At 39.9% G+C, this 288,358-nt stretch overlaps 3 protein-coding genes, 1 long non-coding RNA gene and 1 pseudogene across 12 annotated transcripts; 1 reads left to right on the top strand and 4 right to left on the bottom strand.

Annotated features, from left to right (window-relative positions):
* Positions 1–51,725: 51,725 nt before the first annotated feature.
* LOC138223913 (synaptonemal complex protein 1-like) lies at positions 51,726–57,704 on the bottom strand (annotated as a pseudogene).
* Positions 57,705–72,351: 14,647 nt separating this feature from the next.
* LOC138223917 (interferon-induced protein 44-like) lies at positions 72,352–186,342 on the bottom strand. Of its 6 annotated transcripts, XM_069180110.1 has the most exons (16): positions 186,265–186,342; positions 185,697–186,101; positions 185,026–185,192; positions 184,540–184,730; positions 162,079–162,125; positions 159,170–159,233; positions 120,206–120,225; positions 119,456–119,478; positions 118,150–118,176; positions 111,114–111,152; positions 106,675–106,714; positions 105,184–105,379; positions 102,600–102,752; positions 87,625–87,796; positions 73,351–73,451; positions 72,352–72,730 (listed from the first exon to the last, which is right to left on the bottom strand). In XM_069180110.1, the coding sequence occupies exons 9-16, from the start codon at positions 118,172–118,174 to the stop codon at positions 72,548–72,550; spliced, it is 909 nt and encodes a 302-aa protein (XP_069036211.1). In that variant the 5' UTR covers positions 118,175–118,176; positions 119,456–119,478; positions 120,206–120,225; positions 159,170–159,233; positions 162,079–162,125; positions 184,540–184,730; positions 185,026–185,192; positions 185,697–186,101; positions 186,265–186,342; the 3' UTR covers positions 72,352–72,547. The 6 variants fall into 6 exon arrangements, with proteins under 6 accessions (XP_069036211.1, XP_069036213.1, XP_069036214.1 ...); XM_069180112.1 differs by lacking the exon at positions 185,026–185,192; XM_069180116.1 differs by lacking the exons at positions 72,352–72,730; positions 73,351–73,451 and adding an exon at positions 86,244–87,082.
* Positions 186,343–194,678: 8,336 nt separating this feature from the next.
* On the bottom strand, positions 194,679–213,400 carry LOC138223910 (synaptonemal complex protein 1-like). 4 transcript variants are annotated; one of them, XM_069180093.1, is made up of 4 exons: positions 213,310–213,400; positions 204,309–204,436; positions 202,950–203,051; positions 194,679–200,681 (listed from the first exon to the last, which is right to left on the bottom strand). In XM_069180093.1, exon 4 carries the CDS (start codon positions 200,668–200,670, stop codon positions 198,631–198,633), a length of 2,040 nt encoding a protein of 679 aa, XP_069036194.1. In that variant the 5' UTR covers positions 200,671–200,681; positions 202,950–203,051; positions 204,309–204,436; positions 213,310–213,400; the 3' UTR covers positions 194,679–198,630. The 4 variants fall into 4 exon arrangements, with proteins under 4 accessions (XP_069036194.1, XP_069036197.1, XP_069036196.1 ...); XM_069180096.1 differs by having other exon boundaries at positions 202,950–203,048; XM_069180095.1 differs by having other exon boundaries at positions 204,309–204,439; positions 213,310–213,394.
* A 13,883-nt stretch (positions 213,401–227,283) lies between these two features.
* On the bottom strand, positions 227,284–239,814 carry LOC138223912 (synaptonemal complex protein 1-like). Its single transcript, XM_069180100.1, has 2 exons — positions 239,672–239,814; positions 227,284–231,304 (listed from the first exon to the last, which is right to left on the bottom strand). Exon 2 carries the CDS (start codon positions 231,291–231,293, stop codon positions 229,254–229,256), a length of 2,040 nt encoding a protein of 679 aa, XP_069036201.1. The 5' UTR covers positions 231,294–231,304; positions 239,672–239,814; the 3' UTR covers positions 227,284–229,253.
* Positions 239,815–240,211: 397 nt separating this feature from the next.
* LOC138223929 (uncharacterized) lies at positions 240,212–249,640 on the top strand. Its single transcript, XR_011182348.1, has 3 exons — positions 240,212–240,302; positions 247,972–248,495; positions 249,145–249,640. It is a non-coding gene; the product is annotated as an uncharacterized lncRNA (long non-coding RNA).
* The last annotated feature ends 38,718 nt before the right edge of the window (positions 249,641–288,358 follow it).

Below are 288,358 nucleotides of genomic sequence, written 5' to 3'. Positions count from 1 at the left end.
AAGTTTGTACCGGCACAGGGAACAATACTTCGGTTTTGTTGTTTCTTGCGGGAAACAAGACTTCGGCTTTATTGTTCCTTGCATGCAATAAACTCATCTGTTTTACTTAATCTCGGGATCCAGAACCTTATTCTTTCTGTTACAACAGCACCTATATGTCTAGGGAGTGCCAGATGGACATCTGGACTGCATTCCTAAGTGTCAGTAGGAAGTTACTAATATCTCACCTTGATCAACCAATCAGGGACTGGTAGGGCCGAGTAACCCACGTGGGACTCTGATGCCCAGGAAACTTTCAGCCAATGAACGAGCTGAAGTTCCTCCAGGTAAAAACAGGCAACACAGAGTCCCAGAACTATTCCAAGGAGAAATGAGTAGGAGAATGTCTAAGGAGAATTCCAGGGGTGTGAGACAATTCCAGGGCAGGACAGCCCAGGAGCAGAAAGGCTCCCAAGAGCAGGACATTCTCGCAGCGTGCCTCCTGACCATCCTGAGACTCAGCCCGGACAACCACGGAACGGCCAGTGTGTCCAAGTGCCAGAACTTTCCTCTGTTCTAAGAGTCGAGAGCGGAGGTTGCCACGAGTAACCAAAGGATCCACCCGAGGTTAGCACCAGCTGCAAGCCTTGTGAACAGGTCAGAACTGTGAACAGCTGAATCACTATTCAGAACTAACGCTTCATCAGGAACGAACCGGTCCTCTTCCTGACCTGCTTGGACCCACAGTCATCTTTTCTCCTGTGCACAACTTTGCTAGTTAAAGCCAACACTAACTAGCCGGTCTTCAGAGAGCATCAGCAGCGCGCCGTCGCAAGCCGCAAAGCACAGCCTGGCACCGAGCCAGAGAGCGCGGATTGGACAGCAACAGCCTGCAACTGTTTCTTTGTGCCCGCAGGAGATCTGAGTCCCCAGAGATTGGATGAGTATTCAACTTCAATGCATTACAGCTCGAGAATTCAATTGTTGTCCCAACCAGTTGATATCAATTTAATTCCTAAGAGTTATGTACTTGTTTTGAATATCTAATGTAGAAGTTGTAACCAAGTTCAATTACGAAACGGTCTAAATGAATGATATACTGAATGTATATCCTCTTGATATGTGTAACTCTTCGTAACTGAATGAATATATATCTTTTGTATTCTGATAACCCTCACGATAAGATCTGTTAGGTTTACATGCATATTCTATGTATTAATAAATGTATCCTCGTGTATTAGTACCTGTGTGTGTGCGTTGTTTGAGTTATACCGCAAGGTTGGATTCTAAAGCCATTAAAAGAATCATTTTGTGATTTACGGCTACAATTAATAATTGTCCCCGTAAATGCCCAAACCCCTACAGAGCTGGTGCCTCGTGAGAGCACACTACACACTGTCTCAGACTGTACTGTACATGGACAACAGTGATACATTCTCTCAGGCTGTAAAGTCCTGTACACGAGCAACAGCCATGCACTCTGTACTGCACATTAACAAGACTGACACACCCTGACACTTTTTACTGCAGAATAACCACATTGACACACTCTTACATACTTCACTGCACAATAACCACACTGACACACTTTCACACAGACTGAACTGCACATTCACAACATTTGTAACATTTTCAGTTTAGTGTTACAAACTCAGCCTTGTCTTTTCTAATTGAATAGTATTAACTGAAAAAAAACCTGACAGTCTTTTAAACTAAATTAATTTCAATGTTACCCATGAGAAAAATACCTATTACCAGACTGATGTATTTGCTGACATGAATCAAATAACATACTGTATGACATCTTCACATTCATATGAACAACTGTGATGCCACTATGTGGACAGAAAACTGTCTTACAATGTTGCATTATTGCTACTATTCTGTTAATGGTTTAAAAATAAACACTTGAAATTTCAACACAGTTCCTAAGTGTATGAAAAGGAAAGCAAGGTGATATCTGCACATGGACTGAGAACAGGAAACAGCCTGTGACTGGGTGGATGCAGGCAGTGCTGTTCCACAGAGACCCGTGTACAGCCTGTCTGTGTCTTTCTACACCTGTATCCCTGAACTGTTCTGAAAGCACCTTAGTCTCCAGGATTGACTTTTTTCTTAATATTCACTGCCTGACTGAGAGGCCTCACAGCTGACATACATTATATTCTGTGAGAGCACTTCAATGTTGCCAATATGCAGTACAGGGGTTCATAATAAAAAAATACTTTTGTCTCTGTAAGGTAGTTGTAAAAAGGAACAAACAGCACACACATCGGTCCCTGCGGAACAGCACTACCTGCATCCACCCAGTCACAGGCTGTTTCCTGTTCTCAGTCCATGTGCAGACATCACCTTGCATTCCTCCTCATAGTTAGGACCTGTGTTAATGATTTCAAGTGTTAATAATATAATTAGAATAGCAATAAATCAGAATAGAAATAAGGTGGACAAATAAAGTAAGTGCCTTTTATTATAATAGTTAAGGCATTTATAAATGCATTATATTAAGAATACTATAATAGTATCAGAATAGCAATAGAAACATACATCTATACGACATTCCATGTCCACCTAGTGAAGTCACTCTTTATTTCCTAGAAATATCTCAGTCAGTTGCTTTTTAACTTTTTAATAGGTAACACTGAAATTGATTAATTTTGACACTATCAGGTTTTCAGTGAGTTTATGAAATATATGGTTAATTAAACAACCAATGACAAGACAGTTTACAGATCACTATACCACAGAGTTTGTTACCCTGTACGGAAAATGTTACAGATGTTCTATAAGTACCATACAGTACACTCTGCAAGAGTGTGTCAGTGTGGTTAATGTGCAATACAGTATGTAATAGTATGTTTGTGTTGCTAATGTGCAGTCTGTTTGTATGGCTTTTGGTATTGTACAGGAGTGTACAACCTATGAGGGTGCACTACCGTCTGTGAGAGTTTTTCAGTGTTGTTAATGTGTTGTTAATGTACAGTACAGGCTGTGAGGATGTGTCAGTGTTGCTAATGTGTGGTATATTCTATGAGAGTGTGTCAGCATTGATAATGTGCAGTACAAACAAAGAGCGTGTCAGAATTAATGTGCTGATAGACCCTGATAGTGTGCCAATGTTGTTAATGTGCAGTACAGTCTGACAGAGTGTGCCCGTGTTGTTAATGTGTAGAACAGCCTGTGAGTGTTTTTCTGTGTTGTTAATCTGTTGTGTAGTCTGTGAGAGTGTTCAGTGTTGTTATGGGCAGTACAGTGTGTGAGAGTGTGTCAGTGTTGTTAATGTGCTGTACAGTGTGTGAGAATGTGTCAGTGTTGTTAATGTGCAGAACAGTGCAGCTGTTAATAAGAATAAAAGACGATTTATCAGACCATATTATTTCTTCCACTGTTATGTTTGGTGCATATTGGCCTTGATTACATGTGGTTTCTGAGTGCTAGCCCAATAAGTATCAGCTTTGTGAGGCCCATGATGTGCAGTATCTGTTCAGACTGGGTCATGGGGGTGTGGATTTGATTCTGTGGTCATTTTGAAGGCCGTTGATTTGTTGTTTTAGTAGTTATCTTCTTAGGTGTCTGTTTAGCCCTGATGATGAGCTTTAACCACTTTCCTCCTTCCTGATGCTGTTTTCCCGTGTTTGGTATGCTGTTATGATCTTCATCACTGTTTTCTTTCACACATTAAATCATTTTGTCTTTTCAGTGACTAACGCACCTGCAATTCAAACCTCTTTCAAAATTGACCTCCACCTAACTCCACCAGCAGATAGACCCTCAGAGTGTAGTCGATTTCATAACTACCTTGCAAATACATTTTTCCGCAGCCACAATCACCAGAGAAGATGGGGGAGTAGTGAAAAGAGGACGAGGAATGACCGAGACACCTAGGCCCAAGAAGGCAACCCAATCCAGACCGGTCCTAGGAATCGCTATCTTGTTCTCTGTGTGAACCAGAGCAGAGTGCAGAGACCCGACTACCCCCATAGGAAAGGACCTTAGCGCTGTCGAGGGGAACAAGGAGATGGATTGCAACATGTTCCCCCCCACGGTCCAACTATCCACAAGGGGAGCCCGAAAAATTTAATTCCACAATCTATCTGTTAACTGATTCGGTCCTCCTCCACCATAAACTGCAGGTGCTGCATGCCAAAATTAATTGAGAACTTCTAAAGTTTACTGTGGTTTTGAGTGTCACCAGGGTGCTCATCAGTGCCCCCTTAATGTGCTTTGAGATCTGCATCGGAGCAGACTGTGCTGAAGGGAATCACCCCAGAATCCTCGCTTAATTAATTAATTGCTTACACTTATATCAGGGCTTAGGGCTCAGTGTGAGAACTGGGACACGACCAAACTGTTGTCTCCTGTCAGTTGCGCCTGCAGGAGCCTCTCTCTGTGTCCTGGATAGGGCACTCACAGACAGAGACGGGGTAACATATAGACCTACTGTAAGTACCCTCATTAACCCCGTCAGCGTGCCTATAGACAGAGGGAAAAACACGGAGCCCCAGTGTCAAGGAGAGTTCTTTCCGGATCCTATGCAGATGACACAATCCGGGGTAAAGTGAGAAAACACGGGGAAAAAAGCATGCAGGACATGGGGGGATGTGTCCATGGAGTGCTGTAGTCGGGGGAGGTGTGGCCAAGGCAAACGATCCAGGGATGAGTCAAACAGGAAATCCAAAACGGCGCAAAAAGTCCAAGGCCAGGCGATCCATCCAAGATAGATGATTAAAATCCAGAACCGGGTCGGGGCCGGCAGGGGAAATGGGAACGGGAACAGGAACAGAAACTAAAACCATAACGGAGCCAGGCGCATCCTGGTCCCGGGCTCGCATGATGCGGGAACCAATGCAGAGCCCGGATTAGTGTCAGTGTCTGGCTTTTAAGGGGGAACTGAAAAGGGGCTGGAACAGGGAACTGGTGCAGGAGATGAAACTAACAAGGAAGCGCTGGAGCGCCCTTAAGAGGAGGGAGAATCGTGACACCCAGTGTTCCCACCCACGTCACTCAGATCAGCTAAACTGACTGTTGCTTTCGGAATGTACCTGTATTTTCAACAGTAAAGTTTTATTTTGTTTACTTTGACTGCTTGGTATTTTTTCATTTTCTTTTCTGTGTGAAATATTATCTCATTATAGTTGAAAACAATATCCAATAATTAATTTTTTTTACAATTGCTAACAAGTGTTTTTTAATACCGAGCTCACTTTTTCAAAACTCTTCACACAGTTAACACAACAGCCCTCTATGTGGACCAAACCATGAATGATTTCTTCATTGCTTAGAGACAAAATGCATTCGGTGAACATAGTTTTAAAAATTATTCAATTCTCACTCAAGAGAGAAACAAAATTATTTAATTATAATAATTAAATTCCAAATACAACAAACATTTAAAAATGCACACTACTTTAAATAGGAACAATAAGTTAATTCCATGCTGAAAAGAGAAGAAAGAAAACACAATGTTTCAGCTGCAAAGCCTTCTTCGGGTGTAAGAAAGACAGGACAGTCAGCAAAGATAATATAGCATGGGAAAACAAAAGCCAGGAGAGAGTAGGGGGCAGGAGCAGGGGAGAGGCAGAGTGGCCAATCAAGTGGTGTGAGGTTGAGAGAGGTGAGGAGAGGTGTAAAACGAAACCTACAAATGAATGGAGAGAATTAGAAGAAAACAAGTTTGTCATTGAGAGAAGGTGGGAGATGTGAACCAAGTTTCAGGATAATTTTAGTTTCTGACGTCTTTCTGTTATAGGAGTTAAGAAACCCTACTTTGAGAATGGAGACAGAGAGATCAGTGTGATCATGGCCATCAAAGGTGAAATGAGAAACTATGGGCTTGGAGAAATCTTCACAACCCTAAGATGTTCTCTGAAGCGGTCTCCAAGTCTCCTTCCTGTTTCATGTGGCTGGGCATTTACTGCAAGAGATACAGTAAATAAGGTTGCTGGAGGTACAAGATGTCATCTAAGTGATCCAGAATTGTCCTGAGGGGCCTTGAATGAGTGTGGTGATAGATATGCACTTGCAGGTGATACAGCGAGTTCTGTAGCAAGGGAAAGTGCCTGGTGCGGATGATTGCTGAGGGAGGTCAAGGGAGCTGTGAACAAGAAGGTTACGCAGATTAAGTGGTCTGCGATATGAGATGATAGGGCGGTCAGAAAAGAGAACCTAATGGAGGGATTATCCTGTAGGATAGGAAAATGGTAGTTCATGGTCCTACTCTTTACTGACTCACTTTCTCTGCCTGGCTTCTTGGAGAAAAGTTGAAGTCATGACATGGTCTGCTTGGAGTCATATGATTCGTAAAGTCAGAGGTAAAGTCAGAGGGCTTCTATTTGAAGATAAAAGAGAAACCAACAAAAATAAGTTGGGTTCTAGCATTTAGGATGTGGCATAAAAGTTGCTGATAGGAAGTTATCAGGTATAGTCCTGGTGTCCCCCCTGGGGTGATGGACAGTGGACTCTGATCCATTTTCCTGGCTTGACCCAGTGGAGCCCATCTGTGTTGTACAGTATATCACTAGATGGTTCTGCCTGAGTTGGGCCTCTTTAGCATTCCTCTGCTTTTACACAGATGTGAAAACTGCTAGGCCAAGGCAAACAAAGATTATTATAAACATTTAATAACCCTTAATTCTAAGTGTAATAATAATACTTCATTGTCCCTAACCAGAGCCCAAAATTAGCAAAGCTCACTATTACTGCACCATGCCACCCTCATGCTTCTTCTTTTAAATTATATACAGTGGTATGAAAAAGTGTTTGCCCCCTTCCTGATTTCACACAGGGCCATGTAGGTTTGGATTTTCTTTTTCCCTTAATAATAAAAACCTTCATTTAAAAACTGCAAAAAAATAAGAAATCAGGAAGGGGGCAAATACTTTTTTACATCACTGTAGATGCATATTAATCACATGAATTTTTCCAGCGCATTGATTCATTTATGACCTCCTACATGTTATTAGAAAAACAAAAACTGTAGTCTCTCAAAAATGAAGGACCTATAGCCAGCAGCCTAGCAGTTCAAAGGTGCTAGGAATTGTATCCCTGCTGATCTCCCAGTGTCTACAGTGTTCCCACAGACAGCAAAGATTACATAATGGAAATTAATTTTTCAATAGGGTAAGCACAACTTACTTAACAGAAATTCAGCAACTGACCTTTTCTATACAGATGGTTCAGCTAAAGCAGACAAAGAATACTGAGTCAAAAAATGAAAATAAAGACAAATTTATCGACACCCAAAAGAAGCAGTGAAATGATTTGCTCACAATGGTTCCTGTTAGGAAGAAGAAGTAAGAACAAAAAAAAAATCCACACAGTCATATCTGTCATATCCAGGCTAGACTTAAATCCTCCAGAGAGGCCCACTGGTTTCACTCTATCCATTGCGACAATCCCTACTTTCTAGACCCACTATTCTCTGCCCCAGGTAAGCAAACTCCGAGTACAGTTAACTCAAGTCAGTTTCTAGTGTCTCCTTTGGAATGCTAGTCCTGGACCAAATGTGCCTTTCTGCTGTGATCTCACTGAATGGGGCTTCCCCTGCTCTGGCTGTTTTGCATAGAGAGACTGGTGGGAGGAAGAAAGTCCCTCTAAGTTCTCAAATCAGTTTTTTGATATCCTTGTTGGCCAGCCAGTCCCACTCTGTGGAATCCTGCTGTTCTTTCAGTCAGGGTCAGGAATGTCCAGGTGATTAGAGGAGGAAGCTCAATATAAACAGAAAACAGATCAGGTTTGTCTGTGGACTGTCTGTGTGTCGTGGAGCTCTGTCCCTTCTTTCTTTCCTTTCTGCCACCTCTCCCCATGTCCGGTCCACACTGCGTCACCCAATTAACATGCCAGTAGTTACTTTGTAGTGATGGAATGGCAAGGGCAAACTGTGTTGTTCAATCTTTTTAGATAGAGAGGTTTGAAGACATTTATTGAGGGAGGAGACAAATACACCACCATGACAAAAACAGTGGCCAGTATATACACTGGCCAAGAAAACCAGGAATCTCTTTCATACTGCACTGAGGAGGAGGGCCATTAGGAGAGGAGGACACAGAGAACAGACACCAGGAACACACACAGCTCCTTCATGCTGCACTGAGGAGGGTCAGGAGGAGAAACAAATGGAAGAGAGAAACCTTGCGTTAACAATGGGATGACCAGACTACATGAAGACAGGACTTGTGGTAACGTTTCAGGACTAAAGGCTGTAGAGAAAGATTCAGTTTGTCCCCTGCATTTTGTTGTTTTTATATTTATTTCCTAAAACTAAATTGCTGTGTAATTTAAAGAAAATCCTTATTTTTTTAAAGAATGTACCATATTCTTAAGAAGTAAATGTCTGAGTGAAAGGTAACTGTATCCACACAGTTCACAGACACCTTGTTCCCAGTCTGAGTCAATCTTCCTCCCTCTCCTATCCATCACCTCCTGTCTCATCCCTCCTGTTTCAGGGGTTTGGTCTGGCGAAGAGCACCAGGGCCCCAAAGAGCGCCAGCAGTAGAATCAGTGGCATCATTGTCCTCTGGGTTTCAGTGACTCTGAAAGGGCTGAACAGTGACTGATTCCCACTGTGTGCTTTAATGAGCACAACAGTGTGTAAAATATGTCAATGACTGTCATATGCTGTTAGAAGAGAACAAGATCCCAAACTGAATTCCATCAGAATGGACTACACCTTCTGGAAAACACGGGGTATACATGGGCTCAATGTTTGCTCCCTGAAGTGAATCTTGGAATATTTCTGTGATGAAGATGCATGACTTATTATCTAGAATGTTGTAGGCCCAGAATCCAGCAGACATTTCTTCACAAACCTCAGTGCACAAATTCTGTTTACAGCTTATCTTGGCTAAAAGTCATGCTCAATCAAAGAAGTCAATTTGCATAGAACAGACACTTTGCATTGGCAGCACATGCTTCAGTGCTCTGGGAGTGCTTATAGCCCTGTGAGGTTAACACTTCATGACTTAGAGCTGCCCTTCATGACAACAGAACCCACAGCAACAATGACTTTCATCACCATCTTCATCTGTACACTTGTCTCATTTCATGGTGAGTAGAAATGAAATGATTGCAATGAAACATTAACACAGGGAGATTTGCAATGTAAAAGTATTTTATATAATGTTTTAAATCCTGAAACTATTTGCAGGGTGATCTTTTCCAAGTATTACAGATATTTTGACATTCTAAAATAATAATCATTCAGTGGTAATACATGTATTTATTTATTTTGTTCCAGGTTCAAGTGGCCAGATTATTGTGACCCAGACTCCAGCAGTGACATCTGTTCTCCCAGCACAGACAGTCACTGTGAGCTGTAAGACCAGCAGTTCAGTGGACAGCAGCAGTTGTTATTATAGTGGCTCATATTATCCCTGTCTTGCTTGGTACCATCAGAAAACTGGAGAAGCTCCTAAACTCCTGATGTATGGGGCTACAATCCGTCAGTCTTGGATCCCAGAGCGTTTCAGTGGCAGTGGATCTGGAACTGACTTGACTCTGACCATCACAGGAGTCCAGGCTGAAGATGCAGGAGATTATTTATGTCAGAGTGGTCACTACATCAATAGCAAGGATGTGCTCACATAATGATACATGTCTGTACAAAAACCCTCTCAGTTCTACAGGAGCTGCTCTGGATCATCAACAGGAACCACTGAGGCTGAGAACAGCTGCAGAGCAGCTTCAACATTTAACAGAGCTCGGGTTAAACAACATTTATACATATTGTGTAGTAACACATAAACAATTTGTCGACATATTTTTCAGTTAAATTAAAAAAGCTATGAAACTTAAAAATACAAATTTAAAATAATTAGTATTTACATTATAGCTAATAAAAACCATCAGAGAAAATATTCCAATATATTTTTAGCATCTGCAGATGTCTGATAATTATTATCTATGATATTTATTGTTAGTCAATCCAATCAACTACATTTTTTAAATCAGATCTCAGAATCTACTGTTAAAACATAAAGTTTAGTTTCTAAGTGACATGTGAGACTAGGCTAGATCTGTTTGCATGACAAATCACAAATAGAAGAAAGAGCAGCTTGGAAATACAGAAACTATGGATGTTGTTACTTCAGACACATTCTTGTTCTGCTTGATTTTCAGCAGCCTTTGACACTGTAGACTGTAGCACTCTTCTGCAGAATTTGAAAGACTGTGTTGGACTGTAAGGCACAGCTCTGAAACTGTTTTTCTCCTATCTTTCCAATAGGCAGCAGTTTATCTCTATTAAAGAAACAAGATCAGAGTTGTTGCCAGTGACCTAACTTGTTCCCCAGGGGTCAACATTGAGGCCCATCTTGTTTTTCATTTACATGTGTCCTCTGGGTCAGATCATGCAGAACTGGGGCACTAACTTTCACAGCTGTGCAAATGACATACAGCTGTATATCAAAACCAAACCTGATGTGGTAACAAGCTTGGAAAATATAAACAGCTGTCTGGAGGAGGTCAGGATAAGGATGAGCCAACATTTTGTCATATTCTGTGGAACTCCTAATAATATCTCCAACACCAGTATCTGCAGTCCCATCATTGATAGAAGTATTATCTTCCTCCTGTCCTCAATGGTCAGCAATTTGGGTGTAAATGTCTCTCAATTTCTCAGATCATATAAAAACATTAGTATATCTTCATATTTCCATTTGAAAAATATCTCCTGACTCCTGAGGTCATCTCTCAATTTTCCAGATGCTGAAAATGTATTTTAATGTCATCATATAATTGTCTGTGAGAATAGAAGTTAATAGAAGTTCATTAAGACAGTCTAAAATAAATTATGAAGTTAAAATTAAAAAGTGTTACAGTCAAAGTATTTTGACCCTAATATTTGTAGCATCAAAGCCTATACTACTACTACTACTACTACTACTACTAATAATAATAATAATAAACTTTATTTTATATAGCGTCTTTAAATGTGGCTTCTCAAAGTTTTTTACAGAATGACAACAACAATAAAAAACAAGATAAGCATGATGAGAATACACAGTTAGAGACACAGTAGATGGTGGTACTAAGTACAGTAGGAGCAGAGAGGTAAAGACCAGTTAAGTAAAGGCTCTTCTAAAGAAGAAGGTTTTGAGTCTGGATTTGAAGGTGTTTAGAGAAGGTGACTCTCTGATATCCTTGGGGAGAGAGTTCCAGAGCTTGGGGACATAACAGGAAAAGGCCCTGTCACCCATAGAGTGTAAACTGGCTTGGGGGACAGTAAGGAGTCTAGAATTAGAAGAGCGAAGGTTTCAAGGTGGGGAGTAGGGCGATAATAGCTCAGACAAGTATGGAGGTCCCAAGCAATGCAGAGCCTTATAGGTGAGCAGGAGATTTTTGAAGTTGACACGAAACTTGACAGGAAGCCAGTGCAAAGACTCCAGGAGTAATGTGATCACCTGTACTTGACCTGGTCAGGATTCTGGCTGCTGAATTTTGGACATACTGCTGTTTGTTCAGTGTGGATTTAGAAACCCCAGTGAGTAGAGCGTAACAGTAGTTGATTCGGGAGAAGAAGATCATACTTATAAGAGATTTCTAATAATCGTTGTGTTGCCTTGACACAGACAACTTGGTCCTCTGTGCACATGCATACATCTCTCTGATAAAAGACATTGTAAAGCTGTATCCAATGCTGTACATCTAAAGATATACAGTGCATATGGATTCAATCAAGTCAAGACCACTGGTCCAAGGTCACTGTTCATCACCTAACGGAAGATACATCAATGAGGAACCTGCAGGATGATGTGTACTGTACCTTAAAATCAAGAACCCAACTCTTTTTTGTTCATTAACTAACTGGCTCCTCATCTCTTTCCAAGTAAATTGGCTCTGACGTTACCAACCATGTGTCTGCAAGCAGTCTGAGTCAGGATCCAGAGTAAATGCAGAATTTTGCCCAAGATATTCTTTCTGAAACAGAAATTTTTTTTAATAAGTTTGTGTGTTCATGAGCCCACTGTTATTTTTGTGTGATCAATTAAATAAGACATTTTTCTGTTGGCATCCTGAATATGTGAGCATATTCAGAAACACACAATGCATAGACTGCTTTTTAAGACCAAGGTTTAGCCACACTAACTTTTGACAGAGTTGCCTGAAACCCAGAGGGTACAGGGGAGCCAGGCAAGCTACAGGCACAAGTTGGAATTCACTCTGTAAGGTCCCTGGCAAGGTGCTATATCTATATTTATACATATTCCTCATATTCTGGGCACATCTATCACTTTTTGTAATTTACTCTCTGTTAATGTGTTTTTTTTTCTTGAAGTTAGTTAATGATAACTATGATCCAAAATGTTCTAGCATACAGTATGTTTCATGTGAAAATCTACTGTATATCTAGAATATTATAGTAAGTAAATTATATAGTATTTAACAATCAAAATATCAGAAAATTACATTGTCTCAAGCCTTTTCTACATATACATTATGTAAATAAACACTAAGGTGTCATTTTGGATTATATCAAATTTGAGTTAAACATCAAATGTTCAGAACTCAATATTTCCTTTTTGGTCAGTATTTTGGCTGTGGTTCTGTCCAGGACACGATGATGCCTACGAAATATACCAACTGACACCTTTCACAGTCAAGATGGCTTCATCTGTATGGTAGAAATAACATTCTGTCTCTTTCTTGAGGTCAGTTTTAATAACTGTAGCCTGTATTTCTTATTGTAGTTGTACTGTATTTGATGATACGTGAAGGAAAAATATTCAGCATTTCATGTGTCTTCAAGCTCCTGCTTCATCTGATTGTCATTCTGATAGATTGAGTCTTGTTTATCATGTCATTTAGAAACAAATTTCTTCTGCTTTAACAGTAGCTTCTGTGTTCTGTCTTCACAAATGAGTTGAATGGGTTGTAATTGGACATTAAACAATACGTTTCACAAGATAAAATAGACATTAAGAGATGCTTAAAATCTATTGAAGAATTATGTTTGATGGCAATTGTAGTATTGGGTTCAGTGTTACAAGCCCAGCTCTTTTCAATGCAATTGTAGCAGCTCTGTGTTACGCCCAGGCTGAGGGCAGCCTGCGTACAGGTGTTGCTCCAAGCAACCTGTGCATTCTCAACCCTCTCCAACCACATGAAAACCTTCATCAGTCTTTCAATCATGTGCATCCTTATCATATAATTAAATAACATGATTTAAGGATAATTCCCTGTAATAATGCTGCATACTTTTGCACAGTACTTAAGAGCTCTTTTGTTTGTCCGCTGACTTCAAAGGGCACTGAATATACAAGGAAGGTTTTCTCTTGTTGCCTCTTTTCAGTTGTCTTCTTCACAATATGGCCCGTTCCGCCCTCTGCTGTACAGCCCTACGGGCTTTCACTGCAGGAGCCTTCCTCATCAGACAGCTTTATAACCAAAGCCTGCAAACCTTCCTCCCCCAAAACCCTCTGAAGTCCGTTGAGTGCCTGTTCTTGGAGTTTGGCTTGTCATTCCCCATGGTTCCTCACATTCAGGGATTGGACATTAACATTGGACATTAACATCAGGGATTGGTTCCTGTGGATGAGACAGGAGAGCAGCTCCTGTAGAGTTGTAAACCTGTACATCTGGAATGTTTTCATATAGAAGTATGCCACTGTGTGAAAGAAAAGCTCCAGCCCTGTCCACAGTAGTTATCTTCTGTGTCTTGAGTCTGGATCTTAGTTGTTTTCAGTGTAAAGGCTGTTCCAGACCCACTGCCACTGAATCGATCAGGAACCCCAGACTGACTGGTTGTTTCATTTTAAACCAGGAGCTGTGGAGTCTGGCCTGGTTTCTGCAGGTACCAGTGGATCATTGTTGATAAACTGACTGGCTGTTTAGCTGATTGAGACTGAGCTGGAGAGAACAATCTACCCACACGACTCTGGAGTTGAATTGGTAAGAACAAACTTTTAATGCTTGTGTTTGTAATAAATATTTGTGTTTTCATTTGCATGTGAAACACATTTACTTGCACATTTCCATTAAACAACTTAAAATTTAACATTGGTGATTAAAATTAAATTGTAACTAAAGTTAACTTTGAGTACTACAAAATTATTAATGTAATAAATCTTCATGTGAGCAAAAAGCTCCAATGTCTCTAGCATAAAAAATTGAATTTTCTATTAAGATAAATAACAATATATTACACATCTGTATACTATGTATAAGGTCACTTATGTTCAGTACTACTGTATGTGCTCTGCAGCTGTTCTGAGTCTCCACTCTGGTTCCTATTGATGAGTCAGAGCAGTTCCTATAGAGTTGAAGGAGGTTTTTGTACAGACGTGAATCACTGTGTGAGAGGGAAGCTGTTACTCTGCTGACAGTAATCATCTCCTGCATCTTCAGTCTTGGTTGGGTTGGGAGCTGCTCACGTTCTGGTGTTGCTCCTGGCAACTAGTGCATTCACACAGGGTCTCAGTCTGAATCCAACTCTGTGCAAACGCACTATGGACACATCTCTCAGCCTCCAGAAACTTATCAATCAGGTGCACTGCAATCATCCAGTTAGGCTCACTATTTCTGGGTAATTCCCTGCCTGTTTGGTGCTCAGACTTTAAGCTCATGTTCAGTGCCAGTGAGTAGTAATGAAGCTGTCTTTTACTTTCTCTCAGCCGACAAACTTTTCCTGACTTTTTTCCAGCCTTGACCTTGTTGACCTCTGCCCCTGCTGTGCATCCAGAGCTCTGCCTGTTTTAACTGCTGCCTGCCCTGCCTGCTTCATCTTCCACTTGTTCCTCAGTTGAGCCTCATTCTTCCTGCTCTGGTACTGATTCCTCATTCTGATTATCGATGAGAGTCACACAAAGTAAGCAGCTGCATCACTACAAAATTAGACACCAGGCTGAGAGTGTGTCCATATACAAGTAGAATTCTCCCCAAGTCTTTTCAGCACAAGAGAAGTCTTGCTACTCTCTTCCCACCTGCAATTTCTTGTGATCAATCAAACAAATACAGTTGGGACTATCGGTGTATATTCAGTGTTAGCAGTCATACCGAAGGAGTGAACTGAGTTTCTTCCTCCTTGTCTGACTTGCAGTCTGTTCCTGAGACACACCATGTGCACAAACAGGTGTACTTAAGAGTCACTTAAGAGCAGAGTCCTTTTCTCTTTTGTCCCCCAAAAATCTGAGTTATCTGGTAATTACGAGATAGCAAATTATAGCAAATTATCTAATAATTACCAGACAGTAATGATCATTTCACTGTATGAACAACCTGTTACAGTTTGCAATGAAACTACCACCAAGTTACCGATAGCTTTGCTGGAACTGCAGGTTTAGTGTTCCTTATGTTCAGTGCTGCAAAATGTGCATGGACTTGCTTCTCCCTCTGGTTTATTTGCAATGAAATGTTGCAGTAGTAATCTCCTGCATCTTCAGCCTGGACTCCAGTGATGGTCAGAGTCAAGTCAGTTCCAGATCCACTGCCACTGAAAAGCTCTGGGATCCCTGACTGACGGATTGTAGCCCCATAGATCAGGAGTTTGGGAGCTTCTCAAGGTTTTCCGATGGTACCAAGCAAGACAGGGCTTTCATGAGCTACCATAATAACGCTCACCCACAGAACTGCTGGTCTTACAGCTCATTCTTCACTATCTGATCAGGGAGAAGAGATGTCACTGAAGGAGTCTGAGTCACAGTAATGTTTTCACTGGAACATGGAACAAAATAAACCAGGAGCTGTGGAGGCTGACCAGGTTTCTGCAAGTACTAGTGCAGGAAGTTGATAATGCCACTGGTAACAGAGCTGCTGGATATACAGTACCTCTGATAGAATCAGCTTCTCCTGGGAGAACAAGCTGAGCTGGTGACTGAGTCAGAACAATCTGCCAACAGGACACTGGAAATTAAATAGCGACAATAGTAAATAGTAACAGATAACGAATTGTTAAAGCTTTCTAGCTGTAAATATTTGAGTGTTTTCTATTGCCTAAGAAAACATATTTTTACATCTCAATTAGTTTTTTTTTAATTTACTGTTTGTGATTATGTTGGCAGGGCTAAGGTTAACTTTATTAAAAAATAATAGGTTGAGTCAATGATGTCCTGTGTGTCAATGACTTTGAAAGGGCTGAAGAGTGAATAATTAACACTGTGTTTCTTACTTCTACATGAGGTAAAATTGGGCACAAAGTTAGTTGTCTATCGGAACTCCTGGAATTATCCTGTAATGAATATGTTTTATTTATCATTGAGAATGATGCAGGACCAGATTCAAACATGTCCTCACAGACACTGTCCTCACAGTGCACAAACTGTGTTTATACCTCCTCTTGGCTGAAATGACTGATCTATAAAGGCAAAATTGCATAGAAGAGACACTTTGCATTGGCAGGACATGCTTCGATGCTCTGGGAGTGTATATAGCCCAGTGAGTTTAACACTTCATGACTGAGAGCTGCCCTTCATGGCAACAGAACCCACAACAACAATGACTTTCATCACCATCTTCATCTGGGCACTTTCATGGTGAGTAGAAATTAAATTAATGCAAAGAAATGAAGTAAGGAAATTTGCAATGCAGAGACATTTTCTGTTATTTTTCAACACTAAAACTAATTGCAAGATGATGAAATAATTAAATTCTGGGCATTTCAGGCATATCATTAAGAAATTATATTACCAGTAATACATTTATTTCATTCCAGGTTCCAGTGGACAGATTACTGTGACTCAGACTCCATCAGTGACATCTGTTCTCCCAGCACAGACAGTCACTGTGAGCTGTAGGACCAGCAGTTCTCTGGGTACCGCAATATACCTTATGCAAATTAGATTATGTTAATAGTATCCGGAATAACCTTGTAAAACCGGCAGGTGGAGGTAATAAAGCTTAAGCTCTCCTATACAGCATTTGAGCTGTCACCAGAAAACATTTGGTTTTCTGTGAATCCCGATCACTGCTAAGGGACAATCTTTATTCAATTAAGAATTTAAGTTGTATACTGTTTAGACTTTTAAATTTAAACTGTGTATAACAGCATGTTAATCATTATACATCAAAAAGTTGGTATACTTTATGAAAGCAAGATTGCTCAGTTGGACAAAAGTACACATCCTACCCCCTTTATCATAAATATTTTAATTATGCAGAAATATTTTATGCATCAAAGTCTTTACCGAAGACATTACTAATAGTATTAATAATGAATGACTTTGGACAACCTGAAAACTCAAAGTATTACCCTGGTCCACTTTCATTGTAACCGTCTTTGGAAACTAAAATACTTTATTTTTTCATTGACAAAAAGCAACACCACAGCATTTCGTTGATCCGATTATGTATTTGTTTCCAAACGTACAAAGTAAGTTTTGAGAGTCTCCGATTCCCCATGTTTAACATGCTTATAATCGATATTAATTTAGGAACATAAACATATTATGTAAACTGTATATGGCTGGTATTGGTATTTTAAAGAAAAAATACACACCAGTATTCCATTTCTCCCTAAACTTTTTAAGCATCAAAATCTTACATGTGGTTATTTCGGAAACATTTTTATGTGGTTCTTCTGACCATATTAAGTTTATATACTTTGTAAAAAGTGATAATGTTTTAACCTTTTCTGTGAATTCGCTCATTATTGGTGTAAACAGCATACTTTTCGAATTTTATTAACAGGGAACATAATATGGAATCGCATATCTAAACAAATTAATAATGATATAATGATATAGAATTAATACCTCTTTTTACACTTGAGAACAAATGAGAACTGTCATGTACTGTAGCAGTTCTTTCCGGACCCTATGCAGACGACACGATCCGGTTGGTGAAGACACAGTAGGAATAAAGTCATGCAGGAGAAGGGATGGAGACAGGAGGCGTGTCCAAGAAGTGCAGGTGTCCAAGGGAAGCGAGTCTGGGGCGAACAATCCAAACAGACAGACACAGACAGGGAGAGAGCCTGAGGTCAGAGTGCAGGGTCTGCCATTGTACAGCGCCCCTGGAGCAGCTGGGGTTAAGGGCCTTGCTCAGGGGCTCCAATGGAGTAGGATTCCCCTGTCTATGTGGGATTTGAACAGGTAACTTTCCAGCCACAGAGCCACCGCTCTGCCCCAGTATATTACTAATAGTATTTATAATGAATGACCTTGGACAAGCTGTAAACTCAAAGTATTACCCTGGTTCACATTCTTTGTAACTGTCCTTGTAAACAAAAAGACTTTATTTTTTCATTGACAAGAAGATTTAGAACTTTTTAAAATTAAATCTATTAAATCTATTTAGGTGTTTTATTGTTTAATAACCTAATCACACAATAGAATGCAATAAAGAGCATGTAATCCTAAGACTGCAAGTAAAAAACCTCTTTGATTTCCACATTTATATGTTCCATCCATAAAGGAAAGGCCCTCTTGATGGCAGGGAAGAGTTCCAGAGTTGTCATCTTCTTCTTGCTGTAGTACTTGAAAGTTCGGTTTTTCATTTTGAAATAGTTTCCTTGAGGAAACTTTGTTTAGATACAGATTAATATGCACAACACCTCTATGTAAACATGTTCAACTCTCAAGAATTATAATGAAAATAAAAACATTTTATACTCAAGGACCCGTTGGCCAAACGTCTTGAGTTCCGAAACACCTGCTAGAAAGATGAAGCTGGGCTAAGTTAATTTGTGGTCTGACTGAGTAGCAGCTTGCACTGTGCTGAGAATGTCCTTGCGTTAAGATAGGGGGAGAAAAAGCTTTGCCTAGCATTTGCTGAGGGCAGCTCTGCCAGAAGTCTGTGCACAGTTGTTTTCTTGGGACTAGCCACACATTAGACAGATGAGAGGAAACTGGTTTATTTCAGTTATAGCTTGGTACTGAATATTCTAATATTCAGAACGTCAAAAAAAAGTATCCAACTGTCTTATTTCATTGATAAGGTGAAAATGAACAGTGGGTTTGCAAACCTTAAGATTTCTTTTGTTCCAGAAAGAATATCTGGGCAGACTTCTACTCTTTGAAAATAGAAGAGAAACCAACAAAAATAAGTTGGGTTCTAGCATTTAGGATGTGACATAAAAGTTGCTGATAGGAAGTTATCAGGTATAGTCCTGGTGTCCGCCTTGGACCTTGGGGTGATGGACAGTGGACTCTGATCCATTTTCCTGGCTTGACTCAATGGAGCCCATTGGTATTATACAGTATATCACTAGATGGTTCAGCCTGAGTTGGGCTTCTTTAACATTCCTCTGCTTTTACACAGAACTGAAAACTTCTAGGCCAAGACAAACAAAGATTATTATAAACATTTAATAGCCCTTAATTCTAAGTGTAATAATAATAATTAATTGTCCCTAAACCAGAGCCCAAAATTAGCAAAGCTCACCATTACCGCACCATGGAACAAGTAATAGGTTTATTCCATGCTGAAAAAGAGAAGAGAGAAAAAACACAACGTTTCGGCCATGGAGCCTTCTTTAGGTGTGAGAGAGACAATGTAGTAGGCAAAGGTAATGTAGTGGGAGAACAAAGGCTGGGAGGGAGGAGGGGTATGCGGTATGCTGACAAATTTATCGACACCCAAAAGAGGCAGTGAAATTATTTGCTTACAATGGTTCCTGTTGGGAAGAAGAAAAAAAAATCCACACAGTCATATCTGTCATATTCAGGGTTAATAGCATCCTGCCACATTGTTACTGATGACACGTGTCTTTCGGGAACATTTCTGCAATATATTTCATAATTAAAATGAAATTGTTCAGGCTTATGTTGCAGTTGTACTATAGTATGTATTACTGATATGACTAATCAACCCAACAGTTTTCAGTTCATCTGTTGCAGTTACTGGTTGAACAGTGACTGATCCACACTGTGAGTCTTAAAGTGTTTAGAGCAGTTAGGCAGCACAGATATGCAAAGCTCCTTCCTGTCACAGACAGTTAGAAAAAGATCTTGGAATCAGGTGCAATTCCACGGTTTGGCTACTTTTTGCTATTTGCTTTAATTTGTGTTGCTTTGAAGGAAGTGTCATTCACAAAGAATTAAACGTTGTACTGTATACATTGTACACAACAGTTTGCCAATATTGATTTTATATTGTCCAGTATCACTAGTAGCCATAAAATCACTCTTACCATTTGGTATTTCAGTTTCTAGTTTTTCCTGTAATTTCAAATCACCAAATCATTACAATGAACAGACAAAGAAGCACTGAACAAAGAAAAATGATGCAGAGTGGGTAAACATTTTAATTTAGATGTTAAAACGATCACACTGTTTTAGTAATATGTGATATGTCAAGGAAATATGATGTTTCATTTGGAAGTGAGTATGTGACAGTCTGATGTGATGGTGTTGTGTGTGTAGAGACACAGATAACTGAAGGAATGGCATCTTCAATAGGTCATCACCATGACCCTAAGAATGTGTTGCATAAGTCCAGAAGATATAGATGAAGTGTCAACATAGTCATTTTTTCATGAATGGGTACCTCTCGCTCAGTGTTTCCCATTTTTATTGTAAAAGTTTATGAAACCAGTTCATCCAACATAGAAGGACAATATCTATCCACGGCACCTTATGATTATACCCCCAGTACACAGCAGATCAGATGAGGAAATTAAGAATGAATCAAGCTCACCGGAGTTCACATCCCTACTCTCTTCAACAGTGTCATGGGGTCTTTAATAACCCCACTCAAATCATGATCTCAGGTTAAAATTTAGAATTAGGTTTAATGTGTCATCTGAAGGATATCAGCTCCTACAGCACTACATCCCTGTGTGTTTGCTTGTTCAGATGCAGCCATTCAAAACAAGCGGGCGATACTGCATTATTTTGTGATGCGCTTTACGCAGTTTACCGCGAGTTACCGTAGATTCTCCTATAATACCGCAAGTAAAATAATAGTATCCAGAATTTCCGCAAGGTGGAGCTAATAAAGCTCAACCTCTCATGTTTGAGCTGTAGCCATCAAAGTCTTTAACGAAGATATTACTAATAGTATTAATAATGAATGACCTTGGACAAGCTGTAAACTCAAAGTATTGCCCTGGTCCACATTTCTATTTTTCATTGACCGTCTTTGTAAAAGTAACACCACAGCATTTCGCAATCACGCATTTGTTTCCAATCATGCAAAGTACAGTAATTTTTGAGAATCGATTCACCATGCCTTTCACATGCTCATAAAAGAGATTGATTTAGGAACATAAACATATTACTGTATGCAAACTGTACTGTATATATTTAATGTCTTTACTGTGCCCGTTTAAGTATTGAATATTTATATGGAATTTTACCACTGAAGGGAAATCTTAGTAGCTGAGCATAAAAAGAACAGGAGCATACTATAGGCCATAAACGATATTAATTTTGGAACTTAAACATAAAGTATATGCTTTTTCAGCACTCTCCATGTGACCTTGCTGGTGGCGCTGTGGGTTAAGTTCCTGATTCCCATATCACATGGTCTGTGATTGAATCCCACTGTGAAACCATGACTTTTTTTTTTAACAAACATTTCCTTGAAAAATGAAACGTTTCCCTTGGTCAGAGATTAAATAAAACCTCACTCGCACCAAACAAATTTATATTTCTAAATATCACAACATGATCGTATTTAAGTCATTTTAATAACAATGAATAGTCACCTAGGCGTTACAATATAAACATTTATATTGATTTAAATCGCGTTTAAATCACCTTTATTTAAAACCCATAAATAAAGCTGATACTGTTTAGACTTTAAATTATTTAAAACTGTATTACAGCAGCACAATGCACAATGCAACGTAAATCACTATCTTTGTCTTCTGCGTAATAATGTTCACCTCTCTGTCCAGCAAATTAACAATAGTAATGATAATGAACTTTATTGTATATGGCGCCTTTAAAGCTGGCTCCTCAAAGCACTTTACAGGATAAAAACAATAACAACTATACTGTTAGGCTGGGCAAATGATTTTTTTTAAAGAAATACAAAATGAGATATAATGATGTGTTCCGGCTTAGACATTAACGAAGAGCATAACACGTGGGCGGCCAGTGGGAGAGTTGGCTGTGACGAATTAAACCGGTTTCACAGGTATTTTCAAAGTAGAAGGGGGCGAGATTTCCAGCGAAAGACACCTCCCCCCTCCAAAGCCAAGGAAGTACAGTACTTACTAGTTAAGAAAGCTAGGCTCCTCAATGAAATCGCTTTAACATGCTAATGCGTTGGTGTAACAATCCGGGCGTGGCAAGCTTCTAATGTCAACTCGAATACGGCGAAAGGAACCCTTCTTACATTGGAAGACAATGAACATATTCTAGCCCTAAATGAATTAATAGCAAACATGGTTTACATAAAAGACATTTTTCCAAGAAAGTTTAGCCTTTGTCACTAATGAAACCACTAAATAAAGACATACATAAAGAAATCTTAAGATTTTTAAAATACATGACTTTGCTTTAAAAAATGATTTAAAAATAAAAATGATTACAAACGCCAGCGGAGAGAGAGAACAGGGGAGGGGTGTTGGTTTTGCATAAGGGCTATGGAAATGAGGTCTATTTGGGAATGTGGAGTTATATGTTCTGGCTGTTTGTGAATTATCGTTGTTGAGTATGGAGTGTTGAGGCAAAATGCAATTTGGCGCTTTCTGACAAGAGGAGACCCCCAAATTAATAACTTAACATGCTATTGTTTGTGCTTGAACATAGTTACTGTATACTGTTATTTCTTTAGATACGCAAATCCACGTTATTTTTTAATCACTGACGGGACTGGGAGTCCATAAAAATCGAGTAATAGGTTTCATTGAGCTTTGACAGATCGTCTTTAAATCAATTGTTGATTTAAAGGTTGACAGTAAATGTTTATATTTTAACGCATACTGTACAGCCTCTTTTTCTCTATAAAAATCTAAAAGATATTAGATATTAAGAGAGAGCGTCTGCATTTATAACTTAGTTCTTAAAATTAGTCAAGCAATATGAAGCATCTCCTTTTACTTTTAAGTCCCTTAATTATCATTGAGCACAGCTTTCTCACCACTTAGATTAGAGAGAGAGAGCATAGAGAGAGCGTAAAACCTGGGCGTAACAGCTGTTCCTTTTTCTGATCACTCGCTCTCTGGATACACGTCTCACCTGTCCTGTTCTTTGTTTTCCTAATTTGCTGATTATGCCTGCTGCGATCCACTCCTGCCCTCACACCTAAAGAAGACTATTTTAAATTTCTTTGCGCGGTCCATTGTGCAATTAACCCTTGTATGTGCTGTCTTTAAGGTGATATCACATAAAGGTGATATGTAAAATAATGTTTTTTATTATTGTTATAGAGAAACATGATCAGATTTTCCCCGGTTCAGAAAAAAGATCTAAAGTATGTCACTAATATACTTTTAATACAGTCTTTGCTGTGCTCTTGAGGATCCTTGTGATATTTCGAGCTCTGGTTAAATGATAAGTGTCGCAGTTTAAAAAATTTTCGTAGTTAGAAATTATGAAACGCTCTGTTAAAAGCAAGGGAGTTTTTATGTCCATTACAGTAAAAGAAAATGCCTGACAAAGTAGGGCTTGGACAGATTCCAGGTGCATTTTTGCAATTTACGTTTGCATTGTGCATTGTGCTGCTGTAATACAGTTTAAAGTAATTAGAAGTCTAAACAGTATCAGCTTTATTTATGGGTTGCAATTTAAAAAAAGTCAAAAACCGCACTCAAAATGCAATTTAGAGCTTTCTGGCAGGAGGAGACACCCAAATTAATGCCACTGTTTGTGCATGAACAAGGTTATACTGCTATTTCCTTAGATACGCGATGCCTGTCTCTCCTGGCTGTGCTCTCTCTCTCTTTATAGCTGGTGGTGTACAGCTTTTTAGTATAGATTACACTTTTCTAAAATGTATTTTAAAAATAATAACGATTAAAATTAATCTTTCCACGATTGATCCCAAGATCCCAAGAAAAATAAATCTAAACGGGGAGAAAGCTATGCTGAAAGTTTATTAAGATGCTTAGAAGACAAAGATATCAATTTATGTTGCATTTGTCTGATTGTGAATAAAAAAGCACATATATTTAAACCCGTGTTTGCGATTTAAATCAAAACACGATTTAAATCAATATAAATGTTTATATTGTAACGCCTAGGTGACTATTCATTGTTATTAAAATGACTTAAATTCGATCATGTTGTGATATTTAGAAATATAAAAGTCAATTAATTGTCCATAATATTGCGAGTGAGGTTTTATTTAATCTCTGAGCCAGGGAAACGTTTTATTTTTTCAAGGAAATGTTTGTTAAAAAAAAAAGTCATGGCTCCAGCAGGATTCAAACACAGAGCATGTGATGTGGGAGTTAGGAACCAAACCCACAGCGTCACCGGCAAGGTCACATGCAGAGTGCTGAAAAAGCACTACAGACACATTATCAACAGACAATGTACAGCGTGTACTATTCTTGTGTTGCGGTACATGAATATAATTAAATCATTATTAATTTCTTTAGATACGTGATTCCATATTATATTCCCTTTTAATCAAATTCTAAAAGTATGCTTGTTGACTCCTGTATCATGTTAGTTAAAGACTTCGATGCTTAAAATGTTTAGGGAGAAATGGAATACTGGTGTGTATGTTTTCTTTAAAGTACCGAGACCAGCCATTTACTGTATGTTTAAGTTCCAAAATTAATATCGTTTATGGCCTTCACACGCGTTACAGTATGCTCCTATTCTTTTTATGCTCAGCTACTAAGATTTCCCTTCAGTGGTAAAATTCCATATAAATATTCAATGCTAAAACGGGCACAGTAAAGACATTTACTGTAAATCTTTCTGCGACCGACCAACGGACCACGAGTGCCCCTGTCAGTCAACCAATAACGTACCGCGGTATTTTGCGTCATCGCGCGTCACGATGCTTGTCTGTACGTGTCTGTACCGCGCACTTTGAATGGCTGCATCTGTATGTTTTAAACTTTCCAAATATGACTTTTTTGCATGCAACCACATCGCAGGGAATTACAAATGCCTAAAATAAAATATATTTTAAATTAAGATTAATACTGTAACGCAACGGGGGCTCAGGCGGGCGCCCTTGCCGCATCTGGTCGGCCCCTGCACCGTCCGGGGCTCGAACCCGGGACTTCCGCGTCTCTCTGCAGCGACCTAGCCCCGTGAGCTAAAGAGAGATCTCTCTACAGCCCAGTAGCTGTGGTCCTGCTATCACAGGGAAGGGCGGTGACGTCACCCGCTCTGGTACGCCGGCTCTTACACAGTGCTTGTCGGCCGTAAGCGTTACACTCTCCCCCGCTTAAATCGCCGTCCCCGGTGAAGGGCTGTCCCGCCACGCTTCTGACACCAATGTAACGCAACGGGGGCTCAGGCGGGCGCCCTTGCTGCATCTGGTCGGCCCAAAGTATAGGTGGCTCGAACCCGGGACTTCCGCGTCTCTCTGCAGAGACCTAGCCCCGTGAGCTAAAGAGAGATCTCCCCACAGCCCAGTAGCTGTGGTCCTGCTATCACAGGGAAGGGCGGTGACGTCACCCGCTCTGGTACGCCGGCTCTTACACAGTGCCTGTCGGCCGTAAGCGTTACAATACATTTAAATGTACTGACCCCACCCAACTATAGCAGCTCTACAGCAGTTCTCAGCCTCACTCCACTGTGGTGCCTCCAGTAAACAACAGATCAGCTTAGAAAATTCAGAATGTATCCAGGACATTAAAACACAACCCCACTCTCTGGGACAGAGTCATGAGTTCTTAACCTCAGTCATTTCAAGAACTCAGGTGAGTATTTAGAGTTTATTTTAATGATATGGTTGTGATCTGGCCCAGCTGTGCTCAGCTTTTGATATCTGACGAGACCAGGCTACAGGTGGGTTGTCATTTGAAAAAAATATGACCAATCAGTTCTTATTAATTTAGTGATGATGGTTGTGTAAATGTGAACTCCCTGCCAGTTTTTAAACTTTCTATCACAGAGTAGATGTAAAATACTTATCAATTACTTTCAAATTATCAGAACTGTCTTAGGTCTGGAACACTTTACAGAATTGACAATGAGAAAAAACAAATTAATATATTGAAAAGGAAATATAGTTTTTTACATATACAGTAATAGGACTAAAAATAATAGGACTAAAGTTAACTTAGTCAAACAACATTAGATTGATTTTGTTTGAACCTTAACCTTGAGTATTGTGTGTCAATGACTTAACACAACAATGTGCAAAATATCTCAGTAACTGTCATGTGCTGTTAAAATACAACAATATTTGAATTCTGAAATTAATTTAATCAAAAACAATGGACAAAATCTTCAGGAAAACATGAAGTAAACTTGGGCACAAGGTTCGCTCCATGGTGTGAATCTTGGAATATCCCTGTGATAAAGATGCAAAAACACTGTGTTATTTATCATTCAGAATGATGCAGCAGCAGATTCCAGCAGACCTGTCTTCACAGACCTCAGTGCATAAATTGTGCTTACAGCTTTAAGCAGGGGAATGTTATACTGTCTGGGGCTCTACAGGATGATGCCACCTTCAGTAACAGCACACTGGACCCTGTAATATAACTTTTGCATGTAACTGCATCTCAGGGATGTACAAAAATGTTTTTTACAAAGATGAATGAATGTATACTGTATGAGTGAATGATGTAATGGCCCTGCTCAACTATAGCAGCTCTACAGCTGTTCTCAGCCTCAGTCCACTGTGGTACCTTCAGTACACAACAGACCAGGTAATGAAATCAATGACTCTGAAACTCCCACTCCCACACTCTTGAACAGACTCACGAGTTTGTTATTCACCTCAATCATGTCAAAATCTCAGGTTAGTGTTTAGAGTTTGATTTAAATGTCTCATCTGAAGGACAGCAGCTCCTACAGCACTGCATCCTTGTGCTCCAGCATCATTCTAGGATTGTTTGTAAATCCTGGTTCAGCAGCTCCACTGACAGCAGGAACCTGGTCTTCCTTGGAAGCCTCCCATTATGGTTCTGATCTGGCCAAGCTGTGCTTGGCTTCTGAGATCTGATGAGACCAGGCTACAAGGGGGTAATGCTGTCCTTTCTGAACAATATGATTAAATAGCATGTGTAGATTGTACTGTCTTCATTTAGTGTTGATTGTTAATGACATGTGAACTAACTGCCAGGTTTTTAAATTTCTGTCACATTGAAGATGTCAAAATACTTACCAATTACTTTCAAATTATCAGAACTGTTTTGTAAGAGTTTGTCTGAAATACTTTACAGAATTCACAAAGAGAAAAACAAATCAATATACTGAAAAGGAAATGCATATTATTTTGCACAAAATAATTTGGACTTAACTGTTCTCCCAGCAAATCTGTGGGTTTTGTCTGGATGATCCACAGTCCAAAGACAAGCTGGTGGATTAATCATGAGCTTCTGGGAAAATTGCCTGTGGTATTTTGAGTGTCTGTTTGCCATGTGTCCTGTCCAGGGTGTATCCCACCTTGTGCCCTCTGCTTTTCAGGATGGGCTCTTGTTCTCCTGTGGCCCTGTATTGCATAGAGTTTAGAAGATGGATGGATGAATTTTAAAATGATTAAAACATCTCTTGTTCATGATTTTTCTAACACAAATACTTTAGTTGCTCAGAAATAACACTAAAGCACTGTGCAGGTTTTATTGATCTGCCTAAGAAAACACATTTATTTCTTTTTTAAAATCTACCTATTGTGAGAGAGAATTATGCTAGTACTAAAATAGTGCTAAAATAATAAGATTAAATAGGATAGGATTAAATTTATTTTAGTCAAACAATTTTAGATTAATTTCTGTTTCAATGATCACCTTGAACAAAGAGCCCCAGTGTCCTCAGCAGTAATTCTTTTATAGCACGTTCTGTCTGGACTTAAAATATCTCCCACTGTCTGACAAGTCAGGGCTGGAAAAACATTCATGGCCTCCTCTTGTTTCCTAAATATACTGTACTGTAGGTACAATAACAAAAAGACAAGCTGCAGGAGAAGCACAAAACAGATTTAGTGAATTTCACCAAAATCCTTTTCATCAAAGTCCTTGATTTCCAGGAAAATAAATTCCAGCTCTTTGACACTGATCTCAAAATTCGACAGCCAAGTAAGAAGCTGGTGATTGTAAGATTATTAGAGCAAAGAGCAAAGGGCACATAGTGAAAGTCAAAGTCAACTTCACAGCCAAAACAACCGTCTTGGGTGTTAGTAATTTTTTGTGATGCATATCGGAATAACAGAGATACAATAAAAATACATGAAAAGAAAGACAAAGAATAAATAACATACTGTACATGTATCAAAAACAAAATAAAATACAATGCTACAGTACATTCCAGTGAAAATAGAGATCCAACAATTAAACAATTCATACTCTTATAACAATCTTGAGTTAATAGCATCCTGCCATATTGTTATTTAAGAAAAAAACATCTTTAGGAAATATACTTAAAATCTTTTAATAATTTAAATTTAAAAAATCAGTTCAGGTCACCTGTATCAGCAGCTGTTCTCAGTCTCAGTCCTCTGTGGTTCCTTTCGATGAGCCCGAGAACCTTCTGTAGAGCTGAGGGAGATTTTTGTACAGACATGTATCACTATGTGAGAGGGTAGTTATAGTCCTGCTGACAGTAATAATCTCCTGCATCTTCAGCCTGGACTCCAGTGAGTTTCAGTGTGAAGACTGTCCCAGAGTAACTGCCAGTGAATTGATCAGGAATCCCAGTATAATGGTTAGTTGCATCATGTACCAGGAGCTGTGGAACCTGGCCAGGTTTCTGCAGGTACCAGTGTACATCATCACTAATAGTTTGAGCTGGAGACTGAGTCAGAACAATTTGACCATGGCAACCTGAAATAAAATAAGGACATTTTCTAAAATGAAAATCTTAAACATGTATGACATTATTTAATGTGTGTACAATATATATATATAATTGAATACATTATAAATGTCTTAAGAAAATTGAGCATTAAGCTAGTACAAACTTTTAAACGTATTTTCTTTTATCCTCACCTTGAACAAAGAGCTCCAGTGTCCACAGCAGTAGAATCAGTGACATCATTGTCCTGTGTGTGTTAGTGACTCTGAAAGAGCTGAACAGTGATTGATCCACACTGTGAGTCTTAAAGTGTTTGGAGCAGTGAGGCGGCACAGGTATGCAAAGCATCTTCCTGTATACAAAACCTGTCACAGACAGTTAGAAAAGGCCTGAGCTAGGAGAACAGGTGCAATCTGCAAGTGTTTGGTTACTTTCTACTATTTTATTTTATTTCTGTTGCATTACTAGTAGTGCACTGCAGTGCTGTTAACAATTTGTCCCTAAATAATTTAAAAGCTTGCACATTCCTTAAACTTTATTACGTTTTCTGTTTTAGGGCAGTAATACTGTAGCTTTAAAACTAATACTGTAGTTACTTACTGTAGTAAGCTTTTATTTACTTAGTTTAAGCAAGTATTTGATTTGGAATCCTTTAAAAAAACACAAATTTTACTCATTTTAAAACAGTTATGAAGCACAAAGTTGAGATGAGCATCACCTTGTGGCCACTGTTGTGTCCTGCAAGCAAGCAGGGTCTCTGGGCTCTCAGGGTTCTGTGAGATCTGGAGGCTCTTTTTTTCTCTGGATTTATTTGGAACAAATTTCACCTGTGTTAATGACACACCTGTTTAAATATCATATGAGTTATTTTACAAAGGAATGTGTTTTTAACCTCTATCTCTTACAGATCACACACTGAAGCAGCTCTCTACTAGAACTTCTGTTATACCTGCCACAGATACTGAACCCACAATGTACTAACTGTAGCCAACTGTGCCACCTAACAATTCAAGGTGCCTCACCTTCACACTTTAACCCCTCACAGGCTGTCAGATCTCCCAGAGCCACCAGTTTACCACAGACAGAACAGGATTTAATATAGGACATTTATTCTTCAATCACCCTTTCGATTACTAGAGAGTGAGTACAGCTCATAGTGTCCTCATTACTCTGTACAGTAACTTGCCTTTGTTATAAGGGTAGGTAAACTAAATAGAAGATGATCAATATATTCTTAACTAGAGGACATTGCAATGAAAAGTTCCAGATATGAAGATCTGGTACAAGACAGCAAAGGGAAAGGGGGGCAGGAGTGGTTGTTCCAACTGCAGGCTGGGTACAGAGGATTCCCTGCACAGTCAGTTTGGAGAGAGATGACAGCTGTGGGGCTGACTGGAAGGGTCAGACAGACAGCAGTCTGAAGGCTGGAAGAGACAGTGGAGAGAGAGCCTCAAGCTAGATCTGGAACAGGAGAGAGGAGCCTGGTATTCATATTGTAATGTGAACTCTGAACGCTGCAATATAAAGGGCTAAACCAACCAGTAAAGTGTAATAAGATTCCATCTCACCCACAGAATCTTTAAGTGAGTATTCCTCCAAGAAACCTTCAAACCTGACACACATGACCATTTCCACATGGATGGGGCTGCTTCATTCAGATTCCCATGGAGAGACCAGAGACAAAAGCAGATACTGTAAGCTCTACAGCCCTCGGCAAAGTGTCAGGTAACAGGTGGACAGTAGGGTACCCCTGATGTGATGTCCCTCCTCCACTTCTGTCAGCTTGCAGACACATTGTCCATCATCGGTGTGGAGAGACTGGACTCCTTGTACTGTACAGCTAAAGAGCCCAAGACAATGGGGTGTCCAGGTTATGACATAGACTGGAATCTGAGAGTTTGAGGTTCGGTTGGCCGGAGGTTTCATAATGGCTATCAGACCAGTACACCTATTCTCTACGTAAACCTGAATGTGTCAATTTTCTGTGAAAACCCATAGAGATGTGAAACGAGCTGGCAGTGGCAGGCCAACCTTGTCAACGTAAGTCAACACGCAGTTTCACAAGGGGTTTAAATACTTGCTTACATGTACAGAGGTGTTGTCCAAGTATGCCTGGGGCTTGCCTTTATGAGACAAGTTGGGCAAAGAGATGGTGAAAAAGTTTTATATTGACTCATGCTTACTTTCCCCAGAAACATTAGACTAAAATGGGTGTGGAATTTCTCCCACTTTTGATACATTCAACAACTATACTGAATTTGATCTGCTCTCAGAAAATGGCTGTAAGAACTGGAACTCTTCTACACCTGCAGGGAGGTACAAATTACAGATGCAGCCATTCAAAGTGCGCGGTACAGACACCGCAGTACAGATACCGCAGGTATGATGACACGCGATACCGCGGTACGTGATTGGTTGACCGACAGGGGCACTCGTGGTCCGTTGGTCTGTCGTAGAAAGACTTACTGTAAACGTCTTTACTGTGCCCGTTGTAGATATTGAATTTTACCACTGAAGGGAAATCTTAGTAGCTGAGCATAAAAAGAATAGGAGCATACTGTAACGCGTGTGAAGGCCATAAACGATATTAATTTTGGAACGTAAACATACAGTATATGGCTGGTCTTGGTACTTTAAAGAAAAAAATACACACCAGTATTCCATTTCTCCCTAAACATTGTAAGCTTCGAAGTCTTTAACTAACGTGATACCGGAGTCAACAAGCATACTTTTAGAATTTGATTAAAAGGGAATATAATATGGAATCGCGTATCTAAAGAATTTAATAACGGTATGATTATATCCGTGTACTGCGGCAGGACTGTGTAGGGCTGTTTCGCCTACCTGAGCATGCGAGCTGTCTTGTAGCCTACTGGTCTAATGCATGACTACCAGCTGGCAGGTTGTGTGTTCGAATCCAGCTGGTGCTGGACTTTTCATTTTTATTTATTTATTTTTTAATCGCGTAACATAAACATATTACCGTATTGAAACCTGTAAAACCGGTTTAATTCATCACAGCCAGCACTCTTCAGGTGTGAGGGTCTTCTGCTCAGAATGAAACGCTAAAATGTTTGTGTATATTCTAATGGTAGTGGGGGCGGGGTGTGTGGGAACAGGTTTGGTTGAAACATTTTCTCTGAAAGCATTTTCTTCGCAGTTTAACCGATCTTGTTACAGCATGTTACAGTTTACTATTATTAACCATATTAATTTTAAGTGCTTAATGTAAAATCTTGTATAAATATATTTTCATTGTTCAAATATACATTAAGTCTGACTATCATATAATAAGTTAAATACAAAACTAAAGAAAAAATAGGGTTAAATATAATTCAAAATATTTTGCTAACAATGTTAACTGTTTATGAATAATAAAATGTATTAACTAAGGAGTAGGATGGCACAGTTGTTAGTATGTTTTTTGTTTTTTTTTAACCCAATCTCCGGGAAACCATTAGTACGATGGTGAATCGGAGATTCTCAACCCTTGCTGCGTACGACTGGAAAAGAATTCGTGATCGGATCAACGAAATGCTTCGTAGGAGGAGGCGGTCTTTTCCTCTTGTCTAACAGTCTGTCCACAAACAATACATTCCTGTTAGACAAGAGGAATTGAAAAAAAAACAATGTTGTCAATGAAAACCGGTGTGTGTGTCTCTCCCTGCTGGATGTCCCTCTCACAAACTGCTGAATGAATAAAATAATTTTATTGAAAACGAGTTTGCGATTGTCTGGTCTTTAAATTCTGGAGATACGCGATTCCATATTATATTCCCTTTTAATCAAATTCTAAAAGTATGCTTGTTGACTCCGGTATCGCGTTAGTTAAAGACTTCGATGCTTAAAATGTTTAGGGAGAAATGGAATACTGGTGTGTATGTTTTCTTTAAAGTACCGAGACCAGCCATATACTGTATGTTTAAGTTCCAAAATTAATATCGTTTATGGGCTTCACACGCGTTGCAGTATGCTCAGGCACTAAGTAAAAGGAGATGCTTCGTATTGCTTGACTAATTTTAAAAACTAAGTTACAGTATAAATATAAAAATTGCAGGCGCTGCTCTGGTGCGTCGGCTCCTACACAGTGCCTGTCTGCCGTAAGCGTTACAATATACATACAGTACCCAACACTGCTTGTACCCATCTGTCATGCAAATAAAACACCTTGAATTGAATTGAATTGAGGGGAGAAGGGGGGGATACTAAAGCCAATACTGGCTCAATGGGCTTTGACGTGCTAATGTGTTGGTTTAACAGTCCGGGTGTGGCAGGCTTCCAATGTCAACTCGACTCGATTAGAAGACAATGAACGTATTTTAGCCCTAAATGAATTAATAGCAAACATGGTTTACATAAAATACATTTTTCCAAGAAAGTTTATAATAATACGATCTATAGTTGAAATCTGAGCCTACTTTAAAATAAAGGAAAAGCATTTTCAGAGAGCAATCACGCTGTGTTTATGTAGAAAAAGTGATTAGGTTTATGAGCAATCTAATTACCTATTCGCTTAAAACGCTATATAAAATAAAGTTTATTTAGAGATGAATGATCAGTGTCGCAGTTTAAATAATGTGAGTCAGGAAACTAACACAGCGCCACCGGATTTAATAACGCAATAAAAACGCTATAAAATAATGTGACACAGTACAGCACAGTACAACAATACTGACCATGACTTTAGAAGCATAAATTACCTTACACTCAATTTAAACACAAGCTGTCTTTCTGTATGAACCTCTAAGCTGGTTCATACAGAAAATGTAGAAATGCATTAGCCTGATCATGATTAAAAAACACATAATTAAACACGCGTTTGCGATTTAAATCAGAACACGATTTAAATCAATATAAATGTTTATATTGTAACGCATACTGTCCAGCCTCCATTTCTCTATAAAAATTTACTGTTGCACACACACACACAATAGAAGCAGGAACCGCTGTCAGAAGGGAAGATATGTTCAAAATATCGCAAATATCGATCATGTTGCGATATTTTGAAATATAAAAGTCAATTGATTGTCCATAATATCGCTTACCTATTTTTTCGAAGAAATGTTTGTTAAAATAAAAGTCCAGCACCAGCTGGATTCGAACACACAACCTGCCAGTTGGTAGTCAGACCAGTAGGCTGCAAGACAGCTCGCATGATCAGGTAGGCGAAACAGCCCTACACAGTCCTGCCAGTACACGGATATAATCATACCGTTATTAAATTCTTTAGATACGCGATTCCATATTATATTCCCTTTTAATCAAATTCTAAAAGTATGCTTGTTGACTCCGGTATCACGTTAGTTAAAGACTTCGAAGCTTACAATGTTTAGGGAGAAATGGAATACTGGTGTGTATTTTTCCTTGTGATATTTTAAGCTCTAGTTGAATGATAGGTGTCGCATTTTAAATCATTTTCGTAGCTAGAAATTATGAAACGCCCTGTTAAAAGCAAGGAAGTTTTTATGCCCCGTTGAAGTAAAACAAAATGCCTGACAAAGTATGGCTTGGACAGATTCCAAGTGCTTGTACAAATGTGCTAAAGAAATTATACTTTGAGTATACAGCTTGTCCAAAGTCATCCATTATTAATACTATTAGTAATATCTTCAGTAAAGGCTTTGATGTATAAATATTTCTGATAAAGGTAGGTTGTGTACTTTTGTCCAACTGAGCAATCTTGCTTTCATAAAATATACCAACATTTTAATGACTGATGATTAACATGCTGTAATACACAGTTCAAAATTAAAGGCTCAAATGCTGTACATGAGAGGTTAAGCTCCCCCTGGCGGTTTTACAAGGCGACGCCGGATAGTTAGTCACGTGACACACGTGAAACCGCGTGATACCGCGTGATACTGTGACACGCCCACCGGGGTATGCCGCGAAATACCTCACCCATTTTGAATGGCTGCATCTGTATGAACAGATAAATGTGATGAACATGTTCTACGACAAAACTTTGAATATCCAAAAGTTTACTTGAAGTGTAACCCCATCAGCAGAAATGTTAAAGAGGCTCGTGATAAAAATATCACTTTGCTCAGAGGAGAATGGGCACGTGTTACAAGGTTTGAGGCAGCTTGAGAGGGAAGAAGTCACCCCATCCTGCTGATCACCTGAATTTAATACCCTATCCTGCTACACAGACAACATCACCAGCTACTTGGCGACACTTACACACCTATCCTGCACTGTTTACTTATCCAAGGATCAGAAGGATTGCTCATCATGCCCTCCTTCAATAAGTCACATTATGTTCCTGTAAATGTTGAGCCTTTCAACACAATAACAACTGAAATAAGAAGTGATTAGAACAAACCCAGCAACTTCACGTATGGAAAGTGATATTCAAGTTACAGCTCAGGCCTATGAAGAATAACCAATTAGACCCTATGGAGACTCTGCCATGTATTGGGACTATCACCAGTATCAAGCCAGTTACAGATTGCCTGGTTTCGAAGGCTTGCCAGTCCAGTACTGGAGGGGATCAGTGATATATTCAGGGCCCTATTTAGGAAAGCAGTACTTTTTTGAGACATTGTTGTGAAATTGCAAAACCGCACATAAAAAGGCAACAGCATATATTGCTAAAGACATGTGCAGACATGTTGATAATGCTGTGATAAATAGTGAACCCTCAGCAGCAACAGGGTTCAGGACTAATGTTTATCAAACATGGAGTCAAATCAAACTCAGTCACAAGAAATGGGCTGTGAGAAAGAAGAAAGGTCTATGTCTGACGCAATAAGACGGTGAGATATTTTAACCATGGAGTCTGTGCACTGCAGCTCACAAGAATGCACAAAATCTGACTTTGTAAAAGTATTACCAACACAGTCAAGCACTGAGAAATCTTTAAATGGAGTCTCACTGCTAACAGGTCTTTCAAGAATTTTTCGTAACGGGAAACGGCAATGATTACATGAACTTGAACAACACCATGATCTATCAAACAATATTACCAATATTATCAAAGGAAATGGTGACAAGATTGCAGATACCACCAGGGTAGTCGTTTTGAATTACCCTGTGGCACTGCTTTTTAGACAGATAGGCATCACTGTTGGTGACTGTGAGATCAGTCAGAGCAACAGCCTTTAATCTCACAGGGTTCTGATAGAAACCATCCTTAACTACAATATATACACCCTGAGAACACAGCTCTCTACAGCACTGTTTTACAGAGATACTAAGGGAAAGGATGAAGTCACTACATTGGATGGCGCAGACCAAGGTTTCAGCAAAAGGAACCAAATTCACAACTGGCAATAATAAAGAAGACCTGTTGTGACACATCCAGGTGGACCTTTTTATCCAGGACAAGATAATGCTGAGCTGGGTGCAGAAATGAAACTCATGAGCAACAAAGAGTCCTTCTGCCTTGTGGCCAATGAGCTGACTTTAAAATTAATGTTCTCTCAGCATCGCTGTTTGTTAAAAGGGTGAAAGTGGCACCATGGGTATGTCATTCCTAGGCCTGCTTAGGCCCAACAAAAATGAACCCCTTTGACAATGTCCATTTGAAAATCTAAAGCCCTGGTGTGAGAAGCAGAATCTAAAACCAAGAAAACAACTTGGGCAGCAGTCAAAGATGCTTGTGCTGGGGTTGTAGACAATGAATCCTTCAGAGGAAGCTACACGGGAAACTACAACTTTCAACATTACAGCATTAATGTCTTGGCTTTGTACTAGGACGGCGAACACATACTGTACCTGCAAAGCCACTACAACCTGTTTTTTTTTTTTCGGGGAGATCTGTGTTTGTGAATATTTTAATCTAGTTCAAACAGCAGATAAACATCTGTTTATGTACTGACCAGAAGTCAGTTCTGGTCGACTGTAATGATTTTGCAAAAGGTTACACCTTGTTTGTATTCAATCTAACCAAGAGTGCAAGGGTCATTATCCTTCAATAAAAACAGGAAACCTGAAAGGTGAAGTGCACTTCACACAACCCCAATCAAGCCCTACCAGCCTTGCTTTCTAGAGTGTGTAGACATCGTTGTTTCTTTTTCTGCTCCAGAGATGCAAAAGCTTGTCTTTTAACCAAGCTGGGGAATTCCACCCCAGAAACAGTTGTGGCATTACATGGGGGTGTGTTCAGTGTGGAGGCAGAGCCCTGGATTAAGGCCGATGGATTGCTGCAGCAACCACTGCTGTGGGGGCACTTAAAGATACGCTGAGCACCTCCCTGGAGGGATGCGCAGACCCCCTCAAGGGGAGGACCTTCCACCGACAGTCCTGGAGGGGATTGTGACTGAGTGTAAGGCCCTCGTTTTTCCTTTTTGTTTTCTTTTTGCCGGTCCCACCGTGTATCTATATTGGGCAGACTGACCCTTTTCCCCCCCTCTCCTGCCATGCATCTTTCACCGAGACAGGTTGAGGTTTTATTTTTATTTAGGCCTTACACTCCCTGCTCTCCCAGACAAGACCCTGTTAAATAGGGTATGTCCAGCCTGGCCACTGCTGTGCTAAGCGGTGTATTTTTTCTTTAGCGTTTTTTTAAATCTTTTTCCAGCCCTATTTGTGTTTTTTGTGGGTTTTTTTTTCGCTAACCTCACACCAGTGTCTCTATCCCCTCAGATGGGGCGTTGACTTTTACCAGTACTCACTGTGGCTCCTCCCACTCCTGCGCTGTTAAATAAACAAAAAAACAAGTAAAACAAGACAAAAGTATCAGAGTTTGATTCAAATGTATTCAAGTAACTGCACTCAAATTTATTTTGGCTCTAGAAAATTTAAAATGTACAATGACTGGAGATATAAAACTGTTGATGAAGAATAATGTGTTGGTGTGCAATTCTAATAAAACAGGCAAAGAAATTATATGTGCAATTCTTTAATTTTAATAATAATCATAATTATAATTACTTGCACATACATAGGGCTTTTCTGGACACTTCACCAGAAGTTCTTTGCAGGTAACAGGGGCTCCACCTGAATGATACAATTTCTTGCATTAGGAATTTGTTTTCTCACATAATCCATCTTGCTCTCCACAAGACACACAAGAAGCTGGGGGTCAGCAATTTATACAGCACCCCTGGAGCCTTGCTCAGGGGCCCAACAGAATAGAATTTCTCTGCCAGCCATGGCATTATAACCGGCAACCTTCTACCCTCAAGTGCAGAGCCTTAACCACAGTGCCACCACTCCACTCCATTATAAGCTTCCCAGTAGTAGTAATGATCATTTTGTGGGGGAGAGATCTCATACTTCACTATGAATAATCAAGAGGCATCACATGTATAATGTTCTTTCGTTTACTGTGGAATGTTGTTCAAGGCATGTGAACTGACACCACATTTTTGAACTTTCATTTTTTTCACAGAGTGGGGGTAAAATTACTTACAAATTATTTAAAAGAAGTGCCTTGTGTAAGAAGTTCACCAAATTTATAAAGAGAAACAGATCTCCTTCAAGGAGATTTTGTTTCCTTCCGGTTTTTATTATATACACACCATTTAAATTATTAAAATATCAGAATGTTTCAGACTAAAATCCTTCAAGTGCTGAATAAGAAATCTAAACACGGTGCAGTTTTTACATAGCTAGGAGGAGACAAATGTCAGCAATGGGAGAACTGAGTTGACGATTGTTGGAAATTAAGCCTGTTTCACTGATGAAATCATGGTGCTGTTACAGGGGAGACAGCACTGATGTGCCCTGCATCCCTCTTGAGGTCAATACTAATAATGGTAGTCAGTGTTTTTGTGGTTCTGTTTGATTAACACATCTAAATGAAAAACATCCAGATCCCCAGTGTCTCACAATAGTGTCTGTGATCTGTCTTTAGAAATGGAGTTGATTGGATTGCATTTTATATAATAAATATTACAAGATAAAAATAGTTATCTGGTTATGCTTAAAATATTAAATATTAAAAAGCTATACTATTAATTAACATAATTTTTTTTATTTCCAATTTTCAGTTTCATAGCCTGTTAAGCTTAGTACTTAAATACATCTACACACACAAAATGATTATCAGTGTAGAGGCTGTTCCAGACCCACTGCCAGTGAATCAATCAGGAACTCCTGACTGATGGTTTGTTGCATCATAAACCAGGAGCTGTGGAGCCTGGCCAGTTTTCAGCCAGTGCATAGCTGTAACAAATCTACTGGGTGAAGAGACTCAGAGCACTCTGACAACAGCACTTTGGAAATGAAATAGTAACAAAAAATGAATCCATGTTTTCTTACTGTAAACATTTGTGTATTGATTTGCCTATAAAAACAAATTTGCTACATTTTCATTCATTTTATTTTTTAAATTTACCTATTGTGATTGAGATTTATGTAAGTATTGTTACTGCTATAGGTGACTAGGAAGTGTCTCTAAGAGTTTAGATAAAGTGTGCAACACCTGACATTGTAAACATTTCCATCTTTAAAACAGAAGGGGATGTTTGCTGAGATGTAGGGGGGTTACCATTGTTGTAACAAACAAATAAGTTCTGGACCCCAAGATGAAGTTGAAACAAGTGAGTTTAATTGCATGCTAGGTACAGTATATTCAAAGAGTTGTTCAAAATTATAGGTACAAAGCTCCAGTTTATATAGCAAACTTCATCCATTTCTGACGCAAATTGTTACAGTGGTAATGGGGGAAGGTCACCTGTGTTTGGACATTCTCTAGATCTTGAACACTTTGAATGGCCAGTCTTATCTTCCCATAGTTAGGGAGTCTCTATCTTATACTTGGAATCTCTTATCAGTTAACTCCCATTCCTGCCATAACTCAAAAGAGCTTAAGCATGGAATGTTTTGTACCAAAAGAAGTCTTTGTGCATAAAGAAACAAGTAAACCATTTTTTCACATTTCCTATCTTTCTTCATTCCCCCCCTTCAGTACTACACAAACAACATGAGGCAGACTTCGCCTTTTTAGGAGTACAGGCATGCATTACCATGACTTTGTGAGTTACACAATTACAGCAAGACGTGATTAAAGTCTTACCGCAAGTGACGATTACAATTGCACATACTGTATAAGCAATACTAACCCTACAAATAGATACTGTAACAAAGTTCCACCCCAGAACCCAAACACAGACCTCAGCCATGTTGAGATCAATCGTCAGGATCTCGGTATAGCAATACAGACCCAACATTAACTTTGATTATAATTTGTGGCTGATAGATATGACAATGCCAAGAATGTGTTGATACCATATTCCCCAATATCAGAGTGATGTTCCTCAGGCCTAACAAGCACACTGTTGGCCGCTCTTAAGAAGCCCGTAAGACACAGAAAGAATAGCAACAGCATTATTTCTGTTCACTCAGTCTCTGGTGCAGTGGCTCGGTGACAGTGCAATGCATGGATCCAGCGATCTCGCCCAGTCATTCGGATGGCAGAGTTGGTAGACTGTAGCACTTGGTATGGTCCCTCTCAGCTGGGTTGCAATGTCTCTCAGGGCATCTTTTTCACTCACACCCACTCGTCAGGTATCAGGTCATGTCTTCCCTCTACTGTGTAGCGGCAATGCTTGTTAATAAGACTGAATTAAGCGTTGGTATGCTGTCCTAAAGGAGGCCCCATCTCACCCTCCATCTCTGTGGTGCAGCCACAGAGAAAGTATTCAAGCAGGCTGATTTAAGATGTTTTCTTTTGATAAGGAACAAGCTCCCAGACGGGGATGCACTTAGCTAAGCCCGGCTATCATGATCAATGGTCATCCATTGGCGCCTATCAGTCTAGGGAGTGCTGAATGGACATCTGGACTGCATTCCTAAGTGTCAAGAGTAAGTGACTTATATCTCATCTTGACCAACCAATCAGGGACTGGCAGGGCGTGGTAATACCACGTGGGTCTCCAATGCCCGCCAAACTCTCAACCAATCAGCACACATCTGTGTCTTGGTCAAAAAGGGAGCGCAAGCTCAGATCGGGGCTCTCCTTGGCCATTTTCGTGCATCCTCAGAGACAATCACGTGACAACTGCTGTTGTCTGCAAAAGGACTTGGACTTTGTTCTAAGCGCGAGGCCGAGGATCCCGTACGTACTCAGAATTCTACCAACGTGAATGCTCCGCTTGATCAACGGCAGCCTACAGTTGGACCCTCGTCGACAACCTGAATAGCTTATTCAGAAGCAGCGCTGGACCGGGAACGAACCAGCTTCTTCCCAAGCAAAAGAGTGACTTGTGAGGACTCGCGGTCACACTCTGTGCATAGAGACTTTCTACTAGCCAGCCGGACTGCTGGTAGATCCCCTCGGAGCAACGACTGCCCTGCGCGCCGCAGTCAGATTCCTCCTCCCGTCCTACTCCGAGCTGCACCTCGACTGGTTGGCCGGTAGCCAGAGGACGCCGACACAACGCCCATCGGACAACCGCTGGAACAGAGGCTGCAACAGAGCCTGTCAGCTGGTTTGATGTTCATGCTGGGAAATTCCAAATCCATACACAGTGGATAAGTAAACCCCATGTTCTACATTGCGTCTCGAGAATTCAATTGTACCTCAACACAAGTTGTTATCAATTTAATTCATGAGTAATGTATTTACTTCCAAGTTTAGAGTAACAGTGGGAAATAACACTGATTAGCGATTTGGTAACCGAACGATATATATTGACATATATTCTCTGTTGTGTATCTCTTTGTGTTTGCATCTCTTCGAGATTATATACCTTGTATATTGATAACCCTCACAGTAAGGTCTGCCGCTCGTATCCAGGCAGACTAGTATATGTTTGGTGCACAATTTATATTAATAAATGTATCTCGTGTATTGAACCCGTGTGTGTACGTTGTTAGTTGTTCTGACGATTGATTTTCTAAATGCCCCAACGAACAATCTCGTGATTACTGCTACAATTAATAATTGTCACGACCACCAGGCAGTCAAGATCAAATCGTAAGCGAGCTAATCAGCCCCAGCAGCGGGTGATTATTAACAAACGCCGCCGCACGAGTTAAACCACCTGCGCACACTCACGGTGCGGTGCGCACTGCTATTTATACCCTCTTCACCTGTTTCCCACTTCTCGGTATTGAGTCCACTCCTTGAGAGCTCTACCTGGCGTTTTTCCCCGTACCATGTTTATTCTGGATTTTGGATTCCCCTTCTGCCTTTTCGACTTTGCACCTCACCTCTCGCCTCGGACTGTCTGCTACCGGAGAACTTCCTGGATTACGACTTGCCTTTCGCCTTTTGACTCCGACCTTGCCTCTCGTTTTGGTTTGTTCGCCTGCCTCATCTATCACCCGTGCCTGCGTCTGCACAGGATCCGTGTATCTTCCCATCAGGGATTCCTAACAGAATACCGAGCCTAAAGATGGATCCCGCGGACGCACAAGCTTTTTGCTCACTTTTCAATCGCCATTCCCAAGCTCTCACCCAGCTTCAATCTTCGCTTCACATTCTCTCCAATCACGTCGCTAACCTTCCGCCTTCACCTGTCCCTTCGCCTCCAGCACAGACCACTGCTCCAATCCCTGTAACCCCGCCCACCTCTCCCGTAGCCTCACCGTTTGTTCTCCCGGAAAGATATGACGGCAACACCGCGGGCTGTAGGGGTTTTATTGCGCAATGCTCCTTGACTTTATGGTTGCATCCTGAGCATTTTTTTTCTCCCCGGGAGCAGATCAGTTTCGCCCTTTCCTTGCTCACTGGCAAGGCTCTGGACTGGGCAGCTGTGTTGCTTGCTAGGGGAGACTTTCAGTTTGCTGATTTCAAGCTTTTTGCTGACCAGCTCCAGGCACGTTTTTCTCCAGTCAACCCGGACCTGACTCATCTCCGGCTCGCCTCGCTTCGTCAGGGTGATGGATCTTTGAATGATTATGTGGCTGACTTCCAAGCCCTCGCCACGGAGTCTGACTGGAACCCTGAAACCCTGATTTGCCTTTTTTATAAGGGTCTCTCTGAAGATCTAAAGGACCACCTGGTGCTCTCGCCAATTCACAACCGCTCTCTCGAATCAGCAATCGCTCAGGTGGTTGAACTGGACACCCGCATTCAGCTGCGGAGAGCAGAGAGTCATGATGGAAGCAGTCCTGGCCGTCCTGAAGGTACTACCCCCACGGTGCCCACTCGGCATCATGCACCCCTTTCCTCGGAGGAAAAGGAAAGGCGCCGTCGGGAGGGACTGTGTCTCTATTGCTCTGCACCTGATCACCTTCTCTCTGCTTGTCCCTTGCTTGTCCCTTGCTCGAACCCTTCCGCAGCCTACTTTTAGAGTCAGAAGTGCTGTTTTTTCTCAAAACTCGTCAGGCCCTTTATTCCCAGCTGAAATTTCTTGGGCTGACGCACAACTTCCCCTTCTGGTTTTTGTTGACTCAGGGGCAGCGGGGAACTTTATAGATGTCACTTTTGCTAAGAAGTGGGATATTCCCCTGGCTCCGGTCTCACCCCCGATCTGTATTCAAGCTCTGGATGGATCCCCGATTGCACCTGGACGGATTACATGGCAGACCGTCCCTCTCTCTCTAACAGTTGGTGCTACTCATGTTGAGGAAATTTCACTCCTTCTCCTGGACTCGCCTGCCTACCCGGTAATCCTAGGTCTTCCCTGGCTCAAGAAGCACGATCCCCACATCTCCTGGGACAAGAACGAGCTCATTGCCTGGAGCCACTCCTGTCATGTCAACTGTTGTCGTCAGCCGGTTAAGGTTGCTGCTGCAGTAACCTCTATGGAGGAGCACTCTACCATCCCACCCCAATACAGGCATCTGAAACAAGCCTTTGATAAGCGGAAGGCTCTTTCGCTTCCACCTCACCGTACCTGTGACTGTGCTATAGAGTTGCTCCCGGGAACCCTTCCACCTAAAGGACGGATCTACCCTCTCACTCAGGCAGAGAATCAGGCTTTGCAAGACCATATTAAGGAAGTTCTGGAGTCAGGATTCATTCGTCCCTCCTCTTCTCCAGCCTGTGCGGGTTTTTTCTTTATTGGGAAGAAGGACGGCTCCTTGCGGCCGTGTATTGATTACAGAGGACTGAACTCCATTACGGTTAAACATCGTTACCCCCTGCCGTTAATTCCAGCCGCTTTGGAGTCCATACGGGGAGCCTCCATCTTCTCGAAGTTAGATCTACGGGGGGCTTACAATCAAATCAGGATACGTGAAGGGGATGAGTGGAAGACGGCCTTTATGACCACCCATGGACATTATGAATATCAGGTGATGCCTTTTGGTCTTGTTAATGCCCCGGCTGTCTTCCAGTCATTCATGAATGACATCTTTAGGGACATTATTGGGAATTTTGTTTTGGTTTACCTGGATGATATCCTCATCTTTTTTGCCAACCCTAGGGATCATGTCCACCACGTCCAGGAGGTCCTGACTAGACTCATTAATAACAAACTCTACGCCAAGCTTGAGAAGTGCGTTTTCCACGCCTCTAAAATTCACTTTCTGGGTTACATCATTTCCTCATTTGGTGTAGAGATGGACTCTGCTAAGGTGGCGGCCATCAATGACTGGCCAGCCCCTCGTAACTTAAAGCAAATTCAACGTTTTCTAGGTTTTGCCAACTTTTATAGACGTTTCATCCGGAACTTTAGCTCCGTCGTGGCGCCAGTCATCGCACTAACCCGCAATCGACCAGGCTTGGGTAAATGGAACCCGGAGGCTAACCAGGCGTTTTTACGCTTAAAACAACTCTTCAGTTCGGCACCACTTCTACGACACCCGGATCCCTCTCAGCCATTCATTGTGGAGGTGGACGCCTCAGCCTATGGGGTTGGGGCAGTCCTCTCTCAGCGCCACGGGGATAAGCACATTCCACATCCCTGTGCCTTCTTTTCAAGGAAACTCTTCCCGGCCGAGGTTAATTATGATGTCGGTAATCGTGAACTCTTGGCTATCAAGCTGGCCCTGGAGGAATGGAGACACTGGTTGGAGGGGGCTCATCACCCCTTTGTCATTATCACGGACCATAAGAACCTGGCCTACATTCAGTCGGCCAAACGCCTCAATTCCCGTCAGGCCCGTTGGTCTCTTTTCTTTTCTCGATTTAATTTTGTGATCACCTATACGCCGGGCTCGAAGAATGGGAGGGCTGATGCTCTCTCTCGGCTCCATGATCCCCCTGATCTGGATTACACACTGGAACCAATCATTTCATCTAACAGAATCCTCGGGGCGATCCACTGCTCTATTGAAGATCAGATCAGATGTGCCCTCAAAGGAGCTATAGTTCCCTTGTGCTGCCCCCCGGATAAGCTTTTTGAACTTGCGTTCTGCTGTCCTGCAATGGGGGCATGACTCTCGGTTTGCAGGCCATCCCGGGTGCAGACGCACTCTGGACTTACTCACCAGAGATTTCTGGTGGCCTTCCATGCGATCAGATGCTGCAGAGTACGTCCGAGCTTGCCCGGTCTGTGCCAGGATCAAGACTCCGCGTGCCAAGAAGACCGGTCTCCTTCACCCTCTTCCGATCCCACACCGCCCTTGGTCCCACATAGCCGTGGACTTCATTACGGACCTTCCTAGCAGTCAAGGTCATACGGTAATCTTGGTGATATCTGATCGTTTTTCTAAGGCAGCCCATTTCGTCCCCCTCCCAGCATTGCCCACAGCCCAGGAAATGGCATCACTGTTTGTGCAACAGGTCGTTCGGATACATGGGTTGCCCAACGATGTGGTCTCAGACAGGGGACCTCAATTTGTCTCGGCCTTTTGGAAAGCGTTCTGCCAAGCTTTAGGGACCCATGTATCTCTGACTTCGGGTTATCATCCTGAGGCCAACGGTCAGGTGGAACGGACCAACCAAAGTCTCCTTACCTTTTTGAGAGCCTTCACCTCCAACTCGCAGGATGACTGGTCATCGCTACTTCCCTGGGCAGAATATGCCCATAATTCTCTTACCTCCTAATCCACAGGTCTCTCTCCCTTCCTCTGTTCACTAGGTAATCAACCCACTCTCATTCCTGCCACCCCTCCGGACACGGCTGTGCCGTCGGTATGTCAATATATTTCCAAGCTGCGCAGGACCTGGAGAATGGCGAGGACGGCTCTCACCAAGTCAACCCAGCGCCAGGCCAAATTCGCAAACCGACACCGCAGACCAGCCCCATGTTTTCGCAGAGGACAGTTTGTTTGGCTTTCAACAAGGAACCTACCTCTACACCTGCCTTCCAAGAAGCTCGGGTCTAGGTAAATCGGCCCCTTCAGGATACTCTCCCGGATCACCCCAGTTACCTTCCGTCTTGCACTTCCCTCCACCCTTAAAATCCACCCGTCTTTCCACGTCTCCCTCCTGAAACCCTTCTACTGCTCACCTCTTGCGGCTCCCCAACGTCGCCCGCCACCCCCGCGTCGCATTCGGGGGCACCAGGCATATACAGTCCACAAGATCCTCGACTCTAGATGGAACCGTGGCACCCTTCAGTATCTGGTTGACTGGGAGGGTTATGGCCCTGAAGAAAGAGCGTGGGTTCCGGAGAGGGATATTTTGGACCCTACGCTAATCGGAGACTTCCACAGGGACTATCCCGATCGGCCGTCTCGGGCGTCGGGAGCCGCCCGTGAAGGGGGGGTACTGTCACGACCACCAGGCAGTCAAGATCAAATTGTAAGCGAGCTAATCAGCCCCAGCAGCGGGTGATTATTAACAAACGCCGCCACACGAGTTAAACCACCTGCGCACACTCACGGTGCGGTGCGCACTGCTATTTATACCCTCTTCACCTGTTTCCCACTGCTCGGTATTGAGTCCACTCCTTGAGAGCTCTACCTGGCGTTTTTCCCCGTACCACGTTTATTCTGGATTTTGGATTCCCCTTCTGCCTTTTCGACTTTGCACCTCGCCTCTCGCCTCGGACTGTCTGCTACCGGAGAACTTCCTGGATTACGACTTGCCTTTCGCCTTTTGACTCCGACCTTGCCTCTCGTTTTGGTTTGTTCGCCTGCCTCATCTATCACCCGTGCCTGCATCTGCACAGGATCCGTGTATCTTCCCATCAGGGATTCCTAACAATAATTGTCTCAGTAAACCCATCAAACCACTACAACTGGAAGTCCCCAAGCATCCAGCACCTGTTCACCAGCCCCGTGCACCACTTTAGTTAAGAACCTACAATACTGCAATAGAGAATTAGATAGCAAACTCACCAATCTATTAGCCAAATTTGGCCCTCCAGGGAGTTTCATTGGTTAGCCCATGATGATCTCAAATGGGCTCAGTCCCACAGTTCTGTTTGATTCAGCCAGCAGGCTACACAGGACCATAGGCAGAGCATCTACCCACAGTGTTCCTTCAGTCATTAGATAACATCTTGTCAGTCTTTCAGAGTTCTGTTCATTCGTTTCACCGTTCCTGCAGACTGAGGGTGATGGGGGCAATGAAGGTCCCATCTCACCCCTAACAACGCAGCCACAGCCTGACACACCTTCCCTGTTAAGTATGTCCCTTGATCAGAATCCAAGCGGCTGGGCAGTTAAAGAGGCAGTGGCCTCAACCCACCGGGAAAACAGATCCACAATCTTTAAGAGTCCAGTTTTCCCTTTACATACTGGCAAGCTACAATTGTCAATTTGCCAGTGCATGAAAGGTCCCTCAGGAGCAGGAAGTTTGAGCTGTAGCACCCGCACCTGAGCTGTAGTTGACATAATTATCATGCAGCCCCACATTCTTTTCTAACCATTTGCATTTCTCTGTTCTGGAGGCCTCAGCCTGAATGTCCTGTAACTGTCCCTTTTCTACCAACAGAGGTCTCAAGAGACTCCTGCACTCCCAGGGCTGCCCGCCTCCCTCATGCACCAGAAAGGACCCATCGGTAAACAGTATTAAATCTTCATTAAATCTTCAAGGCCACCCCACCCTTTGGCAACAGCATCTAATGGTCCTGAATAGTATCCCACCGGGAGGTGCCTACCTCCATGCTCCTGCGTTAGCACAGCTGCCCAGAACCCATTTTCCACACTTACATACAAAGGAATGGTTGATCCATCTGAGGAAACTCCAGTCCTAGCACCTGTAAAAGAGCTTGTTTCAAATTATTACGGGCAGCTTTTGCTGCTGTATCCAAGGCAATCTTGTTCTTGGACTGCACTCCCCCCTTAAGCAGATCTGTTATGAGGTGTGCTCACTCTGTAAAAAGAGTCCATCCAGGCCTTGTTAAAATTACACAATCCTAAACACAGTTGGACCTTATCGTAACTAACTTTATGTCCCTTTTTAGCTAGAATCTCCAAAACCTGATGTAGCTCAGACTTGTGGGTTTCCTCATCAGGGGAAGCAATCAGAATATCATCGACATACTGAATGATCACAGAGGTCAGTTGCGGTAGGTCATGTAAGTGCTGTCTCAAAGCCACGTGATACACTGTTCTGTATAAAGTAAATCCCTGTAAATGCTGCAGGGCATCCCAGTGGAACCCACCCACATTTGAGTGATAAAGTGGACGTCTACTCCTAAATCAATGTAACAACCTTGTATTTAGAGAGCACAGCTCGCTGCCCCCCTACTCCTGTGGCCTCCTGCTGTCTCCCCATATACTCTACACCACACCTTTGAGCAGTGAAATGAGAGAAGCATGACAATTGTGCTATAGTATCCCATAACAGAGAAACAGACACCCCATTAATAGTACATTTTAGCTTGAACTCATTTTGCCCAACTGACTGGGATAGACTAAGGGTGGCTACAAGGGAGCTCTCTCAAAAGACCGTTTATCCTCATCAGACAAATCTCTTAGCTGGGAGATTATTTTTTTCCTGTTCTTCCCTGTCAAATGAACCACAGGGCAAATCCCTGCTTTCTTCATCCTGCATGCACTGTCTACAGATTCTCTTAAAATGACCTGTATTTTTTTACAATAATTGCAAATCAGAGATCTCCCCTGGTCACCCTGTTTATTTCCGTACCTTAGCCACCTTATTTATCTCAATCTGTCGGCAGAGTTTAGCCAGTTCTGCAAATTTCACAGTGGTGTTATTCACCAGTCATGATTCTGAATTTACAGCATTTTAGCGATATCTGGTTTCAAGCCACTCAAATAATTCTGCTTAATTACCAATGAGGAATCACCCCTTTAATTGAACCTAAGCCTAAGTAGTACAAAGCACAAATGCTAACCACTGCGGGACTGTACTGTCTTAATATATTTCAACTTTTGTTTAAATTAATTTAATACAAATACTATGTTTAGATAACTTATTTAGGTCCACCTGTACTGTGCTGGTATTTGTACTTATACGTTTTAGACGCTCTTATGTTTTCTAGTCACTTAAGTTGATTTTGATTTGCTTTAGTCAAGTTTCTTTAGTTAAGTCTCTAGCCAGTCCGGCTGGCTAAACACACTCGCAGCGTCATTTACTGTACCAAAACTCACAGTTACGCACTGAGGTCTTTTACACACACACACGTCGGCACACAAATTCATAAAACACACATACAACTCTTGAATATTTTTTGTACTACACCCTTAAATTATTAGATTATGTGTTACACCTCATGAACATTATAGTTTTGGTTTTAGCGTAAATGCACTGTATTTTGTTTCACCTCTACATGTATCTCCTTCAACAGTGTAACTTTTTATAAACACAATATCACTTATTCCAATATCTGTCCGTTTATCCTTACACCACTGTTCAGCCCAAACACCATCTGAGAGTCTGTGCTTTTTTTCAGCTTTTCCTCACATTCTTTAACTTGCATTTGTCTGATACATAATCAGACACCTCCACTGCTTCATCAGACAGCCAGTTAGCACACATGTACAGTTTCTTACTGTGTCATGTGAGGTAACAGCTCATAGACAATTGCTTTACACTTGGAAAAAAACTGTGCATTGCTGCAGTCATGCAACTAGGGGCGTCTGTTACCTCCAGATCTAAATGCCTCTCAGAGTCTTTAGAGAAGACTTACTGTACCTTGCACTGTTCACAAGTAAGGAACGAGAACACGTGCAACTCTCCTCCCAGATAAGTAACTTACCATCCCCAGAACGCCAGCATTGATGCTTTTGCCCCAGGGTGGACTTACGCACTAGGCTCCAGTCAGAGCTATTCTCGGCTCCCAATGTCCTTTAAATCCTCCTACTAAGTGATTTGCTCTTTTATTATGAGGTGCGTTTATGTTTGAGTGTTGTGTGTGTATGTTCACAAACAATAAAAACATCAAAAGCGTACACATTATCTACTTCCCACTTTCACTCACATCGGGCATCCCCTTTTACCTTCTGTAGGGGTTTTGTGAATTTATTTGGGCAATTTATTAATTGTAGCAGCAATCACCAGGTGGTTCGTTATGGCTTTTAGATAATCAATCAATCAGCGACGCACGCACATAGATTCAATAAACGAGATACATTTATTAATACATAAATTGTGCATAAAACATATAACAGTCTGCCTGGATACAGGTGGCAGATCTTACTGTGAGGGTTATCAAAATGCAAGGTATATAATCTCGAAGAGATGCAAAACACAAAGAGATACAAACAAAGAATATGCTTCAGTATACCATTCGGCTATACTACCGTTAATCAGTCTACATTAGCTACTCAAAAGTAAATACATTACTCATATAAATTGGATTGATATCAACTTGTGTTGAGGTAACAGTTGAATTCTAGAGATGCAATGTAGAACATTGGGTTTACTTTTCCAGATGTAGATTCGTATTTCCTGGTACAGATACCAAGACCAGCTAGCGGCTGCGTCCAATAGCCAATAGGCATCGTCCTCTGGCTTTTTGCCAACCAGTCTTGGTGCAGCTCGGAGATGGACGAATTAGGAGGAGAGATTTCTGCTGTGGCGACATGCCGACAGTGTCTCTCTCAGGAACCTACTAGTAGTCTGGCTGATTAGTAGAAAGTCTCTATGCACAGAGCGTGACCACGGGTCCGAGCAAGTCACTTTTTAGAGGGAAGAAACTCGGTTTGCTTCTGATGTAGCGCTGTTGCTGAATAAAAACGTATTCAAGTTGTCGACAAGAGTCCAAACTGCACTCTGGTGATCAAGCGAAGCGTCCACATTGGTGTCGGCTAGCAATTTATGTACGGGCATTACTTGGGCCGACACTTTGCTGAAACAAGGTTCCAGTCCCAGACAACACTCACTGTCACGTGATTGTCTCTGAGGGTGTGAAAAGTGGCCGGAGAAGCAAAGTTTCTGAGCTGTGCAGTGTCTTTTAAACCAGGACCAAGACAGGTGGTGATTGGTCGAAAGTTACCACGCCCTGCAGGTTCCTGATTGGTTGGTCAAAGTGAGAGATGAGTCACAATGACCTCTGACATCTAGGACCGCAATCCAGATGTTCCCAAAAATCTTAAAGACAGGTAAGCGCCAGGAATGGCCATTGATCGTGATAGCCAAGCATGGCTGGGCACATCCCCATTTGGAAGCTGCTTCTTATCTCAAAGATAAATCTAAATCAGAACTGCATGAATGAGAAAGAGAGATGGGGCCTCATTTAGGAAGCACAGCAACACTTAATTCTGTCTTATTAATAAGCATTGCCGCTACAAATGTATATAAAAAGAACAGGTTAATTCTCAAATTAATTCTCAAATCTGGTAGGGATTCAGGGAAACAAGTGAGAATTAATTATTAAACAGAAAACAGATGATACAGATAAGGATGTGTTAGTTTGACGTGATGTAATCAAGTACCACAGGGATCTCTACTAGGACCACTGCTCTTTATTAATTTTATATCTGTGACCTAGATTCCTGTTTAAATATTGAAATGGTCATATTTTCAAATATGGAGGAAGCAAACCGTAGAAGCAGCAAATGAAATTTCAAAGATTTAGAAACAAATCACGACTAAGCAAACACATTTATCATATTGTTGTAGAACAATTCTGTTATAGACAAGATCTACTCTGAGGCTGTCCATTATAAAAGTATCATCACAATACCTGCAGGAAACACATATGTACCTAAAGCAATAAGCAATAAAAATAGAAAAATATATTCCACTCCAATTAATTCGTAATACTATAATCAAACTAATAATATTACTACAGAAATGTGTATACTGTATTATTGCAGAAAAAAATATATTAGTTAATATATTACTACCCCGAGCCCGTTTATTCCCATTGAACAAATCCTGCAGTTTTCTATTAAGCAATGTTTTCCAGTATCACGTCTATCATGTTATAGTATAAGCCTGTATGACAAAGAAGCATATTTTGTAGGACTCGTACATTTATTTCTTTGCATTTTCAGCAGAAAAATGTAAGAGCTAACAATACTGCCCCTCATCTTCTTCTTCTTGAGTTGACATCTTCATTCCCACTTCAACACATTGTCTAACTTCTTTTATCTCTTCCTCAGAGGCTGGGGGCAATGCTCCATTGAGTGCTTTTTCAATCTTCTCTGTTCTTGATTTTGTATTCCTTTCAAATTCTATTTTATTTTTCAGTACAATTGTTTTTATTCCTGCTTCTGCTTCTTCACAGCCAATCTGTAATTTTTTCCGTTCTGTATCAAAGTCAGATTTGCTGGGGTCTAAGGCCATGAGTTTCCCCAAGCTGCTGATTCTATCCATGAGGTACAAGTTGGAGATCTCTGTGTAGGTCCCAGAGATCATGTTCACCAAACTGGCAATATTAGATGCTTGGAAAGCTTGGTTATACAGCAGATCTCTCAGGAATGATTTTGCTGAATAGCCAAGCTTGGAAGAACCTGCTTTTTCTGCAGTTTGGACAACATCCTTTAAATGTTTGTTTAGGTTGGTTTTGATTATGTTGGAGAGCATGTGGAAAAAGAATACCATCTTCTCCCATTGTTCCTTTACTTTTCCCATCGCATCCAGTCCCTTCGTCAGCATTTTAATAGTGGTCTTGAAGTCGATTTCTTTCACCTCACAGCTCCTCATTGTGACTAGGATTTCAGTCAGGTCACTGTGGTATTTGTCCAGATTTTCCAAGCTTTTCTGGAACATCTCTTGTGCTTGATTCATCTGAGCTCGACTCTGCTCTATGCGAAAACGGGCGTTGTCAGCTGCGACGTCACCTGCAAGTCTCTGTGTACTTTGCTCCTCTTGCTGTTTGGCCAGTTGTGGGGGGGTTACAGGAAAGGCAGAGGCACCTGTGAAGCCTTTACTCTCAGTATCAAACTTCATAGCCTGTGTTTTCAACTTTTTTAGTTTTGTTATTAACTCTTTTTGTTTGCTTTCTTCACAGACATTGTCTGGAGCAATATCTGTTAGACAAGAGCAGATTGTAAGAATGTCTTCGCACATTTGCATTGCTGTTATTTTTGGCTTGCAGTCTTCTTCTTTTTCCAAAGATTCCTTAACTCTTTTCACTTGATCTGCCACCCACTCAGACTTTGCACATTCCTTCTTTTGATCATAAAGTACGCCCCAATGTATTTTGTCTTCATGAAAAAAAGACTTATCAGTTCTAGGAGACTCAAGAGAACCTGTGATTTGGCATAAACATTGCCTAACGCAATGGGATTTTGCTTCTTACTTGTTTTTCTTCCAAGCTTAGTTACACTTGCAGTACAAGCACTATAACAGATATTAACTAAATTAGTGAGGCCCTCCACAAAGTTCATGCCAACAATATCCCAACCACTGGGCAGAGAATCCATGGCTTTTTTATATTCTTGTTGAGCTTCATCCAACTGCTTTTGCATGTTTTCAAATGTCTTATTTGCTCTACGTTTTCCTTCTTCTGCTGTTTGTTTCCTCAACTTGGATTCCTCTATTTTCTGCTTCAGTTCTTCTAATTCTTCACTATAGGCTGCCTTAGCATTCAAACAGGCCTCCATCAGCTCTTGAATCAGATCAATGACAAAGGTGAATTTTTTCTCTGTGAGCTCTGACAGGATTTTACACTCCTCTGCTATGGAGCTGATGTTTTCTAGCTGGTCAGGGAGCATGAGCTTGATGAGCTTGTCGTCATCTCGGACAATCAACTTGACTGCTAATTTTACATACTCTGGCACATTGGCAGAGTGGAGACGAATCTGGTCCATGTTCTTATGGGCCTCGTTGAACGCACCCCATCCAGCATTGCACACTTGCATGAGACAGGCGCGGAAGGACTCTGGGTAACGGATGAATTTAAAGCCATCTTTTGGGGGATTTTTATTGATAGAAAAGTCTGTATTAGAAGAGATAAAGACTAATTCTCCTAAAATGGCTATGGAAATTGGAGCTGGCATCAAAAACTCTTCCCAATTAGCATAAGATTTCATTAGCATTTTGTTGTCATTTCGTACATCTTCAGCCTTGGTGATTTTTTTGGTACCTTGTATTATTTCCATGATTCTTCTTCCTAAGAGTAAAGGATAGAAAATCAATTTGTGATCTGCAATTATGTGTTCATGTGCACTTGTACACATGGAAACCTTTCCTAAATATTCTGGATATAACATTGTTAGGAGGTGATCCTGTTAACATTTTGTGTGACAAATGGGGGCTTATAAAATTTTACAATTTTAGCATTATATTATTGTATCAACATCAGTTCAGAAAATATTTGGATACTTTTATTTCAAGCAGCAGAAACAGTATTTATTTTTATCCAGAGCTGTAATGATCAGATTTATCATTATTAAATGTGAAGGATGCTGAATGTCAGCAAAAACTGTAAGAAGATATACAAATTGAAGTTAAGTGATAAGCAAAAGGTTTCAGACCCATAATTCAGTACAATAGAGTCGCGTTTATCTGACTTTCATTTATCTGACATTCCGTTTTATCCGACATAGCCAATTACCATAGTGTACAGTATATACTGTACGCTATGCATGTGCATGAAAGATCCCCCTTAGAATTTCTGATCTTGCTATTCACTGCTTCTATAATAACATCTTTAGCAGTGCACTGAGATTTGTGGTTGGGTTTTGATCAATCATCATGCTGCAGTACAGCTTACCAGCAACTACAGCAAACTGATGTGAGTTAATTTGATCCTTTTCTCCTGGCAAAAGTTCTACAGTTTTCTGGGCATAGCTGATGGAATTGCCAAGTCTTACCATGAATTTCTATAGAATTTTCCTTTTGCTAGTTAACTTCAATGTGGCCGTGCTCTAGTAGAGGTCATTGTCTTGCTGAAGAGTACATTTTTCTACCTAATATAAAATTCTTAGATGACAACAAAACCAAATAAGTCATTTGAATGTCAGGTGTATGTCTCCTTAAACAACTCCTATAGGTAATAACTTGTAGAGTAGGGATTTTAGAATGGATGTACCAAAAGTTAACTCATGCAAATTATTGTATGTATGGATCTGCATATCTCTGACACAATAAAAGCCCTTTTTATTTTAATTTATAAAAGGTACCTCAAATTAAAATATAATATTTAAACTTAGTAACATCCATATCAGGCAACCCAGTTATCAGTATTGCTGCCTTGAAGCACTGGGGCCCTGAGTTTAATTCTAGACCTTGCTCTGTGTTTGCATAGGTTTCCTTTCACAAAGCAAAAACTTACTGTTAGATTAAGTGACTTCTGAGAAAACTGGCCTTGGTACTGTATAAGTTTGTTTTTGTGTTTGTGTGTGCCCTGTGTAATGCACTGGTGTACCATCTAGGGTGTATTCTGCCTTGTGCCCATTGCATGCTGGGATAGGCTCTTGCTCTGCAACATCACTGTATTGGATAAAATGGAAGGAAATGGGCCAGCAGCTATATCACCCTGCAGCTCTCAACTGGCTACCCACTGAAGCTAAGCAGGGTTGACCCTGGCCAACCTGGATGGGAAACCTCCTCGGAAACTACGTTTGCTGCTGGACAAGGTGTTAGTGGGACCAGTGGGGGGCACCCACCCTGCAGTCTGTGTGGGTCCTAATGCCCCAGTATAGTCTTTCTGATGAGACCTTCAACCATGGTCCTGACTCTCAGTGGTCATTAAAGATCCCTTGGCAATTCTCGAGAAGAGTAGGGGGTCATTCCAGTGTCCAGGCCAAATTTCCCCTCTTGGCCCTTACCGTGGCCTCCAAATTGTCCCCATGTATGATTGGCTTGCACTTGCCTCACCACAATCCTCACCAGGAAAAGCACAGGTGGAAATGGATAGAAACCCTATAGTCTCTCTTGGTAGCCTAAATATTGTGTCTGAGATGATAAAGTTCATAAGATTTTAAATTACACAGTGAATAGTGCTGTGAAACAGATTGTTAATCTATACTCTGTATGTCTCCTGATGCAGACTTTATGTGTACATATACTTGCATATATGTGTGAGTGCCTTAAGGCAGATCAAGTAACAACAAATTTCATTATCTACACCACTGCTGTCATAGTGTTATAAACATCACAAATAGAACTCCTATCACAAGATTTTCTTTTTATAATTTGTAAAGTGCAAAAGACCAATTTTCGTATTAGCTTATTGTATTTATATACTTTGTACAAAATACCTTTGATGGTTTGGGATTATTTTGGTCTGTTAATCTCAAATACAGAGACTTAAATGTTATAAATTGTTGTGAAAGGTATCACTACAGTGAAAGATTAAATTTTGGAGTACAGACATTAAACACACAGAAAAGCAGAAATAGCATAGTTTTGCAATGCTTAAAAGAACTGCTCTTACCAGCCAGCAGCAAGAAAAACTCTCACAATAATGAGTGAAGGTGGAGTCCTGACTGATAGAGGCCAGGAAGATCAGGGTGGGCACCTGAAGTCACAGACTCTGCTGAGGAAACATGAGACAGCCAAACACTTACACTCACATACCATTGTATTCTAAACCATTCATTTCTATTCACTTTTTATCCAATACAGTAACTACCTAGTGGATACCTAAACAAACGTGCAGAGGATGTACAAATTCCATGTAGACATCACCCAAGGAAGTAAATCCAGGGCCCCAGCTCTATGAGCAGCAATGTTAACTACTGTGCAGCAAAAAAAAAAAAAATCATTTATTTTTTATTAATGTTTTACTAGGATTACTTGAAGTAAGAAGTAGTTCAAGTACGTAGCTGCATCAGCATCTGTAGGCTGCAAAGGAACAAGTAAAGGTTTATTCTCTGTTGAAAAGAGAAGAAAGGAAACACAATGTGGAGCCTTCTTTGGGTTCCTCACATGGTGCAGCGAATTCCTTGATTTTCCTGTGAGAATCCAACGAATGTGTCTCTCCTGATAAAAATAACTCCGCCCTTTGATGACTTACCTGTGCTTACAATCTCAGCTTTGCTACAGTTATTAATATTTGGAAATAGTTATGGCAATGGTATTAACTTCTATCCTGACTATAGAAAATATAGAATCAATAAAATGAGTATACTAATATACTCATTTTATTTCCCACTCCAAACTCTTTTGTAACATATATACATCTGTATTGAATGCAGAATTTATGTATCAAGCAAATACTGTATTTATGTAAAATAACATTGAAATTAGGCAGTGTTTAAAAGAAGAAAAAAAGTACCAAAAGTACTGTTACTGTATATGTTGGACTTGAACATAGTGCACTGCAATCATCTAAGAGGAATAATGATAATTTTGTATATATTTGCTTTGTCTCTATTTGGTTGATTTCAGACAATTAAAACTGCAAAGCATAATGCCGTCATTGCTTCACAGAGGAGGTAATGTTCTTTGGAGGTTCTGCATATCCTTGTTAACATTTTACCTTTCCATTACTTTGGGAAAGGTTCATCTTAGTCTCATCTGTACATAAAATTGCAGATGCTCTAAATGTCTTTTGACTAATCTTCAAAGCTGGTAAAGGAGAAGCATGATTAAGGTAAGGACATCTTCAGCCACCTCCAAATCTGGGAACAATGACAATAATAAATCTTCAATGACTTAATTAAATCACCACCTACTGTATAGTCAGTTAAGTAAAATATTTTAAGCACATTCTTAACTCAATTTAAAATAAGATGTTAGGTATTTCTTCCTTGTTTACAATGTGTACATGTATCAAAACTGTTTTGTTTACCTTTGTTTATGGTGTTAATATTTGCAAGCAACGTAATCTGTAGTTTCTTCTTGTGCGTCTGTGGACTCTGGCTGACAGATTCAGTTCCCAGTGCTGCACACCGTGCTCGTGTTGGATTCACTGCTAAACTGCTAGGAGAGGATACAAAACTGCAGAGTGTGATGTTTTGCACAAGGCTATACCTTTCATTGTATCTCAGGTTGTCTAAAATCATAAAGTAAGGTATGTAATACAGGTAAATTGATCAATGTTCCAGTAATCTTAACAAATGTCTATTACCCTAATAGGGATGACAGGAGCCTAATTAACTTTTTTCTTGGATTCTCATCACTTGATGCTTAGGGGAGACTCTAACTTTGTTCTAAACTCTACATTAAACTGTTGCTCCTCTAGGTGTATTCCTGTCAATAAGACTGCATTAAACTTTACATCATTTCTTTATTTTTACACTATCTCTGATGCCTGGAGTTTTCTTACACTCTTTCATGGCAGTTTTCAAATGTCCTCCTTTCTCTCTTTCAACAATGTCTATCTCACACAATAATTTAATGCTCAAACAGTAATTTCATTTTCAGTAAAACTCCCCTATTACAGAACTAAATCTATCAGTCGAAGATCCTACATGTCCACCTTTGGAGAATCAACCTGTTGTTGCTCTCTGACCTGGATTTTATCTAATTTATTATTTCCCAGATAGAAATACTTTTAGACACAAACACCACCCCAGACATTTCTTATGGAACTTTATGGGAAACTCTTAAGGCTTCTCTTTGGGAGCAAATATGTCCTTCTCCTTCTTCTTAATACCAATCATTTGTGTTCCCCCTTCTCTCCAAGAATGATGGGGGAAAGATCTTCAATGGAATAGAAACTAGGTTGTGACAGTTCAGCATTCACTTTAAAACAACATTTTAATGTAATTTGAAGAACTGAAAGAGTAGAGTGATACAGTGGTGGTTAGTATTGCTGCCTCTTACAGCTGACGTCCTGGGCTCCATTACAGACCTTATCATGTTATCTACATGGACTTCAAATGTTTCCTCCAGGTGCTCCAGTTTCCTCACATAGTACAAAGACATACTCATAGGTTTATTAGCATCTGGATACATAGACCTTGGTCTGAGTGTTGATAGGCTCTGGCTATTTTACAGATGCAGTCATTCAAAACGAGCTGGGAATTCTGGGGTAAAACGCGGTTGGCTTGTCACCTCACAATGCATCATAATGGGTCATATCGCGTCATATGGTATAATACTGCAGTTATGATAATAGTATCAGGAATCACCGCCAGGTGGAGCTAACGAAGCTAAACCTCTCATGTACAGCATTTGAGCTGTTGACAGAAAATGCATGCTTTGAAATTCCGGTCACTCTCTTTTTCCAATTAAGAATTTAAGATGTATACTCTTCAGACTTTTAATAATTGTCAACTGTGTATTACAGCAAGTTAATCATTAAACATTAAAAAGTCAGTATTTTTTATAAAAGCAAGATAGCTAAGTTGGACAAAAGTACACAACCTACAACCTTTGTCATAAATATTTAAAAATATGCAGAAATATTTTATGCATCAAAGTCTTTAGGGAAGATATAACTAATAGTATTAATAATGAATGAACTTGGACAGGCTGTAAGCTCAAAGTACTACCATGGTCTACTCTCTTTGTAACTGTTTGTAAACTAAAAGACATTATTTTTTCATTGACAAAAAATAACAGCACAGCATTTCGTTAATCTGATCCTGTATTCATTTCCAATCATACAAAGTAAGTCTTGAGAATCTTCGATTCACCATGCCTTTCACATGCTCATAAACGATATTAATTTAGGAACATAAACTTATTATGTAAACTGTATATGGCTGGTATTGGTAGTTTAAAGAAAAAATGCACACCAGTATCCCACTTTCTCCCTTAACATTTTAAGCATCAAAGTCTTACATGTGGTTATTTCAGAAACGTTTTTCCTTCTGACCATATTACGTTTATATTGTAACGCATACGGCCATCAGGGTGTGTAAGAGCCGGCTTACCAGAACGGTGACGTCGCCGCCCTTCCCTGTGATAGCAGGACTACAGCTACTAGGCTGTAGAGAGATCTCTTTTTGGCTCACCAGACTGGGTCGCTGTTGAGTGACACGGGAGTCCTGGGTTCGAGCCCCCGACCGTGGAGGGCCGACCTAATGCGGCAAGGGCGCCCGCCTGAACCCCCGTTGCGTTACAATATACTTTGTGAGAAAAGTGACAGTTTAAGCTTTTCTGCGAATACGCTCATTATCAGAGTAAACAAAAGCATACTTTTAGAATTTGATTAATAGGGAATATAATCGCATATCTAAAGAAATTAACGATATAATTATATTAATCTAATGCAGCACAAACTGTTTGTGGTGTGATGGCTTAAGTGACTGAAGCTCTGGCTTAAGTGATAGCCTGAGGTTGGGTGTTTAAATCTAGCTATTGTCATGAGTTTTCATTTAACAAATAAACATTTCTTTGAAAAACTAAAAGAGCAAATATTATGGACACTATATTGAAATTTTTTATATTTCAAAATATCACAACATGTTCGTACTGTATGTACACAGCGGTACCGCAGGGTGTAGACCCCACATGACCCCATAAGCGCTACATTATTAATTATATCTTCTGTGTAACATTAATATAGGAATGTTCTTTTTCACAAATGTAAAACGAGGCGATATACTTTTGTAATGTAGTGTGCTCTCTGAAGGCACCAGTTCTGTAGGGTTTGGGCATTTACTGGGACAATTATTAATTGTAGCAGTAAATCACAAAATTGATTCTTTTGATGGCTTTAGAATCCAACCATGCGATATAACTCAAACAACGCACACACACAGGTACTAATACACGAGGATACATTTATTAATACATAGAATATGCATATAAACCTAACAGATCTTATCGAGAGGGTTATCAGAAAACAAAAGATATATATTCAGTCAGTTACGAAGTGTTACACATATCAAGAGGACATACGTTCAGTATATCATTCATTTAGACCATTTCGTAAATGAACTTGGTTATAACTTCTACATTAGATACTCAAAACAAGTACATAACTCTTAGGAATTAAATTTATATCAACTGGTTGAGATAACAATTGAATTCTCGAGCAGTAATGCATTGAAGTTGAATACTCATCCAATCTCTGGGGATTCAGATCTCCTGCGGGCACAAAGAAACAGTTGCAGGCTTGTTGCTTTCCAATCCGCGCTCTCTGGCTCGGTGCCAGGCTGTGCTGTGCGGCTTGCGACGGTGCGCTGCTGATGCTCACTGACCGGCTAGTTAGTGTTGGCTTTAACTAGCAAAGTTTGCGCACAGGAGAAAAGATGACTGTGGGTCCCAGCAAGTCAGGAAGAGGACCGGTTCGTTCCTGATGAAGAGCTAGTTCTGAATAGTGATTCAGCTGTCCACAGTTCTGACCTGTTCACGAGGCTTGCTGCTAGTGCTAACCTCGGGTGGATCCTCTGGTTACTCTCTGGCAACCTCCGCTCTCGACTCTTAGAACAAAGGAAAGTTCTGGCACTCAGACACACTGGCCGTTCCATGGTTGTCCGGGCTGAGTCTCAGGGTGGTCAGGAGGCGCGCTGCGAGAATGTCCTGCCCTTGGGAGCCTTCTGCTCCTGGGCCGTCCTGCCCTGGAATTCTCCTTTGAATTCCCTTTAGAATAGTCTCAGAAGTCCACTGAATCTCTCAGGCCCTCTGTGTTGCCTGTTTTTACCTGGATGAACTTCAGTTCGTTCATTGGCTGAACGTTCCATGGGCATCAGAGTCCCACGTGGGTTACTCGGCCCTACCAGTCCCTGATTGGTTGATCAAGGTGAGATAGAGTCACTTACTCCTGACACTTAGGAATGCAGTCCAGATGTCCATCTGGCACTCCCTAGGCAGATAGGCGCCAATGGATGACCATTGATCATGATAGCCAGGCTTAGCTAAGTGCATCCCCATTTGGGAGCTGTCCCTTATCAAAGGAACCTTAAATCAGCCTGCATGAATAGTTTCTCTGTGGCTGCACCACAGAGATGAACAGAGATGGGACCTCATTTGGGAAAGCAGAGAAACACTTAATTCTGTCTTATTAACAAGCATTGCCGCTACACTTTAACTGTTCTTCAACTGTTTAACTCTTCTACAGTTTAAAGAGAAATTCCAAACAGAGCCTCACTACATTGTCCAATAATACTCTTCTTGTGTCTAATTTCTAGTTTAACAGGATTTGAGCTACAGTATATGAATATAATTATATTGTTATTAATTTCTTTAGATACACGATTCCATATTATTTTCCAATTTAATCAAATTCTAAAAATGTCAATATAGTGTCCATAATATTTGCTCTTTTAGTTTTTCAAAGAAGACTTTCAAAGGCTTGAGGCGTCTGTTAAATTGCCCCACTGAATAAAGTGTTTTGAATTAAACCGGTTTAACAGCTCTTAAGCATACTGTAGTTTTTGTTCACACAACTTTGTCAGTGAAAAAAATGACTGCTGGCACTTTTCCTCCCTCTCTAATTCTCAGAGTAGAATAGGCGAACAGTCCCCCTTCCCCCCACGGACAGACTGACAAATGTTTTCACTGCCTATTCACTGCCTATTATTTGAGCTACAGAACATGAATATAATTATATCGTTATTCATTTCTTTAGATACACTATTTCATATTATACTCACTATTAATCAAATTCTAAAAGTATGCTTTGGTTTACTCCGATAACGGGCGTATTCGCAGAAAAAGTTAAAACTTTTTACTATTATTATAAAAAAAATGTGGGTTATTTTGGAAACATTTTGATGTGTTCCTTGTAACTGCTGTAACTGCTGCACTGCTGTCGATATTTTAACAGTAGACAAAATGATGCACTTGGAGTTTGCAATGTAAGGATTTCTATATTTATGTCTTTATTTAGTGGTTTCATTAGTGACAAAGGCTAAACTTTCAGCTTCAGTAACGCGTACACCGTATGGCCAACATTACAGTTATTAGGGATTAATAATACTGGCTGGTTCCCTGGGATGACGGGTGGGTTCGATGTCCCTGGTAGTGGGAGCACAGCCTGTCCTACAGACCATAAAAAAAGAGGCTTCCCTTTTTTTCTCTTTTCTCACCCACTGCGATTCAGGCACAGAAGGGTTAAAAAGAGCTCAGATAGGCAGAGGGAAGGGGGAGGGGTGACACTGTTACCTGCCCTGGATAAAGCTGTTAGAAAATAGGTGGATTTACACCTCTGAAAAGCATTCCAATGTTAATGCAATACAGAAGACATTATTCATAATAAATGATCTTGGACTGTCTGTAAACTGAAAATTTATAGAGGAGACTCATTGTGTATCACCTCTTTTTACACTTGGAAGAACATTCCAATGTTAATGCAACACTGAAGATATTATTAATAACCTTTTAAATCTGAAGCTGTTAACTTTACTTCAGACCTACATACCTCCACACCTGCATATCAAGATCATGGTTCATCATGCGTGAATGAGTCAAATTAAAAATATAACATGTTTACAAAGAAAGTAGAATACAGTAATGAGCCGGGGACTCAAACCCGGGCCTCTAACATCACTACCAGCTGTATCAGCCAGCTGAGCTAAAGGACGATCTCTACTTACCCTGGCGGATGAGGTCCCTGCTAGCTATTCAGAGAGAAAGTCGGTGACGTCACCACGTTGACAAGCTCATTTATAATAAATGAGATAAAATGATGGTCCACATTCCTGCAAGCTGGCTGAGAGCCCAGACCCCCAGCAGCTCCTGGGGCTGTGGGAAAGGTATGCTCTACGCTGGAGTGTCCGCAGAGAGGGCAGGGAGTCTTTGTAGGCACATTGTCCCCACCATGGACGGGAGCTGTCAAAACCAGCCAAACATAGCTCATTCCTTGGTTTTCCCAGACATTGAAAGATGTAAAGGATTAATATTATTAACTAGCATAGCATTAACATTACCAGCCCAAACATCATTTGTATATCATTAGACATCAAGTATCAAGTATATAATTAGACAGCCCAAGCCTTAGCTGTTAACTAATACACATGAGTGGAACTGTGTATCCAAAATCCATTGCGAGTTTTAATGCTTTGACTAAAGTTCTGTTGAGAAATAAAAAAAAAACATTTAACAGCTTGTGAGATATCAAATCCTTTTTTATCTAAAAGTCCAGTTACATCTATGAGCCAAAGGCTCAACCAAAGCACAGGCAATCTGGTGGGACGAGAAGAAATGTCAATAGCAGTAAGCAGCACTCCCCGAATCAGTTTCAGCTGTGACTCTTGGGCTACTCATCAAGGATTTGCTTTTTGCTTTGAAAATTTCACAGCCTCTCACTTCTTTGTGAAAAAAAATAATTTCAAGATTTAATAACCGGCCTGAGAAATCGGGACTGCAGATCCCCTTTCAGGCCTGACCCTCCTCTGTGAGCACACCTCTCTCTGTCGGAAGGGTTGGTGGGGCTCAGGAACTGCATGTCCAAGTCCTCTCCACCACTGTTCTGTGACATCCTCAGGAGCCCTTTCTTTCCTGAAACCTGGGTTTGGTAAGGCTCTGGGATAACTGGGTGGGGAAGAGAGTTGCTGGGGTTAACAAAAAACTAAAACCACCTGTATTCTGGCCAGAATCTACTGCAAATGAGTTTGCTTACTCTGAAGGAGCTCCTTGGGGTTTTCTCTGTGAATCTGGAGATATCATCACCTTGTGAGCATTTATCACCTGATGATCTACTGCCTCACAGAACCAAAACTTCACACCCAATACTCTAAAACTCTGGCACGCTATCTGTTGGTGTGTTGCCAAAGCTGGAGCTGTAATGTGTACAGGAATGTGTACTGGCATATCCACTCCTAACAGTTCAATAAATCCTGGGTTGTGTTGCTATCTCTAGCGTGGCTTGATTTATGCCCATTGTCTACAGATCAGTTCACATGTCAGTAAGAGTTCACGATACAGTTCTGAAGGTCTTTGAAACTGATTTGTTGCAACCCCCTCTGATAGGGCAGTTATCTTAAGGGAATTTTCTTTTTCAAGAACCAATTTTGATCAATTCTCAATTCATTCATCCATCCATCCACTTTCTAAACACTTTATCCAATACAAGGTCATGAGGGAGGGAGCCGGAGTCACAGGGCACACAGACATGCTCATATACTCACATCAAAGCCACTTGTTCCAGAAGCCAATTAACCTACCACCATGTCTTTGGACTGTGGGAGGAAACTGGAATACCTGGAGGAAACCCATAAAAACTAGTGCTGCGAGGCAGCAATGCTAACCACTGAGCCAACATGCCGCCCATTAATAACTCACTAAAATCAAAACGATCCTCAAAATCAATTAAACAATACAATGATCCCCAAGGCCAGTCTTACTATCCTCTAAACTTTTACCAAAGGACTCCTAAAAACATTCAAGAAAACTAATGTTAGAAATGTAATGTTTTTACCAAATCAGCAGCAGCAGAAAAGCCTTTTCTTGATGCAAGGCAGTTTAAAAAGACAGAGCAGAACCAAGTATACAGTAGTAAAAAAAAATGTCCCTGATGCTGGAGAATCCTGGATCATGGATAAAATGGTACGTTTATTTTCATTTTGTACAGTTAAGAAGGTGGGATGTTAGAAAGGAATAGTGTCAAGTCTGTAATAAATCCCTCTTCACAGGCCATTAGAGAGTTTTTGTTACCAGTGAGGTTTTGCATGTAACTCTGGTACCAGTCCCTATTATCATTAGTGACATCTTAACCAATGGTGCAGCCGACTCACATGTGGGGATTCTGGAAACTCTGCGGGGCACACAGCCCGGGGGTTTTGCAGCAGGTGGGGACACCACTATCAGCCTGTCCTCCTCAGGCTCAGCAGGCCTGTTACAATTGGTCAGTTGTTGTCCCACTACACTCACATCTGAGGTCACCCCTACAAAACAAGGTCAAAATTTCTCAACACCCTTCAGAACTGTCACCCTTTTCACAAATCTCACAACACCACAGCCCACAGTAGCAGACGCACTGACACACACACCAAGCTCAACACAAGGAGGGCAAATGCAAGAACTGACTGAGAAGCATAATCGGCAAGGTCTTTATCTTCTTTATCTCTTTAACTCTAAATGAGTCCCAGCAGACAGGAAGTTTCAATCTCTACTGTGCTATACTGTTCAAACCTAGAGCTACTAGGTTACTTTCAGTTTTGCCCAGTCTCACGGCTGGTTTCTCAGCACACACTCATACACACAGGCAAACTCATTCAAACAAATGACAGGCCAGCAGCTGCAGCTGTCCGCACCTTGGTTGGGGCTGTCCTCCACTCTGGAAGCAGCCATCAGCTTTCTAGAGGGGACTCCAGCCAAGCGAGGTCTTGCTACTAAAGGAGGGGAGTTATCGGACCTGCAGACAAGACACAAATGGAGACACAGTGGAGAAAAGTGAAAAATGATTAACACTGCTCTGTCATCTTTACAGAGTTCGAGCAGTGTTGTCAACTCTGTTCACTCCCTTGCCAAGTTCACAATCCTGCTTTGAAGCACATAAAACCACAAAAGATGCCAGCTTGAACAACAACCTAACTTTATCAACACTCTTCACTCCAGCCCCCACAAAAAAACAGAAAAGATGTTCATAAAAGTAGGAGGCTACCTGTGTGGCAGTAAGCAAAAACAAAGTTACAAGTTTGGAAAACAAGCTTCAGTGCACTGTTTATGAAAGCCACAGCCGTCTTGAGCTGTAAGGGCAGCATTTTAATTGCTCTGAATGTGTCTGCAATGTGTACATTTCTGAGGGCCGTGTGTCATGGACAGACCTGGGTTGGGCGTTTGGTGGCACAGGCTTGATTCCATTGGAGAAACAGCGAGAACGCACAAGCGTGGCTTTAGTTAGCACAGGGCAATTCTCACGGGCTTCACCTGAAGGACAAAGTAGGAAAGGCATTCCTAAAAAATTATAAAAGCAACTGGATCACATTTATCACAAGTTTGTCACTCTTCTCATCCCCTCTTTGCTAAATGGCTTTTGAATAGAGTCACATGAAGAGAGAGGTGAAACAGCCCTACACAGCCCTGTCGCAGTACACGAATATAATTATATCTTATTAATTTCTTTAGATACGCGATTCTTTTAATACAGTCTTTGCTGTGCTCTAGAGGATCCTTGTGATATTTCAAGCTCTGGTTGAATGATAAGTGTCGCAGTTTAAATAATTTTCGTAGTTAGAAATTATGGAACGCTCTGTTAAAAGCAAGGGAGTTTTTATGTCCGTTGCAGTTTTTTTGCAACATGAATATAATGATATCGTTATTAATTTCTTTAGATACGCGATTCCATATTATATTCCCTTTTAATCAAATTCTAAAAGTATGCTTGTTGACTCCGGTATCACGTTAGTTAAAGACTTCGATGCTTAAAATGTTTAGGGAGAAATGGAATACTGGTGTGTATGTTTTCTTTAAAGTATCGAGACCAGCCATATACTGTATGTTTAAGTTCCAAAATTAATATCGTTTATGGCCTTCACACGCGTTGCAGTATGCTCCTATTCTTTTTATGCTCAGGTACTAAGATTTCCCTTCAGTGGTAAAATTCCATATAAATATTCAGTACTACAACGGGCACAGTAAAGACGTTTACTGTAAATCTTTCTACGACAGACCAACGGACCACGAGTGCCCCTGTCGGTCAACCAATCACATACCGTGGTACCACGATTAATTGTGCGTCACAGTGCACGATGCCGTAGCCAATTACCTCCGGTACGTGTGTGTACCGCGCATTTTGAATGGCTGCACATGTAGATAGCTGGGCCTTTGCAGTAAGACTACTGTAGCAGTCCCTGTGTCCCCAGAAAGGAGTGATTCCATGAGGAAGCCATGAGGATAGTGAAGATTAGAAATGTGAAGATTAGAAGAGGTTTTGTGGGGAACAGACCTCACACTTCAATGTGAATAACACAGACATCATGTGCATAATGTCACGAACAGTTCTTTCCGGGCCCTATGCGGACGACACGATCCAGAATAGTGAAGACACAAGGGGAAAAACGGTCATGCAGGAAAAGGGTCTGGAGACGGGGGGCGTGTCCATGCAGTGCAGATGTACAGGGGAAGTGAATCCAGGCGAACAATCCAAAAAGGGCTGAAGTCCATAACCAGGCGATCCATCCGTTGGGGGGGGGGGACAGGAACCGGGTCGGAACCGGCGAGGGAAACTAGGAACTAGGAACTTGGAAGATAAAAGCATAACAGAGCCAGATGCAGCAAGACCCTGGGCTCTCACGATGTGGAAATCAATGAGTAACCAGGAGTAAGGTCCGCGTCTGGCTTTTAAGGGGGAGCGGGATTAGGGACCAGGTGCAGACAATGGGGCATAACAAGGAAGGGCTGGAGCGCCCTTAAGAGGAGGGGTTAGCGATCGTGACACATAATGTCCTTTCATTTAGTGTGGACTGGTAGTCAAGACGTGAACTGACAACAAATTTTCTAGCTTTCTTTTTTTAAAGAGTAATTCTCTTTTATTACCATGTCTAAAACACTTCTCCAAATGTATAAAGAGAAAAACATGCTTTATTATAATGATTCATTCAGTAGATCACTGATGAAATCATAGTATTGTTGAGTGCTGTCTTTTTTCCTTTAGTTCCTTCTCTTTAGTATTCTGTCTCTTCCTCTATTCCAGGTGTGGGCCAGACTGCACACATCCATTCTGACTGTGTGGTAATTGATGAGCATCCAGGCATCTAGACACACTGTATGATTCTATATGTGAAGAAACTTCTGCTGTGCTTATTGCACTAATAGAGATAGTTTTTAAAATAATTTTGCTATAGTTGCGTATGCGCGCGTAAGTTTGACTCTACTTACACCCTATAGATGCGAATGATGGGACGTGGCATGCGCTAAATACCTTCAATACATCAACATGTAACATGTACAGTATAAAATAAAAACAGTTTACAAAGACATGTATACATGGACACACATAAAATATATAAAATATTAGTAACCATCAGTTATGTTTACTGTAAAGGGAATAAGGGAATTCGAGAGAAAATGTAAGAGAGAGAAAAATTCTCAACAATAGCATCACTGTGTACCAGCATTCCCAATGCACCAATGAGACACTCATTGGGCGGCCAACGGAGTAACTATGCGGCGCTCGTTATTTTGGCTCACACTACATAATTCAAACAAAAATATACTTAAGGGTATATGGTGTAAAAACACATATTTCAAACTCTCATAAGACGTGAACCCACTGTACTGTATATTGTATTTTTTATGTATGCACATTTTGCCTACAATTCCTCTTCACAGGCAGCTGATAACAACCCGGTTATTGATGTCATTAACAACATTAATCCCAAACAGAGCTGTTGGACTCCCCCCTCTGGCTGTTTTCCACCAGTTGATTATTTCATCAACCAATGCACTAATCAAGCTCCCAAGGCACTCTCTATACCCAGTAAACATAGGTCTAACCTCACCCAAGGAGAAAATCAGGCGCTCCAGTCTCTCCGCAACAGGGATGATATCGTCATCAAACCAGCGGACAAAGGAGGTGCTGTTGTGGTGTGGCGTAAGGATCTATATATCTTTGAAGCCTCTAGACAACTAACTGACACTTCTGCCTACCTCCCTCTCCAACAGGACCCTACCACTGACTACCAAAAGGAAGTGGTATCCACAATTTCTCTTCTTATCAGCAGTAATGAGCTCCCCCAGGAGGCAAACCGGCTCATCATGGAACATCCACAGGTATCTCAATTTTACCTCCTCCCCAAAACCCACAAACCGGACACCCTGGATGCCCCATCATTTCAGCATGTAACTGTCCAACTACTTACATCTCAGCCTTTCTCGACAGCCTCATGAGACCGCTGGTTGAAGATCTTCCCTCATACATCAAAGACACCAACCACGCGCTTCAACTTTTTAATGATTTCCAATTTCAGGGTACCGAATGCTACATTTTTACCATGGACATCACATCTCTGTACACCGTCATTCCCCATAATGACGGCCTTACAGCCCTCAAGCACACGCTGGACAAATGCACAGTGCTTGATCCACCCACCCACACCCTGGTACGCCTTGCAGAATTGGTCCTCACACTGAACACATTCTCTTTCAATAATCTTTTTTACCAACAGGTCAGTGGAGTTGCCATGGGCACCGGAATGGGACCCAGCTATGCCAATATTTTTGTCGGCTGGGTAGAAGAATGCTTCTTCGCTTCCTACACTGGCTATGTCCCTGACCTCCACAAACGATATATTGATGACTGCGTCGGTGCTGCCACATGCTCCAACGATCAGCTTGAGTTCTTCCTGCACCATTTCACCAACTTCCACCTGTCCCTCAAATATACGGTTAACATATCTTCCACTACTCTTCCGTTTCTAGAGATCAACTTCTCCATCAACTACCCCCGACTGTCCACTTCAGTTTATTATAAATCCACGGATTCACACAGCTACCTCCTGTACAGCTCATTTCACCCCAACCACACTAAAAACTCTCTTCCTTTTTTACAGTTCCTTAGGCTACGACGATTATGCAGCGACGACATCGACTTCGAGAACCTAGCCCTCGAAATGTACTGCTTTTTCATCAACAGAGGATACCCCAGCAGTGTGATTGACAGGGCCCTTGCCCGAGCCAAACCCCCCCCCCCGGACCATCAACCCGATCAGGAACTCCTGCCGTAACAACCGCATTCCTTTGGTGCTTCCTTACCACCCTAACACACTTCCTATCCCCAGGACCATTAACCAGAACTTTGCCATCCTACAGGATGATCCCTCCATTGGGGCCCTCTTTTCTGATCGCCCTATCATCTCATATCGTCGACCACCTAATCTGCGTAACCTCTTTGTTCACAGCTCCCTTGACCACCCTCAACAACCATCCACACCAGGCACTTTCCCTTGCAACAGAGCTCGCTGTATCACCTGCAAGTACACATCCACCACCACACTCATTCAAGGCCCCTCAGGACAATTCCGGATCACCCAGACACCATCTTGTACCTCCAGCAACCTTATTTACTGTATCTCTTGCAGTAAATGCCCAGCCATCTACATTGGAGAAACAGGAAGGAGATTCGGAGACCGCTTCAGAGAACACGTCAGGGCTGTGAAGATTAAAGATCTCTCCAAGCCCATTGTTTCTCATTTCACCTCTGACGGCCACGACCACTCTAATCTCTCCGTCTGTGTTCTCAAAGACGGTTTTCCGAACTCATGCATCAGGAAGACCACCGAAACCAAAATTATTCTGCAGCTAGGATCACACATTCTCCCTTCTCTTAACAACAGAATACTGTTCTTTTAAATTTTCTCCATTCATTGGAAGTTTCATTTCAAACCTCTCTGCACCCATTCTGACTTCACACCTCTTGATTGGCCTCTCTTTCTGTCCCCTGCTCCCGCCTCTCACTCCTCCTCCCCCCCAACCTTTGTTCTCCCGCTACTTTACCTTTGCCTACTACCCCGTCTCTCTCACACCTGAAGAAGGCTCCACGGACGAAACGTTGTGTTCCCTTTCTTCTTTTTTTCAGCATGAAATAAACCTATTACTTGTTCCTTTGCAGCCTACGCATGCTGACACAGCTACCCACCTGAATCAATAGACATTGTACAGCGTATACTATTGTGTTGCAGTACATGAATATAATTATACCGTTATTAATTTCTTTAGATACGCGACTCCATATTATATTCCCTATTAATCAAATTCAAGAAGTATTCTTATTTACTCCGGTATTGAACGTATTTGCAGAAAAGCTTAAAACTACCACTTTTTATACACGTTATTTCACATGTTAAAGACTTCGATGCTTAAAATGTTTAGGGAGAAATTGAATACTTGTGTGTGTTTTTTCTTTAAAGTACCGAGACCAGCCATATACAGTTTACATACTGTAATACTGTATGTTTATGTTCTAAAATTAATATCGTTTATGGCCTTCACACACGTTATGCTCCTATTCTTTTAATGCTCAGCTACTAACATTTCCCTTCAGTGGTGAAATTCCATATAAATATTCAATACTAAAATGGGCACAGTAAAGACATTTTAATCTTGATGACGCACGATGATGTAGCCGAATGCCTGCGGTACGTGTTTGTGCTGCGCACTTTGAATGGCTGCATCTGTTGTATTGTGCATTTAAAATATAATATTGGTTACACCAACTTGTTAGACTGTCTCACTAACAAGCTCAAATTCAGATACGCCTAAGTAACTGATACTTTAATTAAATTGATATCAGCATGTATCAGGATAGCAACTGAATTCTCCAGGCATTGAATATCTAACTGTATGACAGTGGAATCATAACTCCCACATAGAAAGACAAAGGAACAGCTGATGATCCCATCCATGCTCTGCAGGCTTGATGCCACTGGGGCTGTACTTTAAGTTTTGAAATAGCCTCAGGAGACAAGTTACACTGGAATTAAAAAGTAATTGTAAGGACCTGAGCACCATTGATGTAAGTATTATAAGAGTAATGTTATAAAAAGATCTTGAAGGTGGAGAAATGGGTACTTTCTTTTTCGAATTGCATGGGATCCTAATTCATGTTTTCAAGGGGTACATGGTTTCAAGGGCTCGAGGAGTGCTCTCTCCTGGTCCCATTAACACCTCTTTCAGCAGCAACCTAGCTTTCTGAGGTCCAGGTACTGGCCAGGCCAGCTTCAGTGGGCTGCTTGATAAAATGATATACAGTATCGGCTACTTTATATCTTGGAGTAAAGCAGAACCTCATGAATGATTTAATTCATATTAGCATTAGGTGGTTTTTATTATTTTTTCTGTTCATATTCTTATACAGAGGCATTTTTCCCTTGTCAAATTTCTAATAAATATATGAGAATATCAGAAAAACAAGAAACAAAATTGAGTTAATTTAGCTGTTAATTTAGATATGCATCAGCGAAATTTCTAAAATATAGTGCATAGTTATTAATACTTTACAACTTTATTTCTTATATTCCATTTGCTTCAAGTTTAGTAAGTGTCCATTTGCAAATCTGAGTATCTGCAGCAGTGCTGTCAGGGCCAGGACATCAATGTCATCATTCAGGCTGATTTCCTCACTGTAGTTCTTCACGGGAAGAATGCAGTTTACAGGAATGCCCGATATCTGATGAAACCTCTCTATCTGAAATATAAAGAAAGACAGATGATTGATTAAATATAACATACAAGTCCAAGGAATTTAATTGTACTTTAAACATTGCAGACATACTGTAAACATCAAAGAATCTAATGTCTATTAATGTCAAATGTCCCAGTGAATGCCTGTGTGTCTGCAGATCTTGGTATGCAGGGAGACTAGTGACACAGCCTGTGCTCTCCAGACTCTGTTCTCCTTTCTTTTGTGAGAAGATGCTTCAGTTTCTCAACAACACATTTCTAAATTACTGGGCCAAGCAAAGAGGCTGGAACCTGCTTGTCTCAGACCCAAGACCCACCTCAGTAATGCATCTCCTGCATAATCTTCAAGCCTACTATACCTCACTGAGAGTCTCAGAGGCCGTTAGACTCTAACAAGATCCCTTAACTTCAGAGCTCTTACTGTCTCCTTCCAGCCGGAGCCTAGATGGTGACTGATTATGAAGCAAATCAGCAAAAGTAATTTAAGCTGATTACAATATTTTAATAAGGTACAAACCTTGAAGGAGTATTTCTTGAATATTAAGGTCAGATTTGCATTCTCTTTATTAAAGTGTAACTTGAGACAGTAATACATTAATATTAAATAGCAAAGTTTAAACTCACCTGTGATTTGATGTATTTACTCCTGTACACCTTCCTGACATCTTTTCCTACCAATGGACAGGCTTTATCCACCTTAGTTAACAGCACAGCCTGGGGAATATCTGCAGAAACAAAACAAAATAAATTTGTTTTTTTATCAAACCTTCGTTATCCAGAAGTTAAGATTTCAGAGGCAGGGAAATGGCAAAGGTGGAGCTATTATTGACTATTATTTCTGAGCTTCTTCCAGGCAATTTGATTTTATGCACTGTATTTTTGTACTTCACTAATTCAGCTTTAGAATATTCCTCGGATCAGTCTATCAGGTGTAGTGGATCATATTCTTGGGGTAATGTAAGGCTATACTTGTCATGAAATACTATTCATTCAGAATTATTGGAACAAACCTCTCTTTTATTTGGGATCTTTAAAACTTTTATATGTTTTAATTTTGTTTTTCAGATGTAGTGAAAGTTTTGTCTGTACCATTTAGATTGCGTTGTGTTGTGTTTTACTTTCATCATTTCACACTGATGGAGAAAATAATCCGTCATTGATATTATTATATATTTTAGAGTTTTTCTCATTTGACAATGTTTTAGATGTTGTTGTGAATCTGTATTTTACCAAGCAGTTTAATAGTGCTGAATGGAAGTTCCCAATTTATTACAGCATTGATCAGGTGTAGAATTATTTGGTGCATATGTGTAAATGGTAGGTGCTATTTTTTATATTGTAAGACCTAATATCCTGTAGCGGCAATGCTTGTTAATAAGACAGAATTAAGTGTTGCTGTGCTTTCCCAAATGAGGCCCCATCTCTCTGTTCATCTCTGTGGTGCAGCCACAGAGAAGCTATTCATGCAGGCTGATTTAAAGATGTTTTCTTTTGATAAGGGACAGCTCCCAAATGGGGATGCACTTAGCTAAGCCTGGCTATCATGATCAATGGTCACCCATTGGCGCCTATCTGTCTAGGGAGTGCCAGATGGACATCTGGACTGCATTCCTAGGTGTCAGGAGTAACTGACTCATATCTCACCTTGATCAACCAATCAGGGACTGGTAGGGCCGAGTAACCCACGTGGGACTCTGATGCCCATGGAACTTTCAGCCAATGAATGAGCTGAAGTTCCTCCAGGTAAAAAGAGGCAACACAGAGAGCCTGTAGGAGACTATTCTAGGGACTATTCCAGTAGGAGAATTCTAAATGAGTATTCCAGGGCAGGACGGCCCAGGGGCAGAAGGCTCCCAAGGGCAGGACATTCTCGCAGCGCACCTCCTGACCATCCTGAGACTCAGCCCGGACAACCACGGAACGGCCAGTGTGTCCGAGTGCCAGAACTTTCCTTTGTTCTAAGAGTCGAGAGCGGAGGTGGCCAGCGCGTAACCAAAGGATCCACCCAAGGTTAGCATCAGCAGCAAGCCTTCTGAACAGGTCGGAACTGTGGACAGCTGAATCACTATCCAGAACTAGCGCTTCATCAGGAACGAACCGGTCTTCTTCCTGACTTGCTGACCCATAGTATCTTTTCTCCTGTGCACAAACTTTGCTAGTTAAAACCAACACTAACTAGCCGGTCAGTGAGCATCAGCAGCACACCGTCGCAAGCCGCACAATACAGCCTGGCACGGAGCCAGAGAGCCCGCAGGAGATCTGAATCCCCAGAGATTGGATGAGTATTCAACTTCAATGCATTACAGCTCGAGAATTCAATTGTTATCCCAACCAGTTGATATCAATTTAATTCCTAAGAGTTATGTACTTGTTTTGAGTATCTAATGTAGAAGTTGTAACCAAGTTCAATTACGAAACAGTCTAAATGAATGATATACTGAACGTATGTCCTCTTTATATATGTAACTCTTCGTAACTGATTGAATATATACCTTTTGTATTCTGATAACCCTCTCGATAAGATCTGTTGGGTTTACATGCATATTCTATGTATTAAGAAATGTATCCTCGTGTATTAGTACCTGTGTGTGTGCGTTGTTTGAGTTATATCGCATGGTTGGATTCTAAAGCCATTAAAAGAATCATTTTGTGATTTACTGCTACAATTCATAATTGTCCCAGTAAATGCCCAAACCCTACAGAACTGGTGCCTCGTGAGAGCACACTACAATCCTCATCTCTGTTTTATTTCTTCTCTTGGCCACAAAACTGTCCATGTGTCATTACAACTCTCCAGGGTTTAAATTCAGTTTAGGTTGATGACCACAGCAAAGTAATTTTAAAACTATCGTTTTAGACAGGACCCTTTAGCTTTAACAGCTGTGATGGCTATGAGCAAGATACCTACCTCCAGGAGTGAGTGAGCACTGAGGGCTCCTGTAGTGGTGAATTCTGAATTATTGCTGTGCAGTGATTGCAGTCAGTGTGACCCAAAACTTTATTAATGTCTTTCGTAATTACTATACAGCCAAAGAGCAGTCGTCTTTTGCTAATTTGTGCAGATTGCATATATGAGCCTGATTTAATAATATTTAAAAATGCTCTCAAATTCTTTGTTTATATTGTATCTTCTATGATACTAGAGGCTTTCATTAAATCCACTGTTGTTTCTGCAAATGAATGTCTTGAACAACATTTATTATTATTCAAGCTCTAAAAAGGTACTTGTACTTGTACTTTGGCATAAATCTTTTAAAGAATCTTAATTTATTTTTTAAATTGAATAGCTAGTTGCTGTTTTATGCCCAGTCAGATTAAATTGAATTGTCTGTTGTTACTCATTTCAGTTTGCATTTACTCTCTAACTCTGACACCTGCCTGTCAGATCTATACATTGTGTGTCCTATAATGAGCTCTACAAGAGAATCTATACCAATCTGAGGGTGATCTTATCCCTCCTTAAAGTCACTATTGAGCAATAAAACAAGGCATTCCTGTAAGCGGTTCCATGGGAGAGATAACTGTTTGACAAATTGTAACAAAAAGTATATTAATCACAGGCAGCCAAATACAAGTTTTTTTTTACTTGTAAATGTTAACTATCTGAGAGATAAAATCATGTTAGCTTAAGTCTCATCAATTAGAAATACGTAGAATGCATTTTCAGCATTTGAATGTTACACATAATTGTGTAGAAAGCTGTGTGTTCATTGAGTCCTTGAGTGTTTTTACAATGAGCTCTAGGCTGTCAGCCAGTTTGGGAAAACATAGGTGTAGTAAATTGAGGGTTTGATGAGCTACAGCTGTGATGGTCTCTATATCGAGTATACAGATGCAGCCATTCAAAACTAGTGCGGTATGCTGCGGTATAACACAGTGGGCGTGTCACAGTATACCGCATCCTACCATATGCAAATTAGATTATGTTAATAGTATCCGGAATCACCTTGTAAAACTGGCAGGTGGAGGTAATAAAGCTTAACCTCTCCTGTACAGCATTAGAGCTGTCACCAGAAAACATTAGGTTTTGAATCCTGATCACTGCTGAGGGACTATCTTTATTCAATTAAGAATTTAAGTTGTATACTCTTCAGACTTTTAAATTTAAACTGTATTACAGTATGTTAATCGTCATATATTAAAAAAATTGGTATATTTTATGAAAGCAAGATTGCTTAGTTGGACAAAAGTACACAACTTACCACCTTTATCATAAATATTTTAATGATGCAGAAATATTTTATGCATCAAAGTCTTTACCGAAGATATTACTAATAATGTTAATAATGAATGACCTTGGACAAGCTATAAACTCAAAGTATTACCCTGGTCCACATTCTTTGTAACTGTCTTTGTAAACAAAAAGACTTTATTTTATTCATTGACAAAAAGTAACACCACAGCTTTTCATTGATCCGATCACGCACTCGTTTCCAATCATACAAAGTAAGTCTTGAGAATCTCCTATTCACCATGTCCTTCACATGCTCATAAAAGATATTAATTTAGGAACATAAACATATTGCTGTATGTAAACTGTACTGTATATGGCTGGTCTTGGTAATTTAAAGAAAAAATACAGACCAGTATTCCATTTCTCCCTAAACATTTTAAGCATAAAAGTTTTATAAAACGGTCCCCAAATATGCGATTTCTATATAGAATGAATTTTAATTTTTTAAATTTATTTAACATTATAATTAAGCTGTTTACATTCCTCCACCTGAGAATATGGCCCCTCGTTGCTACGTAACGCAGAAACACAGCCACAAGTAATTAGCAAAGAGAGGACATTAGCTAGCCAATATGATAAAGGAATAAATGATTTATTTTTTGTTTATTTCTTTAGCACATTTATTTGAACATTTCCATCGATTGTACAAGCACTGAAAAAGTGTCCAATCCCTAGTTCGTCAGGAATTTTCTTTTACTATAACAGACATAAAAACTCCCTTGCTTTAAACTGGGTGTTTCATAATTTCTAAGAATGAAAATGACTTAAACTATGCGACACTTATCATTCAACGAGAGCTCAAAATATCACAAGGATCCTCAAGAGCGCAACAAAGACAGCTGAAAAAGATATCAGATACATGAGAATCCAAGCTTTTTTATTTACGCTAAGAAGTAGTCTTTAAAATTTCTTTATCACTCAGTGAAGTCAAAATTCCGGGGTGTGCGTATATTAGAGAATATAGCACGGCTTCGAATGTGTATCAGCCAATCAGATTTCAGGACCAGAATTATTCGTTTTATAATAGGGAATATAGTATGGAATCATGTATCAAAAGAAATAAATAATTATATTAATTTAAGGATCTAAATAGCTAGAAAATATGTATCTATATAGCACGTAGTATTACTGTATTCCACTTTCTTTGTAAACATGGAAAAACAGATTCACAAGGCGAAGCTGTGTCACTCTTCTGTGTAAAAAAAAACGTGGCTGCTGTTTTTAATAAGTTGCTGAGTAAAGAATAGGAATGTTCCTGCTCTCAGTCTTTACCGAAGATATCACTTATTGTATTAATAATGAATGACGTTGGACAAGCTGTAAACTCAAAGTATTACCCTGGTCCACATTCTTTGTAATCGTCTTTGCAAATGAAAAAACTTTATTTTTTCATTGACAAAAAGTAACTAGTATTTAGTTGATCCGATCACGTATTCATTTCCAATCACACAAAGTAAGACTTGAGAATCTCCAATTCACCATGCCTTTCGCATGCTCATAAAATATATTAATTTAGGAACATGAAAATATTATGTAAACTGTACTGTATATTGCTGGTCTTGGTAGTTTAAAGAAAAAATACACATCCGTATTCCATTTCTCCCTAAACATTTTAAGGATCAAAGTCTTACATGTGGTTATTTCGGAAACGTTTTTACGTGCTCCTTCTGACCATAATAAGATTATATACTTTGTGAACCTTTTCTGTGAATTTGCTCGTTATTGGATTAAACAAACGCATACCTTTAGAATTTGATTAACAGGGAATATAATATGGAATCGCGTATCTAAACAAATTAATAACGATATAATTATATTCATGTACTGTCTGGCAGAATAAACTGAAGAGTTAGTTAATGCGACACGGAATTATTAAGAATTATCACCTCTTTTTATATCTGAGAACAAATGAGAACATTCCACTCAATGGGCGATGCATTTTTATCTCAATCACCTGCTAATTCGTTTTACACCATGGAAAGACAGGAGAATGTGGTTGTACTGTATCTGTACGGAATGTGTGTTGCATTTACAAAATTCAAGTGTTTCAAGTGTATAATTAAAAAGTAAAAAAAAAACTTAAAGCTTACACAAAGATTCTAAGATGATCACGAGGAAGTGTATTGCATGTCTAATGGTCTAACCCCATTTTGATTAAAATCACAAATGCGTGTTTATTAAATGCCTTTTTTGATTCACAATCTGAAAATGAAAACCGGGGTCGGTCAAGTCAGCTAGAAGTTCAAAAACGATTTTGGCACGCCTGTAGCATTTTCACGAAACCTCCTAGAGTTGTGAGAATACTTGCTTTGTGTATAAAGTACATTGTGAATGTTTTCACAGCCTTCACTTTGTCATTTTTATGCCATTTTTTTTACCACGCATGTCTATATCTTAGCAAGGGAAACAGAAAGCCTTCAAACCAAATGCATTTTAAAGACCACGACTTGTCGTGGGCACTTTCCACCCCCTCTACTCTTCTCGGAGCAGAATAGGCTATACTTCGGTGGATATTTTGGGTTTTGCTTGTTCACATATCTCCCCTTTTTATAAAACGACATGGTTGAAAACTGTTCCAGAGCCACTGTTGTTTCATCAGTGAAAAATACATAATGAAATGCCTCTCCCTGTTCAATCCATTGGAAAAAAGAAAAGGAGCATAAAGCGTCTGATGGTCATAAATGATATTAATTTAGGAACAGCATCAGAGATATTTTTTTTAACTGCACTGCATCGGAGAGAATACCATAGCTTTTTTTTTCACTCCCTAACATGTTTTTCTTTACTCCCTGGTGGAAACGGGCTTCCATAAGAATCAGTATTTTTCCTGCATTGAAGTTTAACTCGTTCACAGCGCCCTTACATTACAAACTCCAAGCGTTTCAATTTGGCTGTGTTTATTTAACAGGCTGTGAAAACAGTAACAATGTACTTTGTACACACAGCAAGCGTTTTCGTAACTCTAGGAGGTTTTGTGAAAAAGCTACACACATGCCAAAATCATTCTTGAACTTCAAGCTAACTTTACTCCAGTTAACACCTGATCATCTACTTTAAAGATTTCAGTGCTTTGTGTATATTCTAATTGCATTGGGGGCAGGGTGTGTGGGGACAGGTTACTGTTTTCACAGCCTTCACTGCTGTTCACAAGCCAATAGCATTTAAACCACAGCACCCACAATGCTGCAAGTGTTTTACACACTAAGCAGAGTAAGCACTAAGCACTAAGCACAGAAGAGTGATACAGCTTCATTTTGAAGCCATTTTTTTACCACGCTCGAATATTCTTTTGTTCATATCTTCGCAAGGGAAACAGAAAGCCTTCAAACCAAATGCATTTTAAAGACCACGACTTGTGAAAATGTTCACAGCCTCCACGTAAAACTCAAAAAATCAGTGAGCTAATTCTCTTTTCATTGATGTGTAATTACACACTAACTGGAACTCGGGGGGACCACTGTGTACACACGTTCACAACACGAGAAATACTGTTCAATACGGCTTTGTGCGAAAAACCCATATATCAGCATAGGAAGCATAACAGCATAACCCAGACTGTAAGCACAGGAATAAAGCTTTGTTTGATTTCTGAAACCCTTTCTTTATGTCCTGTTTTCATTCAGGTAAGGGTCAACTATATACACAATACTGCTGACAGCAGGAATATTCCTATTCTTTACTCAGCAGCTTATTAAAAACAGCTCCCATGGTGTTCAAACCAATGTTTTTATACAGAAGACTGATGCACGCTTCGTGTTGTGTATCTGTTTTTCTAAGAAAACGTGTCCGTGGGGGAAGGTGGAGTGTCTTTCATGGAAAGCTCGCCCCATTCTAAGTTGAAAATACCTGTAAAACCGGTTTTACAAACAATGTAGACACAGACTCAGAGAGTGGAGTGAAATTCAGCACAGAGAGGCAAATACAGGCAAATACACAATATTAATGTAGGGCTTTCGATTTGCACCCTACACCCTGCGGTACCGCTGTGTACATACAGAACATGTTGTGATATTTAGAAATATAAAAATGTCAATATAATGCCAATAATATTTGCTATTTTAGTTTTTCAAAGAAATGTTTATTTGTTAAAAGAAAACTCATGGTGACAGCTGGGTGGAACACCCAACCTCAGGGTTATAAATCAGTCACTTGAGCTGTCACACCACCAAGGCCAGTCAAGTGACAGCTACACACATAGCAATGGAAAGTCTAATACTTCTGTTTGTGCTACAGTACATGGATATAGTTATACCGTTATTAATTTATTTAGATACACGAATCCATATTATATTTCCTAAATCAAATTCTAAAAGTATGCTTTTGTTTACTCTGATAACGAGCATATTTGCAGAAAAGGTTAAAACGATCACTTTTCACAAAGTACATAAACGTACAATAATATAGTCAGAAGGAGCATGTAAAAACGTTTCTGAAATAATAACATGTAAGACTTTAATGCTTAAAATGTTTAGGGAGAAATGGAATACTGGTGTGTATTTTTTCTTTAAACTACCAAGACCAGCCATATACAGTACAGTTTACGTACAGTAATATGTTTATGTTCCTAAATTAATTTCTTTTATGAGAATGTGAAAGGCATGGTGAATCGGAGATTCTCAAGACTTACTTTGTATCTTTGGAAACGAATGCATGATCAGACCAACGAAATGCTGTGGTGTTACTTTTTGTCAATGAAAAAAGAAAGTATTTTCGTTTTCAAAGACGGTTACAAAGAATGTGGACCAGGGAAATACTTTGAGTTTACAGCTTTTCCAAGGTCATTCATTATTAATACTATTAGTAATATCTTCGGTAAAGACTGTGATGCATAAGATATTTCTGCATAATTAAAATATTTATGATAAAGGTGGTAGGCTATGTACTTTTGTCCAACTGAGCAATCTTGCTTTCATAAAATATGCCAACTTTTTAATGTTTAATTTTTAATTAAATTAAATTCTTAATTGAATAAAGATTCTCCCTCAGCAGTGATTGGGATTTGAAACCTGGTGTTTTCTGGCGACAGCTCAAATGCTGTACATGAGAGTTAAGCTTTATTAGCTCCACCAGGTGATGATTCCAGACGCTATTATTTTACTGCGGTATTATGTGGTATGACGCGATATGATGGGCTATGACGCATTGTGATGCGACACGCTCACCGCGTTTTACCATGGCGTACCCCGCTCATTTTAAATGGCTGCATCTGTATCAAGACCAGCCATATAAAGTAGAGTTTACGTACAGTAATATGTTTATGTTCATAAATTAATATCGTTTATGACCTTCAGATGCATAATGCTCCTCTTCTTTTTATGCTACTAAAATTTCCCTTTAGTTGTAAAATTCAATATACAGATGCAGCCATGCAAAATGTGCGGTACAAACCCCCGGTAAGGTAATGTACCCACAAGCTACCCTACGGTGCCCCGCGGTAAGTGATTGGCTGGCCAAAATGACCGACAGGGGCACTCGTGGTGCATTGGTTGGTAGTGAAAAGATTTAATCATTTAATGTCTTTACTGTGCACATTTTAATCCGCTTAGTTTTCAATATTTATATGGAATTTTACCACTAAAGGGAAATTTTAGTAGCTGAGCATAAAAAGAAGAGGAGCATAACGCATCTGAAGGTCATAAACGATATTAATTTAGGAACATAAACATTACTGTATGTACGTAAACTGTACTGTGTATGGCTGGTCTTGGTAGTTTAAAGAAAAAATACACACCAGTCTTCTAATTCTCCCTAAACATTTTAAGCATGAAAGTTTTATAAAACGGTACCCAGATATGCGATTGCTGTATAGAATGAATTTTAATTAAAAAAAAATTATTTAACACGAAAATTAAGCTGTTTACATCTTCCGCCTGTGAACAGTCACCTGTTGCTACCCAACGCAGAAACACGGCCACTAACTAGCAAAGAGAGGACATTAGCTAGCCAATATGATAAAGAAATAAATGATTATTTTGTTTTTTCTTTTGCACATTTATTTGAACATTTCCATCGATTGTACAAGCACTTGGAAACTGTCCAATCCCTAGTTCATCAGGCATTTTCTTTTACGCTGCGGGCATTCTCCCGGTCTGGCACCGGTCTGTGTCTTCTAGGATATAATGCCAGTGAACTCTTGTTTTTATGTCCATTATAACAGACATTCTCCTTTGCTTTTAACCGAGCGTCTAACCCCTCTGATTGGAGAAAAAAGACGTGCTGGTTTGCTATACATACTTTACCAGGAAGATGATTTCTTCCTATTCGAAATGTGTATTTTAAAAGTTTAAGAAGTAAAAACCTTACAGCGTACACAGATTTCTAAACTGAACAGGATCGTTATCTTTGTCTTATCCATAATAATGTTCATCGCTCTGTCCAGCAAATTAATAATAAACTTTATTGTATATAGTGTTTTAAACGAATAAGTAATTAGATTGCTCATAAACCTAATCACTTTTTCTACATAAACACAGCGTAATTGCTCTCTGAAAATGCTTTTTCTTTTTATTAAGGCTCAGATTTCAACTATAGATCGTATTATAAACTTTCTTGGAAAAATGTCTTTTATGTAAACCATGTTTGCTATTAATTCATTTAGGGCTAGAATATGTTCATTGTCTTCCAATCGAGTCGAGTTGACATTAGAAGCTTGCCACGCCCGGACTGTTACACTAACGCATTAGCATGTTAAAGCGATTTCATTGAGGAGCCTAGCTTTCTTAACTAGTAAGTACTGTACTTCCTTGGTTTTGGAGGGGGGAGGTGTCTTTCGCTGGAAATCTCGCCCCCTTCTACTTTGAAAATACCTGCGAAACCGGTTTAATTCGTCACAGCCAGCACTCCCGCAGAGAGGGGGGTTTTACTTGTTAATGTCTTAGCCGGAACACATCATTATATCTCATTTTGTATTTCTATGAAAAAATTGTTTGCCCAGCCTAACACTATTGTTGTTATTGTTTTTATCCTGTAAAGCGCTTTGAGGAGCACAGCTTTCTCACCACTTAGATTATTTTTTGATACCATCCTTACACAAAGCAGAAACTTCTTGTATTTTCCGATGACATACAAGTGGAAAGATTACAGATTTTAATCGTCTTTTTTCTGAACCAGGGAAAATCTGATCATGTTTCTCTATAACAATAATAAAAAACTTTATTTTTCATATCACCTTTAAAAGTGGCATCTCAAAGCAATACAGTAGATGTAAACCACAGATTACAAAGTAAATACCCAGACAAACACAAACGTGTTTTTAATAAAATGCTTTTATTCATCTAGCAGAGAGAAAGCGTAAAACCTGGGCGTAACAGCTGTTCCTTTTTCTGATCACTCGCTCTCTGGATAAACGTCTCACCTGTCCTGTTCTTTGTTTTCCTAATTTGCTGATTATGCCTTCTGCGATCCACTCCTGCCCTCACACCTAAAGAAGACTATTTTAAATTTCTTTGCGTGGTTCATTGTGCAATTAACCCTTGTATGTGCTGTCCTTAAGGTGATAGAGAAAAAGAGCTGACTGACAAGATTTAAGATGTGGCTGGCAATGTTGGATTAAAAAAAAAAACATTGCCCGACGTTTGTTGCATTGCTTGAAAAATAACTTTATTTCGAGAGACTGGATAAGTAATTCAAGTGTTTTTTTTAGCTTCCTGAAAAACAACTAATAATTTAACTATAAGTGCAAACGTTTTATGATATGTCGCTGTTGTGAATGTCTGTGGAGTGTATCTTATTTGCCTGTCTGTCCTGGCTCTCTCGCTTGCCCTCCCCCCTCTCTCCCTCAATTCAATTCAAGGTACTTTATTAGCATGACAGATGGGTGCAATCAGTGTTGGGTACTTACTTTGCTTTGAGATGCCACTTTTAAAGGTGATATATAAAATCAAGGCTTTAACTTGCTTTAACTCCGCAAGTCTGAGTTCTCGTGTCTGTCCTATCCGAACCCGAAAGTATTACAATATGTATCTTTATAGCAGGTGGTGTACAGCTTTTTAGTATAGATTACACTTTTCTAAAATGTATTTAAAAAATAAAAACGATTACAATCTAATCTTTCCACGTTTGATCCCAAGATCCCAAGAAAAATAAATCTAAACGGGGAGAAAGCTATGCTTATTAAAAGCTATTGTTTATTAAGATACTTAGAAGACAAAGATATCAATTTATGTTGCATTTGTCTGATTGTGAATCAAAAAACACATATATTTAAACCCGTGTTTGCGATTTAAATCAAAATGCGATTCAAATCAATATAAATGTTTATATTGTAATGCCTAGGTGACTATTCATTGTTGTTATTAAAATGACTTTAATTCGATCATGTTGTGATATTTAGAAATATAAATTTGTTTGGTGCGAGTGAGGTTTTATTTAATCTCTGACTCAGGGAAACGTTTCATTTTTTCAAAGAAATGTTTGTTAAAAACAATTCATGGCTCCAGCAGGATTTGATCACAGACCATGTGACATGGGAGTCAGGAACCTAACCCACTGTGCCACCAGCAAGGTCACATGCAGAGTGCTGAAAAAGCACTACAGAAACATTATCAACAGACAATGTACAGCGTGTACTATTCTTGTGTTGCGGTACATGAATATAATTATATTGTTATTAATTTCTTTAGATACGCGATTCCATATAATATTCCCTTTTAATCAAATTCTAAAAGTATGCTTGTTGACTCCGGTATCACGTTACTTAAAGGCTTCGATGCTTAAAATGTTTAGGGAGAAATGGAATACTGGTGTGTATGTTTTCTTTAAAGTACCTAGACCAGCCATATACTGTATGTTTAAGTTCCAAAATTAATATTGTTTATGGCCTTCACACGCGTTACAGTATGCTCCTATTCTTTTTATGCTCAGGTACTAAGATTTCCCTTCAGTGGTAAAATTCCATATAAATATTCAATACTTAAACGGGCACAGTTAAGACATTAAATATACATACAGTATACATACTGTATACAGTACAGTTTGCATACAGTAATATGTTTATGTTCCTAAATCAATCTCTTTTATGAGCATGTGAAAGGCATGGTGAATTGATTCTCAAAAATTAATGTACTTTGCATTATTGGAAACAAATGCGTGATTGCGAAATGCTGTGGTGTTACTTTTACAAAGATGGTCAATGAAAAAAAGAATGTGGACCAGGACAATACTTTGAGTTTACAGCTCGTCCAAGGTCATTCATTATTAATACTATTAGTAATATCTTCGTTAAAGACTTTGATGGCGACATCTCCAACATGAGAGGTTGAGCTTTATTAGCTCCACCTTGCGGAAATTCCGGATACTATTATTTTGCTTGCGGTATTATAGGAGAATTTACGGTAACTCGCGGTAGACTGCATAAAGCGCACCACAAAATAATGCGGTATCGCCCGTGCATTTTGAATGGCTGCATCTGTAAATATTCAATACTAAGCTGATTAAAATGTGCACAGTAAAGACATTAAATGATTAAATCTTTCCACAACTGACCAACGCACCATGAGTGCCCCTGTCGTTCATTTTGGCCAGCCAATCACGTACCGCGTTATGACGCGTTATGACGTAGTGAGTTGCCTGCGGTACGGGTTTGTACCACGCAATTTGAATGGCTGCATCTGTATGGCCTGTCTGACTTCACTGGAGAGACTTATGTTCTGTCTCTCAGAACAAGGAGAATATAAAGGAATACCACTTCTCCCTAAGTGCGTTTATGTTGGTGGAAAAGTCTGCCAAATGTGTTTTCTGTGTGTTCTCATCAATTAGAAATATAAAGAATATACTAGCATATACAATACTAACATAATGCAGGCTGGCGGAGCGGCTGGTAACTGCGAAGAAAGTGTGTGTATGTTTGTGAGGCAGCTGGTATTGTTGATTTTGATGCTACTGAGAAGCAGAGCAGAGAGGTGGTTTTGTTTGCAGGTTCTGCACCCAGTATGCTATGAGCATTATTGTGTCTCTGAAGAGATACAGCTGAAAGTCAACACTGTCCACTGGGGCTCTGAGGGAGTGCCTGGTGATAGAAGACCCATAGGCAGCAGAGACTGCTGGCTGTACGTGCCATCAATGATTCCAATCTGAACAGCAGAGCAGCTATAGGCTGCAGAAACCTTATAGTGGGTTTGTGTGCTGAGGAGAAAACAGAGGGTGGATTAATGGCTGAGGGATACTGGTCAGACATTCAGATGATCAGGAGGTGTGGTGAGCAGGCTGTGTTTTTAAATGGCGCACAGAAGACACAGAAGACAGTAAGGCACTGGCGGGGTTCAGCTTCAGCTTCAGCTTCAGTCACCACCGATATGTGGGTACAGTAAGTTAGTCCCACTGCCTGGAGTGAAGACAGGGGAGGTGTGAATGCTGCACATGAACCAGAGTGAAATCCAGAGAGCAAGGAGTGTGGCCTGAAGATCCCTGGCTGTGTTTCAGAAGAATGATGTTAGGTGTGTCTGCACTGCAGGGAGAGAGAAGTACCCCAGCAAGGGGGAGTACACTGAGAGGACTGTTAGGGTGCAGAGTCAATGAAAGAAAAAAGAAACAGGGAATAGTAGTGAGTAGAGAAAACATATACAGATGCGTCCACAAAGAGCTCAACCAGTGGTATCATTTTAAACATGATACATATTATTTTTAAATATTACATTTCATAGCATCTTACATGATAATTTTCTTACCAATGTTAGAGACCACTGATCTGATTTCTGTAATGAGCCGCAGAACATGATCATCCATAATGCTCAGCTGATCTGCTGCCACAAAGTAGACAAGACAGTGGGCCACATCATTCACAGTGGGATTCTTGTTGACATATGAAGAGTCATCACTGCTAGATTTGAATGGATTGAACTGGTAGAGAGAAAGAGAATGGAAATGCAGTGAGTAATGTTCAAGTGTTTAATAGCACTCTTTTAATTACTCTTAATACCTTATTTTTCTTTTAATTCTCTTGAGACCTGAGCTCCACTTTCTTCATAAACATTTTAAGCATCAAAGTCGTTCACCCAGTCACTTACTGTGGTTATTTGGGAAAACTTTTGATGTGCTCATTCTGACTATATAAAGTTTAAATGGTACATGTATGTTTTAAAATGTTTTAACCTTTTCTATGAATATTTGCTTTCGTTATCGCAGTGAAAACCATATACTTTTTAGAATCTGCTCAATAGGGAATATAATATGGAATCAAGTATCTAAAGAAATTAATAACAATATCCAAGTATCTAAATGGAGTTTATAATATAGGGATGGATGACAACAACCACGCTCAATTGTACCCAGCTGTCAGTAATTAGCAATCACTCCCATCATCCTTCCTCCACCAAATGCTATAAATACCAACGCAACCACAGGTTACACTGTGTGGGGGTCCTGGCCTCCTTGTCCTATGGCCAGGAGGCCGGCCCTCAGCCATGCAGGTTAAGCCAAATATCCGCTCATCACGCTTTGATCATGGGGTGTCATGATCGCAACCCCTCCTCTTAAGGGGGCTCCAGCCCTTCCTTGTTAGTTTCATCTCCCGCACCTGTTCCCTGTTCCAGCCCCTTTCTAGTTCCCCCTTAAGAGCCAGATGCTGATGCTAATCCAGGCTCTGCATTGGTTCGCACATCATGCGAGCTCAGGACCTGGATGCGCTTGGCTCCTTTATGGTTTTAGTCTCTGTTCCTGTTCCCGTTCCCCTGTCGGTCCAGAATTGGTTCTGGTTTTAATCATCTGCCTCTGATAGATCGCCTGGCCTTGGACTTTTGAGCCGTTTTGGATTTCCCGTTTGACTCATCCCTGGATCGTTTGCCTCGGCCACACCTCCCCCGACCACCAGCACTCCATGGACACGCCCCCCCTGTTTTTATCCCTGTATCCTGCATGCCTTTTTTCCTCATGTATTCTCACTCTACTCTGGATCGTGTCGTCTGCATAGGGTCTGGAAAGAACTATTCCTGACACGTTGTCATTCCTAGTGAAATATATTTCAATAGCTCAAAGTATTATCGTATTCCACTTTCTTTGTAAACATCTCCATCAAATTTATTTGACTAATTTGCTCGTGATTATGTTGGAAACATTTTAACCTGTCTGTTTCAGCTTTGCCTATAACTGACAGTTTGATATAGTAGATTTGGCACTTGCCTATCATCTGGGTGGTCAGTGTTTGAATCCCAGTCAAAGCATGTCTTTTTGTTACAACAAAAAAGACTAAAAAAATAAAGTAGCGAATATTATGTACATTATATTGACATTATATATGTATAACAACATGTTCAATAAATAAATTGAAATATGAATGACCAAATGTGAATTTCAACCAGTTTAATTCAATTCAAGACAAGCCTTTACAACAAGTCTTAAAACAAAGGAGAATATATTACAATTATAATTGAGAATAATAAAGCGATATTAAAATACCACTGAAACTGAACTATAATATATTTGATCACTATTAACAATATTAAATGATTAATAACAATTTTGTGTTTGTATTTTGTTCAGGGTCATTTGTCGCTGTTTTCACAACCTTTGCTTTCTTATTAAATCTCGTATTTTTGAGACAGGATGGTTCAGATGTCAATAACTCCGCCAACAAATGACACAGAGCCTTCAAACCATAGGCATTTTAAAGATCATGATTTGTGAAAATGTTCAAAGCTTTTCTTGAAACGATATCTAGTATCTGATTGCATTTTTAGAAAATTTAATTTGAGTAAAGTGAATCCCAGGTGTAAATTATTTAGTATTATGCTATATTTTTTATACATCAGTCAAAGCGTTCTGAAGTCTCTCAAAAACATAAAAATGCAACATAAAATACAGTGTTCATATCTAAGTTAGACATTGCATGACTTTAAAATCCATGAAAAAAAACGTGTTTAGTTATTTATGGGTTTAGATATTAACACTACTTATGCACAAAAAAGGGTGATTTTTCATTCTCCTGGTCATCTTAGAATCTTTGTGTAAGCTGTAAGTTTTTTTTTTTACTTTTTAATTAATTTTAAGCACTTTGATTTTGTAAACAAAACACGTATATAGTACAGATAAAATCGCAATCAATTCCTTCTTGTGGTGTGAAGCAATCAGCAGGTTGCTGAAGAAACAGCACACCACCCGCTGAGCTCAGCAATACATAAAGACTGTTCTGCAGCTTTGTACTGAGCGTGTCTGTCTTTAAAATGTAATAATGGAATGAAAGTCATTTCTTTTAACATGAAGTCTTTTAATTATACTTAACATACCTTTCTCACCAGTTAGCTTTATATTTGAAATCAAAGCTTATTGTACTTCCTAATGACATTACACATGGAAAGACTATACATTTTAATTGTTTTTAATTTTTTTACAAATAAGGTAAGGATAAGGTCAGGTAAGGTAGGCTTAGTAGTGATTAATATAGGCGGCCTCTGAGACTTGCTTTTAGGCATGGTTGTGGCCCAGTTGATAAAAAAGTTGAGAACCACTGCTTTAGATCCACGGATATACTAAAACAGTAGCTCACACGGCAGTGTAATCTGTAATGTATAAATTTACTTGTATGTACAGTATGATTCCATATGGTTTCAAAGCTGTATGGGTTCCAAGTATATGTGAACTATTTTTTTTATTCCATTTATTAATCCAATCTCTTGATACACATCCGGCTATGTAAAAATATAGCCAAAAGGATTGCTCTAAAGGTTAAATTCCAAGCTAAAAAGACAAGACTCACCATGTCTTCTCTGTAACTTTTCAGTTAACAGCTCATCCATGGTCATTCATAATTAACATTATTAATAATCCATTCCGTATTGGACTTAAATTGGAACATTTTATAAAACAAATATAAAAAGAGGCGATACAAGATGTTCTCCTCTATATCTCTTTAGTTTACATAATAATTCCCACAGAGCACATAGTAAACAACAATGAATTAAATGTAACACATCTGTCTTCACTGTTGTGGTGTGGTTTCAACATATTGATAAGCTGCTCTCCAGTTACTGGCAATTGTAATAATAACACTTTGTATAACTTAAAGAATTCAGTGAAGAAATCTTTAATCATGAAACAAGCTATAATAGTGGACAATTTTAATGTATTTAGAAAGTAATACTCTAATCGGACTTTGAACCTCCTGGGTACAGCGCACTACATGCCAGTCCATTGCCTATTACCATAAGGACAATAAAAGTAAAAAAAAATGTCAAAATGTTTCCAAAACATCCACTTCTGATATTTTAGCTGCTTAGTTACACAATTCCATATTAATATTACTATCAAATGGTATTTGAAGCAGGACATTTTTTTATTTTTTTACAATAACAGCAAGTGGTGTTCTAACTAAATATACTTAGAGATGGAGAAAACATTATAATGTTTTATGAAGTACAGTATATAAACTTTATAATGTTAGAACAAGCACGTTAAAACTACAATCCACTGTAAGGTTGTGTACTTTTGTGTGCACTCAATTCCCCTTCGGGATCAGTAAAGTCTTACCTATCTTTTGTCCAACTGAGCAATCTTGCTCGTATAAAGTATACCTACTTTTTAACCAGTTTAATGTTTAACATGCTGTAATACACGATTTAAAATTAAATTATTTAATTGGAAAACGATTGTCCCTCAGTATTAGCCTGGATTCGAAACCAGGCATTTTCTGGCAACAGCCCAAATGCTGTACCTGAGACATTCAGCTTTCCTAGCGCCACAAGGCATTTCCAGTTACCATTGTTGTGTCTAACAAAGGAGATACGATCCGGGTGTGTATGAAGCAGGAATGATCTTTATTACGTGTGCACACGGGAGCCAAAGCTGATGAAGCACTGACTCAACTTATTGATACAAAAGGACCCTTTTTATACAAAATCACAAACAGAAAACCCACCCAGAACAGTTTCAGTACAATTCCATGCCATATATGGTGTAAAGCCAGGGCTGCTAGTCTTGGTACATGATAAACTGTAAAAACTGTAAGGATCCTTTTAATTATTGTTTAAGCAGACATTATGTACTTATAGATTTTGTTAATCATGGCTTAAGCAGATATCAGGCACTCTCAGTTCTGGTCAGGCTGCCCTTCACGTTCCAGGTGCGCAGCCATCTCGAACTAATTTTTCATTTTTGTAGCAGGATAGTGAAATGATGTAAGTAAATTATTTACACAGTAAAAGCAAACTAGTGAAATAAGAGAAATAAATGTTTGATCCTTCACTATTAACCTAATTAAAAAAAAACATCCGGTACCTTGCAGTATGTTGCGGAACGGGCACTGCATTTTGAATGGCTGAATCTGTACATCTTCAGTCTTGGAAGAAGCACCTAATTAAATCACAAGGTTGTAATGGAGTCTGCTGTGTAGCGGCGAGGCTTTTAATAAGAAAGAATTAAGTGTTGCGGTGCTTTCCCAAATGAGGCCCCATCTCTCTGTTCATCTCTGTGGTGCAGCCACAGAGAAACTATTCATGCAGGCTGATTTAAAGATGTTTTCTTTTGATAAGGGACAGCTCCCAAATGAAGATGCACTTAGCTAAGCCTGGATATCATGATCAATGGTCATCCATTGGCGCCTATCTGTCTAGGGAGTGCCAGATGGACATCTGGACTGCATTCCTAAGTGTCAGGAGTAAGTGATTCATATCTCACCTTGATCAACCAATCAGGGACTGGTAGGGCCGAGTAACCCACGTGGGGCTCTGATGCCCAGGAAACTTTCAGCCAATGAACGAGCTGAAGTTCCACCAGGTAAAAACAGGCAACACAGGGAGCCTGTAGTGGACTTTTCTGAAAGGGAGAATCTCAAAGGAGAATTCCAGGGCAGGACGGCCCAGGAGCAGAAGGCTCCTAAGGGCAGGACATTCTCGCAGAGCGCCTCCTGACCATCCTGAGACTCAGCCCGGACAACCACGGAACGGCCAGTGTGTCCGTGTGCCAGAACTTTCCTTTGTTCTAAGAGTCAAGAGCAGAGGTTGCCAGAGAGTAACCAGAGGATCCACCCGAGGTTAGCACTAGCAGCAAGCCTCATGAACAGGTCGGAACTGTGGACAGCTGAATAAGTATTCAGAACTAGCGCTTCATCAGGAACAAACCGGTCCTCTTCCTGACCTGCTGGGACCCACAATCATCTTTTCTCCTGTGCACAAACTTTGCTAGTTAAAGCCAACACTAACTAGCCGGTCAGTGAGCATCAGCAGCGCACCGTCGCAAGCCGCACAGCACAGCCTGGCACGGAGCCAGAGAGCCCGCAGGAGATCTGAATCCCCAGAGGTTGGATGAGTATTCAACTTCAATGCATTACAGCTCGAGAATTCAATTGTTATCCCAACCAGTTGATATCAATTTAATTCCTAAGAGTTATGTACTTGTTTTGAGTATCCAATGTAGAAGTTGTAACCAAGTTCATTTACGAAACGGTCTAAATGAATGATATACTGAACGTATGTCCTCTTGATATGTGTAACACTTTGTAACTGATTGAATATATATCTTTTGTATTCTGATAACCCTCTCGATAAGATCTGTTAGGTTTACATGCATATTCTATGTATTAATAAATGTATCCTCGTGTATTAGTACCTGTGTGTGTGCGTTGTTTGAGTTATATCGCATGGTTGGATTCTAAAGCCATCCAAAGAATCAATTTTGTGATTTACTGCTACAATTAATAATTGTCCCAGTAAATGCCCAAACCCTACAGAACTGGTGCCTTCAGAGAGCACACTACATTTTATTGGCGTCCCTGCGTGGGCTATGGTAAGACTGAAATGAATCAACCAAGCGGAATAATTCATATAAAACGCCGTGGGTTTCATACACGACAATACAGTGTGCTGAAAAAAGTTCCCCTTGCTCTTTAAGCAATGCTTGATTGTTTTGTGATCTTTTGTGATCTACCGGGTTTGCATACTTGATCTTGTGGTTTTCTGAGGTAAAACTGTGATTTCGTACTTAAAAGTAATACTCTTTAAGTTTAACAATGGTTGCTAAAAGGTCTGAATTCGAGTCGCTATTAAGCACTCTCTCTAGCAGCGACAAGTCTGACTACGATCTCCGTCATATTTCCGTCAGCGGAGAAGCGAGAATAAATCTCCATTCTCTGAGAGAGCTAGCGAAGGACATAGAGAGATTTGACCTTGCAGTGTCAGAGAATCATATCGAGAGTTATATACAGGACCTCAGGTATACCCTGCAGTACCTGCCAAATGCCACAGAACAGGAGAAAGTGTTTCTGGTCAGGAAAACTACCAGCAGACAAGTACATGAGTGGATGGCTAGACAGATGAAGAAAGTCTGTAATGATTTTGAGCAGCTTTGTCAAGCACTTATCCAAGAATACAGTGCGTTTATTGACCCGACTGCCGCGATAGCCGCCACCCTTAACATTAAGCACGAGAGAGCCGAGTCCCCTCGTAAATATTACGAGAGACTTAGACAAACTTATTTTGCAGGGCGAAATGATGAGGGTTGCGAAGAGAACACACATTTCAAGGGTTTATTCATTGTGAATCTTCACCCATCAGTCAGAAAGATGATCTTAATGCATACAGATGCACAGACCATGAAAATGACTGATATTAAGAGATTCGTGCAGAAAGCCTGGGAGTATGATGTCCAAAGTCGTCTGAGCAAAAAGCTGTTAAAGCGACTGTGTTCGCCGTCAGAGCCAGCAGGGTTAATTCCCCTCTGCTCGAAGGAGCACAGGCTCCTGAGCTGGCTAAGCCCCGTTCCAAAGCACTCACACAGGACCGCACCCAGCGTCCTAAGTGCCATGAGAACACCAGGGGAGGGAAAGAGCTAGAAAAGGCTGAACAAAAGGATTCAGTAGCCGCCCACCTGGCCAGGCTTGAACAAGTTTTATTAGGACAGAGACGACCACTCCCCAAGGCTGCCGGAAGCGTGAATGAGCTGATACTCTCCACTGGAGGAGGCGGAGACCCGTCCCCTCTTCCTCCCTCAGTCTATCTGATTGAGCGGAAGGGTTCCTGCCTGGATGAGGTCAGCCACTCCCAAGCGAGTGCTGACTCCACCCCTGAAGTCACAGAGCAGGCAGTAAAACACAGAGGAAAAGCAAGAAGCTTTTACCTCAAGGCTGCCATGGGAGATGTCTTACCCAGTGAGACACTGATTGACACTGAGGTTGAAAGGTGTTTGATGTCACACGGCAAGCTCAAACAGGTAGAAAAAGAAAAGGGCATGCGACTCAGAGTGGAACCTTTGGTGGATCACCAGAAAGGCAAAGTGTGGAAACAGGTCAAGGCTCCTAAGCCTTCTGTACAGAAGGAAAGGGGGGCCAAGAGGCAGACTGTGCTCACACAGTGCCCACCGAACACAGAAGCCTATGTGAAGATTCCTTCTGTTCCCTCTGGACAAGAAATAAAAATATTTTCTTGTTCCCCGGATATACAGGGAAGTTGTGTCCCGGCTGAGGTCCCAACAGCCTCCCTGCCACAGGAGCGGTGCTCCGAGCAGCCGCCTGATCCACCAGCTAAAGCACACCCCTTTTACATCCCTAAAGAGGAGCAGATCTCCCCACCTGGCGATGAAAAGGAGCTTTCCCTGTGCACCCTGGCACCCAAGAGGGGTCAGGACCACCACCCTGCAGTGGTGGAAGGGATCCAGATGCAGGAGAGCAGGTTGGTGATGTAGCCCTCACCCTTAGCCCTGAGAGGTCCTCTATTAGTGAGGATCTGCTTGAGCAGCTGTCACAGGGCCACCACCAGGTGCCCCTGGTGCAACATTCACAGGTTAAACAGGAGGTCCAGCTGGACGCTGAGACTACTGCGCTATGGACACACCTGATCCCAGATGCCGACTCCCTCTGCTGTGACCCAGGGAACCTGCAGTCAGGTAACATTATTTCTCACAACTACCAGGTAGTGAGTGAGACTGACCTGATTGTTCCTGCCTCAATGGCAGGGTTGCCAACACACCCAGTCCCCCAGAAGGGACAGGGAATGAAAGCCGAGCCGGTTTTCTTACAGCCACCAGCTCAGTTTGTCAGTCTGAGTCTGACCAACAGTGGTTCACCCAGACTGGAACTGAATGGTCAAGCCACCCGCCTGCCAGTGCAGGACATCGCAAAACGGGGTGTCAGAATCCCTGCCTGCACTGACATTAGCCTGGTGGGTGATAGTGAGTTCAAAGACCGTGAACTAGCTATCCCAGTGCTGGGGCAGCTCCCTGAACCCCTAGAGAGGGAAGGGGGGAGAGAGCAGGTGTCCTACACCCATGCCCAGCAAACGATTGTAAACATGCCAATAGAGGGATTCCTCAATCAGGAAGTGTGCAGGGTGGACCTGAACAGTGAGAATGGGGTAACAATCCTAGATCACTCAGGTGCTCCAGATGACCACTCAGCCGAGGGTCAGGCATGCTCCACCGCTGCACCGCCCCCTGCAGGGTTCCTAGAGCACAGGCATGAACAAATCGAAAAAGCAGATGCCCTGGAAATGGCGGAGCAGCATCAGCAGCTGCTTCAGATCTCCCCAGATTTCCAGGATGTTGGTGCCCAAGATGCCACATGGCATACTGAGAAAGACACCATGTACACGCTGCGCCAGCTTAGAAAGGCGACAGTCACTCAGAAGGAGATGACTGGGATCAGCCACCTGAAAAAACTTTTGGGAGGACTGATTGCTGCCACCACTGTTGTGCATTTGCTTTTTCTGGTAGGTTTGTGTGCTACTGGCACTCTCACCCTGACTGCCCCAAGAAGGCAGGTGTCAGAGATGCCAGGGGGTAGTGACAGACTGTATCAACAGCAGCAAAGGCTGGAAAGCTTAGGGAAAACCCTACAGGCAACTTTCTATGCAACAGGGTTAAACCTTATCCCCCAACCAGTGGACATGATTGCCAGTGTTATACAGTGGGTTTATGCTTGTGTGCAACAGGTCAGAATGTTGACACAAGACCTGTTAAGGGAGCTTAGTGCCACTGTAGCCAGTCTAACCACGGCAAAATTCCCAACCCACTTGATTCCACTCTTCTCAGTAGAGGAGTATGTGACATTAACCCCATCGCTCATAGCTCACCCAGAAGGCAATCCAAGATTGAATTTGGTTCCAAATCTTGAGATGGGTATGGCTACCAAAGCTATCCATTGGCTGTGTCTAAACGATTCACCAATGAAGGGTGTAAAGCTACTAACGAGCAGAGGGAGGTTAATGAACCCCATGAAAAGCAGGTGGGATGTAAATAGCTGGTCAACACACCATTTAACTGTCACCATGACTTGTGACAGGCATGATACAGCTACCTAATAAAACAGTTCCTGTAAGTTCCCAAGGAGGCCATAGTACAGCTTGGTGACTTACTGTACGGTCTGGAACCAGACAATATAAGACCAAACTTGAGGTCGTGGATGCCTTCAGGTGCCACACTATTGAACTGGATAGAAATCCAAGAAACAGTAAGCCCTGAAGAGGTACAGGTAGTTGAGTTTGCTTTAATGGAACAAACCTCCAAACCACCCTAGCAGATACCCCAACAGGTGTTGTGGTTTAACGGGGGGCTGGTAACAGGAACTGTTGTTATTGTAACACTACTGCCGGGTAGCTGGATCATGACAATGTACTCTGAATGCTGTACACTCACATCAAGATGTACTCTGGGTAGCATGAATGAGTCAAAGGTAGCAAGTCAAAAGAAAGGAAGTTTCTTCTTCCCAAATATCTGCCTACAGAGGTATCAGATATTGACAGTGAACTTCCTGATGTGTAATTCCTAGACAGAGATGATGTCTCCTACCTTGTTTATACATACAGTACTCCAGATGTTGTTTATAATGTTTGTATCCAATGCTGGTTCCGGTATGAATTCTCGAGGAGTAATGTGGACATTTAAGGTTAATGTTCTAATGACAAGGGACATCACTTAACTCTGTTTTGTTTTGAAGGCCACAACGCCTTAGGACCTCGTGACCTTCAAAAAGGGGGGATATGTAGCGGTGAGGCTTATTCCTAAGAAAGAATTAAGTGTTGCGGTGCTTTCCCAAATGAGGCCCCATCTCTCTGTTCATCTCTGTGGTGCAGCCACAGAGAAACTATTCATACAGGCTGATTTAAAGATGTTTTCTTTTGATAAGGGACAGCTCCCAAATGGGGATTCACTTAGCTAAGCCTGGCTATCATGATCAATGGTCATCCATTGGCGCCTATCTGTCTAGGGAGTGCCAGATGGACATCTGGACTGCATTCCTAAGTGTCAGGAGTAAGTGACTCATATCTCACCTTGATCAACCAATCAGGGACTGGTAGGGCCAAGTAACCCATGTGGGCTCTGATGCCCAAGAAACTTTCAGCCAATGAACGAGCTGAAGTTCCTCCAGGTAAAAACAGGCAACACAGAGAGCCTGTAGTGGACTTTTCTGAAAGGGAGAATCTCAAAGGAGAATTCCAGAGCAGGACGGCCCAGGAGCAGAAGGCTCCTAAGGGCAGGACATTCTCGCAGAGCGCCTCCTGACCATCCTGAGACTCAGCCCGGACAACTACGGAACGGCCAGTGTGTCTGAGTGCCAGAACTTTCCTTTGTTCTAAGAGTCGAGAGCGGAGGTTGCCAGAGAGTAACCAGAGGATCCACCCGAGGTTAACACCAGCAGCAAGCCTCATGAACAGGTCGGAACTGTAGACAGCTGAATCAGTATTCAGAACTAGCGCTTCATCAGGAACGAACCGGTCCTCTTCCTGACCTGCTGGGACCCACAGTCATCTTTTCTCCTGTGCACAAACTTTGCTAGTTAAAGCCAACACTAACTAGCCGGTCAGTGAGCATCAGCAGCGCACCGTCGCAAGCCGCACAGCACAGCCTGGCACGGAGCCAGAGAGCCCGCAGGAGATCTGAATCCCCAGAGATTGGATGGGTATTCAACTTCAATGCATTACAGCTCGAGAATTCAATTGTTATCCCAACCAGTTGATATCAATTTAATTCCTAAGAGTTATGTACTTGTTTTGAGTATCCAATGTAGAAGTTGTAACCAAGTTCATTTACGAAACGGTCTAAATGAATGATATACTGAACGTATGTCCTCTTGATATGTGTAACACTTTGTAACTGATTGAATATATATCTTTTGTATTCTGATAACCCTCTCGATAAGATCTGTTAGGTTTACATGCATATTCTATATATTAATAAATGTATCCTCGTGTATTAGTACCTGTGTGTGTGCGTTGTTTGAGATATATCGCATGGTTGGATTCTAAAGCCATCAAAAGAATCAATTTTGTGATTTACTGCTACAATTAATAATTGTCCCAGTAAATGCCCAAACCCTACAGAACTGGTGCCTTCAGAGAGCACACTACAGCTGCATTGGATTGCATCTGGATCCAGCTACTTCTCCTATATCATTGAGAGCAACCTAACAGTCCTAGACACCTGTTCACCACCCTCACCAGACTGTTCAAGCCAAACCTACCTACTACATTACCTGCTTCATCCCAGCTTTGTAACACTGTCTTAGAGGTTTTTGGTTGTCCACCAGAGTTATACTGTTCCACCTCATTCCTGGATGATTGTTGTTGCTGTTCTCCCCTTTCTAGTTTTCACCCTATATCTAAATTCTTTTTCTGGCTAAAACTTTAGAATGTGCTGTTAGAATTTAGTTATGCAACTATCTCATTGCAAATAAGCTTTTCAAAACCTTCCAGTTTGGTTTCAGACAATAACAGCACAGGAACTACCCCTGTAAATCCTTGTTCCTGATTGGCTCTGTACTGCTCCCCCTACGATTCTGCATTTTCCCAATTGTTCAGTTATTAACATCACAGGATTGGAATTATCATTTCTATGATAATTTCCTATCATTACTAAAGTCTATTGGCAATGGGGGTCCTGGTTACAGGGGCAGGGCTGGATGACCTGGAAGCCCCTAGTCTGGGCCCTGCATGGTAGTGTCACAGGGCTATTTGTCATCCGTAGCTGGGATCTCAATGCAGAGAACCAGGTGTTTCTGAACACCCCTTTTTTAGGGACCACACCACCCTAGAAAAGGTGGCCCACACATTGTCCACTCACACTTTCTAAGGTAGGCTGCTTCACCTATTGGGGCATTGAGCCTGGTGATTGAAAATGTCACAGCAGTAATGTGTTACTATGACTAGCAATATGGAATAGTCATAAGGACTAGCAATAGTCATAAGGACTCTTCTGGATAGCAACTATGGTATGGATAGACCCATACACAGGACTGCACTCATTGCAGCAGAGTTGAAACATTGTAATAATGATATTACTGGTCAAAGTGAGACCAGACTTCTGGGTCTATAAGGTAGAATGGAGAAGGCTATGTATGGTGTTGACCGCAATTAAAAAAATGCTTCTCCCCACGGAAACACCTACTGGCTTAAGCAAAAGGCTTACTGTATGTCACTTTGCATCCCTGTCATTTGTAAGTAGCATGCCACTTGTAACGGAAGCGTTTTTCCGGACCCTATGCAGATAACACGACCCAGGGAAAAGTGAAGAAAACACGGGGAAAAGGTCATACAGGATACGGGGATGAAAACAGGGAATGTCCATGGAGTGCTGGTGATCGGGGGAGGTGAGACCGAGGCAAACAATCCGGGGATGAGTCAAAAGAGGAATCCAAAGACAGGGCAAAAGTCTAAAGCCAGGCGATCCATCCGGGACTGACAATTAAAAAACTAGAGCCAGATTGGGACTGGCAGGGGAAACGGGAATGGGAACAGGAACAGAAACTAAAAGCATAACGGAGCCAGGCGCATCCAGGTCCTGGGCCTCGCATGATACGGAAAGCAATACAGAGCCCAGATTAACGTCAGCGTCTGGCTTTTAAGGTGGGCTGGAAGGAGGCTGGAACAGGGGGCAGGTGCACAAAATCAAGTCCGAAGTGAAAGAGCTGGAGCGCCCTTAAGGGGGAGGGACTACAATCGTGACACCACTCTCCTTAGTGCTTATGCACAAACTCTGAAAACAAATAATGAAGAATGTTGGATGAAGCTCCAAGTCCCCAGAACAACAAAATCCTTCTACTTCAATGCAAGAGTAGAGAACAATAGTGACAATTGGAATGGGTTGCTTTGGAAACCCAGCATTGGATATGGAAGAGAAAAATGGATTGAAGTCTCTGTGCTGAGCATAGTCTCACTATCACAAACACCATCTTTCAAATGAAATATAAATACAAATGGAGGCACCCAACGTCAAAGCACTTGTATTTTATAGATTACATCATTGTTAAGCGCTCCGATATTAAATATGATATTGTCACATGAGTCATGAGAGAAGCAGAGTGCTGGATGGACCATAGGATGATCATAGTTAACGAATGAAGGATGGGTCAAATAAAGAGCTCTTCCAAGAAAAAAAAAACAACTGCAGTGATTGTGTTTTTGTGGCACACAAGAAGTGGAGGTACTGTATGAACCAACATGCAGCATTCTAGAAAACCTTGAGGCTTAACAGAAGAAGGTGCAATTGAGGAATGGACTTCTTTATATCGCTCCATGAGAAAGCACCCTAATCCATCAGCTATAGTTGAAAGAAACATCAAAACTTGTTTGATGATAACTCAAAAGACATCTCAAATCAGCTAGGTGCCATGCACAAGAACTACAACCCCACTTCTAAGGTTTTTAGAAAACAGTAAGAAGAATGGAGAAAAAAAATATTTACAGAATGTTCTGCAACAGTTTTGAAATGAGTATTGGATATCCAAGGCACATGAAATACAGAACCACAAGGACAAATATGGCATGCTAACGTCTATGACACATTGAAGACCATCCAATGCCATCAGTACATCAGTAGAGCAAACATTTCCAAGCACTCTTAAACAATCCAAACCTTGTTAAGTTCTCAGTTTTGGGAAATCTTCCAGTCCTGCCCACAATCAAAGGTCTTGACCTCCCACCCACCTTCTCTGAGGTCTACTCTGCTATCATGTCTCACAGAAATTACAAAACTCCTGGGCCTGACTTCATCTCAGCTGAAATTTTGAAACAGGGAGGTTACATTTGCATGTGAACCATTCATCGCTTCATTGTGGAGATAAGGACGCATTCCACATCAATGGAGAGATGAAAACATTATCATCATTTATAAGATGACAGATCCACCTGTGACAAGAGCAGGACAATATCTCTCCTCTCAGCTGCTGGCAAAGGTCTTGCGATGGTCATGCTTCACAGACGTATTGCCACAATCACTGAAGAGCTTCCTGAAGACAGTGTGCTTGTACCAGTCCTATTTAACATCTTCCACCTGTGAGTTACACACTCCTGCGCACGCATATTTTTGTAGAAAGTGAGGTATTTTTTTAACTTTTGGTTGGACCGGAACCTCTTTAATATGAGGAGATTCCAAAATGCCACTAAGCTAAAATCAGAATATTTACTTGAGCTCCAGTATGTTAATGATTGTGCTGTCGTAGCACACACCCCAAAAGCACTGCAAGCTACACTTACAGCAGTTGTACAAGCATACAGTAGAATCACACTGTTCATCAATATTACAGAGACAGAGGTTGTGTGTCAGTGGTCATTCAGAACTCCACCTGAATTACCTGTTTCTTACCATTCTTGACTCAATACTTGCTGATGTGCCTCACCTCAGATTCCTCTCCAAGCCCTCTCTCTAAAGAGGCTAGTGTTTAAACAGTTGTTTTTCCTAAAGCAGTTATGTGTTGGTGGAATTGTGATGCATTGTGAGTACAACTTACCGTGTATCCATCTTTTATATGGCCTTTCACCAAACTGACGAAGACATCAGGACTTTTCACAATATTATCTATTCCCATGACATCATAGAGAACAAAAGGGAGAACTCCATCTCCTTCTCCATTTGCACAGTCCTCTACTCTGTATGGTTTAAACTAAACAGAAAAGTCAGAAAAGCAAAATTATAAATTCTGAGAGAATTATCCCCATTGTGCAGATGAAATTTAATTACCACTTTTAGGCATCAGTGTGTTGCACTTTAAAGGTCCGTATAGATATTTTAATACAATTGTACTAAAAGACTAGATCATCTCACTTCAGGTCTTCATGGATAGTTGCCTTTGTTTTGGCACAAATTTAGTCATTATGGAGACTTATTGGAAACATTAAACAGATTTCTACATTTGCTCTTTTCATATTCTCTCTTCAGGAACTGATTAAAAAAATGACTTATCATAAACAGGTAAGCTTTGACTACTGCACAAATTAGCACCTGCACTTTAAGGTACTGGACTGTCTGCACTACTGTATGTCCTGTCTTGGCTGTATTAAAACATCTAATGTCTAAATTTATTGTAATGTCCATTGTCTGTTTGTCATTTGTGCATATTTTTACTTTTTTTTCACTGTTACTGGCTACAGCTGAATGAGTAAGCATTTCAATACACTTACTGTATATGGCAAATAAAAAATCTTGAAATCTTGAAAGTCTATTTAGTTGTGGTGTTGTCAAAATGCATAATGCTTCAAAGAGGTTTGCATCCTACTACTGATCAAGTCCAACAATGTTTCACTTTGGAAATCTGATGATCAGGATAAAAGGTGGTAAAATTTCTGCTTATCACAAGTTGGGAGATGTATGGACCAGATGTCTGGGACTGTATTGACTTTAAGTTGCGTTGAATGCACACTGTCAGCCTAAGTATTGATGCATTTCATTCCTTGTTCTCTGAGCTTCCTCATTAATTATTATCCTTCATTAATGGTGTGGCTGCAAGACAGGTTTGATTGTGCCTGTGAATGGGAGGGGGGCTCAAGAACAGGGCATGAATACACACTGCACCTGTATACAGCTGGTTCCTCAATGAGCCCTGAGCAGTGAGTTGTGAGCTCTGCCCACACCCAGAACATCAAAGGAAGACTTCCACATCCCCTGAGAATAAAACTTGAGCCCTTGTTAAGGGGGCACTAAAAACCCAAAGTCAAGAGAACAGGGTAGAATTTTGAAAAGTCAGACAGAAGTTAGAAAACACAGAGATTGAAGCTATTGGACCCAAGAGAGGACTTGGATATCAGGTACTGAAAGCAGCGGAGAAAAGCTTCTCCATCTTACTGTAAAACATGTTTGGAGTTGGAAACAAACTGGGAAGTGAAAGGAGCATAGATACATGTTGTTTAGGATGCCTGGGACAGAGGAGGGTGCCTGAAACTACACCTTTTCTTTGCTGTGGTGTAAGGAGGCACACCACGCCACCAGCCAGAGCTGGTTATGGAAAATAAAAATACTGGACTGTTCTTTTGGAACATTTGGTTCTGGTAACTGGGGTCAATGGGGTTCTTGTACTTAATATTAGTTGTATCATCTGTTCTGTGTGTTGAGTGGGCAATCACAGAATTTTTTTTAGCTTTAGCAAGCAGCCATATCACCCTGCAACTCACAACTGGCAACCCACTGAAGCTCAGCAGGTGTGAGCCTGGTCAGTACCTGGAGGGGAGATCTCCTGGGAAAAACTAAGGTTACTGCTGGAAGAGGTGTTAGTGGGGCCAGCAGGGAGTGCTCACCCTGTGGTCCATGTGGGTCCTAATGCCCTAGTATAGTGATGGGGACACTATACTGTAAACAGGTGCCATCCTTCGGATGAGACGTAAAACCGAGGTCCTGACTCTCTGTGGTCATTAAAAATCCCAGGGCGTTTCTCGAAAAAGAGTAGGGGTGTAACCCCGGTGTCCTGGCCAAATTTCCCATTGGCCCTTACTGATCATGGCCTCCTAATAATCCCCATCTATGAATTGGCTTCATCACTTTGCTCTCCTCCCCACTGATAGCTGATGTGTGGTGAGCATTCTGGCGCACTATGGCTGCTGTCGCATCATCCAGGTGGATTCTGCACATTGGTGGTGGTGGAGGGGAGTCCCCATTACCTGTAAAGCGCTTTGAGTGGAGTGTCCAGAAAAGCGCTATATAAGTGTAAGCAATAATTTATTATTATTATATAAATACTTTTATGTGAAGGGAAGACTGAAATACTGTAAATAACTGGGATATTCTGCACATTAGGATAACTGTGAGTTAACTGTGAGTGCACTGAAAAAAAGAAAAAAAAGATCCTGTTGCAAGAAAAAAAGGGTCCTAGCATCCTCATAATTGCTATATCGACACAACAAAAGCAGTTCCTGCATTTAGGCGTCACAATCCATGACATTAACAGTCAGGAATAATCCATACATTAATAGTGCCAAGTCACTGTAGAGTTTGCTATATACTATCATAACTAAATTACCCGTATGTTTATCAGCATTGCAAATAATTTATAAAGAATTTGAATATATTATTCCATTCAACAGACCCTCTAGATGGCTACTAACCTTCGTGGTAAAACTGTATTTATCTTCACCAACCAAAGCTCGGCTTGTCAAATGACCTTGAAACACAGAATCAATTGTATTGATGTAACTGGACTTTCCAGCCTTGATCTGTCCAGCCATCATGATTCTTAATTCTTTTGCTTCTTTGTATTTTGGTGTTAAAGTCCTTATTTCTTTCATCAGTCTTGCTTTCTCCCTGCAAATAAGAAAGAAGAGATCCCACAATAAAGAAAAAATAATACATCCTAGAAGGGTGTATAACTGGGCTTCTACACTGTTCTGTGGGTAGATACTTATTGTCAAAAACAGCTTGACGAAGTGGCTAACAAAATAATAGTAAATATTGAAATTTTGTATTTACAATTTCCTGTGATATTACGATTGTAAGTAGAGGTCACTCTACTTAAACAATCATTTTCAGACCAAGAATTATATTTTTTCTACCACTCTTCCTGTTCACATTTTTTTTTCCTTTTGCTACTCAACTAAGAACATCTCTGTTAATATATACAGATCCAGCCATTCAGAATGCACGCAGGATAATGCAGTAATTTGCAGTGAACACACCTCAGTGCAACATAGCACACCACACTTTTTAATATTGTGTTGAAGGATAGCACTGTTTTGTAAAACTGCCAGGTGGTGCAGTGAATGCTTAACATGGTGTCTGGAAGCCTGGTTTTGAATTCCACTCAATACTGAGCCCCTTGAGACAAACATTTCCAATGACAGAATTTAAGTTGTATAGAGTTTAGACTTTTATTAATTTTCTATTGTATATTACAGAATGTTAAACATTAAATTAATTTTTAAAAAAGAAACAAGTTCTATTTTACAAAACAAAATTACCATGTTGGGTACAGTAAAGAAATAGTTTATTTTTATATCTTGTTGTGAGTGCAACATGCTTTTTTTATGTTTAGATCCAAATGTTTTACATTACTTTTATATTATTTTTACATTTTTATTGTTTTACATCCACATAGATTTGGAGAGCTACATTACTCTGCCAGATATATATAAGGAACAATTTAATATTATAGCATAATATAAACACATTGAACCTTTTTTAATACACATTGAAATTATGTATATTTCTTTATAATGCTTAATTCAGGAACAAATAATTAGGAAGCAATTTTATTTGAGATTTTTATTATGAAAAATATATTTATATGCGTGGCTTCTTACTCCAATTACTGACAACCATGACTAATTACCAGGCATTATGGATTCTGGGTTTTACACTATGGGTGTCAGGAGGTATGAGACGGGTTAAGGAATAATGTAGTTTTTCTTTCCAATTTCTTCCTCTTAACAATTTTATACTCATTATTGTTCTTAACTGAACACCTTCTATCAGTTCTTCAGGGACATACAAACACAGCAGCTCTCCAGGACTGTATTGAACAGCTTTCATCTCATTCTTACAGCTCCACATTGGGAGGTACAGTGTGATGTGGGTTTCATACTGTGTTTTTAAATACTTACTCTTTGCCCCAGACTATTTCCCTCCATGGGTTAACAAGTTCTAAAAAACAGAAATGACATCATGACAACCTTTATGTAACTTAAAATCATCAAAGTTTCTTCAATCCTTTTTCCTTACCTGGTTCTGGTTAACTACAAATTGACAGTAAAGTATCAGATTGTCTGAGACTGTTGCAATAACATGAATTTAGAGTTTGCACTGTATATTTTGACACCATAATAGAGTGATATGAAGAGGCTTGTAAATGCTTCTGTACATCTATCAGTCTGTATTTATGTGCTATATAAATGCAGTTGAACATGAACCCCTTAAGCACTGGTCCCACTGCAGTTCCTCTCCCCACTTTAATCTCCATGTCTTTTAGCAGTCCAGATTATTGAAAGTCAGGTTTATCTTGTAGCCTTTGACAACACCATATACAATCTCAGATAAATGTAACAATTATTTAGCTACATATGATAATGATATAAATGAAAACATTCAGATGTATAATTCTTCCTCTACTCTTTTATATGGAGTGTGAGACAGAAGGAATCTTCTCCTGTTCACCACTAGAGGGCCATTAACACTACCAAAGCAGCCCTCTAAATTGTTTTTTCCTCCAAGATTGTCACCTGAGAATGTGTCTCTTTAGCACCTGGGCTTCTGATCAAGAGCTCTATATTAAATTCTCACGCATCTCCCCTTCATTCATCCCAGGACCATGCTGTCAGCTACACAGCTGAGGTGACCTTTTTTCTTCTCTAAAAACCTCAGAGAATGATTCTATTTTTTTTTCCTCAAGGCTAAACGCGGACCAGTTCAAAGCTTTATCCCTCTCCGAATGTCCCCACAAAGAAGACTTATTTGATGGACTACACCATGACAGAATACTCTCAGATGCTTCATTTGTCATGATTTAGAACATCTGGCCTTTGACTGTCTGAATCAGCCAGATCCCAGGCAGGTAGATTTAGAAGACGGAAGAAAATCCAACTGCCCTGTAGCCTCTACTCACAAAAATTAAAGTAAAAGGGAAAACCATTGATGCCCTACTGGACTCCGGTAACCTGGGTACCCAGAGGGACAGTTCTTAAAAAAGAAATTGGAATTCATCCATATCCATGTAGATACCAAAATATATTCCACCACTGGTATTAACTTGAACACCTCTCAAGGTAAATATCGTGCTACCGTGGGTGTGGCCAAACAACTTCTCTATCCCATATTATTAGGAAGAGAGTCCAGAATTCCATCATCCAGACACCAATAAGAACACCCATTGATTAAGATAAGATCTTTATTGGCCATATACAATTTCTTGTATTAGAAATGTGTCTTTATGCATATCCTAGCTTGCTCTACATGAGACACACAGACGGGGAGAGAGAAGCTTGAGGACAGAGCGCAGGGTCGGCTATTTATATGGCACCCCTGGAGCAGCTGGGGTTAAGGGCTTTGCTCAGGAGCCATACAGAGTAGGATTAATCTGCCGGCCGCGGGATTCAAACTGGCAACCTTCCAGCCACAGGTGTAGATCCTTAGCCACAGAGTCACTGCTCTGCCCCAGATTGATTTGCTTCGAGGATATGGTGAATGACACCACGAAATGCCATAGGGATAAGAAGAAGCCATGGAGACCCAGAGGGAACCAAGAGAAAAAGAAGCAACAGAATCTAAAATAGATGTAGATTTATTGAATATAGAATTAACAGATCTAAAAGTGAGTGATCGCTGAGGTCAGTTTAAAACAGGGCAACTGGAAGAAGGTCATCTGAAACATGCATGTGTCACGTGAAAAAGATTGAGGGATTTCTGTGTGATCCTAACCAAACCCTTTCCTCTTCTTATTTTGTGGTGAGAGATTATCTGCTTTATTAGGTCCAAAAGGGAGAATGCAAAGAGATAGAACAGCTGCTTGTGCCACAGCCTTATCAAAGAACACTCCTCAATCTTGCACGCAGCCATCTCCTGGGAGGTCTTCTTGAGGTGAAGAAAACAGCTGAAAGTCTCCTCAAAGGTTTCTTTTGGCCCAGAATAAGTAAGGCGATAAAACAGTACTTCCAGTAGTGTCCTGAGTGCCAAAGGACAGCACCTCAGCCTTATTATAAAAGCCCCCTTGGTCCCATGCAATAATAGAAACATCTTTTGAGCGTATAGAGATGGATCTCTTATAAAATCTGCTAAGGGATACCAATATATATTAGTGACAGTGGATAATGCTACACTATATCCTGAGGGAATTCCTTTAAGGGTAGCCAGTGCAGAGAACATTGCTAGAGAACTCATTCAGTTCTCCTCTAAAGTAGGAATACCCCCAGGAAATCCTAACAGACCAGGGTACTCCCTGTATGTCCAACATTATGAGAGAGTTAAGTAAACTATTTGGTATTCATCAAATTGGAAACTCAGTTTATCATCCACAAACAGATGGCTTGGAAGAGCGATTTAATAAGACACTAAGAAGCATGTTAAGGAAGACTATGCACAGGGATGGATAAAATTGGGATCAGCTTTTACCCTATTTAATGTTTGCGATATGGGAAGCTCCCTAAGCTTCTATGGGATTTTCCCCTTTTGAATTATTATATTCTGGAAGACCCGGAGAATAATTGGATCTAGTGAAAGAAACATGGGAACAACAATCTTGTACATGTGGAACAAATGAGGGAGAGGATGAAGGCAGATTTAGAGAAAGCACAGGCATAACAAACCCAAATTTATAACCAAGGGGTCACACTAAGGGAATTTCATCCAGGGGAAAACTTTCTTGTGGCTTTGTGGTGGGAATCTGACAGTAAAAGTTGGGTCCTGTTAATTATAAAATTAAAATTAAAAAAGAAGCCAATTTCAAATCTATTACATTAATTTGTTGAAGGAATGGCATGGGACAGAATCCTCACCAGTCCAGTTTGTCCTTGATCCTCTAGAAGAAGGCACTGATCCAGTAGCCAAGGGAGACTAACAGTAGCTCAAAACCAGAGACAAGACTTGCAGGAGTTCCTGTCCCAGAATAAAGATGTATTTTCCAGAATACCAGGAAGAAACCACTTTATTCAACATCACATTGTTAAAGTAGCCAGGTAGATCGTGAAGAATCCTGCGCGGAGTAGTGTAACCGCGTTCTAATGCCGTAAGCCTGAAACCAGTCCAAAAGTTCAAAACCGAAGGGAAACACAAAACAAAGTCATAAACCAGGGAGCCAGAAAAATGAAGAGTACCAATACCAATAAAGCAAAACCAAAACAGCAAGCCGACAAGCGTAATCCAAGAATCAAGGCCTGAGGAGAAAAGCAATCCGTAAGACAGGGGAAACGAGACCAAACGAGACGAAGAGAAGTGTTGAGTACTAGGAGAGAACTTCCAAAAATACTGAGCAAAGGGTGAATGACTAAGGTTTCCTAAAATAGAGAAATGCAGAGAATGTGAGGATCGAACGAAACAGGTGAGTGGTCAGGTACTTTGAAAAAGTCTGCGCCTTCTTAAAGCGGCAGTATGAGAAGCTGGAAACATAACACACATCATCACGGAACCAGGGAAAAATGTATAGTCTCCCCTTACCGCATTCCCAAAGCAATAAGAAAGATTATTAAGAGAAGGTGGAGCAAATGTTAGCAATGGTAGTTTCATAGTGAGTGGGCCTAACCAATTGTATTTGGTTCCAAAGCCAGACAGAACAATTAGGTTTTACTATAACTTTCAAAAATGAAATGAAATCTCAGTGTTCGATGCTTATCCCATGCCGCGAATAGATGAGCTTATTTAACGGGTGGGCAATGTGCAGTATAGCACATTATTACAGTATATAGACTATAGATAAAAATGTACTGATGAACATGGCAGCAGGAGGTTGACTCTGGGCTTTGGGATTGGTTCCATTGGAGTAACTGTTTAAGCAGTATGGGTGGAGGTTTTATAGGTAGGGAGGGTAGCTGGAGGGTGTAGAAACAAGGTGTACTATTCCACTGAGAATGAAGTGTTATTAAGGATTTCTAATAATCTGTGTGCCTTGACCAAGCAGTCTGGTGCCTCTCTCTTAGGTTTTCAGAACACCATGAAACCCAATGCTATTTCCTTTTCCTCACTTTAGTTATATGGGCTGTGTAAGGGGGTGGGTATGATGTGCACACAATTGTTTGATCAAACTCATTCCGAGACAATCCCACTCACGGAAACAATCCAAGCAACCTTTTATATGATCTCTGATAAAAGAGCAACATATCACAGGGATAGTATAAACTGTTTTTTGTTTTTTTTTTAAATAAATTTCCACTTAAGTGACAAGCCTGTCTTTCACTTCATACTGTAGGATAAGTGCATTACTTTTTAAAGTAATGGTTAACTCCATGGTGAAACAAGTAATTGTTAAAAGTAGACAAAAAGAAATACAATTTTGGCCTGCTGAGCCACCTTTTGTCTCATATTTGTTTGTAGATTATGTATGAAATACGAACCTTACCTGGATTTGGCGGTGGTGTTGGGGGGGAATGATGCTTTTCTGTATTAAAAAACAATTATGTGTGTTAAATTCAGTTAGGATTGGTTTCATGAAACAATACTACTTTTAAAATTAACTGGGTCTGAATGCTTCCAGGTACAGTAACTCCCCAGACTCTTGTTTTACTGCCAAACAGTTTCTGAAGAGCAGTGGTATGAAACATTTTGTACCAAACAGGTTGATGTTCATGTAAAAAGCACAGAGGTTTTATGATCAGCAGCACAAGGCCAGACAAACAGAATTACCCACATGTTCCAGGTTGAGAGCCATAGCATCTGTCAAGGAATTGTCTACAGTGTGTATTGCAGTTAACATCCTGGTGATATTGTAAAACGCCTTCCATGGAGCAATGGTTAAAAGTCCAGAACTATACCTGATTGCATCTCAGCCAGTCAACAACTTGTGATGTGGTATCTTAAAAGATGGAACCTATCCAATGACAGGGTTCTCTAAAGCTCCCTCCATCTCACCTGGCAAATTGACAGTCGTGTATTCTGTTTTTCTTACAGAAGATTCCAAAACTGTTCTTGGCAAAATACGAAGGACATCTCAACCTAAAACTATTCAAGCTGCTATTGTGTAAAATGACGAGTGCATAAATGTGTTGTAAAAGGTTGTGGTTTCTGGTTTCTAAATTGAGCATAGGATTTTATGCTACAAGACCTCTGTTCCTTTCTTTTATATTATATTATGTTCGATTGCTTCCTAAAAAGTACTCTCACAATTTACCATCAGAATTTTTATTACAGTAAATTAAAACCCCTGTTCACTACAATGGTGTAAAGAGGTTAGTTTCACAGAGGGCTCAGAGAAACTGGCCCGTTCAATCTAGCTTATCCTCCTGGAAAAGCCTGTTGAGAGTTGGGCTGCAAGGCACAGGGGTTAAGAAGATGAAAATGGCACTTTTGTTCCTCCTTTTTTGCAAACAAACTGACCTTTCTGTGCCCTACATGCATTAATGCCCAAATCCAAGCTATGGTCCAGGACCTTTGTTTCAATATATTAGAGAAATTGGTCCAGCACTGTTATCCTTGTGTCCCAGAGAAATGGAAAATATTACAGCTCTGAATGGTAGGCCAAGGAATGCAATGTAGCTGTGGGATATATTTCAATTAAGTCAGTTCAGTTTGGAAATCAACCTAAGAAACACAGCTAGTTTTACACAAGGTCAGCTTGAATTTCAGAGAGGAAAAAGATCAACTTTTAACCTCCTTAGGTCCTACAGCCTCAGGGCAAATGCCATTGCTAATTGCAGGCCAAAGAGAATAAAAGCCTCTTTCATGTCCTTGAAATATTCCTAAATTCCTGAAGTCCAGGAACTCTGCTTGTGTTTCAGGGAATCTGAAGTTTCTTAGGGCACTGTGAAGTCCATGGTACAGATGCAGCCATTCAAAATGCGCGGGCGATACCGCATTATTTTCCGGTACGCTGTACGCAGTCTACCGCGAGTTACCGGTAAATACCGCAAGTTACCGGTAAATACCGCTAGCAAAATAATAGTATCCGGAATTTCCGCAAGGTGGAGCTAATAAAGCTCAATCTCTCATGTTTGAGCTGTAGCCATCAAAGTCTTTAACGAAGATATTACTAATAGTATTAATAATAAATGACCTTGGATCAAGCTGTAAACTCAAAGTATTGCCCTGGTCCACATTATTTTTTTCATTGACCGTCTTTGTAAAAGTAACACCACAGCATTTTGCAATCACGCATTTTTTTCCAATCATGCAAAGTACAGTATTTTTTGAGACTCGATTCACCATGCCTTTCACATGCTCATAAAAGAGATTGATTTAGGAACATAAACATATTTCCGTATGCAAACTGTACTGTATACAGTATGTATATGTATATTTAATGTCTTAACTGTGCCCGTTTAAGTATTGAATATTTATATGGAATTTTACCACTGAAGGGAAATCTTAGTGCCTGAGCATAAAAAGAATAGGAGCATACTGCAACGCGTGTGAAGGCCATAAACGATATTAATTTTGGAACATAAACATACAGTATATGGCTGGTCTCGGTACTTTAAAGAAAACATACACGGAACATGGTTTCATTATGACCAGAATTGGTCTTGAGATATTTTTAACTTGATTTACAGTATTTTAGAGGTATGTCTTGACACCGATACTACGTAAATACTGCTCACGTACTGTATATGTTTCTAGGTTTATATTATGCATTTCATACAGTCAAATTAATTTTGAGCAACTGATAAGAAGCGCGAAACGGTATGCCCAGGGTGTTTTAGTTTCGTTTTGTGCGGGGACTGCTTTAACTATATCGCCGTGGATTGATTAGAGATATCAAGTACATACAAGTCATTTTTTAAATGTTGTAGTTCGTCTTGTAAAAATGTTACGAGAACATCATCTGTCAACAATTACACAGGTTCTGTTTCCATATTGCCGATTTTGGTTACGTAATATTATTTTCTAATTTCACATTGTGAATATATGATTTGGGCAAACAGAGCCGCAAAGAAGTACATTATGGGTTGTTGTTTTTTTTTTTTGCAGTTTTATCTAGAACAAGCGATGCTTAAACCTTTGTCTGGTTCTTGTGAAACTATCCAAACGACAGTTAACTACAGTAGGAGTTGACTTCAGTGATGTCACTGATGGGATGTTTCTAAAAATCCATCCTCTGTAAAACGTCTTCTCTAGTTGTCCTGCATATGTATTCGCTAATGAAGCTGTGTGTTCTGAGCCTGGTTCTCTACATTTCTGTATGAACCAGCTTAGAGGGCTAAAGACAGCTAAATGACTATTTTTTAACAAACATTTCTTTGAAAAAATGAAACGTTTCCCTTGGTCAGAGATTAAATAAAACCTCACTCGCACCAAACAAATTTATATTTCTAAATATCACAACATGATCGAATTTAAGTCTTTTTAATAACAATGAATAGTCACCTATGCGTTACAAAATAAACATTTATATTGATTTGAATCGCGTTTTGATTTAAATCGTAAACGCGTGTTTAAATATATGTGTTTAAAGCCGATATACTGTATAAAAGCGCTGAATCTTATGGAATGTGTTCCGCCGGGGATTCAAAAAATTTATTTTTTTTAATCGCGTATCTAAGGAAAATTGCAGTATAACTTTGTTCATGCACAAACAGTGGCATGTTACATTATAATTTAGGTGTCTCCTCTTGCCAGAAAGCTCTAAATTGCATTTTGAGTGCGGTTTTTGACTTTTTCTAAATTGCAACCCATAAATAAAGCTGATACAGTTTAGACTTACTGTATTCTAAACTGTATTACAACAGCACATTGGACAGTGCAACGTAAATTGCAAAAATGCACTTGGAATCTGTCCAAGCCCTACTACGAAAATTATTTAAACTGCGACACTTATCATTCATCTTTAAATAAACTTTATTTTATATAGCATTTTAAGCAAATAGGTAATTAGATTGCTCATAAACCTAATCGCTTTTTCTACATAAACACAGCGTGATTGCTCTCTGAAAATGCTTTTCCTTTATATTTAGGCTCAGATTTCAACTATAGATCGTATTATTATAAACTTTCTTGGAAAAATGTCTTTTATGTAAACCATGTTTGCTATTAATTCATTTAGGGCTAAAATACGTTCATTGTCTTCCAATCGAGTCGAGTTGACATTGGAAGCTTGCCACGCCCGGACTGTTACACCAACGCATTAGCATGTTAAAGCGATTTCATTGAAGAGCCTAGCTACTAGTTAACACTGTACTTCCTACTTTGAAAATACCTGTGAAACCGGTTTAATTCGTCACAGCCAGCACTCCGGCAGAGAGGGGGTTGTACTCGTTAATGTCCGATGACATACAAGTGGAAAGATTACAGATTTTAATCGTCTTTTTTCTGAACCAGGGAAAATCTAATCATGTTTCTCTATAACAATAATAAAAAAAAACTTTATTTTACATATCACCTTTAAAAGTGGCATCTCAAAACAATACAGTAGATGTAAACCACAGATTACAAGGTAAATACCCAGACAAACGCAAACGCGTTTTTAATAAAATGCTTTCATTCATTCAACAGAGAGAGGGAGCGTAAAACCTGGGTGTAACAGCTGTTCCTTTTTCTGATCACTCGCTCTCTGAGATACATGGGAATCCAGGCTTTTTTTATCAACGCTTTCTTTTCCCTATACCAGATCTTATGGAACCACTTCAGAAGGGTGTCAGCCAGTCAGATTCCAGGAATCGGTACTTTAAAGGAAAAATACACACCGGTATTCCATTTCTCCCTAAACATTTTAAGCATCGAAGTATTTAACTAACATGTGAAATAGCGTGTGAAAAAGTGGTAGTTTTAAGCTTTTCTGCTAATATAATATGGAATCGCGTATCTAAAGAATTTAATAACGATATGATTATATTCGTGTACTGCGACAGGGCTGTGTAGGGCTGTTTCGCCTCTCTCTTCATGCGACTGTACCAGGAAGAGGATTTCTTTCTATTTGAAACGTGTATTTTAAAAGTTTAAGAAGTAAAAACCTTACAGCGTACACAGATTTCTAAACTGATCAGGATCGTTATCTTTGTCTTATGCATAATAATGTTCACCGCTCTGTCCAGCAAATTAATAATAAACTTTATTTTATATAGCGTTTTAAACGAATAAGTAATTAGATTGCTCATAAACCTAATCACTTGCTTTTTCTTTTTATTTAGGCTCAGATTTCAACTATAGATCGTATTATTAATAACCATAATAACAACCAACCAACAAAAACAACCATATAAACATAATACCAACCAAAAACATAGATAACGACCACAATACAAAATCAAATATATCAAACCATTATACTCTCGCAAATTCCTTCAATTATCATAATCCCGCCCCTTATGCAAAACCAAACCCTCCTCCCATCCCAGTTTATCCTCTTTATCATAAACAAAATCCACCTCAATTTTCAACATAAAGCATTACACAAAATCAATACCTCAACACTCCATACTCAACAACGATAATTCACAAACAGCCAGAACATGTAACTCCACATTCCCAAACAGACCTTATTTCCATAGCCCCGCCCCTTATGCAAAACCAACATCCCTCCCCTGTTCTCTCTCTCCCCTGGCGTTTGTAATCGTTTTTATTTTCAAATAAATTTTAGCAAAGTCATGTATTTTAAAAATCTTAAGATTTTTATATTTATGTCTTTATTTAGTGGTTTCATTAGTGACAAAGGCTAAACTTTCTTGGAAAAATGTCTTTTATGTAAACCATGTTTGCTATTAATTCATTCAGGGCTAAAATATGTTCATTGTCTTCAAATGAAAGAAGGGTTCCTTTCACCGTGAACGGGTTGAAATTAGAATCTTGCCACGCCCGGACTGTTACACCAACGTATTAGCATGTTAAAGCGATTTCATTGAGGAGCCTAGCCTTTCTTAACTAGCACTGTACTTACTGGGTTTTTGAGGGGGGAGGTGTCTTTCACTGTGAAACCAGTTCAGAAAAAAGACGATTAAATTTAATAAACGATTAAGGGTATTTACCTTGTAATCTGTGGTTTACATCTACTGTATTGTTTTGAGATGCCACTTTTAAAGGTGATATGTAAAATAAAGTTTTTTATTATTGTTATAGAGAAAAATGATCAGATTTTCCCTGGTTCAGAAAAAAGACGATTAAAATCTGTAATCTTTGCACTTGTACAGTATGTCATTGGAAAATACAATCAGTTTCTGCTTTGTGTAAGGATGGTTTCAAAAAGTAATCTAAGTGGTGAGAAAGCTGTGCTCCTCAAAGCGCTTTACAGGATAAAAACAATAACAACAATAGTGGCTGGGCAAACAATTTTTTTATAGAAATACAAAATGAGATACTGTATAATGATGTGCATGAACAAAGTTATACTGCTATTTTCCTTAGATACGCGATTAAAAAAAATAAATTTTTTGAATCCCCAGCGGAACACATTCCATAAGAATCAGCGCTTTTATATATCGCCTTTAAACACATATATTTAAACACGCGTTTACGATTTAAATCAAAACGCGATTCAAAACAATATAATTGTTTATTTTGTAACGCATAGGTGACTATTCATTGTTATTAAAAAGACTTCAATTTGATCATGTTGTGATATTTAGAAATATAAATTTGTTTGGTGCGAGTGAGGTTTTATTTAATCTCTGACCAAGGGAAACGTTTCATTTTTTCAAAGAAATGTTTGTTAAAAAATAAAGTCATAGTTCCATGGGATTCGATCACAGACCGTGTGACATGGGAGTCAGGAACCTAACCCAGTCACATGCAGAGTGCTGAAAAAGCACTACAGAAACATTATCGACAGACAATGTACAGCGTGTACTATTCTTGTGTTGCGGTACATGAATATAATTATATCGTTATTAATTTCGTTAGATACACGATTCCATATTATATTCCCTTTTAATCAAATTCTAAAAGTATGCTTGTTGACTCCGGTATCTCTTTAGTTAAAGACTTCGATGCTTAAAATGTTTAGGGAGAAATGGAATACTGGTGTGTATTTTTTCTTTAAAGTACCAAGACCAGCCATATACTGTATGTTTATGTTCCAAAATTAATATCGTTTATGGCCTTCACACGCGTTACAGTATGCTCCTATTCTTTTTATGCTCAGCTACTAAGATTTCCCTTCAGTGGTAAAATTCAATATATACAACGGGCACAGCAAAGACGTTTACTGTAAGTCTTTCTACGACAGACCAACGGACCACGAGTGCCCCTGTCGGTCAACCAATCACTTACCGCGGAACCGAGCGTCATCTTGCGTCACAATGCGCGACGCCACCTGCGGTACGTGTCTGTAACGCGCACTTTGAATGGCTGCATCTGTAGTAGTTAATGCCATTCCCTTTTCCTCATTTTAGTCACACTGTCTAAACTCAGGGAACAAGTAATGGTTAACTCAACAATGAAAAATATAATGTAGAAACAATATTTTTCAGCTACCTTTTGTTTGTAGATTATGTATGAAAGATTAATCTTACCTCGTTTTGATTCAGAACTGCCCATTTCTGTATGGAAATAGAATTATGCATGTTACATTCAATCAGCATCAATTTTGTGACATTTATTATAATCCATGTGTCCAAGTGTGTTAAGATTTCACATCACTGTAACTTGAGTGTTGTCTGGTTGTTTTGAGGGAGTTAGAAGAGCATAAGTTGGAATAACATATTAGGAAATTTGGATAAACACTGGTGTCTAATTAAATAAAGCTATAATACTCAAAGAATATCCTCATATTTCTACAGTATATTCATCAAAAACTTATATTTTCTAACATACTAATATATACAAGAACTTAAATGTTTTATTATATATGTAGATAATAAGGGAGAGTAACATAAGTTTACTGTTTACTGCATACATGTCAATACTTATACTGTACCATTTAATCATTGTAATAATGTAATTCAGTAATTTCATGACATGTACCTCAGGAATTGATTTGGGACCCCCTGCTATTCCTCATTTACCTGTTCCCACTTGGCTAACTATTAAGATTACATAAAAAGGTCTAAATTATCATTTCTATGCTGATGATGCTCAAATCTGCGTTATACTAATGGTTATACTGGTGTTGATGAGTGGCAAAAGTTTATTGTCATTATACTCATATACATATACAGGTATATGGTATAACGAAATGCTATATAGCTAGCTCTCAGATGATAAGTAGTACAAAATAACAACAATACATTTGTATAATAAAAGAAAGACCGAGACAACAGGCAGTGTGCAAAACAACACCAGGCAATGTGCAAAACAACAAAAGGTAACAGGTAATGTGCAAAACAACATCAGATGTGCAAAAATATACACCAACAGAATAATTAAAGGATAGAACAATGATGGGGAGTGTTTTGACATGGAGGTAGAGGTAGATTTCAATATGTGTTTGAGTTTTTGGTAAGAAAGAAGGCACTGTGAGGTTCAGACCGTAGGTGAGAGAGGCTGATATATGAGAGTCAGATATACAGTACAGTGCCTAAAATGTATTCACTCCCATGGAACTTTTCACACATTATTGTGTTACAGCATGGAACCATGATGTATTTAACTAAGAAAAGTAATTAAAAATAAAAAAGTAAAGAATTTAATGCATCTAATATTAAATTATTATCTAGTAATCTAGACCTGCTTTAAAAAGGTATATCTGTTATTCTGTTGTTACAATGCAAAACAGTTTAAGTACAGCATTGATGCAGATGTTTACATAAAATACATTCATGTATATGTTAATGTTTACATTTGTTTATAAATTTATGGATAAAAAAATATTTTTCTTACCAGTTTCAAAGAAAGGCTCTGGTCTGGTCAGCCAAAAAAAAAGATAGTGATTTAAACCTTGGCTTCAAGTCACATATATTTATAGAAAACACAGAGAACCAATCAGGAGATGACTGATAAACATGAAACTTTTATTTTCACTTTCAGTATTGATTATCATTTCAAGATGTTTAATCATTAATCATTAAGGGCACTGTTCCTCGTGTCACACTTTCATCACAATCACTGGCTTTGGAGAAGCTTTCATCACTTGGATATGTTCGGGATTAAAGTTGTGCTTAATGACATATTTCATACAGCTTACAGTATGTGAAACAACAATAACAGCAATTTTCACTTTCTTAAACTCTTTCAATGTTCCTAACATTTCTACACGTTGGTGTCTATATAATTACTTGACAGGACAGGGCTCACCCACAAATGGTTTCATGCACATATTGTTATATGCTAGTTATACCAATGTGGATTAAGACCTAACTATTTAACATTCTCTAATGCATATGTGATATCAGTAAACAATGAGGGCACACACTTAATTGAGACTACCTAGTAAGTGTCTTCACAGCCTGTAGATCACGAACGACTGGAGTGCTTGGCGGTTGATCTCAAGAATGTTTTGTGAAAAATCTATTTACTTTTTTCAATAGCCCAATCATCCATTCAATTCATTCTATGCATATAATCTCATACATTTTACTGCCCTTGTGTGTGTTTAACCCTTGTCGAGTAGGTTGTAAAAGTCTCTGTTACCTGGTTGCTGGCTGATGGAGCTGTGTAAATAAAAAAAGTGTGTTACTTTCAAATGCACCCTACATCTGCTACAGTGCATAAGGAGCGAAACAGTCTGGCCATGATAAATTCACCAACAGTTTGATAAGTTTGTTGCCTATTTGATAGTTGTTGTTTTTGAGCAAAAATGAGTGAAGCATAAAGAACGGAAACTTACCATTACCACAGGGAATGGGAGCATGATTATTTTTTTGTACATTTGCATTCAAAGTTTGTGTGTCTAATCTGCAATGCTAGCGTCTACACGAAAGAAAGGGAAACATAGAACAACATTTCAAAACTCCACACAAAATGTATGATGTGGACTTTCCTGCTAAAAGTGAGTTACGGAAAAGAAAAGTGGAAGAGTTAAAATCTCAACTAGCAGCACAGGAGTTGGTTTCCACAAGGTCCAATACAAGAGTGAAAAGCGGAAATCATTGCATCGCTCTGTGATAAACACAAAAAGTAATTCAGTGATGGAGAGGTCATAAAAGAAGCATGTGCTGAGGCAGCTGACTTGCTGTTTGGAGATTAAAAGAAAAATGAAATCTCAGCTGCCATCAAGGACATTCAATTGTGAAGAAATACCGTAACAAGGCGATGTGAAGCAATGGTGAAAGAGCACCGGCGATGGCTGGCCTCACCAGTGGATTCATTGCACTCTGCAAACAGTGAAACTTTTCTGGATTTTATTCATTATCACTGCATAATTCATCAGCAAGCATTGTGTGGGAAGATTTTATGAGAGACATAATGGACATTGTGATGTCCACCTGGAGGAGGCAGACGCAGACCACATAGACTTGTTGCTGCACACTGACATGCAATGTCTCAGCAGAGGTAAATTTTTGATGAGGTTCAGAGAACTGTTTCTCAAGTCGTCTAAACATGCTGGCCTGAATGAGCTGAATGTTGAGCTGCAGGGACAAAATAAAAATGCCATCGACATAATCAACAGTGTCAACACGTTCAATAGAAAATTACAAGTGCTCTCCAGTAAGCAACAGTGCCAAGACCTGTGTTACACTAATCATATGCATTCAGAGCTTGAGCATCAGGGCAAAGATACAGCACAGCTTGACAGCACGTTACATTGAACAAGTTCAGGAGCTCTCATCCGAGTTCCACACACATTTCACTGACATTTCTGGAGCCTGTTGCCTCACACATGTGCTTCCCATTATGCCCAGATTTAGATGTGGATGAAATAGCCTCTCAAAGTGGGATCACTCTTTCACCTCGACACAACAGCAGTGGAGAAGTAGATTCTCACTCTGCAAAATGCCAGTTAGATGAAAGCCAGGGCAACTACTGAGATGAAGAGGGAGTTCTGGGAGCTGCTGTTGGAGGAGAAATATCTCAACATAAGAAGATGTGCCTTTTACTTGTCTGCCTTTTTGAAATCACCTTATTTGTGTGAGTCTGCATTCTCTCACATTAAAATTATTAAATCAAAGTACAGATCTACTATGACAGATGAACACCTTCTGGTCTGCCTGAGATTTGAATCCAGCTGCTACTGCCCTGACTATGAAAAACTGGCAGTTGCTTCTTAGTGCCAATGATCACATTAAAGTATGACATTCTTTGTCCTAAAATGGGGAACATGTTCACTGTAGCATTAGTCACTTGCTTTTATTTGCTGTCATTTTAGTGATGGGTATCATTATTGTACTGATGTGCCCACAGTCTGTTTTTCCCATATCAGAGCTCCAAATTCACACAGGTAGATCATACTGGACTGGAATTAAAAAGTAGATCTTACATTAAAAAAGGTTGGGCACCCAGGGTCTTCACTATGTCTAGAGAGGTATGCAAGCTGAAGAGCCCCCAGTGAGGCTGTGATGTTGTTTAGTGCAGTTTTCTGCAGTTACTCACCAGTCAGAAATATCTTGCCAAGACAAACCTGGCCTTAGAGGTTAGTGGTAGTGGGATAGGAGAAGAAATTTGGTGCTGACAGTCCCTGACCTCTTATAAGGAATGCCTGAATCTTACAGCCAATGCACCAAGCAGAGACTTGCAAAATTTAGACACAAATACTGTATATGTTTTTGTTATATATTTTTCAGAGAAAGAAATATTTTAATACCCAAAAAAGACAATGTGGTCCTCACAATTTGTCATTGGATTTAGAGAAATGAGTGTCTTCTGGAGGGCTTTTTGTGGTCTAGAAAATAACATTACATCCTTAAAGAGCTGTGTCAACTAATTGAGAAATCCAGTGACATGATTCAAATGCTGCAATCGTTTCTCTCTCTTTGGAAAACTGTCAACTAATGATGTTATTATGGAATTATAGTATTTGTTCTATTCTTTGTTGAATTAACTTTTTAATTATATATCTCCTCGTATATGAAAATGTGTTTTTCCTTAAAAGATTTTTAAAACATCTTTTAGTTATTAATGATATTTAATTAATTTGAAATAAATTACTGTATGACTGTTGTGAATTACTGTACATTACGCTTATGTCAACTCTATTATCCTCATGTCCACAATTATACTTATAAATTTGTCATCTTTTAAATTATATGTATATATTTAATGATCTGTTTATTGTATATCACTGAGAAGCAGTATTATCTTATTTGTACAACAAGGATTTTTGTGATTTCATATTTTACATACAGATTTTTATAGATCTATGCAAATAGACATACACCTTGGTCAGATGGTATATTTTAAGGCTACACTTGAAAAGAATTAAAGATGTCGTGTCTCGTAGAATCTGAGGAAGGTAATTTCCCAAAACTGGAGCAGCGACTGAAAAGGCACGGTCACCACAAGTCAGTACTTTAGCCCCGGGTACAGTGAGTAGAGGACCAGCCTCAACTGAACAGAGCCTCCAGGGGGAATGTAAACATGGAGGAGTTCAGAGATGTAATGATGGAGCCAGGTTGTTTACAGCCTTGAAAGTAAGTCAGTAACAAGATCTTATGTTGAATATGTGATTTTATAGGCTACCTATGGAGATAATTACATGTTGGAGTGATATGATGACAGGGTCTGGTGTGAGCTAGTAGTCTTGCAGCAGAACTGTTAACATATTGCAACTTGTTGAGAAGAGAGTTAGGGATCTCCTAGAGTCAAGAGTTGGAGAAATCGAGCCCTGAATTTATAAATGCATGAATCAAGTACTTAGCATTGGACACTGATTTAAAAAATGCCTAATATAGGCAATATTTGTAAGGTGGAAGAAATATCATAGCGGCTACTTCTGAATAAAGTATTCAAATGCTAACAAAGTCCAGTTGTATTTTGATCCATTGATCAGGCATGCATGATACGCTTGTTTGCTAGCAGTTCACAAAGTGGTGCTGCAGGCTGACTTAGGGCAGAATTCTGTCTACGTATGGGCTTACTCTCTGTCTCAGCACTTGGAACAAAGTTTCAAGTCCTGCACCCAGTCCGCAGCACTGGCAGTCACGTGATTGAGTCTGAGTTGAACACAAAAGTGGATGGAGGAGAGCAAATCTGAGCTGTGTGCAGTGCCTTTTAACTGGGGGAAATATGGCTGGTAATTGGTCTACAGGTTGCCAGGCATATGCTGTTACCATGCCCAGCAGGTTCCTGATTTGTTGGTCAACTTGATAAAAGACTGACCATGACCTCTGACTCTAGAACCATAATAAGATGTTTTTAGGGTTCGAGTAGACATTTACTGTAGGTGCCAGAAGTAGGCTATCTATTATGATAGTTCAGTTGGGTAGCTGCATCAGCATGCGTAGTCTGCAAAGGAACAGGTAATAGGTTTATTCCATGCTGAAAGGAGAAGAGAGAAAATACAATGTTTTGGCTATGAATCCTTCTTCAGATGTGAGTTACAGACCAGACAAGATAGTTATCTGTGAAGATGGCTTCACAGCCAAAATGTTGTGTTTTCTCTTCTCTGTTCAACATGGAATAAAACGTATTACTTGTTCCTTTGCAATCCATTATGATGACTGGTTACCTCCCAATCTTGGGAGCTGTCCTTATCAGGAGGACTACATTCCTAAGTCAGTAAGCATGTGAATAGTTTATCTGTGGCTGGACAAGTGATGAGAGAGAGGGCCCCACTGGGAAAGCAGAGCAACACTTAATTCTGTCTTATTACTAAGCATTGCTGCTACACTGTTATGGAGGAAGCTTTCTGTAAAAAAGTATAGCCATTAGGTGAGGCTTCAACTAAAGGAATAGTATCAGTGGGTCTAAGCCAGGTTTCTGTTAGTAGGCACAGGTCAGAGTTGGTGTCAAGCACCATATCATTAACCAGAACTGATTTGTTGCCTAGTGAGCAAACATTTAACAGTGAGCATTTAATGGTTGTTTTCATTTTTAACGGATTTAGGTTTACCAGTGGAATTAAGATTAAATTGTCAACACAGGAGCCCCTAAGGGAACATCTGAATTTTAATCTAGGTCTAGTGATAGCTGCAATACTCTGTCTATTCACACTCATACCTGGTTCTGAATAGTAATATGATTGATGGGATGCCGTGTGGTAGAGAATCTGGGTTGGTACAGGAGGTGAACTAGAGGTGAGAGTACAGACAGCACGTGATTTAAGATCACATGGCTGAGACTTGGGTGGTGCTCTTAGTAGTCAAGCAAGCAACTTCTCTGCTATATTCTGGGATAGAATTAATAATACCCTGTGGTTAAAGTGGAGACCATCCCGTTTATGAAAGCCAGGCTGTTCCCAAAAAATGTCAGAATTATTAATAAAGGTTATTCTATTGGATGCAGACCAAGTCTCTAGCCAGCGATTTAGGGAGTATAGCCTACTATAGGGTACATCCCCTCTATATAGGATTGGTATATTAATGTCAGAAACTCTGGCCCCAGGGAGGCATTTTACAGAGACCACTGCTTTTTGATGGTTAGGAATTCTAACATTCCTGGTTATCGAGTCGCCAATTATGAGCATCTTATCCGCATCTACAGATGTGCTGCCTAAAGCAGAAAACCTGTTGCTGAGTCGGATGGGTGACTGGTGTGCAGGGGTCTAGTCTTTGAGCTCTTAGACCCCTGTCTGACCGTGACCTAGGGCTCCCGTGTGGTTGCTGCTGATGCCGGCGCCGAGCTAGAGACTGCTGGGCCGGGAGGGACTGCAGCCAATTCTAAATTGACTGAGTGCTCCGAGCTGAATCCCATCCCTCAGTCTGTTAATATCTAATAGTGTGCTAATGCGCCCCTCCAAAACACAAATTCTGTCCTCCAACTCTACTCTAACTAAACATTTCTGGCATTTAAAATTATCTATTTTGTTGGTGGAACAGTCTACACTGTACATACCGCAGGACTCGCAAAACACAGGAGTGCTCTCAGTGGAAGACATAATCACAACTCACCCTTTGTCCTTATCCTGCCCAAGCCAGGTGGTTAGTCATCAGGTTTTGGAGTTTGTTTTACGGGGAGATGCCGAATGCCTAAGCCAGTCGCTGAATACCAGGCTTACTCTCTGCAGTCGGCGTAGTTAATCGACAACGGCGTAGTTTATCGAAAACGTGAAGTAAAACTTTACATAAAACAGTGTTAGTTGTTATATTATAGATATACAGATGCAGCCATTCAAAGTGCAGACACGTACCGCGGGTAATTGGCTACATCCTTGCGCATCCTGACGCGCGATGACGCAAAATACCGCAGTACGTGATTGGTTGACCGACAGGGGCATTCGTGGTGTGTTGGTTTGTCGTAGAAAGATTTAAATGTCTTTACTGTGCCCGTTTTAGTATTGAATATTTATATGGAATTTTACCACTGGAGGGAAATCTTAGTAGCTGACCATAAAAAGGGGCGGGGGGGTTCCCTTTAGATCTCCCTTCAGATTTAAAAGGTTATTAATCATATCTTCGGTGTTGCATCTTTACATTGGCATTATTAGTTTTTCACTTGAGTGTATGGAGGATTGTCAGCTGTCACTGAGAGTAGACCTCCCATCTTAGGCTCTTTTAAATTTTTATAGAGAAATGGAGGCTGTACAGTATGTGTTACAATATAAACATTTATATTGATTTAAATCGCGTTTTGATTTAAATCGCAAACAGGTGTATAATTATATGTATTTTTTTATTCACAATCAGACAAATGCAACATAAATTGTTATATGTGTCTTCTAAGTATATTAATAAACTTTCAGCATAGCTTTCTTCCCGTTTAAATTTATTTATTTATTTAAACGCGTCGCGTTGTGAATCTGTTTTTCCGTTTTTTCAAAGAAAGTAGAATACAGTGACACTACTTGCTATATACTGTAGATACATATGTTTAGATATTTAGACCCGGCGCGGCACCGAGAGAGGGAGGAGGCGCGGAGCTCAGTTCTGCTGCCTGGGGAGCTTAATACATCAATCGCGTCTGCATTTATAACTTAGTTTTTAAAATTAGTCAAGCAATATGAAGCATCTCTTTTTACTTTTAAGTCCCTTAATTATCATTAAGCACAGCTTTCTCACCACTTAGACTACTTTTTGATACCATCCTTAGACAAAGCAGAAACTTCTTGTACTTTCTAATGACATACAAGTGGAGAGATTACAGATTTTAATCGTCTTTAATATTGTTACGTTATACATTTTAGAAACGTTTCATCTATACAAACACCACAAAACTATTCTTGATTGTATTTCTGAATGTAATGTTACACTTATTTCACTGATTTAAATAAATCTAATTAAGAAAGTTAGGTGTTAGCATAAACTATTAGTAATCAACAATATTGAATTTAGCACTGTAATAAGTTGTTGCACTTTCCCCCGCATCTTGTAAAAATATATTTTCATTGTTCAAATATAAATTAAATCTGACTATCATATAATAAGTTAAATACAAAACTAAAGAAAAAATAGGGTAAAATATAATTCAAAATATTTTGCTAACAATGTATAGTGTGCGCTCACTCGGCACCGGTTCTGTAGGGGTTTGGGCATTTACTGGGACAATTATTAATTGTAGCAGTAAATCACAAAATTGATTGTTTTAATGGCCTTAGAATCCAGCCATGCAATATAACTCAACACACACACAGGTACTAATACTAGAGGATACATTTATTAATACATAGAATATGCATGTAAACCTAAGAGATCTTATCGTGAGGGTTATCAGAATACAAAAGATATATATTCATTCAGTTACGAAGAGTTACATATATCAAGAGGACATACGTTCAGTATATCATTCATTTAGACCGTTTCGTAAATGAACTTGGTTATAACTTCTACATTAGATACTCAAGTATATAACTCTTAGGAATTAAATTGATATCAATTGGTTGGGATAACAATTGAATTCTCAAGTGGTAATGCAGAAAGTTGAATACTCATCCAATCTGTGTGGATTCAGATCTTCTGCGGACAAAGAAGCAGTGGAAGGCTTGTTGCTGTCCAATCCGCGCTCTCTGGCTCGGTGCCAAGCAGTGCTCGGTGCGGCTGGAGTGAAGTGGGGGAGATCCCTGCTGCTCTGCTGATGCTCTCTGAAGACCGGCTAGTTAATGTTGGCTGCAACTAGCAAAGTTTGTGCACAGGGGAAAAGTGACTGCGGGTCCCAGCAGGTCAGGAAGAAGACAGGTTCGTTCCTGAAGAAGTGCTAGTTTTGAATACTGATTCACGAGGCTTGCTGGTGATGCTAACCTCGGGTGGATCCTTTGGTTATGCGATGGCAACCTCCACTCTCGACTCTTAGCAAACAAAAGAAAGTCCTGCACTCGGACACACTGGCCGTTACGTGGTGGTTCGGTCTGAGTCGGAGGATGTTCAGGAGCAGCCCTGAGACTGAATGTCCAGCAGGCATGCTGCGAGAATGTCCTGCACCCTTGGGAACTGTGCTACAGGCGTTCTGTGTTGCCTGTTTTACCTGGAGGAATTGCAGGCCATTCATTGGTTGAAAGTTTCATGGGCATCAGAGACCCACGTGGGGTTAACCTGCCCTACCAGTTCCTGATTGGCTGATGATGAGTAACCATGCACTCTGACCTTAGGGTTGTAAACCAACTTTGAATAACACTTTCCCTTGGAATCTCAGACTTTAAGGCGCCAGAAATGAGCATTTGTTAGAGTGGTTGATGTGGTTCAGCTTTGGGAGTTGCTTCTTATCAGGACACTCTATTAGCTAGAAAAACACCTTAACTGTGAACCAAATGGAATGGCCTCTCTGTATCAGGCACCACTGAGATGAAGGAGAGAGGGACTGGCAAGGGAGCAGAAAACTTAATTCCTGTACCTTAATAAGCCTCGCTCACACAGGCAATGCACTGGGATAGGGCGATGCTGTTCATGAGCCAATAGCATTTAAACCACAACACCCATAATGCTGCAACTAAGTGTTTTACACACTAGGCAGGTCCTCTGACTTTTCACAATTTTGCTTTGTTTTCTGAAACCTTATTTAATTTTTTATGATTTTTTTTTCAATACACCACCATTAGACATGCAATACACTGGAATAGGGAGGTCTTCTTCATGATTCAATAGCTTTTAAACACAACACTCATAATGCTGTAACCAAGTGTTTTTATGATTTTTTCAATACGGCATCATTAGACATTAGAAATTTCTTTTTTCTAACCTTGGTTTCTTATAAGTTCAAGTTTATTGTAATTATACTCATACACAGGTATATGGTATAACGAGGTGCTTTTTAGCTAGCTCTCAGACGGTAAGTAGTGCAAAACACCATACAATTGTAAGAAAAGAAAGAGAAAAATGACAACAGACAACGTGCAAAACAACAACTGATAATGTGCAAAACAACAAAAGTTGTGCAAAATTGTATGTCAACATAATTAAATAAAGCATACAAAATTATGGAGAGTAAATGTCCTGACATGTGAGGTAGAGGTAGATTTCAATGTGCATTTGAGAGGGTTCAATCTGAGGGTTCAGAACTTAGATGAGAGAGGCTGGGAGGTTAATAGTTTGATAGTGCGGGGGTAAAAACTGTCTCTGAGTCTGGTAGTCCGGGCCCAAATGCTCCGGTACCATTTTCCAGATGGTCAAACAGTCTGTAGCTGGGGTGTATGGGGCTTTTGATGATGCTTAGAGCTTTCCTCAAGCACCGTTTGTCATAAATATCCTGGATGGATGGGAGAGCAACCCAGTGATGGACTGGGCAGTTTTCATCACAGGCTATAGGGCTTTGCGGTCAGCAATACTGCAGTTGCCATACCACTGTAGCGGTGAGGCTTATTAATACATTAATACATATCCCCCCTTTTTGACGGTCACGAGGTCCTGAGGCGTTGTTGCCTTCAAAACAAAACAGAGTTAAGTGATGTCCCTTGTCATTAGAACATTAATCTTAAATGTCCACATTACTCCTCGAGAATTCATACCGGAACCAGCATTGGATACAAACATGATGAATAACATCTGGAGTATGTATAAACAAGGTAGGAGACATCATCTCAGTCTAGGCATTACACATCAGGAAGTTCACTGTCAATATCTGATACCTCTGTAGTAGGCAGATATTTGGGGAGAAGTCACTTCCTTTCTTTTGACATGCTACCTTTGACTCATTCATGCTACCTGGAGTACAATTTGATGTGAGAGTACAGCATTCAGAGTACACTGTCATTCAGGATCCAGCTACCAGGCAGTAGTGTTACAATAACAACAGTTCCTGTTCCCAGCCCCGCGATAAACCACGACACCTGTGTTGGGTATCTGCTAGGGTGGTTTGGAGGTTTGTTCCATTGAAGCAAACTAACTACCTGTACCTCTTCAGGGCTTACTGTTTCTTGGATTTCTATCCAATTCAATAGTGTGGTACCTGAAGGCATCCATGACCTCAAGTTTGGTCTTATGTGTCTGGTTCTAGACAGTACAGTGTTAAGTCACCAAGCTGTACTATGGCCTCCTCGGGAACTTACAGGAAAACTGTTTGATTAGGTAGCTGCATTGTGGTAGCTGTATCATGCCTGTCACAAGTCATAGTGACAGTTAAATGTGGTGTGCTGACCAGCCATTTACTTCCCACCTGCTCTTCATGGGGTTTATTAACCTCCCTCTGCTCGTTAGTAGCTTTACACCCTTCATTGGTGAATCGTTTAGACACAGCCAATGGATAGCTTTGGTAGCCATACCCATCTCAAGATTTGGAACCGAATTCAATCTTGGATTGCCTTCTGGGTGAGCTATGAGCAATAGGGTTAATGTCACATACTCCTCTACTGAGAAGAGTGGAATCAAGTGGTTTGGGAATTGTGCCATGGCTAGACTGGCTACAGTGGCACTAAACTCCCTTAACAGGTCTTGTGTCAACATTCTGGCCTGTTGCACACAAGCATAAACCCACTGTATAACACCAACAATCATGTCCACTGGTTGGGGAATAAGATTGAACCCTGTTGCATAGGAAGTTGCCTGTAGGATTTTCCTTAAGCTTTCCAACTTTTGCTGCTGTTGATACAGCCTGTTACTACCCTCTGGCATCTCTGACACCTGCCTTCTTGGGGCAGTCAGGGTGAGAGTGGCAGTAGCAAACAAACCTACCAGAAATAGCAAATGCACAACAATGGCGGCAGCAATCAGTCCTCCCAAAAGTCTTTTAGGGTGGCTGATCCCAGTCATCTCCTTCTGAGTGACTGTCGCCTTTCTAAGCTGGCGCAGCGTGTACATGGTGTCTTTCTCAGTATGCCATGTGGCATCTTGGGCACCAACATCCTGGAAATCTGGGGAGATCTGACGCAGCTGCTGATGCTGCTCCTCCATTTCCAGGGCATCTGCTTTTTCGATTTGTTCATGCCTGTGCTCTAGGAACCCTGCAGGGGGCGGTGCAGCGGTGGAGCATGCCTGACCCTCGGCTGAGTGGTCATCTGGAGCACCTGAGTGATCTGGGATTGTTACCCCATTCTCACTGTTCAGGTCCACCCTGCACACTTCTTGATTGAGGAATCCCTCTATCGGCATGTTTACAATCGTTCGCTGGGCGTGGGTGTAGGACACCTGCCCTCTCCCCCCTTCCCACTCTAGGGGTTCAGGGAGCTGCCCCAGCACTGGGATAGCTAGTTCACAGTCTTTGAACTCACTATCACTCACCAGGCCCATGTCAGTGCAAGCAGGGATTCTGACATCCCTCTTTGCGATGTCCTGCACTGGCAGGCGGGTGGCTTGACCATCCAGCTCCAGTCTGGCTGAACCACTGTTGGTCAGACTCAGACTGACAAACTGAGCTGGTGGCTGTAAGAAAACCGGCTAGGCTTTCATTCCCTGTCCCTTCCTGGGGACTGGGTGTGTTGATATATGACTTCTCTGTATATCCGGGGAACAAGAAAATATTTTTATTTCTTGTCCAGAGGGAACAGAAGGAATCTCCACATAGGCTTCTGTGTTCGGTGGGCACTGTGTGAGCACAGTCTGCCTCTTGGCCCCCCTTTCCTTCTGTACAGAAGGCTTAGGAGCCTTGACCTGTTTCCACACTTTGCTTTCTGGTGATCCACCAAAGGTTCCACTCTGAGTCGCATGCCCTTTTCTTTTTCTACCCGTTTGAGCTTGCCGTGTGACATCAAACACCTTTCAACCTCAGTGTCAATCACTCACTGTGTAAGACATCTCCCATGGCAGCCTTGAGGTAAAAGCTTCCTGCTTTTCCTCTGTGTTTTACTGCCTGCTCTGTGACTTCAGGGGTGGAGTCAGCACTCGCTTGGGAGTGGCTGACCTCATCCAGGCAGGAACCCTTCCGCTCAATCAGATAGACTGAAGGAGGGAGAGGGGGCGGGTCTCCACCTCCTCCAGTGGAGAGTATCAGCTCATTCACGCTTCCGGAAGCCTTGGGGAGCGGTTGTCTCTGTCCTAATAAAACTTGTTCAAGCCTGGCCAGGTGGGCGGCTACTGAATCCTTTTGTTCAGCCTTTTCTAGCTCTTTCCCTCCCCCGTTGTTCTCATGGCACTTAGGATGCTGGGTGCGGTCCTGTGTGCCTGCTTTGGAACGGGGCTTAGCCAGCTCAGGAGCCTGTGCTGTACACAGTCGCTTTAGCAGCTTTTTGCTTAGAGCGACTTTGGACATCATACTCCCAGGCTTTCTGCGCGAATCTCCTAATATCAGTCATTTTCATGGTCTGTGCATGCATTAAGATCATCTTTCTGACTGACGGGTGGAGATTTGCAATGAATAAACCCTTGAAATGTGTGTTCTCTTTGTAACCCTCATTTTTCGCCCTGCAAAATAAGTTTGTCTAAGTCTCTCGTAATATTCGTGAGGGGACTCGGCTCTCTCGTGCTTAATGTTAAGGGCGGCGGCTATCACGGCGGTCGGGCCAATAAACGCACTGTATTCTTGGATAAGTGCTTGACAAAGCTGTTCAAAGTCATTACAGACTTTCTTCATCTGCCTATCCATCCACTCATGTACGGCTCTGCTGGTAGTTTTCCTGACCAGAAACACTTTCTCCTGTTCTGTGGCGTTTGGCAGGTACTGCAGGGTATACCTGAGGTCCTGAATATAACTCTCGATATTATTCTCTGACACTGCAGGGTCAAATCTCTCTATGTCCTTCGCTAGCTCTCTCAGAGAATGGAGATTTATTCTTCTAGCTTCTCTGCTGACGGAGATATGTGGTCAGACCTGTCGCTGCTAGAGAGAGTGCTTAATCTTCTTCTTCTTCTTCTTTTTCACAGCCTTAGTCCCAGACTGTTCTGATAGCGACTCGAATTCAGACCTTTTAGCAACCATCGGAAACTTAAAGAGTATTACTGTTAAGTACGAAATCACAGTTCTACCACAGAAAACCACAAGATCAAGTATGCAATCAACCCGGTAGATCGCAAAAGATCACAAAACAATCAAGCACTGCTTAAAGAGCAAGGGGAACTTTTTGTCTTTCGGCTTTCAGCATACTGTATTGTCGCGTATGAAACCAGCGGCACTTTATATGAATTATTCCGCTTGGTTGACTCATTTCAGTCTTACCACGCCCATGTCAGGGACACCAAGTAGTGTGCTCTCACGAGGCACCAGTTCTGTAGAGTTTGGGCATTTACGGGGACAATGATTAATTGTAGCCGTAAATCACAAAATTGATTCTTTTAATGGCCTTAGAATCCAACCATGCGATATAACTCAAACAACGCACACACACAGGTACTAATACACGAGGATACATTTATTAATACATAGAATATGCATGTAAACCTAACAGATCTTATCGAGAGGGTTATCAGAATACAAAAGGTATATATTCAATCAGTCACGAAGAGTTACATATATCAAGAGGACATATGTTCAGTATATCATTCATTTAGTCCGTTTCATAAATGAACTTGGTTATAACTTCTACATTAGATACTCAAAACAAGTACATAACTCTTAGGAATTAAATTTATATCAACTGGTTGGGATAACAATTGAATTCTCGAGCTGTAATGCAGTGAAGTTGAATACTCATCCAATCTCTGGGGATTCAGATCTCCTGCGGGCTCTCTGGCTCCGTGCTAGGCTGTGCTGTGTGGCTTGCGACGGTGCGCTGCTGATGCTCACTGAAGACCGGCTAATTATTTTTGGCTGAAACTAGCAAGAGTTTGTGCACAGGAGAAAAGATGACTGTGGGTCCCAGCAGGTCAGGAAGAGGACCGGTTCGTTCCTGATGAAGCACTAGTTCTGAATACTGATTCAGCTGTCCACAGTTCCGACCTGTTCACGAGGCTTGCTGCTGATGCTAACCTCGGGTGGATCTTTTGGTTACTCTCTGGCAACCTCTGCTCTCAACTCTTAGAACAAAGAAAAGTTCTGGCACTCGGACACACTGGCCGTTCCGTGGTTGTCCGGGCTGAGTCTCAGGATGTTCAGGAGGCGCGCTGCGAGAATGTCCTGCCCTTGGGAGCCTTCTGCTCCTGGGCCGTCCTGCCCTGGAATTCTCCTTAGAATTCTCCTTAGAATTTTTCCCGAATAGTCTTGGAGCTCTGTGTTGCCTGTTTTTACCTGGAGGAACTTCAGGTTGTTCATTGGCTGAAAGTGTCATGGGCATCAGAGACCCACGTGGGTTACTCAGCCCTACCAGTCCCTGATTGGTTGATCAAGGTGCGATATGACTTACTTACTCCTGACACTTAGGAATGCAGTCCAGATTTCCATCTGGCACTCCCTAGACAGCTAGGCGCCAATGGATGACCATTGATCATGATAGCCAGGCTTAGCTAAGTGCATCCCCATTTGGGAGCTGTCCCTTATCAAAAGAAAACATCTTTAAATCAGCCTCCATGAATAGCTTTTCTGTGGCTGCACCACAGCGATGAAGAGAGAGATGGGGCCTCATTTGGGAAAGCACAGCAACACTTAATTCTGTCTTATTAATAAGCCTTACCGCTACATCGCACTTTGATGCAACTTATCAGTATGCTTTCTATTGTGTATCTGTAAAAGTTAATGATTGTTACGAAGAGTCTTTCAGGACCCTATGCAGACAACACAATCCGGAAGGGAGTGAACACACACAAGGAGGAGACAAGGAACAGGGCTAGTAGACGAATGGGGGGGCGTGCCGATGGTGCTCCGAGGGGCATGGTCCTGGAGAACTGTCCAAAAAAGGAGTCCGAAGGGAAGTCGTGTAGGCAGATGACCAGAGCCGGGTGATCGATCCAAGACAAACTAGACAAAGTTAAAAGCAGAAGCAGGATCCGTCCGTTGAGGGGTTGTAGACAGACGAGACAAAGTTAAAAACCAGAGCGGGATCCGGTGAAGGGTCAGGGAGGAAAAGGGGCAACAGAACAAGGCACTCCAGGCCCCAGACTTGGCTGATTCAGAACACCTAGGAGACGAATGCCACCTGAGAAGCAGAAGTAGGGCGACTCGGTGGTAGGCGAGCCTCCGGGCATCTGTGTTCCAATGCAGAGCCCGGAACAGAGTAAGCATCTGGCTTTTGTAGGGAGGCTGGAACAGGGAGCAGATGCACAAAATCAACTAAAAAGTGAACGAACTGGAGTGCCCTTAAGGGGGAGGGACTACAATTGTGACAGTGATGATCTGGGGAGATATCTTTGCCTTCTTCATCCATCTTAGGATGTACAGGCACTGTTGCATTTCTTAATCAGACAAGTGGTGTTGAGAGCATGTGAAGTCCTCAGTGATATGGATGCTGTCGTGGAAACTTTATCAAAGAAGAGCCAGGAGAGGGTTCTCATTCACTCAGTAAGGCATTTATTTATATTGCAATATGGGAAAAAGCAATCACTGGTCTGTGCAGAGAAGTGAAGGCTGAGTCAAAGCAAGCAGGGAGAGTCCCTTGTTTTTTTATCTTTTTTAACACTTCAAGGACAGGAGAAGCAGTAATTTACCATTCCTTATAGCTTTCTGCTTTAGGCAAAGAAAGAGAGTAGTTATGCAAATAGTTTCTCATCCTCCTTTTTCAAGCAGCAGAGATAAAAATTATTAAAACATCTCATGCCCTTGACTTGCTGGGTGCAATCACACTTTGTTCTAAAAATCCAGCTGCATCTGTAACACAGCTCTGCCTGTAAACAACATTTTTAGGATAAAACACTTTTTCTCAGTAACTTTCCATTACATTCCCTCCTTTTTATCCTTAAACATGTTCACACCACAGAGTCCTCATAGGGGTCACCTGGTGGGTCCCAGGGCTCCTCAGAGTCTGTTCTGAGCAGTGCACATTGCTGAGTAAACCTTTTCATTACCATAGATCGAAGCATAAGAATCATACAGGACATACAACAGCACAACAGCAAAAACAGTACAACAACAGGCATGAATAGTTTCAAGAAAAACATTCCCCATGACCCAAATAACGATTTTAACAATGAAAAGAAGGGGAATTCAGAGGCTGAGTTCTGGAGGTCTAACAAAAATCTATTTTATAAAGCCATCAGCCTGACTCCTCTTAATTCTTGCTTAATTCCGTCAAGGCCATCCAGCATTACATTATATTAATAAAGGAGTACATTTCATAGAGGGTTATTTGCAGTCAGCGAGCATTAGCTATGGATTGGAGACTTAGACCTGACGAGAAAATCAGTTCCGCCGGTGAGAATAGTCTATAATCATCTGGGATCCCTATCATAGTTTGGGAATACCTTTCTGCTGAGGTTAAAGCCCTCTTGGCTCGGGTTCCCTTCTGGGTAGTCAAGGGCTGGGTGGAGTCTAGCAAGTGGGAGTCTACCTGAACTACTAGGATTGGGTGGTGCAGGGTAACGAGTGCACAAACACCCTTCCACTGAGGAGGAAGGCTATTATACACCTTTGCACCACATTGCCAATACCAGTCTATTAACACCATAGTTCCATCGGACAGGGTAGGGTTGGTGGTAGTAATATTACAGCCTAGGGTTCGTCTTAAGGATGGACCCTGACATTTGTTCTCATAGCAATGTGAGTGGTAGATCATGGATGGGAGGTGAACTACTATTTTGATTGGGGAGTCAGTCCAAGTAATGTGTTTTATCATGATTCCAAATCGGAGGCACTCAGGTTTTTTTGTCGCTGATGTAAGACATGTGAAGACTGAAACTCAACCCTCGTGAGGTAGTGTCAGACGTGTTGAAACTTAGTTCAATGGAGCCTGGGACATGTCCCCCAGACCCATTCATTGTACTGTAGTTGTACCCCTTGGAGTAGGCCAATGAGGTTAGGACAAATCCTCCGGGGTCAGGCCTCTGAAACCCCACAACTAAACTTATACACTCAGAGCAAATACCTGCAACTGGCTGAGGGATGAGCCTTCCTGGTGAGGCTGTGGAATGAGGCATTAGAGAACACACATAACAGGACGCATTCGGTCGAGTACTTTTCACAGTATAGTTCATGTAACAACACCACAAATTGTCCTGGAAATCAGCATGATCGGTCTCATTCAGCCACTCCAGTGGGGAAACAACCTCTCTCTTCTGTCTGCTTTTTGGAACTGGAGTAGTCCCGTTTGGCCCTCCAGTAGTCAGAGTCAGTTGTCAACAAAATGGGGACAATCGTGAACAGACTGAGGGAGATGGGTCCACACAGGCTTTTACCGAGTGACCACCCAAAGCATTGGAATGGGTGCCAAAGACACTGAGACACTCAAACGTCATCATTGCTCTGATAGGCCGTCTACTTGTAGGCCTTCTTGCAGTGTGATGCATGGATCCAGGGTACTCTTTCTGCAACCTTCACGGCGGTGATTGTGGTCAGTAGAACTGGTATGGGCCTCTCCACCTGGGCGAACAGCACTTTTTCCTCCTGAAGTCTTTCACCAGGATCCAATCTCCTGGCTGGAGATCGTGGCAGTAGTCTTGGTCTGGTGTAGTTAGGGCAGCTTTAACCTGTTTGTGAATATTACTGGCAAGTCTAGACATTTTCCAGCAGTATGCCAGCAGACACTCATCAAGTTGCGTGAGGTCTGTGGGCATGCCCCCTTGTATCCCACTGCGTACTTACTCACCATCCCTCCTTTTGACACATGGTCCTTTCCATGTGTCAACTTTGCGATGTAGGGAAGAAAAAAAAAGGAGGGGTAAGCAGGGTTTACCTGTGGGTCCCAGCCACACCCCGTTGGAGAAAGAACATCCAGATGTTTTCCACTTACCTCTTTCCGACGCGGGAGCAATGGCTTGCATGTCAGGTAGAGAAGCCACCTGGGGCTCCGGCTGGATGGGGATGGAGAGGAGGAAGCAGCAGCAGCCTTCACGGCCACATCAACCCGAGCATTGCCCTTTGAGACGTCGTCGGTGGCACTGGTATGGGCTGCACATTTACACACAGAAATGGCCTGAGGTAAAAGGATAGCCTCAAGCAGATTACTGACCATAAGAGAGTGCTGAATGGGCGTACCTTGAGAGGTGAGAAACCCTCTGTTCTTCCATAGAGTGCCAAAGTCGTGGACGACGCCGAAAGCGTATCGACTATCAGTTTAAATAGTAGCTGACTGTGAGGCAGCCAAGACACAGGCCCATGTGAGGGTGAAAAGTTCGGCGGCATGTGCAGACAGGTGAGACGGAAGGCGGCAGGCCTCAACTGTCTTGTGATCAGAAACAACCGCATACCCCACGTGGTTCTGTCCCATTGAAGAATCCTTCCTAGCTGATCCATCCACATAAAAATCCAAGTCAGAGTTAGGAAGAGGGGAAGAGCAAAGATCCTGTCTGGGGGTTACCTGAGAGGTAATGGCCACCAGGCAATCATGTGGCTCCCCTCATCCTCCGTAGCCAACAGGGTGGCTGGATTCAGCACTGTACACCGTTTGATAGTGATGTGAGGAAGGGACAGAAGGATGTGGTGGTAATGGAGGGTGGACACGGGAGAAAAGTTTGAGGTCTTACTCTGGAGAAGGATGGAGGCCACCGCATGAGGTATAAGGACCGTAAGAGGGCAGTAGCACACCAGGGAAGCAGAGGCCATAATGGCTGCAGCTGCTACCGCAACAGCACAAAGGCAGGCTGGCAGGCTGCGGGCCACAGAAGTGAGGCACTGAGAGTAATAGGCCACAGGCTTAAAATGATCGCTGTGGGCCTGGAAAAGTACAGCGCTGTAGAACCCATGTTTCTCATCAACAGTCAGCGTGAAACCCTTAGTCATGTCAGAAAGGCCCAAAGCAGGGGCTGACATCAGAGCTGTTTTAAGGTTGACAAAACTTTTTTCTCCGTAGGGAGTCCACGTCAAGTGGTCAATCATGGTTAGACCTGGAGCATGAGTCACGTCAGACAGGGGCTGTGCCAGTCGGGCATAGACAGGAATCCAGGATCTGCAGTATCCCGTACAACCAAGGAAGGACATCATCTCCTTTTTCGTTTGAGGCTTTGGAATCTTTTGAATGGCTGCCACTCGTTCAGTGCCAATCGAATGAGAATTGGCAGAGATGTCGTGGCCTAAGTAACGCACACATTCTTTAACAAGCTGTACTTTAGAAAGTGAGGCCTTGTTACCGGTTTCAGATAAAAAGATTAAGAGATCTCTGGTGTCTAGAATGCAAACCAACAGGTTGTCCACATATTGGACAAGGGTGCTACCATGCTTAAAAGAGAACCCTGAAAAACACTCTTGCAGTGTCGAGGAGAAAATAGTAGGTGCCTCGGTATACCCCTGGGGCATCCGAGTCCATGTGTACTTTTTTCCTTTAAAAGTAAAAACTAACCAAAACTGAGACTCAGGATGAACTGGAATGCTGCAAAAGACATTTGCCAAATTAATGACAGAAAAAACTTTGAGTCCCCGGAGATAAAAAACCGAATGGTGGTGGGGTTGGGGACCACTGGAGCCCGAGCATGGATGGCGGCATTTACTTCATGCGTTTACTGCACCAAGATTCCCCATCGGCCTTTTTCACGGTGAAAATTGGAGTGTTACATGGACACGTTGGGCAGGGGATGAGAATCTTTTCAGCAATCAGCTTATCCACAGGTTCCATTCCAGCCTCAGCATCAGGTCTCAGTGGATACTGTGGTCTGCAGGGCCTAAATGTAGATTTTGGTACCACGTCTAGGGGGACAACACCCTTTATCAGGCCCACGTTGTACTTGTGGGCAGCCCAGAGGGAATCCGGGACTCCCTCCAGTGCAGGGTATGAAGTGTCAACTGGGACTGAGGCAAACAATCGGCCCATCCTGTCATCAGAGGCAGTCAGGTGCACTGTCCTCCAGGTGTTAAAAACAGGTGAGCAGGGATGCCAGCTAGCCTGGAGAGCAGAGTTACGCCCAATGCCTTCAGCATCTGGGGCTGTCCATGCTTGGCTAGTAACGCACTGTTGGACAAAGACGCCCACATCTTGCCAGCAGAAGCCTGCAGCTTTTGCCAGAGACATGTGTGGGTGCGTCCCTACCCGATACAGAGACTGCTGCTCAGTAGTCAGGGTCACGGCAAAGGCAGCAAAATCCCTTGAGACCAGATAACCATTCCCTTTTAGTCTATCGCTACACTGTCCATTTCTAAACCAGACTTCCTCAAAACCTTCATCCGGGCCCCCGAAATTAACCGAGGCCGTACACTGCAACTTATCAATAGACCATTTTGAAAATTGCCCTGGCCAGGCCACAGCCTGGCTGCATCATTTAGAATCGTCTGGGAAACCTGACCCACATCCTTTCCTAATAGGTCCCAGCTGTAGTAATAGTCCGGGACCGTGGGGGAGAGTTGGACAACCATGGTTCGAGGCAAGCAATCTTCATTGCAGGTTAGCTCGAGCCCTTGTTCTGAACAGACAATGATGAGGCCGATTTTACAGAGCAAATCTCTGCCACACAGATTAACAGAGCATTCTCTTGAGAGTAAGAATGAATGGTTGGTAGGCCCAATCCCATGCTTCTGGCATTCTACAGTGAGTGGTGTGGTGAAATGAGCCTTTGTCGGGGTGCCAGTTACTCCTATAGTCAGGAAAGATTTCGATGAGAGCTTGAAACGGTGTACGTCGTCTCTAAGCAGGGAACGGGTTGCCCCTGTGTCAACTAAAAAGTCATAGGGATCGCCATTAATATGCAAAGTGACTTTGGGCAGCTGGGAAGGGGAGGAGATGGCAGGCGGTATGAAAGCGGTGTCCTCAGGGCCTACCTCTTCTGGTGGGGACCGTCAGTCTTTCTTTTCTCGTTGCCATGGTGTGCTGACTGTTACTCCAGCTGGGGGGCCTGAATCCCAGCCCCCATCATCTTCCTCTCCTCCCTCCTTGTTGGGGCATTTTCTTGCCCACTGTTTTTCCACAGTGAAAACATGCATCGTGGTCTCCTTCTCCTCGGTCTCTCCCTCTTCCTTGGTAGCCTCCTCATCTGCCACGGCCCCATCCTCTTCCTCTTTGATGGAACTGGAGCTGGGCCATCTGGAGCTGGTGTAGCTGATGGCTTTCTTTTCATGCCTTTCTCTCGTTCTTTGATGCTAATTGTCTCTCAGCATGATAAGCATGGCCACACACCTCTGTCAACCAGGCGATGTCCCAACCGATGCATGAGTTTTTTTTTACCATGCTCCCTATTTCGAGAAGCAGGCCATCCACAAAAAGACGGGTCAGTTGAGTTTCATATACTGAGCCGTTGTCAATAGGGGCAGGCGGGGGCAGGCCACTGAGGTTACTGCAGAGGGGGGCCAGTCTTTCCAAGAAATCATTACATGTTTCTCCAGGCTTTTGCTTGGTTTATCTCAAGGTGAACCAGTCCATTTTAGGGGGATACTTTGCTTCTATTCTCTGGCAAATGGCGTTTAGCTGGTTCTGATAGCCACTGCCTATGGCAGCGTCATATACCACTCCTGGTTTTAACGTGTCACGCACATCGCAGTAGTCAAGCTTCAGGGTCTTTTTGAAAAAAAAAAACAGTCTCTAGTTCACTGCTCATGGGCTTACATTGAGTGACTAGACGCCGCAAGGCGGTGGTGTGTTTTCGCCTGTTTGTCTTTTGTCTTGGGGTTTAATAGTTTAATAGTTCGCCAATTACGGCTGCCAGTTCCTCTAATTTCCACGGACGAAAAACTAAATCAGGGTTACTGCCCTGGGCGTTTGGACATTCTATCATAGGAAACTGAAGACCCAGAGTTTGGTCATCTTTTTCTTATGTGCTTCTTTTTTTTTTCCTAGCCTGTGCCTTGTTTCTCCACAGCTCAAAACATTTCCAATCTACTTTCTTTCCCTGTCCTGCAACTTCTCCATAGGATGTTCATCCTATCGTGGACTAAAGCTGCCATTCTCTGGAAAACCCAACTTACTCTAAAGGGGAGGACACTTTATTCCCACATTACCAAATGTATCGTACATGAACTTGGCTGGGCCATACTGCCCAGCTTTGCCTTTAGAGCTCTCTTTACCCATTGTCGACAATGCCTCACTGTTTCCAGAACAATATCATATTATCTACTCAGCAGAGCAAAAACCACACGTCTGTGTTAAGATATGTTCTTTTCACGAGTCCCAGACTTGCCAGGTCCCAGACCTGATATAAGTCCCTGACTTATTGAAGGGACACCCCTATGGCTCTCTTTTCAAACTATTAGTTCTTTTAAAGGATCACTTACTGATGTCATACGACCACGGATTTCTCCAGACGCTTCTCTAAAAGGATAAGTATTTATCCCCTGAGGTTCGTCCCATTCACGAAAATTGTCCAGGTCCGGATGGAGTTCCAATAGACGTCCGCAATCAGGTTTGTGACCCCATCCTCATCGCCAAAGTTGTCGTGGAATCTTTATCAAAGAAGGTGTTCTCATTCACTCAGTAAGGCATTTATTCATATTGCAATATGGGAAAAAGCAATCACTGGTCTGTGCAGAGAAGTGAAGGCTAATTCAAAGAGAGCAGGGAGAGTCCCTTGTTTTATATCTTTTTTAGCTGATGCTTCAAGGACAGGTAAAGCAGTAATTTACCATTCCTTATAGCTTTCTGCTTTAAGCAAAGAAAGAAAGTAGTTACGTAAATAGTTTCTCATCCTCCTTTTTCTTCAGCAGAGATAAGCATTATTAAAACATCCCGTGCCCTTGACTCGCTGGGTGCAATCACACTTTGTTCTATGAATCCAGCTGCTTCTGCATCACAGCTCTGCCCGTAAACAATATTTTTAGGATAAAGCACTTTATCTCAGTAACTTTCCATTACAATGCCAAGGAATCTGAAGTTACTGACCCTTTCCACTTCAATCCCATTGATGTGGATAGGGGCATGACTGTTTTGCAGTTTACTGAAATCAACGATTAGCTCCTTGGTTTTGCTGACGTTGAGGGTGAGGTTGTTGTCTTCACACCACGTTGTAAGGAGATTGACCTCCTCCCTGTAGGCCCTCTCATCATAGTCTGTGATCAGACCTACAACTGTGGTGTCAACTTCAAACTTGATGATGAAGTTGGTGTTATGTTTGGCCAGTCATGACAGTCATGGGTGTAGAGGGAGTAGAGCACTGGACTAAGCATACAACCCTGGGGGACCCCAGTGTTCAGAGTTAGTGTGCCTGAGGTGTGGTTTCCAACCCTGACAGCCTGGGGTCTGCCTGTCAGGAAGTCCAGAATCCAGTTGAAGACCCAGCACACTGAGTTTCTTGACTAGTTTCTCTGGAATGATGGTGTTAAAAGCTGAGCTGAAGTCAATGAATAGTTGTCTTGTGTATGTGTTCTTTTTATCCAGATGGGATAAGCCAGTGTATATGGCAATGAAGATTGCATCATCTGTGGATCTGTTGGGAGGTAAGCGAATTGGTATGTGTCCAGTCTGGCTGGAATGGTGTCCTTAATGTGCCCCATGACCAGCCTCTCGAAGCACATCATGATGACAGGAGTAAGTGCCACCTGGCGGTAGTCATTAAGGCATGTCACTGTGGTTTTCTTCAGTATTGGGATGATGGTGGTTGTCTTGAAGCAGGTGGGGACTACAGCCTGGGCCAGGGACATATTGAAAATGTGTGTGAATATGTGTGTGAATCCTGCAGCCTTGTGTGTGTTCACTTTTAGCAAAGATCTCCTCACCTCATCTGCAGACAGCGAGAGCACCTGGTCAGCTGCGGAGGGTGCAGCTATGTTGACTGGTTCTGTGTTGCTGGCTTCAAACCGAGCTTAAAAGTTGTTGAGCTCGTTAGGCAGGGAGGCATCATGGACAGAAGCACAGATGTTCTACCTGTTGTAGTCTGTGAGGGTCTGTATACCTTGCCATGGGTCATTAGTGCTGAAGTGTTCCTTTAATTCCTGTTTGAGTGTGTTTTTTGCATCTTTGATACCATTCTTTAGAATTAGTTCTGATTTATTGTCTGATCTGAATGCTGCATCCCTTATTTTGATTAATATGCGAACCTCACTGTTCATCCACAGTTTCTGGTTGGGAAAAGTTATTATTTCTTTTGTGAGTGTAACATCATTAGCACATTTCTTGATTTAGCTAGTGACTGATGATGCATATTCCTGTATGTCAGTGTGTGATCCTTGAGTGGCTGCCTCATTGAAAACATACCAGTCAGTGCATTCAAAACAGTCCTGCAGGACTGATTCAGCTCCTTCAGGCCACACTTTTATCGTTCTGACCACTGGTTTCACTCAGAGTGATGTGGTCTAAGTTTCCAAAGTGCAGGAGGGGGCCGACCTCTGGTTTTACCGGACTCTGTAGTTCTGTCCATGCGGAAGGCAGAGAACCCGTCTATTGTGTTTAGCCAAGTCTGTAATTTTCCATTGTGTGGGGAGTCTCAGTCTGAGTTCATTTTGTTTGTTGTCAAGGGATCGGACATTAGCAAGTAAAAGGGTTGGTAAAGGGTGTTTGTTGCGTTCGGTCTTTAGTCTAGTTTGCAGCCCAGCCCGCTTGAATTTCCTTTTCGTTCACATCGCTTACGACACCTCCTTGCTTGGTTATCTTACTCAGGTGATACTGTAGCTTCCACGCCTTGTTGGCGAAGTCCGTACAAGCTGATGCAGTCCAGATCTTTCAGACTTAGTGATAGTCCTGCGGATCTTGTTCAGATGTCTAAGAGTCTTGTCGATCGTAAGTTATGTACTTGATCATTGATGAGAGAGAGACTGAGAACTAAGAACAGCAACAACAATAACAGCAACAAAAAAAAGAAAAAAGATCCATTTGAGAGAGATTGCTGGGCTGCTGCCTGCATGGGCGCCGCCACAGGTAGATATAATATACTTATAATTAACTTGGTTCGTTATTGTTGACCAAGTAAAGTACTCTTCACCAGGAACTCTGCCCTGCTGCAGTGCTCAGGGATAAAGTACCTTGTTTGCTTCCTCTCGCGTGATCAGCTTCCAATAATTCAACAAAACCATGCGAGTTCATGTTTTTAAACTACATGTTATGTTTTGACTGAGTTAAGTGTTTCTATCTCAATTTTACATCACATTAGCACTTAAAAAACTGCAGTCCTTCCTACATAACCTTCTGAACACTAATGTTACAAAATGTTGTTCTTGGAGATTGAGAACCTGAGAATTATAAACAAAAAGGCACTAAAATATTATTCTATTAGTTTAAAACAATAGTCACAGTATGAAGGCTCAAATGACAAATTCTACAGCACAGAAAAAAGTGCAATGGCATGACTGTCATCAGTCAATCAATCAATCAAAGTTTACTTATCAAATGCACAACAATACAGCATACAGCAGTAGTTACTGGCAATAAAATGTCTTTTCTACGAGCTCACCAGAGTGAGGGGGGGAATCACAAAATAAAGGTTACAAAAAATAAGGTTACATAATAATAGATAATAATGTAATGGAAATTGAATAAAATAAACACAGACAAAACTAGAGCTGCTAAGTGTCCATGGTGTATGCAATATATTATGTCCAAGTAGTGCAGTATGCACAGTACAGTGAAAACAGTATGTCCATGTAGCCATTATGGGTGATTTGCTAAAGGAGCTGCATGTTGGCTATTTAGCAGTCTTATTGCCTGGAGGTAGAAACTGTTCCGTAATCTGTTGGACTTTGACCGAATGCTTCGATACTGTTTACCGGACGGTAGGAGAGAAATCAGTTTGTGACTGGGATGACCACGGTCTTTGAGAATAGACCTGGCATTCTTAAGACATCTAGCTGAGTAGATATCCGGGATGTTTGGTAACTCATAGCTGGTAATGAGCTGCGCTGACTTCACCACCCTCTGCAGTACTTTGCGATCCTGGGCGGAGCAGTTCCCATACCAGGCAGTGATGCAACCAGTAATGATGCTCTCAATAGTGCACCTGTAGAAGTTGACCTAGATATGTGATGGCATGGCAATTGCCTTTAGCCTGCGGAGAAAGAATAGGGGCTGCCGTGCTGTTTTGACCACGACATTGGCGTGTTGAGACCAGGTTAATTCCGCTGTGATGTTAACTCCCAGGAACTTAAAATTGCTGACCCTCTCCACTGAAGTCCCATTGATATAGATAGGTGTGTGATCTCCTCCCTGGTGTTTCCTATAATCCACAATCATCTCCTTAGTCTTACCGATAATCAGAGAGAGGTTGTTCTCCTAGCACCATGCTGCCAGGGTTTCAACCTCCTCCCTGTATGCAGACTTTTCACCATCTGTGATCAGGCCGATGACTGTCGTATTGTCTGCAAACTTAATGATGGAGTTTGAGTTATGCCTGGCGACACAATCATGGGTAAATAAGGAGTAGAGGACAGGGCTAAGGACACAGCCTTGGGGGGCACCAGTGTTTAGAGTCAGGGTAGAGGATATGTTGGTGCCCACCCTAACCACCTGCGGACGTTCCATCAAGAAGTCCAGGATCCAGTTACAAAGAGAGGTGTTCAGTCCTAGGTCCTGGAGCTTGATGTCAAGCTTTGAGGGCACTATGGTATTGAATGCTGAGCTGTAATCAACAAACAGCATTCTCACATATCTTCCTTTCATATCCAGGTGTGAGAGGGCGGTATGGAGGGCAGTGGCAATAGCATCTTCTGTTGACCTGTTCTGGCAATACGCAAATTGCAGTGGGTCTAGGGTTTCAGGCAGTGAGGAGGTGATGGATGCTTTGACCAGCTGCTTGAAGCACTATATGATAACTGTTGTGAGTGCAACGGGGTGGTAGTCATTCAGGCAACTGACTCTGGGTTTATTAGGAACAGGGACAATGGTGGTTTTCTTAAAGCAGGAAGGAACTATAGACTGAGCTAGAGAGAGATTGAATATGTCCGAGAAGACATCTGCCAGCTGGTCTGCACATGCCTTCAGAACACAGCCAGGGATAGCATCAGGGCTAGGAGCCTTGTATGGATTGGTCTTTTTAAAAACTTTACACACATCAGCTCTGGATATGATCAGTGAGTTTTCATCTTGGATTTTTGGAATCCTCCTGGCTGGATCTGCATTACTAACCTCAAACCAAGCATAGAACAAATTTAGCTCATCAGGAAGACAGGCAGACTGTTGTGCTATATAGCTTGGTTGCGTTTTGTAATTTGTAATGGTGCGTATACCACTCCACATGTTCCGTGTGTTGCAGCCATGATAATATGACTCTAATTCTACTCTGTAGTTGTATTTAGCTACTTTGATAGCTTTCCTAGGGTCATATCTGGATTTTTTGTATCTATCCATATAGCCAGAATTGAAAGCAGCTGTCCTAGCTTTAAGTTTGTCTCGTATCTTGCCATTTACCCATGGTTTCTGATTTGGATATTTGAGAACAGTAATCCTGGTAGCAAAACAGTGTTTTAATATAAAATCCGATTCATCTGACCAACATTGAATGGTTCTTAACACTGGCCTCTCCTGTTTAAGCTTCTGCTTGTAAACGGGAAGTAGCAGAATGGAGGCGTGATCGGATTTGCTGAAAGGAGGTCGGGGGAGGGCTTTCTAACCATCCTAGAAGGGAGTGTAAACATTGTCCAACATGTTTGTTCCACGCATTGGACAGTTGATGTGTAGCAGTAACTGATGTGTTGATGTAGATTAGGCATTGTTTTCTTCAAGTTTGCACCATTGAAATCACCCGCTATGATGAATGTGTAACGCTGCTCTGTAGAGGTGAAAAGGATCCAATGCAGATGCAGGAGTCGTTGGGAGGTAAGTAAGCGAACAGAGCAAAACCAGGAGCTGAGTCATAGTCCGAAGGTGTAAGGTAGGTCGAGATCCGGTAAAGGCACTGGTGGCGAACAATCCAAAATGTGAGACAGAATCGTGGTTGAAAAGAGAGCTGCAGGGTCAAATCCGAAATAGGCACAGATAGCAAACAATCCAAGGGGCGAGACGAGATCAGAAGTCAGAAGGCAAAAGGTGTAGACAGAATTCCAGGATGGCAAAAGGGTAAGAAATGCTAGGCAGAGCAACAAGAAGTGAACTCAATACCGAGCAACGGGAAGAAGGTTAGAATAGTATAAATAACCCGGCGTGCTGCACGGTAGAGCAATTGCAGGTGTGTTAACTCGTGCGGCGGCGCTTGTTAATAGTAACCCGCTGCTGATGCTGATTAGCTCGCTTACGCGTTGATCTCTGCTGGCTGGTGGTCATGACAGAATGCTCCTTCAGGATGTATATTCTCGTGTCTGTTAAGGTGACAGTGTAGTTCATCCAGTGCCTTTGTGAAATTTCCAACAGTGGAATATACACCACTGTGAGAACTACCAATGTGAACTCCCTCGGTAGATAGAAAGGGCGACATTTTATTGTCAGATGTTCAAGATGTGTAGAGCATGATGCTGAAATAATCTCCACGTCTGTGCGCCAGGAATTGTTTACCATGAAGCATACCCCGCCGCCTTTGCTCTTACCCGAATCCGTTGTTCTGTCCTGACGGTGAATAGAAAATCCTCCCGGCAGTATAGCAGAGTCCGGAACAGATGGGTCAAGCCAGATTTCAGTGAACGCCAACACGTTGCAGTTGATGTCCCGTTGGAAAGCAAGCCTTGCTCTTAGTTCATCCAGTTTATTGTCCAGTAACTGGACATTAGCAAGAAGTATACTTGGGAGCGGGGCACGATTGCAGCACTGCCTCAGTCATACCAGAACGCCTGCCCGTTTACCCCTCTTCCTATGACGCCATCTTCTTCCCAGTACAGGTACAGGTGAGACACCACAGTCCAGATAGTTGGCAGTAATTATTGGTGTAGATTTAACTGTTCCAATATTCGATCTTGTGTCTATAAGTGTTTGTGGGTCATATCTAATCACTGAGTAAACAGTATGTGCAGTTAGCAGTATGAAAAACAACAAAAAAATGAAGAAATAGACAAGGACGAATGGGAGCTCACAGGATGGCAGCCTTCCATGTCGGCACCATCTTACCCATACTGTATATACAGCAGATGTCATGAAAATAGCAGTAACTGATGTTCTGTGAAGAAGGACTGGTGAGGTCCCCCACTTCAGGAGACCGGAATGCAACAGAGTCTAAGCTAGAGAAAAGAAGTAATCAGTCTTTTATTTCAGTACTGACATCAAGGCACAGTGCACCAGTGTGCAAGAGCAAGATACCTCTCTGCCACTTGTCTCACTTGTCTTTTTTATGGCTTGTAATGTAACAGGTTGTAGTGTGCTCTCACGAGGCACCAGTTCTGTAGGGTTTGGGCATTTACGGGGACAATTATTAATTGTAGCCGTAAATCACGAAATTGATTCCTTTAATGGCCTTAGAATCCAACCATGCGATATAACTCAAACAACGCACACACACAGGTACTAATACACGAGGATACATTTATTAATACATAGAATGTGCATGTAAACCTAACAGATCTTATCGTGAGGGTTATCAGAATACAAAAGATATATATTCATTCAGTTACGAAGAGTTACATATATCAAGAGGACATACGTTCAGTATATCATTCATTTAGACCGTTTCGTAATTGAACTTGGTTACAACTTCTACATTAGATACTCAAAACAAGTACATAACTCTTAGGAATTAAATTGATATCAACTGGTTGGGATAACAATTGAATTGTAATGCAGTGAAGTTGAATACTCATCCAGTCTCTGGGGATTCAGATCTCCTGCGGGCTCTCTGGCTCGGTGCCAGGCTGTGCTGTGCGGCTTGCGACGGTGTGCTGCTGAAGCTCACTGAAGACCGGCTAGTTAGTTTTGGCTGAAACTAGCAAGAGTTTGTGCACAGGAGAAAAGATGACTGTGGGTCCCAGCAGGTCAGGAAGAGGACCGGTTAGTTCCTGATGAAGCGCTAGTTCTGAATGGTGATTCAGCTGTCCACAGTTCCGACGTGTTCACGAGGCTTGCTGCTGGTGCTAACCTCGGGTGGATCCTCTGGTTACTCTCTGGCAACCTCCGCTCTATACTCTTAGAACAGAGGAAACTTCTGGCACTCGGACACACTGGCCGTTTCGTGGTTGTCCAGGCTGAGTCTCAGGATGGTCAGGAGGCGCGCTGTGAGAATGTCCTGCCTTTGGGAGCCTTTTTGCTCCTGGGCCGTCCTGCCCTGGAATTGTCTCGCACCCCTGGAATTCTCCTTAGAATTCTCCAGAATAGTCTCGGAGCTCTGTGTTGCCTGTTTTACCTGGACGAACTTCAGCTCATTCATTGGCTGAAAGTTTCATGGGCATCAGAATTCCACGTGGGTTACTCGGCCCTACCAGTCCCTGATTGGTTGATCAAGGTGAGATATGAGTCACTTACTCCTGACACTTAGGAATGCAGTCCAGATGTCCATCTGGCACTCCCTAGACAGACAGGCGCCAATGGATGACCATTGATCAAGATAGCCAGGCTTAGCTAAGTGCATCCCCATTTGGGAGCTGTCCCTTATCAAAAGAAAACATCTTTAAATCAGCCTGCATGAATAGCTTCAATGAAGAGAGAGATGGGGCCTTATTTGGGAAAGCAAAGCAACACTTAATTCTGTCTTATTAACAAGCATTGCTGCTACAAGGTTGTAATGGATAATGTTTCATACTATTTTTCTATTTTCATAATTTTGCAGTATTTGGTTAGCAATGATAATCTGTTGGACTAAGTTTGGTTAATTCTCATTGCAGTGCTATTTTATTCTATTGGTGTGTCTGTTATCTACTAGTAGAATTTTCATTCAGATCAGTACCTTATTTATTGCTTATGTCTGTGAAACATGGAGAGAGGGAGTTCTCGTTGCCTTCCTCTTCCTCTTGTGATAAATCCACTGATGAGGAAGCAACAAGTTTGAGTGATTTATTTAATCATTTCCCTCTTCAGGGACACTACGATTTTGGAGGCACCGTTGGGATTGGCTGCAGGGCGGACCATCACCATGCCAGGCAGAATCCTCTCTAGTAGAACTCAACCTTTGTGATCATTCAGGTCAGCATCATAGTGAGGTAGTTGATAGTGGTGGAGATGAGGCATGGAGCTGGTGGAGCAGTGAATGCACTTGAGGTACAATGACTACCAGAGGCAGGAATCTAGTCAGCACCAGGTAAACACCCAGCCACAACAGCACGGTTCACCCTTGCTGCAGTAATGTATGCACTCCGAGAACTTCAAGAGGAAGTTGGTGAAATACTATGCACACTATTCAGAGAGACGCTGATAGAGCTCATCCGCTTTCTTAGTATTCCTGGAGAGAACATAGCTAATAAAACACACTTATCCCTCAGATCTCAGCAGCATACCCGCAGCCATATCACTCTGCAACTCACAACTGGCAACCCACTGAAGCTAAACAGGTGTGAGCCTGGTCAGTACCTGGATGGGAGACCTTCTGGGAAAAACTAAGGTTGCCCCTGGATGAGGTGTTAGCGGAGCCAGCAGGGGGCACTCACCCTGCGGTCCATGTGGGTCCTAATGCCCCAGTATAGTGATGGGGACACTAAACTGTAAACAGGCGCCATCCTTTGGATGAGATGTAAAAGCAAGGAACTGACTCTCTGTGGTCATTAAAAATCCCAGGGTGTTTCTTGAAACGAGCAGGGGTGTAACCTTGGTGTCCCGGCCAAATTTCCCATTGACCCTTACCAATCTTGGCTTCCTAATAATCCCCATCTATGAATGGGCTTCATTACTCTGCTCTCCTCCCCACTGAAAGCTGATGTGGGGTGAGCTTTCTGATGCACTATAGCTGCCGTTGCATCATCCAGGTGGGGCTGCACATTGGTGATGGTTGAGGGGATCCCCATTGCCTGTAGAGCACTTTGAATGGAGTGTTCAGAGAAGCACTATAGAAGTGTAAGCAATTATTATTATTATTATTATCTCTGATCAGTACCCACATTGTAAGAGGTGAATTAGAGGACTTAGAGGACCGTGGCATGGCTGAACTGTTAAGTGCTTAAGATAAATTGAGTGAGTAATTACTTGCCCCTGCCACTGTTGTCGCTGAAACAGCAAATAAATGGAGAAACAGAAAAACTGGAACAAGAAATAAATGCACAACAAGTGTCACTAAGAGAAAAACAAGACAAAATGGTACTACTCTCCAGTGTGAGCATTAACCCTACAGTACCCCCAGGTACAAAACTCCGCCCACTATCTAATGACGTGAATTCTGGTAGCTCCCAGTACTCAGTGCAGAGACAATCAATCTCACAAAAATTTTAAGACTTCCGGTCAGATTGAGGAACCTGGTCAGAAAGACAGGTTATCATTCTCCAGCCTTGCTCACCAGATAGAAAGTGGATTAAATAAGGGCTATCCAGAGGAGGAAATAATTGATGCTGTAATTAGGGCCATCACACCTGGGCTCCAGTTGCGCAGTTATCTTGAGGGCTAATGGATTTGACCTTACCTACGCTAAGACAAATTCTTCAGTGTCATTACCAAGAAAAGGGGACAACAGAATTGTACAAGCAGCTTACCACAGAAGCACAACATAGTAAAGAGACACCACAAAGTTTTCTAATTTTTGCTCTTGATCTGAGACAGCAAATTATCTTTGCTTCACAAGAAGCTGAGTCTGGCCTGAAGTATGATCCTGCTCTAGTCCAAAGTATGGTCTTGCACACATTCCTCACTGGTCTGCAGAGTGACTGCATCCAACATGATCTTCAGCCCTACCTCTTAGATACCAATGTTACTGATGAAGTGCACCTAGAGAAATTAACCCTGAAGGAGAACGGACCCAGGGGCAGCGAACACCCGGAGCCTGAGCAACTCCTGGGTGCATCAGATGGCAAGGGCTACCCAGCAGTGGTCCCACCTGTGGAACTGGAGCGACTCCCGTCCAACAGATACCACAGAGAGAAGATGCCCTTCCACAGGGGCCTGCCAGCTGTGCCCACACCCACTGGCGTGGGTACGACCTGGTCGCTACAGTGGGGAAGTGCCATGGGAGACTTATGACTGCTAACCCTACTCTGGCCCGGCGTCCTCCCCAACACCAAGGGCACCAACCCCCCAGGATGGGAGGCTTTGGCCTGCGGCTGAGGACAGGTGCTGTGGTCCGGGGGGAAGCAGATGCTTGCCATCTGTCTGAGTGCAGCAACGGTGCGCCACCCCTGCTACCTTGCTCCCATCCAAGAGGACTGCATCCAAGAGGACTCCCATCCAAGATTAACTGCAGCGAGTGGGGACCAGTTTGGACTTGGGCTAGCAGGAGTTGGTGTGGCAGGGGGAGCGACTTCACCTGGTGGAGGGCAGGCCCGGCGAAGGCCGAGGGACGCGGGCTTGCTGGAGCCGGGAAAAAAAGCGGCGGCTAAGGTAGTCGCCAGGGCGGACCGGGCCTGCGAGCCGGGGGGCGAACATGCCGGATCCTGCCCCTGAGTCACCCGGGGGGGGGGGCAAGGTGGCGGTGGTGGGAGCTGAGCATTGCATGCAGCATTGGATGCAGCTGCGAGGGACTCAATTGGGACTTAGTATTTATTATTGATTTTTTACAGTAGTATCTGAAATAAGTTTATATTATTCATTCTTGATAAGAAAAGTTCAAAAAGATATTTGTGATAAACTAAAATTCTAAATTTTATAATCAGTTACATTTAAAACTGATACATTAGATAATGTATAAATTATATATATAACATTCATTGTATATAGATGATATCTATGTTCCAATTGGAGTAACTAAACAAATTGTACAAATGGTGAGATAACCCCAACACTAACCTGTATGTAATATCTATATATATATTGTAGTAGCTATACTGTACAATTTTATTTTCCATTATTTTTCTGAAAATAATGTCATTGGCATAGTAATGTAATGTTATCATTGTCAATGAAATAGAAACCATGAGTTCCTCAAAGCTCTTATCATCTCACTGCATTCAACATCATTACAACTGTGTGTTATTTCTGTTGCAGAAGTTTAAACTAAACAATCAAACTAACTGGATAACTTGAATGGTCTCCTAAATTATTGTTAACTCTTGAAAGCTATTAACCCTCATTATACTGTTGGGTACGCGGGGCAAACGTTCGAGGTCAAATTTTTCCACAAGGAGGGTACCTTTAAAGCGGAGACGAAAATTTTTGCCGCGCCCTCTCTTTAAAGCCCTGGCCAAATACAAAGACAGTACGTACAGTTATAGTTCAAAGTTCAAGTTATAGTACAGTTCAAACTGAATTAAAAACTACACATCCCAGGTAACATGGTGGTGCTTGTGATCCTTGCATTTAACCAACGAAACAGGGTGAAAAATCAATCACATGCCTTTGGGGCTGAGTTTCGAAAGCTTAACCTATCAGCAACATAGCGAAATTTGACGATAGGCTACTTCAAACTGTCAGTTACACGACTGTGTATGTCTGTTAAGCCACTCTTATTTGCCTCCTCCTTCTGCGTGCCTGATTTCTTGCCATCTTTAACAGTTCCGTGTTCGAATCGCAGTAGGGAGAGACACGTATGAAGAAAAGTTCATCCCAGCTACAATACAAATATATTTTTGTGGTAAGAGGGAGCAAAACATCAGCATTTACTGCTAATAATTAATGTACGATTTATAGATGAAATTTGACCATAAATATAAAGTTACAATCTCCACAAACGAAGCAATGTAGGAAATGCACACTTTTTCTGCAACAGAAATACACAAAGAAAATAAATCCTTTCTGACATCTCAAATCAGTTTTGGTCAAGGTCTCCAAAACAAACAAGAAAAAGAACATTTTCAGAGAGCAATTACACTGTGTTTATGTAGAATAAGTGATTAGATTTATGAGCAATCTAATTTCTTATTCATTTAAAATAGTGAAATTTCAGCTGCAAAAGATCGCACCAGAGACAGCACTAGCACTGCTTGTCATAGACTTTCAGAAAGGGGTGAATGAAAGAAGTCATGTCAAGTACAATAATTCGGTGATCAATAATAACAGTTGTAGGACAAGAAACAAAAGATAGTGAAAACTTAAACTAAAATTCAGTTTAAAAATTAAGGCAAAAGAAAATTAACGACGTTTAAGTGCTAGAGGTGTAAAAAATACAAAAATGCACTTTTTTTGCAGTTTTAGAAATGGAGCAGGTGTTACTTGAAATAAGTAAACAGAAAAAAGCCACGACTAGACATAGTGCAGAAGAGGGACATATATATCGTTATTAATTTCTTTAGATACGCAATTCATATTATATTCCCTATTACTCAAATTCTAAGAAACTCAATAAAATGTCCATAATATTTGCTATTTTAGTCTTTCAAAGAAGCCTTTCAAAGGCTTGAGGCGTATGTTAAATTGCCACACTGGATAAATTGTAAAGAAAACCTGTTTTACAACTCTTCCTCCCTCTTTCATTTTCAAAGAATAATGGGCGAGCCATCCAGTAAAAGACAGTCCCCCTTCCCCCCACGGACAGACTGACAAATGTTTTCTTAGAAAAAGAGATTCACAACGCAAAGCTGTGTCAGTCTTCACAGCCGAAACGTTGCGTTTTCTTTCTTCTCTTTTCAGCACGGAATAAACCTATTGTTCCTTTGCAGACTACACTACTTCTTAGTTAAACATTTGAAACACTTTAATTTTTTAAATTTAACACGCATTCAGTACAGAAATTAAATCATGTTTTCTACAGTTGTTAAGCAGATTAGCAGGTTACTGCCAAAATAGTGCAGCATCCACCACTGCCTAGTGATATAACTTTAATATAAACAAGATCTAATACCTGGTGCAGTTTTTACAAAAATACGTTTTTTTAATTAATCGAATCCCAGGTGTGAGTTCATAAAGCCTGAATTGCGTACTATGCTTACGTCTGCGAAACACCTGATCATCTACTCTAAAGATTTCCATCCTTTGTGTATATTCTAATCGCAGCGGGGGCAGAGACAGGCTAAGGCTGAAATTGAATTGGTGATCTGTATTCTTCACACGCTTCTGCAGCGCCGGGGAAATGTGCTACATTGATGTAGGGCTTTCGGGCTCACATGGGTTTGCGCCCTACACCCTGCGGTACCACTGTGTACATACAGTACGAACATGTTGTGATATTTAGAAATATAAAAAGGTCAATATAGTGCCCATAATATTTCAAAGAAATGTTTATTTGTTAAAAGAAAACTCATGGCAATAGGTAGATTTGAACACCCAACCTCACGCTTATAAGTAAGTCACTTAAACCATCACACCACAGACACAATGACATATCAAGTACTGAAACAACCATACACATATCAGTATAAAGTCTTATACTGCTGTTTGTGCTACAGTACATGAATATAATTATATCGTTATTCATTTCTTTAGATTTGCGATTCCATATTATATTCCCTATTAATCAAATTCTAAAAGTATGCTTTTGTTTACTCCGATAACGAGCGTACTCGCAGAAAAGCTTAAAAGTATCACTATTCTCACAAAGTAAATAAATGTACAGTAATATTGTCAGAAGGAGCACAGAAAAGCGTTTCCAAAATAACCACATGTAAGACTGATGCTTAAAATGTTTAGGGAGAAATGGAATGCTGGTGTGTATTTTTTCTTTAAACTACCAATACCAGCCAGATACAGTACAGTTTACATAATTTGTTTATATTCCTAAAGTTCCTTTACTTTAGTTGTAAAATTCCATATAAATATTCAATACTAAGAGGATTAAAATGTGCACAGTAAAGAGATTAAATGATTTAATCTTTTTACCAACGACCAATGTGCCACACGTGTCCCTGTCGGTCATTTTGGCCAGCCAATCATGTACTACGTTACGCCGTGGTGGCTTGTGGGTAGTTGCGTGCGGTACGGGTTTGTACCACAAAGTTTGAATGGCTGCATCTGTAGATACTGAAATGACGATTGTATTTTAGATTTTGTGTAGTTGCTAGCATTGAACTGTGTGTTGGATGCGCATGAATTGAAGGAATGGGCAAATAAAGCTGATGCTGATCCACAGAGCCAGCATCTTAAGATGTTTATATTAAGAGGCAAATTGTTTAAATAACTAACTAGGTATGGATACTGATGTGCAAGAGAGGTGGAAAGGCTGTTTCTTTAAGCCAGCACTATAAAATAATTGATCCTCAGTGAAATGCTGCCATCTCATAGTGGGTTTCTAACACTGTATAGTCCCATCCACACATTGCCTTTTACTTCCATCCATTTTCTAATCTTTTTATCCTGTATGGAGGATTTGGAGCCTATCCCAACAAGCAACGGACACAAAACAGAATACACCCTGGACATAGCGCCTGTCCATCACAGGACAGACAAACACACACACACGCACACGCACACACACACACCAGGGCAAGTTTTCCCATAATCCAATTAACCTACCAGTATGTTTTGGAGTGCGAGAGAAAATCATATCACACATAAGGAGAATAATCAGAGAACCCAGAGAGAACATGCAAACTCCACACACACAGGACAGCAGGAATTGAACCTATTCTTTTTATGCTCAGCTACTAAGATTTCCCTTCAGTGGTAAAATTCCATATAAATATTCAATACTTAAACGGGCACAGTAAAGACATTACATTTACATATACATACTGTATACAGTACAGTTTGCATACAGTAATATGTTTATGTTCCTAAATCAATATATTTTATGAGCATGTGAAAGGCATGGTGAATCAGAAATTCTCAAAAATTACTGTATTTTGCATGATTGGAAACAAATGCGTGATTGCAAAATGCTGTGGTGCTACTTTTACAAAGACGGTCAATGAAAAAAAGAATGTGGACCAGGGCAATACTTTGAGTTTACAGCTTGTCCAAGGTCATTCATTATTAATACTATTAGTAATATCTTCGGTAAAGACTTTGATGGTGACAGCTCAGACATGAGAGATTGAGCTTTATTAGCTCTACCTTGCGGAATTCCAGATACTATTATTTTACTTGCGGTACCACATGGTATCATGCGGCACTATGCAAGAAATTACAGTATTAATACGGTAACTTGCGGTAAACTGCGTCAAGCGCACTGCAAAATAATTCGGTATCGCCTGCTTGTTTTGAATGGCTGCATCTGTATCTCATTTTTTATTTCTTTTTTAAAAAGATAGAAGACATAGTGAGACATGTATCACACACATCATCTAGAACATGAGAAAGATTAAATATTGCAAATTGTGCTCAGCAGGTAATTCTTGAACTAAGTAAATATGATGAATAAAGAGGCTTTCACTGTAACATATCAAAATGTTAAGTATACTGGGCAGTATTATCTGTTTGACTCTGTAATGGAAACACAAACAAAAAAGTGAACTTCAAGTGCCTACTTTTTGACTATTTTGCTACTTTCATTCTTGCATATTATCAGGAAGTTTCAGAGACAGTCATACATTCACAGCCAAGGATGAAGCGATAATCTTTGAAGCATCTGCAGTTCCATTTTTTCTCAACACTAAAACTTTTCCATCAGATTAAAAGTGGTTTATCATGGTCTAATTTAATAATAATAATTGCTTGCACTTCTATAGTGCTTTTATGGGTACTCCAGTGCCACCAATGTGCAACTCCACCTGGATGATGTGAAAGCAGCTAGAGTGCACCAGAACGCTCACCACACATCAGCTCTCAGAAGACCAGAATGATTAAGCCAATTCATAGATTGGGATTATTAGGAGGCCATGATGGGTAAAGGCCAGGGTGGAAATTTGGCTAAGACGCCAGAGTTACACCACTACTCTTTTTAAGAAACACCCTGGGATTTTTAATGACCAAAGAGAGTCAGGACCTCGGTTTGACATCTCATCTGAAGGACGACGTCTTTTTACAGTATAGTGTCCCCATCACTACACTGGGGCATTGTGATCCACATAGACCACAGGGTGAATGCCCCTTGCTGGCCCTACTAACACCTCTTCAAGCAGTAAGCTTAGTTTTTCCCAGTACGTCTCCCATCCATGTACACTTTTACCACTGTACTCAACAATGGTAGGAAAAGACTCTCTCTTCTTTCTGCACAAGGAAATTCCCAACACCGAACAAGCAGCTGACAAGTCAAACAAGTTAACCCAGCTCAGTTCTGTCTTCAGAGGGAAATTCAAACTCATTAAGAAATTTATTGTGAAGAAAGAAGAGAAAGAACTTTTTCCTAGCAACATGAGGACAGATTTTCAAAGGAGTTACAGTCTTGATGAACTTTGGTTTTTAAGTAGCCTGAGTGTGCAGGTATAAGCAATATTTTCAGAGCACTATTTAGAAAAGCCGTACTTTTCTGATACAGGTTTGAAATTGCTAAGCCGCATATGCCATTGGCAGCTAAAAACATCGCCATAGATGTGGATAGCAACGTTACAAGCACTGTCATGTCTAAAGTGACAGCACCACAACAGGAAGGATCAGGTCTTGCTTACATTAGAAGGGGTGTCAAGAGAAGAAGACAGATGTCATCATTTCATCGTGAGGGGCCACCAAAGCCTGTTAAAAGACAAGTTAAGAGAAGACAGACATCTCACAAAAGACATACAGTAGGACAACCAAGAAGAGGACCGTGACTCGTTTCAGCTGACAAGATTTTAAACATGACTTTTGTTCACAGCGCATGTGTACTGTAGAATGCGCAAAGTCAGATCTGGACATTTTTCAATTGGCCTCTACACAAACAAGCATCAAGAAAAGCTTTTACGTAGAAGTTCCACCCCTCACGGCCCTAGCAGAAAACTCTCCTCTGGAATTCTTCATTGCCGGCAATTACTATTTACCTGACAAGTGATGGTGGAGCAGAATGTTTCGACAGCACATACAACTTTGTTTTTTCATACTCGGTCAGATGTGAGTTTTGAAGAATGTCTCTCATTTCATCATCCAGCCTGCGTGTTGTATTTTTTCTCACATCACTCTCATTGCCAGGCCACTTTCAGAGCCAATCAAGCTGTTTCTGGGGTACAAGGTACATTTTTTCAGTATGCTTCACTATAGTCTTTATAAGCTTTCGCTTTCTCTTCAGGACCCTAAACTGTTTAGCAGTTAGTGGAATGTTCCCTTTCAATGTGTTCAATACGATTTCAACGGTTGTCTGAACAAGGTCATCAGAAGCCCCACAGAGAATAGCTTTCTGCTGACTGGGGCTGGCTTTTGTCAGAAACTGTAAGACAGTCAAGTTTCTCCGAACGCGTGTCGACGACTGGAATGTGGTTTTTCAACTGAGACTGTGGCAGTGAAGTCATCAGCTTTTAGATTTTTTTTAATACATAAGCCGCTGTAGGAAAAATACCTGTTCTTAATGGTAGTCATAGGATGTGTCTGCATTTAAATCCACCAGCAAGTAACCGAAAGGTTTTTTAGTAGTGTCCTTGAACTGAAAAGAATTTGGCCTGACAGGCCAATGTAGTAAGTAGTTTATCTCTAGGGCTTTTAAACAGCACCATGTACTTTGTATTTAATGCTATGGTTCTTCTTTTCTGACCCTGACCAAACACATTTTGTACAATATACATAATGCTAAGGTTTCTGTGGTGTACATATTTGGTAAAAGACTTTTCTATTTCATTATTTTCACACACAGACTCAAATCATCAACAATAATCAAATGTACTTTATTGGGTTGCAGTAACTGATCATTGGAAAATGACTCCGGTACACATTTGAAGGATTGTTATAAATTTTATGAAAGCTAACAAACTGCTTGTCTTTTAGCTTCCTAACTGCTTATAACCCTGGCAAGTGGAAACATACCAGGGGGCATCTATAGGTCAGTGGAAAAATACAGCTCATGTCTTAATGTAGTAAAAAGGGAAGTTGAATGTCTTGTTCTGCAAATGTAAGCAATAAGGAAAGTCTTAATAAGAAGTTGTTTTCATCTACCCAAGCTTGACTGAAAACTAATGATTCGTTTTAGGGATTAGGTAATCTATGTCAAAAGTAGGAAGCTTTTCTGTTACTGTGTATAAAAAGCGCTGAGTGCTGATCTCCCATATGCATCCAAATAAACAGCTCTTCTTTTACCAACACCAGGACTCTGATAGTTTAATGTTTCTTTAATTGGCACTGCGAGCAGGGTCCTACTAGCAGAATGGAACTCCCGTTGGTTGGTGGAGAGAAAAAGTTAGGCGCCATTATTAAATGAGGCAAGGATTCTTCATTTCTAAAAAGTCCCTTCTCCTCTCCACACTACTGAATGGGATTTTCTCAAAGCTGTAGCGAGGACCTCAAGTAATTGGGTGTTGGAGACAGGGGTCTGTTTGAGGTACCTGTTTGACTGTGCAGTAAAGCTTGGACTCCACCGGTTTGTGCTCCAAGTTTTGTGTGGGGCACAGTAAAGCCGGGACTCCACTGGTTTGTGCTCCAGGTGTGCGGGGCAAAGCCACATTTCTGTGGTTTATGCTGTTGTGGCCTCCCTGGTAGAAACATTTGGTCCTGCCTGGGTGGTATAGGGCTGCGCAGTAAAGCCAGGACTCCACTGGTTTGCACAGTGTTTTGTGGTTTGTGTGTCGAGGAGTAGCTCTGTTAAGCCCTTTTCTTAAGGGTTTAAGATGAGTTGGTGTAAAGACAAGTTAATGGAGGTTTCTGACTGGGTGTCAGAGAAAAAGAAGTTAAAAGATGTAGAAGAAAAGCTGAAAAAGAAATATAGTCTGTCTGATGGAACGTGGACAGAACCAGGATGAAGCAATCAAACAGAATCGGGTGCAAAGGCAGAAGTTTCACAAATAATTAACTGAAATGAAACAAAGTTATATATGCAGAAAAAGAAAAAAAAGAAGAAATAGAACGCCTTAAGAGAGAATGTGGGAGAAGGGTGGGAATTAGTGTGGAGATTTTTGAAAGAGCATTACCCACCGAAAACAGATTGGAGAAAAGTAACAGCACGTCAGCAGAAGGAAAGTGAGGATGTTTCAGATTTTACAGAAAGGTTTATAAATTTATGGACAGTATCCTTGGTGTTAGCCGATGAAAAGGAAGTGAATGTAAACAGTAATGAAACAAATTTACTTGAGTGGGTTAAAACCTGATGTTGCCAAGAATGTACAACTGTGCTTTCCTGATAATACGGAGAACGGAGACAGATTTCATTTAATAACTCGCGAAGCATGTATGCAAAAGTGCGGGTGCTGCAAATAGGAGGTAAAAAAAATTCCAAGGAGGAGATACAAGCTGTCACAATATGCTTGGGAAAAGATGTACAGTTTCAACAACAGATGTGGGTAGGGGATACCTCAGACCTATTGGGCTGGGATGCCCTGCAGCATTTATAAGGAATTACTGTATGAGACAGCATTTATGTGAAATACCTCAATAGAGCTCTGAGGTATTGTGATTGTTTTACCTGATGAGGGAATCCATAAGGCTGGGCTACTCCAAGTACTGGATCTTCTGATGGAAAAAAAAAGTATATTAGCAACTACATAATAAAGGCAGGGTGAATTCCTTCTCAGAACGAACTTGCCTAGTGACGACTGGCAAAAGGGGGCTAGTGCAGTCTAAAGACAAAATTGCCTTGACCCCTGCAGCAGAAAGCGTTTTTATTGATTTGAAATAAGCTTTCTTGCAGGCCCAGGGCTGGATTCTCTCAGACGGATCATCTGTATGTAATCTGTATGTAAGTGAAAGAAATGGGTTGTGAGCTGCTGTGCTGGTGCAGGAGCATGGAGGTAGGCATCGCCCGGTGGGTTATTATTCAGGACCCCTCGATGCGGTGGCCAAGGGGCCATGTTTATATGTTGTGCAGGTTACCTGTCTGGCTGCATAAACTGTGAATAATCTGGTGTTGAACCAGCAGATTGAATGAAAAGATTTAATTGAAACTTGTAAATATGCTAAATGGTCAAACTGTTACAATTTATACGGATTCACGGTATGCATTTGGGGTATACCGTGATTTTGGGAGATTGTGGAGAAACAGGGATTTTCTCACAGGTACAAGGATTCCAGTAAAAAAAACGCTGGGTTGGTAGCAGAATTGTTAGAGGTTCTGGCCCTCCCAAAACAGACTGCAGTTGTTAAATGAGGACTCAGCTGTGGCTAAAGGCAAATCCTTTGCTGACACAGCAGCAAGACATGCAGGCTTAAAAGAAGAACAGCAAAAACAGGAACCTGAGGTTTGCCTTAGGCCCGCTGTACAAGGCATACAATAACAGCAAATACAGACAGAGGCACCCAAAGAGGAAAAGTGGGCCTGGCTCAAGAAAGGAATCGGGCTAGGAGCTGAAGGATTATTGTGACATCAGAGCACTGGAAGGCTAGCATGTCCTAAGTCTCTGATGCCTTTGTAACCCGACAAATATATTCTGTCGACACCCGGGTGTGAGTCAAATGGTGTGCCAGTTTTCCCAAAACTGGGTGGGCGTGGGGACCGGGTTTGAGTAGTAATCACCTATGTGATATCTCGATGTGATGCTTGTCAAAGGTGTAGGTGATACAGCTCCAAAGGCCTGCTCCTGAGGGACCTTGCATGCACTGGCAAATTGGCTATTATAGCTTGCTGATAAGTAAAGGGAAACCTGGGCTCTAATAATGATGGTGGATCTGTTTTCCCAGTGGGTTGAGGCCACGGCCTCTGTGATTGCCAAAAACTTAATGATGGAGATAAACGCTCAGTGGGGACTGCCCTGCCGCTTGTATTATGAAAAAGGGACACACTTCACAGGGAAGGTGTGTCAGGCTGTGGAACTAAGGAACAGAACTCTGAAAGATCAACAAGACATCAGACTAAAGGAACACCGTGGATAGATGCTCTGCCTACAGTTTCCTGTGTAGCCTGTGGGCTGGATCAAACAGAACTGTGGAATTGAGCCTGTTTGATATCATCACGTGCCAACCAACGAAACTTCCTGGAGGGCCAAATTTGGCTAATGGATAGTTGAATTTGCTATTTAATTCTCTATTGCAGTATTGTAGGTTGTTAATTGAAGCAGTGCACGGGGCTGGTAAACAGGTGATTGACGCTTGTGGATCTCCAGTAGAGGGAAGACACGACCTGATACCTGGCGAGTGGGTGTGGGTAAAGAAGATACCCTGTCAAATGTTGCAACCCCGCTGAGGAGGATACCTGAGGAGGTACTGTATCAAGTGCTACTGACTACCGACTGCCATCCGAGTGACAGGATGAGATAGCTGAATCTACGCTTTGCACTGTCACGAGTTACTGCACCAGAGACTGAGTGAACAGAAATAAATATGTTGTCACTGTTTCTGTGTCTGTCAGGCTTCTTGGGGGGGTGGGGGCTGACAGTGTGAATGTTAAGGGTAAGGAGTGTTACTCAAATGGGGAATATGGAATCAATACCTTCTTGGTATTGTCATATCAGCCACAAATAATAATCAGAGCTTATATTGGGTTTATATTGCTATACAAGAGTATAGGAGTAATCCCCTTTGATAGAGGTGATTATTTAGGTTTATTGGCATGGGTAAATAGTTCTGCTTTTAGTCTGAGTGTACCTCAAATGTATTAGAATGGAACTAACCATATGCTCCCCGCTATAATCACAGTTTTAGTCCATCCTCTATTAGAGTGATAAGCAGTTGTATGTAGTACTTATATTCCAGACAATTCTGAACATATCATGGACTTAGCAGAGCACATCTATGATGTTGGACAAAAATATCACGACTATAATCTTAATGACTGGGGAGTGGGAAAGTGGCTGGAGTCTGTGTTTGGAGCCTGGAGAGGATCACTGGTAGAATATATCTTTATGACCTAATATTACTAATCATTTTTTTATTTTATGTATTCACTGTCATTAAGCTGTATATAATCATTCAATATCAATTCAATATAATCATGAGGAGGACAAGAATCTCATTGTTTATAACATAGTGGTGTGGAAACAAATATGTTCTAAAGGAGGGACTGAAGGAATGTTATACATTTTATAAAAGCTAACAAACTGCTTGTCTTTTAGCTTCCTAACTGCTTATTATCACAGTCGTTGGAAGGGACGAACTGTGGAATGGCAGGACAGCAAAAAAGACCCTATGCTTAGCAGCGAGACGGGGGTTAGCCCGGACTCTGTTCAGGAAATGCCGTATAGAAACTGTTGTGGAATTTTATCAAAGAAGAGCCAGGAGAGGTATTCTCATTCACTCAGTAAGGTCTTAAATAGGCTACACAACAAGACACACCAGAAAGACATGAATAATCACAGGGAACTAGAAACAGGAGAGAAGTAGAGCATACTGGGTGTACTTGGCATGACACTTATAACCCTGGCAAGTGGAAACATACCAGGGGGCATCTATAGGTCACTGGAAAAGTACAGCTCATGTCCTACATGTAGTAAAAAGGGAAGTTGAATGTCTTGTTTTGCGAATGTAAGCAATAACTAAAGTCTTAATAAGAAGTTGTTTTCATCTACGCGAGGTTGACTGTAAACTAATGATTCATTTTAGGGATTAGGTAATCTATGTCAAAAGTAGGAAGCTTGTCTGTTACTTTGTATAAAAAGCACTGAGCAACATCTTTCGGAGAGACTAGTTTCTCCAAGCTGATCTCCTGTATGCATCCGGATAAACAGCTCTTCTTTCACCAACACCCGGACTCTGACATTTTGATGTTTCTTCAACTTCTTTAAACTAATGTGTGGGAATTTCACAAGCAATTCCACAAGCAAGAGGTTGCCAGCAGCTGTAACACCAGGCAATGTTTTCAGGTTTACAAGTCATGTAAAAAAATAACTTTTACCACAATTCAAAGGTCTGGACAAAATGCACAAAAAAGGGTGCTTTAACCTGATATCCATCGTATTAATATCCATATGGAAGCGATGTAAAATTTTCCTGTACCGCTGGCTTGTCATACACCACCTTCTGCATTTTCTTTAATGTCTGGTTCTTGATGAGCTGGTCCTTTTTAACATGCACTATCCCCTGCTGAATAGAAATGTGTTTAAATTCCCTGTCCTCATCATACAGGTTAATGGTTAATGGCAAAGTCAAAAACCAGTTCCGCAGACTCTGAAAGTTAATTTTTTCTCAATTGTTCACATTGAGCATAATACCTTTCAGCTTTAAAAAGGCTTTTCCTCCAGATAGCTTGTACCCATACACTTAGGCCCTGTTGACACAAATTATGTGATGTGTTCGCCAGTATCGATTTCGTTGGTCAATTACTGGTCAACTAACCGGATTCCACTTCCACTTGCGGGGAAGATGACAAAGATAACCAAGTCTATGTCATGGTAAAGACCTTGCAAAATGTTTAAAAACTTGTAAACTCCATCCTGGCATAGCCAGTGGTAAAGTTGGCTATGAAAATGTGAGCGTTACTTTGACCTGTGTAGTGGTCTTTAGTGTGTTTCCAGGTGACACATGGTGTATGATCATTGATAAAACTCATAAAAGTGGAGAAAGAAAGAGCATTATTAATGCTTTTTCAGATGCTGCTGAGTTTTTGAGCAATGTTAGAATAATAGTTACATGTACTGAACTAATTTTCCTCACCAAAATCTAATTACAGATTGCAACCAGGAGTCTGTAACATCTTTCTCTGTAACAAATTTAAAAAGTTCAAAAGTGACAGCAGCCCTGTTACCCTGCAACTCACAACTGGCAACCCACTGAAGCTAAGCAGGTGTGAGCCTGGTCAGTACCTGGGTGACAGACCTCCTGGGAAAAACCTAAGTTTGCTGCTGGAAGAGCTGTTAGTGGGACCAGCAGGGGGTGTTCACCCTGCAGTCTATGTGGGTCCTAAAGACACAGTATAGTGACGGGGACACTATACTGTAAAAAGATGCTGCCCTTCAGGTGAGACGTAAAACCGAGGTCCCGACTCTCTGTGCTCATTAAAATTCCCAGGGTGTTTTCTCAAAAAGTGCAGGGGTGTAACACTGGTGTCCTGGCCAAATTTCCCATTGGCCCTTACCGATCATGGCCTCCTAATAATCCCTATCTATGAATTGGCTTCATTCTCTGTTCTCTTCCCCACTGAGAGCTGATGTGTGGTGAGTGTTCTAGCGCACTATGGCTGCCATCGCATCATCCAGGTGGGGTTGCTCATTGCTGGTGGAGGAGAGTCCCCATTACCTGTAAAGCGCTTTGAGTGGAGTGTCCAGAAAAGCATTATATAACACTACTGTATGTAAGTGTAAACAATAATTTTTATTATTGAAATAGGAGTAGTAGTAGTAGTATGTACCACTCAACTGAACAAAACACTAATAGGACCTAAACTTACATTAATATCACTTAACATTGAATACAGTGTAATATATATAGAAAACAAAAATCATCGCTAATACACAATATTTACTAGTTTATTTTGGAAAAAGGAGTCTTTCTTTGATAGAAGGAAAACTATTAACCCTATTAAGCGTATTCTAAAAAATATGTGTTTTTACTGCGATAATGAATGCAAGTATTCATAGAAAAGCTTACACGAGAATACACATCCTGAGGGGGCATTCATCATAGCGGGTGATTGCAACGGTGCAAACTTGAAAAAAACAATGCCTAATCTACATCAACACATTGACTGCCCAATGCGCAGAACGAACATGTTGGACAATGTTTACACTCCCTTCCGGGATGGTTACAAAGCTCTCCCCTGACCTCCTTTCGGCAAATCCGATCACACCTCCATTCTGCTGTTTACAAGCAGAAGCTTAAACAGGAGAGGCCAGTGTTAAGAACCATTCAACGTTGGTCAGATGAATCAGATTTTATACTAAATCACTGTTTTGCTACCACTGACTGGCAGATCTTCTGCGAAGCTGCCGAAAATAATATCAATCTGTATACGGACTATGTTACTGGCTACATCAGTAAATGTATTGAAGACGTGGTTCCCAGGATTACTGTTCGCACATATCCAAATCAGAAACCGTGGATAAATGGTGAGATATGCGCCAAACTGAAAGCTAGGACAGCTGCTTTCAATTCTGGCGATATGGGTAAATACAAAAAATCCAGATAAGACCTCAGGAAAGCTACCAAAATAGCTAAATACAACTACAAAGTTAAATTAGTCATATTACCACGGCTGCAACGCACGGACCATGTGGAGTGGTATACGCACCATTACAGACTACAAAACGCAACCCAGCTAAATCGCACAACAGTCTGCCTCTCTTCCTGATGAGCTAAACTCATTATACCCTCGGATTGAGGTCAGCAACGCAGATCCAGTCAGGAAGATTCCAGAAATCCAAAACGGAAACCCACTGATCATATCCAGAGCGGATGTGTGTAACGTTTTTAAAAAGACAAATCCACGCAAGGCTCCTGGCCCTGATGCCATCCCTGGCTGCATTCTGAAGGCATGTGCAGACCAGCTGGCAGATGTCTTCTCGGACATTTTTAATCTCTCTCTAGCTCAGTTTATAGTTCCTTCCTGCTTTAAGAAAACCAGCATTTTCCCTGTTCCTAAAAAATCCAGAGTCAGCTGCCTAAATGACTACTGCCCTGTTGCACTCATATCAGTTATCATGAAGTGCTTCGAGCAGTTGGTCAAAGCATACATCATTGCCTGACACCCTAGACCCACTGCAATTTGCATACCGCCAGAACAGGTCAACAGAAGATGCTATTGCCACTGCCCTCCATACTGCCCTCTCACACCTGGATAAGAAAGGAACATATATAATGCTGTTTGTTGATTACAGCTCAGCATTCAATGGTGCCATCAATACTCGTCATCAAGCTCCAGGACCTGGGACTGAACACCTCCCTCTGTAATTGGATCCTGGACTTCTTGACGGAAGGTCCGCAGGTGGTGAAGGTGGGCACCAACATATCCTCTACCCTGACTCTAAACACTGGAGCCCCCAAGGCTGCGTGCTTAGCCCTGTCCTCTACTCCTTATTTACCCATGACTGTGTCACCAGGCATAACTCAAACTCCATCATCAAGTTTGCGGACGATACAACAGTCATTGGCCTGATTACAGATGGTGAGGAGTCTGCATACAGGGAGGAGGTTGAAACCCTGGCAGTATGGTGCCAGGAGAACAACCTCTCTCTGAACATCAGTAAGACTAAGGAGATGATTGTGGACTATAGGAAACATCAGGGAGGAGACCACACACCTATTTACATCAATGGGACTGCAGTGGAGAGGGTCAGCAGCTTTAAGTTCCTGGGAGTTAACATTTCAGAGGATTTAACCTGGACCCACCACACCAACACCGTGGTCAAGACAGCACGGCAGCGCCTGTTCTTTCTCCGCAGGCTAAAGAAGTTCGGCATGCCATCACATATCTAGGCCAACTTCTACAGGTGCATTATTGAGACCATCCTGACTGGTTGCATCACTGCCTGGTATGGGAACTGCTCCGCCTGAGATCACAAAGTATTGCAGAGGGTGGTGAAGTCAGCGCAGCTTATCACCAGCTGTGAGCTACCAAGCATCCAGGAGATCTACTCAGCTAGATGTCTGAAGAAGGCCAGGTCCATTCTCGAGGACCCCAGTCATCCCAGTCACAAACTGTTTTCCCTCCTACCGTCCAGTAAATGGTACCAAAGCATTCGGTCCTAGTCCAACAGACTACGGAACAGCTTCTACCTCCAGGCAATAAGACTGCTAAATAGCCAACCTGTAGCTCCTTAGCAAATCACCTGTAATGGCTACATAGACACACAATTCTTACTATATTTAGCATAACTGCACTACATGTATATATTGCATACACCACGGACACATAACAGCTCTACTCACATTGAGTTGTATTCAATTTAAAATTTTTTGTGATTTTTGTGTTTTTGTGAATTTTTGTGATTTTTGTGATTCTTGTAATTTTTGTGAGCTCGCAGAAAAAGACATTAGACAGTAGGCAACTACTGCTCCACGCCATATTGTTGTGCATTTGATAAATAAACTTTGATTTGATTTGATTTATTAATACATAAAATATGAAACATATACAGATCTTATGGTGAGGGTTATCAAAATACAAGATATATAGACATGAAGAGATACAAAACAAAGAATATACGTTCAGTACTATTCAGCTCTACCATTTTGTTAATCCATTTTTTGATTACAACTTCTACATTAGATACTGAAAATTATATACATTACGTATGTGAATTAAATTGATATCAACTTGTGTAGAGATACAATTGAATTCTGGAGATGCAATGCAAAATACTGGGTTACTTGTATTTCCCATAGACACAAAAGACGAGCTGGCAGGCTCTGTCGCAGTGGCGTCCAGTAGCCCGGTTCTCCGGCTCAGTTCCAAACCAATCCTGGTGCAGCTCTAAGTCAGGAAGAAGGAGGAGAGATTTCTATTGGCAGCACGCCGGACAGCTGCTCTCTGAGGACCTACTAATAGAGTGGCTGATTAGTAACAGTCTGTGCACAGAAAGTGACTGTGGTCCAGACAGTCACTCTAGAAAGGGAAGAAACCTGGTTCAACCCAGCGTAGTGCTAGTTTCGAATAGGATTCACTTGTCGACTCACTTCGGAACATATGTCGCTCATTGATCAGGCAGGCATTCAAGGCAGGTTACCAGCAATTCACGAGGCCAGCTGCGGGGCTAACCTCGAGCAGATCTGTCTTTTACGCATGGGCGTCCTCCTGGCTTGGGTCTTAGAATGAAAGTTACGTCGCGTGATTGTCCAAGTTGAGCATGAGAACACACAGAGGAGGAGCAAAGTTCTGAGGCCTTGCAGCTGGTTTTATCTAGAGCAACTATGGTCGTTCATTCGTTGACAGTTTGGCAGGCATTGGATACCTACAGTATGTGCGATTACCAAGACTTGCAGGTTCCTGATTGGTTGATCAAATGTAGAAGTGACTAACGTTGACTTCTGACCCTAGGGTTGTAAACTAGGTTCTTGTCAGGTCTGAGCAGACATCCTGGCACCAGGAGTAGCCATTCATTGTGACAGGGTAGGCACAACCTTTTCTGGGAACTATTCCTTATTAGAAAGAAAAACACTTTAAATCTGAATCCACATGGAATGGCCTCTCTGTGACCTGCACCACAGAGATGAGGGAGAGAGACCACTGGAAAAAGGGACAGCCACACTTAACTTTTGTGTTATTAATAAGCATTGCTGCTACACAGTCTTCCAGTTCTGACCTATTATTATCAATCGATTTTAAGGATATGCTGTGTAGCGGCGAGGCTTATTAAAAGACAGAATTAAGTGTTGCTGTGCTTTCCCAAATGAGGTCCCATCTCTCTCTTCATCTCTGTGATGCAGCAACAGAGAAGCTTTTCATGCAGGCTGATTTAAAGATGTTTTCTTTTGATAAGGGACAGCTCCCAAATGGGGGGCGGAGGTTGCCACGAGTAACCAAAGGATCCACCCGAGGTTAGCACCAGCAGCAAGCCTCATGAACAGGTCGGAACTGTGGACAGCTGAATCACTATTCAGAACTAGCGCTTCATCAGGAACGAACAGGTCCTCTTCCTGACCTGCTGGGACCCACAGTCATCTTTTCTCCTGAGCACAACTTCGCTAGTTAAAGCCAACACTAACTAGCCAGTCTTCAGAGAGCAGCGCCGCATGAGTCTCCACCAAGCCGCAACAGCACAGCCTGGTACCGAGCCAGAGAGTGCGGATTGGACAGCAACAAGCCTGCAACTGTTTCTTTGTGCCCGCAGGAGATCTGACTCCCCAAAGATTGGATGAGTATTAAACTTTACTGCATTACAGCTCGAGAATTCAATTGTTATCCCAACCAGTTGATATCAATTTAATTCCTAAGAGTTACAGATGCAGCCATTCAAAATGCACGGTACAAACCCGCGGTACGGTAAACTACCCACAAGCCACCGCAGGGCACTGCTGTAAGTGATTGGCTGGCCAAAATGACCGACGGGGGCACTCGTGGTGCATTGATTGGTAGTGAAAAGATTTAATCATTTAATGTCTTTACTGTGCACATTTTAATCTGCTTAGTTTTGAAAATTTATATGGAATTTTACCACTAAAGGGAAATTTTAGTAGCTGAGCATAAAAAGAAGAGGAGCATAATGCATCTGAAGGTCATAAACGATATTAATTTAGGAACATAAACATTACTGTATGTACGTAAACTGTACTGTGTATGGCTGGTCTTGGTAGTTTAAAGAAAAAATACACACCAGTCTTCCATTTCTCCCTAAATATTTTAAGCATTAAAGTTTTATGAAACGGTACCCAAATATGCGATTGCTGTATAGAATGAATTTTAATTTAAAAAAATTATTTAACACAAAAATTAAGCTGTTTGCATCTTCTGCCTGAGAACAGTCACCCGTTGCTACCCAATGCAGAAACACAGCCACTAACTAGCAAAGAGGGGACATTAGCTAGCCAATATGATAAAGAAATAAATGATTTATTTCTTTTGCACATTTATTTGAACATTTCCATTGATTGTACAAGCACTTGAAACTGTCCAATCCCTAGTTCATCAGGCATTTTCTTTTACGCTGCGGGCATTCTCCCGGTCTGGCGCCGGTCTGTGTCTTCTAGGATATAATGCCAGCGAACTCTTGTTTTTATGTCCACTATAACAGACAATCTCCTTTACTTTTAACCGAGTGTTTAATAATTTCCTAAAATGAAAATGATTTACTTTATTTCCCTCACGGGATCAATAAAAGTATCTACCATCTATCTACATAAACTATCGGACAGAATTCTGGGGTCTCCCCATACCAGAGATTATGGTAGGGCTTCAGAATGGTGATTGGCTGACAGCATCTGACACCGCTCTGATTGGAGAAAAAAAACGTGCTGGTTTGCTATACATACAGTACTGTACCAGGAAGAGGATTTCTTTCTATTCAAAACGTGTATTTTAAAAGTTTAATTAAGAAGTAAAAACAGCGTACACAGATTTCTAAACTGATCAGGATCGTTATCTTTGTCTTATGCATAATAATGTTCACCACTCTGTCCAGCAAATTAATAATAAACTTTATTTTATATAGCGTTTTAAACGAATAAGTAATTAGATTGCTCATAAACCTAATCACTTATTCTACATAAACACAGCGTAATTGCTCTCTGAAAATGCTTTTTCTTTTTATTTAGGCTCAGATTTCAACTATAGATCGTATTGTAACGCTTACGGCCGACAGGTACTGTGTAAGAGCCGGCGTACCAGAGCAGGTGACGTCACCGCCCTTCCCTGTGATAGCAGGACTACAGCTACTGGGCTGTAGAGAGATCTCTCTTTAGCTCACGGGGCTAGGTCGCTGCAGAGAGACGCGGAAGTCCCGGGTTCGAGCCACCTATACTTTGGGCCGACCAGATGCGGCAAGGGCGCCCGCCTGAGCCCCCGTTGCGTTACATTGGTGTCAGAAGCGGGGTGGGATAGCCCTTCGCCGGGGACGGCGATTTAAGCGGGGGAGAGTGTAACGCTTACGGCCGACAGGTACTGTGTAAGAGCCGGCGTACCAGAGCAGGTGACGTCACCGCCCTTCCCTGTGATAGCAGGACTACAGCTACTGGGCTGTAGAGAGATCTCTCTTTAGCTCACGGGGCTAGGTCGCTGCAGAGAGACGCGGAAGTCCCGGGTTCGAGCCACCTATACTTTGGGCCGACCAGATGCGGCAAGGGCGCCCGCCTGAGCCCCCGTTGCGTTACAGTATTATTAATAACCATAATAACGACCAACCAACAAAAACAACCATATAAACATAATTCCAACCAAAACATAGATAACAGCCACAATACAAAATCAAATATATCAAACCATTAAACTCTCTCAAATTCCTCCAATTATCATAATCCCGCCTCTTATGCAAAACCAAACCCTCCTCCCATCCCAGTTTATCCTCTTTATTATAAACAAAATTCACCTCAATTTTCAACATAAAGCATTACACAATACCTCAACACTCCATACTCAACAATGATAAATCAGAGCCAGAACATGTAACTCCACATTTCCAAATAGACCTCATTTCCATAGCCCCGCCCCTTATGCAAAACCAACATCCCTCCCCTGTTCTCTCTCTACGCTGGCGTTTGTAATCGTTTTTATTTTTAAATAAATTTTAGCAAAGTCATGTATTTTAAAAATCTTAAGATTTCTATATTTATGTCTTTATTTAGTGGTTTCATTAGTGACAAAGGCTAAACTTTCTTGGAAAAATGTATTTTATGTAAACCATGTTTGCTATTAATTCATTTAGGGCTAGGATATGTTCATTGTCTTCCAATGAAAGAAGGGTTCCTTTCGCCGTAGTCGGGTTGACATTAGAAGCTTGCCACGCCCGGACTGTTACACCAACTCATTAGCATGTTAAAGCGATTTCATTGAGGAGCAGAGAGGGGGGTTGTATTTGCAGTGCATCGGTATACAGTAGATGGGAAAGCCGGAGCCGACCGCTACGCCGCCCACGTGTTATGCTCTTCGTTAATGTCTAAGCCGGAACACATCATTATATCTCATTTTGTATTTCTTAAAAAAGAAAAATCGTTTGCCCAGCTTAACAGTATTGTTGTTATTGTTTTTAACCTGTAAAGCGCTTTGAGGAGCCATCTCTAGGTGCCATATACAGTAAAGTTCCTTATTGTTACTATTGTTAATATGCTGGACAGAGAGGTGAACATTATTACACAGAAGACAAAGATAGCTATTTACGTTGCATTGTGCACTGTGCTGCTGTAATACAGTTTTAAATAATTAAAAGTCTAAACAGTATCAGCCTTATTTATGGATTTTAAATAAAGGCGATTTAAACCCAATTTAAATCAATATAAATGTTTATATTGTAACGCCTAGGTGACTATTCATTGTTATTAAAATGACTTAAATTCGATCATGTTGTGATATTTAGAAATATACATTTGTTTGGTGCGAGTGAAGTTTTATTTAATCTCTGAGCCATACTGATTCTTATGGAAGCCAGTTTCCGCCAGGGAGTAAAAAAAAAACACACTATGGTATTCTCTTCGATGCAGTGCAGTTAAAAACATATATCTGATGCTGTTCCTAAATGAATATCGTTTATGACCATCAGACGCTTTATGCTCCTTTTCTTTTTTCCAGTGGATTGAACAGGGAGAGGCATTTCATGATGTACTTTTCACTGATGAAACAACAGTGGCTCTGGAACAGTTTTCAACCATGTCGTTTTATAAAAAGGGGAGATATGTGAACAAGCAAAACCCAAAACAAACACATATGCCATACGGCGTACGCGTTACTGAAGCTAAAAGTTTAGCCTTTGTCATTAATTTAACCACTAAATAAAGACATATAGAAATCCCTACGTTACAGACTGTATATGGCTGGTATTGGTAGTTTAAAGAAAAAATACACACCAGTATTCCACTTTCTCCCTAAACATTTTAAGCATCAGAGTCTTACATGTAGTTATTTCGGAAATGTTTGTACGTGCTCCTTCTGACCATGTTACTGTTTACTGTTACCGACCATATTAAGTTTAAGTGCCTGTTGGCAATTTTCCTGTCCGTGGGGGGGTGGACCTTCTTTCATTAGAAGGTTAGTCTGTTCTACTCTGAGAATGTAGAGGGGGTGGAAAGTGCTCGCGGTCATTTAATTAGTATTAAAATTCGCACTGATTCCCTTGCGAAGATATGGACATAGGAATATTCGTGCGTGGTAAAAAAAAAAATGGCATAAAAACGACAAAGTGAAGGCTGTGAAAACATTCACAATGTACTTTATACACAAAGCAAGTGTTCTCACAACTCTAGGAGGTTTCGTGAAAATGCTACAGGCGTGCCAAAATAGTTTTTTTAAAATTCAAGGTGACTTTACTGCGGTTTTCATTTTCAGATTGTGAATCAAAAAAGGCATTTAATTAAACACGCGATTGCGATTTTAATCAATTACTGTATTGATTGAAACACACATTCTGTACAGATACAGTTGTTAAGCATTCCACTCGCGCCGCTCTTCCTTCTTGCATTCCCACGCGCACACCCTGTAAAATAAGCTCACGCCGCAAGTAAATGCCAATCATCTTTCTCTCCCGTTTCTATTTTAGTTCTCCTTTTTCCTCACTTCCTCTCTCACTATTGCGGATTCTCTTTGAGCTCCCTAGTGCGCGTTTATCTCTTGCTTTTCGATCTCCTAGCCTGCTTCTCGTTTTCGGTTTCGCCTTGTGATTTGGATTGCTGCTTTCTCGTTTGTACTACCGTGTTCTGACCTACTCGCCTGCTTCCTGGATCCGATTTCGCCTAGTGTTTTTGGATTGTTGCTTCCTCCTTGTCTCCCCGTGTTCCGACCTACTCACCTGCCTCCTGGTTTTCGTTTTTGCCTAGCGTATCTGCTTAGTGTCTTTCTCTTGTCTTGAGTCCTGCATAGGATCCTATTGCCCTAGCAGCCCTATCTTTCAACAGTACAGTCGCATTCTCCTGTCGTCCAGTGGTGTAAAACGAATTAGCAGGTGATTGAGATAACAATGCACCGCCCACTGAGTGGAATGTTCTCAAGTGTAAAAAGAGGTGATAATTCTTAATTATTCCGTGTCGCATTAACTAACCTCTTCAGTTTACTCCGCCAGACAGTACATGAATATAATTATATCGTTATTAATTTGTTTAGATACGCAATTCCATATTATATTCCCTGTTAATCAAATTCTAAAAGTGTGCATTTGTTAGATAACAAGCAAATTCACAGAAAAGGTTAAAAGACTATCACTTTTCACAAAGTATATAATCCTAATATGGTCAGAAGGAGCACGTAACAACGTTTCCCAAGTAACAACATGTAAGACTTTGATGCTTAAAATGTTTAGGGAGAAATGGAATACTGGTGTGTATTTGTTCTTTAAACTACCAAGACCAGCAATATACAGTACAGTTTACATACAGTAATATGTTTATGTTCCTAAATTAATATCGTTTATGAGCATGTGAAAGGCATGGTGAATCGGAGATTCTCAAGAATTACTTTGTATGATTGGAAACGAACGCGTGATCGGATCAACTAAATGCTGTGGTGTTACTTTTTGTCAATGAAAAAATAAACTCTTTTCGTTTACAAAGACGGTTACAGAGAATGTGGACCAGGGTAATACTTTGAGCTTACAGCTTGTCCAAGGTCATTTATTATTAATACTATTAGTAATATCTTCGGTAAAGACTTTGATGCATAAAATATTCCTGCTTAATTAAAATATTTATGATAAAGGTGGTAGGTTGTGTACTTTTGTCCAACAGAACAATCTTGCTTTTATAAAATATACCGCCTTTTTAATGTTTAATGATTAACATGCTGTAATACACTGTTTAAATTTAAAAGTCTAAAGAGTATACAACTTAAATTCTTAATTGATTAAAGATTGTCCCTCAGCAGTGATCGGGATTCGAAACCGATGTTTTCTGGTGACAGCTCAACTGCTGTACAGGAGAGGTTAGCCTTTATTAGCTCCACCTGGCGGTTTTACAAGGTGATTCTGGATACTATTAACATAATCTAATTTGCATACGGTATGATGCGGTGTACTGCGACACGCCCACTGTGTTATACTGCAGCATTCCCCGCTTGTTTTGAATGGCTGCATCTGTTTGTACTTGTTTTGAGTATCTAATGTAGAAGTTATAACCAAGTTCGTTGACGAAACGGTCTAAATGAATGATATACCGAACGTATGTCCTCTTGATATGTGTAACTCTTTGTGACTGACTGAATATATATCTCTTGTATTCTGATAACCCTCACGATAAGATCTGTTAGGTTTATATGCATATTTTATGTATTAATAAATGTATCCTCGTGTATTAGTACCTGTGTTTGTGCGTTGTTTGAGTTATATTGCAAGGTTGGATTCTAAAGCCATTAAAATAATCATTTTGTGATTTACGGCTACAATTAATAATTGTCCCTGTAAATGCCCAAACCCTACAGAACTGGTGCCTCGTGAGAGCACACTACAGCTGTAAGGACCGTCTGTCATCAGTGTACTTGACCACAAACATAAATGCTATTTGTAGATGATGATATGAAAAGGAGGAGATACAGAGTGAAGATTCCAAGAACAGAACCCTGGGGCACTCCTCATTGCTTTAGATATAGAAGAGAAAAGTACATACATCAATACACATTTTTCCAATGCTGAATGAAAACCTTCTCATTAAGTGGCCTTCCATTTCTGCTCAAATGTACAACTGTTCAGTTTACCGGAACATGTTAAATCATGAAATCTAGAAGATAGCAGATAGACTTGTACTCTTTTCCTTATTGAAAGTGCTAATCTACAGTATGTTTCCAAGATGGCACCTGTGAATGTGCTAAAGTTAAGTACGGTAGCTGGTCTCCTGTAACAGGCTTGTCACAATGTGAGCTGCCAATTACATTTGTTAAACCCGTAGTTGATTAAGGAGATGAGTTTTAATATCCTTTTCCTGACATTTAATTGCAATAAGGTTAAATGCTTCAAATGTTACACGAGAAATGTAACCCAGCCTGGTTAAGTGGAATTATTATCACATTCTTAATATCAGCACCACAATCATTGACTAAGTCTAAGGTCTGCTTTATGCAGAGCCCGTTCTTTGCTTTTTGAAACCAGCAGACTCAAGTAACGCTCTGGACCAAACTGACAATTTGTTTTATTTGAAAAACAGGAGGAAGCAATTCCTGATGATCAGCTAATCATTTGAACTTCTTTAGATTCTAATTACCTTCATAACTGATATGGAAGCAGTAAGGCTTACTGTTTTACACAAGGCTTCTGAAAGTTGTCGGATTTTTTTGTTGAATAAATCATGACAAAGTAAAATAAGTGTGTGCTATCTATCATGCGAGGTTAGATATATCTACTGGTAGGAGTTGGTGAGGACTTGGTGAAGTTCAGATATGTCTTAATAAGTAAAGCCATAGAATCATATGGGGATTTTTACATCACTATAGTTGATCCTTATCTAAATTAAAAGAGTAAAGAAAGAGTTTCAGTAAACAAAGAGGTTGAACGCAATACTAACAAAAGATGCATAATTGGAAACCATTATGAGTTTGTCTTTGTGGTATTCAGCTTTATATGATCATTTGCATGTACAGGGTTAGTCAAAATGCTGTAGAGAACTGACAGTTTATTACAAATTAATGACATGGGTTACTGTGACAAATTCATGAGACATAGGAGCTCTGTGGAGGCAAGAAAAGAGTTAAGTTCACTTTATTGGCCAATTTTCTTCTATTAGGGATTTGTCTTTTCACAAACCCCAACTTAGTCTCCATGAGAAACACAGACACATACAGGGAGAGAAGCTTGGAGCCTAAGCACAGGGTCAGCCATTTATACGGCACCACTGGAGCAGTTGGGATTAAGGGCCTTGCTCAGAAGACCAAAGGAGTAGGATTCCTCTGCCAGCCGTGGGATTTGGATCTGCAACCTTCCAGCCACAGGCACAAATCCTTAGCCCCAGAGCCACCTCACTGCCCCACATACACGTACATCCACAAAAATGCATACAGATGCAGCCATTCTAAATGAGCGAGGCACACTGCAGTAAAACTCAGTGGACGTGGCGTGTCAAAACGCATCAAAACACATCATACCTCAGTTATGATAACAGTATCACCTTATAAATCAGAATCAGAATCAGAATCACCTTATAAAACCGCCGGGTGGTGCTAATAAAGCTTAACCTCTCATGTACAGCATTGGAGCTGTTGCCAGAAAACGCATGGTTTCAAACTCGTCACTGCTGAAGGACAATCTTTTTCCAATTAAGAATTTAAGTTGTATACTCTTTAGACTTTTAATTATTTTCAACTGTGTATTACAGCATGTTAATCATTAAACATTAAAAAGTCGGTATATTTTATAAAAGCAAGATTGCTCAGTTGGACAAAAGTACACAACCTACCATCTTTATCATACAGATGCAGCCATTCAAAACAAGCGGGCGATACCGCATCATTTTGCGGTGCGCTTTACGCAGTCTACCGCGAGTTACCGTAAATTCTCCTATAATACCGCAAGTAAAATAATAGTATCCGGAATTTCCGCAAGGTGGAGCTAATAAAGCTCAACCTGTCATTTTTGAGCTGTCGCCATCAAAGTCTTTAATGAAGATATTACTAATAGTATTAATAATGAATGACCTTGGACAAGCTGTAAATTCAAAGTATTGTCCTGGTCCACATTCTTTTTTTCATTGACCGTCTTTGTAAAAGTAACACCACAGCATTTCGCAATCACGCATTTGTTTCCAATCATACAAAGTACAGTAATTTTTGAGAATCGATTCACCATGCCTTTCACATGCTCATAAAAGAGATTGATTTAGGAACATAAACATATTACTGTATGCAAACTGTACTGTATACAGTATATATATGTATATTTAATGTCTTTACTGTGCCCGTTTAAGTATTGAATATTTATATGGAATTTTACCACTGAAGGGAAATCTTAGTACCTGAACATAAAAAGAATAGGAGCATACTGTAACGCATGTGAAGGCCATAAACGATATTAATTTTGGAACTTAAACATACAGTATATGGCTGGTCTCGGTACTTTAAAGAAAACATACACACCAGTATTCCATTTCTCCCTAAACATTTTAAGCATCGAAGTCTTTAACTAACGTGATACCGGAGTCAACAAGCATACCTTTAGAACTTGATTAAAAGGGAATATAATATGGAATCGCGAATCTAAAGAAATTAATAACGATATAATTATATTCATGTACTGCAACACAAGAATAGTACACGCTGTACATTGTCTGTTGATAATGTTTCTGTAGTGCTTTTTCAGCCCTCTGCATGTGACTGCGCTGGTGGCGCTGTGGGTTAGGTTCCTGACTCCAATGTCACACGCTGTGTGTTTGAATCCTGCTGGAGACATGACTTTTTTTTTAACAAACATTTCCTTGAAAAAATAAAAAGTTTCCCTGGCTCAGAGATTAAATAAAACCTCACTCGCACCAAACAAATTTATATTTCTAAATATCACAACATGATCGAATTTAAGTCATTTTAATAACAATGAATAGTCACCTAGGCGTTACAATATAAACATTTATATTGATTTAAATCGCGTTTTGATTTAAATCGCAAACGCGGGTTTAAATATATGTGTTTTTTGATTCACAATCAGACAAATGCAACATAAATTGATATCTTTGTCTTCTAAGCATCTTAATAAACTTTCAGCATAGCTTTCTCCCCGTTTAGATTTATTTTTCTTGGGATCTTGGGATCAAACGTGGAAAGATTAGATTGTAATCGTTTTTATTTTTAAAATTCATTTTAGAAAAGTGTAATCTATACTAAAAAGCTGTACACCACCAGCTAGAGAGAGAGAGAGAGAGAGAGAGAGAGAGAGAGAGACAGGCATTGCGTATCTAAGGAAATAGCAGTATAACCTTGTTCATGCACAAACAGTGGCATTAATTTGGGTGTCTCCTTTTGCCAGAAAGCTCTAAATTGCATTTTGAGTGCGGTTTTTGACTTTTTTTTAAATTGCAACCCATAAATAAAGCTGATACTGTTTAGACTTCTAATTTTTTAAACTGTTTTACAGCAGCACAATGCACAATGCAAACGTAAATTGCAAAAATGCACTTGGAATCTGTCCAAGCCCTACTTTGTCAGGCATTTTCTTTTACTGTAACGGACATAAAAACTCCCTTGCTTTTAACAGAGTGTTTCATAATTTCTAACTATGAAAATTATTTAAACTGCGACACTTATCATTCAACCAGAGCTCGAAATATCACAAGGATCCTCAAGAGCACAGCAAAGACTATATTAAAAGTATATTAGTGACATACTTTAGATCTTTTTTCTGAACCGGGGAAAATCTGATCATGTTTCTCTATAACAATAATAAAATACATTATTTTACATATCACCTTTATGTGATATCACCTTAAAGACAGCACATACAAGGGTTAATTGCACAATGGACCGCGCAAAGAAATTTAAAATTGTCTTCTTTAGGTGTGAGGGCAGGAGTGGATCGCAGCAGGCATAAACAGCAAATTAGGAAAACAAAGAACAGGACAGGTGAGACGTGTATCCAGGGAGCGAGTGATCAGAAAAAGAAACAGCTGTTACGCCCAGGTTTTACGCTCTCTCTCTAATCTAAGTGGTGAGAAAGCTGTGCTCAATGATATTTAAGGGACTTAAAAGTAAAAGGAGATGCTTCATATTGCTTGACTAATTTTAAGAACTAAGTTATAAATGCAGACGCTCTCTCTTAATATCTAATATCTTTTAGATTTTTATAGAGAAAAAGAAGCTGTACAGTATGCGTTAAAATATAAACATTTACTGTCAACCTTTAAATCAACAATTGATTTAAAGACGATCTGTCAAAGCGCAATGAAACTTATTACTCGATTCTTATGGACTCCCAGTCCCGTCAGGGATTAAAAAATAACATGGATTTGCGTATCTAAAGAAATAAAAGTATATAGACCTAATTTCCATAGCCCTTATGCAAAACCAATACCCCTCCCCTGTTCTCTCTCTCTGCTGGCGTTTGTAATCGTTTTGATTTTTAAATAAATTTTAGCAAAGTCATGTATTTTAAAAATCTTAAGATTTCTTTATTTATGTCATTATTTAGTGGTTTCATTAGTGACAAAGGCTAAACTTTCTTGGAAAAATGTATTTTATGTAAACCATGTTTGCTATTAATTCATTTAGGGCTAGAATATGTTCATTGTCTTCCAATGAAAGAAGGGTTCCTTTCGTCGGGTTGACATTAGACATTAGAAGCTTGTCACGCCTGGACTGTTACACCAATGCATTAGCATGTTAAAGCGATTTCATTGAGGAGCCTAGCTTTTTTTAAATAGTAAGTACTGTACTTCCTTGGTTTTGGAGGGGGGGAGGTGTCTTTCGCTGGAAATCTCACCCCCTTCTACTTTGAAAATACCTGTGAAACCGGTTTAATTCGTCACAGCCAGCACTCCCGCTGGCCGCCCACGTGTTATGCTCTTCCTTAATGTCTAAGCCGGAACACATCATTATATCTCATTTTGTATTTCTTTAATTTTTAATTTAATTTTTACTGTTGCCCAGTCTAACAGTATTGTTGTTATTGTTTTTATCCTGTAAAGTGTTTTGAGGTGCCAGCTTTAAAGGCGCCATATACAATAAAGTTCATTATTATTACTATTGTTAATTTGCTGGACAGAGAGGTGAACATTATTACGCAGAAGACAAAGATAGCGATTTACGTTGCATTGTGCACTGTGCTGCTGTAATACAGTTTTAAATAATTAAAAGTCTAAACAGTATCAGCCTTATTTATGGGTTTTAAATAAAGGCGATTTAAACGCTCCTATTCTTTTTATGCTCAGCTACTAAGATTTCCCTTCAGTGGTAAAATTCCATATAAATATTCAATGCTAAAACGGGCACAGTAAAGACATTTACTGTAAATCTTTCTACGACCGACCAACGGACCACGAGTGCCCCTGTCAGTCAACCAATAACGTACCGCGGTATTGTGCGTCATCGCGCGTCACGATGCGTGTCTGTACGTGTCTGTACCGCGCACTTTGAATGGCTGCATCTGTATGTTTTAAACTTTCCAAATATGACTCCCTGCCAGTTTTTAAACTTTCTATCACAGAGTAGATGTAAAAATACTTATCAATTACTTACAAATTATCAGAACTGTCTTAGGTCTGGAACACTTTACAGAATTGACAATGAGAAAAAACAAATTAATATATTGAAAAGGAAAAGGACTAAAGTTAACTTAGTCAAACAACATTAGATTGATTTTGTTTGAACCTTAACCTTGAGTATTGTGTGTCAATGACTTAAGACAACAATGTGCAAAATATCTCAGTAACTGTCATGTGCTGTTAAAATACAACAATAGTTGAATTCTGAAATTAATTTAATCAAAAACAATGGACAAAATCATCCGGAAAACATGAAGTAAACTTGGGCACAAGGTTTGCTCCATGGTGTGAATCTTGGAATATCCCTGTGATAAAGTTGCAAAAACACTGTGTTATTTATCATTCAGAATGATGCAGCAGCAGATTCCAGCAGACCTGTCTTCACAGACCTCAGTGCATAAATTGTGCTTACAGCTTTTAGCAGGGGAATGTTATACTGTCTGGGACTCTTCAGGATGATGCCACCTTCAGTAACAGCACACTGGACCCTGTAATATAACTTTTTGCATGTAACTGCATCTCAGGGATGTGCAAAAATGTTTTTTACAAAGATGAATGAATGTATACTGTATGAGTGAATGATGTAATGGCCCTGCTCAACTATAGCAGCTCTACAGCTGTTCTCAGCCTCAGTCCACTGTGGTACCTTCAGTACACAACAGACCAGGTAATGAAATCAATGACTCTGAAACTCCCACTCCCACTCTCTTGAACAGACTCACGAGTTTGTTATTCACCTCAATCATGTCAAAATCTCAGGTTAGTGTTTAGAGTTTGATTTAAATGTCTCATCTGATGGACAGCAGCTCCTACAGCACTGCATCCTTGTGCTCCAGCATCATTCTGGGATTGTTTGTAAATCCTGGTTCAGCAGCTCCACTGACAGCAGGAACCTGGTCTTCCTTGGAAGTTTTCCATTATGGTTCTGATCTGGCCAAGCTGTGCTTGGCTTCTGAGATCTGATGAGACCAGGCTACAAGGGGGTAATGCTGTCCTTTCTGAACAATATGATTAAATAGCATATGTATATTGTACTGTCTTCATTTAGTGTTGATTGTTAATGACATGTGAACTAACTGCCAGGTTTTTAAGTTTCTGTCACATTGAAGATGTCAAAATACTTACCAATTACTTTCAAATTATCAGAACTGTTTTGTAAGAGTTTGTCTGAAATACTTTACAGAATTCACAAAGAGAAAAACAAATCAATATACTGAAAAGGAAATGCATATTATTTTGCACAAAATAATTTGGACTTAACTGTTCTCCCAAAAAATCTTTGGGTTTTGTCTGGATGATCCACAGTCCAAAGACAAGCTGGTGGATTAATCATGAGCTTCTGGGAAAATTGCCCGTGGTATTTTGAGTGTCTGTTTGCCATGTGTCCTGTGCAGGGTGTATCCCACCTTGTGCCCTCTGCTTTTTAGGATGGGCTCTCGTTCTCCTGTGGCCCTGTATTGTATAGAGTTTAGAAGATGGATGGATGAATTTTAAAATGATTAAAACATCTCTTGTTCATGATTTTTCTAACACAAATACTTTAGTTGCTCAGAAATAACACTAAAGCACTGTGCAGGTTTTATTGATCTGCCTAAGAAAACACATTTATTTCTTTTTTTAAATCTACCCATTGTGAGAGAGAATTATGCTAGTACTAAAATAGTGCTAAAATAATAAGATTAAATAGGATAGGATTAAATTTATTTTAGTCAAACAATTTTACATTAATTTCTGTTTCAATGATCACCTTGAGCAAAGAGCCCCAGTGTCCTCAGCAGTAATTCTTTTATAGCACGTTCTGTCTGGACTTAAAATATCTCCCACTGTCTGACAAGTCAGGGCTGGAAAAACATTCATGGCCTCCTCTTGTTTCCTAAATATACTGTACTGTAGGTACAATAACAAAAAGACAAGCTGCAGGAGAAGCACAAAACAGATTTAGTGAATTTCACCAAAGTCCTTTTCACCAAAGTCCTTGATTTCCAGGAAAATAAATTCCAGCTCTTTGACACTGATCTCAAAATACGACAGCCAAGTAAGAAGCTGTTGATTGTAAGATTATTAAACAAGAGCAAAGGGCACATAGTGTAAGTCAAAGTCAACTTCACAGCCAAAACAACCGTCTTGGGTGTTAGTAATTTTTTGTGATGCATATCGGAATAACAGATACAATAAAAATACATGAAAAAAAATACAAAGAATAAATAACATACTGTACATGTATCATAAACAAAATAAAATGCAATGCTACAGTACATTCCAGTGAAAATAGAGATCCAACAATTTAACAATTCATACTCTTATAACAATCTTGAGTTAATAGCATCCTGCCATGTTGTTATTTAAGAAAAAAACATCTTTAGGAAATCTACTTAAAATCTTTTAATAATTTAAATTTAAAAAATCAGTTCAGGTCACCTGTATCAGCAGCTGTTCTCAGTCTCAGTCCTCTGTGGTTCCTTTCGATGAGCCCGAGAACCTTCTGTAGAGCTGAGGGAGGTTTTTGTACAGACATGTATCACTGTATGAATGGGTAGCTATAGTCCTGCTGACAGTAATAATCTCCTGCATCTTCAGCCTGGACTCCAGTGATTTTCAGTGTGAAGACTGTCCCAGAGTAACTGCCAGTGAATCGATCAGGAATCCCAGTATAACGGTTAGTTGCATCATGTACCAGGAGCTGTGGAACCTGGCCAGGTTTCTGCAGGTACCAGTGTACATCATCACTAGTAGACTGACTGGCTGTACAGCTGATTGAGACAGAGCTTCCTGGGAGAACAGTTTGAGCTGGAGACTGAGTCAGAACAATTTGACCATGGCAACCTGAAATAAAATAAGGACATTTTCTAAAATGAAAATCTTAAACATGTATGACATTATTTAATGTGTGTACAATATATATATAATTGAATACATTACAAATGTCTTAAGAAAATTGAGCATTAAGCTAGTACAAACATTTAAACGTATTTTCTTTTATCCTCACCTTGAACAAAGAGCCCCAGTGTCCCCAGCAGTAGAATCAGTGACATCATTGTCCTGTGTGTGTTAATGACTCTGAAAGAGCTGAACAGTGATTGATCCACACTGTGAGTCTTAAAGTGTTTGGAGCAGTGAGGCGGCACAGGTATGCAAAGCTTCTTCCTGTATACAAATCCTGTCACAGACAGTTAGAAAAGGCCTGAGCTAGGAGAACAGGTGCAATCTGCAAGTGTTTGGTTACTTTCTACTATTTTATTTTATTTCTGTTGCATTACTAGCAGTGCACTGCAGTACTGTTAACAGTTTGTCCCTAAATAATTGAAAAGCTTGCACATTCCTTAAACTTTATTACATTTTCTGTTTTAGGGCAGTAATACTGTAGCTTTAAAACTAATACTGTAGTTACTTACTGTAGTAAGCTTTTATTTACTTAGTTTAAGCAAGTATTTGATGTAGAATCCTTCTTTAAAAAAACACACAAATGTTACTCATTTTAAAACAGTTCTGGAGCACAAAGTTGAGATGAGCATCACCTTGTGGCCACTGTTGTGTCCTGCAAGCAAGCCCTCTGGGCTCTCAGGGTTCTGTGAGATCTGAAGGCTCTTTTTTTCTCTGGATTTCTTTGGAACTCATTTATACAAATTTCATGACAATGACACACCTGTTTAAATATCATATGAGTTATTTTACAAAGGAATGTGTTTTTAACCTCTATCTCTTACAGTTCACACACTGAAGCAGCTCTCTACTAGAACTTCTGTTATACCTGCCACAGATACTGAACCCACAATGTACTAACTGTAGCCAACTGTTCAATTCAATTCAAGGTGCCTCATCTTCACACTTTAACCCCTCACAGGCTGTCAGATCTCCCAGAGCCACCAGTGTACCACAGACAGCACAGGATTTAATATAGGACATTTATTCTTCAATCACCCTCTCGATTACTAGAGAGTGAGTACAGCTCATAGTGTCCTCATTACTCTGTACAGTAACTTGCTTTTGTTATAAGGGTAGGTAAACTATATAGAAGATGATCAATATATTCTTAACTAGAGGACATTGCAATGAAAAGTTCCAGATATGAAGATCTGGTACAAGACAGCAAAGGAAAAGGGGGGCAGGAGTGGTTGTTCCAACTGCAGGCTGGGTACAGAGGATTCCCTGCACAGTCAGTTTGGAGAGAGATGACAGCTGTGGGGCTGACTGGAAGGGTCAGACAGACAGCAGTCTGAAGGCTGGAAGAGACAGTGGAGAGAGAGCCTCAAGCTTGCTCTGGAACAGGAGAGAGGAGCCTGGTCTTCATACCGTAATGTGAACTCTGAACGCTGCAATATAAAGGGCTAAACCAACCAGTAAGATTCCATCTCACCCACAGAATCTTTAAGTGAGTATTCCTCCAAGAAATCTTCAAACCTGACACATATGACCATTTCCACACGGGTGGGGCTGCTTCATTCAGATTCCCATGGAGAGACCAGAGACAAAAGCAGATACTGTAAGCTCTACAGCCCTTGGCAAAGTGTCAGGTAACAGGTGGACAGTAGGGTGCCCCTGATGTGATGTCCCTCCTCCACTTCTGTCAGCTTGCAGACACATTGTCCATCATCGGTGTGGAGAGACTGGACTCCTTGTACTGTACAGCTAAAGAGCCCGAGACAATGGGGTGTCCAGGTTATGAAATAGACGGGAATCTGAGAGTTTGAGGTTCGGTTGGCCGGAGGTTTCATAATGGTTATCAGACCAGTACATCTATTCTCTACGTAAACCTGAATGTGTCAATTTTCTGTGAAAACCCATAGAGATGTGAAACAAGCTGGCAGTGGCAGGCCAACCTTGTCAACGTAAGTCAACACGCAGTTTCACAAGGGGTTTAAATACTTGCTTACATGTACAGAGGTGTTGTCCAAGTATGCCTGGGGCTTGCCTTTATGAGACAAGTTGGGCAAAGAGATGGTGAAAAAGTTTTATATTGACTCATGCTTACTTTCCCCAGAAACATTAGACTGAAAAGGGTGTGGAATTTCTCCCACTTTTGATACATTCAACAACTATAATGAATTTGATCTGCTCTCAGAAAATGGCTGTAAGAACTGGAACTCTTCTACACCTGCAGGGAGGTACAAATTATGAACAGATAAATGTGATGAACATGTTCTACAACAAAACGTTGAATATCCAAAAGTTTACTTCAAGTGTAACCCCATCAGCAGAAATGTTAAAGAGGTTCGTGATAAAAATATCACTTTGCTCAGAGGAGAGTGAGCACGTGTTACAAGGTTTGAGGCAGCTTGAGAGGGAAGAAGTCACCCCATCCTGCTGATCACCTGAATTTAATACCCTATCCTGCTACACAGACAACATCACCAGTTACTTGGCTACACTTACAAACCTATCCTGCACTGTGTACTTATCCAAGGATCAGAAGGATTGCTCATCATGCCCTCCTTCAATAAGTCACATTATGTTCCTGTAAATGTTGAGCCTTTCAACACAATAACGACTGAAATAAGAAGTGATTAGAACAAACCCAGCAACTTCACGTATGGAAAGTGATATTCAAGTTACAGCTCAGGCCTATGAAGAATAACCAATTAGACCCTATGGAGACTCTGTAATGTATTGGGACTATCACCAGTATCAAGCCAGTTACAGATTGACTGGTTTCGAAGGCTTGCCAGTCCAGTACTGGAGGGGATCAGTGATATATTCAGGGCCCTATTTAGGAAAGCAGTACTTTTTTGAGACATTGTTGTGAAATTGCAAAACCGCACATAAAAAGCAACAGCATATATTGCTAAAGACATGTGCAGACATGTTGCTAATGCTGTGATAAATAGTGGACCCTCAGCAGCAACAGGGTTCAGGACTAATGTTTATCAAACATGGAGTCAAATCAAACTCAGTCACAAGAAATGGGCTGTGAGAAAGAAGAAAGGTCTATGTCTGACGCAATAAGACGGTGAGATATTTTAACCATGGACACTGCAGCTCACAAGAATGCACAAAATCTGACTTTGTAAAAGTATTACCAACACAGTCAAGCACCGAAAAATGTTTAAATGGAGTCTCACTGCTAACAGGTCTTTCAAGAATTTTTTGTAACGGGAAACGGCAATGATTACATGAACTTGAACAACACCATGATCTAGCAAACAATATAACCAATATTATCAAAGGAAATGGTGACAAGATTGCAGATACCACCAGGGTAGTCGTTTTGAATTACCCTGTGGCATTGCTTTTCAGACAGATGGGCATCACTGTTGGTGACTGCGAGATCAGTCAGAGCAACAGCCCTTAATCTCACAGGGTTCTGATAGAAACCATCCTTAACTACAATGAATACACCCTGAGAACACAGCTCTCTACAGCACTGTTTTACAGAGATACTGCGGGAAAGCATGAAGTCACTACATTGGATGGCGCAAACCAAGGTTTCAGAAAAAGGAACCAAATTCACAACCGGCAATAATAAAGAAGACCTGTTGTGACACATCCAGGTGGACCTTTTTATCCAGGACAAGATAATGCTGAGCTGGGTGCAGAAATGAAACTCATGAGCAACAAAGAGTCCTTCTGCCTTGTGGCCAATGAGCTGACTTTAAAATTAATGTTCTCTCAGCATCGCTGTTTGTTAAAAGGGTGAAAGTGGCACCATGGGTATGTCATTCCTAGGCCTGCTTAGGCCCAGCAAAAATGAACCCCTTTGACAATGTCCATTTGAAAATCTACAGCCCTGGTGTGAGAAGCAGAATCTATAACCAAGAAAACAACTTGGGCAGCAGTCAAAGATGCTTGTGCTGGGGTTGTAGACAATGAATCCTTCAGAGGAAGCTACACGGGAAACTACAACTTTCAACATTACAGCATTAATTTCTTGGCTTTGTACTAGGATGGCGAACACATACTGTACCTGCAAAGTCACTACAACCTGTTTTTTGTTTCCGGGGAGATCTGTGTTTGTGAATATTTTAATCTAGTTCAAACAGCAGATAAACATCTGTTTATGTACTGACCAGAAGTCAGTTCTGGTCCACTGTAATGATTTAGCAAAAGGTTACACCTTGTTTGTATTCAATCTAACCAAGAGTGCAAGGGTCATTATCCTTCAATAAAAACAGGAAACCTGAGAGGTGAAGTGCACTTCACACAACACCCATCAAGCCCTACCAGCCTTGCTTTCTAGAGTGTGTAGACATCGCTGTTTGTTTTTCTGCTCCAGAGATGCAAAAGCTTGTCTTTTAACCAAGCTGGGGAATTCCACCCCAGAAACAGTTGTGGCATTACATGGGGGTGTGTTCAGTGTGGAGGCAGAGCCCTGGATTAAGGCCGATGGATTGCTGCAGCAACCACTGCTGTGGGGGCACTTAAAGATACACTGAGCACCTCCCTGAAGGGATGCGCAGACCCCCTCAAGGGGAGGACCTTCCACCGACAGTCCTGGAGGGGATTGTGACTGAGCATAAGGCCCTCTTTTTTCCTTTTTGTTTTCTTTTTGCCGGGTATAGATACCCACCGTGTATCTATATTGGTGCAGACTGACCCTTTTCCCCCCCTCTCCTGCCATGCATCTTTCACCGAGACAGGTTGAGGTTTTATTTTTATTTAGGCCTTACGCTCCCTGCTCTCCCAGACTAGACCCTGTTAAATAGGGTATGTCCAGCCTGGCCACTGCTGTGCTAAGCGGTGTATTTTTTCTTTAGCATTTTTTAAAATCTTTTTCCAGCCCTATTTGTGTTTTTTGTGGGGTTTTTTTTCGCTAACCTCACACCAGTGTCTCTGCCCCCTCAGATGGGGCGGTGACTTTTACCAGTACTCACTGTGGCTCCTCCCACTCCTGCGCTGTTAAATAAACAAAAAACAAGTAAAACAAGACAAAAGTATCAGAGTTTGATTCAAATTTATTCAAGTAACTTCACTCAAATTTGTTTTGGCTCTAAAAAATTTAAAATGTACAATGACTGGAGATATAAAACTGTTGATGCAGAATAATGTGTTGGTGTGCAATTCTAATAAAACAGGCAAAGAAATTATATGTGCAATTCTTTAATTTTAATAATAATAATAATAATAATAATAATTACTTGCACATACATAGGGCTTTTCTGGACACTTCACCAGAAGTTCTTTGCAGGTAACAGGGGCTCCACCTGGATGATACAATTTCTTGCTTTAGGAATTTGTTTTCTCACATAATCCATCTTGCTCTCCACAAGACACACAGGCAGAGAGAGAAGCTGGGGGTCAGCCATTTATACAGCACCCCTGGAGCCTTGCTCAGGGGCCCAACAGAATAGAATTTCTCTGCCAGCCATGGGATTATAACCGGCAACCTTCTACCCTCAAGTGCAGAGCCTTAACCACAGTGCCACCATTCCACTCCATTATAAGCTTCCCAGTAGTAGTAATGATCATTTTGTGGGGGAGAGGTCTCATACTTCACTATGAATAATCAAGAGGCATCACATGTGTAATGTTCTTTCATTTACTGTGGAATGTTGTTCAAGGCATGTGAACTGACACCACATTTTTGAACTTTCATTTTTTTTCACAGACTGGGGGTAAAAATACTTACAAATTATTTAAAAGAAGTGCTTTGTGTAAGAAGTTTGTGTAAGAAGTGTTTCCTTCCGGTTTTTATTATATACACACCATTTAAATTATTAAAATATCAAAATGTTTCAGACTAAAATCCTTCAAGTGCTGAATAAGAAATCTAAACACGGTGCAGTTTTTACATCACTAGCTAGGAGGAGACAAATGTCAGCAATGGGAGAAATGGGAGTTGACGATTGTTGGAAATTAAGCCTGTTTCACTGATGAAATCATGGTGCTGTTACAGGGGAGACAGCACTGATGTGCCCTGCATCCCTCTTGAGGTCAATACTAATAATGGTAGTCAGTGTTTTTGTGGTTCTGTTTGATTAACACATCTAAATGAAAAACATCCAGATCCCCAGTGTCTCACAATAGCGTCTGTGATCTGTCTTTAGAAATGGAGTTGATTGGATTGCATTTTATATAATAAATTTTATATAATAAATATTACAAGATAAAAATAGTTATCTAGTTATGCTTAAAATATTAAATATTAAAAGGCTATACTATTAATTAACATAATTTATTTTATTTCCAATTTTCAGTTTCATAGCCTGTTAAGCTTAGTACTTAAATACATCTACACACACAAAATGATTATCAGTGTAGAGGCTGTTCCAGACCCACTGCCAGTGAATCAATCAGGAACTCCTGACTGATGGTTTGTTGCATCATAGACCAGGAGCTGTGGAGCCTGGCCAGTTTTCAGCCAGTGCATAGCTGTAACAAATCTACTGGGTGAAGAGACTCAGAGCACTCTGACAACAGCACTCTGGAAATGAAATAGTAACAAAAAATGAATCCATGTTTTCTTACTGTAAACATTTGTGTATTGATTTGCCTATAAAAACAAATTTGCTACATTTTCATTCATTTTATTTTTTAAATTTACCTATTGTGATTGAGATTTATGTTAGTATTGTTACTGCTATAGGTGACTAGGAAGTGTCTCTAAGAGTTTAGATAAAGTGTGCAACACCTGACATTGTAAACATTTCCATCTTTAAAACAGAAGGGGATGTTTGCTGAGGGGGGTTACCATTGTTGTAACAAACAAATAAGTTCTGGACCCCGAGATGAAGTTGAAACAAGTGAGTTTAATTGCATGCTAGGTACAGTATATTCAAAGAGTTGTTCAAAATTATAGGTACAAAGCTCCAGTTTATATAGCAAACTTCATCCATTTCTGACGCAAATTGTTACCGTGGTAATGGGGGAAGGTCACCTGTGTTTGGACATTCTCTAGATCTTGAACACTTTGAATGGCCAGTCTTATCTTCCCATAGTTAGGGAGTCTCTATTTTATACTTGGAATCTCTTATCAGTTAACTCCCATCCCTGCCATAACTCAAAAGAGCTTAAGCATGGAATGTTTTGTACCAAAAGAAGTCTTTGTGCATAAAGAAACAAGTAAACCATTTTTTCACATTTCCTATCTTTCTTCATTCCCCCCCTTCAGTACTACACAAACAACATGAGGCAGACTTCGCCTTTTTAGGAGTACAGGCATGCATTACCATGACTTTGTGAGTTACACGATTACAGCAAGACGTGATTAAAATCTTACCGCAAGTGACGATTACAATTGCACATACTGTATAAGCAATACTAACCCTACAAATAGGTACTGTAACAAAGTTCCACCCCAGAACCCAAACACAGACTTCAGCCATGTGGAGATCAATCATCAGGATCTCGGTATAGCAATACAGACCCAACATTAACTTTGATTATAATTTGTGGCTGATAGATATGACAATGCCAAGAATGTGTTGATACCATATTCCCCAATATCAGAGTGATGTTCCTCAGGCCTAATAAGCACACTGTTGGCCGCTCTTAGGAAGCCCGTAAGACACAGAAAGAATAGCAACAGCATTATTTCTGTTCACTCAGTCTCTGGTGCAGTGGCTCGGTGACAGTGCAATGCATGGATCCAGCGATCTCGCCCAGTCATTCGGATGGCAGAGTTGGTAGTCTGTAGCACTTGGTATGGTCCCTCTCAGCTGGGTTGCACTGTCAGTCAGGGCATCTTTTTCACTCACACCCACTCGTCAGGTATCAGGTCATGTCTTCCCTCTACTGTGTAGCGGCAATGCTTGTTAATAAGACAGAATTAAGCGTTGGTATGCTGTCCTAAAGGAGGCCCCATCTCACCCTCCATCTCTGTGGTGCAGCCACAGAGAAAGTATTCATGCAGGCTGATTTAAGATGTTTTCTTTTGATAAGGAACAAGCTCCCAGACGGGGATGCACTTAGCTAAGCCTGGCTATCATGATCAATGGTCATCCATTGGCGCCTATCAGTCTAGGGAGTGCCGAATGGACATCTGGACTGCATTCCTAAGTGTCAAGAGTAAGTGACTTATATCTCACCTTGACCAACCAATCAGGGACTGGCAGGGCGTGGTAATACCACGTGGGTCTCCAATGCCCGCCAAACTCTCAACCAATCAGCACACATCTGTGTCTTGGTCAAAAAGGGAGCGCAATCTCAGATCGGGGCTCTCCTTGGCCATTTTCGTGCATCCTCAGAGACAATCACGTGACAACTGCTGTTGTCTGCAAAAGGACTTGGACTTTGTTCTAAGCGTGAGGCCGAGGATCCCGTACATACTCAGAATTCTACTAACGTGAATGCTCCGCTTGATCAACAGCAGCCTACAGTTGGACCCTCATCGACAACCTGAATAGCTTATTCAGAAGCAGCGCTGGACCGGGAACGAACCAGCTTCTTCCCAGGCAAAAGAGTGACTTGTGAGGACTCGCGGTCACACTCTGTGCATAGAGACTTTCTACTAGCCAGCCAGACTGCTGGTAGATCCCCTCGGAGCAACGACTGCCCTGCGCACCGCAGTCAGATTCCTCCGCCCGTTCTACTCTGAGCTGCACCTCGACTGGTGGGCCGGTAGCCAGAGGACGCCGACACAACGCCCATTGGACAACCGCTGGAACAGAGGCTCCAACAGAGCCTGTCAGCTGGTTTGGTGTTCGTGCCGGGAAATTCCAATTCCAAAGTGGATAAGTAAACCCCATGTTCTACATTGCGTCTTGAGAATTCAATTGTACCTCAACACAAGTTGTTATCAATTTAATTCATGAGTAATGTATTTACTTCCAAGTTTAGAGTAACAGTGGGTAATAACACTGATTAGCGATTTGGTAACCGAACGATATATATTGACATATATTCTCTGTTGTGTATCTCTTTGTGTTTGCATCTCTTCGAGATTATATACCTTGTATATTGATAACCCTCACAGTAAGGTCTGCCGCTCGTATCCAGGCAGACTAGTATATGTTTGGTGCACAATTTATATTAATAAATGTATCTCGTGTATTGAACCCGTGTGTGTGCGTTGTTAGTTGTTCTGACGATTGATTTTCTAAAAGCCCCAACGAACAATCTTGTGATTACTGCTACAATTAATAATTGTCTCAGTAAACCCATCAAACCACTACAACTGGAAGTCCCCAAGCATCCAGCACCTGTTCACCAGCCCCGTGCACCACTTTAGTTAAGAACCTACAATACTGCAATAGAGAATTAGATAGCAAACTCAACAATCTATTAGCCAAATTTGGCCCTCCAGGGAGTTTCATTGGTTGGCCCATGATGATCTCAAATGGGCTCAGTCCCACAGTTCTGTTTGATTCAGCCAGCAGGCTACACAGGACCGTAGGCAGAGCATCTACCCACAGTGTTCCTTCAGTCATTAGATAACATCTTGTCAGTCTTTCAAGTTCTGTTCATTCGTTTCACCGTTCCTGCAGACTGAGGGTGATGGGGGCAATGAAGGTCCCATCTCACCCCTAACAACCCAGCCACAGCCTGACACACCTTCCCTGTTAAGTATGTCCCTTGATCAGAATCCAAGCGGCTGGGCAGTTAAAGAGGCAGTGGCCTCAACCCACCGGGAAAACAGATCCACAATCTTTAAGAGTCCAGTTTTCCCTTTACATACTGGCAAGCTACAATTGTCAATTTGCCAGTGCATGAAAGGTCCCTCAGGAGCAGGACGTTTGAGCTGTAGCACCCGCACCTGAGCTGTAGTTGACATAATTATCATGCAGCCCCACATTCCTTTCTAACCATTTGCATTTCTCTGTTCTGGAGGCCTCAGCCTGAATGTCCTGTAACTGTCCCTTTTCTACCAACAGAGGTCTCAAGAGACTCCTGCACTCCCAGGGCTGCCCGCCTCCCTCATGCACCAGAAAGGACCCATCGGTAAACAGTATTAAATCTTCATTAAATCTTCAAGGCCACCCCACCCTTTGGCAACAGCATCTAATGGTCCTGAATAGTATCCCACCGGGAGGTGCCTACCTCCATGCTCCTGCGTCAGCACAGCTGCCCAGAACCCATTTTCCACACTTACATACAAAGGAATGGTTGATCCATCTGAGGAAACTCCAGTCCTAGCACCTGTAAAAGAGCTTGTTTCAAATTATTACTGTATCCAAGGCAATCTTGTTCTTGGACTGCACTCCCCCCTTAAGCAGATCTGTTATGAGGTGTGCTCACTCTGTAAAAGGAGTCCATCCAAGCCTTGTTAAAATTACACAATCCTAAACACAGTTGGACCTTATCGTAACTAACTTTATGTCCCTTTTTAGCTAGAATCTCCAAAACCTGATGCAGCTCAGACTTGTGGGTTTCCTCATCAGGGGAAGCAATCAGAATATCATCGACATACTGAATGATCACAGAGGTCAGTTGCGGTAGGTCATGTAAGTGCTGTCTCAAAGCCACATGATACACTGTTCTGTATAAAGTAATTCCCTGTAAATGCTGCAGGGCATCCCAGTGGAACCCACCCACATTTGAGTGATAAAGTGCACGTCTCCTCCTAAATCAATGTAACGACCTTGTATTTAGAGAAAACAGCTCGCTGCCCCCCTAGTCCTGTGGCCTCCTGCTGTCTCCCCATATAGAGATACAAACAAAGAATATGCTTCAGTATACCATTCGGCTATACTACCATTAATCAGTCTACATTAGCTACTCAAAAGTAAATACATTACTCATATGAATTGGATTGATATCAACTTGTGTTGAGGTAACAGTTGAATTCTAGAGATGCAATGTAGAACATTGGGTTTACTTTTCCAGATGTAGATTTGTATTTCCTGGTACGGATACCAAGACCAGCTAGCGGCTGCGTCCAATAGCCAATAGGCATCGTCCCGGCTTCCTCTGGCTTTTTGCCAACCAGTCTTGGTGCAGCTCGGAGATGGACGAATTAGGAGGAGAGATTTCTGCTGTGGCGACATGCCGACAGCGTCTCTCTCAGGAACCTACTAGTAGTCTGGCTGATTAGTAGAAAGTCTCTATGCACAGAGCGTGACCACGGGTCCGAGCAAGTCACTTTTTAGAGGGAAGAAACTCGGTTTGCTTCCGGTGTAGCGCTGTTGCTGAATAAAAACGTATTCAAGTTGTCGACAAGAGTCCAAACGTATACTCTGGTGATCAAGCGAAGCGTCCACATTGGTGTCGGCTAGCAATTTATGTACGGGCATTCCTTGGGCCGACACTTTGCTGAAACAAGGTTCCAGTCCCAGACAACACTCACTGTCACGTGATTGTCTCTGAGGGTGTGAAAAGTGGCCGGAGAAGCAAAGTCTCTGAGCTGTGCAGTGTCTTTTAAACCAGGACCAAGACAGGTGGTGATTGGTCGAAAGTTTAGTGGCCATTTCTGACCCACATGGGGTTACCACGCCCTGCAGGTTCCTGATTGGTTGGTCAAAGTGAGAGATGAGTCACAATGACCTCTGACATCTAGGACCGCAATCCAGATGTTCCCAAGAATCTTACAGACAGATAGGTGCCAGGAATGGCCATTGATCATGATAGCCAAGCATGGCTGGCCACATCCCCATTTGGAAGCTCTTCTTATCTCAAAGATAAATCTAAATCAGAACTGCATGAATAGCTTCTCTGTGGCTGCACCACAGAGATGAGAAAGAGAGATGGGGCCTCATTTAGGAAGCACAGCAACACTTAATTCTGTCTTATTAATAAGCATTGCCGCTACAAATGTATATAAAAAGAACAGGTTAATTCTCAAATTAATTCTCAAATCTGGTAGGGATTCAGGGAAACAAGTGTGAATTAATTATTAAACAGAAAGCAGATGATACAGATAAGGATGTGTTAGTTTGACGTGATGTAATCTAGTACCACAGGGATCTCTACTAGGACCACTGCTCTTTATTAATTTTATATCTGTGACCTAGATTCCTGTTTAAATATTGAAATGGTCATATTTTCAAATATGGAGGAAGCAAACCGTAGAAGCAGCAAATGAAATTTCAAAGATTTAGAAACAAATCACGACTAAGCAAACACATTTATCATATTGTTGTAGAACAATTCTGTTGTAGACAAGATCTACTCTGAGGCTGTCCATTATAAAAGTATCATCACAATACCTGCAGGAAACACATATGTACCTAAAGCAATAAGCAATAAAAATAGAAAAATATATTCCACTCCAATTAATTCGTAATACTATAATCAAACTAATAATATTACTACAGAAATGTGTATACTGTATTATTGCAGAAAAAAATATATTAGTTTCCGTGAATCCAAACTAACTACCCCGAGCCCGTTTATTCCCATTGAACAAATCCTGCAGTTTTCTATTAAGCAATGTTTTCCAGTATCACGTCTATCATGTTATAGTATAAGCCTGTATGACAAAGAAGCATATTTTGTAGGACTCGTACATTTATTTCTTTGCATTTTCAGCAGAAAAATGTAAGAGCTAACAATACTGCCCCTCATCTTCTTCTTCTTGAGTTGACATCTTCATTCCCACTTCAACACATTGTCTAACTTCTTTTATCTCTTCCTCAGAGGCTGGGGGCAATGCTCCATTGAGTGCTTTTTCAATCTTCTCTGTTCTTGATTTTGTATTCCTTTCAAATTCTATTTTATTTTTCAGTACAATTGTTTTTATTCCTGCTTCTGCTTCTTCGCAGCCAATCTGTAACTTTTTCCGTTCTGTATCAAAGTCAGATTTGCTGGGGTCTAAGGCCATGAGTTTCCCCAAGCTGCTGATTCTATCCATGAGGTACAAGTTGGAGATCTCTGTGTAGGTCCCAGAGATCATGTTCACCAAACTGGCAATATTAGATGCTTGGAAAGCTTGGTTATACAGCAGATATCTCAGGAATGATTTTGCTGAATAGCCAAGCTTGGAAGAACCTGCTTTTTCTGCAGTTTGGACAACATCCTTTAAATGTTTGTTTAGGTTGGTTTTGATTATGTTGGAGAGCATGTGGAAAAAGAATACCATCTTCTCCCATTGTTCCTTTACTTTTCCCATCGCATCCAGTCCCTTCGTCAGCATTTTAATAGTGGTCTTGAAGTCGATTTCTTTCACCTCACAGCTCCTCATTGTGACTAGGATTTCAGTCAGGTCACTGTGGTATTTGTCCAGATTTTCCAAGCTTTTCTGGAACATCTCTTGTGCTTGATTCATCTGAGCTCGACTCTGCTCTATGCGAAAACGGGCGTTGTCAGCTGCGACGTCACCTGCACTTTTTCTCTGTGTACTTTGCTCCTCTTGCTGTTTGGCCAGTTGTGGGGGGGTTACAGGAAAGGCAGAGGCACCTGTGAAGCCTTTACTCTCGGTATCAAACTTCATAGCCTGTGTTTTCAACTTTTTTAGTTTTGTTATTAACTCTTTTTGTTTGCTTTCTTCACAGACATTGTCTGGAGCAATATCTGTTAGACAAGAGCAGATTGTAAGAATGTCTTCGCACATTTGCATTGCTGTTATTTTTGGCTTGCAGTCTTCTTCTTTTTCCAAAGATTCCTTAACTCTTTTCACTTGATCTGCCACCCACTCAGACTTTGCACATTCCTTCTTTTGATCATAAAGTACGCCCCAATGTATTTTGTCTTCATGAAAAAAAGACTTAACTAGTTCTAGGAGACTCAAGAGAACCTGTGATTTGGCATAAACATTGCCTAACGCAATGGGATTTTGCTCCTTACTTGTTTTTCTTCCAAGCTTAGTTACACTTGCAGTACAAGCACTATAACAGATATTAACTAAATTAGTGAGGCCCTCCACAAAGTTCATGCCAACAATATCCCAACCACTGGGCAGAGAATCCATGGCTTTTTTATATTCTTGTTGAGCTTCATCCAACTGCTTTTGCATGTTTTCAAATGTCTTATTTGCTCTACGTTTTCCTTCTTCTGCTGTTTGTTTCCTCAACTTGGATTCCTCTATTTTCTGCTTCAGTTCTTCTAATTCTTCACTATAGGCTGCCTTAGCATTCAAACAGGCCTCCATCAGCTCTTGAATCAGATCAATGACATAGGTGAATTTTTTCTCTGTGAGCTCTGACAGGATTTTACACTCCTCTGCTATGGAGCTGATGTTTTCTAGCTGGTCAGGGAGCATGAGCTCGATGAGCTTGTCGTCATCTCGGACAATCAACTTGACTGCTAATTTTACATACTCTGGCACATTGGCAGAGTGGAGACGAATCTGGTCCATGTTCTTATGGGCCTCGTTGAACGCACCCCATCCAGCATTGCACACTTGCATGAGACAGGCGCGGAAGGACTCTGGGTAACGGATGAATTTAAAGCCATCTTTTGGGGGATTTTTATTGATAGAAAAGTCTGTATTAGAAGAGATAAAGACTAATTCTCCTAAAATGGCTATGGAAATTGGAGCTGGCATCAAAAACTCTTCCCAATTAGCATAAGGTTTCATTAGCATTTTGTTGTCATTTCGTACATCTTCAGCCTTGGTGATTTTTTTGGTACCTTGCATTATTTCCATGATTCTTCTTCCTAAGAGTAAAGGATAGAAAATCAATTTGTGATCTGCAATTATGTGTTCATGTGCACTTGTACACATGGAAACCTTTCCTAAATATTCTGGATATAACATTGTTAGGAGGTGATCCTGTTAACATTTTGTGTGACAAATGGGGGCTTATAAAATTTTACAATTTTAGCATTATATTATTGTATCAACATCAGTTCAGAAAATATTTGGATACTTTTGTTTCAAGCAGCAGAAACAGTATTTATTTTTATCCAGAGCTGTAATGATCTGATTTATCATTATTAAATGTGAAGGATGCTGAATGTCAGCAAAAACTGTAAGAAGATATACAAATTGAAGTTAAGTGATAAGCAAAAGGTTTCAGACCCATAATTCAGTACAATAGAGTCGCGTTTATCTGACTTTGATTTATCTGACATTCCGTTTTATCCGACATAGCCAATTACCATAGTGTACAGTATATACTGTACGCTATGCATGTGCATGAAAGATCCCCCTTAGAATTTCTGATCTTGCTATTCACTGCTTCTATAATAACATCTTTAGCAGTGCACTGAGATTTGTGGTTGGGTTTTGATCAATCATCATGCTGCAGTACAGCTTACCAGCAACTACAGCAAACTGATGTGAGTTAATTTGATCCTTTTCTCCTGGCAAAAGTTCTACAGTTTTCTGGGCATAGCTGATGGAATTGCCAAGTCTTACCATGAATTTCTATAGAATTTTCCTTTTGCTAGTTAACTTCAATGTGGCCGTGCTCTAGTAGAGGTCATTGTCTTGCTGAAGAGTACATTTTTCTACCTAATATAAAATTCTTAGATGACAACAAAACCAAATAAGTCATATGAATGTCAGGTGTATGTCTCCTTAAACAACTCCTATAGGTAATAACTTGTAGAGTAGGGATTTTAGAATGGATGCACCAAAAGTTAACTCATGCAAATTATTGTATGTATGGATCTGCATATCTCTGACACAATAAAAGCCCTTTTTATTTTAATTAATAAAAGGTACCTCAAATTAAAATATAATATTTAAACTTAGCAACATGCATATCAGGCAACCCAGTTATCAGTATTGCTGCCTTGAAGCACTGGGACCCTGAGTTTAATTCTAGACCTTGCTCTGTGTTTGCATAGGTTTCCTTTCACAAAGCAAAAACTTACTGTTAGATTAAGTGACTTCTGAGAAAACTGGCCTTGGTACTGTATAAGTTTGTTTTTGTGTTTGTGTGTGCCCTGTGTAATGCACTGGTGTACCATCTAGGGTGTATTCTGCCTTGTGCCCATTGCATGCTGGGATAGGCTCTTGCTCTGCAACATCACTGTATTGGATAAAATGGAAGGAAATGGGCCAGCAGCTATATCACCCTGCAGCTCTCAACTGGCTACCCACTGAAGCTAAGCAGGGTTGACCCTGGCCAACCTGGATGGGAAACCTCCTCGGAAACTACGTTTGCTGCTGGACAAGGTGTTAGTGGGACCAGTGGGGGGCACCCACCCTGCAGTCTGTGTGGGTCCTAATGCGCCAGTATAGTCTTTCTGATGAGACCTTCAACCATGGTCCTGACTCTCAGTGGTCATTAAAGATCCCTGGGCAATTCTCGAGAAGAGTAGGGGGTCATTCCAGTGTCCAGGCCAAATTTCCCCTCTTGGCCCTTACCGTGGCCTCCAAATTGTCCCCATGTATGATTGGCTTGCACTTGCCTCACCACAATCCTCACCAGGAAAAGCACAGGTGGAAATGGATAGAAACCCTATAGTCTCTCTTGGTAGCCTAAATATTGTGTCTGAGATGATAAAGTCCATAAGATTTTAAATTACACAGTGAATAGTGCTGTGAAACAGATTGTTAATCTATACTTTGTATGTCTCCTGATGCAGACTTTATGTGTACATATACTTGCATATATGTGTGAGTGCCTTAAGGCAGATCAAGTAACAACAAATTTCATTATCTACACCACTGCTGTCATAGTGTTATAAACATCACAAATAGAACTCCTATCACAAGATTTTCTTTTTATAATTTGTAAAGTGCAAATGACCAATTTTCTTATTAGCTTATTGTATTTATATACTTGGTACAAAATACCTTTGATGGTTTGAGATTATTTTGGTCTGTTAATCTCAAATACAGAGACTTAAATGTTATAAATTGTTGTGAAAGGTATCACTACAGTGAAAGATTAAATTTTGGAGTACAGACATTAAACACACAGAAAAGCAGAAATAGCATAGTTTTGCAATGCTTAAAAGAACTGCTCTTACCAGCCAGCAGCAAGAAAAACTCTCACAATAATGAGTGAAGGTGGAGTCCTGACTGATAGAGGCCAGGAAGATCAGGGTGGGCACCTGAAGTCACAGACTCTGCTGAGGAAACATGAGACAGCCAAACACTTACACTCACATACCATTGTATTCTAAACCATTCATTTCTAGTCACTTTTCATCCAATACAGTAACTACCTAGTGGAAACCTAAACAAACGTGCAGAGGATGTACAAATTCCATGTAGACATCACCCAAGGATGTAAATCCAGGGCCCCAGCTCTATGAGCAGCAATGTTAACTACTGTGCAGCAAAAAAAAAAAAATCATTTATGTTTTATTAATGTTTTACTAGGATTACTTGAAGTAAGAAGTAGTTCAATTACGTAGCTGCATCAGCATCTGTAGGCTGCAAAGGAACAAGTAAAGGTTTATTCTCTGTTGAAAAGAGAAGAAAGGAAACACAATGTGGAGCCTTCGTGGGTTCCTCACATGGTGCAGCGAATTCCTTGATTTTCCTGTGAGAATCCAACGAATGTGTCTCTCCTGATAAAAATAACTCCGCCCTTTGATGACTTACCTGTGCTTACAATCTCAGCTTTGCTACAGTTATTAATATTTGGAAATAGTTATGGCAATGGTATTAACTTCTGTCCTGACTATAGAAAATATAGAATCAATAAAATGAGTATACTAATATACTCATTTTATTTCCCACTCCAAACTCTTTTGTAACATATATACATCTGTATTGAATGCAGAATTTATGTATCAAGCAAATACTGTATTTAACATTGAAATTAGGCAGTGTTTAAAAGAAGAAAAAAAGTACCAAAAGTACTGTTAAAGTACTGTTACTGTATATGTTGGACTTGAACATAGTGCACTGCAATCATCTAAGAGGAATAATGATAATTTTGTATATATTTGCTTTGTCTCTATTTGGTTGATTTCAGACAATTAAAACTGCAAAGCATAATGCCGTCATTGCTTCACAGAGGAGGTAATGTTCTTTGGAGGTTCTGCATATCCTTGTTAACATTTTACCTTTCCATCACTTTGGGAAAGGTTCATCTTAGTCTCATCTGTACATAAAATTGCAGATGCTCTAAATGTCTTTTGACTAATCTTCAAAGCTGGTAAAGGAGAAGCATGATTAAGGTAAGGACATCTTCAGCCACCTCCAAATCTGGGAACAATGACAATAATAAATCTTCAATGACTTAATTAAATCACCACCTACTGTATAGTCAGTTAAGTAAAATATTTTAAGCACATTCTTAACTCAATTTAAAATAAGATGTTAGGTATTTCTTCCTTGTTTACAATGTGTACATGTATCAAAACTGTTTTGTTTACCTTTGTTTATGGTGTTAATATTTGCAAGCAACGTAATCTGTAGTTTCTTCTTGTGCGTCTGTGGACTCTGGCTGACAGATTCAGTTCCCAGTGCTGCACACCGTGCTCGTGTTGGATTCACTGCTAAACTGCTAGGAGAGGATACAAAACTGCAGAGGCCCATGTGATGTTTTGCACAAGGCTATACCTTTCATTGTATCTCAGGTTGTCTAAAATCATAAAGTAAGGTATGTAATACAGGTAAATTGATCAATGTTCCAGTAATCTTAACAAATGTCTATTACCCTAATAGGGATGACAGGAGCCTAATTAACTTTTTTCTTGGATTCTCATCACTTGATGCTATGGGGAGACTCTAACTTTGTTCTAAACTCTACATTAAACTGTTGCTCCTCTAGGTGTATTCCTGTCAATAAGACTGCATTAAACTTTACATCATTTCTTTATTTTTACACTATCTCTGATGCCTGGAGTTTTCTAACACTCTTTCATGGCAGTTTTCAAATGTCCTCCTTTCTCTCTTTCAACAATGTCTATCTCACACAATAATTTAATGCTCAAACAGTCATTTCATTTTCAGTTGCAAAAAGTAAAACTCCCCTATTACAGATCTAAATCTATCAGTCGAAGATCCTACATGTCCACCTTTGGAGAATCAACCTGTTGTTGCTCTCTGACCTGGATTTTATCTAATTTATTATTTCCCAGATAGAAATACTTTTAGACACAAACACCACCAAAGACATTTCTTATGGAACTTTATGGGAAACTCTTAAGGCTTCTCTTTGGGAGCAAATATGTCCTTCTCCTTCTTCTTAATACCAATCATTTGTGTTCCCCCTTCTCTCCAAGAATGATGGGGGAAAGATCTTCAATGGAATAGAAACTAGGTTGTGACAGTTCAGCATTCACTTTAAAACAACATTTTAATGTAATTTGAAGAACTGAAAGAGTAGAGTGATACAGTGGTGGTTAGTATTGCTGCCTCTTACAGCTGACGCCCTGGGCTCCATTACAGACCTTATCATGTTATCTACATGGACTTCAAATGTTTCCTCCAGGTGCTCCAGTTTCCTCACATAGTACAAAGACATACTCATAGGTTTATTAGCATCTGGATACATAGGCCTTGGTCTGAGTGTTGATAGGCTCTGGCTATTTTACAGATGCAGTCATTCAAAACGAGCTGGGAATGCTGCGGTAAAACGCGGTTGGCTTGTCACCTCACAATGCATCATAATGGGTCATATCGCGTCATATGGTATAATACTGCAGTTATGATAATAGTATCAGGAATCACCGCCAGGTGGAGCTAATGAAGCTAAACCTCTCATGTACAGCATTTGAGCTGTTGACAGAAAATGCATGCTTTGAAATTCCGGTCACTCCTGAAAGACAATCTTTTTCCAATTAAGAATTTAAGATGTATACTCTTCAGACTTTTAATAATTGTCAACTGTGTATTACAGCAAGTTAATCATTAAACATTAAAAAGTCAGTATTTTTTATAAAAGCAAGATAGCTAAGTTGGACAAAAGTACACAACCTACAACCTTTGTCATAAATATTTAAAAATATGCAGAAGTATTTTATGCATCAAAGTCTTTACGGAAGATATAATTAATAGTATTAATAATGAATGAACTTGGACAGGTTGTAAGCTCAAAGTACTACCATGGTCTACTCTCTTTGTAACTGTAAACTAAAAGACATTATTTTTTCATTGACAAAAAATAACAGCACAGCATTTCGTTAATCTGATCCTGTATTCATTTCCAATCATACAAAGTAAGTCTTGAGAATCTTCGATTCACCATGCCTTTCACATGCTCATAAACGATATTAATTTAGGAACATAAACTTATTATGTAAACTGTATATGGCTGGTATTGGTAGTTTAAAGAAAAAATACACACCAGTATCCCACTTTCTCCCTTAACATTTTAAGCATCAAAGTCTTACATGTGGTTATTTCAGAAACGTTTTTCCGTGCTCCTTCTGACCATATTATGTTTATATTGTAACGCATACAGCCATCAGGGTGTGTAAGAGCCGGCTTACCAGAGCGGTGACGTTGCCGCCCTTCCCTGTGATAGCAGGACTACAGCTACTAGGCTGTAGAGAGATCTCTTTTTGGCTCACCAGACTGGGTCGCTGTTGAGTGACACAGGAGTCCTGGGTTCGAGCCCCCGACCGTGGAGGGCCGACCTAATGCGGCAAGGGTGCCCGCCTGAACCCCCGTTGCGTTACAATATACTTTGTGAGAAAAGTGACAGTTTTAAGCTTTTCTGCGAATACGCTCATTATCAGAGTAAACAAAAGCATACTTTTAGAATTTGATTAATAGGGAATATAATCGCATATCTAAAGAAATTAACGATATAATTATATTAATCTAATGCAGCACAAACTGTTTGTGGTGTGATGGCTTAAGTGACTGAAGCTCTGGCTTAAGTGATAGCCTGAGATTGGGTGTTTAAATCTAGCTATTGTCATGAGTTTTCATTTAACAAATAAACATTTCTTTGAAAAACTAAAATAGCAAATATTATGGACACTATATTGACATTTTTTATATTTCAAAATATCACAACATGTTCGTACTGTATGTACACAGCGGTACCGCAGGGTGTAGACCCCACATGACCCCATAAGCGCTACATTATTAATTATATCTTCTGTGTAACATTAATAAAGGAATGTTCTTTTTCACAAATGTAAAACGAGGCGATATACTTTTGTAATGTAGTGTGCTCTCTGAAGGCACCAGTTCTGTAGGGTTTGGGCATTTACTGGGACAATTATTAATTGTAGCAGTAAATCACAAAATTGATTCTTTTGATGGCTTTAGAATCCAACCATGCGATATAACTCAAACAACGCACACACACAGGTACTAATACACGAGGATACATTTATTAATACATAGAATATGCATATAAACCTAACAGATCTTATCGAGAGGGTTATCAGAATACAAAAGATATATATTCAGTCAGTTACGAAGTGTTACACATATCAAGAGGACATACGTTCAGTATATCATTCATTTAGACCATTTCGTAAATGAACTTGGTTATAACTTCTACATTAGATACTCAAAACAAGTACATAACTCTTAGGAATTAAATTGATATCAACTGGTTGAGATAACAATTGAATTCTCGAGCAGTAATGCATTGAAGTTGAATACTCATCCAATCTCTGGGGATTCAGATCTCCTGCGGGCACAAAGAAACAGTTGCAGGCTTGTTGCTGTCCAATCCGCGCTCTCTGGCTCGGTGCCAGGCTGTGCTGTGCAGCTTGCGACGGTGCGCTGCTGATGCTCACTGACCGGCTAGTTAGTGTTGGCTTTAACTAGCAAAGTTTGCGCACAGGAGAAAAGATGACTGTGGGTCCCAGCAAGTCAGGAAGAGGACCGGTTCGTTCCTGATGAAGAGCTAGTTCTGAATCGTGATTCAGCTGTCCACAGTTCTGACCTGTTCACGAGGCTTGCTGCTGGTGCTAACCTCGGGTGGATCCTCTGGTTACTCTCTGGCAACCTCCGCTCTCGACTCTTAGAACAAAGGAAAGTTCTGGCACTCAGACACACTGGCCGTTCCATGGTTGTCCGGGCTGAGTCTCAGGGTGGTCAGGAGGCGCGCTGCGAGAATGTCCTGCCCTTGGGAGCCTTCTGCTCCTGGGCCGTCCTGCCCTGGAATTCTCCTTTGAATTCCCTTTAGAATAGTCTCAGAAGTCCACTGAATCTCTCAGGCCCTCTGTGTTGCCTGTTTTTACCTGGAGGAACTTCAGTTTGTTCATTGGCTGAACGTTCCATGGGCATCAGAGTCCCACGTGGGTTACTGCTCTACCAGTCCCTGATTGGTTGATCAAGGTGAGATATGAGTCACTTACTCCTGACACTTAGGAATGCAGTCCAGATGTCCATCTGGCACTCCCTAGGCAGATAGGCGCCAATGGATGACCATTGATCATGATAGCCAGGCTTAGCTAAGTGCATCCCCATTTGGGAGCTGTCCCTTATCAAAGGAACCTTAAATCAGCCTGCATGAATAGTTTCTCTGTGGCTGCACCACAGAGATGAACAGAGATGGGACCTCATTTGGGAAAGCAGAGAAACACTTAATTCTGTCTTATTAACAAGCATTGCCGCTACACTTTAACTGTTCTTCAACTGTTTAACTCTTCTACAGTTTAAAGAGAAATTCCAAACAGAGCCTCACAACATTGTCCAATAATACTCTTCTTGTGTCTAATTTCTAGTTCAACAGGATTTGAGCTACAGTATATGAATATAATTATATTGTTATTAATTTCTTTAGATACATGATTCCATATTATATTCCAATTTAATCAAATTCTAAAAATGTCAATATAGTGTCCATAATATTTGCTCTTTTAGTTTTTCAAAGAAGACTTTCAAAGGCTTGAGGTGTCTGTTAAATTGCCCCATTGAATAAAGTGTTTTGAATTAAACCGGTTTAACAGCTCTTAAGCATACTGTAGTTTTTGTTCACACAACTTTGTCAGTGAAAAAAATGACGGCTGGCACTTTTCCTCCCTCTCTAATTCTCAGAGTAGAATAGGCGAACAGTCCCCCTTCCCCCCACGGACAGACTGACAAATGTTTTCACTGCCTATTCACTGCCTATTATTTGAGCTACAGAACATGAATATAATTATATCGTTATTCATTTCTTTAGATACACTATTTCATATTGTAACGCCCTCGCCTGGTGGTGAGGAGGAAGCGCCCCTAGGCGCTCGTAGTACCGCTGGGCATGCTGGGAGTGGTAGCCGGGAAGAGTCTGAGGGTCAGCACGATGACCTGCGGCTGACCCTACCTGTGTAAATAATGTCCTAGTAATTCTAGTGCCCTGTGTAGTCCTGTAAAAGTATAGTGTGTTGTTAGGTAATTACCACCCTAAATGTGTGTACGTGTTCGTCAGTCTCCTCATGTGTGTGTAGATCTTGTGTTTGGTTTTTGGTGTGGTTGCTAAATAAAGTCAGTGCTTGGTTAATTGTGTCTCCACTGTTCTTTAGTTCTGGAAAAGAACCTGCAAACGCTATAATATTATACTCACTATTAATCAAATTCTAAAAGTATGCTTTGGTTTACTCCGATAACGGGCGTATTCGCAGAAAAGGTTAAAACTTTTTACTATTATTATAAAAAAAATTTGGGTTATTTTGGAAACATTTTGATGTGTTCCTTGTAACTGCTGTAACTGCTGCACTGCTGTCGATATTTTAACAGTAGACAAAATGATGCATTTGGAGTTTGCAATGTAAGGATTTCTATATTTATGTCTTTATTTAGTGGTTTCATTAGTGACAAAGGCTAAACTTTCAGCTTCAGTAACGCGTACACCGTATGGCCAACATTACAGTTATTAGGGATTAATAATACTGGCTGGTTCCCTGGGATGACGGGTGGGTTCGATGTCCCTGGTAGTGGGAGCACAGCCTGTCCTACAGACCATAAAAAAACAGGCTTCCCTTTTTTTCTCTTTTCTCACCCACTGCGATTCAGGCACAGAAGGGTTAAAAAGAGCTCAGATAGGCAGAGGGAAGGGGGAGGGGTGACACTGTTACCTGCCCTGGATAAAGCTGTTAGAAAATAGGTGGATTTACACCTCTGAAAAGCATTCCAATGTTAATGCAATACAGAAGACATTATTCATAATAAATGATCTTGGACTGTCTGTAAACTGAACATTTATAGAGGAGACTCATTGTGTATCACCTCTTTTTACACTTGGAAGAACATTCCAATGTTAATGCGACACTGAAGATATTATTAATAACCTTTTAAATCTGAAGCTGTTAACTTTACTTCAGACCTACATATCTCCACACCTGCATATCAAGATCATGGTTCATCATGCATGAATGAGTCAAATTAAAAATATAACATGTTTACAAAGAAAGTAGAATACAGTAATGAGCCGGGGACTCAAACCCGGGCCTCTAACATCACTACCAGCTGTATCAGCCAGCTGAGCTAAAGGACGATCTCTACTTACCCTGGCGGATGAGGTCCCTGCTAGCTATTCAGAGGGAAAGTCGGTGACGTCACCACGTTGACAAGCTCATTTATAATAAATGAGATAAAATGATGTGTTCTTGCTTAACTTAGACATTGCATGATTTTAAAAGCTATTTAAATACATTTTTTAAATTAAAATTCATTCTATAAAGCAATCGCATATTTGGGGACCATTTTATAAAAGCAATAAGACACTCGAGGCCTGTGCTATATCATGGATATAGCCACAGTTAAAAGGGTTGCCAGCCCTCCGCATCACGTCGGGCCTAACAACACCTTTTAACTGTGACTATATCCACAATATAGCACAGCCTCTTGTGACTTATTGCTTAAATAATTAAATTCTGAAAAGTATGAGTTTCTTTTACTGTGATAATGAGCGAAAGTATTCATGGAAAATGGTAATCACTTAACTCACTTAACTTTGAACGTTTTTGTGATATTTAGAAAGACAAACAAATTCAATATAGTGTCGATAATATTTATTATCAGTAATAAAGACAGTAGGCGCAGCTTCAAATTATTCGTTGTTATAAATAAATGACTTAGCTTTGAACATGTTGGGATATTTAGAAATATAAAAAATGTCAATATACAGTAGTCTCCATAACATTTGCTATTTTAGTTTTTCAAAGAAGTGTTTATTTGTTAAGAGAAAATCTCACGGATGTCCAAAGGGACTAACCGTGGGGAGCAGGAGAGCAGAAAAAGACCCATATGCGTAGCGGCGAGACGGGAAAAAGGCCCGGGCTCATTAGTGCAAAGAGTTCAGGAATGCCGTATAGAAACCTATGCCCTCAGGGAGCGGACGTGGGGCGCCCTGGTGCTAGGCGGGTCTCAGGACATCCAAACATCAATGCTGAGCCAGGACAGAGTGCAAGACCCGGAAATATATAGCCCAAGGGAAAGAGAGGGACAGGAAGGACAGCAGACTGGAAACTAGGGACAGGACAGAGAAGGAGCGCCCTCTGGCTGCAGAGCGCGTGACAGAAAACTCATGGCAACAGACCATGACCTAAGGCTTATAAGTCACACACTTAAGCCATCACACCACAGACATAATCACATGGGTAGCACTGAAACTGAAGCACACATAAAAAGCGTATTATACTACTAGTTGAGCTACAGTACATGAATATAACTTTATCGTTATTCATTTCTTTAGATACGCGATTCCACATTATATTCCCTATTAATCAAATTCTGAAAAGTATGCTTTTGTTTACTGCAATAATAAGCGTATTTGCAAAAAAGGTTAAAACATTATAATTTTTTACAAAGTATATAAACTTAATATGGTCAGAAGGAGCACATAAAAACTTTTCCAAAATAACCTCAGTATGTAACTGAATGCAAGACTTTGAGGCTTAAAATGTTTAGGAAGAAAATGGAATACTGGTGTGTATTGTTTTTTAAACTACCAATACCAGCCATATACAGTTTACATAATATGTTTATGCTTGTAAATTAATATCGTTTATGACCATTAGACACATTATGCTTCTCTTCTTTTTATGCACAGCTACTAAAATTTCCCTTTAGTTGTAAAATTCCATATAAAAATTCAATACTAAGTGGATTGAAACATGCACAGTAAAGAGATTAAATGATTAAATCATTTCACTAATGACCAATGCACCACAAGTGCCCCTTTCGATCATTTTGGCCAGCCAATCACGTACCGTGGTACAACGCAGTGGCTTGTGGGTAGTGCGTGCGGTACGGGTTTATCTGCGCATTTTGAATGGCCGCATCTGTAGATAATACAGCTCTTATATACATCTACTGTAAATCTATTGCTAGAACAACTATGAAAATTTCAGTCTCCTTTCTACACCCAGTCTGTTATGCAGATGAAACCTGGTAGGGCTGACTTTACACTATTTTTCATGCTTAGAGACTGTTCAACATAGTGAGTATTTTGCTATTCCATTTTTTTGTGTCTTCTACCCGTTTTGGGGGGCATTAGAAGGGAAGAAATTCCCTTTTACCAAACACTGTACTAACAATTTGCACATTCTGAAAAAAATATTTTATAAGAAAATTATCCAATATGTTTTTTTGTTAGAATATAATGCAATCAAAATGATTGTCCAAAAAGAATGATTGATTCTGATTCTGGCTCAAACTTAATAATAATAATTTCCAGGCAGCCTTCTAGCTGCCTTTATTGACAAGATATAGGATACCTGTGGAGTTCTAGCCTGATAAACACTTCAGTAATTCATTGTTTATCCTTTAAGATTTATTTTTAGATTCAAGAATTATTGTTAGGTAATAACAATTCATATCCCTGACATAATTAAAATATACAAGATTGTTCACAGATTACGACATCAAAAAACTTTTACTGCTTATTTTCCAACATGCATCATTGCTTTAACTTTCACCATTTGATTTTGTATTGCAGCTGCAACAGTCACAGATTTTTGCACAGGGACTATTCTAGCTATTGTAACACATATGGCCTCCATTGCTTGTGAGAGCTAAGCTAAGCTGAGCTGAGCTGGCTTACCAGAGCGGTGATATCACCACCCTCACCTGTGAATAGCAGGGACCGCAGCCACTGGGCTGAAGGGAGATCTCCCTTTGGCTCAAGAGGCTGGGTCCCTGTTGAGTGATGCCGATGGCCTGGGTTTGAGTCCCTGATGGTTGGGAGCTGACCTGATGCAGCAGTGGCAAGGGCGTCCACCTGAACCCTGTAGCATTACACTATTATTTTAGCATTCACAGCCACCTCTTGGACTGTCGACAATAACAATAGAAGATTTGGTGCACAGTTCCAGTAGTTCATTAGATATAGTCAGTTAAGTAAAATAGTTTACAAGGAAAAACTACAATAACAACTCAAATTTACTCACAAAGTGTTGGGTATATATTTTACTAACAATCAGTGCATTTCTCAAATTAAAAAAAAAAGTTTTCTCTGACAATTGAATTGTTGTTGCTTACCTTTGTTAACACTGTAAAGATCTGTGAGTAGTGTAATCTGTAGATAGGTCTTGTGCTTCTGTGGGCTCCTGGCTGTGTGATTCAGTTCCCAGTACTGCACACAATGCCGATACAAAGCTGCAGAGCTTTTATATTAGAGAGATGCACTTTCACTTTCAATTTCCTGTAACAGGAGCTGTGTATTAACTTACATATTCCATGACTTTTAACTTTTAAGAATTTATTTTGATGTAATGTTTAATGTTTAACTGTAGCATTTGGAAAGAAGAATACACTTTTAACTTACCTAAAAACATTTGCAATATGTAATTATAAACTTAATACAATTAGATTTTTATTTATGACTGTACATTTAATACAATTTATAAAGCAGGGAATGATTTCTAGCTAAGGGCTGCTGCTGTACTTTACTATTTTTACATTAATGAACATTTTTCTTAAACTTCCTTGAGACTTCTCCTATTTTAAATATACAGAATATTCTATCTATGGGGGGGAAACCGAGCTTGGAGAAACATTAAGATAAGAGTAATTAAAATACAGTATGTTTTGAATCTGAGATACAGCCCATATTAAAGGTTTACAAAGACAGGAAAGCAGACCGTAAAGAACTGTAGATTGTAAAGAAGTGTAGAAAAGGACAGGATGAATACTGCATGATTCAGTCAGTAATTGATGGCAACAGCTTAACGATATTGTGTTTGAATCACAGAACAATGATCAAGTATATATATAGTTTTATAGATAAAAAGAAGACCAATGTACAGTGTAAAAGTACAGTAACACAGAAGTCTTGCACAGCAATGGATTGCTATTGTCTGTCTATCACTATCAGGCAGTTTGAATGCATGCTTGATATGTTTGCTTTTATATGAGCAGGTCTGAGTTGCATATTGTATCTCTTCATTATTTATACTGTATGTTCTGTTTCCCTATCTGTACTGTTTTTTTACAGCATCTGAGTGTTCCTAACTCTATCGAAATTTTATATCCTTTTGAGTTTCCTTCCCAAGAATGGAATGGAATTCTTTCAATGTTCACATGATTTCCTGATTCTGCTAAGAAGCAAACTGAACATTTTAGAGGAAAGAGTTTAAACATTAACCAGTTTCACATTCCTTTGGTTACAAAGTGAGACCAATAAATGAAGAATAAACACAACAATATATTTAAAATCTCCTCTCTTCCCAGAACTCATGTGGTGCAGGAAAATACATGTTTGTTAACAGTGTTAACAAAGGTAAGCAACAATGATTCAATTGTCAGAGGAAATTAAGAGATTTTTTTTTAATCTGAGAAATGCACTGATTGTTAGTAAAATACATACCCAACACTTTGTGAGTAAATTTGAGTTGTTATTGTAGTTTTTCCTTGTAAACTATTTTACTTAACTGACTATATCTAATGAACTATTGGAACTGTGCACCAAATCTTCTATTGTTATTGTCGACAGTCCAAGAGGTGGCTGTGAATGCTAAAATAATAGCTAGAATAGTCCCTGTGCAAAAATCTGTGACTGTTGCAGCTGCAATACAAAACCAAATGGTGAAAGTTAATGTAATGATGCATGTTGGAAAATAAGCAGTAAAAGTTTTTTGATGTTGTAATCTGTGAACAATCTCGTATATTTTAATTATGTCAGGGATATGAAGTGTTTAACTACACCTAACAATAATTCTTAAATCTAAAAATAAATCTTAAAGGATAAACAATGAATTACTGAAAAGAAGATTACTCCAAAAGAAGTCAACAGGCCAAAGTGCTTGTTTGCCATGGTGAAGGATTCTGGTGGCTCTGTAATTGTGTGAGGTGCTTTTCAGACATGGTTAAGGGCCACTCAATCCCCCTAGAGGACAAGAGGACAAGATAAATGCCAATAATTACAATAATAACAAAATCATGCTGAATAACTGTCACATCCCTCCAGTGGAGTTCTAGATCTTTGTAGAATCTATGTCAAGGCACATTGAAGCTGTTCTGGTGTCACATTGTGACCCTAAACCATATTAATACACTTCATGTTGTCGTTTCCTTGATTTTTATAGTTACCTATAGTTAGGCTTCACAGCCTGCTAGCAGCGTGTATCATAAACCAACCAAGTTAACATCTACAGTATTTCACTCCACTAACAGTGAGAAAAATATAAAAGTTAAAACTTCAGTAAGTTGTGCACAAAAAATTGCAGCAGTCAGCTGACACCCGTACCTTACACGAATCATAAGTTTAAGAGACCCATACCTATTGTTAAGAATGTTCTTTTTATGAAAATGCAATGCTTTGGAACATGAATTGTTACCCAAATTTGAATTAATGAAAGGTGAATTCAAACTATGAAGAAGCAATTTAAAGAAATTTAGAAAGCTCCGGCAAATGTAGAGAGTAAAAAGGAAGGTGTCATGCAACTCATTTCATATCGAGTGTACACCTCATATTCCACTAACTAGTATGTGTGAGAGCTAGCAGAGAGCCTATGGAGTAGTACAAGCCATGTGTGATATGAAATATAGATGAATGGGTTTCAGGGAATTAATTACATTCATAAAAAGAGGTATGGGTGAAATTAATCTGAAGAGGAAATTTGCCACTTTAAGTAAATATACTGTACACTTCTTAAGATACCTAATAGAGCACACCAATGGTTTGCCTTAATAAAAAGTAACTGAAAACTGTTACTGTTACTGTTAAAAACACATTTGCTACATTTTCATTCATTTTATTTTTTAAATTTACCTATTGTGATTGAGATTTATGTTAGTATTGTTACTGCTATAGGTGACTAGGAAGTGTCTCTAAGAGTTTAGATAAAGTGTGCAACACCTGACATTGTAAACATTTCCATCTTTAAAACAGAAGGGGATGTTTGCTGAGATGTAGGGGGGTTACCATTGTTGTAACAAACAAATAAGTTCTGGACCCCGAGATGAAGTTGAAACAAGTGAGTTTAATTGCATGCTAGGTACAGTATATTCAAAGAGTTGTTCAGAATTATAGGTACAAAGCTCCAGTTTATACAGATGCAGCCATTCAAAACCATTTTGCGGTGCGCTTTAAGCAGTCTACCGCGAGTTACCGTAAATTCTCCTATAATACCGCAAGCAAAATAATAGTATCCGGAATTTCCGCAAGGTGGAGCTAATAAAGCTCAACCTCTCATGTTTGTGCTGTCGCCATCAAAGTCTTTAACGAAGATATTACTAATAGGATTAATAATGAATGACCTTGGACAAGCAGTAAACTCAAAGTCTGGTCCACTGGTCCACATTCTTTTTTTCATTGACCGTCTTTGTAAAAGTAACACCACAGCATTTCACAATCACAAATTTGTTTCCAATCATGCAAATAACAGTAATTTTTGAGAATCGATTCACCATGCCTTTCACATGCTCATAAAATAGATTGATTCAGGAACATAAACATATTACCGTATGCAAACTGTACTGTATACAGTATGTATATGTATATTTAATGTCTTAACTGTGCCCGTTTAAGTATTGAATATTTATATGGAATTTTACCACTGAAGGGAAATCTTAGTACCTGAGCATAAAATGAATAGGGTCATACTGTAACGCGTGTGAAGGCCATAAACGATATTAATTTTGGAACTTAAACATACAGTATATGGCTGGTCTCAGTACTTTAAAGAAAACATACACACCAGTATCCCATTTCTCCCTAAACATTTTAAGCATCGAAGTCTTTAACTAACGTGATACCGGAGTCAACAAGCATACTTTTAGAATTTGATTAAACGGGAAAATAATATGGAATTGCGTATCTAAAGAAATTAATAACGATATAATTATATTCATGTACCGCAACACAAAAATACTACACGCTGTACATTGTCTGTTGATAATGTTTCTGTAGTGTTTTTTCAGCATTCTCCATGTGACCTTGCTGGTGGTACTGTGGGTTAGGTTCCTGACTCCCATGTCACATGGTCTGTGATTGAATCCTGCTAGAGCCGTGACTTTTTTAACAAACATTTCTTTGAAAAAATGAAACGTTTCCCTGAGTCAGAGATTAAATAAAACCTCACTCGCACCAAACAAATTTATATTTCTAAATATCACAACATGATCGAATTTAAGTCATTTTAATAACAATGAATAGTCACCTAGGCGTTACAATATAAACATTTATATTGATTTAAATAACATTTTGATTTAAATCGCAAATGCGGGTTTAAATATATGTGTTTTTTGATTCACAATCAGACAAATGTTACATAAATTGATATCTTTGTCTTCTAAGTATCTTAATAAACTTTCAGCATAGCTTTCTCCCCGTTTAGATTTATTTTGGGATCAAACGTGGAAAGATTAGATTGTAATCGTTTTTATTTTTTAAATACATTTTAGAAAAGTGTAATCTATACTAAAAAGCTGTACACCACCTGCTATAAAGATACATATTGTAATGCTTTCGGGTTCGGATAGGACAGACACAAGAACTCAGACTTGCGGAGTTAAAGCAAGTTAAAGCCTTGATTTTATATATCACCTTTAAAAGTGGCATCTCAAAGCAAAGTAAATACCCAACACCAATTGTACCCATCTGTCATGCTAATAAAGCAGCTTGAATTGAATTGAGAGGGGGGGGGGTATATTTGCTTTGTGTATAAAGTACATTGTGAATGTTTTCACAGCCTTCACTTTGTCGTTTTTATGCCATTTTTTGACCACGCACGAATATTCCTATGTCCGTATCTTCGCAAGGGAATCAGTGCGAATTTTAATACTAATTAAGTGACCGCGGGCACTTTCCACCCCCTCTACATTCTCAGAGTAGAACAGACTAACCTTCTAATGAAAGCCGGTCCACCCCCCACGGACAGGAAAAGTGCCCACAGGCACTTAAACTTAATATGGTCAGTAACAGTAAACAGTAACATGGTCAGAAGGAGCACGTACAATGTTTCCGAAATAACCACATGTAAGACTCTGATGCTTAAAATGTTTAGGGAGAAAGTGGAATACTGGTGTGTATTTTTTCTTTAAAATACCAATACCAGCCATATACAGTTTGTAACGCAGGGATTTCTATATTTATGTCTTTATTTAGTGGTTACATTAGTGACAAAGGCTAAACTTTTAGCTTCAGTAACGTGTACATATCTCCCCTTTTTATAAAACGACATGGTTGAAAACTGTTCCAGAGCCACTGTTGTTTCATCAGTGAAAAGTACATCATGAAATGCCTCTCCCTGTTCAATCCACTGGAAAAAAGAAAAGCAGCGTAAAGCTTCTGATGGTCATAAACGATATTCATTTAGGAGTAGCATCAGAGGTATGTTTTTAACTGCACTGCATTGGAGAGAATACTAAATAAAACTGAATATTAAATAAAACTTCACTCGCACCAAACAAATGTATATTTCTAAATATCACAACATGATCGAATTTAAGTCATTTTAATAACAATGAATAGTCACCTATGCGTTACAATATAAACATTTATATTGATTTAAATCGCGTTTAAATCACCTTTATTTAAAACCCATAAATAAAGCTGATACTGTTTAGACTTTTAATTATTTAAAACTGTATTAAAGCAGCACGATACACAATGCAACGTAAATCGCTATCTTTATCTTCTGTGTAATAATGTTCACCTCTCTGTCCAGCAAATTTACAATAGTAATAATAATGAACTTTATTGTATATGGCGCCTTTAAAGGTGGCTCCTCAAAGCGCTTTACAGGTTAAAAACAATACTGTTAGGCTGGGAAAACGATTTTTTTTTTAAGAAATACAAAATAAGATATAATGATATGTTCCGGCTTAGACATTAACGAAGAGCATAACGCGTGTACTGTATACACTGCAAGTACAACCCCCCTCTCTGCAGGAGTGCTGGCTGTGACGAATTGAACCGGTTTCACGGGTATTTTTAAGGATTCAAGGATCTAGGAGGCGAGATTTCCAGCGAAAGACACCTCCCCCCCCTCAAAAACCCAGTAAGTACAGTAAGTACAGTACTTACTAGTTAAAGGCTAGACTCCTCAATGAAATCGCTTTAACATGCTAATGCGTTGGTGTAACAGTCCGGGCGTGGCAAGCTTCTAATTTCAACCCGACTACGGCGAAAGGAACCCTTCTTTCATTAGAAGACAATGAACATATTTTAGCCCTGAATGAATTAATAGCAAACATGGTTTACATAGACATTTTTCCAAGAAAGTTTAGCCTTTGTCACTAATGAAACCACTAAATAAAGACATAAATATAAAAATCTTAAGATTTTTAAAATACATGACTTTGCTAAAATTTATTTGAAAATAAAAACAATCACAACCGCCAGGGGAGAGAGAGAACAGGGGAGGGATGTTGGTTTTGCATAAGGGGCGGGGTTATGGAAATTAGGTCTGTTTGGGAATGTGTAGTTACATGTTCTGGCTGTTTGTGAATTATCGTTGTTGAGTATGGAGTGTTGAGGTATTGATTTTGTGTAATGCTTTATGTTGAATATTGAGGTGGATTTTGTTTATGATAAACAGGATTAACTGGGATGGGAGGAAGGTTTGGTTTTGCATAAGGGGCGGGATTATGATAATTGAAGGAATTTGCGAGAGTAAAATGGTTTGATATATTTGATTTTGTATTGTGGTTGTTATCTATGTTTTTGGTTGGTATTATGTTTATATGGTTGTTTTTGTTGGTTGGTTGTTATTATGGTTATTAATAATACGATCTATAGTTGAAATCTGAGCCTAAATAAAAAGAAAAAGCAAGTGATTAGTTTTATGAGCAATCGAATTACTTATTCATTTAAAACGCTATATAAAATAAAGTTTATTATTTATTTGCTAGACAGAGCGGTGAACATTATTATACATAAGACAAAGATGACGAAATCTGTGTACGCTGTAAGGTTTTTACTTCTTAAACTTTTAAAATACACGTTTCGAACAGAAAGAAATTCTCTTCCAAGTACAGTACTGTATATATAGCAAACCAGCACGTCTTTTTTCTCCAATCAGAGGGGTGTCAGATGGTGTCAGCCAATCACCATTCTGAAGCCCTACCATAATCTCTGGTATGGGGAGACCCCAGAATTCTGTCCCATACTTTAGACAGATGATAGATACTTTTATTGATCCCGTGAGGGAAATAAAGTAAATCATTTTCATTTAAGGAAATTATTAAACGCTCGGTTAAAAGCAAAGGAGATTGTCTGCTATAGTGGACATAAAAACAAGAGTTCGCTGCCATTATATCCTAGAAGACCCAGACCAGGAGAATGCCCGCAGCGTAAAAGAAAATGCCTGATGAACTAGGGATTGGACAGTTTCCAAGTGCTTGTACAATCGATGGAAATGTTCAAATAAATGTGCAAAAGAAATAAACAAAATAATCATTTATTTCTTTAGTGGCTGTGTTTCTGCGTTGGGTAGCAACGGGTGACTGTTCTCAGGCGGAAGATGTAAACAGCTTAATGTTCGTGTTAAATATTTTTTTTAAATTAAAATTCATTCTATACAGCAATCGCATATTTGGGTACCGTTTCATAAAACTTTCATGCTTAAAATGTTTAGGGAGAAATGGAAGACTGGTGTGTATTTTTTCTTTAAACTACTAAGACCAGCCATACACAGTACAGTTTACATACATACAGTAATGTTTATGTTCTTAAATTAATATCATTTATGACCTTCAGATGCGTTATGCTTCTCTTCTTTTTATGCTCAGCTACTAAAATTTCCCTTTAGGGGTAAAATCCATATAAATATTCAAAACTAAGCGGATTAAAATGTGCACAGTAAAGACATTAAATGATTAAATCTTTGCACTACCAACCAATGCACCACGAGTGCCCCTGTCGGTCATTTTGGCCAGCCAATCACTTACCGCGGTGCCCTCCGGTGCCCTGCGGTGGCTTGTGGGTAGGTTACTGTACCGCGGGTTTTTACCGCGCATTTTGAATGGCTGCATCTGTATAGCAAACTTCATCCATTTCTGAGGCAAATTGTTACAGTGGTAATGGGGGAAGGTCACCTGTGTTTGGACATTCTCTAGATCTTGAACACTTTGAATGGCCAGTCTTATCTTCCCATAGTTAGGGAGTCTCTATCTCATACTTGGAATCTCTTATCAGTTAACTCCCATCCCTGCCATAACTCAAAAGAGCTTAAGCATGGAACGTTTTGTACCAAAAGAAGTCTTTGTGCATAAAGAAACAAGCAAACAATTTTTTCACATTTCCTATCTTTCTTCATTCCCCCCCTTCAGTACTACACAAACAACATGAGGCAGACTTCGCCTTTTTAGGAGTACAGGCATGCATTACCATGACTTTGTGAGTTACACGATTACAGCAAGACGTGATTAAAGTCTTACCGCAAGTGACGATTACAATTGCACATACTGTATAAGCAATACTAACCCTACAAATAGATACTGTAACAAAGTTCCACCCCAGAACCCAAACACAGACCTCAGCCATGTTGAGATCAATCATCAGGATCTCGGTATAGCAATACAGACCCAACATTAACTTTGATTATAATTTGTGGCTGATAGATATGACAATGCCAAGAATGTGTTGATGCCATATTCCCCAATATCAGAGTGATGTTCCTCAGGCCTAACAAGCACACTGTTGGCCGCTCTTAGGAAGCCCGTAAGACACAGAAAGAATAGCAACAGCATTATTTCTGTTCACTCAGTCTCTGGTGCAGTGGCTCGGTGACAGTGCAATGCATGGATCCAGCGATCTTGCCCAGTCATTCGGATGGCAGAGTTGGTAGTCTGTAGCACTTGGTATGGTCCCTCTCAGCTGGGTTGCACTGTCAGTCAGGGCATCTTTTTCACTCACACCCACTCGTCAGGTATCAGGTCATGTCTTCCCTCTACTGTGTAGCGGCAATGCTTGTTAATAAGACAGAATTAAGCGTTGGTATGCTGTCCTAAAGGAGGCCCCATCTCACCCTCCATCTCTGTGGTGCAGCCACAGAGAAAGTATTCATGCAAGCTGATTTAAGATGTTTTCTTTTGATAAGGAACAAGCTCCCAGACGGGGATGCACTTAGCTAAGCCCGGCTATCATGATCAATGGTCATCCATTGGCGCTTATCTGTCTAGGGAGTGCCGAATGGACATCTGGACTGCATTCGCAAGTGTCAAGAGTAAGTGACTTATATCTCACCTTGATCAACCAATCAGGGACTGGCAGGGCGTGGTAATACCAAGTGGGTCTCCAATGCCCGCCAAACTCTCAACCAATCAGCACACTTCTGTGTCTTGGTCAAAAAGGGAGCGCAAGCTCAGATCGGGGCTCTCCTAGGCCATTTTCGTGCATCCTCAGAGACAATCACGTGACAACTGCTGTTGTCTGCAAAAGGACTTGGACTTTGTTCTAAGCGCGAGGCCGAGGATCCCGTACGTACTCAGAATTCTACCAACGTGAATGCTCCGCTTGATCAACGGCAGCCTACAGTTGGACCCTCGTCGACAACCTGAATAGCTTATTCAGAAGCAGCGCTGGACCGGGAACAAACCAGCTTCTTCCCAAGCAAAAGAGTGACTTGTGAGGACTCGCGGTCAGACTCTGTGCATTGAGACTTTCTACTAGCCAGCCGGACTGCTGGTAGATCCCCTCGGAGCAACAACTGCCCTGCGCGCCGCAGTCAGATTCCTCCGCCCGTCCTACTCCGAGCTGCACCTCGACTGGTTGGCCGGTAGCCAGAGGACGCCGACACAACGCCCATCGGACAACCGCTGGAACAGAGGCTGCAACAGAGCCTGTCAGCTGGTTTGGTGTTCGTGCCGGGAAATTCCAAATCCATACACAGTGGATAAGTAAACCCCATGTTCTACATTGCGTCTCGAGAATTCAATTGTACCTCAACACAAGTTGTTATCAATTTAATTCATGAGTAATGTATTTACTTCCGAGTTTAGAGTAACAGTGGGTAATAACACTGATTAGCGATTTGGTAACCGAACGATATATATTGACATATATTCTCTGTTGTGTATCTCTTTGTATTTGCATCTCTTTGAGATTATATACCTTGTATATTGATAACCCTCACAGTAAGGTCTGCCGCTCGTATCCAGGCAGACTAGTATATGTTTGGTGCACAATTTATATTAATAAATGTATCTCGTGTATTGAACCCGTGTGTGTACGTTGTTAGTTGTTCTGACGATTGATTTTCTAAATGCCCCAACGAACAATCTCGTGATTACTGCTACAATTAATAATTGTCACGACCACCAGGCAGTCAAGATCAAATCGTAAGCGAGCTAATCAGCCCCAGCAGCGGGTGATTATTAACAAACGCTGCCGCACGAGTTAAACCACCTGCGCACACTCATGGTGCGGTGCGCACTGCTATTTATACCCTCTTCACCTGTTTCCCACTGCTCGGTATTGAGTCCACTCCTTGAGAGCTCTATCTGGCGTTTTTCCCCGTACCACGTTTATTCTGGATTTTGGATTCCCCTTCTGCCTTTTCGACTTTGCACCTCGCCTCTCGTCTCGGACTGTCTGCTACCGGAGAACTTCCTGGATTACGACTTGCCTTTCGCCTTTTGACTCCGACCTTGCCTCTCGTTTTGGTTTGTTCGCCTGCCTCATCTATCACCTGTGCCTGCGTCTGCACAGGATCCGTGTATCTTCCCATCAGGGATTCCTAACAATAATTGTCTCAGTAAACCCATCAAACCACTACAACTGGAAGTCCCCAAGCATCCAGCACCTGTTCACCAGCCCCGTGCACCACTTTAGTTAAGAACCTACAATACTGCAATAGAGAATTAGATAGCAAACTCAACAATCTATTAGCCAAATTTGGCCCTCCAGGGAGTTTCATTGGTCGGCCCATGATGATCTCAAGTGGGCTCAGTCCCACAGTTCTGTTTGATTCAGCCAGCAGGCTACACGGGACCATAGGCAGAGCATCTACCCACAGTGTTCCTTCAGTCATTAGATAACATCTTGTCAGTCTTTCAGAGTTCTCTTCATTCGTTTCACCGTTCCTGCAGACTGAGGGTGATGGGGGCAATGAAGGTCCCATCTCACCCCTAACAACGCAGCCACAGCCTGACACACCTTCCCTGTTAAGTATGTCCCTTGATCAGAATACAAGCGGCTGGGCAGTTAAAGAGGCAGTGGCCTCAACCCACCGGGAAAACAGATCCACAATCTTTAAGAGTCCAGTTTTCCCTTTACATACTGGCAAGCTACAATTGTCAATTTGCCAGTGCATGAAAGGTCCCTCAGGAGCAGGACGTTTGAGCTGTAGCACCCGCACCTGAGCTGTAGTTGACATAATTATCATGCAGCCCCACATTCTCTTCTAACCATTTGCATTTTCTGTTCTGGAGGCCTCAGCCTGAATGTCCTGTAACTGTCCCTTTTCTACCAACAGAGGTCTCAAGAGACTCCTGCACTCCCAGGGCTGCCCGCCTCCCTCATGCACCAGAAAGGACCCATCGGTAAACAGTATTAAATCTTCATTAAATCTTCAAGGCCACCCCACCCTTTGGCAACAGCATCTAATGTTCCTGAATAGTATCCCACCGGGAGGTGCCTACCTCCATGCTCCTGCGTCAGCACAGCTGCCCAGAACCCATTTTCCACACTTACATACAAAGGAATGGTTGATCCATCTGAGGAAACTCCAGTCCTAGCACCTGTAAAAGAGCTTGTTTCAAATTATTACGGGCAGCTTTTGCTGCTGTATCCAAGGCAATCTTGTTCTTGGACTGCACTCCCCCCTTAAGCAGATCTGTTATGAGGTGTGCTCACTCTGTAAAAAGAGTCCATCCAGGCCTTGTTAAAATTACACAATCCTAAACACAGTTGGACCTTATCGTAACTAACTTTTTGTCCCTTTTTAGCTAGAATCTCCAAAACCTGATGCAGCTCAGACTTGTGGGTTTCCTCATCAGGGGAAGCAATCAGAATATCATCGACATACTGAATGATCACAGAGGTCAGTTGCGGTAGGTCATGTAAGTGCTGTCTCAATGCCAGGTGATACACTGTTCTGTATAAAGTAATTCCCTGTAAATGCTGCACGGCATCCCAGTGGAACCCACCCACATTTGAGTGATAAAGTGCACGTCTCCTCCTAAAACAATGTAACAACCTTGTATTTAGAGAGCACAGCTTGCTGCCCCCCTACTCCTGTGGCCTCCTGCTGTCTCCCCATATACTCTACACCACACCTTTGAGCAGTGAAATGAGAGAAGCATGACAATTGTGCTATAGTATCCCATAACAGAGAAACAGACACCCCATTAATAGTACTCATTTTGCCCAATTGACTGGGATAGACTAAGGGTGGCTACAAGGGAGCTCTCTCAAAAGACCGTTTATCCTCATCAGACAAATCTCTTAGCTGGGAGATGATTTTTTCCTGTTCTTCCCTGTCAAATGAACCACAGGGCAAATCCCTGCTTTCTTCATCCTGCATGCACTATCTACAGATTCTCTTAACATGACCTGTATTTTTTTACAATAATTGCAAACCAGAGATCTCCCCTGGTCACCCTGTCTATTTCCGTACCTTAGCCACCTAATTTATCTCAATCTGTCGGCAGAGTTTAGCCAGTTCTGCAAATTTCACAGTGGTGTTCACATGATTCTGGTCAAATTTCACATGATTCTGAATTTACAGCATTTTAGCGATATCTGGTTTCAAGCCACTCAAATAATTCTGCTTAATTATCAATGAGGAATCACCCCTTTAATTGAACCTAAGCCTAAGTAGTACAAAGCACAAATGCTAACCACTGCGGGACTGTACTGTCTTAATATATTTCAACTTTTGTTTAAATTAATTTAATACAAATACGATGTTTAGATAACTCATTTAGGTCCACCTGTACTGTGCTGGTATTTGTACTTATACGTTTTAGACGCTCTTATGTTTTCTAGTCGCTTAAGTTGATTTTTGATTTGCTTTAGTCAAGTTTCTTTAGTTAAGTCTCTAGCCAGTCCGGCTGGCTAAATACACTCGCAGCGTCATTTACTGTACCAAAACTCACAGTTACGCACTGAGGTCTTTTACACACACACATGTCGGCACACAAATTCATAAAACACACATACAACTCTGGAATATTTTTTGTACTACACCCTTAAATTATTAGATTATGTGTTACACCTCATGAACATTATAGTTTTGGTTTTAGCGTAAATGCACTGTATTTTGTTTCACCTCTACATGTATCTCCTTCAACAGTGTAACTTTTTATAAACACAATATCACTTATTCCAATATCTGTCTGTTTATCCTTACACCACTGTTCAGCCCAAACACCATCTGAGAGTCTGTGCTTTTTTTCAGCTTTTCCTCACATTCTTTAACTTGCATTTGTCTGATACATAATCAGACACCTCCACTGCTTCATTAGACAGCCAGTTAGCACACATGTACAGTTTCTTACTGTGTCATGTGAGGTAACAGCTCATAGACAATTGCTTTACACTTGGAAAAAAACTGTGCATTGCTGCAGTCATGCAACTAGGGGCGTCTGTTACCTCCAGATCTAAATGCCTCTCAGAGTCTTTAGAGAGGACTTACTGGATCTTGCACTGTTCACAAGTAAGGAACGAGAACACGTGCAACTCTCCTCCCAGATAAGTAACTTACCATCCCCAGAACGCCAGCATTGATGCTTTTGCCCCAGGGTGGACTTACGCACTAGGCTCCAGTCAGAGCTATTCTCGGCTCCCAATGTCCTTTAAATCCTCCTACTAAGTGATTTGCTCTTTTATTATGAGGTGCGTTTATGTTTGAGTGTTGTGTGTATGTGATATGTTCACAAACAATAAAAACATCAAAAGCGTACACATTATCTACTTCCCACTTTCACTCACATCGGGCATCCCCTTTTACCTTCTGTAGGGGTTTTGTGAATTTATTGGGGCAATTTATTAATTGTAGCAGCAATCACCAGGTGGTTCGTTATGGCTTTTAGATAATCAATCAATCAGTGACGCACACACATAGATTCAATAAACGAGATACATTTATTAATACATAAATTGTGCATAAAACATATAACAGTCTGCCTGGATACAGGTGGCAGATCTTACTGTGAGGGTTATCAAAATGCAAGGTATATAATCTCGAAGAGATGCAAAACACAAAGAGATACAAACAAAGAATATGCTTCAGTATACCATTCGGCTATACTACCCTTAATCAGTCTACATTAGCTACTCAAAAGTAAATACATTATTCATATGAATTGGATTGATATCAACTTGTGTTGAGGTAACAGTTGAATTCTAGAGATGCAATGTAGAACATTGGGTTTACTTTTCCAGATGTAGATTCGTATTTCCTGGTACGGATACCAAGACCAGCTAGCGGCTGCGTCCAATAGCCAATAGGCATCGTCCTCTGGCTTTTTGCCAACCAGTCTTGGTGCAGCTCGGAGATGGACGAATTAGGAGGAGAGATTTCTGCTGTGGCGACATGCCAACAGTGTCTCTCTCAGGAACCTACTAGTAGTCTGGCTGATTAGTAGAAAGTCTCTATGCACAGAGCGTGACCACGGGTCCGAGCAAGTCACTTTTTAGAGGGAAGAAACTCGGTTTGCTTCTGGTGTAGCGCTGTTGCTGAATAAAAACGTATTCAAGTTGTCGACAAGAGTCCAAACGTATACTCTAGTGATCAAGCGAAGCGTCCACATTGGTGTCGGCTAGCAATTTATATACCGGCATTCCTTGGGCCGACACTTTGCTGAAACAAGGTTCCAGTCCCAGACAACACTCACTGTCACGTGATTGTCTCTGAGGGTGTGAAAAGTGGCCGGAGAAGCAAAGTTTCTGAGCTGTGCAGTGTCTTTTAAACCAGGACCAAGACAGGTGGTGATTGGTCGAAAGTTTAGTGGCCATTTCTGACCCACATGGGGTTACCACGCCCTGCAGGTTCCTGATTGGTTGGTCAAAGTGAGAGATGAGTCACAATGACCTCTGACATCTAGGACCGCAATCCAGATGTTCCCAAGAATCTTAAAGACAGATAAGCGCCAGGAATGGCCATTGATCGTGATAGCCAAGCATGGCTGGGCACATCCCCATTTTGAAGCTGCTTCTTATCTCAAAGATAAATCTAAATCAGAACTGCATGAATAGCTTCTCTGTGGCTGCACCACAGAGATGAGAAAGAGAGATGGGGCCTCATTTAGGAAGCACAGCAACACTTAATTCTGTCTTATTAATAAGCATTGCCGCTACAAATGTATATAAAAAGAACAGGTTAATTCTCAAATTAATTCTCAAATCTGGTAGGGATTCAGGGAAACAAGTGAGAATTAATTATTAAACAGAAAACAGATGATACAGATAAGGATGTGCTAGTTTGACGTGATGTAATCAAGTACCACAGGGATCTCTACTAGGACCACTGCTCTTTATTAATTTTATATCTGTGACCTAGATTCCTGTTTAAATATTGAAATGGTCATATTTTCAAATATGGAGGAAGCAAACCGTAGAAGCAGCAAATGAAATTTCAAAGATTAAGAAACAAATCACGACCAAGCAAACACATTTATCATATTGTTGTAGAACAATTCTGTTATAGACAAGATCTACTCTGAGGCTGTCCATTATAAAAGTATCATCACAATACCTGCAGGAAACACATATGTACCTAAAGCAATAAGCAATAAAAATAGAAAAATATATTCCACTCCAATTAATTCGTAATACTATAATCAAACTAATAATATTACTACAGAAATGTGTATACTGTATTATTGCAGAAAAAAAATATATTAGTTTCTGTGAATCCAAACTAACTACCCCCAGCCCATTTATTCCCATTGAACAAATCCTGCAGTTTTCTATTAAGCAATGTTTTCCAGTATCACGTCTATCATGTTATAGTATAAGCCTGTATGACAAAGAAGCATATTTTGTAGGACTTGTACATTTATTTCTTTGCATTTTCAGCAGAAAAATGTAAGAGCTAACAATACTGCCCCTCATCTTCTTCTTCTTGAGTTGACATCTTCATTCCCACTTCAACACATTGTCTAACTTCTTTTATCTCTTCCTCAGAGGCTGGGGGCAATGCTCCATTGAGTGCTTTTTCAATCTTCTCTGTTCTTGATTTTGTATTCCTTTCAAATTCTATTTTATTTTTCAGTACAATTGTTTTTATTCCTGCTTCTGCTTCTTCACAGCCAATCTGTAACTTTTTCCGTTCTGTATCAAAGTCAGATTTGCTGGGGTCTAAGGCCATGAGTTTCCCCAAGCTGCTGATTCTATCCATGAGGTACAAGTTGGAGATCTCTGTGTAGGTCCCAGAGATCATGTTCACCAAACTGGCAATATTAGATGCTTGGAAAGCTTGGTTATACAGCAGATCTCTCAGGAATGATTTTGCTGAATAGCCAAGCTTGGAAGAACCTGCTTTTTCTGCAGTTTGGACAACATCCTTTAAATGTTTGTTTAGGTTGGTTTTGATTATGTTGGAGAGCATGTGGAAAAAGAATACCATCTTCTCCCATTGTTCCTTTACTTTTCCCATCGCATCCAGTCCCTTCGTCAGCATTTTAATAGTGGTCTTGAAGTCGATTTCTTTCACCTCACAGCTCCTCATTGTGACTAGGATTTCAGTCAGGTCACTGTGGTATTTGTCCAGATTTTCCAAGCTTTTCTGGAACATCTCTTGTGCTTGATTCATCTGAGCTCGACTCTGCTCTATGCGAAAACGGGCGTTGTCAGCTGCGACGTCACCTGCACTTTTTCTCTGTGTACTTTGCTCCTCTTGCTGTTTGGCCAGTTGTGGGGGGGTTACAGGAAAGGCAGAGGCACCTGTGAAGCCTTTACTCTCGGTATCAAACTTCATAGCCTGTGTTTTCAACTTTTTTAGTTTTGTTATTAACTCTTTTTGTTTGCTTTCTTCACAGACATTGTCTGGAGCAATATCTGTTAGACAAGAGCAGATTGTAAGAATGTCTTCGCACATTTGCATTGCTGTTATTTTTGGCTTGCAGTCTTCTTCTTTTTCCAAAGATTCCTTAACTCTTTTCACTTGATCTGCCACCCACTCAGACTTTGCACATTCCTTCTTTTGATCATAAAGTACGCCCCAATGTATTTTGTCTTCATGAAAAAAAGACTTAACTAGTTCTAGGAGACTCAAGAGAACCTGTGATTTGGCATAAACATTGCCTAACGCAATGGGATTTTGCTCCTTACTTGTTTTTCTTCCAAGCTTAGTTACACTTGCAGTACAAGCACTATAACAGATATTAACTAAATTAGTGAGGCCCTCCACAAAGTTCATGCCAACAATATCCCAACCACTGGGCAGAGAATCCATGGCTTTTTTATATTCTTGTTGAGCTTCATCCAACTGCTTTTGCATGTTTTCAAATGTCTTATTTGCTCTACGTTTTCCTTCTTCTGCTGTTTGTTTCCTCAACTTGGATTCCTCTATTTTCTGCTTCAGTTCTTCTAATTCTTCACTATAGGCTGCCTTAGCATTCAAACAGGCCTCCATCAGCTCTTGAATCAGATCAATGACATAGGTGAATTTTTTCTCTGTGAGCTCTGACAGGATTTTACACTCCTCTGCTATGGAGCTGATGTTTTCTAGCTGGTCAGGGAGCATGAGCTCGATGAGCTTGTCGTCATCTCGGACAATCAACTTGACTGCTAATTTTACATACTCTGGCACATTGGCAGAGTGGAGACGAATCTGGTCCATGTTCTTATGGGCCTCGTTGAACGCACCCCATCCAGCATTGCACACTTGCATGAGACAGGCGCGGAAGGACTCTGGGTAACGGATGAATTTAAAGCCATCTTTTGGGGGATTTTTATTGATAGAAAAGTCTGTATTAGAAGAGATAAAGACTAATTCTCCTAAAATGGCTATGGAAATTGGAGCTGGCATCAAAAACTCTTCCCAATTAGCATAAGGTTTCATTAGCATTTTGTTGTCATTTCGTACATCTTCAGCCTTGGTGATTTTTTTGGTACCTTGCATTATTTCCATGATTCTTCTTCCTAAGAGTAAAGGATAGAAAATCAATTTGTGATCTGCAATTATGTGTTCATGTGCACTTGTACACATGGAAACCTTTCCTAAATATTCTGGATATAACATTGTTAGGAGGTGATCCTGTTAACATTTTGTGTGACAAATGGGGGCTTATAAAATTTTACAATTTTAGCATTATATTATTGTATCAACATCAGTTCAGAAAATATTTGGATACTTTTGTTTCAAGCAGCAGAAACAGTATTTATTTTTATCCAGAGCTGTAATGATCTGATTTATCATTATTAAATGTGAAGGATGCTGAATGTCAGCAAAAACTGTAAGAAGATATACAAATTGAAGTTAAGTGATAAGCAAAAGGTTTCAGACCCATAATTCAGTACAATAGAGTCGCGTTTATCTGACTTTGATTTATCTGACATTCCGTTTTATCCGACATAGCCAATTACCATAGTGTACAGTATATACTGTACGCTATGCATGTGCATGAAAGATCCCCCTTAGAATTTCTGATCTTGCTATTCACTGCTTCTATAATAACATCTTTAGCAGTGCACTGAGATTTGTGGTTGGGTTTTGATCAATCATCATGCTGCAGTACAGCTTACCAGCAACTACAGCAAACTGATGTGAGTTAATTTGATCCTTTTCTCCTGGCAAAAGTTCTACAGTTTTCTGGGCATAGCTGATGGAATTGCCAAGTCTTACCATGAATTTCTATAGAATTTTCCTTTTGCAAGTTAACTTCAATGTGACCGGGCTCTAGTAGAGGTCATTGTCTTGCTGAAGAGTACATTTTTCTACCTAATATAAAATTCTTAGATGACAACAAAACCAAATAAGTCATTTGAATGTCAGGTGTATGTCTCCTTAAACAACTCCTATAGGTAATAACTTGTAGAGTAGGGATTTTAGAATGGATGTACCAAAAGTTAACTCATGCAAATTATTGTATGTATGGATCTGCATATCTCTGACACAATAAAAGCCCTTTTTATTTTAATTAATAAAAGGTACCTCAAGTTAAAATATAATATTTAAACTTAGTAACATGCATATCAGGCAACCCAGTGATCAGCATTGCTGCCTTGAAGCACTGGGGCCCTGAGTTTAATTCTAGACCTTGCTCTGTGTTTGCATAGGTTTCCTTTCACAATGCAAAAAATTAGTGTTAGATTAAGTGACTTCTGAGAAAACTGGCCTTGGTACTGTATAAGTCTGTTTTTGTGTTTGTGTGTGCCCTGTGTAATGCACTGGTGTATCATCTAGGGTGTATTCTGCCTTGTGTCTAATTTCTAGTTTAACAGGATTTGAGCTACAGTATATGAATATAATTATATTGTTATTAATTTCTTTAGATACATGATTCCATATTATATTCCAATTTAATCAAATTCTAAAAATGTCAATATAGTGTCCATAATATTTGCTCTTTTAATTTTTCAAAGAAGACTTTCAAAGGCTTGAGGTGTCTGCCCCACTGAATAAAGTGTTTTGAATTAAACTGTTTAACTGCTCTTAAGCATACTGTAGTTTTTGTTCACAGAACTTTGTCAGCGAAAAAAATGACCGCTGGCACTTTTCCTCCCCCCCTACATTCTCAGAGTAGAATAGGTGAACCTTCCAATGAAAGACAGTCCCCCTTCCCCCTGCGGACAGACTGACAAATGTTTTCACTGCCTATTATTTGAGCTACATTAATATAATTGTATCATTATTAATTTCTTTATATACGCGATTCCATATTATATTCACCATTAATCAAATTAAATTAATCAAATTAATCAAATCAAAAGTATGATTTTGTTTACTCCGAGAATGAGTGTATTTGCAGAAAAGGTTAAAACATTATAACTTTTTATTAAAACCCTCCACATTGCGTCAGGCCTAACAACACCTTGTAACTGTGGCTACAGATGTAGCCATTCAAAGCGAGCGGAACAGACACGTACCGCAGGTAATTGGCTGCGGTGTCGCGTATCATGACGCAAGACGACACTGGGTACCGCGGTACGTGATTGGTTGACCGACAGGGGCACTCGTGGTCCGTTGGTCTGTCGTAGAAAGACTTACAGTAAACGTCTTTACTGTGCCCGTTGTAGATATTGTATTTTACCACTGAAGGGAAATCTTAGTAGCTGAGCATAAAAAGAATAGGAGCATACTGTAACGCGTGTGAAGGCCATAAACTATATTAATTTTGGAACATAAACATACAGTATATAGCTGGTCTTGGTACTTTAAAGAAAAAAATACACATCAGTATTCCATTTCTCCCTAAACATTTTAAGCTTCGAAGTCTTTAACTAACGTGATACCGGAGCCAACAAGCATACTTTTAGAATTTGATTAATAGGGAATATAATATGGAATCGCGTATCTAAAGAATTTAATAACGGTATTATATTTGTGTACTGCGACAGGGCTGTGTAGGGCTGTTTTGCCTCCCTGTTCATGTGAGTTGTCCTGTAGCCTACTGGTTTACATGCCTGACTAACAACTTGCAGGTTGTGTTCAAATCCAGCTGGTGCTGGACTTTTCTTTTAACAAACATTTCTTCGAAAAAATAGAATAGCGATATTATGGACAATCAATTGACTTTTATAATTCAAAATATCACAACATAATCGATTCTAAGTCATTTTTGATAACAATCAACAAACAAACATTTCTTTGAAAAAATGAGACGTTTCCCTTGGTCAGAGATATAAATATATAATATAAAAATAAATTAAATTTAACTAGCATGTGAAATAGCATGTGAAAAAGTGGTAGTTTTAAGCTTTTCTGCTAATATAATATGGAATCGCGTATCTAAAGAATTTAATAACAATATGATTATATTCGTGTACTGCGACAGGGCTGTGTAGGGCTGTTTCGCCTCCCTGTTCATGCGAGTTGTCTTGTAGCCTACTGGTCTATGTGCCTGACTAGCCACTCGCTGGTTGTGTGTTCAAATCCAGCTGGTGCTGGACTTTTCTTTTAACAAACATTTCTTCAAAAAAATAGAATAGCGATATTAAGGACAATCAATTGACTTTTATATTTCAAAATATCGCAACATGATCGATTCTAAGTCATTTTTGATAACAATGAATAGTCACCTTCTTCCCTTCTGACAACGGTCCCTGCTTCTGCTTCCTGCTTCTATTGTGTGTGTATGTGCAACAGAGTAAATTTTTATAGAGAAATGGAGGCTGGACAGTATGCGTTACAATATAAACATTTATATTGATTTAAATCGTGTTCTGATTTAAATCGCAAACGCGTGTTTAATTATATGTGTTTTTTAATCATAATCAGGCTAATGCAACATAAATTGATACAGTATCTTTGTCTTCTAAGTATCTTAATAAACTTTCAGCATAGCTTTCTACCCGTTAAGATGTATATTACTTGGGATTTTGGGATCAAACGTGGAAGGATTAGATTGTAATCGTTTTTATTTGTCAAATACGTGATTGTATTTCTGAATGTTATGTGACACCTACAGTAGTTCACTGCTTTAAATACATCGAATTAAGAAAGTTATGTGTAGCACTTTAGATCTTTTTTTCTGAACCAGGGAAAATCTGATCACGTTTCTCTATAACAATAATAAAAAACTTTATTTTACATATCACCTTTAAAAGTGGTAGTACCTTTTTTAGTACAATAGTTTTGTATTATATTCCCTATTAATCAAACTCTAAGAGTATGTATCGGCTTGTCAGTCAGGTCTTTTTTCTCTATTTGAATTGTCGTTTACACCTCGCACGACTTTAAAAGCTAGCAAGACAGGTTTCGATTCACATTAGCTGGCGAGCCTTGTTAACAAAAAAACTAATAATAATGTAACATACCACTGTTGTTTCGTCGGTAAAAAGTACATCCGTCCGATGCGGGGGACATTCGGGAATGTAAGTCTGAGAAAGACAGTCTCACGTTTGTGGACAGTCTGTCCACAAACAAAACATGTAAAAAAAAATGTAAAAAAAAACAATTACTTTTTGTCAATGAAAACCGTTGTGTGTCTCTCTCTGCTGGATGTCCCTCTCACTCTCTGCTGAATGAATAAAAGAATTTTATTGAAAACGCGTTTGCGATTGTCTGGTATTTACTTTGGTCCCTTTTAACTGTTTTTTTCGGTCTACAGTATTGCTTTGAGATGCCACTTTAAAGGTGATATGTAAAATAACGTTTTTTATTATTGTTATAGAGAAACATGATCAGATTTTCCCTGGTTCAGAAAAAAATATCTAAAGTGCTACACATAACTTTCTTAATTCGATGTATTTAAAACAGTTCACTACTGCAGGTGTAACATAACATTCAGAAATACAATCGAGAATAGTTTTGTGGTGTTTGTTTAGATGAAACGTTCCTAAAACGTATAACGTAACAAAATTAAAGACGATTAAAATCTGTAATCTTTCCACTTGTACTGTGAGTCATCGGAAAGTTTCTGCTTTGTGTAAGGATGGTATCAAAAAGCAATCTTAAGTGGTGAGAAAGCTGTGCTCAATGTATTTAAGGGACTTAAAAGTAAAAGGAGATGCTTCATATTGCTTGACTAATTTTAAAAACTAAGTTATGAATGCAGACGCTCCCTCGGTGCCGTGCCGGGTGTAAATATCAAAATATACATTCCCAACACTAATTGTACCCATCTGTCATGCAAATAAAACACCTTGAATTGAATTGAATTGAGGGAGAGAGGGGAGGAGGGGGAGAGAGACAGCCAGGACTCAAGGCAAATAAGATACACTCCACAGGCATTCACAACAGCAACATATGAAACGTTTGCATGTATAGTTAAGTTATTACTTGGTTTTCAAAGTGCAATGAAATACAATATTGTTGTTGTTGCTGTTCTTGTTGTCTTTATTCTGTAAAGCGTTTTGAGAAGCCACCTTTAAAGGCGATATATACTGTAAAAGCGCTGATTCTTATGGAATGTGTTCCGCCGGGGATTCAAATTTTTATTTATTTATTTTTTAATCGCGTATCTAAGGAAATCTCAGTATAACTTTGTTCATGAACAAACAGTGGCATGTTACATTATTATTAGTTTTTTTGTTAACAAGGCTCGCCAGCTAATGTGAATCGAAACCTGTTTTGCTAGCTTTTAAAGTCGTGCGAGGTGTAAACGACAATTCAAATAGAGAAAAAAGAGCTGACTAACAAGCCGATACATACTCTTAGAGTTTGATTAATAGGGAATATAATACAAAAATATAGTACTAAAAAAGGTACTACCACTTTTAAAGGTGATATGTAAAATAAAGTTTTTTTATTATTGTTATAGAGAAACATGATCAGATTTTCCCTGGTTCAGAAAAAAAGATCTAAAGTGCTACACATAACTTTCTTAATTCGATGTATTTAAAGCAGTGAACTACTGTAGGTGTCACATAACATTCAGAAATACAATCACGTATTTGACAAATAAAAACGATTACAATCTAATCCTTCCACGTTTGATCCCAAAATCCCAAGAAATATACATCTTAACGGGTAGAAAGCTATGCTGAAAGTTTATTAAGATACTTAGAAGACAAAGATACTGTATCAATTTATGTTGCATTAGCCTGATTATGATTAAAAAACACATATAATTAAACACGCGTTTGCCATTTAAATCAGAACACGATTTAAATCAATATAAATGTTTATATTGTAACGCATACTGTCCAGCCTCCATTTCTCTATAAAAATTTACTCTGTTGCACAAACACACACAATAGAAGCAGGAAGCAGAAGCAGGGACCGTTGTCAGAAGGGAAGAAGGTGACTATTCATTGTTATCAAAAATGACTTAGAATCGATCATGTTGCGATATTTTGAAATATAAAAGTCAATTGATTGTCCATAATATTGCTATTCTATTTTTTCGAAGAAATGTTTGTTAAAAGAAAAGTCCAGCACTAGCTGGATTTGAACACACAACCTGCCAGTTGGTAGTCAGGCACGTAGACCAGTAGGCTACAAGACAACGCACATGAACAGGGAGGCGAAACAGCCCTACACAGCCCTGTCGCAGTACACGAATATAATCATATCGTTATTAAATTCTTTAGATACGCGATTCCATATTATATTAGCAGAAAAGCTTAAACTACCACTTTTTCACACGCTATTTCACATGCTAGTTAAATACTTCTATGCTTAAAATCGTTAGGGAGAAATGGAATACCGGTGTGTATTTTTCCTTTAAAGTACCGATTCCTGGAATCTGACTGGTTGACACCCTTCTGAAGTGGTTCCATAAAATCTGGTATACGGAAAAGAAAGTGTTGATAAATACAAGTGTCTTTTAATACACTCTTTGCTGTGCTCTTGAGGATCCTTGTGATATTTTGAGCTCTAGTTGAATGATAAGTGTCGCATTTTAAATCATTTTCGTAGTTAGAAATTATGAAACGCCCTGTTAAAAGCAAGGAAGTTTTTATGCCCGTTGAAGTAAAACAAAATGCCTGACAAAGTATGCCTTGGACAGATTCCAAGTGCTTGTACAAATGTGCTAAAGAAATTATACTTTGAGTATACAGCTTGTCCAAAGTCATCCATTATTAATACTATTAGTAATATCTTCAGTAAAGACTTTGATGCATAAATATTTCTGATAAAGGTAGGTTGTGTACTTTTGTCCAACTGAGCAATCTTGCTTTCATGAAATATACCAACATTTTAATGACTGATGATTAACTTGCTGTAATACACAGTTCAAAATTAAAGGCTCAAATGCTGTACATGAGAGGTTAAGCTCCCCCTGGCGGTTTTATAAGGTGACGCTGGATAGTTTCCGGCAGAGCGTCAAATGACGTGCGATTAACCACGTGACACCGCGTGATACCGCGACATGCCCACCGGGGTATGCCGCGAAATACCTCACCCATTTTGAATGGCTGCATCTGTATATCCACGATATAGCATAGGCCTCGAGTGCCTTATTGCTTAAATAATTAAATTCTGAAAAGTATGAGTTTATTTTATTGTGATAATGAGCGAAAGTATACATGGAAAATGGTAATCACTTAACTTTGAACATTTTGTGATATTTAGAAATACCAACAAATCCAATATAGTGTCGATAATATTTATTATCAATAATAACGACAATAGGAGCAGCTTCAAATTGTTCGTTGTTATTAGTAAATGACTTAGCTTCGAACAGTTGTGATATTTAGAAATATAAAAAATGTCAATATACAGTAGTGTCCATAACATTTTCTATTTTAGTTTTTCAGAGAAATGTGTATTTGTTAAAAGAAAACTTATGGCAATAGCTGGGTTTAAAAACCAGACCTCAGGCTCATAAGACAAGCACTTAAGCCATCACACGGGAAGCACTGAAACTGAAGCACACATAGAAAGTGTATTATACTACTGGTTGAGCTACAGTACATGAATATAACTTTATTGTTATTAATTTCTTTAAATACGTGATTCCACATTATATTCCCTATTAATCAAATTCTGAAAAGTATGCTTTTGTTTACTGCAATAACGAGCGTATTTGCAGAAAAGATTAAAACATTATACTTTTTTACAAAGTATATAAACTTAATATGGTTGGTAGGAGCATGTAAAAACTTTTCCAAAATAACCTCAGTATGTAACTGAATGCAAAACTTTGAGGCATAAAATGTTAAGGAAGAAAGTGGAATACTGGTGTGCATTTTTCATTTAAACTACCAATACCAGCCATATACAGTTTACATAATGTTTATGTTCCTAATTTTATATTGTTTATGACCTTCAGACGTGTTATGCTCTTATTCTTTTTATGCACAGCTATCAGAACTTCCCTTTAGTTGTAAAATTCCATATAAATATTCAATACTAAGCGGATTAAATCATGCACAGTAAAGATATTAAATGATTAAATCTTTTCACTAATGACCAATGCACCACGAGTGCCCCTGTCTTAATTGACAAGATATAGGATACATGTGGAGCTCTAGCCTGATAAACCCTTCAGTAATTGTTTTTCCTTTAAGATTAGAATTATTGTTATGTGTAGTTAAACACTTCATATCCCTGATATAATTAAAATATACAAGATTGTTCACAGATTACAAGACATAAAATATGCTTATTTTTGTATTGCCACTGCAACAGTCACAGATTTTTGCACAGGGACTATTCTAGCTATTAATTTAGCTTTCACAGCCACCTCTGGGGCCGTCAACAATAACAATAGAAGATTTGGTGCACAGTTCTAGTAGTTCAATAGATATAGTCAGTAAAGTAAAATAGTTTACAAGGAAAAACTACAATAACAACTCAGATTTACTCACATAGTGTTGGGTATGTATTTTACTAACAATCATTGCATTTCTCAGATTAAAAAAAATGTTTTCTCTAACAATTGAATTGTTGTTTCTTACCTCTGTTTACGCTGTTAAGATCTGTAAGAAGTGTAATCTGTAGATTGTTCTTGTGCTTCTGTGGGCTCCTGGCTGAGAGATTCAGTTCCCAGTACTGCACACAATACTGATACAAAGCCACAGAGCTTTTATAGTAGAGAGATGCACTTTCACTTTCAATTTCCTGTAATAGGTGCTGTGTATTAACTTACATATTCCATGACTTCTAGCTTTTAAGAATTTATTTTGATTTAACCTAGCCCTTCTAAATCATCCCCTGCTTTATAAATTGTACTAAATGTGCAGTCATAAATAAAACTAATTGTATTAAGTATTCCAATTGCATATTGCAACTTAATAAATGTCTTTAGGTAACTAAAAAGTGTATTTTTCTTTCCAAATGCTACAGTTAAATATTAAACATTAAATCAAAATAAATTCTTAAAAGTTAAAAGTAATGGAATATGTAAACTAATACACAACACCAGTTACAGGAAATTGAAAGTGAAAGTGCATCTCTCTAATATAAAAGCTCTGTAGCTTTGTATCAGTATTGTGTGCGGGGAACTGAATCTCTCTGCCAGGAGCCCACAGAAGCACAAGATCTATCTACAGATTACACTACTCACAGATCTTAACAGTGTTAACAAAGGTAAGCAACAACAATTCGATTGTTAGAGAAAACATTTTTTAATCTGAGAAATTCACTGATTGTTAGAAAAATACATACCCAACACTTTGTGAGTAAATTTGAGTTGTTATTGTAGTTTTTCCTTGTAAACTATTTTACTTAACTGACTGTATCTAATGGACTACTGGAACTGTGCACCAAATCTTCTATTCTAATTGTCAACAGTCCCAGAGGTGGCTGTGAATGCTAAAATAATATCTAGAATAGTCCCTGTGCAAAAATCTGTGACTGTTACAGCTGCAATACAAAAACAAATGGTGAAAGTTAATGCAATGATGCATGTTGGAAAATAAGTAGTAAAAGGTTTTTTTTAACGTTGTAATCTGTAAACAATCTTGTATATTTTATATATGTCAGGGATATGTTGTTACAGAAAGAATAAGGTCTGGATCCCGAGATGAAGTTAAACAGATGTGTTTATTGCATGCAAGGAACAATAAAGCCGAAGTCTTGTTTCCCCGCAAGAAACAACAAAACCGAAATATTGTTCAATGTGCCGGTACAAACTTTTAGTTTATTTAGTATTTTCTTTCCGCTTCTGACGTCACTTGGTATTATGGTAAAGAAGGGGGTCATGGTATTTTGCCAGTTTAAAGCTTTTTGGCCAAATGGTCAGGGATTAAGTCCCCAGGGGGTTCCCTAGCTCTTTTAGCTTGCATCTGGAATCCTTATCAGTTCTCCCTTTCCTGCCATAAACTCCTGTTGCTTAGAAGTCTAATCTTCATGCAGAATGAACTTAAAGTTAACATCTTGTATCTTTCTTCAGATATGAAGTGTTTAACTACACCTAACAATAATTCTTAAATCTAATAATAAATCTTTAAGGATAAACAATGAATTACTGAAGTTGTCAGATGAGTGAGTACATGCAGATGAGTACATATGTTGTCCACTCCAAAAGAAGTCAACAGGCTTACGTTCTTGTTTGCCATGGTGAAGGATTCTGGTGGCTCTGTAATTGTGTGAGGTGCTTTTCAGACATGGTTAAGGGCCACTCAATCCCCCTAGAGGACAAGAGGACAAGATAAATGCCAATAATTACAATAATTACAAAATCATGCTGAATAACTGTCACAATACTCCAGTGGAGTTCTAGATCTTTGTAGAATCTATGCCAAGGCACATTTAAGCTGTTCTGGTGTCACATTGTGACCCTAAACCATATTAATACACTTCATGATGTCGTTTACTTGATTTTTATAGTTAGCTATAGTTAGGCTTCACAGCCTGCTAGCAGTGTGTATCATAAACCAACCAAGTTAACATCTACAGTATTTCACTCCACTAACAGTGAAAAAAATATAAAAGTTAAAACTTCAGTAAGTTGTGCACAAAAAATTGCAGCAGTCAGCTGACACCCCTACCTTACACGAATCATAAGTTTAAGAATGTTCTTTTTATGAAAATGCAATGCTATGGAACATGAATTGTTACCCAAATTTGAATTAATGAAAGGTGAATTCAAACTATGAAGAAGCAATTTAAAGAAATTTAGAAAGCTCCGGCAAATGTAGAGAGTAAAAAGGAAGGTGTCATGCAACTCATTTCATATCGAGTGTACACCTCATATTCCACTAACTAGTATGTGTGAGAGCTAGCAGACAGCCTATGGAGTAGTACAAGCCATGTGTGATATGAAATATAGATGAATGGGTTTCAGGGAATTAATTACATTCATAAAAAGAGGTATGGGTGAAATTAATCTGAAGAGGAAATTTGCCACTTTAAGTAAATATACTGTACACTTCTTAAGATACCTAATAGCACAGCAATGGTTTGCCTTAATAAAAAGTAACTGAAAACTGTATCTAAAAATAACTGAAGGAAAGAAGAAAAAATATCACATTCATTAACAAATGATAACATTAACTGGTAACAGAAGTAAAAACATACAGTACATGCAAATACGGTATATAAACAAGCTCAATACTAAAATGCTAAGATTCCAATATGAATTCAATCTGTAATCTGTAAATAGCAAACTTTGTGTGTTTTAGTTTGTAAATACAGTAATTGGAATCTTTTGTCTTTTAACTTGTTGAGTAGTTTATTGCTCAATTACAGATCCAGCCATTCAAAGAGTGTGGTATGCTGCGGTAAAACTTGGTAGGCGTGGCACAACACAACGCGTCATACCGCATCATACCGCATGTTATGATAGTATCTAGAATCACCTTGTAAAACTGCCAGGTAGAGCTAATAAAGCTTACTGTCTCATGTATAGCCTTTGAGCTGACACAAAAAACACCGGGTTTTGAATCCCGGTTGCTACTAAGGGGCAATCGTTTTTCCAATTAAGAATTTAAGTTGTATACTCTTTAGACTTTTAATTTTAAATTGTGTATTACAGCATGTTAATCATTAAACATTAAAAAGTAAGTATATTTTATAAAAGCAAGATTGCTCAGCTGGACAAAAGTACACAACCTTCCACTTCCATCATAAATATTTCAATTTTTCATAAATATTTTATGCATTAAAGTCTTTACAGAAGATATTACTAATATTATTAATAATGAATGACCTTGGATAGGCTGTAATCTCAAAGTACAACCTTGGTCCACTTTCTTTGTAACTGTCTGCATCAGTTTAACTGTTGCAACACTAAATTACTTTATTTTTTCATTGACAAAAAGTAACACCACACTCGATTGTCTCAGTCACTCAGTCTTGTGGACTGTTTTGTTGCTCCCCAGACTGTTAAACCAAAGGAAAACAGCGCCTCTTTCTTCGTAGCATTCTGTTGATCCGATCACGTATTCGTTTCCAATCACCCAAAGTAAGTTTTGAGAATTTTCGATTCACCATGCATATAATGTTTTCCCAAAGATTGCTCATAAATGGTATTAATGTAGGAACATAAAAATATTATGTAACCTGTATATGGTTGGTATTGGTAGTTTAAATAAAAAAATCCACACCAGTATTCCACTTTCTTCCTAAACATTCAAAAGTCTTTCATTCAATTACATACTGTGGTTATTTTGGAATAGGTTTTACGTGCTCCTTCAACTATATGAAGTTTATATACTTCATAAAACGTAAACATGTTTTAACATTTCCTATGAATATTTGCGCTCGGTATAGCAGTAAAAAAACGAGTACTTTTTAGAATTTGATTAATAGGGATATTATATAGAATCGCATATCTAAAGAAATTGATAATGATATAATTATATTCATATAGCTCAATTATCACAGTAGTGCATGTCTCCATCAGTTTAACACTTACCATTGTGATTATGTGTGTGGCATAATGGCTTAGGCATGTGCCTTATATGCTGGAAGCCAGGCGTTCAATCTTAGTTATCACCATGATATTTCCTCTAACAAATAAACATTTCTTTGAAAAACTAAAATAGCAAATATTATGGACACTATATTGACATTTTTGATATTTCTAAATATCACAACATTTTCGAAGCTAAGTGATTTACAAATAACAATGAATATTTTCAAGCTGCTACTGTACTGCCACTACAGTATAGCTTGTGGGAAATACATTTACAGTATTTGACCTGCAGCAAAGTTTAACTCATTCAGAGCACCCTACAGAACATTACAAACTTTCTTCTTGAAATTCTTTAATTCTTTAATTCTTTAAATGAAGGAAGAAGGGTTATTTTTACAATTGGCACTCCGAATTTCTGGCTGATTTAATTCCCCTCACTTAGCTGAAATGGATAAAGAAATCAAGCAGTGGTTATATGTATTGAAAGGCGTTCTGTTTTATTAACAGACACTCTGACTCAAACCTATGTTGTACAGTGATATAGATGTGGGTAATGTCATCCCCATTAAACAATGTGCTTATTGCGCAAATTCTGCTTAACACAAAAAGAGTATTATTGGACAATGTTGTGTGGCTCTGGCAGAATTTCTCTGTAAACTGAAGAGTTATAGAGGAGACACATTATGTATCACCTCTTTTTACACTTGTATGAACATTCCAATGTTAATGTAACACGGAAGATATTATTAATAACCCTTTAAATCTGAAGCTGTTAACTGTACTTCACACCTGCATGTCAAAGATCACAGTTTCAAAATAAAAAAAAAAACATCAAAACTTTGATTGGATGAGAATGTCATGATTGTATTGAATGTCACATGTATGTGGAACGTGACAATTTGTTACAGTTACCATCAGGAGAAAAAATGTTTATTTTTTATTTCTTTGTTGCTGCTGCAGTGGCTTGCAATGGCTGGATAGTTAACACTTCAAAATTGCTTTATCAGTCTGTCCGTGGGGGAAAGGGGGGAGCTCTCCTTGACAGCTGACATTCCTCCATACACTTAAGTGAAAAATTTATAAAAACGCCAATGTAAACATCATATTTACAATTGATTGAAAATAAAAATGTTAAGTTCTCTAAAGCTTTCTCAGTCAAGTACAATAATTCATGTAGGGAGCTGTGTAGGCATATGTTGGCAGCAAAAGATCAGCTTAAGAGGGAAGAAAACGCTTTCAGAGAAAACAATGTTTAAGCTATGAAAAATAAAAACCTCCATTCAATTGCAGCCTAAATCTTTCCCCACACACCCTGCCCCCACTGCGATTGGAATATACATAAACAAAGCACTGAAAGCTTTACAGTAAATGATCAGGCATTCCGCAGACGTGGGGATACGTAATTCTGGTATTATGAACTCACACCTGGGATTCGATTAATTTAAAATAAGTTTTAATTTTATTTTAATTTAAACTAATAAACATTAAAGATTAATTTAAGTGTTTCAAATGTTTAATTAAGAAGTTAAAAGAACTTACAGCTCACACAAAGACTCAATCTATGTACATAAAAGTGTTTTAACTGTCTTTTCATATTGATTTAAGTGTCCTTCTTTCAGTTGGATTGCATGATTACTGTTATGATTTCTTTATTATTACTGAATCCATCAACTCGTTCACTTGTGATTACTTGGAAATATTTTGACATGTTCCTTTTAACTCTGAGTTTGTAATGTCAGGCGTTCTGAACGAGTTAGCCTTTGATGCAGTAGAAATAAAATGTATTTCCCATGAGCTGAACTGTAGTGGCTTTAAAACGATGCAACATCATGCTGTTTGCATGTGGCACATCTTTGTTTTAGAAGTTTTAGAAGTACAGTATGGAAAAACTAGTGTTATGAAAAAAACAGGATATTTTATTTATTTTATTTTTAAAAATGAAATAAAAAATAAGATACAATGACGTGTTCCTGCCTTGTTCAAACATTGCGTGATTTTAAAAGCTGTAAAAACTGGTTTAGATAGCAGAAAGTCACCTAGCTCTTACAAGAGGCTCTGTTAAGCAGAGTTTGTGTTAACACAATACTCCCTTTGAATTAGTTTAAATCAACTTTGTCAGTGAAGAAAATGACCGCAGGCACTTTTCCTTCCCCTCTGATGCAAGGTAACAATGCAGCAAATGGGTTTTTTATTTTGCTGGGAGTGTGAACATTGAATGAGCCCTGGGGTGTACAGTGAGACTAACACAGTGAGATTACTGAGATGGCTAGTTTAAGTAAAGGAACAAGTAATAGGTTTATTCCATGCTGAAAAGTGTTACGATCCCTGCCTCCCGGTAACGGAAGAGGCAGAAGTAGGCGTAACCCCAATCATCAGTTCACCTGTCAGTTTTCCTATTCACCACCACACCCCCGTCTCATCCTACTTAAACACTTGTCTTTCCCTACCTCTTTGCTCAGTATTGGTTTTCCTCTCGAGCTTCCTGGTTGCGCTACTCTTACTTCTACCTTGTGTTTGTCTTGGCTTTCGGTTTACGGTTTTTTCCCTTTTGACTACGGCTTTTCGGATCACGTCTTGGCTTCGTTACTTACGCTCTGTTTCAGATCACTGGCAACCCCTGGACTATCGGATTGCTCTACTGTCTACGATTTCGGATCATGCTTCGGCTTCGGTAACTCGATCCCTTTTGATCTCTGGCTTCCCCTGGACTCTCGGCTCACTCCTTCGACTACGGCTTTCTTTGGATCACGGCTAGGCTTTGTCAGCTCCCGCAAGTGGGTTCACTCACTGGTTTCGGTCCCTCTTCCGAATCCATAACAAAAAGAGAAGAAAGAAAACACAATGTTTTGGCCGTGGAACCTTCTAGGCTCATTTTGTTTTCTTTCTTCTCTTTTCAGCATGAATAAACTATTACTTGTTCCTTTGCAGCCTATGCATGCTGACACAGCTACCCACCTGAACTAGTTTAAGTAAATATGTTAACAAATATCTGAATTGTTAGATAAAATTGCATCCAGCTGTGAATCAGCTACGTGACTTTGCCTCCGTGAAAATGTGGGAAAGAGGTTTAGTGGGCAGTGTCGTCACCATAGATTATTTTGATACACTGTACAGTATAATAGTATAAATCAAGTATGTTTTTTAATGTTTGTAATCACTATTCTTGCAAACACATTTTATATTCAGTTTGCTTCTGTGTGTTAGCTAGTGGGCAAAGTTATTGAAATCTGAAACATCGTGTCTCATAAATAAGTATTTTAATATGCGAAGCTCGTGAAAACGGAAGAAAACAATGACTCTGAAAAAGATACAAGAAGCTTGAAATTATTATAATTAAATTGATACTGTTAATAATGACCAGACACATTATTATAGTTTCAGTGGTATTTTTAATACCACTTTGTTATTCTCAATCCTAATCACAATATATACGATTTCATTTTAAGGCTTGAGGCGTCTGTGAAATTCCCCACTGAATAAAGTGTTTTGAATTAAACCGGTTGAAGAGTTAACAGTATTCACGATTTTTATTTCATTATTAATATAACTTAACAGTGAATATGTTATAATATATATACAAAAAACTGTTAATATAGTGTACATAATACTTTAACATGCGTGAATGAGTCAAATTAAAAATAAAACGTGTTAACAAAGAAAGTGGATTACAGTAATACTACCAGCTATAAAGATCCTTAAATTAATACTGTTATTAAATTCTTTAGATACACGATTCCATGTTATGTTCCATATTAATCATATTAATCAAAGTCTAAAAAGTTTGCGTTTTTTTACTATCATAACGAGCGCAAATATCCATAGATGAGGTTAAAACATTATAACTTTTTATGAATGATATAAACTTAATATAGTCAGGATCACATACAAACTTTTGCAAATTAACCACAGCATGTAACCAAATGAAAGACTTTAAAATGTTTAGGAAGAAAGTGAATACGGGTGTATATTTTTTTTAACTACCAAAACCAGCCATATACAGTTTACATAATATGTTTATGTTCTTAAATTAATATTGTTTATGACCTTCAAACATGTTGTGCTCCTCTTTTGTTTTTACTCAGCTACATAAATTTCCCTTTAGTTGTAAAATTCCATATTAATATTCAATATTAAGTGGATTAAAACATGCACAGTAAAGAGATTAAATGATTATATCGTTTCACTAACAACCAATACATCATGAGACCCCTGTCGTTCATTCTGGCTAGTCAATCACATACTGCGGTACAACGTGGTGAACTGTAGATAATTTTGCGCGATACGGGGTTGTACCATTCATTTATAATGGCTGCATTTGCATGTTTCACAATATTGAACTTAAATCTGTAGTAATAGCTGTTTTATTGAACTCTAATACTTGAATCTTCTCTTCTGTAGAGAAATCATGTCAGTGTCAACTGTAGAGACACTCGCTGTCATCTGTAACGAAGACTTGGAGGAATTTGGTGAGGCTGTTATATCATCCATGAAGGAAGGTGTCCTCTCACTGCAGAATCTCTTTGCGATTCTCCTGGTTGTGGACAGAAATCACATGGAGCAGGAACATGCAGACATTAGGAAACTGATTCTGGCAGCAAAGGAATGGCTAGAACGATCAGATAAAGCTGCAACATGCAAAGTGGAAAAGGTGGACAAGCACTGTGAGGAGCTGACAATGGAGAAGGGCAGGCTGCAACGAGAACATGGTAGCAAGAAAACAGAATTGGCCAACCTGAAAGACCAGCTCACAGCCAACACTGAAATATTGGAGAGACACAGAAATGAACTGCAGTCAGCAAAAAGTAATCTTCAGTCCAAACAGCAGATTGTTAATGATATGAAAGCCAGAATGCAGCATGATGAAGCTATTAGAAACACTGGAATTGGACTGATGTTTATTCCTATTATTGGGACTATAATAGGTAAGTGCTGAAAGGGGACATGTAGTGTACAGTAATAATAACATTTGGTAGAAAGAACTGCCAAAATTGCTTCTACCACTGAATCAACATATTTACATATCCACATTATACACCAAAGTTACTTGAAATCAGAAGTTTGTTACAGCATTAAGATTAAAAAATACTAGTGTTCTTTATTTACACTACAGTGAAATAAAGAAAAAAACAGCCACAACCAAATACCAAAACGAAACCTTCATTGAAAAGTGTAGTCAGAAGCATAAGGTCTCTGAATATCATAGCCAAGCAGCTAAGCCATTTACTGGCTTCAAAACAATATTTACACAGTTTCAGTCTCCCTTCGGTGGTTAGTCAGTCCTTTTCTCTATGTTGAGTGGAGCCAATAGGCCTTCTATTCTCCAGATGGCAGACATAATTCCATTGACTTACCCAGAAAGCCTCCACTTCCCACTTTTAAATTTCTCCTGGCCAATTTTCTTCCAGCAACTGGTCAGGTGACTGAAAGAAGCAGGTTATTCCCCCAGAGGTTTCTGGTGAATGTGCTTTCACACAAGGATGAGAATAAAATATGAAAATATCAATTCATATTGGTCTTTCCTGGACACAAAATAATACACTATTGTTTTTTTTTCCTTTTTTCATTTTTCAGGAGCTACTCTGATTGGTGTCTATCAAACGGACTTAAACAATGCCACAGAGGCTGCCAACACTGCTGAAATGGCTTTGAGGACATCTGAGGAAAATGTCACCACATCTCTTAGTAGAGTAGAGGAATATGAGCAAATGGTTGAAAAGAAGAGAGAGGAGCTCAACAACACTGATGCATGCTTAAGACAAATTCAGAATGACATTCAAGACATTTCCTCTAAGATCTCATACATGGTGACTGTCCAGCAAGACTTGAGGAATGCCACACACATGCTCAACACATTGTCAGGGAAAGCCCAGGTGTTGGTGAAACAGACTGAGTATGTCATCATCTTTGATGTGATGATTAACATTCTACAGGATATCTCTCTGAAACTGTGTGAAATCTTGGGCATGGAAAAATACCATCTTCTCTGTCAGGAAGATATTGCAACACTCATAAGTGCTTTGAGAGAAGACAATGAGAAACAGAAAGCCATTTCTTTTCAATAGGATCAGGAAACTATTGTATCATGAATATGAACAGGCTTGTCATAAAATCATAAAATTAATGACTTACTCAATTAAAAAATAAATAAAACAAGATACTGTTGTTGTGTAATACTAGTGAGTGGCTTTATAGTTGCAATGGGAAAAAAGTTTAACTCTTATACAGTACAGAGCTCTAATCCTAATCTTTACCATCGTTGTTCCAATGAAAACTGAAGTGTATAAATACTGTATTTTTTGGTTACAAGCTCACTGTGGATGAAAGTTATATTTTACTCTGTTCTCCCTGGAAACAGTATTTTGTAGAAATGTTGCGATGTCGGCTGACATACTGTATAGATTTGCCTCTACTGTATGTTTTACATTCACTTACATTATCAGTATTTGACACTCAGTAAAATGCAAATATGTCTAAGAATATCAAAGCATTAACATTAGTTTTGTATCTGCAAGCTTATTTTGACATTTATCAAATTATTATTTTTAAATGTCATATACAATGCTTTCTCAATGTAATCTTTTAATAAAGTAGCAGTGAACAAAGAAGCCTGATAATGATATTATTGGGATAAATAAAACAAAGCAATCACATTGGTTTTGTGCACATTAGTTTGCACAAATAATGTTTTACATTTATATAACACAATAACACTTAAATCAGAAATGTTTTTCATCAGGGGAACTTCTAGAAACATAAAAATAGTACAAGTAAACCTTAAATTAAATATATAATTGCATAATAGACATCAACCATATATTATAAAACATTTTTATTATATCACAGTACGTGAACAGTGCACTTACAGAGAGGGGCTAATACAGTTACAAATAGGGAGTTGTGAAAATGAAAAAATCAAAATATCAGGAAATGACCAAGCAGATTAATCAATAAATGAAATAAATAATCATAATCCCCAGACTTGTAAAACATTGTGGCCAAAAATACACCAGAGTTGTTGGTATAGTTAGTGGCACATGAGCTCTTTGTTCTCCGGGACAGCTTTGGTGAAAAGAGTAATAATTCAGGCACACTGGGATTAACAAATATTTATTAATAATGACAATGCACACACTAACGCACACACAGTATAAACATACCTCACACAAGTTATACTATTGTATGTACAAACTTTCAAATAATGTGTCTCAGAGGCCTAAAGTTATCAAGAATTTTTATAATGTCTACAATATCCCAAAATAAAAGATAAGTCTTCTAAACTAACCAGAATACAACCTGAGGTTAAATCTTTCACTGTAAACCCAAATGCCACTAAATGAAGGGAACCTGCTGAATCTCTCCATTTTAAAAATGCACTCACCAGCCAGGAGAGGCCATTTATTAACCAAAGGATTCTTTACACATGAAAACAGACTTCCCTAGAAAACAGAGAATAGCAAGTTCTGTTCAGTACTGTACTTACAATAGCTCCAGTCTGGTCTTTTTGGGTGATCTGGAACAAGAAGCTCTCGAGATTTAGGATTTGTTAGTGTCAATAAATTGTCGTCCTCATAAAAAAAATATTTTATATTTGCCATTAGGACTGACTCCCTGGATGTCATTAAGATTAAAAAGAAGAGGGGGAAAGAGAACACCCTGGTCTTGTAATCTATGTACAGTATAATAAAGGATTTTTATATAGATAATCTAGTAGAAACAGAAGCACTAGATACAGATGCACCCATTCAAAATGCACGGTAAAACCCCATACTGCGTGAAATTATCTGCAGTTTAGCGCGTTATACCACAGTATGTGATTGGCTGGCCAAAATGACCGACAGGTGGTGTACGTGTGTAATTGGTTGCTTCATTTAATCTCTTTACTGTGCATGTTTAAATCCACTTAATATTGAATATTAATATGGAAATTTACAACAAAAGGGAAATTTTAGTAGCTGAGCCGAAAAAGAAGAGGAGCATAACATGTCTGAAGGTCATAAACAATATTAATTTAGGAACATAAATATATTATGTAAACTGTATATGGTTGGTATTGGTAGTTTAAATAAAAAATACACACCAGTAATCCACTTTTTTCCTAAACATTTTAAGCATCAAAGTATTTCATTCGGTTACATATTGTGTTTATTTTGGAAACGTTTTTACTCCTTCTGACTATAATAAGTTTATATACTTCATAAAACGTTATAATGTTTTAACCTTTCTATGAATATTTGCACTCGTTATAACAGTAAAAACACACATACTTTTTAGAATTTGATTAATATGGAGTTTAATATGGAATCGTGTAAATTAATAACAATATAATTATATTAATATAGCTCAATTTATCATGGTAGTACACTTTCTTTGTAAACATCTGCATCATGCTTAAGTTGTTAAGCAGTGTGTAGGTCCGGGGCTTAACCATGTGCCTTGCATGTGAGAGGTCTGGGGTTCAAACCCAGCTGTTGGGATGAGTTTTCTTTGGAAAAACTAAAATAGCAAATATTATGGACACTATACTGAATTAGTTGATATTTCTTAATATCACAATATGTACAAAGCTAAATGATTTATTAACTACAATGAATAATTTCAAACTGCTACTGTACTGCCACTACAGTATAGCTTGAGGGAAATCATTTATTTGTCCTGCATCAATCTTTAACTCATTCAGAACGCCCTACATTACAAACTCCAAGTGTTTCATTCTGTCTATTGCTACAATATCAACAGCAATATAGTTAATAGAAACATGTCCAAATGTTTCCAAAATAACCACAAGTGAATGAGTTGAGGGTTTTGATAAAAACAGAGAAATCATAACAATGACCACGTGCTGTTTCATGCTAATCAAGCTTACCCAACTGAAAGAAGGACACTTAATTCAACACAAAAATACTTTATTTATTCATGGACAAAAAGAAACACCACACTCTCTTGTTTAAATGGATTGTTTTGTTGCTGCACAGACTGTTAAACCAGAGGAAAAGAGCACTTCTTTCTTCTCAGCATTCCGTTGATCCAATCACGTATTCATTTCCAATCATATAAAGTAAGTTTTGAGAATCTCCGATTCACCATGCCTATAATGGTTTCCTAGAGATTGCAAGGCAAGGCCCTACCTGCTTCATTTGCGCATAACAGCCATCTAATATCCCTCCTTCTATTTCCCTTTATCATCATCCAGTAAACTCCTTAGTCTTCACGGCTGAACAGACTCCAGAAATAATTAATTCGCCGTGCCCCTTTTCCACCCATGGGCCCGGCATAACAGTAATTACGAGAAAAGTATTTAGTAATTATGAGATAATTTGTTATCTTGTAATTACGAGATACTATTCTCGTACTTAAGAAATAGCAATGCTTACGTCAGTGTATGTACAACCTGTTATGTTGTTCACTAAACACATTTAGAAGCTACAGTGAGCTTGGCTGGTTTAATGATGGTCTCAATATCCAAAGCTGCATTTGTATTTGTATGTAGAATTTGTATGGATCTACTTTTGACTGGGGTTTAGTCAAAATGAAATCTTGCAATTTTTAGCAAATATGAACAGAATCATGATAAGCATTAGGATCAGTTGTGTGGGATTTAGAGATAAAAGCAATGATGGTTCCATTATGAACAGTTATAAGTGCAATCAGTTCCACTGCTTTAAACTGTAAATCCACACATACTGGTACTGGTACTACTCACCAGGTACTGACCAGGCTCAACCCTGCTGAGCTTCAGTGGGTAGCCAGTTGAGAGCTGCAGGGTGATATACCTGCAAGCAAAAATGACTTATGAAAATAAAGTAGAAGAGAAATTTAAGCAAGGCAGGACATTAAAACACAATATCAGTGAGGGCCAAACAAATTCATCCACGTGGATGGAATTATTGGATATACCCGTGCCATGATTGGGTGACGCTGCCTGAACTGATGTCTCCATAAATTATGTCATAGGCTGTTCTCCTGAGCTGGGTACACCGGAAAAGCACTGCATTGTGTGCTGGAGAAACACAGGACTCAACAGGAGATACTGTGTACGGTATCCTGTAGGCTGCTTCAGAAGAAAGCACACTTTACCTGAATTCACTTCCAACGCAAAAATATATCACATGAGACCAGAAATGAATTCACACTGTATGAAGGGTGGAGTAGAGTGTATGTTTAAAGTAATGAAGCTGTTTTATTTTCATCTATACAATTTTTAATACAAAATCATTGCACTAAATAATTATAAAGATAATCAATTGCACAGTGCACTATACCTGTGTAGCTATAGCTACATGACAAGATAATGTTGACTGACATAAATAAAATTGAAGTTTATGATCCGTAGGATACAGATTGCATTGGTTGAATAGGAAAAATCAGATCTATACTTTGTGAATCCTTTTAAAAAATGCCATGTATTAAATGTCATTAATATCTATATTTCTGGCACCTTGAAGTTTAGGATCAGTAAGATTTTAATCTCTCCTTAAGAATCTACACTAGGGTTGCATTTTTTGTTTACCTTATAACTGTATGTGTTTCTTCATAGTTTAGATCAGTATCTACCACCTCTAAAATAATTTGAAAGTTAACATTTCAATGAGTCCCTCCCGTTGCAATTTGGGCGGGAATTTCACTCATGAGTTTTCTTCCCACCGGGGCCAGACTGTCGTTTCAGTGCATCACAGGAGGTCAGATAGGCTTCTGCTCTCTGCTGTTTAATGCCTTGACGGGTCATGGGTTTGCCTGTCTGGTTATGGATGTATTGAGTTCCACTGTTTCCTACTTGCACACCTACTGATCCTGCACTAGATCTCCTGTCTGCTGGTCTCGCGGGCCATGGTCCGTGTTCACTCCCTGACTGCCTATGTTCTGTTTCCCTGTCTGTGTGGGTGGAAGAGAGAGCCTGGGAGCAGGGTGTGACCTGGACAGGGCAGGAGGACCATCTCCGCCCTCTGCCCCTCATCTGACTGTTCCAGAAAACAAATGTTGGAATGAACCCACCAGTGGGGACCCACTCTGTGTCTGAACTTTGCTGCTGCCCCTGAGTTGAAGACTGTTGCCTCACAGGAGACGTGACCTCTTGCTTCCTGAAAGTCTCCGCGCTCCTGTTTGTCAATATCCCCCTGTGAACTGCATTGGAGTGGCTTTCTGGGGACGAAGACACATGCTCCCCAGCTCCCCTGCTCCCTAGCCCAGGCTGTGAGGTCAGAGGACTTCTCCAGCCCCAGTGTGGAAGCCTGTTGTCAGTATGATGAACTCAGGTGTCAACGTACAGAAGCTGCTCTGCTCATTTGTTTCTGCAACACTTTCTCCTCCTTGTCAGTTTTGTTTGTCCCTCTTTTCCTTTATCCCTCTGTCTCAGTAGGGTAATTGAACTGCATCTCCATGGTGCAGGAATTATTTGGTGTTCTCTGTGATGGGGGAGGTGCAGCCCCTACTTCCACCAAGTTTCTCTTTTTTTTTCTGCCCCTGATCCTCCCCCTGCGGTGCTGGCTGGGCTATGGGGAAGCAGGAGGAGCTCAACTTGAGTATGTTTGACCTGCCATCTTGTTCCACATTGTCAGGTGTTTTGTCAGGTGGGAGAGCTGCTGGCATTTCTGCCACTAAATGTCCCTTGTCCTTCGTGCTTTGAGTGCTCCTTCCCCTCTCTTATGTCTTGGGCTCAGAGGAAAGTGAAGGACTCTGTCTGCCTCTGTCTGGGGTACTTGACCTCACCATGGGGGTCTGTGGGGATACTGAGTCATCACTGATATTTCTCCCTCCTGCCTTTGCTGCCATCTCTTTCTTTTTCCCTTTGTCCTGCAGCGGAACAACAGTGGCTTCACAGGGACTTGGAATCCTTCTACCTGTGTCTGGTCTGCACACTGCTGAATTTATGTTTGCTCTACATTTGTCTTCCCATCACATCCTTTGTCATATCTTCTTCTCTGAGTGTGTTTGCTGTAGCACATATTTGTCCTGCATCTTTTGCTTATTTCTCCTGGCTACTGTCAATACATTCAAACTCATTTCTAACTTCCTGCTTCTCCGTTCCTGTCGTCTGTCTCTCCATATCCATATCAGTATTAAGCATGGGACCCACCTCTTTTTCCTTTGTCTTCAGTTCATCTTTCATGTTTCCCTCTTCATTCTCGGGCTCAAGTCTCTTTTGTGCTTCTATAGCTTTTAGCCCTTCGTGTCCCAGGGCTGTGCAGGGGCACGCAGGGGTCTCCCTCAGTGTGGCCTCCTGTCCTCTCAGTTCAGCTGGGGTCTCTGTGTTGGCTGCAGAGCTGTGTGTGTCTACAGGGGGCTGGAACTGCAGCTGCGCAGCAGGGGCTTCAGAGGGGCTGGGTGTGCTTCTCTCTGTGTCTGCTCCACAGGAAGCTTCTTCTCCCAGGAAAATGGCACCAATGTATTTTTCCTCCTTTTGTGCCCTGCTCTACATCTCCTGTATCTCCTCACCTTTGTCAATTGTGTTGCAAACAACATTTTGTCTGCTGGCTCTTTCTTTGATTTTTCAATCTCATCCTCACCCCTGGCACCTTTTTCACCATGTTGCTTATTTTCGTCCTTTGGTGTTTCATTGTTATCTGTAGGTTCTCCCTCTTTCTCCTTGTTTCCCATGTCCTTATTTTCTTTAGGAGTCCTTTCCTCATCCTGTCCTCCAACTCTTTCATTCTTTCTTCTCCTTTGAAGTTATTGTCATTGTTGGCCAAGACTGCTTGTTAGTGTTATCGCAACATGATCGATTCTAAGTCATTTTTGATAACAATGAATAGTCACCTTCTTCCTTTCTGACAGCGGTTCCTGCTTCTATTGTGTGTGTGTGTGCAACAGAGTAAATTTTTATAGAGAAATGGAGGCTGGACAGTATGCGTTACAATATAAACATTTATATTGATTTAAATTGTGTTCTGATTCAAATCGCAAACGTGTGTTTAATTATGTGTTTTTTAATCATAATCAGGCTAATGCATTTCTACATTTTCTGTATGAACCAGCTTAGAGGTTCATACAGAAAGACAGCTTGTGTTTAAATTGAGTGTAAGGTAATTAATGCTTCTAAAGTCATGGTCAGCATTTATTATTGTACTGTGCTGTAAACTTTTTCTGTGCCCAGTCACATTATTTTATAGCATTTTTATTGCGTTATTAAATCCGGTGGCGCTGTGTGTTAGTTTCCTGACTCCCATGTCACATGGTCTGTGATTGAAACCCATGGAACTATGACTTTATTTTTTAACAAACATTTCTTTGAAAAAATGAAACGTTTCCCTTGGTCAGAGATTAAATAAAACCTCACTCGCACCAAACAAATTTATATTTCTAAATATCACGACATGATCAAATTTAAGTCTTTTTAATAACAATGAATAGTCACCTATGCGTTACAAAATATACATTTATATTGATTTGAATCGCGTTTTGATTTAAATCGTAAACACGTGTTTAAATATATGTGTTTAAAGGCGATATACTGTATAAAAGCGCTGATTCCTATGGAGTGTGTTTCCCTTGTAAGGATGGTATCAAAAGCAATCTTAAGTGGTGAGAAAGCTGTGCTCAATGTATTTAAGGGACTTAAAAGTCGTGTAACTGACAGTTTGAGGTAGCCTATCGTGTAAATTTCACTTTGTTGCTGATAGGTTAAGCTTTCGAAACTCTGCCCCAAAGTCATGTGACTGATTTTTCGCCCTGTTTCGTTGGTTAAACGCAATGATCACAAGCACCACCATGGTAACTGGGATGTGTAGTTTTTAATTCCGTTTGAATTATAACTGTACGTATTGTCTTCATATTACTAATAGTATTAATAATGAATGACCTTGGACAAGCTGTAAGTGTAAACTCAAAGTATTGCCCTGGTCAACATTCTTTTTTTCATTGACCGTCTTTGTAAAAGTAACACCACAGCATTTCACAATCACGCATTTGTTTCCAATCATGCAAAGTACAGTGATTCACCATGCCTTTCACATGCTCATAAAAGAGATTGATTTAGGAACATAAACATATTACCGTATGCAAACTGTACTGTATACAGTATGTATATGTATATTTAATGTCTTAACTGTGCCCGTTTAAGTATTGAATATTCATATCTAATTTTACCACTGAAGGGAAATCTTAGTAGCTGAGCATAAGAAGAATAGGAGCATACTGCAACACATGTGAATTCAATTCAATTCAAGGTGTTTAATTTGCATGACAGATGGGTACAAGCAGTGTTGGGTATGTATATTGTAACGCTTACTGCCGACAGGCACTGTGTAAGAGCCGGCATACCAGAGCAGCGCACCGAGGGAGCGTCTGCATTTATAACTTAGTTTTTAAAATTAGTCAAGCAATATGAAGCATCTCCTTTTACTTTTAAGTCCCTTAAATACATTGAGCACAGCTTTCTCACCACTTAAGATTGCTTTTGATACCATCCTTACAAGGGAAATCTTCTGCCCCTTATGCAAAACCAAACCCTCCTCCCATCCCAGTTTACCCTCTTTATCATCCTCAAAATCTACCTCGATTTTCAACTTAAAGCATTACTGCTTACTGGGTTTTTGAGAGGGAGGTGTCTTTCGCTGGAAATCTCGCCTACTCAACCCCTATCTCCCGGAGTGCTGGCTGTGACGAATAAAACCGGTCTCACAGGTATTCAAAGTAGGAAGTACAGTGTTAAGTGGTAGCTGGGCTACTCCCTCAATAGAATCGCTTTAACATGATAATGCGTTGGTTTAACAGTACGCTGTTGGTTTAACAGTACCTACTGTAAATATAAAGGAAAAGCATTTTCAGAGAGCAATCACGCTGTGTTTATGTAGAAAAAGTGATTAGGTTTATGAGCAATCTAATAACCTATTCGCTAAAAACGCTATATAAAATAAAGTTTATTTAGAGATGAATGATCAGTGTCGCAGTTTAAATAATTTTTGTAGGAGGGCTTGGACAGATTCCAAGTGCATTTTTGCAATTTACGTTGCATTGTCCAATGTTCTGTTGTAATACAGGCTAGAATACAGTTACAGTAGTCTAAGCTTTATCAGCCTATTTAAAATAATTTTTTTGAATCCCCGGCGGAACACTTTTAAAGGCGATATGCAAAATAAAGTTTTTTATTATTGTTATAGAGAAACATGATCAGATTTTCCCGGTTCAGAAAAAAAGATCTAAAGTGCTACACATAACTTTCTTAATTCGATGTATTTAAAACAGTGAACTACTGCAGGTGTAACATAACATTCAGAAATACAATCGAGAATAGTTTTGTGGTGTTTGTTTAGATGAAACGTTCCTAAAACGTATAACGTAACAAAATTAAAGACGATTAAAATCTGTTATCTTTCCACTTGTACTGTGAGTCATCGGAAAGTTTCTGCTTTGTGTAAGGATGGTATCGAAAAGCAATCTTAAGTCGTGAGAAAGCTGTGCTCAATGTATTTAAGGGACTTAAAAGTAAAAGGAGATGCTTCATATTGCTTGATTAATTTTAAAAACTAAGTTATAATGCAGACGGTCCCTCAATGCCGCGCCGGGTGTAAATATCAAAGTATACATTCCCAACAAGAATTGTACCCATCTGTCATGCAAATAAAACACCTTGAATTGAATTGAATTGAGGGAGAGAGGGGGGGAAGGGGGAGAGAGATAGCCAGGACTCAAGGCAAATAAGATACGTATGGGTACGCAGGCATTCACGACAGCAACATACGAAACATTTGCACGTACTGTATAGTTAAGTTATTACTTGGTTTTCAAAGTGCAACGAAATACAATATTGTTGTTGCTGCTGTTCTGGTTGTTTTTATCCCGTAAAGCGTTTTGAGAAGCCACCTTTAAAGGCGATATATACTGTAAAACCGCTGATTCTTATGGAATGTGTTCCGCAGGAGATTCAAATTTTTATTTATTTATTTTTTAATCGCGTATCTAAGGATATCTCAGTATAACTTTGTTCATGAACAAACAGTGGCATGTTACATTATCATTAGTTTTTTTAACAAGGCTCGCCAGCTAATGTGAATCGAAACCTGTCTTGCTAGCTTTTAAAGGGAAGAAGGTGACTATTCATTGTTATCAAAAATGACTTAGAATCGATCATGTTGCGATATTTTGAAATATAAAAGTCAATTGATTGTCCATAATATCTCTATTCTATTTTTTCGAAGAAATGTTTGTTAAAAGAAAAGTCCAGTACCAGCTGGATTCAAACACACAACCTGCTAGTTGTAAGTCACGCACCTAGACCAGTAGGCTACAAGACAGCTCGCATGAACAGGCAGGCGAAACAGCCCTACACAGCCCTGTCGCAGCACACGAATATAATCATACCGTTATTAAATTCTTTAGATACGCGATTCCATATTATATTAGCAGAAAAGCTTAAAACTACCACTTTTTCACACGCTATTTCACATGCTAGTTAAATACTTCGATGCTTAAAATTGTTAGGGAGAAATGGAATACCGGTGTGTATTTTTCCTTTAAAGTGCCGATTCCTGGAATCTGACTGGCTGACACCCCTCTGAAGTGGTTCCATAAAATCTGGTATACGGAAAAGAAAGCGTTGATAAATACAAGTGTCTTTTAATACACTCTTTGCTGTGCTCTTGAGGATCCTTGTGATATTTTAAGCTCTAGTTGAATGATAAGTGTTGCATTTTAAATCATTTTCGTAGTTAGAAATTATGAAACGCCCTGTTTAAAGCAAGGAAGTTTTTATGCCCGTTGAAGTAAAACAAAATGCCTGACAAAGTATGGCTTGGACAGATTCCAAGTGCTTGTACAAATGTGCTAAAGAAATTATACTTTGAGTATACAGCATGTCCAGAGTCATCCATTATTAATACTATTAGTAATATCTTCAGTAAAGGATTTGATGCATAAATATTTCTGATAAAGGTAGGTTGTGTACTTTTGTCCAACTGAGCAATCTTGCTTTCATAAAATATACCAACATTTTAATGACTGATGATTAACATGCTGTAATACACAGTTCAAAATTAAAGGCTCAAATGCTGTAAATGAGAGGTTAAGCTCCCCCTGGCGGTCTTACAAGGCGACGCCGGATAGTTTCCGGCAGAGCGTCAAATGATACGTGACACCACGTGATACCGCGTGACACCGCGACACGCCCACCGGGGTATGCCGCGAAATACCTCACCCATTTTGAATGGCTGAATCTGTATGGAATGAGCCTTTACCTCTTCCTTTGTCAGAATTTGACTGGTTGCTAAGACCTTCTGGGAAAGCTAAGGGTGCTGCTGGACGAGGTGAAAGTGTGACCAGTAGGGGGCGCCGTGCTTTGTGTGGGTCCTAATGCCTCGGTATTTGATGGGGACACTATACTGTAAAAAAGGTCCTGTCCTTTGGATGAGATGTAAAATTTATGTAAAAAAAAAAGATGTAAAAAAAGATCCTGACCCTCTGTGGTCATTAAAAATCTCAGGGCATTACTCAAAAGTAGTAAGGGTGTTACCCCAGTGTCCTGGCCAAATGTCCCCCTGGCCTTTACCAATTGTGGCTTCCTAATAACCCCCCTCTAAGAACTGGCTCCCTCACTCTGCTCTCCTCCCCACTGAGAGCTGGTGTGTGGTGAGCGTACTGCCACATCATTCATTTGGGGCTACACACTGCTGGTGGTGGAGAAGAGTCCCCATTTCCTGTGGAATGGGGTGTTTAGAAAGGCACTATGTAAGTACTATGTTAGTACTCTAGTAGTAATAGAGACTAGAGACCTGGTGTACAGTAGATATCTGGGTCTTTGCAGGCAGACGGAAGCACTGTAAAATTATTTGTGTCCCCACTGGAAATTGTGCACATTAGAATAGGTTTTATGGGGAACTGACTGAGACATCACCTCCATTATGTCCTTTCATTTTGTGTGGACTGTTGTTCCAAATATACAAATTCACAGCACGTTTTTGAACTTACTTAACATATTTACTATACCTTCTGTAAACATGTCTGAATCACTTCTCCAAATTTATAAAGTAAAAATATTTATTGTAATGAATTCTTCAAAAGATTCTCCTTGGGAGACTGTTGTGGGGAAATAAAGTCTGTTTTATTAACTTAATCATGTTGTTATATTACAGTGGAGACAGTGATGACCTGTTCTGTCTCCCTCTTGTGGTCAATATTCATAACTGCAGCTTTTGTTGTGGTTTTTTTGATAATTTGATAATCAACATATCTGAACAACATCCAGATCCCCGGTGTCTCACATGACATTTAGATACCAATCCTTCTGCTTTAACAGAAGCAGAAGCAGTCTTTAGATCTTTAGTGGATTGTATTATATTTGAAATAATAATAATGAATAAATATTACAATATAGAAAAAAATGGAAATTTAGTTATGATAACAATTATATATTTTATCTAATTGTATTTTTAGTTACAATGTTAATTAACTGTATTTGTAATTTTCTGTTTCATAGCCTGTTAAGTTTAATACATAAATGTACACATTTTTCCTTTGTCTTCATAACACAACATTTATAAATGATTAAGAAACTCAAAAATGTCATAGCCTTTTAGGTTTAATAACATAAGAGTATCTACACATTCCTTCTGTATGTTTAGTACACAATACATACAGTATATAAATTATGTACAAACCCATCTCTGTTCAGTTCAATTGTTGCAGCTCAGCACCTGTTCTCAGTCAGACCTCTGTAGATCCTGCTGAGCTCATGTAGAGCTCCTGTAGAGATTTTTGTACAGACGTGTATTACTGTGAAAGGATAGCTATATCTCTGCTGACAGTAATAACCTCCTGTATCTTCAGCCTGGACTCCAGTGATTGTCAGTGTAATGGCTGTTCCAGAACCACTGCCAGCGAATCGATCAGGAACCCCAGACTGATGGGTTGTTCCATGATAAACCAGGAGCTGTGGAGCCTGACCATGTTTCTACAGGTACCAGCTCAGATAGCTGGATAAAAGGCTGAAACGTCTGATGAAAGCTGTTGACATCAATGCCTGGCCAACAGCAGCTATAAATGAGAAGTCCAAAAAGGGAGGTAAAGAAAAACATATATCTGCACACAAAAAAGACAGCATATCTGTTTGCTTGTAATGGTCCATTTGGGATGAAGATGTGTTAGAGGAGCTGCTCTTTATCGCGGCATGTGATTCACTGGCCAAAGATTATTGACAGGTGTCACTTGTGGTTCGTTAGATGTTAGTGAAAATGATTGCTTCATTTAATCTCTCTACGGTGCATGTTTAAATACGCTTAATATGGAATATTAAAAGGAATTTTACAACTAAAGGGACATTTTGATGGCTGAGCATAAAAATAACAGGAGCATAACATCTCAGAATATCATGTACATATAAAAATGTTATATAATATAGTGTAGTATATATACTGTATTTTCCTGATAGTGGTAGCTAAAATTAAAAAATACACAACAGTATTGCACTTTCTTCATAAACATTTTATGCATCAAAGTTGTTAACTCGGTCACTTGCTGTGGTTATTTGGAAAGGTTCTGAAATGCTCATTCTGACTACAGTATATTAAGTTTATATACTTTATAAAAAGCTATAATGTTTTAACCTGTTCTATGAATACTTACTGTTGTTATTTCAATAAAAGCATGTATGTTTTAGAATCTGCTTAATATAATATGGAATTGCGTAACTAAAGACATTAATAACAATATTAATCTAAAGATCTACATATATTTATATAAATGGTAGTATTACCATATTCCACTTTCTATACATCTACATCGACTCATTTACTTTTTATTGCTTTGGAAACATTCTGACCAGTCTGTTTCAGCTGTCTTTCCGAGTGGTGTGTTAGACCAATGGGTTTTTGAGCACTCCTCTCCACCCAGAGGTCTGCGTTTTATTCTTTCTTAGGGTACAAGTTTTTCTTTTAACAAACAAACTCCTTTTTAAAAAATAAAATCCTAAATATCATGTACACTATACTGGCTTTTTATTGTTTTATATCACAAAGTATTCAATGTTAAATTGTATCAATAAAAACATAAATGAGCAAAGGTGAATACTGTCAACAATGGGAGGAAAGAAACAGTTCAACTGGTTTAATTCAGTTCAATTCAAAATACTTCTTCCAGTGGGGCAATTTAAAACAAGCCTTTACAACAAGCATTAAAATGAAACTATTTATTATAATTATAATCTAGAATAACAAAGTGGTATTAAAAAGACCACTGAAACTGGACTATAATAACATATCTGATCATTATTAACATTATTAATTTATTATTATAATAATAAAATACAAGAGGTTTGAATAATTTCAAACCTCTTGTATTTTTTTCGGGGTCATTTGTTGTCTCCAGTTTTCGTAACCTTCGCTTTCTTATTAAAACACCTACAGTATTTATGAGACACGATGCTTCAGATATTAATAACCTTGCAAACAAATGAGAGGCTTCAAACCAAAGGCATTTTAAAGATCGTGATTTGTGAAAACTTTTACAATATCTGGTACCTTGTTGCATTTTTTTAAACCTTAGTTTGAATAAAGTGGATCCCAGGTGTAGCAAGTTCATAACGCAAGAATTACTATTCAAAAGCTACTGCATGTATGCAAAACACCTGAGCATATAAAGCAGAATAACACAAACTCTGTGTTTAATTTGAGAAACTTTCTGTATTTTGTTTTTACACAGATAACAATAACTACATATAAAATTCTTTTGACAGGAAGAAAGATCTATGCTCAATCACTACATTTTTATTTTGCATTAGTGGAAGTATTCTGAACTCTCGAAAATGTAAAAAATGTAACATACTGTAATACTGTAAGACATGATGGGCAACTGATGCTTTTATTTTTTTAAAGAAAATACAAAATAAGATACAATGACATGTCCCTGCCTTGCTCAGACATTGCATGACTTTAACAGCTATAAAAAAGGGTTTAGTTAAAAAAAACACTTTTTATGCAAGAAAAAATGGTGATTTTTCTTCTTCGTGATTATCCTAGAAGCTTTGTGTATGAATCTTTGTGTTTTTTTTTATTTGTAAACGTTTTAAACACTTTAATTTTGTCAACACAACAGGCATTTCACACGGGAAAAATCACGATCTCCTGTCTTCTTGTGGTGTAAAGCAGATCAGCAGGTCGCTGAGAAAAATAGCACACCGCCCACTGAGCTCCTTCAGAGAAGAGGCGGAACCGAAAGAGAGAGGAGGCATGATCAGCAAGACAGAATGAGCCATCTGCAGCCTGGAGCGCTTACAGCACCGAACACATCTGCCTAAAATAAATCAAGCAACTGTCATGGAAATACACCTATCAAGGAAGCCACGAGAGAGAGTTCTCACCTGATTAAGGTCTTTATTTCAGTATTGCAATATTGGGAGCCCTGCTGTCACTCTGCAGAGTGCGTCAGAGACTCAACTTGTTACAGGCAGTACAGGCTTCTTATAAAGATATTGTAATGCAAGGGAAAGTACAGCACTTTGTCCCTTCTAATACTTCTCCTTTCCTTAGGACAAAACAGATTACATCATAAAAACAAAAGAAGAAGCACCAATATATTTTTTCAAAGCTTAGCAGTTACCCTCGACTAATTCAGTAATCTAGACACTACGTACTGTGTTTACAAACTGTCTTCTAAAAATCTGCACATAGCACAGCAGTTACATCCTTGTTATATATTTTCCTAAAGCTCTCTACATTTTAAGAATCAATTTACTTATTAGATTTCAATTTCACAATGTTAATCATTTCTTTTAACTTCAAAATGTTTCATTGGCATTAAAATAGCTTTATCACCAGTTAGTTTTATTTTTTAAACCATCATTAAACAAAGCAGGTGCTTATTGTACTTTCTGGTGACATTACACATGGCAAAATAATACATTTTTATCTATTTTACTATTTTTAATACATTTTATAAAAGTTTCACTTATACAAATACCACAAGCGATTCTCGATTGCATTTCTGAATATTATGTCACACTTAGTACAATATTTCATATACATCTAAATAAGAAAGGCAGGTGTTAGCATAAACTATTAGTAATCAACTTTTAAAATTAACAATTTTACTGTAATACATTGTTGCCCTTCTTCCACATCTTGAAAAAAAATAATTTACAAGACTTTGTTCAAATATACTGTAACACATACGGCCACCATTGGTTGAGAGAGCCGGCTTACCTAGGAACTGCACAAAATAAAAACTTGCATGTATGCAAAATCCAATTTTATAAAGACAAAATGTGCATAGCAAACCAACAGAACTAATTATATATTTAAGAGACAATCTTTTTTTAATTCTAGAGATTAGAAACAAACTCATACTCATCCAATTACACACTGTCCAGACCCAGAGCAGGAGAGAGACCTGTCTCTACCTTCCACATATACTAGAGCACAATGGAAACACAGTCCTTCACACAGTCTGCTCAGAGGGGTTTTTATCAGCAGGTCTGCAGACTGGTGTTTGATGAACTTCTGGAGGAGTTTGTTCTGTCTCTTTAAAGATAAGGAATTCTGCCACCATGCTCCATTAAGGAATCTTCTTCAATGTTAGGCTTACATCCTCATGTTCTGTAATAACAAAAGAACACAATGAATGGATCTAAAAATTGAACTTTTGCAGATTGTCATTGTTTTATTATTATTGTTATTTATATAAGGATATGTGCATGACAGTGTTTTGGCTACGAATATTAATGCTTAAATCATATTACAGTATATTATCAGAGTACATGTATTCAGAAGCCATTGACACAACTCTTCAAACAGACACCATTGACTGGAGAAATTCTCAAATTACAGGCAAAGAGAAGGTGTGTTTGTATTGAGAATTATTTAATAAATAGAAAAAGAAAATAAGATGAGTCAAACTGCATTGATGTAATTTTTTGAGTACCACAGAGATCTGTACTAGGACCACTGCTCTTCCTAATTTATACCAATGATCTCTTCATGATACCAAATTAGTTGGATTAGCAAACACTGTGGAATCATCAAACAAAATTATAAAACATTAGATAGAAATTAATGGACAAACACCTGGAAGACTATGTGTGTTTGTTGTTATGTTTGGCAGATACTGTTGTGAAGAGAATGATTGAGCCAGATGGACAACAGACAAGAGAAAGAAAGGGACAAAGTAAAAGATGAGCAAGAGAGTGAGGAGCAGGATTAAACATGTCAGACAAGGAAATGAGAGGAGAAGCTTTTCTTACAAGATCAAGTATCTTATATTTCTCATCACAGTTTTATTACTGGGCAAGGTGAGACACGTTGAGATGAGGAGGACTTTAGAAAGATGTGTCTGAATGTGTAGCCCTGTGTGGAACTAAATCCCACTTGCTCCCAATCAAAATCATGATCCCACCTGCAATATTGGTCCACACCTCACTCGGATCTAAAAGGGGAACTGCAGTCCCAAATTCTTAGACTGGGTTTTTAATATCTGATACAAAATAAACTGATAGTATCTCAAAATTTCTAATTTGAAATAAAGTACATAATCATGAACTATGTGGAAGTACTGCATGGTTGCCATGTTGTCGAAGGCAGATGAAAATCAGCTGGTCTCACTGAGGGCGAGAGCAAGATTTTGTGCAAATTGCACCATAAACCCAGCCCTTCGCTGCAAGTGAACAAGAAATAAAATGAAAATAAATATGAGTGTGTTTTAGTTGGTTGGCAGGTTTCCTTTTTTGCAATACTTAAAATAATCTAAAACATGATGTAGCGGCGAGGCTTATAAATAAGGCAGAATTAAGTGTTTCTGAGCTTTCCCAAATTAGGCCCCATCTCTCTGTTCATCTCTGTGGTGCAGTCACAGAGAAACTATTCATGCAGGCTGATTTAAGGTTCCTTTGATAAGGTTTCCTAGGACAGCTCCCAAAGGGGGATGCACTTAGCTAAGCCTGGCTATCATGATCAATGGTCATCCATTGGCGCCTATCTGTCTAGGGAGTGCCAGATGGACATCTGGACTGCATTCCTAGGTGTCAGGAGTAAGTGACTCATATCTCACCTTGATCAACCAATCAGGGACTGGTAGGGCCGAGTAACCCACGTGGGACTCTGATGCCCATGGAACTTTCAGCCAATCAACGAGCTGAAGTTCCTCCAGGTAAAAACAGGCAACACAGAGAGCCTGAGAGATTCAGTAAGATTCAATAGAGACTTCGGGGAGAATTCTGTGAACTTTTTCGAAGGGAATTCTAAAGGAGAATTCCAGGGCAGGACAGCCCAGGAGCAGAAGGCTCCCAAGGGCAGGACATTCTCGCAGCGCGCCTCCTGACCATTCTGAGACTCAGCCCTGACAACCACGGAACGGCCAGTGTGTCCGAGTGCCAGAACTTTCCTTTGTTCTAAGAGTCTAGAGCGGAGGTTGCCAGAGAGCAACCAGAGGATCCACCCGAGGTTAGCACCAGCAGCAAGCCTCATGAACAGGTTGGAAATGTGGACAGCTGAATCACTATTCAGAACTAGCTCTTCATCAGAAACGAACCGGTCCTCTTCCTGACTTGCTGGGACTCACAGTCATCTTTTCTCCTGTACGCAAACTTTGCTAGTTAAAGCCAACACTAACTAGCCGGCCAGTGAGCATCTGCAGCTCACCGTCGCAAGCCGCACAGCACAGCCTGGCACGCAGCCAGAGAGCGCGGATTGGACAGCAACAGCCTGCAACTGTTTCTTTGTGCCCGCAGGAGATCTGAATCCCCAGAGATTGGATGAGTATTCAACTTCAATGCATTACAGCTCGAGAATTCAATTGTTATCCCAACCAGTTGATATCAATTTGATTCCTAAGAGTTATGTACTTGTTTTGAGTATCTAATGTAGAAGTTAAAACCAAGTTCATTTATGAAACGGTCTTAATGAATGATATTCTGAACATATGTCCTCTTGATATATGTAACTCTTTGTAACTGATTGAATATATATCTTTTGTATTCTGATAACCCTCTCGATAAGATCTGTTAGGTTTATATGCATATTTTATGTATTAATAAATGTATCCTCGTGTATTAGTACCTGTGTGTGCACGTTGTTTGAGTTATGTCGCATGGTTGGATTCTAAAGCCATCAAAAGAATCAAATTTGTGATTTACTGCTACAATTAATAATTGTCCCAGTAAATGCCCAAACCCTACAGAACTGGTGCCTTCAGAGAGCCACTACATTTACATTTTGGCTATGGCAACATTACATTTATGGCGTCCCTGGGTGGGCGTGGCAAGACTGAAATGAATCAACCAAGCGGAATAATTCAATATAAAACGCTGCGGGTTTCATACACGACAATACAGTGTGCTGAAAGCCGAAAGGAAAAAAGTTCCCCTTGCTCTTTAAGCAGTGCTTGATTGTTTTGTGATCTTTTGCAATCTACCGGGTTGATTGCATACTTGATCTTGTGGTTTTCTGTGGTAAAACTGTGATTTCGTACTTAAAAGTAATACTCTTTAAGTTTAACGATGGTTGCTAAAAGGTCTGAATTCGAGTCGCTATTAAGCACTCTCTCTAGCAGCGACAGGTCTGACCACGATCTCCGTCATATCTCCTTCAGCGGAGAAGCTAGGAGAATAAATCTCCATTCTCTGAGAGAGCTAGCGAAGAACATAGAGAGATTTGACCCTGCAGTGTCAGAGAATAATATCGAGAGTTATATTCAAGACCTCAGGTATAACCTGCAGTTCCTGCCAAACGCCACAGAACAGGAGAAAGTGTTTCTGGTCAGGAAAACTACCAGCAGAGCTGTACATGAGTGGATGGCTAGGCAGATGAAAGAAGTCTGTAATGACTTTGAACAGCTTTGTCATGCACTTATCAAAGAATACAGTGCGTTTATTGACCCGACTGCCGAGATAGCCCCCGCTCTTAACATTAAGCACGAGAGAGCAGAGTCCCCTCGCGAATATTACGAGAGACTTAGACGAACTTATTTTGCAGGGCGAAATGATGAGGGTTGCGAAGAGAACACACATTTCAAGGGTTTATTCATTGCGAATCTCCACCCGTCAGTCAGAAAGATGATCTTAACGCATACAGATGCACAGACCATGAAAATGACTGATATTAAGAGATTCGTGCAGAAAGCCTGGGAGTATGATGTCCAAAGTTGCTCTGAGCAAAAAGCTGTTAAAGCGACTGTGTTCGCCGTCAGAGCCAGCAGGGTTAACTCCCTCCTGCTCGAAGGAGCACAGGCTCCTGAGCTGGCTAAGCCCTGTTCCAAAGCAGGCACACAGGACCGCACCCAGCGTCCTAAGTGCCATGAGAACACCGGGGGAGGGAAAGGGCTAGAAAAGGCTGAACAAAAGGATTCAGTAGCCGCCCGCCTGGCCAGGCTTGAACAAGCTTTATTAGGACAGGGACAACCACTCCCCAGGGCTGCCGGAAGCGTGAATGAGCTGATACTCTCCACTGGAGGAGGCGGAGACCCTCCCCCTCTCCCTCCCTCAGTCTATCTGATTGAGCGGAAGGGTTCCTGCCTGGATGAGGTCAGCCACTCCCAAGTGAGTGCTGACTCCACCCCTGAAGTCAGAGAAGTAAACACAGAGGAAAAGCAGGAAGCTTTTACCTCAAGGCTGCCATGGGAGATGTCTTACACAGTGAGACACTGATTGACACTGAGGTTGAGACGTGTTTGATGTCACACGCCAAACTCAAACGGGTAGAAAAAGAAAAGGGCATGCGACTCAGAGAGGAACCTTTGGTGGATCACCAGAAAGGCAAGGTGTGGAAACAGGTCAAGGCTCCTAAGCCTTCTGTACAGAAGGAAAGGGGGGCCAAGAGGCAGACTGTGCTCACACAGTGCCCACCGAACACAGAAGCCTATGTGGAGATTCCTTCTGTTACCTCTGGACAAGAAATACAAATATTTTCTTGTTCCCTGAATATACAGGGAAGTCGTGTCCCGGCTGAGGTCACAACAGCCTCCATGCCACAGGAGTGGTGCTCCAAGCAGCTGCCTGATCCACCAGGTAAAGCACACCCCTTTTACATCCCTAAAGAGGAGCAGATCTCCCCACCTGGCGATGAGAAGGAGCTTTCCCTGTGCACCCTGGCACCCAAGAGGGGTCAGGGACACCACCCTGTAGTGGTGGAAGGGATCCAGATGGCAGGAGAGCAGGTTGGTGATGTAACCCTCACCCTTAGCCCTGAGAGGTCCTCTATTAGTGAGGATCTGCTTGAGCAGCTGTCACGGGGCCACCTCCAGGTGCCCCTGGTGCAACATTCACAGGTTAGACAGGAGGTCCAGCTGGACACTGAGACTACTGCGCTGTGGACACACCTGATCCCAGGTGCCGATTCCCTCTGGTGTGACCCAGGGAACCTGCAGTCAGGTAACATTATTTCTCACAACTACCAGGTAGTGAGTGAGACTGACCTGATTGTTCCTGCCTCAACGGCAGGGTTTCCAACACACCCAGTCCCCAGGAAGGGACAGGGAATGAAAGCTGAGCCGGTTTTCTCACAGCCACCAGCTCAGTCTGTCAGTCTGAGTCTGACCAACAGTGGTTCACCCAGACTTGAGCTGGATGGTCAAGCCACCCGCCTGCCAGTGCAGGACATCGCAAAGAGGGGTGTCAGAATCCCCGCCCGCACTGACATGGGCCTGGTGGGTGATAGTAAGTTCAAAGACAGTGAACTAGCTATCCCAGTGCTGGGGCAGCTCCCTGAACCCCTAGCGAGGGAAGGGAGGAGCGAGCAGGTGTCCTACACCTACCCCCAGCGAACAATTGTAAACATGCCGATAGAGGGATTCCTCAATCAGGAAGTGTGCAGGGTGGACCTGAACAGTGAGAATGGGATAACAATCCCAGATCACTCAGGTGCTCCAGATGACCACAGCCGAGGGTCAGGCATGCTCCACTGCTGCACCACTCCCTGCAGGGTTCCTAGAGCACAGGCATGAACAAATCAAAAAAGCAGATGCCCTGGAAAAGGAGGAGCAGCATCAGCAGCTGCCTCAGATCTCCCCAGATTTCCAGGATGTTGGTGCCCAAGATGCCACATGGCATACTGAGAAAGACACCATGTACATGCTGCGCCAGCTTAGAAAGGCAACAGTCACTCAGAAGGAGATGACTGGGGTCAGCCACCCGAAAAGACTTTTGGGAGGACTGATTGCTGCTGCCACTGTTGCACGTTTGCTTTTTCTGGTAGGTTTGTGTGCTACTGGCACTCTCACCCTGACTGCCCCAAGAAGGCAGGTGTCAGAGATGCCAGAAGGTAGTGACAGACTGTATCAACAGCAGCAAAAGTTGGAAAGCTTAGGGAAAACCCTATAGGCAACTTCCTATGCAACAGGGTTAAACCTTATTCCCCAACCAGTGGACATGATTGTTGGTGTTATACAGTGGGTATATGCTTGTGTGCAACAGGCCAGAATGTTGACACAAGACCTGTTAAGGGAGTTTAGTGCCACTGTAGCCAGTCTAGCCATGGCACAATTCCCAACCCACTTGATTCCACTCTTCTCAGTAGAGGAGTATGTGACATTAACCCCATCGCTCATAGCTCACCCAGAAGGCAATCCAAGATTGAATTCGGTTCCAAATCTTGAGATGGGTATGGCTACCAAAGCTATCCATTGGCTGTGTCTAAACGATTCACCAATGAAGGGTGTAAAGCTACTAACGAGCAGAAGGAGGTTAATGAACCCCATGAAGAGCAGGTGGGACGTAAATGGCTGGTCAACACACCACATTTAACTGACACTATGACTTGTGACAGGCATGATACAGGTACCGCAATGCAGCTACCTAATCAAACAGTTTCCTGCAAGTTCCCGAGGAGGCCACAGTGCTCTTGAACTTAACACTGTACGGTCTGGAACCAGACAACATAAGACCAAACTTGAGGTCTTGGATGCCTTCAGGTGCCACACTAAGGAATTGGATAGAAATCCAAGAAACAGTAAGCCCTGAAGAGGTACAGGTAGTTAGTTTGCTTTAATGGAACAAACCTCCAAACCACCCTAGCAGATACCCAACACAGGTGTTGTGGTTTATCGGGGGGCTGGGAACAGGAACTGTTGTTATTGTAACACTGCTGCCGGGAAGCTGGATCATGACTGACAATGTACTCTGAATGCTGTACTCTTACATCAAGATGTACTCAGGGTAGCACGAATGAGTCAAAGGTAGCATGTCAAAAGAAAGGAAGTGACTTCTCCCCAAATATCTACTACAGAGGTATCAGATATTGACAGTGAACTTCCTGATGTGTAATTCCTAGACTAAGATAATGTCTCCTACCGTGTTTATACATACTCCAGATGTTATTCATCCTGTTTGTATCCAATGCTGGTTCCGTATGAATTCTCGAGGAGTAATGTGGACATTTAAGATTAATGTTCTAATGGCAAGGGACATCACTTAACTCTGTTTTGTTTTGAAGGCAACAACGCCTCAGGACCTCGTGACCTTCAAAAAGGGGGGATATGTAGCGGCAAGGCTTATTAATAAGGCAGAATTAAGTGTTTCTGAGCTTTCCCAAATTAGGCCCCATCTCTCTGTTCATCTCTGTGGTGCAGTCACAGAGAAACTATTCATGCAGTCTGATTTAAGGTTCCTTTGATAAGGTTTCCTGGGACAGCTCCCAAAGGGGGATGCACTTAGCTAAACCTGGCTATCATGATCAATGGTCATCCATTGGCGCCTATCTGTCTAGGGAGTGCCAGATGGACATCTGGACTGCATTCCTAGGTGTCAGGAGTAAGTGACTCATATCTCACCTTGATCAACCAATCAGGGACTGGTAGGGCCGAGTAACCCACGTGGGACTCTGATGCCCATGGAACTTTCAGCCAATCAACGAGCTGAAGTTCCTCCAGGTAAAAACAGGCAACACAGAGAGCCTGAGAGATTCAGTAAGATTCAGTAGAGACTTCGGGGAGAATTCTGTGAACTTTTTCGAAGGGAATTCTAAAGGAGAATTCCAGGGCAGGACAGCCCAGGAGCAGAAGGCTCCCAAGGGCAGGACATTCTCACAGCGCGCCTCCTGACCATTCTGAGACTCAGCCCGGACAACCACGGAACGGCCAGTGTGTCCGAGTGCCAGAACTTTCCTTTGTTCTAAGAGTCTAGAGCGGAGGTTGCCAGAGAGCAACCAGAGGATCCACCCGAGGTTAGCACCAGCAGCAAGCCTCATGAACAGGTCGGAAATGTGGACAGCTGAATCACTATTCAGAACTAGCTCTTCATCAGAAACGAACCGGTCCTCTTCCTGACTTGCTGGGACTCACAGTCATCTTTTCTCCTGTACGCAAACTTTGCTAGTTAAAGCCAACACTAACTAGCCGGCCAGTGAGCATCTGCAGCGCACCGTCGCAAGCCGCACAGCACAGCCTGGCACGCAGCCAGAGAGCGCGGATTGGACAGCAACAGCCTGCAACTGTTTCTTTGTGCCCGCAGGAGATCTGAATCCCCAGAGATTGGATGAGTATTCAACTTCAATGCATTACAGCTCGAGAATTCAATTGTTATCCCAACCAGTTGATATCAATTTAATTCCTAAGAGTTATGTACTTGTTTTGAGTATCTAATGTAGAAGTTATAACCAAGTTCATTTATGAAACGGTCTAAATGAATGATATACTGAACGTATGTCCTCTTGATATATGTAACTCTTTGTAACTGACTGAATATATATCTTTTGTATTCTGATAACCCTCTCGATAAGATCTGTTAGGTTTATATGCATATTTTATGTATTAATAAATGTATCCTCGAGTATTAGTACCTGTGTGTGCACGTTGTTTGAGTTATGTCGCATGGTTGGATTCTAAAGCCATCAAAAGAATCAATTTTGTGATTTACTGCTACAATTAATAATTGTCCCAGTAAATGCCCAAACCCTACAGAACTGGTGCCTTCAGAGAGCCACTACATTTACATTTTGGCTATGGCAACATTACAATGTTGTCTTGTATGTGTCAGTCTCATTAAAATATTTAGAATTAACATAGTAGCAAAATTTACTTGGTCTAAAGCATGCCTCATTCTGAATCACAGACAATGATGGCAATATGGCACTACACATACATTGACACTTTGTCTGTTTTGTGATATACATTGGAGATTGTTATGATACGTTATCATGTACTTGGTAGTTTCCTTATGATCTGAAATGCACTCATCATTGCATATTTATTATAATCCCAAAATGTAAAAAAAGGCATCGCAGCTCCCATTTAGTATACAGATCCAGCCATTCAAAATGCGCGGAGTACGCTGCGTCAAAACGTGGTGGGCGTGGCGCATTATACTGCATGCAAACTGAAATATGATCATAGTATCCAGAAGCACCTTGTAAAAGTGCTAGGTGGAGCTAAAAAGTTTAACATCTCATGTATAACATTTGAGCTGGTGCCAGAAAATGCCCAGTTTTGAATCCAGGTCACTGCTGAGGGACAATCTTTTTCCTATTAAGAATTTAAGTTGTATACTCTTTAGATTTTTAATAATTTTAAACTGTGTATTACAGCATGTTAATAATTAAACATTAAAAAGTCAGTATATTTTATAAAAGCAAGATTGCTCAGTTGGACAAAAGTACACAATCTTCCACCTTCATCATAAATATTTTAATTATGCATAAATATTTTATGCATCAAAGTCTTTAACTTGGTAACTTACATGGGTTCTGGTTTTAACGTGCTTGTTCTAACATTATTAAGTTTATATTCTGTACTTCATAAAAAGTTAAAACTTTTTTATCTTTTTCTAAGAATAAGTAGTAAAAACACCACTTATTGTTACCGTAAAAAAATAAAAGTTGTAGTGATTTAATACCACTTAGTAGTAATATAAATATGGAGTCGTGTAACTAAGCAGCTAAAATATTTTGGAAACATATTTTGGACATTTTGGAAACATTTTGACATTAGTTTTTTTTTAAAGCTTGTATTCTTCTTATAGTGGGAACTGAAAACATTCTGAACAGTATGTTGAAACTGTACCATGAGAGTGAAGATGTGCTACACCTTCAAATTAGCCAGTGACTGTTGTTTACTATGATGAGATGAGGTTGTGTAATGCAGAAATTATTCTGTACACTGAAGAGTTATAGAGCAGACATGTTGTGTATCACCTCATACAGTTGTTAAAATGTTCCAATTTTGATGCGATACAGAAGATATTTTTAATAGTATTAATAATGAATGACCTTGGACAGGCTGTAAGCTCAAAGTATTACCGTGGTCCACTTTCTTTGTAAACGTCTGCATCAGTTTAACTCATTCACCCATGATTACATGAAAACATTTTGCCTGCCCTTTTCAGCTACAGCTTAAGGTTTAACATTGGTTTAATGGGTTAGGCGTGTGCTTTGTATACGGGAGGCCAGGGGTTTGAACCAAGCTGTCATGAGTTTTCTTTTAACAAATAAACATTTCTTTGAAAAACTAAAATAGCAAATATTACGGACACTATATTGACATTTTTGATATTTCTAAATATCACAGCATTTTTGAGCTAAGTGATTTATTAATAACAACGAATAATTTCATACTGCTTGTATTTTAAAATTGTATTTTGTTCGGGGTGATTTGTCACTCAGTTTTCACAACCTTCAATTTATAGAAGAGTGTTACACCCCACTGTTGGTAATATAAAATAGACAGTTCTGCTTGGGGGATAGGAGACATTTTCAGGGGCATGCTCTGTTGTCATTGTTGCTCTTTATCAGTATTCAAATGTCCTGTTTTTTCTTAACACTCGATTTTCCGTACTGCAGCTTTAAAACTTGAACAAAGACGTGCCACAGGCATACATCGCGATGATGTATAGTTTTAAATCCACTATAGTATAGCTTGTGGGAAATACATTTATTTGTCCTGCATCAAAGTTTAACTCGTTCAGAGCGTTCTACATTACAAACGTTTCATTTTGTCTATTTCTACAATAATTGACAGCAATGTAGTTAAAAGGAACATGTCAAAATGTTTCGAAAATAACTACAAGTGAATGAGTTGAGGGATTTGATCATAATAGAGAAATCATAACAATGACCCCTTGTTGCTCATCATGCTGAAAGAAGGACGCTTAAATCGACACGTGATGCTTTTGTGTTTAAGCATTTCCTACTGGAAATCTTTTAAGTTAAACAAAGGAGGGGGGGAATGTTTTTTTTTTTTTACAATTGCAGTAATCGTAGAACAGGCTTTCAACATGATTCGCAAATTATTATTTTTTATTTTCAACATTTTTTTTCAAAAATAAGATATAATGACATGTTCCTGCCTAACTCAAACATTGCATGACTTTAAATGCTGTAAAACATGGTTTAGATCGTTAAAAAACACTTTTTAATTAAATGTTTAAAATACCTGAATTTCATAAAAGGTGTACTGATTTAATACTTCTTGATAGTAATATTAATATGGAGTCGTGTAACTAAGCAGCCAAAATATAATTTTAGGGGACAATAAAGGGACACAAGGGGACATTTGACGTTCGTTTATTAAAAAAATATATCTATTATTGTCCTTATAGTGGTCACAGGCAATGGACTGTCATGTAGTGTGCTGAACCCAGATGGTTCAAACCCCGATCAGAGAATTACTTTGTTTCTTACATAACCAAATATATAAAAATAGTCCACTATTATAGCTTGTTGTTGGCTGCGGTGTGATTGTATCTGGATTAATTATTATAAGTGATGGTTTCATGATTTAGGATTTCTTCATGCGATTCTTTAAGTTTAAGGAGGGAAAAAAGAGGCCTGTACTGTCACCGCGCTGCAACGAGCTTGTACCATCTGTATGTCTGCCGTTCGTTACAATATTAATAATGAATGACCATGGACGAGCAGTAAACTGAAGTTAAAGAAGGCACGTTGAGTCTTGTCTTTTCAGCTTGGAATTTAAGATATGTTTTTTACATAGCCGGATGAGTAAAAATAGATTGGATTAATAACTGGAGTAATAAAATATATTTCACACATAATTTGAAACCATACAGCTTTGGAACAGCAGGCGGCGAGACCTGGCTGGGAGGGGGGGTGGTATTTTGATTTCCCTGCCCGAACCATATTCGCTACAATACTATAATGAGTCCCTGTGGCATATCTTTAAAATTTCAGTATTATAAAAAATAAACCTTTGTTGAGTGCACAAGAGACAAAGGGTACCTTTTGACAAGTTGTGTACTGCTTGCAAAGTAGCAGATATTGACAAACAGCTAATTTTGCTTAAAGAAGTTAAAATTTGTCTGTACTGTAGCTTTTTTTAATTGAGCAGAAAGTCACCTTGCTCTTACAAGCAACTCTGTTAAGCAGAGTTGTGTTAACACATCACATCCTTTGAATGAGTTTTAATCAACTTTGTCTGTTGGTGAAAAAAATGACCGCGGGCACTTTTCCTTTTCCCCTGGTGCGAGGTGACATTGCAGGAAACTGTTTTTTTATTTTACTGGGAGTGTGAACATTGAGTGAGCACTGAAGCGTACAGTGAGACTAACACAGGGAGATTACTGAGATGGATAATTTTAGTAAATATGTTGACAAATATCTGAATTTTTGCAAGATCAAATTGTATCCAGCTGTGAATCAGCTATGTGACCTTGCCCCCGTAAAATTGTGGGAAAGTGGTTTAGTGGGCAGTGTAGTGACCACAGTGTGTTTTAATACACTGTACAGTATAACAGTATAAAGCAAGTATGTATTTCTTTACTGTTTGTAATCACTTTTCTTACATTTTGTATTCAGTTTGGTTCCATGTGTTAGCTGGTGGGCAAATGTTCGAGGTGAAAATTCTTCCACAAGGTGTGTACCTTTAAAGCAGAGAAGACCGCACCAAACTTTTTTGGCTCTGTATGTCGCTCAAGCCATTTCTCTTTGACACTTTCTTTAGTCATAGAGATGGGAACACGTCTCCCCCTTCCCCCTTCTCTCTGCCTGCCTCACATGTTCCCTTTTTTAATTATTCTGTGTCCGAATCACAGCGGGTGAAAGAGAATAGGGAGAGACAGAAAAAAGGTGAACCCTGTTTTTTTTATAGTCAGATTTAACGTATGTTTGAACACAGTCTAAAAAAATTAATGTTTTTACAAGATGTGGAAGTGCAACAATTTTCACAGTGCGAAATGTAATACTACTCATTGATTACTAATAGTTTATGCACCTGACGCCTGACTTTATTTAGATGTATATAAAATATTGAACTGTGACATAACAGCCAGAAATACAATCGGTGCCGCCTCTTCTCTGACTGAGCTCAGTGGGAGGTAAACTGTTTTCTCAACCACCTGCTAATTCGTTTCACACCAAGGGAAATTGTACTGTATCTGTATGAGATGCGTGTTGCATTTACAAAATTAAAGTGTTTACGATGTTTCATTAAAAAGTTAAAACAAACTTACAGCTTACACAAACATTCTAAGATGATCACAAGGAAGAAAATGTTATTGTTTCCTATAACACATGTAACACATGTTATTGTTTCCTATTTTTGATTTTCTTAAAATTAAAAGAATCGGTTGCCCATCGGGCCACACAATATTATGTTACATTTTAATGTTTTTGAGAGACTTCAGAAGGCGTCAACTGATGCATAAAAAATATAGCATAATGCCTTTTCACGATATAAATTCTCTTGCACCTGGGATCCGCTTTATTCAAACTAATGTTTCTAAAAATGCAACCAGATAATAGATATTGTTTAAATAAAGCTCTGAAATTTTTCACAAATCGCAATCTCAAAACCTGTGGGTTGCAGGCTCTGTGTCATTTGTTCACAAAGTTATTGACAAATGAAACATCATGTCTCATAAATAGGTTTTTTAATAAGCAAAGCTTATGAAAACCGAAGAAGAAAATGAGTCTGAAAAAGATACAAGAAGCTTGAAATTATTATTATTAAATTAATACTATTAATAATGGCCAGACACATTATTATAGTTTCAGTGGTATTTTTAATACTGCTTTGTTATTCTTGATTCTAATTACAATATAAACAATTTCGTTTTAAGGCTTGAGGCATCTGTCAAATTGCCCCACTGAATAAAGTGTTTTGAATTAAACCGGTTGAACAGTTGACAGTAATCACGTTTGCTAATTCACGTTTTTATTTCATAATCAATATAACTTAACATTGAATATGTTATAATATATATATACAAAAACGTTAATATAGTGTACATAATACTTCATCATGCGTGAATGAGTCAAATTAAAAATAAAAAAGAAAATGGGTTACAGTAATACTACCACCTATATAAATACATATATTTAGATCCATAAATTAATATTGTTATTAATTTCTTTAGATAAGCGATTCCATATTATAATCCCTATTTAGTGGATTCTAAAAAGTATAAAGTTTTATACTGCGATAATGAGCGCAGGTATTCATAGAATAGGTTAATCACTTAACTCACTTAACTTTGAACATGTTGTGATATTTAGAAATATCAACAAATTGAAGAGTGTCGATATTATTTACTATTTTAGTTTTTCAAATAAATGTTTATTTGTTAAAGGAAAACTCATGGAGAGAGCTGAGTATGAACCTCTGATCTCCAACATGTCAATCAGATGCCTAATCCATTACACCAATGCGCCACTTGGCACTTTAAGTAGGCTGGGCAAACGATTTTTAAAATTTTTTAAAAAGAAATAAAAAATGAGATATAATGATGTGTTCCTGCTTAACTTAGACATTGCACGACTTTAAAACCTATAAAAATGGGTTACGAGAGTTAAAAAACACTTTTTATGTGCGAAAAATGGGTGATTTTTCTTCCTCGTGATCAGCTCAGAATCTCTGTGTACGCTGTAAGGTTTTTACTTCTTAATTAAACGTTTAAAATACACGAATTTCATAAAGACAGCACACGTTTCGAAGAGAAAAAATCCCATTCTTTTCTCTTCCTGTTGTGTGAAACTCATCAGCAGGTCTTTTTTTCCCAATCAGAGGCTCTGAAAATAGCGTACCGCCCACTGCGCTCCGTCAGAGAGGGGCACGGCACCGAGAGAGGGAGGAGGCGCGGAGCGCAGCAGTACAGAACGAACGTTCTACTGCCTGGAGCGCTTATGGCAGCGATCGCGTCTGCATTTATAACTTAGTTTTTAAAATTAATCAAGCAATATGAACCATCTCTTTTTACTTTTAAGTCACTTAATTATCATTAAGCACAGCTTTCTCACCACCTAGACTACTTTTTGATACCATCCTTAGACAAAGCAGAAACTTCTTGTTCTGTCTAATGACATTACAAGTGGAAAGATTACAGAATTTAATCGTCTTTAAATTTGTTACGTTATACATTTTAGAAACGTTTCATCCATACAAACACCACAAAACTATTCTCGATTGTATTTCTGAATGGTATGTTACACTTAGTTCACTGTTTTAATTACACCTAATTAAGAAAGTTAGGTGTTAGCATAAACTATTAGCAATCAATATTAAATTTAGCACTGTAATAAGTTGTTGCACTTTCCCCCGCATCTTGTAAAAATATATTTTCACTGTTCAAATATACATTAAATCTGACTAATTAAATATAATTCAAAATATTTTGCTAACAATGTTAACTGTTTATAAATAATAAATTGTATTAACTAAAGAGTAGGATGGCACAGTTGTTAGTATGCTTTTTGTTTTGTTTCTTTTTCATAAATACAACAGTAGTACCTGATGTCTCAGCGCCTTTCAAAATTAAATTATGCATGCAAACCTGTGAACTAGAAAGATAACTAAGATATCCATCCATTTATAATGGTGGCAAAGTGGTTAGCATTGCTATCTTGGAGCACTGGGGTCCTAGATTCAATTCCTGCCATCCTGTGTGTGTGGGGTTTGCATGTTCTCTCCGGGTTACATGGTTTTTCTCCATATGTGTGATATGACTCCCTCTCGCACTCCAAAACATACTGGTTAGTTAATTGGTTTATGGGAAAACTGGCCCTGGTGTGTGTGTGTTTGTGTCTGTCTGTCCTGTGATGGACTGGCGCTATGTCCAGGGTGTATTCTGCCTTGTGTCCGTTGCTTACTGGGATAGGCTCCTAATCCTCTGTACTGGATAAAGAGATTAGAAATGGATGGAAGTAAAGGTACTGTGTGGATTGAACTATACACAGTGTTAGAAACCTACTATGAAATGGCAGCATCTCACTGAGAATAAAATATTTTATAGTGCTGGCTTAAGTAAACAGCCTTTCCACCTCTCTTGCACATCAGTATCCATACCTAGTTATTTAAACAAATTGCCTCTAATTATAAACATCTTAATATGCTGGCTCTGTGGATCCGCATCAGCGATGTTTGCCCATTCCTTCAATTCATGTGCATCCAACACACAGTTCAATGCTAGCAACTACACAAAATCTAAAATACAATCCTCATTTCAGTATCTATGTAAACATACAGTCTGTTAACTTCATCATCTTCATCAAAAGTATGCCTAACCCCATTAGGAAGTGTTCTTGTTATCAGTGTATTCCTCAGCTATCCCAAAATTATCTTCTTACCAACATCTCTAGTTTTTTATCCTGCAATAACTCAGCCAACACTTAAATCTCGAAAAGCTGCTTGTGTTCATTTCTTTAAATCACAATATCATGTGTAAATACTGTCCATATAATACTCTGCATTGTGGAATAATAGTTTATTTTAAAGGGAACTAGAGAAACTAAGAACTAGAGAAATCAAGAAAGGCTTTTTTTTCTAGAATTAATAAATGCACATCCTGTTCACTGGGGAAATTAAATCCACACTGAGCAATCTTCAATATGTTCAGAATATGACAGCGAGAATCCTATCAGGGATGCATTACACCTGTTTTCAAGTCCTTGCATTGGTTACCTATCAGGTTTCGAGTCAACTTCAAAATCCTCATCCTCATTCAGTACCTACAGTATATGGCTTATTATCTGTCTACTCCCCACCTTTGTCCGTCTGACTCTGGTCTTCTAGCTGTCCTCAAGAACATCTACATTCTGTGGGTGACAGGGTCTTCTCTAGCTGCACCCCAGAGCTCTCAATTTGTATTCCCAGTGATATCAGTCACGTACCCTGAGTGCATTTAAATCTAACCTCAGAACCTTTCTTTTCAGAAGACTTAGTGTCTGTATCTGCTTCATTTTCTAATTTTGGTAGCACCTCTAACTGCTTGTCTTTCTTATATGTATTTACTTTGTAATCTGTGGTCCTTTTATCTGTTTTTATATCTACTGTATTGCTTTGAGATGCCACTTTTAAAGGTGATATATAAAATAAAGTTTTTTATTATTGTTATAGAGAAACATGATCAGTTTTCCCTGGTCCAGATAAAAAGATCTAAAGCATACTAGTTTGTCACTCTTCTCATTCCCTTTGCTAAATAACTTTTCATACTAATCTGATCAATCTAACTGCCTGTTTTCTGTGCTTTCTCTATCCTGCTAGATTTGCAATTATTCTGAACATTTTCTTCTTGAAATAACTCATTTCTAAATACCTTTTTTCACTGTTAACATCTTGCAGCAAAGCTGCGACAAAATATACACTTAGCACAGTTCATCCTGCTACCAACATTGAATAACAAAATCTTAAGATTTCTATATTTAGTGGTTTCATTAGTGACAAAGGCTAAACTTTCTTGGAAAAATGTATTTTATGTGTTGCAGAAAAAACTGACTTGCTTTAACAAAGTATGTTTACAAATCCTTTCACCTGGCAATCTACCTGAATGCCCAACTATCTGAGAAGCCCTCCATGAAACCATGGTTGCTATTAATTCATTTAGGGCTTATTGACAGAATTGCTGTTTTTTATGCATGCTAATTTTCTGATTCCTCACTCTGTTTCATGTTTATAGATAAGACTTTATTGATCGTGAAGGGAAATTGATGTACATGATGAACATGTTTGCATGTTCTTTTGTAACATACACCTTTTTGTGATTTTTTTTGTATATCTAAGCAAGTGTTCCTGCATCCCTCTTCTGCACTTTAGTCATGGCTTTTTTTCTGTTTGCTTATTTCAAAGCAACACCTGCTCCATTTCTAAAACTTTTTACTCATGTGCATTTTTGTATTTTTTACACCTCTAGCACTTTAACATCCTGAATTTTCATTTGCCTTAATTTGTAGAATGAACTTGAGTTTTAGCCTAAATAAGTTTTCATTATCTTTTGTTTCTTGTCCTACAACTGTTATTATTGATCACCGAATTATTGTTCTTGACATGACTTCATTCAGCCTTTCCTGAACGTCTATGACAGGCAGAGAGAGTGCTGTTTCTGGTGCGATCTTTTGCAGCTGACATTTCACTGTTTTAAACGAACAAGAAATTAGATTGCTCATAGATCACTTATCCTATATAAACACAGCGTAATTGCCCTCCGAAAATCCTCTTTTTCTTGTTCGTTTTAGAGACCTTGATCGAAACTGATTTTAGATGTCAGAAAGGATTTCTTTTCTCTGTATTTCCTACATTGCTTTGTCGAGATTTTAACTTTATATCTAACTTTATATCTAGGCTCAGATTTCAACTATAAATCGTACAGTAATTAATAGCAGTAAATACTGATGTTTTGCGCCCTCTTACCACAAAAATATATATGTTTTGTAGCTGGGATGAACTTTATTTCATAAGCGTAGCTACTGCGATTCGGACACGGACGGTTAAACATGGCGGCAAATCAGACACCCAGAGAGGGGGGGGGGGGGGGGGCGTCTTCTCGCCTCCATAACTAAAATGCCAAATAGGAGTGGCTTAAGCGACATACACAGTCGTGTAACTGACAGTTTGAGGTAGCCTATCGTGTAAATTTCGCTTTGTTGCTGATAGGTTAAGCTTTCGAAACTCTGCCCCAAAGTCATGTGACTGATTTTTCGCCCTGTTTCGTTGGTTAAACGCAATGATCACAAGCACCACCATGGTAACTGGGATGTGTAGTTTTTAATTCCGTTTGAATAATAACTGTACGTACTGTCTTCGTATTTGGCCAGGGCTTTAAAGAGAGGGCGCGCCAAAAATTTTCGGTGCCGTCGTCTCCGCTTTAAAGGTACCCCCGTCGCGGAAGAATTCGATCTCGGGACGTTTGCCCAGCGTACTTTAAGCTATAACTGAACAGGGCAGACAAAAAGATTCCAAGATTCCATGGGTGAATGAGTCAAATTGATGCAGATGTTTACAAAGAAAGTGTACTACTGTGATAATTTAAGATATATGAATATAATTCATATTCCATATTATATTCCCTATTAATCAAATTCTAAAAAGCATGCGTTTTTTTACTGTGATAACGAGCGCAAATATTCATAGAAAAGGTTAAAACATTATAACTCTTTATGACGTATATAAACTTAATATATACGTCATAAGGAGCAAGTAAAAACTTTTCCAAATTAACCACAGTATGTAACCGAATAAAAGACTTTGATGCTTAAAGTGTTTAGGGAGAAATGGAATACTGTATTTTTTATTTAAACTACCAATACCAGCCAAATATGATTTACATAATATGTTTATATGTTCCTACATTAATATAATTTATGACCTTCAGATGCGTTAAACTCCATTTCTTTTTATGCTCAGCTACTAAAATTTCCCTTTAGTTGTAAAATTCCATATTAATATTCAATACTAAGCGGATTTAAACATGCACAGTAAAGAGATTAAATGAAGCAATCATTTTACTAACAACAAATGCACCACAAGTGCCACCTGTCGGTCATTTTGGCCTGTCAATCACGTACTGCGGTATAACGCGGTGAACTGTGGATAATTTTGCATGGTACGGGGTTGTACCATGCATTTTGAATGGCTGCATCTGTAAGTGGAATGGCTGAAAATGTTAACAAACAACAAACCTTGGCATTTAAAAGGTGTAAAACTATTTTGTGTTGCACATGATGAGTGTGTGGATAAAAACAATGTACCGCCATGATCAATTCTTGTGAGATACTGTGACTGAGATGGAATTTGAGAAGAGCTGTGCTGCCCAAAACCCATGAATGGTACAACTACAGGGGAAGATGTAGCTAAAATGCTTATTAATCATTTTGGGGAAAGAGGAAATGACACAAATGAAATATTTTCTGTGATGACTGACAGTGCCCTTGCTATGGTAGGAAAACTGATGTGATATATGATAAATCTTTCTAGTATTTCTCCAATGCATGAATGTCAAGTCACTCAATGCACTGGGGTTTAAGCCTCTAGGTACAGAAAACACATTTGCTGTTTTCCAGGGACAATCCTGCATGTTTGATAACTACTTTGGATCTAAGGTACTTTTTGGAACTTCTTCCTGAAATGTAACCTTAGTTGTTTAAAATGTTAATGCTGTATTTAACTTAAAGCTTTAACAGCTTGGAAGGATGGCAGCTCCTCAGCAAAATGATGAAGAAGTATCCATTTAAATTAAAACATTACCTTTTATAGCTAATATAACTCAAAGTATTATGAAAATAAGAAATTGTAACAATGTTAATAAATTAAACACATAGAAAATAATTTTTAACGTGAAGTAATTTTGAGGGTTTGAGACATAAAGAACAGACCTCTGACTTTAAACCACTTAAATGAGGAATGGTTATTCAGGTGCTTAAGATTATACTCTCAGTTAATATAAATGCATTGTAGCATTTGAACTCTATCAACATCACTGTAAATAAACAATTATCCAATTTAGGGTCACAGTTACCCAGAGCCTGTCCCAGGAAGCACTGGACACAAGGGAAGATTGAACCCTGGACAGGATGCCAGTCTATCAAAGGGCACACACTCACACCAGTGTCAGCTTTCCCAGAAGTCTATTAACCTGCCACCACATTTGTGGACTGGGGGAGAAAACTAGACCACCACACAAACATGGAGAGAACATACAAACTCCATACAGACAGCACCCCAGATTCAAATAAGATTCAAAGATGAGAGATAAACAAATTGATAAATATTGCAAACCTAAGTCACTTCCATAGCTACTTCCTTTCAGATGTATATAACATATTAGAATGAAGGAATATAAGAGATAAGGATAAGATTCAAATGGAAAGGGGGGCTGGCACTCCCATAGGCATTGAGGAATTTCAAATCTGCATAAAACCAATAATTCACCTTCCTGGAGAGAATCACTAGAAACAGGTTAAAGCTGGACAGACCGAGTGTTCAAATCTGCAAGACTATGATTGTAATTTCAAAATGAAAAGTACCTTCAGAATTATAAATCAACAACATATACTGCACAGTATATCTTTTTAAAAAAGGGAAAGTTGTGTTTTGAGACTCTCAGTAATCATATGTTTACAAAGAGCCCAAAGACAAGAATTTGTATAACATTAGACAAAAAAAATCCTTTTTATGTCACCCTTCTTTTTTGTTTTGTATTTTCTAGGTGTTACGTTTTGATGCATGTGAACAATAATAATAAATCTCCAGTGTTCACTTACTTCAGTGTTGTTAATTTACAGTTGGGATTCCTCCGAGCCGCAGACAGCAGTTTCACTCCTGAATCCCCCAGGTTATTGTAACTCAGATCCAGCTTTCTCAGACTGGAGTGTTGAGACTGAAGAACAGAGGCCAGATCTTCACAACATCTCTCTGTTAGTTTACAGCTCTCCATCCTGCAGACAAAAAGACAGGAACACAGCTGAACATCTGCACAGCTCATTCACATCTTTCTTTCCAAATCTTCACTACAGCACCCAGTTCAGCAGTAATGTACAGTACAACATCATGTCATTATCCATCTCAGAGTGTTCATGGATGAGGATGATGAAGATAACAGCTGCTTCAAATTTTGGGCTCCAAAAGGAAGAAGAAAGATGAGAAGAAACTGTCAGGAAGGGAGACAATGGGAAACAGGGAGACACATAGAGCTACAATGGTTTAAAATAGACTTTTATGCTTTTAAGCATAATAGAAATTGCTTCACATTTCATGGTGTCTTGTTAAAGTTATACAGATGCAGCCATTCAAAGTGCGCGGCACAAACACGTACCACTGGCATTTCCCTGACCGACAAGGGCACTCATGGTGCGTTGGTCGGTTGTGGAAAGATTTAATCATTGAATGTCTTTACTGTGCACATTTTAGTATTGAATATTTATATGGGATTTTACCACTGAAGGGAAATTTTAGTAGCTGCGCATAAAAATAATGGGAGCATAATGCATCTAAAGGTCATAAATGATATTAATTTAGGAACATACTGTAAACATATTATGTAAACTGTAGAAAAAATACACACCAGTATTCTATTTCTCCCTAAACATTTTAAGAATCAAAGTCTTACATGTGGTTATTTCGGAAACGTTTTTACGTGCTCCTTGCTCCTTCTGACCATGTCACTGTACGTTTAAAAGCATACTTTTAGAATTTGATTAATAGGGAATATAATATGGAATCGCATATCTAAAGAAATAATGGTACTGTTGCACAAACAATAGTATAAGACTTTCCATTGAGCTGTGTTCCTTGGTGGTGTGATTGCTTAAGTGATGGATTTATAATTCTGAGGTTTAGTGTTCAAACCCAGCTTTTGCCATCAGTTTTCTTTTAACAAATAAAAAATTCTTTGAAAAACTAAAGTAGCTAATAGTATTAGCATTATATTGACATTTTTTATATTTCTAACAACATGTTTGTACTGTATGTACACAGCATTAGGGCGCAAATTCACGTGATCCCTATTAATAAAGGGTATTAAGGGTATTAAGATCCCTTTAGATCTTCCTTCAGAATCTGAAGCTACAGTATACTGATTCTTATGGAATGTGTTTCTTTCTTTTTTTCAGCATGGAATAAACCTGTTACTTGATTCTTATGGAAGCCCGTTTCCGCCAGGGAGAAAAAAACACACAGACACTTTTTCATTGACAAAAAGTAACGCCACACTCTGTTGTTTAAAGCAGCA

Source organism: Lepisosteus oculatus, chromosome 18, assembly GCF_040954835.1.
Source record: "Lepisosteus oculatus isolate fLepOcu1 chromosome 18, fLepOcu1.hap2, whole genome shotgun sequence".
In the NCBI taxonomy this organism is placed as follows: domain Eukaryota; kingdom Metazoa; phylum Chordata; class Actinopteri; order Semionotiformes; family Lepisosteidae; genus Lepisosteus; species Lepisosteus oculatus.
This window is presented reverse-complemented; position numbering and strand designations above follow the sequence as displayed.

Coding starts and splice junctions, on each gene's coding strand:
- LOC138223912 (XM_069180100.1), bottom strand. CDS start 231,293: ATGGAAATAATGCAAGGTACCAAAAAAATCACCAAGGCTGAAGATGTA.
- LOC138223917 (XM_069180110.1), bottom strand. CDS start 118,174: ATGGGCAGTTCTGAATCAAAACGAG. Junction 87,797..102,599: donor ATATAAAAGATGGATACACG/GTAAGTTGTACT, acceptor TCTCTCTACCAG/TTCAATCCATTCAAATCTAG. Junction 72,731..73,350: donor GTAAATACATCAAATCACAG/GTGAGTTTAAAC, acceptor TTTATATTTCAG/ATAGAGAGGTTTCATCAGAT.
- LOC138223910 (XM_069180093.1), bottom strand. CDS start 200,670: ATGGAAATAATGCAAGGTACCAAAAAAATCACCAAGGCTGAAGATGTA.